The sequence below is a fragment of the Sturnira hondurensis genome, unplaced genomic scaffold (genome assembly GCF_014824575.4).
Source record: "Sturnira hondurensis isolate 20B ecotype Veracruz unplaced genomic scaffold, ASM1482457v3 Scaffold0020787, whole genome shotgun sequence".
Classification (NCBI taxonomy): Eukaryota; Metazoa; Chordata; class Mammalia; order Chiroptera; family Phyllostomidae; genus Sturnira; species Sturnira hondurensis.
In genome coordinates this window covers 2,699-254,865 of record NW_028093418.1, presented here as the reverse complement: position 1 = coordinate 254,865, position 252,167 = coordinate 2,699, and the positions used below count along the sequence as shown (strand labels likewise).

The following is a 252,167-nucleotide window of genomic DNA, read 5'->3' as shown; positions in this document are numbered from 1 at the left end:
TCCAACCCCTTCGGAACACCTCTGCTGCCCCCAGGCTGGTCTGAGCCACCACCACCATCTCTTGCCTGGTTTCTTGCAAAGCCCTCCTCATGGGTCCTGCCCCAAACTGTTCTCAACACAGCAGCCAGTGGGTCTGCTCAGAGACAGAGCAGATCATGTCACTGCTCTGCTCAGAGCTCCCAGAGGTCCCTGCAGCACTTGGAAAAGGGCCCGAGCCCCCGTGCAGCCCCGACAATCTGCCCTCATCCCCATGCCTGCCTCTCCACAGCCCCCTCTTCAACGGGCTCAGACTCCACGTAAGCTGCACCCACCCTCTGCTGGTTCCCACCCAGACTGGGCACCGTCGGCCTTGGGGCTTCAGTACCCGCTGTTCCCTTTGCTTGCCTCCTCTCTCTTTCAAGTCTTTTCCCAAATATCACCTTTGCAGTGAGACAGCCAGGACCATCCTACGGCCTGCCCTCTCCAGCCCACCACTTATTTCTCTACTCAGAGCAGGTCCAGTGAGACGTAATTTACATGAGATAAAATTCACCCCATTTAAAACCCGGGTGTGATGAGTTTTGGCAATGTCCAAGCAGCATAGCTACCACCACCAAAATCAAGATATCAAACATTTCTGTTACTCCAAGAATTCCCTCCTGCTGCTCTGGCGACCCCGACCCTGACCCCTGGCAGCCGTGGAGCCATTTTCTGTGCCTATAAGATTGGTCTTTTCTGGAGGGCGCCTGTAAATGGGTCAATATGCGCGCAGCCTTTGTGTCCGGCCGCTGTCACCCCACGTGATGTGCCTGAGACTCAGCCACGTTGGTGCGGGGGTGGGTTCACTCCTTTTCACTGCTAAGTGGTGTTCATTGTGTGAATGAACCACCGTCCATTGTCCATTCAGTAGCTGAGGGACATCTGAGTTGTTGGCAGTTTTTTGCTATCATGAGTAAAGCTGCTAGGAACATTTGTGTGAACATATGTTTTTATCTCTTGGACAAATACCTAAGAATTGGATCTCAAGGTCATATGATCAGTGTATGTTTAACTTCATAAGAAGTTGTGCAGTGTTTTCCAGAAGGGTTGCCTGTTTTCACTCCCACCAGCCAGGAGAGTGCCAGTTGCTCCAGATCCATGCCAATATCTGTCAGTCTTTTTATTTATTTTTTCTTAAATTGTAGCCATGTGAACGGGTGTATCCCATAATTTTAATTTGCATTTCCCTGATGACTAAGGGTTTTGAGAATCTTCTCATGTGATTATTGGCCATTCCTTTATTTTAACTTTTATTTATTGATTTGAGAGAGACAGAGAGACAGAGAGAGACAGAGACGTCTATCTATTGTTCCCCACACTGACACACTCGCTCATCGGTTGCTGCAGGTCTGCGCCCTGACCGGAGGTTCAACCCACAGCCCTGGCTTATGCGGACAATGCTCCAACCAGGTGACCTATCCAGCCAGGGCTCATGGGTCATTCTTATATCTTCGTCAGTGAAATATCTGCTACTGCTTTTAAGGAGCATCAAACAAATACTTACACCATCACCCGAAGGAGCAAGCTTCCCAGTGCAGTGTGACAACCTTCCATGGCGCCGCCACAGGATTTCTGTGCGAGCTAAAGAGACTGACCTCATAGTGCCAGTCTCCACCTCCTGGTCTGTAAAATGGGCGTGAGCACACTTCCCTCCCAGGGCAGTGTGACCGTTGTGCACAGTGAGGCACGGAGAGAGTTTACAACAGTCCCTGGTACATGGTAAGCACTTGGCAAATGTCTAGCCTGGTAATGATGATTATCATTGCTAACCCTCCATGACCTGCTCGTGTCCATCCCATTTCCCTCTTCAGAGCTCCGTGTTTTCATCTGTAATTGTTGGGGACCAGCTACCATAACAACCACCGATTTCCTGCATTGCCCAACGTTTACTGGCACAGCCCTTACAGGCCCCTTCCTCCACCCTGGGGGCGCCCCCCACAGATACAAGTTACAAACACAACCCCAGAACGCTCCCCAAGCTCCTGGCCCACAGAATGGTCTAGGGCCTGCTCCTCAGTCACCAGCAAGCAGGACCATGAGGAACTAGAAGGAGACTGAGGAAGAGCTGGGAAGGACAGATGATACCAGGCAAGACTGACAGACCAGGGGGACTATAAAAAGTCATGTGGCCTTGCAGGGACAACACCTGTGCCCACAGTGGCTCGACAGGTTCCCCCCACCTCCATCCCCACACCTCCTCCCTAGCTCAGCTCCACTGCTCGGGGTGGGCCAGGCCCTCCATCAGCCCCAGCCTCACCCCATCTGACCTCTGGAGGAAAGCTGGATCCCCCAGCGGGGAGGGAGGCAGGAGGAGGGCAGGAGGGTTGGGAAATCAGTCCACACAGATCTGGGGCGGGTGCCAGGGTGCCACCGGGAGTGAGGAGGAGGTGATGAGAGAAGGACAGGCCAGCAGGGCCCAGGCCACGGGCAGAACAGGCCAGGGGCAGTGGCTGGGGGAGCTGTGGGACTGGAGGGCTGGGGGAGCTGAGGGGGCTAGGGCGGTTGGAGGCCAAGGGGTGCTGGACGCCCAGGGCAGGGAGAATAGGAACACCAAGGGGCCGGAGTGCGGGAGGGGCAAGGAAGACCACAGCGAGGAGAGTGAGGAGGTCGGGGGTGGGGAGTGGGGGCACACGAAGCTCTGGCCTCCCCGCCCTCCCAGTCCTTCACTCCCGCTAAGCATGCACTTCACGCTCATTGTCACCTCCTCAATTGTGGGCAGCCCCGCCCCATCTTCCCAGCCTTCAGCCCCAGCCAAGACTCCCTGGGCACCCTGGATGCCCACACCCCCCTCCACAGGGGCAGCCACCCCCTCAGTGCCACCCTCGCCACCCACCTGCTGCCAGGCCCCAGCCACAGAGGCCCCAAGTCAACCCTCTGCTTCTGTGTCCCACCCGAAGACCACGCGGCCCCAAGGTCAGACCCACACGAAGCCATGCCCCTGCCCCCACCAGCCCCACCTGCCACAAGACCCAGCCACCCCTTCTTCCCGTGGATAAGTGAAAGCTGAGCGCTGCGGCCACAGCTGTGCGGCCCAGGACTGAGTGATGGCGGTGGACCCAGAGCAACAGAGGTCCCCTTCCTCACTCGCTCCCACTATGTGAAGGGACAAACAAACGTGGAGCGTGTGATAACTGGAGCTCTACCCATGAGCCAAAACGGACAAGGCCCCTGCCCTCGGGTAACTCACAGTCCAGTTCAGGAAACAGATATGAACCTCAAAATCTACAACCAAAGGCTGTTGACAGTTAAGAAACTGGAGGCGGAGGGTGGGGTGGGGGGAGTACAACACGCAGCAAGTGAGAACACCCGGGGACGGGGCAGGGGAGGCCTCTGTGGAAGACACGGCATGTGCGCTGGCATGAGGGGCATTGCCAGGCAGAGAGAGAGGGAAGAGCAGGCGTGAAGGTCCTGAGGCGGAGGGCCAGTGGCCCAGTCCAAAACGGAGAAACTGCCCACAGGGCTGGCCCCAGCCTGGCGAGGCCGGGAAAGTGCGCCCAAGGCAAGGCAGAGCTGTAGGAGGGGTTACTGTTGCAGATACTTGCGGTTAGTGGAGGGAGGGGCATAGTTGCTGAGTGGGCTTGTACTCTAGGAAGATCCTGACACCTGCAATGAGGGAAAGATTTGGGGAGCACGAGAATGAAGAAGGGAAAACAGGCCAGGTGGCCTCTGCAGGGGCAGATGATGGTGGCTCAGGCCAGGACGGGAGCAGTGGAGAGTAGGAGGATCAGGAGCTGTCGAGGATGCTGGGGTGGTAGACAGGCCACCCAAGAGCAGGGGAGGAGGCTCCTCCAGTCCCTGGCAAGGACAGCGGGGAAGGTACCGCAAGAGACCTCCTCCACCTGCCTTCAGGAGCACCTGGCAAGCAGCGTGGGTGAGTCAAGGGGGCGTCTCCTATCCAAGAAGGCACTCTGGGTCCCACCTCCCTTAATCCTGCCTCCTACACCTGCCACGAGTAGAGCAAACTCCAAAAGACAGCAAGTTCTCGGGGTCTCATGGGCAATGGGGAAACGCCAACCTCTCTGGCCAAGTGAACGCAGCTACAGGAACCCTGAGCACAGAATACCCCAAGGTGGCCTCAATTCACGTTTCATTTTCTCTGTTAACCAATTAGGAATTTACTCGATCTATCCTGGAGGGAACTTCACCTTCTGCTTGGATTGTTTAAAAAAACAGAACAGGGGCTGGGGATTAGGAGCTGGGGGCTGAATAGCACAGCCATATCACCCCCGAGGACACTTAGACACCTCGCAGGTCCCAACACAGGAACCAGAAAACTGTACCATTCCTCAAAGTCAAGGGGAACCCAGAGGTGGGTCCCCACTTTGCCTCATCTTGAGGGGACAGTCCTGTGGAGGAAAGACCAGTCCCCAGCCGAGAGCGGTGGCCAATCCCAGCATGGCAGAGCCTCTGGAGCTCCCAGCAGTGGCCTCGCTCCCTGCTCAAGTCAGCCCCCCATCCTGAAAACACAGGCAGTCCCCCCCCCCCCCGTTACAGACCTCAGTCACCTCCCAGACTCCTGTTTTTCTCAAGAAGTTCATTTCAGAAACCCCTGGCCCAAGGCCTTCAGCGTGGCTGCCCCACTCCACCCCAGGGGACCTCCGTCCCTTCCCTTCACGTCTTGTACTAATACCACCCTTTTCCCTCCCAGAGGCTCTGGGCTTCTTGGATGCACCTGTCCCAAGGGCGAGCTTTGCATACCAGGGGTCTCAGGGAGAAGCAGCCTTGAATCTGGTCTCAAAACAGTTAATTAGGTCCCAGTGGGGAACCAAGGCTACCCACTCACCTATGTGTGCTTAACTAAGAAAGCCATCAGGACTTCCAGACAAGATGGAGGCGTAGGTGGAAACACTGTACCTCCTCGCACAACCAAGTTTAAGGACAACGAAGATTTAGAAACAAAAACACAAGCAGGACAGAAAATTGAACTGTACTGAAGTCCGACAACAACAAACTATTCATCCAGACCAGTACAACGGGCGGAGTTGGCGGCTAGCGGAGAGGGGTCCCAGCAGGAGGAGACGGTGGTTGGAGACCTAGGTGCGGGGGAAGAAAAGAGTGAACCCAGTGAGGCTTGCAAGGCAGTTGGCTGACCTTGGACACATATTCGCACGCGGATAAACCAGGCAAAAATGGGCAGTGAGACAGACCGAACAACCCAGGGCCTCAGCAACAGCAAATAAAGCCTAAAAGCACCGACTGAAAAAACTTTCGGGGGTTGAGGTGCTGGGAGAGGCTCCCAGACTCACAGGAGAGTTTGTTGGAGAGACCCACAGGGTCGTAGAATGCACACAAGCCCACCTACCTGGGAATCAGCACCGGAAGGGCCCAGTTTGCTTGTGGGAAGCATCAGAAGGGAATGGAATCCGACAGAGACAGAGCGGAGCAAGCACCATTGTTCCCTCTCTGACCCTGCCCCCACATACAGCATCACAACCCAGCCACTGGGTTGCCCCACCCTGGTGAACACCTCAGGCTCCTCCCCTCACACATAACAGGCATGACCAAACCAAAACATTATGGCTCAAACAGAAGAACAGATCAAAGCCCCAGAGCCAATACTTCTAAGTGACCAAGAGATAGCCAACCTATCAGATGCACAATTCAAAACACTGGTGATCAGGATGCTCACAGAACTGGTTGATATTGGTCACAAATTAGATGAAAAAATGAAGGCTACACTAAGGGAAATGAAGGAAAATACACAGGGAACCAATAGATGGAGAGAAAACTGGGCCTCAAATCAATGGAGTGGACCAGGAGAAAGAAAGAAACAACCAAACAGAAAAGAACGAAGAAACAAGAATTCAAAAAATGAGGAGAGGCTTAGGAACCTCCAGGACATCTTTAAACGTTCCAACAACCGAATTATAGGGGTACCAGAAGGGGAAGAGGAAGAGCAACAAGTGGGAAACTTATTTGAACAAATGATAAAAGAGAACTAAGGTAATAGACTTCCAGGAAGTCCAGGAAGCTCAGAGAGTCCCAAAGAAGGTAGACCCAAAAAGGAACACACCAAGGCACATCGCAATTCCATTAGCCAAGATTAAAATGAAGGAGAGAATTCTAGAAGCAGCAAGAGATAAGGGGACAATCACCTACAAAGGAGTTCCCATCAGACTGTCAGCTGATTTCTCAAAAGAGACCTTCCAGGCAAGAAATGTTAAAGGGACTTATCTAAGAAAAAGGAGTTTAAAAATACGAACAGTGAAAGGACAGCAAACTCACAGTTATTAACAACCACACCTAAAACAAAAACAAACTAAGCAAACAACTAGAACAGGAGTGGAACCATAGAAATGGAGATCACATGGAGGGTTAGCAACAAGGGAGTGGGAGGAGGAGAAGAGGGGAGAAGGTACAGAGAATAAGTAGCATAGACGGTGGAGAGAAAATAGGGGGAGGGCAAGAGTAGTGAGGGAAATGTAGAAGCTAAAGAACTTACGACACATGAACATGAACTAAAGGGGGGGAATGTGGAGGGACAGGGTGTGCAGAGGGGAGGGGAATGAAGCAGGGGAAATGGAACAACTATAATGGCATAATTAATAAAATATATATTTTTAATTTTTTTAGATTTTATTTATTTATGTTTAGAGGGGTCCCCTGCTGGGAACTGGCCTGAAACCCAGGCATGTGCTCTGACTGGGAATCGAACCGCGATCCTCTGGTTCACAGGCCGGCGCTCAATCCACAGAGCTACACCAGCCAGGGCAATAAAACATATTTTTTAAAAAGCCATTCAAGTGGCCTTCCCTGGGCACCAGCCAGCTTCTTTTCAAACTGTTCCTATACCTGCTACCCATGGACATGGCCAGGGGGCTGTCCCGGGCATTCAACTCTCCCCACTGGTTCCCAGAGCCTGGAAGAGGCTGATTTGGAGAGCACACTGCCCATGGTACCCCACCCCCACCTCAGCACAAGCTTTGGTCTGAGTGCTTTTCATGCAGGAAAAAGGAACATTTCCAGGTGGAAATCTTCCAAATGTGTCCTCCCCAAGCACCTTGTCACCAGATTGCTCTAAGCTGAAACTTTCTCGTAAACTATCTTCACCTTTGGCTGTTCTCACACAGAGGTCGCATAGCTGTCTGCTTCTGGTATCGCACACGCAGCGGGGGAAACGATTTCAGAGGTTCCCACCGCTGGAATCTGCAGCAGAATTCTGACCAAGAACATGGGGGTGAGGTCATGATGCAGGGGCAAAGGAAGGAAAGAGAAGGAGGGGAGGCCCGGCAAGCTGGTGGAGGACCGGGGGTCTCTGAGGCACCTCGCTCCTTTTGTCCTCCCATCCCCACCCGGCTGTGTCTCCGGTGCGCCCCACACCGTCATGTCCAGGTGCACTGATGCTGAGCGTGGTCCACAAGAGGCAATAGGACACTGGTATCGGTGAGCACACGCAGCACCCAAATCTTGGCTTCTAAATACCACTCCCCCCTGAAAGGGACGGAAAGGGACCGCTGCTCCGCCATGAAACGGCCGATTCATGGCCGCAGCAAACACCAGAGGAGCCTGGAACATCGGATGCCACAGAGCGAGACAGTGCTCACAGGCTGATGGAGGCAGTCTGAAAACTGGTGGGTGAAACTTTGATGGGGAACATAGCGCTTCCCACAGTTACTTTTTAATTACAAAAAGAAAAGAGCTGTTCTGCAGTGCAGGAGCGGGGTTGGGGGGGAACGGGCACACACCATCGAAATCACACAATGGAAGACAACCTCCCTCGCAGATGGGACCACCAGACCTGGTGCCTTCTGACCTGGTGCTCGGAGCGGCGGGGAAGATGCAGAGCTGGGCTGTGAGTCCGTGTCCTCAGCCGCTGTCTCTGTGGCCTCAGAAGCCATCCCGAGGCTGAGACAGGACCCTAGACGGGGACACACACAGGATGGGTGCTTACATCCAGCCACCTGGCGCAGAATGGTGGCGGCCTGAGGACAAAATAATCTTGAGGTCTGGACGTGGACGAGCCTTTGAGAAGGCAGAGGGGAGGCCAGAGTCCACGCTTGCAGGAGTGGGGGCCTGGATGGAGCCCCTCCCCTGGAGGAGGTTTCCTGCAGGCTCTGACCCGGTCCTGTGTACCTCCCTGGCCTTCCCCAGTGCTCCCAGCTGTTCCTCTTCCCTTGCCCACAAACCCAAATGGAAGGGGTTTCTGGCCTTGGCCTGCTGATGAACAGTGGCTAGGGCCTTTGAGGAAAGAAAGGGGGTGCAATGGAGCCATGGCCCCAAAGCCAGAGTTTGGACTGAAAGCAGATGGCACAGGGACAGGAGGGAAGGAAACCAGAGGACCAGCCTTGAGGTGTGCCCAGGGATAATCAGCACCGGTGAGCCGAACCCTGGGACCCAGGACCCAGGACCCAGGACCCGGGATAGCAGGAGCAAGCCTGGCAGGGACAGCCTTCCTCACTGTAAGAGAGGCCTGTTCCCTACCACCCCGGAGGGGGCCCAGGCCTCTGGGGCAGAGGCCCAGCCTCAAAGCAGGGAGCGGAGTGTCAGGTAGGATGCCCGCTTGGTTGGGCCTGTCCAGTCTGGCAGGGAAGTGGGGGTGGGGGAGGAAGATGCTGACGTCTGAAGTCAGAAGTGGAGTGGACCCCCGCCATCCCCTCCCTGCTGAAGGGCCTGTCACATGGCAGTGGTGTCTCACACCTGCTTATCAGGGCCGGGGTGTGGAGAGGGTGCCGCAGACGGGAGATATGGCCAGGACAGGGCTGTCTGCACTGGTCCTCTCTGCCTCCCTCATTCACACCTCCTCAGAGGCCCCTCAGCCCACTTATCCCCTGCGGCCTAAAGCCTGCCCCAGCCTGCCTCCCTGGGCTGCCTCCCCTGCAGGCGGCCTGTCCTGAAGAAGGCTCTGCCCTGGACACCATGCAGGGAGCGACCCTGGAGGCTGTCTAGCCTGACCCTCACTTTGCAGATAGGGGAGCTAGCAGGAAGCAGAGGCCACTCTCCCAAAATCATACTGCAAGTACACACAGGAGCAGAGCTAGTCTAGGACCCAAGGCCAGAGCACGGAAGGGTCCGAACTTCAGCCTGGGGGCTGCTGAGGCAGGGTCCCAGGGCCACAGTAAAGGGGAGGAGCACATCTACTCCAATTTCGGCCTCTCACAGGGAGAGGGCACAGCACCTCCCAGTGCCCGAGTCTGCTGACCTTGGGTACGGTAGGAGGGCTCCACCTGTGTCTGAATGGCAGTAGCTGGCAGGGGTTAAAGGCCCCTTGCAGGGCAGGGGGCAGGGAGGGCAGAGAGGTGAGAGGGGCACAAAGCACAGGACCTGGGAGGCCAGTGAGGACAGTCAGGGGCTCATGCTGGGTCGTGGTAGGGAGCTAAAACATCTGTCATGTCTGGTGGCCTCCAGGGCCACTTGGGGCCCGGCCACACCAAGGCCTCAGGGATGCTTCGGAAGCTCGGCAAGCTCACGGCCCCTGCTGGCCACCGTTGCCACACGGGCAGCCTTAGAGGACATTCTGGAGGAAAGGCCCCTGGCATCGCCAGAGGGAGGACAGTTCATCCTGTGCCTGCAGAGAAACTGGGGTGGAGGGAGGGAGGGGATGAGGATAATTCCAAGACCCTGGCTCGGGACAGGGAGAGGGCGGAGCTCCACACCTGCACCAGCTGGTAGACCCAATTTTAGCTTGCTTCCCCGGGGCCAAACACGCCAAAGCCCCTGCTCAGCACTCTGACTGCTGCCTCCTTGCTCATCTTCCCACCAGGGCAGGCTGCTCAGCCTGGCAAGCAGACCCCTGCAGGGCCTGACGAAGGTGAAGGAGCCCTGGGAACTCAAGCCTGCAGGAAGCAATGCTTAGTTCCCCGGGGTGCTACCCAACCACTGACTCCGGCTCCCCACTACTGACACCTGCCTGCCTACAGGCACAGAGCCAGTGCCCCAGAGGGGGACTTGCAGACGAGTCCATGTGACTTCCGGCCTCCCCTGAAGCCTCCCGGACAGCCCCTCTCGCTGTCCTAGCTGGTGCCTAAGCGGTCCCTGCAGGGCGCTGACCCACAGCTGGGCCCAAGCCCCTACCCTGCCCACTCCCAGTGAGCACAGTGGGACTTGGGCAGGAGAAGCCCCATGTTTCTGACTTGTTGCTAATTCTAAAACATTTTTGGATCATGTGCTATTTACAGAACCCTCTGGAAGCCCCAGAAAAGAATCAACCATGCTATTTGCCTGCCTCCAGGAGCTGACAGGGCCTCAGAGGGCTAAGATGAGTAAAAGCACGTCTGACAGAATTGCAGAGCAAACAACCAACAGCCATGCGGAGTGGAAGACAGACATCAAAGTGGGAGCCAGAAAAGCTTCCCAAGTCCTGGGTTGCCGGAGTTTGTCTCTTCACTTGTGAAGTGGGAGAAATAGCAGCTGTTTGAATGGTCAGCTAAATGAGGTCTGAAGGCACTTTGCAGACTGTGGAGCCCTGACTGGTCACAAGGTTGGGAGCAGCCCTGGGACTGGGGGGGACAGAGCCGCTTCCACCTGGTCTGGCGCCTCACACCGCACTCAAGGCAGGCTCTGCTTCCCGTTCACTCAGGACAAGATGACTTTCATCTGTCACTGTCTCAGTCCCCTCCAGCCGCCATGACAAAATAATACCATAGACTGGATGGCTTAGAGACAGAAATGCATCTCTCACAGTTCTGACGGTTGAGAAGTCCGAGATCAAGGCACTGGCAGCTTTGGTGTCTGGCAAGGGCGCACTTTCTGGGCGGCTCTTTGCAGTGTCCCCTCACAAGACGGAAGTCACAAAGGAACCCTCTGGAGGCCTCTTTTATGAGAGAACTAATCCTATTCACCAGAGCAGAGCCCTGCCTCCTAACACCATCACACTGGGGGTTAGGTTTCAACACACTAATTTTGGGGGGACCCACTGTCTATGGCAGTAACTGATAATGACTCCCAAGAATTTATCAAAGGGCTCGGCAAACTAAACGTCATCTTAATCCTCAATCTGTCCCCAGACAAGGAACTGGATTCAGAAGGATGAAGTCAGTTGCCAAAGCTGCCCAGCCGGTCAGTGGGACGATGGGATGGGAGCCCGAGTGCGCCTCCGTACGTCCGCAGTCAGCACTGGCCGGCCCAGCTGTGTGCACCCAGAGGTGCAGCAGGCACCGCCTATGCCCCAGTGGCTCACGGGCAAATTGTGATGGAGCCCTATTTCCGCACTGTGCAACTGATTTAGCCTTTTCCTTTGTTAAGTCATAGAAGAGAACTGAACCTAAAGCATCACATAAACTTGCTAGGTGTGTGCAGCAGGTCACTGTGTAAAATGAATTTTTTTTTTACCAAAGGGATCTTCCTTGGCTCCATCTTGTTACATGTTGTCAGCGGACGCATTGCAGGCTTATCCAATCTGCAACCTCAAAGCTGGGAGGCACAGCTAACACGGCAGGTGGCCAAATTGGGGTCATCAAGAATGTGAACTTGCCTGAAGGCAGGTAGAAACTCTAACAACACTCGGACATACAGAGGACTCCACTGACCATGTGACTGCATGATGGGACTGATCTGACAGCGGATCATGTGGAACAGCTCCGAGGCGGGGAGCAGGAGTGAGTTCCGCAAGAACCAACGGCATATGGAGAAGTGCGGCGCGTCCTTAGCGGGGGAGGTCAGTCCCCCCTCTCAGTTCAGCACCACTATCGCCACAGCCGAATGCTCTGCCCAGACGTGACTGCCACACCGTGAGGGCATGTGAACTCACGATGAAGGGCTGGGATCTGCGGATGCCTGATGAACACAAAGTGAAATGCCGTCTTTGGGAGCTTCCTATCTCTAAAGGCCTGTCAGGTGAAAGCAGGTGCCAGCCAGCTGTGCAGCCTGGAATGGGCCTGTCACTGGTGGGTAGGAGTCATGGGGGAGGTTTCGGCTTAATCTTACGGAGCTCTGCTACAAAGAACATGGGGAACCAAAAGGAGCAAGCTCTGCCTTGATTATTCACAAGTTCAAAAGATCGCTGGCTGCCCTGGCTGGTGTGGCTCAGTGGATTGAGTGCCAGCCTGTGAAACAAAGGGTCTCCAGTTCAATTCCCAGTCAGGCACATGCCTGGGTTGCAGGCTGGGTCCCCCAGTGGGGGGCACGCAGGAGGCGGCCCACACATTGCGTTTCTCTCCCTTTCTCCCTCCCTTCCCCTCTCTAAAAATAAATAAAACCTTAATTATTTAAAAAAAAAAAAGATAGCCTGCTTGCCACAGGACACCTGCCTAGGGAATGTGTGTTTGGGAAGAGTGGGGGAAAAGCAGGGCATGGTCTGGTTCCGAATCTTGGCTGGTCCTCAGAATCACTGGTGCTCACCAGTGTTGCTTGTTTAAAAAATACAGCTTCTGGCTTCACATCAGATCTGCTGAAATAAAAATTTCCAAGGGTGAGATTGGAGAATCTAGATTGAGACTAGACATAGTAACAAAATATATGAACCTTGAGCAATGCCTAATTTTTTAAAAGAGTAAATATTTTGGGGCACCCAGGCAAATTTTAAGAGAAATTATTTATTACATGATACTGAATTCTCGGTAATGTTATTAATGTGATAACAATAGTATTTTTGAAATATAAGAGAATGACTTTATTGAGGTGATATAGGCCAAAGTCTTTAAGTCAAGTACCACATCTATACCTTTTTCAAAACAATTACTTTTAAGTGACTCAAGAAAAAAATAAAGCAAACAGGACAACACATAAGACAGAGCATTCATTGTACACTCCTTTCATGTTTTTAAAGATTTTATTTACTTATTTTTGGAGAGAGGGTAAGGTAAGGAGAAAAAGCGGGAGAGAAACATCAATGTGTGGTCACCTCTCATGTGGGCCCCACTGGGGACCTGACCTGCAACCCAGGCGTGTGCCCTGACTGGGAATTGAACCAGCGACCCTTTGGTTTGCAGGCCCACACTCAATCCACTGAGCTACACCAGCCAGGGCTTCTTTCAACTTTTTGTAGGCTTAAAAGTTTTCAAAATAAAATTGGGAAGAAATAAATGTCAGGCCCACTGGACAAGATAAGTTCCCTGGGGCCCAAGAGCCCATGTCCAACGTCTGGGGCTGGCTTTGCGGCTTACTGAGCAGAGCGGGAGGCTGTTGGGATGGGGTGTGCAGTGGAGACTCGGGCCTGGTGTCCTTCGGTGCAGTATGAGGCCGCCACGACCCCCCGAGGTCCTGTGTACTGGACCTCCACCACCCCTAGGCCACATTGGCATGCTCGGGAACGCAGGAGAGAAGCGCGCACACCCCATCCCCCCAGCTCAAGTTACGCAGGGCCCATGTCAAAGCAGTTTGTTCCACATGGACCTCTCTGATGGCCTCAGTGTGCGTCCCTGGAGGTGGGGCTGGGCTTGATAAAACAGCACTGGGCCCGATGATAAACTCCACGCTAACACCCAGAAAAGACGGCTGACGAGGGCTGGGCACAGAGGCGGGGAGGAAGACTTCCATGCCCTGAGGCCTCCCCTGACCAGCCTCCAAGGACAACTCAGACTGACCACCGACTCAGACTGACCACCGAGGACGAACAGAGTGCAGAGGGCCCAGAGCGGGAAGGGCATGCACGTGGAGGTGTGAGGGCCTGAGCAGGACACAGGGCAGCAGAGCCTGGAGCAGGAATGGGTCAGGGGTGGGCTGTGGATGGGAAGTTTAAGATCCATGATGTCGAGGTCAATGACATTGTGTACAAGGGCGAGACCAGGGAACACTGGTGACAGGGAGGCCCTCCCGTGACGCCAGGAGTAGGGCTGCAGCCGAGCCCGGCCCTGCAGGAAGCCACTGCTGCAAGTCTGTCCTGCCGGGCTCCACTTCAAGCTCCGGAGGTCAAGGTCCAAGGTCGGAACCCCTAGCAGGTATTCAGGGGATCGGCATGCCCATTCTGCCTTCGCCACTTGTGTGAGTCCCACCTTTGCTGCATACAGTATTGGTGTCACAACGGCACAGGACACCATCAAAACAGGAAAACAAGACACTCTACTAAATGGGACAATGTATTCACCAGTGATACATCTAATAAGGTGTCAGTATCCAAAACTAACAAAGAACACATACCACTCATCACGAAAATACCAGATGACAAAATGGGTACAGGACCTGAAAGGACACTTCTCCAAAGAGGACACACAGATGGCCCACAGACACGTAAAAAGATGCTCACCACCAACTGCCAGAAAAATGCAAATTACAACCACAGGGAGGTAGCACCTCACACCTGCCAGAAGGCAAGTGCCAGGGAGGAGGCGGAGAAACGGGAGTCCTCGTGCGCTGTCGGTGGGAATGCGGACTGGTGCGGCCACCGTGGGAAAGAGTATGAATTTCCTCAAAAGATTAAAAGTGGAACTGTGATATGACCCAGTGATTCCCCTTTTGGGAATTTATCCAAAGAAACCCAAAACAGTCACCTGAAAGGGCGCACGCACCTTGTGTTCACTGCAGCATCGCTGATCACGGCCAAGCTGGGGAAGCGGCCCAAGTGCCCGTCAGCAGATACACGGATGAAGAAGTGGTGAGACTCATACACAATGAAATATTACTCAGCCATAAAAAGAAGGAAACCTTACCACTTGTGACATGGGTGGACCTAGGGGTATTCTGCTCAGTGGCACATCAGTCGGAGAAAGACATAGTTTCACTGACATGGGGACTCAAAAGAACAAGTGAACAGATAAAGTGGGAACAGGCTTGCAGATACAGAGAACGGGAGGCTGCCGGGGGCGTGGGCAGCACTGGGGTGAAGGGCACAGGTGAAGGGACCGAGGAGTACAAATGGGAAATCCGAATGAGTCGCAGGGAAGTCGGGAGGCACAGGAAATCGGTGGAAGACACTGAGATAACTGTGCATGGTGCCAGTGGAGGTTCTGAAAACACTGAGGGGACACTATGCAAAGTACACGATTATCTAACCACCAGACTATACTCTCCCAAACCAACATGTAAAAATAAATAAAAAATCTAAAAGGAAAGGTCTGTGGGGAAAAAACAATTAGATGCAAATACCTGAAGGTTAGAAAAGTTGAAAAGATAATTGTCTTGCTCTAGGTTGTCACAGAAAAGAGAACTGTGCTGATGGAAAGACACGCATGTAAACAAATGTTAAATATTTCCACTGGAAAGTAGAGGTCATTCCTCTTCTTATATTACCCACCTCCTTTGTATAATAGCTATTGGTCATTATTTACCTCTGTTGTCAAAACACTATTAGGAAAAGACAAAACTTGTATCAATAGTTACACAGGAGTAGCTCATTTTCCTCATATCCCTGTAATCACGTTACGTGTATTAAGAACTTCTAGTTTTCTGAGAAAAAAATATACACTGATGTCACAGTCTCAATCCAGATACCATGTCACTGGGGTAGAGAGGAATTAGGGAGTGAGCCCTTCCCCTCAAGAGGGGCTTCAGGCAGCAGAGCCCACCAAGACCGGCCCTTCGTCCCCAGCAGTCTTCCTGCTGACCCACAGACCCTGGGTTGTAATGGGGCAGAAGGCAGGGTCCCAGCGGGAGAATGTGGCAGGACCCCAAACAGGACGAGTGGATCCCACGATGAGGTGCTCCTTTGACCAGAGGGACACACCCAGGGCGCTGGGGAGGGGCCTCGGGAGTCGCGGTCGGGGAGCCCAAGGCTGAAGCTACCTGGTCCAGAGAAAACTTCCGAGCCCCGCCCAGTATTCACATTGCCAGGCTGGTTCTGTGGGACTCTTCACTGAGATGGCGAGGCAGTTCAAACAGCACTGCCGTGCACCAACAAAACTCTACACATATTCTGTCTGTTAGTTTGTTTTGTTCATCAGATTCCTTTTGTAAGTGAGACCACATGGTATTTGTCTTTCACCAACTGGCTTATTTCACTTAGCATAACAGTCTCCCACAGGCATGGAAACACGGACAGACGAACAGTGACCGGAGGGGTGTGGGGAGGGGGATAAGGGTGGAAAGAAGGGGGAGGACTACACGAGGAACGTGTATGAATGACCTGGGGACACGGACAACAGTGTGGGACTGACTGTGGGAGTGGGGGCTGGGAGGGCGGCAGAGGGCAAAGGGGGAAAAACTGGTACAACTGTAACAAAGTAACAATTAAAAGTGATTTAATAAAAATAAAAAATAAAATAAAAACTTCTACATAGAAAAATGATACGGTGACTACATTTTTCAAATAAGTTATCTCTGCTTTTTACAAAGATCAGGTGGCATTTTTCAAAGTAACCAAAGACTTAAGATATTATAATTTTCTGATTTAAAATCAAGATTCTCTACCATCTGGGGGTGAGAAAGGAGGAGCAGCGTGGAGAGAAACCCCACACTGCTGGGAATTCAGGTCACAGCAGCACAGGGACAGGCCAGGGGAGAGACGGCGCGGGTCGCCTGCAGAGACTGGCGGGTGGCCGGAGCCCGAGGCAGCTCCGAGGAACACCCAGAGCCTACCATCACCTCGCCAACAAGGAGACAGATTTCTTGGTCACGGTGACATACAGCTGGCTCTTTCTCTGAGCAGAGAGGCTGGCACAAGCTAATGGGAAACAGCGTGATAAAAGAGGATGATACAAATCAGGCTGCCGTGTTCTGACCCGCAAGTTCTTTGTTTCCTCACCCCCCAGAAGCAGAACAAGCTTCATCGTGATCACCTTACCCTCATCGGAAAGCCCTGGCATTTCCGTTAGAGACAAAACGCCACAGGTTGTCCCAGTGACACACTTGGAGAGACAGCAGTGAGGGGAGCACTCGGACAAGCTCCTTTGAAGAGAGACGAGTCTTCCAGACGCTTTACTGCCTACACAGAGGGGACTCCCGTTCCGCCCAGGATGGCAGCGCCCGCCCTGTGCGACCCAGCGCACAAGCAGGCACACAAGTGAGCAAATCACGCAGGTGGGTCGGTGGGCACAGAGCCTCCTTGGTTCCTCCATCTCTGCAACATCGATTCGGCAGCACAGGGTCACTTGGAAACTGCATTTCTGGACGCAAGTAGGGCTTGCGATAAACCCCCCAAAGCGATGTCCTCCAACTTCAAGCACCTGTGATTGTTCCTCCCCAAAGAGCTGGATGAAGTCAGAGGCCACGCAAGCCCCTTCGGCTTGAGGACAAGGAAGCACGCGGCACCTGCCAAGCCAGCCCCAGGATCGCGGACGCCCAGGCAGGTATGTGCCTGAGTCAAAAACCTGTCTACGGGCATCTGAACGCACCCCGTGATTTCTTCTTAGTCCTGTGCGCCTCATCCCTGGTGGGTTACCTCTTCAGAAGGGTAAGTCTTGGATTTCCTCACTTACTGCCTCAGGAGGACAATGAGGCCAGTGGTATTTATCTGGGAGGGCCACTGTAAGCTAATACATGTTAAGTAGTCCACTCACAGGACACAGCACTAGGCAGAAAGTGCCACCGCTGAGTGCTTCTCTGCCACAGACAGCAGGTTCCACGACAGGAGGGTCAAGAAACAGACATACAGAGGGGGAGGGAGTGCGCGACCGCAGGTGCACACAGGCGAGCACACCGAAGAGTTTCTTCTGGCATTCTTACTTACTGTTGAACAGACCACCGTGAGCCCACGCTCGCCCAGCACTGTGCAGTGCCCACGGACAGGGTAACACCCAGAGGCCATCTAAAAGCTATCTCTAAGATCGATGCTGAGCTGACACATGAGATGCTGCTTGGCTCGGAGACGTGACCGTACAACGCCTTCACGCACAATGCATTCCAAGGGACACATGCAGCGTCGTCTTGTGGACACAGTCCCATTAACCTGACACGACAGCAGCCCTTCATCCACAGGTATCGCAGTCTCCTTATTAGCTCCCGTGGCAAATAAGCTACTAACCAAAACATTTTTAGATCTTTCATCTCTTGGGGAGACACTGAGTCTTAAATGTAGGATTCCATCTTTTTTTGAATACGCCAAGCTGCTACAGTACATGAGCCTGAAGAGGGCATGCCTGTTCCAAGACAGACACCACACTTCTGAGACAAAAACTAGGATGGCTTTCTCTTCAGGAACTCTGCCTCCTCCTTAGCTTTGAGTTCTACTAGTTTCTTCTCATAGCAGTTCATGAAGTACTCATCGGGTTCGATCCCTGCGTTCCTCAGGCTTTCCATCACCTTTTCCAGTCTGTGTACAGACCGGGCTCCTGCAATCTTTCTGGTGCTCAGGTACAGAGTGAACTCCTGGAAGTCCAGGAGCTTGCAGGTGTCCACGGAACAGATATTCCTGATATCCCCAGTTCTGTCCAGGTGAGGGAAAAACACCAGTCCTGACAGCCTCTCCAGGTCCTGAAGGCTCACTTGGAAGTCACTTAACTGGGGCTGGAAGCCAATGGCTTCATTGGGCACCACGAAGGCCCCCAATGCCAGCGGCTCGGTAGACGAGGGGCTTCTGCGCGCCAGGATCACCTTATAAAGGTGTGAAGGGACTGCCACGTTGTCCTCACCGATCACCTAAAAACAGAGCAGCCACGTTAGTGATGTTGATCTATGTGAGCAGTTCCCAGATTTTTCCTGAAAAGGCTTTAGATGCATTTCTGAAAATGCACTAGTAAGATACCCATCCCAATGAATGCAAACCCAACTGCCAAAAGCAACAATAAACCGAGATACTGATTCATGAAGACGATGTTTAACAGGCAGATTCTGATCACAGCCACATTCTCGGCTCTGTCTGTAGGACAAAGGAATGCAATGAGAGTCCTAGGCTTTTAACAGACAAGAAAAGCTGTCATTTCGCTTCGTCTCATAATCAGAACTCCCAGTGTTCCCAACATTGAAAGGTCAGGACTGCCAGCTTGGGCACTCCCAGCTCTAGAAATAAAAATATGGCCTTAGTTTATCAGACTCACTAGAGAGCTAAACAGCCTCCTCCAGAGACACAGCCGGACACACCACATGGGCACTCCTATCTTCAGTCTTGCCTGGACTGTGGTCCAGTCTCTAAACTAAGTGAACGTAAATGCTGTTTGTCAGAGGTCTGCACGCTCACGGCTATCAGACACAGAACTCCCAACATGTCATCAAATCAAACACTTTAGAAAAGTACCCACACAACGAAGAGGCCAAAGCCAGGGTCAGGCTTGCAAACAACCCGACTGCCTATGCAGGTTGGCTGTAATAAAGTAACACTGTTATGAAACCTTTTCAAATTTCCTTCCAATTGGCTTAAAAGCCATATCTGTTTTCTGAAAAAGAAAAAAGGAGCATCCATTTCCTTAATGGTTTTCAGTAAAACCACACAATCCAACTACGCCATGCTCTTCTCTGGCCCTTCCTTGGTAGGGCGCCCCTTCCTGGTCAAACCTGCTGGCTGCGGAGGCCCCGCAGGCGCCCACGTGAAGCAGACGGACGAGAGCTACAGTGCACCCTTTGCTGCTTCTCCCAGGCTCCTACCTCCATGGCACACAGCCTGAGAACTCCATGGCCATCTGCTGTCTGGCACACATGGAGGTCCCACTGCCAAGGCCAACTGCAGAGCTTCAGGGAAGACCCATCACAGGGAAGATTTCTATTACCAATTGTCTCTGAAGTTAGTGAAAACAGTCGGCTGAAAAGCAGTTTACAGTTTACGAACTCATACAGACTGCAGACATAAGGTCCCCGCCCCTTCCGACAAGTCATCTATGCAGCTGGGAGAAGAGACACACTGTTCAAGGCAAACACACACTGAGGGTGGACTCCGTGGAGGCCCCAGTTAGCCCACGGAGTGCCAACAGATGTTAGCTCGCCCCGGCAACTCGGAGGCCCTGGGTCTGGCACTGCTGGAAACACAGAGGGCTGCGCCGCAGGGGAAGGGTGTCCGACCTCTCGGCGTCTCTGGGCCACACTGGAAAAAGAGCTGTCCTGGGCCACGTATTAAATACACAAACACTAACAAAAACTAATATATAATTTTGTGTTGGGCCTCATTCACGGCCATCCTGGGGCTGACATGGTTGACGGGCCACAGGTTGGACAGCCCTGCAAGTAAACTGCTCTCAAGAAGCTCCCTGTCTAGAGGCAGAGTCAGCAGCCTCAGGTTTCACTGCAAGTAGAACGTGGTGAGAGGCTGGTACAGAGCACAGGCCACATCACCGAGGGGGTGGGTGCAGGGGGAGTCAGGGACCAACACTGAGGGCACAGCTGCAGCTGAACTGTAATTTACAGGGGAAGCTTAAATGGGCTTCCAGTGCTCCAGACGCTGGCTGGGGAGCCCACGGTTAGGCAAGTCCTTGGTGCCACCTGCTGGACACCCTCCATCACAGCAGCTCAGGTCTCAGACTCCAGCTGTGAGCAGCCTTCGAGACCCTTCATTTGATTATTTTCTCTCCTCATGGGCTCTTTGTCTACAAACAAATGGCAATTTTCAAAAACAATTAATTGGTCATGTCCATATGCTGCCCAGCAGGACTTCTAAATCTGGTTCAGTAAATTCCGGCCAAAAGTAAATAAGTTTGACATTTTAAGATTCATGGTTTTTCCTCAGGGAAGTGTGCCCTTTCTATTAGGCTTTCAAAAGCTCTCACAACAGCAAGAGGGCCTCTATCACTGCCTCTGAGAAACCAGAGACCGAGAAGTCCCCATTAACCATAGGTGTGGCTCTTCCACTGACAATCCCTCTCATGGCTTCTCACAAAGGGGCATAAAATACTAACCCCAGAAATAGAAGAATGAGAACCCAGCCACTCACCACCCTGGTTGATCCCGTCTGCTCTGTTCCCGGAAGCAAACATCTAACGTAGGAGCTGGTCCTGTTTGGAAATCAAGAAAGCCCATCGTCCTTTCTTGAATTTAAGACTTTAAAAAAATCCTGCAGTATTTTAGAGCTATCCTCTCCCTTGCAGACAACTCAACCTACATCACACATTCTTTCCACCTTTAGGAAAAACTAGAAGACTTTCACCGGGGCGGCGCAGCAGACCAGTTCAGCGGACTCAAGTCCTGGCTGGGCCATGCAGCTGTGAATCATGCCCACCACTGCCTTCTCTACTGGTCCAGGGAATGGGCAGTAACAACCCCAACACTGCTGATTTCGTAGGGTAGTTACAAAGGCAGGAGGACATGGCTGTTAATGAAAAAATACCGCTACCAAGCAGGATCATGAGAAAAACACATGTACCTACAATCGGACACACATACTTGTTTCATTGCCCTGGTAAGACAAACCAAAAAATCCAAACAATAAAATGGTAGGAAATATCAAAAGACCAAGTTCTGCCAACCAAGTGAAAGAAAGAAACCGTGACAGTGTGATAGACAGGGATGCACGCCCGAGAGAACAGAGGAACACGAGAAGTGTGCAGCCACCAGGCGTAGGAGTCGGCAGGAGTGCGGCCAGCCTGTCCTCTGTGTCATCTGTGCAGCCCCTACAGGTGCGGTGCAGCGGCAAAGTCTTGAAGCCGGTGCCTCTCCCACTGGGCACCGGGTCCGGGTCAGGGGGCAGGAGACGGCCAAGTCACAGTGAAACAGGCGCCATCTTCCCAGCTGTCAATTCTACTTGGAGATTTAGGATGGGAGATACTTGACCAGTAAAATAATTTATTTTTCAATTAAAACAAATAGACATGGAAATGAAAAGATTTGTCTAAAGATAAAAAAGGAAATGTCAAAAAACAAAATCACTCCCTGATCACTTCAAGTGATGCCTCAAGATCGCTGGAGGCATGTCTCCAACCTCCTCCCCGGCTAGGAGCTGGGGAGTTTGGGAAGTGCTGCTGTCGGCGGAACCCAGTTAGACACTCCTAGCATTACCACCACGAGCTGTGAAATCGAGGCTCACTCTCTCGTCGGGTCAGTTACAGTGTCCAGGCCAGAGTTGTCAGGTATGTTTCCCTTGTCTGGAGTCAGTCTCCTCTGGAAACACACACATCAGAGAGCGCACACGGCCGCCCTCAGCTACAATGAAGGGGGTGATTCTGATTAGAGTGGTCAGAGGACTCGCTTCTGATAAAATCACTGCTACTAATGCTCCCCGAGGCTCCCGTTCCCTCGAGTCCTACGATACTGTGACCCTCTCCTACATATTCTGAAAGACATTTCTGCATGGCTCTGAGGAAACCTCCTCTTGGCCCACTTTCTGTGATTTTTGCACGCTAGCAAATATCGCTTGGAACTGCTCTCCATCCACCCTTTGACTTTGTGGCCTTAAGCTGCTGTGTAGGAAGAGCGTAGCAATCCCTCTGCAGACTTCTGAAAGCTTCTAAGAACAATGCTGTGACTAACTGGCAATTCTCATACAAGTACACAGACCTATGTTTGCGCCTCCTCTTCGACAATTTCTAGCTACGCGACTTGGACTTGACCCCTCAAAACCTCAATTTCCTTACCGATAAAAGGAGGCAACTACTACTTGCACATAAGGACTGTTGGTGAGGACTGAAAGAGACAGCACGTACGAAGCTACACACACACTGTATACAAGGCCCTCCGTAAGTACCAGTTCATTAGCTGTACTTCCTCCCAAGTATACACATAGCCTAGGTAGAAAACTAAATACCCTAACTTCTCTTAGCTACAGTCTCCTGAAATAAGGTTCGGAGTACATTTTTAATAAGCAGCAATGGTTAAATGGCTGGACCCGAGAAAACAAAATGCTTCCCAGGCACTCTGAGTGGCCGCACGTGATTACAAGATGCTCCCGGGGAAACAGGGACCCACAGTTCAAATGCTTATTCCTTGAGAGGAGCAGACCAATCACTGAGGCCAGGCAATGCCGCGTCCCCTTTGTGAGTGTCACTGAAGGAGGGGGTTGTATCCACAACTGTTTTAGTAGAAATTGCTAGGAAACCGCCTGAGTTTTCTTTTCTGAGCAAGTAAGGTTTTCACCACCTGGCCCCGCCCCCTTTCCTCACCGGGCGCTCCCACCCAGGGGCCAGCACTAGTTCTCGGCACTCCTCCTCCTCCGCCGCCTCCTCCGCTTCCTCCTCCCGCCTCCTCCGCTCTTCCGTGCTCCTCCTGTGTCTGTCTGCCTTCACTGCATATAACCCAAGTTTACATGTGCAAGTTTAGTCTGGCCCAACTAAATTATTAAAATGGTAGTAATTTTAATATTATCTGAGACAGTTTTCCCAACTTAAATGATCATATTTCCCTTTTAGATATAGACATAGGTATGTGATAATAGATATGCTAAAGATTTTGGGTTTAAAATTTTACCTGAAATCAAGTTCAATCTGAAAAATGCCAAAGCTAACAAAAGCTGTATCAGCACAGAGAAACTGTTAGTGAAAAATAAAATATGTAAAAGTAGATGTTACTTTGCTTTCATTCCAAGAATGAAAAACTGTACACCTCTCCAGAGACAGAGATCCCCGTTACCATTCAGCTTCCCACACACAGACAACACACTCACACACGTTACCCACTTTCTTCACGACCACGGTTCGCAAATCTCGTTCTCAAAAATCAGGGTACACTGAAAATGGGGGGAAGGGCGCTCCCAAAAGCAAGCTGCTAAGGGCAACAGACTCCACATACTTTCTTTCTGAGGCTTTCTCCACCCATTATAAAAGGCTAAAAATAAATGTGGCGAACACAAGTGACAAGCCAAACGGCAGAGTGAGCACTCAAGAACCAACCTGGCGTCCAGACCTCGGTCTCTGAATACCAGTCTCCATTCAAAGAACAAGAGCTCCTTGGAAAAATGACCCGAGAGCGGCCCAGCTGAGCCTGAAACACCATACTAAGCCAGAAGGTAAGAGAAACGGAAATGATGAGGGTGTGTCACCAGGATACAGGAGGCAGCGTGAAGGGACTCCCACTGGGCAAATATGGAAAATTTGAGCATCAAAATGAATAAAGAGCAAACCGAGTGAAGCTCATTAAGTAAGAATCCAAGAGTTCACACTGATGATAAATACAAAGGAAAAGCTCTTCCTTAGTAAACGCCAACTGATAAATGTAGGAGGAGTAAGAATTAGAAAATCGTCATCTGGCAACTATTGTGGTAACAACTGACGCAGGCCAGAATCACCAACGGATGATAAAACTAGCAGGTGAGGAGAACACTTACATGGTGTCAAAGTATTTCCACAGACCACTGACTCACTTCAAGGGGAAACGGTCAGTTAGCAGTGAGTAAGCCTGGAGGAGACCCCTTCGCCAAGAGATGCAGCCCTTACCGCCCACGGCAGCACAAGCCGCCATCGCGTGCACGCTGGTGCAATCACCTCTGCGGGGTTTCGCCAGAGACAGGACCGAACCCAAGCGCAAGGAAACGACAGACAGACCCAGTCTGAGGACACACTGCACAACTGGCCTTCAAAAAAGAAAGACAAAAGGACTGCAGAGCTGTTTCGGATTAAAGGCAACCGAAGAGACACGACAGTTCGATGCTGTGCACGTTCCTGGGCTGCAGCTGGAGCCAGTTCTCCACCGATCCTTCCTTCCTTCCCCAGCGCCTCCTTCACCTCCCTCCTGGGACACCACTCTGCCCACTTCCCTCCTGCCCCGAAGGCTGCAGCTCCTCTGTCTTTGGCCCAAGGATTCTCCAGCTCTAACGTCTTCGCTGCCCAAGGCTCGGACCTCGGATCTGGTCTCTCCTTCCTACACTCGTTTACTCGTTCTCATCATGGCTCTAAATACCGTCTGTGCGCCCGCCACTCCCCCACAACCTTGCCTTGGAGACCCAACTCAGCGTCTCCATCAGCACACCAAACACCCCAAATTTACACGGCAGAAGCACAACCCTTGATTCCCAGCCTCTAACCCTCCTCTGCTCCTCTCTGGTCTCTGTGATCTCAGTCAGAGGCTCGATGTTATCCGCAACTCTTTCCCTCTTATTCTATTACTAATCCGTTAGGAAGTCCTACCAGTTGTGCCTGCTAAGCACATCCTAAGTCACATCATCTCTCACCATTTCTACCACCACCACCCTGTCATTATTATTTCTCTTCTAGACTGTCCACTAGCCTCGGGAGTGGTCCCCTACTTCTACCTAGTCTTCTGTTCTTCACATACAGCAGCCAGACTGGGCTTTAAAACGTAAATGCCATTATGCCACTATCCCAATCAAAGCCTGGCACGAGTGCCCACCTCTCTTACCACAGCCTGGACCTCTTCCCACTGCCTCCCCCTCGACCTACCCGCTTCTCCTCTGCGCACTCTCGGCTCCAGGCACACCAGCCTTCTTGCTGTTCCCTTGAACACACCAAGCTAAATCTCACCCAGGTCTTGCACATGTTTGAGAAATCTTCATAGGGGCTGCCCCACTGTTTCACCTGGATTCCCGCTCAGTCCCACTTCCCCAGAGCAGCCTATCCTTTGTTTCTTTCCCAGCCCTCTGTAACTCTGCACGATGCTTTATTTCTCTATGTGCCATTTTGCTGACCATAGTGTAACTCCCATGTAACATACAGCCTTGTTTATTGTGATATCAGAAAGTACACAAAACAGCAACAGGCACATCTTGGAAGCTTAATAAGTATTTGTTGAATAAAAGGAAGGAAGGGAGGGAGGGAGGAAGGAGGGAGCAGACACGTAGTTCCATTTTAGAGCAGAAGCCAGGGCTCTAGAATAATGTCTCAGGAAAAAACAGATTTAACTTTAAAAAAAAATAGTGGTATGGTTAACTGTAAATGATCTAAATAGAAAATAAAAGCATATATTACATTTTTTAAAAACGGTAATTATAACACCCGCCACCCTTACTTCCACTTCTCAGTTTTTATTGTTCTGCTAATACTTACCTCAAGTGGCACGGCCTTAGGAAATGGTACAGGATTACACCTACTTCCTTACGAGTCTGAACATACCATCAATTCTTACCCATTCACAACCTCATAAATGCTGGTTTGGTATTTTCGACAGACCCAGAATTACAAACCCCACAACCAACAGGGGCTGCAGGGGAAATACAGTGGGTGACGTGGGCTGGGCAAGGACCACGGTGGACTGAGGAGCGTGGGCTCCCCGTGGAGAAAGCTGCTGCTCTCCACTAGCGAACAGTGCCCACGGGCTACATGCCAAGTGGGATCAAGTCATCCAATGTGCTTCAGAGAAGCTAGAACCCGGATTTATGTGACATCGCCCAATTACTACATATTACCAACTAATTCAAAAACAACTTCCTGTCTGAACCAAATAAAGTCTAAGTTTACAGCCTCTGATACAAGCAAAGCTTGGGCTGATTCATAGTCAGCAAACATAAATGTAAATGCTATAAACCGTGACAACACGTAAGTGGAAGGTCAAGAAGTAACATATATTCTGGCCTGGCTGGTGTGGCTCAGTGCATTAAGCATCTACCAAAAGGTCACTGGTTCAATTCCCAGTCAGGGCACATGCCTGGGCTGCAGGTGTGCGAGAGGCCGCCAATTGATGTTTCTCTTGCACATCGATGTTTCTCTCCCTCTCTTTCTCTCTCCCCCCCTCTCTAAAAGTAGATAAACTCTTTTTTAAAATGACATTAAACTTATGTTTAATACATTGAGGATAGATATCTAATTTTACAACTTCTAACATATTTTTGAAACAAAGATTCAAAAGCTTTAAAATTAATATAAAGGTACCTGATGTTTGAGGTTCTATGGATGAGAAAGGAGAAAAACAGGGGCCTCAGGTTCATGGGTGCGTGTACCAAAGAGCACCGAAGCCCCGTCGGTGTTTCTCACACCCCACGTCAGCAAGCGCACAACTGAAGCCACAGGCTCAGAAGGACACAGACTGGTTGTCTGGGCCATCAGCCAACGACAAGTTATGCATCAAAGGGCTCTGGTCCTGCAAGACCTGCCTAGGCTGTAGCCAAGTCTGCAACAGCGTCGTCACCACAAACGGTCCTTCAATAAATGCCCTGTCATGGTTAAGCTCACACTCACACTCACTCTCTCTCTCTCTCTCACACACAGACACACACACCTTCCCCTAAATCCAGAAACATGAGGACTTCTTCAGTAGACTGTTCAATCAGATTTCCTAACTAGCAGGATTATGATCCGGAAGTCATCACTTCTCTCAAGATTTTACAGAAGAGGGCACACAAAGACACACAATAAACGGTTGGGGAGTGAGAAGTGAAGTGGTAAGTAAACACGAGAGCTACAAAAATACCAAAATCTAACAGAAATCAATGATAATCAGGTACCATAAACGGGGTGTGGTAGCACCCCTCTGCCTCTGAGGTCTATTAAAAAAACACCACCACACACACACACAAAACAAAGAACATTTCCCAAATTGGCCTCCGCATTGCAGGGAATGGGGCAACGGTAACGTAACAGGCTGGACAGTCCGCAGAGTATCAGCGACCCACCACATTAATACTCAGGGAAACTCAGACGCTGTGTACCTAGCACCAGGCTTCTAGGCAGGACCCAAACTCACCAGGTTTGTTCAAAGGCAGGCTCCTGCCTACCGCTCACCTCAGTCGTTAATGCCCTTGCTCTGGCCACGAAGGTCTGCACTCCAGCGGGGGCTGTAGACTATGGCAACCTTGTGGTGAGCGGGGCACTGGGCAGAGTGTAACTAGAACCTCTGGTTCTAGCCACAAAGGTCCAACATTATTTCATAAACTACTGACAAAAAAGCCAAAACCAAGTATATTTTAAAACTGCCAGGGTAACAACATTAAGCCTCTATTTGTTGGTGGTGGGAATGTCAAATGGTGCAGCCTCAATGGAAAACAGTATGTTACTCCCTCTAAAAAATTAAAACACAGAACTACCATATGATCCAGGATGTGAAATAGAAGGAAAAAGGGGGGAGAGTCATCGAGAATGTAGTTTGAGGACGTCATTTCCATTTCCATATGCCTTCCTCCCACAGGAGAGGTGCTTGAAGATTTGCTGAATTCAAGATCTGCCAGTGTGAACACAAATAAAATTTAGAATGAAAAACTGATGAGACAGGGTCAGAGGTCCGGAACGCAAAAGAAAAGATCTAAAACAAGACGGTCACTCCAAGCCCACCCTGCAGGACGATGCTGCCGACAGCCCTCCCGAGCTGCACCACGGGGCCAGGCCTCCTTGGAAACTCTCTGCGAGGCTACTCGGACACGCCTCCGTGTCACTCACTGAAACTATTTAGGAGAAGCCAGGGAAGTCCCTTTAGTGGTTAGTTTTGTATATTCCAGTGTAATAAGAATTCTGGTATAGAAAAGATATATTAAAATGTACATACATATTCTATGTTTCATTCTGAATTAATTGCAAATTTAGAATTTGCAAGAATAGCACACAGCCAGCAGATTCATCAACTGTTAACATTTTCCGAATTTGCTTTATCATTTTTTCTTTTCCCTAAACCTTTTGAAAACAAGTCACAGAACACATCGTTCAGGATATATTTCCTAAGAGCAGCAGATACTCACTTACGTAACCACAGTATAATAATCAAAATGAGAAAAAGTAAGTGATAAAAGACAATAATCTAACCTACAGACCTCAAATGTCACCAATTGTCCCAATAAAGTCCTTTTTAGCAACTTGTGATTTTCTAAGCTAGGATCTCATCTAAGATCATGCAATGTGTTTTGTTTTCCAGACTCTTGTAGTCTCCATCAGCCTGAAACAGTTATTTTCTCAGCTTTTATCTTTTACGGTACCGGCATGTTTAAAGAGCACAGGCCAGCTGTTTCACAGGACATCCCTCAGCTGGGGTCTGACTGGTATTTCTGCACGAGGCTCGGTGCTACGCTTTTCTGGCAGATTCATAACAGAGGTGATACTGTATCCTCAGGGCATCACACCAGGGAAGTTTATCAGGATGTCCTATTCGGGCAAAATGTACTAACTTTGATCACTTGGTTAAAGGGGAGTTTCTGCACTGTAATTTCTCACTTTTTAATCAGTTTTCTGTTATTAATTAGTAATTTGTGGAGAGATACTTTTATATATACTAGGTCTGTCCAGAAAAAGTCCAGCCATTGTTAATACAATGAGAACAGTTTGTTCAACATCAACGTAACCTGGGAGCCCAGGAGGAAGGTCTGGAACACGCATGCATGTACTAGTCAGTGAGGGTAGTAGATGCTGTTGAGTGAGCATGTGTACTGTGTGGCTGTGGCATTCAAAATGACTGAGAGAGCAGAGTAACAAATCTTCATCAAATTTTGTGTTAACCTTGAACATTGTTCTGCGTGAACCATTTGGATGACTCAGAAGGCCACAGCTATGGGCACATGGTGACCTCCAGCTTCATCTCGACGTGTCCACTCGTGCATCACGTTTTATGCAGTTTTTTAGCAAAACATCAAACTACCCAGGTGACTCAGCTCTCCTACAGCCCAGATTTGGTGCCCTGTGACTTCTGGCTTTTCCCAAAACTAAAATCACCTTTGAAAGGGAAGACATTTCAGACCACCATTGAGATTCAAGAAAATATGAGGGGGCAGCTGATGGCGGCTGGGAGAACTATGTGAGGTCCCAAGGTACCTACTTTGAAGGGACAGACCACTCTTACTGTCCTATGTAAAATGTTTCTTGTATCTTGTATCTTCTCCAATAAATGTCTCTATTTTTCATAGTACATGGATGAATACTTTCTGGACAGGCTATATATATCCTATTTATAATGTCCTATATCTTATAAAAATTTCACTTATTAGGTTTAGCATCCATGATTCTTGTCTGGAACAATTTTCTATAATGGTTGCAAAATTATCTTTCTAGCCCTGGCTGGTGTGGCTCCTACCCTGGCTGGTGCGGCTCAGTGGATTGAACACCAGCCTGTCAACCAAAGGGTCACTGGTTCAATTCCCTGTCAGGGCACATGTCTGGGATGCAGGCCAGGTCCCCAGTGGGGGTCACGTAAGAGGCAACCACACACTGACGTTTCTCTCCTTCTCTTTCTCCTTCCCTTCCCCTCTCTCTAAAGGTAAATAAATAAAATCTTTAAAATACATATTTATTTTTCTAACTCTTTCATTCTTACAAATTTATTAATTAATGTCTATGATAAACTTTCCCTTTTACCCATGTATTTACTTATTTATTAAAAGTACATATTCTATTTAATTCAATAGGAATATAAGCCATTTTATTTTGCTATTACATAGCTTCCCACACAAAAAGTTGGAAGTCCTTCGAGCCGATTTCTGTGTCCTTTTTGACACATCCTCACCATGTTTGAGCACTTCCTTGATTTCTGGCATAAGATGCTCCATTCTGTACTTTCCGGTACTAGCCCTGGAATCAGCCACTCTCCAAGCGCTGGGTTCTTTCAGCAGGAGATGTTTTTTCAAAACCAAGAGCTGGTCTCAAGGTACACTCATTGCTAACAATGTATCACTGCTTCTGGGTCCTTTGGACAGATATAAAATATATAATGTTTTTACAAGTTGTTTTTAAAAGTCTCTCCAACTTAAAAAAATATATATACTTTCCACTAAAGCATTTGGTCAACACCTATTTAGAAACATACACCTACTTACTACACACACTGTTTAGTGACATGTTCTTAAATACTGGTTAATTTTTCCTTTTAAACTTTGTATAAATTTTTCTACTACATGGTAAGATAATCATCTAAATCTTTCAATTTTATGAAAGCAAAGCACATTTAAAACTGTAGCTTGATCACATAAGGTTTAGAAGTCAAAGGTAAGACCTGGCTCGTATGGCTCAGTAACTTGAGTGTGGGCTTGTGAAGCAAAAGGTCGCCAGTTCAATTCCCAGTCAAGGCATATGCCTGGGTTGTGGGCCAGGTCCCCAATAGGGGGTATATGAGAGGCACCCACACAGTGATGTTTCTTTCCCTCTCTTTCTCCTTTCCTTCCCCTCTCTCTAAAAGTAACTAATAAAATAAACAAAATCTTTAAAAGTCAAAGGTAAGAGAACCTGTTTTCTAAAGGTAAGAGTAAAGAAGATTTAATAAAGCTCAATAATTATTAATATTTGAAATAAGAGACTACAGGGAGCTAAAATTAAATGCACAAGTTGACCAGAGAAGAGATATTAATGTGCTTAAAACACAGTAATCCCTCTGACGACGCTTTACTCCCATAAGAACAACCGGAAGCCCTGGCTGGTGTAGCTCAGTGGATTGAGCACAGGCCTGTGAACCACACAATCGCGGTTCAATTCCCAGTCAGGGCACATGCCTGGGTTGCAGGCCAGTTCCTGGTTCCTGGCAGGGGACGCATGAGAGGCAACCATACATTGATATTTCTCTCTCTCTCTCTCTGTCCTTCCCTTCCCCTCTAAGATAAATAAATAAAATCTTAAAAAAAAAAAAGAATGACCAGAAAACTCTGAAGGTGCAGGCACCTGTGTGAACACCCCACGTACTCATACTCACTGCACATCTGATGCAGACACGCTGATAATAAGCAAGTCAATGGGACAGAATACATCCCACACTGTTTTTGTTTTCCTAAATCTGTTTCTCAGGTCCCTCCATTTTATTACAAACTTGCATAAGTAATCATTTAACCTAACCGGAGCTGAGCTAGGTGTTCCCTCCAAACACACCTCCTCTCTGACTTACTCCTCCAACCCCTCTATTTACTCACTCTAGCACTTGGACCTCCGCCCGCCACTCCATTCCCTACCCTCTGTCCATCTCGGTACAGCAGTGCAGCCATCCTCCTGGCAGAGTCCTCAATCTCAGACGTCAACATTAGGTGTCTAAAGCTCTCACACTGTTAATTACATTCTTTTGTATCTTTAATCTTTCCTTCAGTCTGTAAATTCTCAAATATCTTGCACGTAAAAAAACAACTTCATCACCCTTACTGGTGTGGCTCAGTTGGTTGGGCACAACCCTGCAAAGCAAAAGACCGCTGGTTCAGTTCCTGGTGAGGGCACATGCCTGGGTTGCAGGGGCCCCTTGCTGGGTGGGGCATGTGCAAGAGGCAACCAATTGATTCTCTCTCACACATTGATCCCTCTCTCCCTCCCTACTTCCCTCCCTCCCTGTCCCAAATAAACAAACAAACCAATAAATCTTTAAAACTTCATCCTTTAAAAAAACCCAATAGTCTAAAAAAAAGCTTTCCTCCCCATTTATCCACCCCTTGTGCTCAGTGCAATCTGGATGTCACCTAACGTGTCCCCTCCCTCACCCCAAATCTTAATTCAGGGTCACTCTTTCCTGTGTTCCCCTATTCATCCTCACCTCCAAGTGCCTGAGTTCGGCCTCCTGTCTGTTCTCGAAGGGACTTACTGCAGTCACGTCCCAACTGACCTCCTTGCTTCTAACCTCCCCCTCAAACGCCCCCTTCCTCACCCACCTCTCCGTACAGTGCCACCAAAATACTCTTTATAAAACCCAAGACAAACCACATCTCCCGTGCCTAAAAGAATCCTGACTTCTCAGTGCTAAAAATTAAAAACCAAGTCTTCCTGGAACACAAAACATTCTGTCATCTCGCCCGTCCCACCTATTGTTGTGGAAAACCTCATCCTCCTCGGGCTGCCCACACTCTTTGTCCCTTACACTCCGGGCTTGCTTATCGATGACACCTGAACCCCAGAACAATGCTGCTGACCGACCGTCAACGCCCGGCGCTCCCGCTGCTCCGTCGTCTGGCGTTCCCGCATTCCTCCCCAACTCAGTTCATGCTTACATCTGTCTAGCTCAAGCTCGAAAATCTTTCCTCTGTTAAGTCTTCCAGACCCACACAGTTAGGGTCGGTCAGTCCTTCTGACACCATTTATCTATTTACCTCTATTACAGCATGTCACACTTTGACACAATTAATTAAATACATGTCTGTCTCCCTTTCTGAACTGTGAGCCCCTTGAAGCCAATGGTTGCTTTTTAATCCATCCTTATATCCCCTATCACTCTAACAAATGTTCAATGAATACTATTCAATAAATGGAATAAAAAGTAGAAGACAGGAGCTGCTTATAATCTCTTACAAAGAACACAGGCCTGAATGTCAAAACATGTCCCTACCTGGTAACTAACTATTTTCTTTCCATCGCTTCCGGTCTGAGGCAGGGTCAACGGCCCGGACACCACCCAAACATCTTCGAACCTCTCCGTCAGTTCTCGACAGTACATTTCAATTCTGAAAAAGAAAGCAAGGGAAAAAAAGGCATGATATTCTCACAGGCTTAAATGTAGAAAAGGAGCAAACCATATCAAGTCCCAGGGAGGGACGCCAAGAATACTGATCCACAGACATTAATATAAACATGAGAATATGGCACAAGACATTACAAGCTTTTCCCGGTTTGTTTACTGCACACAAAAAAATTCAAAAAAATCACATACATTAATACAACCACCTACATTTTACTGTGTACATCCCACGTACATTTTGTAACTGAAATTTTGTTTTCTCCCTTACTTTTCCAAGCCACAGTTCTCAAACTTTTTAAAAGAGTTAAACGTCATTCCAACAAGTTGATATCTTTTAATTTAACCATTCCTGTTGCGGGACATCTAGGTTTATCCTGACATTTCTTATATAACACAACACTGTATTAACTCCTTACAATAAATTCAAGGGCCAGAATCACTTTACTAAATACTTTAATGACACTAAATTATATGTAATACTAATGTTTTTAATGGGATTGTCCCAATTTACTCTGTAAACTCGAAAATGGCATAGTAGTTTTACAACAATCTTCACCACACTGGGTTTTAACACTTAAAAACTGTTTGTGTTTACTTGCTGGGTAAAAACGGCAAGTAGTTTTACTGTTCACTTTCTTGCACCATAGTTGAAAGACTTTTGTGAGAAAACAGTACCTGCCACCATTCCTAGTTCCTTACCCAAAAAGGAAAATCAGTATCTCATAGCACATACGCCCAGTAACAAAGTAGTAGAGTTTTCTTCCCCAAAATACACCCCTTAGAAAAATGACATATGCTTCCACAGGTGTGCAATTGGACGGAATACTGGACAGGAAACTACAAGACAAATATCCCAGATTTTCAACAAATAATTTGCAAGGGGAAAAAAGAGGAAGGGGAACCTACAGATTAAAAGGAACTGAGGAGAACTATCACCCAAATTCACATGTAGACCTTCTTTAAATCCTGATTCAAACCAATCGACCAGCACCAAAACAATCAGGAAACTTTGAACAAATTATAAAATTGGTAATAAGGAATTATTATTAAGTGTTTGAGGGGCAATAATAGTACCATAGTTAGATTTTAAAAGAATCCTTGTCTTCTAAAAATATACACTGAAATATTAAAATAATATATCCGTGACCTGCTTAAAATAATCTGAGCAGGGGGAAGGGCAGGCGCGCAGACAAAACGAACGTGGGCCGTCACTGACGAGTGACAACTACTGAAGTCTCCAAGTGTGCGAGTGCTCTCTTCATTACTTTAAGCCACAAAAGTACTGTTTGGGGAAAGCGCAATAGCTTGAAACGACCTCAATTAGCGCTAGTCTTCAATACTTAGAGATCCCAGACAGACGTGATGGAAAACCTGCTTAATGGTCACATTTTTTTAAAGCTCAGCAACTGGAGAAAAACAGTGTCCTCTGAACATATTCAAAAATATTTCATGCCACAGTAATAACACTGTTAGAAGTTTCTTCCAGAATTTGACTTCCAACCAGTAGCAAACATGATCAAAATGGCTGTTTCAAAGTCTATACTTCCCTAGAAAACTGTACTCCCGAAATACAGCGAAGAAAACCAGTCGCCAGTACTTAATGAAAGCACCACCTGCAGGAGTAACAGCTTTTGAAAAACAAAGACAGAAACAGTTCATCAGCAACTGGTACATTCTCCTCACATCATCCATCTCCCACACAATCACATTTTTAAAACTCTCACCCCTCACCTGTTCCAATATCCAGCATTATTATCAAAATTCTGAGGCACAATATTAGAAAGGTAAAAGGTTTCAGCCATTGCCTTCTGTGAAAAGACATAACAATAGTAACTTGTACTGAAATGCCCCCTTGGAGAGATTTTACAAAGCCGATAGAGAAAACCAGCTCCTTATTCATACATCAGCTCTAGACAATTACAGTGACTATTCTTTTTAAAAAGATTTTGTTTCAGGGAGGAAGGGAGAAACATCGCTGTGCAAAACATGGATTGCCTCTCGCACACTCCCAGCTGGGGGCCTGGCTGGCAACCCAGGCATGTGCCTTGACTGGGGATCAAACCAGTGACCTTTTGCTTTGCCGGGCAATGCTCAACCCACTGAGCCACACTGGTCAGAGCAGTGATTACTTGTTCAGATAACTGAAAGTCATAGCTATTCCAGGACAGAAAGCTCAATGATCATTCAAAATAAGGACTATGTCCAAATAAGTAGACTGATGCACTAGCTTCCTTCAAAATTTCTAAAATTCAAACCTATAATGCAGACTGTAAGAAAATGGGTTTCCAACATGAAGCTAAAGGGTTTTAAGTTAAATTCTGATTTTAAGCCTCTGGCAAAGAGTTTTTTGAAGGTCAACTTTCAGGGATTTTATTTACCAATATAATTAGTTCAAAAATGGAGGGGGGGGAAAAACATTCTTTTGTGGCCACTACATTGTTCATTCATCTCACTTCTGACCCCTAAACACGAAGTTCTGTCAGTGTGCTCCTCTCACCGAGCTCCAGGAACTGCCAAAGTCGCCGTGGCTGTCTCCTCAAGCTGCCCCTCCCCTGGGCTGCACAGCGAAGCGACCAGGAGCTTTAAAATCACTGACTCCTGGGTTCCACCCTCGAGAGTTCTCACTTCACTGCTCGGGGTCACAGGTCTGGGCATCAGGGATTTTTAAAACTTCCCCAGGTGATTATAGTGAGTATCCAGAGTTGAGAACCGGTACTTTAATAAGGATAATCACCAGTAATTTGTGCAGTAAATGTCAATGTCATAAAAGACAGAGAAATTATTTCTTTTTTGGCAGAGAAATTATCCTCAGTTAAAAAAGACCAGAGAGACAGGACAATTAAATGTATCATGTGATTCATAACCGGAACTAGATCCAAAAAGAGCTGTAAAGATAACTGGGACAATTTCACAAACCTGAAATGTGAACTGTATATTAGATGTTATTGTTCAAATATATAAAAACACATTTTGACACATTTCTTGGTATAAAGACATTTCTGTCATATCTATATCCTCATTCTTAAATGATACAATTTCCTAAGCAATCTACTTTGGAATGAAGTGTTACGATGCCTGCAGTGGCTAAAATTATATATGTGTGTACATGTGTGTGTACATGTGTATATATATTATATATGAACACACATGTAAAGTAAATGCATGCATCAAAATGTGTTTGCTGTACTCCTCTCAAAATAAGAGTAGCTTTATCTCCTACTGGCTTTCCAGTTCCCTCTGAAATAGCATTAGCTTTCCTATTCAACCTTTCTTAAAAGGTCTCAGCATCTGAGAAGTAAAAATAAAGTCAGGAAGAAAGACACAAAGCTGAGTGCAGAAAGTCTCAGGTCTGAAGGCTGGCTCCTGTGTTTCTAATCGCCAGGTCCCAGGGCCCAGCAGCAGCCCGCCCCCAGAATGTGCCTACGGCCGAGAACTTGTTGTTTCCTGCCGGGGCCATGTGTCCTCGAGACCACCCGCTTCCAATGTAGTCCTTGTTGAAGGCGCTGAAGGTTGGAGGGATGCTGGGATCAGGCTTGAATTTACAATCTTTTCTGTCTGCATCACCTGAAGAAAAACACACAAAATCGGCAAGTTTCCCATGGACGAATACCCCTCGCAATTCTCTAAGCAAGGCAAGCTGGTTGCTCTGCACAGTATCTGTCTGAGCAGCTGGCAGCGAGCGACTGCACGCATGTCTCAAGTTCCTGGGATAGTTCAGATACTTCATCCGAATTTAGCAAGGACCAGGCTAGGAAAGAATGCTTTTCATACAGTGTAGCTATCTCCTATACTTTCTGGCCTTAAAGGGGGAAAAAAATCCCCTGGATAGTATTTACATAAAAACAATGACTAATCAAATAACTAAGCTGTTTAAAAAGCTTAGCTACTAAATAAACGCCTGCTTATTAAAAAGACTTCGATGTATTGTAGTTTGTACCACTGTATTTGACATGTTCACATGTACTGAAATAATGGATATATATAGACACAAAACAATTTGTTCTGGGCAGGCACAGCCTAGGGAAGGGGGAGAGTGTCTCTGATATCTTACTGCCTCCTCAGCCGAGACAAAACACATACTTAAGTTATGAGCTTAATACAGAAAAATCCTGAAGAAAAATATATGAGTACCACACAGGAGAGAAGAAATCTCAATTTTCTTTATATTCTGGAAACTTCAGAACGGTCTGCCAGAGTGGACATCAGCAAATCCTAACTACATCTCCCACTGTCATTAGGACAGACCCTGGTAAGTTACAAAAATGATGAGGACAGGCTGCTACTCAAAAAAAGTGTTGAATGGAGATCAACAGAGTTACTGAATCCAATGTCATTTCATTCAGCCAAGAAGAAATGTTGAATCATTAGATCCCCAGGTTCAGAGTAAAGTTTCTAATATCGTACCTAGCTTCTTAGAATCTTCATAAAGAAACAGTACCTCATAACACAAAGAGAACACAGGTATACTCTCCAAGTGTCATCCCTACTGGAATCGACTCTGTGCCTGGCTCTCTCTGCCTGGTGCTCACTGCCCTTGGAAAACCATCTGTGGGAATTTCCAAGGGCCTAAGGTAGAGAGGCCTTCCTGGAGAAAGGATATGCACTCACTTCTATTCAGTGTCTGCAGGCATCAGCAGTAGAGGGCCACATTAAACCAAGCTCCGGACTTAGGCTCCCTTCATCAATGCAGGCCACACGGCTTTATGCTACAAGTCTGCATGCTAGCCTGTTTGGGGAATCAACTTGTCCAGAACAAGCTTTTTATTTTCCTTCTTGATCCTTCCATGCTCAGAGCCAAGACAACCTCCACGTAATCCCCCACGGTGGGCAGGCGAGTTAGTTCTGGTTCTCCCTTCCCCGAGGGTGCAGCCCTCTAAGGTTCCAGGTTAATGTTGGGAGGGTCTCCCATATGACAACCATCTTTGGGTGAACCCTAGGTCTTGCCTTTGGTCCCCCTCACCCTTTAAGGCCACGGAACCAAAGGCAATGCAGCTTGGCTTTGCCAGGACTGCCCTTGCTTACCTCTCTAAATTCTGGCTCTCCCCCAAATATTAGCCTGGGAGTTCCCCACCCTCATGTCGGCTCCTCATTTTCATGTGTTTATGATTTTTCAATATGCATTTTACATACCACTCACAATATCCTTGTTTTTAGCAGGAGAGTGTGATTAGCCTGTCATTACTAAAATGAGATGCTTTACACTAAAATCAAGTAAATCACAGGTATATTTCTTCCTGTTTTCAAATACCAGTAATAGTAATTGGCTCTATTTTACCTCCTCAACATTACATAGCTCGCAGGGTTTACTATAAGCTCAATGCTTTTCTTATATGCCCTTGAAAGAAATAACTTAATAGCAGGCTAAAATTAGTAAAAGCTAAAATTTCTCATATCTTGGGGAAATTTCTGCTTTAAGGGAAACTCATTAGGCTTGAAACGAAATCAAATGAGTTTCCCTTGATGTAAATTCATGACCCAGTCTCAACCGCTACGATAAAGTTTACCCCTCCATCGGTTTCACTCAAGCAGCAAGCACACGCCAAGCCCCCTGCCATCCCGCCGGTTAGTGTGCACTCCATAAGGGCACACCGTTTTAGCATCGGCATTGGTACACACATAAACAGAGCATGCACTGTAAAGCACGGGAGGTAAAATCTGAGGGCCAAGTAGCAAATTAAAAGGCAAATAACAAAATGAGAATAAAGCAACTATGACAAAAGGTACAGACCAATTCAAAAAAAGAATACCCCAACTGAAAATAGTAAAGGATAATTCACAAAGAAAGAATAATCCCAAGATATTAACCCTCACTGGCAACCAATAAACACAAGTCAGCTATTACACTGGTAAGGCCAAATAATGCCTACTCCGGGGAAGGGCTGGGAGAGACAGGACAAACAGCAATGGCGGGAGCATAAACTGAAACAATCTACCCAGAAATTAATTTGACATTAAATATCAAGTTCCGGTTACCTTAATCATAGGAATTTACCAAGACATGAGGACACCTGCACACACTTCACACACCTGCCTACCTCTCCAGTCTCGTTTCACATCACGCCCTCCCTGCTGCTGCCATTCTGGTCTCCTTTTAGTCCCCAAAAGAGCAAAACTCTTCGCATCGGGCCTGGAAAGATGCAACTGTGCTTTTCTTTCTGCCTGAAATGCTCTTCTCCTCAACGGGTGGCCCCGACTGCTCTGCCCGGTGACTGCCATGCACCCTTTGGGCCACTTTGTCAGAGAAGCCTCGCCAATCAAAATCAGGTTCTCCCACACTCTTCACCATTCCTTAATTATAAAAACCCGATTTCCAATCAGATTTCCTTCAGAAGAGCTGTCACCGATTGCAGTTATACACCCCTGACTATGTGATAGGGCAGCCCACTCCCACCCCAACACCAACACCATGGAGGTAGAGGACAGCCACTCTGGTCATTGATACATCCCCAAGGCCTAGCACAGAGCTGGGCACATGGCAGGCACATACATGGTACGTGTGGAGATGACGAATGAACGGTGCCCACTGCAGCAATATTTGTGCAAGAGCCTTCACCTTGTGTGTCAAGATAAGAGACAGCCGGGAAGGGCCTGGGGCTCCCTGGCTGCCAGGCAGAGCCCATTTACCGAGTGAGCTACACAAACATCATCATTTTCTCAATGTGCTGTCATGTGAAAAAGGTTGAGAGGATCGGTAATGGCCCTCGTTGTAGACTGGGAAACATCTTTCATTGATGTCTTTACTTCTCACCACCTACCCATTATCTTGCTTTTGGATATGTGTTCAAGGACCCATCTGGGCTCCCGCTTTGCCTGGTCATAAGACAAGGCATGATTAGTGTAAAACCGAGTCTCTGTTCCACTTAGAGGAAATCCAAATCGTCCCAAGAGAGCCTTTTCTGCAGAACCTAAAAATGAAAAAAAGGGGGGGCGGACAAAAGTCATAACATTAGTGACTTTTATTAGGAACAAAAATTGTAAATAAAGAAAGAGGGGTAAGGCAAAGGACAGGCTCAAAAGTCTAATCAACAAAGAGGCCTCATTTTTGCAATGACTTACAACACAAAGAAAAGAGACAATAGACAAAACACTGGTTGTGCCTATAATCTGCTGTATAGTTTTCCCAAGACAAACTGCAGCTATCTCATTCACTTCTAAACAAGGACCTGATCTGACTGGTCTCTCACATCAAAATTTCAAATCTCCGCCCCACAGAGTTACTTGTGCACACAAAAGCAGCCAAGGAAAAACTCTTGTCATTACTCGTCATTGATATGATCGAACGGGGAAGAGCCAGCCTACTCACTATGTTTTAAGATTTAGTGTGGGGACTAAAGCACAACCCTTTTAAGTTTTTAAAAAGACCAATATTCATTGACACTGCCTCTCGGTTCTGGCATCAAAGCAGCAATGTGTGCTGCAGCAAGACAGCGGTAAAACTGGGCTTTTTCCTAGTGGGAGAAACCAAGTAGGCACCCACCAGTATACCTAGCTCTCTTGCTAAACGCTGAGCATCAAAAGGGCAAGTTAAATGGGAAAGTGTAAAAATGATCATGAGCTCATTTTTTTTTTGTCAAATATAAAGCACTCCTGAGACGTGAAGATATACACGCTTTGAAGGACTAGCAGGCATTCTTCATGTGAGCCATGACAAAGTGTAATCAATTCACTAGTCTGCTAAAACTATGTGTGAATTCATTCATTCATCCACTTCCTGAACGTAGACTGTGGTCCAGGTACTGTACGTACAGTGATTACGGTGGAGAACAAAACAGACTTGGCCGGAGCCCTTAGGAGTTAATGATGCAGTGGCGGACACAGACAATAAATACTTGGGGTAGATGAGTATGAAGATCCCCGGGAGACGTAAGTAAATGAAAGCGGCAGCCTAGACAGGACGTGGGGAAAGGAGGCCGAGCAGGGAAACTGCAAAGGCTCAAAACCACGGGCAGGGCGAAGGGAGAGAGGGACGCGCGTGAAGGAGGAACACGATCGATTGGAGCCGGAGGTAGGAGTCCGAGCGGGACGCCTGGGTCGGGGAAGGGAAAGCGGGCCCACAGACTCACCTTCCGGCTCCCTCACCGCCAACGCAGCCTCAGCGCTCTGACTTCGGAGGAACTGCAAGGCCGTGAGCCCGGCTCCCGCGGCGCCCACTACAGCTCCGGCCACGAAACCACTGAAAAAGCGCCTGGAGCCTTTCACGCGGAACGCAAAACTCTTCGCAGCCATCTTGCCCGAGGTACCCGCCTTTTGCTGTGGCGCATGCGCACACCGGCTTTGACGCCTGAAAGCCAATCACAACCGCGGGGCTGAGATACGCTCACGCAACCTGGAGGGACTCCAGAAGCAAGGAATGCGAACGTTCTCCCGCTCCGCTGGGGGTCTCGCGCGCCCCCTGGTGATAAACCTGGAGACCCAAGCACATCCCCCTCCATCCCTGGTCCACTCGACCAGGTGATGAGGTGGAGAGAGCATGGATGACGTCTTGAAGGCTCAACAGTGTGCATATACAGTCCTGAGAAAGAAAAAAATACCTCTAGTTTAGCCCTACTCAATAGATGAGTAAACCACTTGCACATGGTTACACTAAGATCCTCAGAGCCGAGAGTCCAAATCAGGTGCGATTCCAAAACCTGTGCCATATTGCTTGGCTTCATGACACCTGGCTTTGAAGTCACATGGTACACAAAGCATAACTTCTAAAAATACTTTGTATCACCCAAGAAGTTCCTCGACAAGTTCTGTGCCCTCTCCTCAGGAGTAGTAGTCCAGGATGGCTCAGGTCCCTAAATCAGAGGGCACCGGTCTGGGAGCCCTCTCAACCACTTTCCAGCTTGGGTGTGTTGCTTCACCGTTCTAGGCTTCCATTTTCCCTCTTTAAAATGGGAATAACAACCCTTAGACCATAGGGTTTTGTGATAGAGATTACAGTGTTAAAGTGTTCAGGGGAAGAACCTGCAGCATGTCTCTGAAAACATTAGCAATTTTTATTTACTCATCTCTACTTGATAGAAAGATCCAGATCGCTGACAATATTTTATGTTTTATGAAATCCCACTCAAAAATAAGTGAGTCTTCATGTTTCAGCACAATCCCCAGCAACCATGTGGACTTAGTTCACTAAACAAGCCATTTGCGCCATCACACTGAAGGAGAGTAGACTTTGTTTTGACAGTTTAGTGGCTCCGTGTCCCCTCCTCAGGAATACCTCTCACGAAGTCATTTTGTATAATCCCCTGGGCCTCTGACCCTAATTGGTTAAACTAGGTCAACCAGAGTCTTTCCAGGGATTTTAGATCTGGAACTCTTTCCAGGTAGTGAGGCTGTGATGTGTAAAACTCTGGCAGTTTCTACAGCCTTGTTTCTGGCTAAGTAGACAAAGGAGCTGAAGTTTCTGGCCACACTGAGCCAGAGGAAGAAAGGCTGAAACACGGTGAAGGCTTGCAATGTGGTGGCCCGAGTTTCCAAGGCTCCTGAAGCCCAGATGCTTCCTGCCTTTCCCAAGGCTCAGCTGGCCACGGGCCTCAGGATTTTCCAGGAAAACCCCCCTTCCCCAACACCATCTGCAGCCAAGTCCTGGCATATACCACCCGGCTACACTGATGGGTGTCTGTGGGTTTCAAAGGTACTTCGGCAGCTTCCACCAAAGTGTACTAAATACACACATTCACTGAAGAGGTATTTCTCCAAGGCCCTCCTAAGTGGCATACACTGCGCTAAAAACACTTGAAAAGATAAATGGCAGGTCACTTTTCCTCATCTAGATCCTGTACTTGGAAACAGTGAACCTCACACTTGGCCCAAGATGTCAAGAAGTGGGAGGGCAACTTGATTTGGGGGAGGGTACCTCACCCTGGGGCGGTTTGCCCACTTTTAAAATGAAGGGAGTAGACGCTGGCCAGGAAGCTCAGTTGGTTAAAGCTTCATTCCCACACACCAAGGCTGCAGGTTTGATCTCTGGGAAGGGCACATGGAAGAAGAAACCATTGAATGCATAAATAAGTGGAATAAGAAATTGATCTCTCTCTTAAAATCAATAAAAAATTAATTTATATTAAAATAAACAATGAAAGGAGTGGACCAGTAGTTTTTACCCTGTAATTACAGGATCCCTAGTGTTCCACAGGGGTACCTGAGACTTAAGGGAAGGCAGGTCGAAGGGTCCATGAGCCCTCTTCCATTTGCGCACTTGGGCAAGACTGCTTTTACAAACCAGCTTCTGTGTCCATTGCTTTTCATGAAAAAATTCCTTTGCTGAAGTCAAAGTTTGACTAGATGACTCACCACACAACTCCTCTGGTCCAACCTTCCAAGATCTCTAGCTCCAAGACCCTCATTTAAACATGAGTCTTTTGCCTTACTCTCTTCTGTGCTCAGAATTAAGGGCACTCACTAATAAAAGGTGAGCTTTCTAAATCTGAAAGAACAAAATAACCAAACACTGAACAACTTCCTATATACAAGGCTCCTTCATCAGAAATCATTCCCCAAGAATTCTAAGCAGGTTACTTAATCCTCATAATAAGGGGTAAATACAAAGACATCAACCCCACCAGAAGGATTCAAAGCTGGTATTTCTCCACATACCAAATACTAGTCACAGGACAAGCAGTGAGGTGATTTCTGGGGCTTTCCTTGAGTTTTGTTTGTTTTTTGTTAGGTGGTAGACTATTATTAGCAGGGAACCCTGTTTCATTTAGTGAGATAAAAACTCCAAAACATGAGACCTGGCTTGCTGATTCAGATCTGGGATGGTACCTCAGAACTCGTTTTTCAAGCTGGTTTTGGAGAAAAGGACAGAGATAAACATCAACTTGCTGTTCCACCCACCCATGCACTCATTGGTTGATTCTTCTATGTGCCCTGACCAGGAATCAAACCTGCAACCTCGGCATGTCGGGATGACGCTCTAACCAACCAAGCCACCTGGCCAGGGTAGAACTCTTTTTTTTTAATAGCTAGGCAAGCGGCCCCACTGCCCAGCCATGTTTGGGAATGGCAGCGCTCATATTCTGCAGTAGTCCTGAATATACCTGATTTTCTAGGCCTCTCTGTTCCATTGATAAAAATATCGCTCAGGGTTGCCTGCAAAGTATAAGAGTGGTGGGTGTGGGGGGGATGTACGGGGGGATCTTGGAGATTTGGAAATATACCTGTGCCCTACAGGAACTTGGCCAATATCCCAGGACAGTCCATTTGGGAGCCCAATGTCTCCAGCCCCACAGGCCCATGGTGGACGAGGCACTGGACCACTGACCACCACATGTTGGGACCAAGCAGGAACTCGCAAGGATGTCCGAATCAGCCCCGCCACTGGGAGAACACCATCTGATTCATTCCCAATTCCCATAAAAAGAAACCTCAATCTCCTTGCCATGTGATTAAGAGAGACAACAGGATTTTTAAATTATTATTATTATTTTATTTTCATATACAAAAAGATATAACTTGAAATAGTTCTAGATTTTTCCTCCTAGTCTGTTTGTTGGGGTGTGGCTGCTTCTGTACACAGGGGGAAAAACTACATTCACATCGGTTTATTTGAGGACCCAGTGCAGAGTTCGAGCAGCAAAACCCCGACTTAGCAGATCTAATTTCAAACTTGACACTCATTTCTAAAATTACCACAGTAAAAAGGAACAAAGGTCCACTGCAAATGAATGAACTATGATACAATGTTCTTTCCAAAATGTCTTCATTTTGCAACTGTAATTACATGGATGTCTGCTTAGGCCATTTTAGATGTGTGCATGTATATATGTAAGATTATATATATATTTCAGCACACTTTTCAAATCCAGACAGGGTAACAGCAACAAGTTTAACTCTGTATATATATATAGTTTAAAAAACATGATACTTTAGTATAACTTTTATTAAATTCAGTAGTACAAGCTATTTCTGTTCTACAAAATTTTTATTTTATAGCTACAGGGTGAACATGACCTATTACATTTACATCTCACATATCCTGGTATACGAACAGTACTTATTGAATTTGAGCCAAAAACTAGAAGTCTTTCATTTTAGCACTTGAAGAGCTTCCTCACTTCTACAGCCTTAAACCATATACTAGTCACATTTCCAGAGTTTGCAATTACTCATTTTAAACTGCAAGAAACAGGTGAATCCAAACTTTTAATTACAATTTTTATATACAAGTTAGATAACACAGCTCAATTAAGACTTTGCTATCATCCTAAACCCAACACACACATTCTCCACTAAGTTAGACAAGTCTTAGGGTTTCCTTCTTCTCCTTACAAATAATGTACAAATTTAGAAGTAGCTGGTAGAACTGATATCTAAGATGGCAAATGACAGGTGACATTTTTCGTTGGTTCCGAAACTGGTCCTGCAGGTTTTGTGCTCTGCTGTGTTCTCTATGTGTTACATGCAGAAGCTCTTTTCGCTAGAATTGACATCAAACTCAGTGTAAGTTAAATTTACAGTACTGTGCCGTCACTCAGATTCAAGGACAAGTGTGAAAAAATACGAACAGGTGAGAAACTCGGCCTCTGACGATACCCTTGAGATCATGTCAAATTCACAAGCAGATTCTTTTGTACAGTTGAAAAATGGCATTGTGTGGATGTGCGGCGTGGAACTGAAATCCAGAAGTATGTTTCTAATCTGCGGTAACCCTCACCCTCAATTCTCAAGTACCACTCACTTTTCTTTGCAGTTTTACAGGACTTGGGGGGTGGGGGGGGATGGGGGCAGCCGCTGGCATTCACGCGAGGCCTGCCCTCGCAGGAGGTCTCAGCGCTTCTCCCGGGAGCCTCCATGCGATCGCCGGCTCTCAGACGGCATTTGACAACGACGACGGGGACACCTTCCAAATCAAAACCCGCACGCTGCCGGGTCTCTCCCGCTCTCATCTGTCTCTGCTGGTAACACCTGGATGAGGGTGTTTTTCCCTCTCGGAGAAACTGGCGAACAGTGAAAGTACCTCGACTGGCAGCAGTGCTAAGAAAACCCCGCTCGGGCTCCAGCGCCGGCAGGGACTGACGCCAGCGGCCCCAGAGGCCCCGGGAGGGCCGGTCGGGACCCGCGGGGAACACGCCGCCCTCGGCGCCTCGCGGGGCCGAGGGCCCGCTTTCCTATTTGGTCTGCGGCCGCTGCCCCAGAGACGGAAATTCAGACGCGGTCACTGCTGGTTAGTTAAACTTTTCGAACTGGTAAAAAAGACTCTTTAAAAAATATAGATTTATTTATTTAAAATACATCAAAATGACGAACAGCCATTCCCCACCAGGCCTCACTTCACAGCGACGTTGGCGACGAGCCTTCCCAGGATGCACCGGGCGGGGCGCGGCCGGAAGCCCCCGCGAGAGGAATGTCCGACCGGAGCCGGGGCTGGGCCTGCGCTCCCCCAGCGCGTCTTTGGAACTAGTCCGGGCGCGAGGCCAGTCCGCCCTAAGTCCGCCCTGTCGCTCTGCCCGTCCAGACACGAGAACACTGAAAATGGCGGAATTCGAAGAGGGACCCGGGAAGCACCGCGCGGACGACACTCTGGACCTGCCCGCCGCAGGGAGCTGGCCGGAGCCCCCCTGGGCCAGTCCTCGGGAAGAGTTCCCATTTCCAACAGGCCGGTGCCCACTCTTGGCAGGGGCCCTGCCTGCGTCGCCTCGCCTGCGTCGCCTCGCGAGCCTGCGGACCGAGAGGACCCGATGGTGACACTGCCCAACACGAGGTCTGAGGTAACTGGTTCGTAAAACAGCTGGAGTGCGGAACAGGGCGTCCGAAGTTCCGGGCGGGGAGAGGGAGAAGGGGGCCGGGGGCTAGAAAAGGCGAGTAGAAAAACGCTTACAGCAGTTGCTTCGTGGGCGGGGAAGGCGGGAGGCGAAAACAGGCACCACGGGATCACCTCCCCAGGGACGGGCTGGGGGGCACAGAACCGGCCTTCTGCGGGGCGCACGAGGAGCGACGGGGCCGGGGTGGGGGCGGCCCCGGGGAGCTACCGGCTCTGCTAAAACTACGTTCACTCCGAGTACAAACCGGGCGAGTGGAACATGGCGTCCCCAACCAGACTGAGGGGGAAGCACAGCTGACTCCCAGCGGCACGTGACGGCCTCTCCTGACAAAGCGGCCCAACCGCGGGCCCGGAGCACCGTGAAGCCAGGAACTGGCGAGTACAGACACAGAGAGCTAGTTTCATTATTCGCTCCCCCTAGGTCCCCATCACAAAGGCTAACCACTTTCTACCCTCAAATAGATGCGCAGATGGCCTTCCACATGATGGCACACTGCTGACCTTGGCAGGAAGAGCCCAAACGTGGTAGACATGAGAAAGATGCCCCGCTGGGGTAGAGTTCTGGGCTTCCCGACGGGGTCCTGGGTGACCCCGCCTCGCCTCCAAACCTCCCTCACCAGGGAGGACACGTGGCTGGCAGCTCTCCACTAGACTGGATCGCTGCGTCCCCAGTCCACCTTCTCCATCCCCTGCCCCAGCCTTTCCCGATTACTCATCTGGAAATTGTCCTGACAGCTGGGTAACTTGGTCCTAGATCTTTCAATCTGGTGAATTACTCATACCACCAAACGCTCACTTGAAGTCTGATTCTTTTTCTAGTCCCAACCTGCCCCGATCTGTACCCCTAAACAATTTCTGTTCCCCCAAAATACCCCCAACATGACTGCATCCTATGGCAGGAGTTTACAAACTAATTTTTAACCTCAGAACCCTTTGTTTAAAAAAAAATGAGGAAGCGCAAATGTAAAACACCAAAAGACTCCTCTCACCCCTCCCCAGGCCCTCTCCTCCCATCTGCAAGGAGCCAGCAGAAGCATCGCTGTCCCGTGCAGCCCCAATGGATGGAGTCTGGGCCAGACAAGACCCAGAACTGGGCCCCACCCTGCTAGTTTGTCGCGAGAACCCACAAGCGCACTGAGTAAAAGCTCCACACCACTCACACTCCAGTGTACATTTATCTCAAAAGGTAAAGCTCATTACTCTGGTTACAAAATCATTCTTACTCAAATTCACTAGACTTTATAAAAATAATCTGGTATAAAACAATCTCCACACTGTGCAGAAGAATCTGTCAGGTGATATAACTAAATATATATGTAGAGCTATAGATTTTTTCAAAGTAAAATTTCAAGTGTCGCATCTCTATTATAGAACCCACTCTTTTATTTACAATGCTAGCTAACAACGCTCTGATGCAAACATGACCAGGGCAGATGGGGGAAGGGGGCCCCTGCCCCACCGGCAGCAGAAAATCGCAGAATTCCAGATACAACTCCCTTGCGAAAAACCCATCCTTACCTGCCTGAAAAGCATCAGCTAATGGGTCATATCTTCCATAACTGTGAGCTCAAAATGTAAACTTTGAAAATGAATGTGACACTGCTACAGATGTCCAGAAGAGCCCACACCTGTATAACCCACTGCAAACACGTGTGTCCATGTACACACTTCTTCGGTGTCCTAGAGTTGGCTTGCAGCGCTCAGAGCTGCCCAGGCCCCACACAACCGGGACACCCCTGGAGACCACAGGGCAGTCCAGAGCCATCCCCACACACAGGCATTTAGAAAACACGCATTTCAACTAATGAGGAAAAACCACAAGTGTCACCTCTGCGAGCTGCCGCAGGAGCAAACAAAGCGCCGCAGGTTTTGGCACACTATGGGGGTACGGGAGTACCACAATCAACAGTCCTGCTTCATTCATACCTGGAAGATGCCCTCAGGAAAACAAAGGCTTGGTAAAAATGCAGATAGTGGTAAATCCTTTAAATTCAAAATCCCATCCAAGCCAAAGATTACAGTAGACCAAAAAAGGAGTATAAAACAGGAATATGAAAAAAAAACCACTAAATCGCTTGGACTTATGCTAGTTTGTGAGTTGCTGGGATCTACTGATTGTTTTTAACATGTGGCTGAACTCAACCGAATTTCCAAGGGCGAGTGTTTTAAACTTTAGTTTCTTTTTCCTACAAAACTAAATCATTATCTTAAAAAACTTTCCCAAGCCTTCTAAGGGTTTGGGATACATTCATAGGGGAATTGCTGGTTATAAATCAACTACCAGGAATCTTACTTAAAGAACTATGGATATAACCCTGAATTCATTAAACATTTACAGATCTAGACTGAGATAAAACTTTCATCAAATGAATTACTGGGCCTGTTTCTTTACCCAAAACATTACAGTTCATCAAGACTTAAGCTTGACATTACTTAGTTAAACACATTAGCTGAGTATTTTATTAGTTCAGCTTTTGTTAACAGCCAATGACCAAGGAGAATTCATGTCACCAAAGGAGAAAGAGCCACCATGCCCCTTCCTTTCTGGCTGCTCACCTGGATGAGGGTTGAGTAGTAAACTCACTGGGCTTCCTGGGAAGGTGTGGTTACATGTCCCTGACAATGTGAACTGTGCCTGGCTGTCTCTCCAAAGATGAGCCAACTAGAACCCAATAGCTACTGAAATGCCTGGGAGAGGCGACCGAAGTGAGTTCTGGAAAATGCTATCCAAATTAGGCATTTTTTAGTGAGTCAAGTTCTAAGGAATAATAGCTGGCTGCTGGACTTCTGGTACCAATTCTAAAAACTTACATACTTATTAAAAAACATCAAACCTTTGTCTTACAATTAGGTGCTGGGGATTTTACAATTAGGTGCTGGGGATTTTACATGGCATTCTAAAAAGGGCAAAAAATTCCATCTGCCAGAGGGCCATCCAGCCCACCCACCCTGGATCGGACAGCCACCCTGCTCTCATGTCTCAGAGTATTGGGGCCATGTGAGCCACATGGTGGACATTCAATATATTGCTGGGCCTGCCACCAAGGAAATACCACACACAGCCCAAGCACCCAGTGCAGAACAGCAGGGAGCAAGAATGTGGCCAACTGGAGAGAAAGGCAACAGAGCAGACTGCGGGGTCACCAGCTCTGCTTCCTAAAGCATGACATGACAAGAGGGTTAGCCTGGCCCCAGAGGCAATGGAAGAACTATCTTCGGGGCCTGGAGAGCTATGTGAGTGGGGGCTCGAGCCTCCTGAAGATGCTCCAGGCTGGACAAGGTCCTTGTTCAGCATCTATGCATCACATCTGGACAGGATGAATCCTGAGTCAGAAGCAGCTGGCACCCATGGTGAAGCCTTCTGTAGGCAGGACCGATTCCTCTGGGCGCCTACCAGGAGCCAATAGGAAGGGAAAGGCCATGCTGAATAACAGAGGCTGTGATGATGCTCCCCAATATTCCTCCTAAGCCAAGTCTCCCTTTCTCCTAAGAGCAGTCTACCTGCAGCCCTTGCCCTGAGGAACTCACTCAGAGGAGGGTACCTAGTGGGGACCAGTGGTCCCCCGAGAACGCCCAACTCGGGCCAGCCCCAGGCGGTCTATTGACTATGTTCACAGCCTTTCTTCCCTTCCTCCCCCATCACTGAATTCTCTGCAAGACACTGACACAGCGGCCTCTGTCCCCACCTGCTTTCTCTTTCTCGTGCTCACTGCTGGACTTCTCTGGCTAGGGATGTCTTCCCACCGTGATCACGGGTCTTTTCAAACAGAGCACCTTCTTCCCCAGAGCCTGTCCCACAGCCAGGAGCCTGCCTACAGGACAGGACACTAGAAAGGAAGGAGCAAGGATCCATGGCCAGCCACTTCTCCCCCAGCTCGGCTGCCTTCCCACTGTGGATGCAGCAGCCTCTCCCACAGGCAGGGAAAGTGATGCCAGCCTCCATTCCCACCAGCTCCCACAAAGCCTGGAGTGGGGGAAACGGAGCAGTCGTTACCTGAGCCCCCAGAAAGTGAATGTCACGTGAAACCTTTGTGAAGAGCATAAGCAGAGGCTCTAGAGCTGCCCCCCAACACAAATGAGGCCTTCAGATGGTTCACTCTGCAAAGAATTCATGACAGCAAACAGATACCTTATTTGAGGCAAGATTCACCTGGGCTCCCCGCAGCACACCCTCGGATGAGAGCACCCACCTTCCTCCAGCCAGCACGTCAGGGGCACGTTACGGCAGGAGGGGCAAAGGCAGCCTGAAGTCCAAAGAGCTGGCTGGACTCCCCCTACTCCCTGGCCACACCAAAGGGGACCATCTCCTGACACACCCTTCTGATGCCAAGGCCCCAAGATGCGACAGCAGCTGAGCACAGGGGGAGCAGAGAGGGAGTCCTCCCTCCCTGAATAAAAGGCATGCAGACCGCTGGGAAGGCCTGCCTGTCCACACTGCGTCCCAGCCCGAAGGTCCCCACCTCAGGGCCACGGCTCAACCCTCCATGGCCAGGCCTGATCATGTCCTCCCAAGAAGCCAGCCAGCACGCAACAGAAAAGTCACCCAGAAGAAACCTAAAGCCACACGGAGAGGCAGGGGCCAATGTGGCAGGACCAGCGACCCAGTCATTCCTGCAGTAGGTTGGTTACGTTGTTAGTGGTTCATTAACTTCTGAGGGTGAAAGGAGAGACAGCTGGCACTGCCCAAGGAGAAAGCTGAGGAAATTAGATATGGCACTTTTCAATAAATATTTTAAAGCTTCTGAAAGAAAGAAGTGACAAAGGAAAGCAACTGCTGTAAGGCCTGTTTTGCTGTTAAAAATTATTCCCAGGGAAGAAAATACCACAGCACAAATACTCTTTTAAAAAAGTAAACAACAACATAGCTTACAAAAAAAAAGTCCCTGTAACCACCTCGGCCGGCTCCCAATTTGACCCATGAAGCAAAAGCTGAGTTGGGGCAGGGTAGCAAACTCGTCCAGGGCCCAAACAGAGACAAGGGCACAGCCAGGTGGACGTCCCTTGGGGCAGCAGGTGGCTGGCCCCTAAGGTGTGTGCAGTGCCCTTGGGCTGAGAGCCTCAGGGCAACAGGTGAGAATGCTCCACTGCGGACACGCCTCTCTAGCACAGCCAGCACGAGCCACAGTGCGGGCTCCCAGATACACTGCGGGCTTCTCCCACCGCCACTGCCGAAGTCCTTATGAAATGAAATCTCAAGTGAAAGACCTCAGGCAGGTCTTTGAGGACCACAGTTTACAAAGTCACAGTGTGGGGTTACCTGTCATTCTGAATGGCAACCAGTCGAGGTGAGGGAAACACCTGAACCTCCAAAAAACGCAAGACGAGGTGCCCCCTCCCATCCTCACTCGAGTCCACCTCTCCCCATCACCCACCCAGTCCCCCTGCGATTGAGAGATCCAGTTCTACAATAAAAATGGTCTACAGAAACCAGAAGGAAAAGCCTTCACAAATGAGTGACAAATGCCCAGATGCAGCCCAGCCAACCAACCTACAGGTGATGACAGTTCTGTACACGGGGCATCACCAACAGAAATGGTAGCACTGCCTAGAAGACGCAAACTTATTTTTCCTCTGTCTTTTAAGCTTTGTCATAAAAGCCAACTTACATTAAAATATACTTATTACAAGACAACACAACTAATAAAATATATAATAAAACTTACACAAGTAGAAAATTCTGAGGTATTTCTGGTTTGAGGTGGTCTGTGGTCGTGAAGTTCTCATTCTTTTGTTTTTCAAAATTTAAACCTTGGAAGCCACATAGCAAAATGTGTGTGGATGCACAAAATATATGTGGATGTATGTGTGGTCTGTTTTGTTTTGAATTTTGCATGTTTCATAAATTAAAAAAAAGTTGAATGTTGAAACAGCAGCATTAGGAACATTCACTTACTAGAGCAAGGGTATGGCATAATAAAGGGTTTTAGAATATGCACCACATTAAGGGACCTGGAGAAAGCCGTGTCCACGAGCCACATAAATGGGACAATAATGTCACCACACAGGGCAGAGCCAGTGCTGCAGGACTTGCAGGCTCTCCAGAGAGGCAGTCCTCAGCAGGCCCCACCCAGGAAATCCTCTTGCCCTAGCTGTGCAGGGCACCCCCTGTGGGCATTTCCCTGAACTGCTCTAGGAGGAAGCAATATATTTCAACGTCTCCTCCTTTAAAGATATTTTTACAGCATCATGCCTTATGAAGAATGTGCCCACTCAACCATGATTTCTACCCTTACCTAACCTAAAATAGGGCAGAAAAAAATGTTCTGTCCTATGCTCAAGCCCAAGGTAGTGGAAAAAACTGGTCAGGGCCAGCAGTTGGGTCAGAGTCATATCTATGTTGGACTTTCTCCAAACCCCGCTCTTGCCGTTAATGCTCGGCCTCCACACGGTCCTTCCCCTCAATTCCTGGTTACCTGAGAAGTAGCCTCACAGCAAAGGATGTTGCTCCGAATGTGCCCGAGTCCAGTGTAGCTCTGTTCCAGACCCCACCCTACGCCCGCCCCGCCCCATCCTCCCCTTTAGACTCCAGTCCAAACCATCCTCATCCTCGCCCCCGTTCTTCCTCGGTCAGGACAACACCCGTTAATCCGTGAAAACACATCTGCTGTTTCTCAAACTCACTGTCTAAAAAAGGGAGAAAGACACAAGGAAAGGGAGGGAGGGAGGTGGTGAGGGCAGCAGGAAACTCCTCTGGAGGAAGTGTGTTCGTATGTAACAGTCTTCAAAGGTTCCTCTAGGAAGAGTGTGCAGCATTAAGTTTCCTAAGACGGGAGATGGGACTCTGTGTCACAGATTCTGAGACAAGTAACGAAGAGAAGGGGGAAAAGCTGAACCCCCAGGATAAGAGGGGGTGGAGGCTCCTCAGCACGGTGCTGGTTCTGCAGTCCCAGCTCAGCACCTCAACACCTGCTGACGCGTCCGCTGTTGGAGATGCAGTAGAGCAATGTGCTGGTAGAACTGATCCGATCCCAAAATAATATTAATAATAATAATTATAATTATAATAAGAAGTCAAGGTAAAATAGCAGCTGCATTTTATGTGTTTGTTGGTGTTACGATATTTCCAAAACAAAACACAATTTTTTTTCCTTTCCTCTTCAGATCCACCAAGTCTGGAGATCCACTCGTGTCCTGGGCTTAGATGCTTGACTCTTTAGGGGGCAGGTCCACGTTGGTGACGGAAGTCACCAGGGAGACAAGACAGTCCGAGGTAGTGCCGTTGACCGACCTCCGGATCAGGGACACCCGCTCCTCCACACAGCCCGCAGACAGGCGAGCCTCTGCATCGTGGTCCCAGCACTCCTCGATGGTCACACAGAGCTGGGCCAGTCCCTGCACCACGAGGAGGGGAGGAAACAGATCTTGTTGGTGCCCCTCAGTGAGGACAAGCCTGGGAGACAGCAAACTCAATGACGTACTCCAGATCAGGCAGAGCCCACAGGTTTGTCCCAACCCCAGCAGCCATTAGCAGGAGCCTGGGGGACACTGCGACAATCAGGGTGCCGCCCCTCCTGGCAGTCACCACCCTGAGCCCACTGGCCTCCCACCAGGGCCCCAATGGAAGGTCTACTGAACCTCAACACAGGAAAGGGGGATGCCAAGCCCCCTCCTGGGGGCAGGTACAGTGATATTTAAGCAAAATCTTACATGAGGCCCAAGTCATATAAGGGCCCAAAAAGCGGTGGTCACAGTTGGACCAGAGGAGGGGGCACTGTCCCACACTACTCCTCACAGCCTCGGGGGGGCCCCTCCCTAGAGTTCGGGGCACATGGTGTATGACACCCTGTGCTGGAACCAACTGTGTAGAGCAGGGAGAGGCAGAAAATGGACAGCAGGCCCACATCCAGGAACTCCCTGGCCTGCTCCGCCCCCGAGGCCACATTGAGACCTCTCTGGACACGGGGCTCCTCATCAGAGAAATGGACCTGCTGCCCCGGCACCTCTGCCTTGGGAGACTGAGACAGTCTGAAGCAGAAGGTAGATTCTGGCCCAGCCTCCACCTTCTCCTCTTGCAGCCCTAGGTTCCAAGGAGCAGCGTGGCAGCTGAACTTGGCCTTAACAGCTTGGCCCCTGGTGCTGTATATATGGTAGAGGGCTACCCCCAGTGGTCCCAACGCTGTCCTTTTTCTGAATTAACCCCGGGGTGGGTGGGGGATGTGGATCAGGGGAGCAGAAGGCAAATACCCGCCAAGACGGGTTTACACTGCCGTGGTCTTTTACAACATCCCTGGAGCAGAGGGCCTGGATGCCATGGGGCTTGGCTCAGGCCCAGAAAATGATGAAGGCAGAGAACAGAAAAATTTATCAGAGCCAACTTGTATTAAGCAGTTATATGATAGGTATCCTGCCAAGGGGTTTATAATGATGACTCATTAAAGCTGTTACTACCCTGAGAAGACAGAGGCTCAGAGATATAAAGCAATTTGCCTGAAGTTACCCAGCTATGGACTGGCAGATCCAGGATTCAAACCCAGACAGGTCAGGCTCAGTCAAGGCCAGCAAACTCCACAGCCAGGATTTCCTGGGTGGGGCCTGCTGAGGACTGCCTCTCTGGAGAGCCTGCAAGTCCTGCACAGGGGTAACCTGGGCCCGACTAAACAGACTCAGAGCCTCCTCCCAGCGGCGCACTGAACCTCCCTAAGGCTTCTCTGGTGGAAGGGAAAAAGTGCACTAAATGTCCTCTGGCCTGGCAGAGGGAACTGTCTTGTCTGAAGCATCGCCTCTTTCGGCACTATACCCCCGACCTCAGGTTCTTACCACAGGTGAGAACTCCCTTCCCTGCTCCTTCGCAGCCCCCTGCCCTCCAGGCCCCTCACCGGGTGCTTGAGCCAGTGATCCTTAATGGCGGGCCGCATCTTCTTGTGCACAACCACCTCCTGCAGCTCCTCCAGTGATGGGTGCTGGCCAATCTCTTCTTCAAAGGGCAGCATGTACTCGTCCACGGGACCTGGGGGTGAGACCGAGCCTGGGGAGTCCCCGCCAGGTCCTGCTGCTCCCCACCCATCCACAGGACACCTGGAGCGTGGGTACTCACCGTCGGCAGCCTTGCAGCGGGAGACGAGCTCCCACAACACCAGCCCCATGGCGTACATGTCGATGCGCAGGAAGGCATCTCTCTGGAAGTTGATGGCACCCTCCAGCACCTCTGGGGCCATGTAGCGCCGAGTGCCCACCTGCAGGAGGGAGAGGGTCTACGGTCACCATCCACACAGGTGCCCTCTGATTTGGACAGGAGACACATCCCTCATGCACCTGAAGGGGTCAGGGTGGCAGAATTCAGAGTGGGACACTGACAAAGAGGGCAAGGTTTACCGTCCCACATTCTGGGGAGGGTCACAAGAAGCCACAGTATAAACTGTGCCTTAGTGATCATTCAAACCGTCACACACTCGGGACTGCTGTGAACTAACCTGCCAAGTGCTGCCTCTACCCCATCACCACCAAACGGGCCACACAGACATGATTTACTGTTTAACACCAAAACCAAAAGAGGAAGGACGTCACTGAAAAGTATTAGCAGGAATTGTTTTAGGATGATTGGCTTAGGCTTAATTTTTGGTTATTTTTTCTAGGCTTTTGGGTTTGGATTCTCAGTATATCTTCTATTTTATCTTACTTAACATTTGTAACTGAAAAGAAAAAGACTGAGTCAACAAGGACAAGTGGACAGAATCCCAACCAGGAATCCGAGCTGCTCAGGTGAGCAGCCAGGCCAGCTCCCTATACTCCAGGCCTCACCTCCCCCACCGGTGCACTGTTCTCGTCGTTCTCAGGCAGCTCCGAGCTCACACGGTGACCACTGCTCCAGGGTGCCTGTGCACCTGCCCGCCGGGCATCAGAAGGGCAATGCCTCCCCTGTGCCAGCCCCCTCTTCCACCCCGAGCCTCGTTACCTGCCCATGAGTATCCCCCGGAGGTTTCCCTGGCTCAAACCGAACAGCCAGGCCAAAATCGGCTAGCACAGCCGTGAGGTCGCTCTTCAGCAGCACATTCTTGCTTTTGAAGTCTCTGTGGAGACAAGCAGACTGAGATGAAGATGAACATCATGGTCTGACCTACCTGCTGCTGGTCTCCCATCTCAGCTCTCAAGATGTGGGAGCCCTTGCCCTGTGGCCTCCAGAGGTCCCAGAGCAGGCCATCCCGCCAAGGTGGAGCTCCATGAAGCTGCAGGTGTGTGGTTTTAGGACGCACACCATCCCCCCAGTGCTGCCGTGAGAATCCCTAATTAACTGCACTCTCCCCAGAGCTGCTAGAACAACACCTGCCCCCACTGGACAACAAACTCCATCCTAGTCCCCACGGGACCAAAGGCCAGCCCTATGTTCACAGAGGAGCTGAGGGCAGACATACTGACCTGGGATTTGGGTTTTCAGAGAATGATTTACAGTATTTAGAACACGAGCGAGCACAGCAGCTGAGCTCGCCTGGGTTTCTGGGCAGGCCCCAGGGGCTCCAGCCCACCACGGAGGCGGGCACACGGTGGGTGCTGCCATGTGTGCCCAGCCCCACTTCTCACTAGCAGTGACTCTTGGTCCTCGGTCCCCCAGTGCCTGTCCCGGCCTTGTTGTGAGGATGAAACTGAGAAGGTAGTAAGTACACATGCTGGGGGCCACCCCTGGCACACTTACTATGCACTACTGTTAGGGTGAACCATATGGAAGAGTCGACATTCAACCGTTTTTGACCTACAAAAATGGCAATTTCATACAGTCAACCTTTTATGACATAATTGTTAGTACCACTAGGGGCCCTTTCTGGAGTCTGAGGCTTGTTCCCTCCCTCAAAGCCACAGAACCACACTAAAGTAGGTATGGCGAAGTTACCGTATTTTGCCATGTATAATGCACACTTTTTTGCCCAAAATTTTTAGGGAAAAATAAGGATGCGCATTATACATGGGCAGTACTAGTTTTGTATCTATATAAGTGTTTTTAATTCTTTTATTTATGCTTATGTGTTAAAAGTGTACCTCTAGAAAGCAGTAATGACACCCATATGCAAAATAATAGCCTGGAATACATAATTGGTTTTGTTTCTAAATATAAATAAGTAAATAAGTAAATAATTGAATTAAAAAATTTAAACGAAAGATTTTTTCCCCCTGAAAGTTTGGGCCAAAAACGTGAGTGCACATTATACACAGGAGTTCATCATACATGGCAAAATACAGTACTCACTTCTCTGTACTACTGTTCCTCCATCCATAAGGTGGGCTGAGAAACACTGTCTCACAGGGCAGCACTGAGGACAAAGGGACCTGGTATTTCTGTGTGTTTGCAGTGCCACCTGCCATACAGTGGCACTAAGATAAAGAGTTAACACAGTGGCTCTCAAAGTACAGTCCAAGGACCCCAGAGGGTCCCTGAGACTAGTCATCTATCATTTGCCCCATTTTCATGCTCATTCTCTCAAGAGTACAGAGTATTCCAGAGGCTACATACATGTGATGTCATCACTGTGGCAGTTAACAGAATGCATGTGCTTTAGTGCAGTGAACAACAATGGACAAAAGCCACCTACACAAAGTTCTCTTGGAGAGTGGAAAGGGATTTGAACCAAAACGTGCAAGAACTGAGGAGCCAACTCTCCGATGATGCAGTCAGCATTTTCTGCTGTGGTCACTAGAGGGCACCCCAAAACCGGCTTGAGAGGCCATGCCAGGCCCAGGGATGGAAGGCAGACAGCAGCACTCCGGCCCAGGTTGCTGTGCTGTCACTTCTGACACACCTCACAGTGGCCAAACATATTATAATACTGAAACCCCCGCCAGGCCCTGCTCTCGCCCTCCAACCTTCTCTGCAGCTCCAGGCCAAGTGCAGGGAGGTGGACTGCTAACCCAGGTACCTGTGGGCAATAGACGGCTTGTGGCCCTCGCCACGGCACCAGGGCACATCCTCGTGCAGGTACGAGAGACCTCTGGACATCGTCTCTGCCACGTGACACAGCTCGTTCCACGTGATGATGTTCCCCTTGAGGTAATCTGTGAGGGAGCCCTAGAGGAGGAAGCACAGGACTGGGGCGCAAGCTCTGGGGACAGGACAGGCCTGGACCAGCCCTGGGATGCCATCTCCACAGACTGGGCCAGCCAGCCTCCCCACCTGGGAGGCTGGAACTGATACAGAAGATGCACGAGGCCAGGATGGGTTGGGGGGTGTTTCAGATGTATTAATTATTAAATTGCTACTCTTACTCATAAAAAGTTACCCCGGAGTTAGGGGTTCTCATTGTGGACACTTGTGTCTGCACCTATGGCAGGCGTTCCTGACTGTGGGACGCCATGGTGAGGACCTTGGCCACGGCTACCCCACCCTGAGCGCCCCTCTGCATGGGGCGTGGCTCACCTTGTCGTGGAAGGCCGTGATGAGCCATAGCTCCACTTCGAGGTTGGAGCCCCGCTTCTCGGCAGCAATGAACTGCAGCAGGTTCTCGTGCTTCATGCCGGGTGTGCTGAAGATCTCCCGCTCACTCTGCCACGACTGCTTGTCCTGAGGCAGGGATGCGGCTCAACCCTGCTGCAGCCGCACCTCTGGCCACAGAACCACCACCCTCACCCCACTCCCTGCACCCTCAGCCTCAGCACTGATAAGGGGGAAGGCAGAAGACCTGGACTGAGCAGCGCCCCAGAGCACAGGCCAATGGTGATTCCTAAGACCATGTAAGGCCAGCCCGTGCTTTACAAACGAGCATGCTGAGGTGCAGAGGGCAGTGAGTGGCCCAGGATCAGCCGACAAATGAGACACACAGCTGGGCCTGGCTTTGCTAACGGTCTCGGGCAACTGCTTAGGGTAGCCTGGTGTCCAGGATCTCTAAGAGAACCTGATGTCAAAAATGAAACCTGAAACCCAGAGTGGATCACGGTTTCGCAAGTCAGAGATTTGCAAAGTCCTACCTAGCTGCACGATAAATTTCACTGCCCCCAAGGGGGCCCACTTCTCTTTCACCACCCCTGTGTAGGGCCTGGACTGCCCAGGGGGCAGGAGAGCTCAAGCCAAAGCATAGGTGAATGGCCTCCAGCCTGGCACTCACTCACTCACCTGCAGTGGGAAGATCTTGACGGCCACAAAGTCGTTCATGAGCTGTGCCTTCCAGACGCAGCCGAAGCGCCCCCGAGCCTTGATCTCCAGCAGCTGTAGTGGCTTTAGGCCCACCAGGGGGGATGGAGGTGGAGGTCCAGGGTCCTGGAGGAGACCGGCCTTAAAGACCCTGCCCTGGCCTCGCCACCTCTACCCCTGCCCTGCCCGAGCTAACTGTCTCACCTCATGGATGTCCACGTGGCCGTAGGGGGCTTTTCGATGCCGGTACATCCAGAAGGCCAGCAGGACGATGAGGGAGAGGCCCCCAATGGGCAGCAGCGAGTAAGCCAGCACCGTAAGCAGGGTGGGGGCTGTCGGGGGTGGCTCGTACGTGACTGGGGGACACACGGAGCCCTGTGTCACACAGCCCGCCCACCCCTGCACCTCCAGGACCAGAGAGCCCTGTAGCCACTCCCCACCCGACTCAGGAGCTGAGCGCTCCTCACGGGCCAAGGAAAGGCCCAAGCCTGCCTCTCCCACGGCCCTCACCTTCCGGGCCCCCGGCCTCTGGCAGGTGGGTGAAGCGCTCGTTGCAGAAGTTGCCTTCACAGCAGCAGAAGTACACCTGGGGATTCTCCTCCGTGGCCACACACTCCTGCCTGGAGGCACAGTTTTCCACACTCCCCCTCAGCAGAGGGACCCCAGACTCTGTAGGGCCCACCCAGCCAAACCCTTCCCCACTGACAGAGCACCTCGTGGGGGCGCACCAGGGGGACAAGCATACACCCACTCCCCAGAAGCGGGACCCAGAGTCAGGAAGGGACAGCCAGGGAGGACACTCCCTGAGAGCCCTCCTCAGGACGAAGCCCGGTGCACACAGTGCTGGACAGGCTGGGACCCTGCAGGACCCCTCTGTGCCCAAGCTCTCGTAAGAACCCATCTTTCCCCTCCTGTCCTAAACGGGGGCTCAGTTTCACAGACACCCTGAGGCCCACGGGGGTGAGCAGGTGGTGTGCCAGTGGAACAAAGAGGCAGAGGGGCAGGGAGGCCGGGAGGGCGGGGTGAGTGTGGCACCTGTCGTAGCAGTTGAAGTCGTCCAGCCAGCAGCCCTTCTTGACGAGCTCAACGGTGCCAGAGCTGTTGCGCCAGGACGCGTAGCAGTGCAGCCGCTTGTCCTGCTCGCCCTCGCAGCGTTCCAGGCCGCTCTGATTGGTGCGTTCCAGCTCCCAGTTGGCGTTGTAGTAGATGCACTCCCTGGTCTCAGCCTCCCCACGCCCAGAACCTGCGTCCCAGCCAGAGGTCAGAGGCTGCATAGTGCTCCACCCACCCCTGCTCCCGGGCCTGGACCCAGGCCGCCACCCATTCAGCAGCTCCACCAGCAGGTCAGGCAGTACATCCCCCTCTCATTCCCCCAGCAACTGCCCTCAGGCCCAACCAAGAGGGAGGGGACTACACATCTAACAACACAGGACACAGACACAGACAGCCAGACTGATGGCCAGATGCAAAAAGAGGGGCCCCATCAACATCTGAGGCCCCTGGCCTGGTGGGGGCGGTGCAGCAGCAGTGAACAGCAGGACCCTCAAACCCCACTGCATGCCTGCGTGTGGGGGTGGGGTGTCCAGCCCCGACTATCCAATTGGAATGGGGGCAGAATCTACAGTTTTGATCTCCCCCATCTGCCTCAGGTAATTCTGATACAGACCTCAGGGCCCAGCTGCTGCTGTTCATGCTCACTCACCACAGGCCCCACCCCAGGGAGACACCGCTGGTGACCACTAGTGGTGCTCGGTAGGGCTGCAGAAGGCCACCAAGTATCAGGCCCTCGTGTTCTGGGTAGGGTTCCAGAGGGACCACAGAGAATACACGCCCTGAGCAGATGGAGGGCCAGCTAGTGGCTGAGCCGTAAAAACAGATGACCCTCCCTGCGGGGGCTTAGCCCCCAAAACCCCATGTAGATGTCCTCCACCCTCTCCCCTGCCCTCTTCCACCCCCTGCAGCAGTGCCACCAGGTGGCCAAAACTTAGATCCTCAAACGTGGCTTCGAATGTTCACCAAATCCATCTTCCTCACCCACCCCATCCAATACAACCCAGGTCAGCCCCCACAACCCTGCAACAGGGAGGAGGAGGGGGGAGGGGAGGGGGGACAGGGGGGAAGGAGGAGGAGCCAAAGGAGGCTCCAGGAAAACCGGTTCTGACTCCTGACCCACTGCCTAGGCAAACACGCTCCCGGGCCTCGGTTTGGGAGTGCCCTGCCCTCGTCCCTTTACGGGGCGCCCCTGATCAGGGGTGCAGCTGCATTTACACCCTCAATGCCGAAACCCCCCACATACACCCAAGAAGAAACCGGCACCAAGCCTACTCCTAGCCTCTCCACACTTCTTGGGGTTACTGTGAGCTGGTGACCCGACACCGCCCCTGGCTGGACTCCCCTACAACTATTCCCACCCCAGGAAGGAGGAAGGAGAGGTCATGGGCACCCCTCCTGGAATGACAGCTAGCCAGCCCACCAAAGTGCTGCTTCACCATCAGCCTGAAAGGCTGGCTGGAGCAGAAAGAACCAGCTCCAAGCTAGAGATGGGGGTGGTGCCAAAAATGCTCTGAATCCTCAAACAGCCAAGGTTTCCCTCTCCCCGCACCCCACCCTCATCAGAGGCTCTCCTGAACAAAGGGCTGATGTCGCAAGGCACCCAGGGAAAGGGACAGGGCTGTCAGGTGGGAGGGGTCCTCAGCAGGACATCCTCCAGTCAGACCCTCCCCTTCTGTATCTCTGCAGTGACGGGAGGCTCCTTCCAGAAGGGCCTGGCCAGAGATAAGCCTCACATCTCAAGGGTCCAGGTAGGAATTTAAAGATTCGGAATGTCACCCAACCAGAAGGCCAGTGTCCAGCTATAGTTCCAGCCATCCAGTGCCGTGAGGCCCAGACTCAGACACCAGTAAGGAGGAAAAAAGTGGGTTCCAGACCACCCAGGCAGCTGGGACCCAGCCCTGGCTGCAGGCCGGGCCTCGGGGTCCACAGAGGGGCTCCTGCGGGGGTGCACACTGGCTCCCCCGAAACCAGGCCCTGCATCCTGCTGAGGATGAAGGTTTGAGGGGAGACCTGAGGGAGCAGGTGGGGGTAGGGGACCACAGGCTGAGCCAGCACACCAGGGCCAGGACCCAGGTTGGCTCCCACAATGCACACGGGCCCCTCAACCCCTGTAGCAGCATCTGGGGGCTGAGCCACGCAACACACCCACTCGAGTGGGCACAGGGCCTCCTCTCCTGGCTGAGGTCCCACTGCTTTCACAGCAGCAATTCCACAGGGGTCCCCAGAGAATGAGACCCAGGGGAGCTAAGCACTGCCCACCTGCCTTCCCTCAATGAAGTCATACCACACTGCCTGGCCCTTGGATGTGCTAGGCTCTGGGCCTTACTTGGCACAAGTGACTGCCTCTGGCTGCAAGATGCTTTCCACTTCCTCCTTTCAATTTCAGCTCTACCCTCTCCCTGCAGACCAGGTCAGCTCTACTTCCACAAGCCTTACTTGTGCTTCCTCCAAAATCCAGCTTATCACCCTTGACAAACTGCCAGTAGTTGTTCAAAGGAGTTTTTCAGACATCCAAAAAGTGCAGAAATGACACGACCCAAGATAATCCCCAAGAGCAAATAGCATAATGAATGCCCACGTAGAAAACAAACCATCATGAACGTGCTCAACAACTGTTTTTCAAGTGCCAGGCCTCCCCCACAAGACTGCAACGTTGGTGGGGGCACAAGCCTTGACACTCCACATAACACAGGGTCAGTTCCGGACACATGATGGACAGACAGCCAGAAGGACCCAGGAACGGATGAAAGGACATAGTTATTTCTTGGCGAGGGCAGGGCCTCAAAGGGCAGGAACAACGGGAATGGTGACCTCACCCTGCTGCCCAAGCTCCCGGGTTCTCTGGGGAGTTTCCGCCTCAGTTCAGACGACAGTTCGGACGACAAGCAAGAAGCCCCACACGAGGCTCGGAGTCAGAGCAAGAGGGGCCAGCAGATGTGGGGAGTGGACCCCTCCTCTCTCCAGGCCACTGACCAGGCAGGGGCCCCTCTAGCCACTCCCCTGAGCAGGACCCAGGTGCACAGGGCTGGGCATTTCAGATCACAAGGCTTCAGGGTTTGGACCAAGGGTTTGGCATGTCACTGGACCCCCACCTGGCCAGATCCTCACACAGGTGACCAAGAGACACAGCCATGAGCTGTGGGACTTGGGTCAAATCGTGGCGCTGATGCTTCCTGGCTGTGTGACCCTGGACAAGGTACCACACCACCCTGTGCCCCTGCTCCCCCCCCCCCCGTGACAAGGGGATAGTAACAGCAGCACACACTCCTAGGGCTGTTCCACGAAGGAAGCAAGTTAAAGCACTTTAAGAGTGGTTAGAACAACCCCTGGGGCTGGTATGTTGGTGTTACACTGGGGTCGAGCCACTCCCCCGCTGCCCAGGACAAGCCTTCACAGCACAGGCCCCCGGGGGCCTCCAGCTCATAGAGTGCACGGGGCACACATCCACACACACCCAAACCTGACAGAGCTTGGCGCTCGGAGTCTAAGGGGGGCCTGAGGAGATGGCAGACTCCAGGCCCCTCCCACACCACACCCAGGCCCTGCTGCCAGCTGGAGACCCAGGGGCCTCCCCCCGCCCCCTCCCCCCTGGCAAGCTCTGCTTCTGCACACACTCAGCTATTTATAACCCATGGCAGCACTCCAACCACAGGGCCGCCTCTGCCTTTTAATAGACACAGGGCTCCTGCCCACACTCACGGAGCCAGGGCACCCATGCACAGGAGGCTGCCTCTGACCTCCAGCTCACCCCCCGTCCTGCAGGAGAGGAAGCTATGCTCCCATGAGGTTGGGTGGCCTGAGGTGCCCCTGCACACTTGCTGCCTCCCAGCCCCAACCGGGGTGTGCTCCCCAACACCTGGGCAAGGGGCTCACTGCATCCTGAGCTAGAGCCCACCCAACTGACCTCCAAGGGAACCTGGGATACAAGTGACAGTGTGCCCAACAGGCAGTCCCTGTGTCCCAAGGGGCCTACACTCTGGTGAAAAGAAGTCTAGGCAGGCAGAGACACCCCACTCCAAAAATCCCACCACCTCCAAACACCATCGGTCACCCAGAGTGCATGCAGACTCCACTCTGAACAGACTTCCCAGGGAGCTGGACCTTAACGGACACACGAGGAAAAGCACTGGCAGGGCTGCTTCCCCAGTCCAGTTGGCCTTGGATGCGCCCTGCTATGCATGGAGGAGGAAAGGGAGAAATCCTACCAGGGCCCCGCCTGTGAGGGGCTCAGAGTGCAACGGGGACGGGGAAGAGTGACGAACAGGTGGAGAAGTGAGGTGAGATCAAGCCACAGCCTTGCGGGGATGATCTGAAGCTGAAGTGGCCATGTGTCCCTGGGGGTTCCCCAAGCTCAGGGTTTGGGGTGTGTCCAGCCCAGCCAACACCTCTCAGAGGAACTGTGGACCCCCACAGCCCATGGTCTGCTGTATCCTACCCTTGGCTCCTGGAGGCCCTCCCAGGGAGCAGGTGCCTGTCCCCACCCACACAGGCACTTGAGACCCACCCTCCCAAAAGCCTCCACACCTGAGAGGTGGCCAAGCAAGGATGATTAAGGCAGCCCTGTGTTCTCTTCACTGTCCAGTTCCAGGTCAGCCCAGAGAGGACAGGCAGCCATACCCCGTGCCCCACAACAGACAGAGGCCAGGCTGCCTTCCTGGAAGACTCCTGCCTTAGGGTCCCCTGCCCTGCCCCATTGGAAGGCAGCCCTGCAGTTTGCTGAACACCTGCCACCCCAGCAGGTTCCCCGGAGGAGCCACCGGGTATCTATCCGTGTTCATGACTCCACTCCACCACCCCCAACCTGCAGAGTGGCAACTTCACCTTCCTCACAGCCAGAGCAAGGATGGCCGGGGTGTTAGGACTAAGGGAAGCTAGGTGGGTACGGGGGTGGTGCATGGAAAGGCTGAGACATGAGACAGAGAGCCACAACACACAAGTGCACACACTGGCCTGGCATGTTTGTACAATGGGGCAGAAAACAATCCAAAATGTACCTACATCCTTACATTCATTTACATGAGAGTAACTCTTGAGTATGTGTTCCCAGCAGCCAAATGCAATTTGACTGGCGTGTTGCTTTCTTTCCCCACACCCCTGTATCTAAAAGCTACCTAGACCAACACACATTCCCTCAGCAAACACACAGCAGGCACTGGACTGGCGAGCAACTTACAGGATCCTTACAACAAGCCTGAGGGGCCTATCTCCCAGATGAGGGCCCTGAGGCACAAAGGGATGAAGGAGCCTACCCAAGTTACACATTAGGTGTCAAAACCTATGATGTGGAACCTGGCAGCCCGGCTCTGGACCAGACTGCACGCAGTTCACCAGCTCGGTGATGCGTTCACCCTCTGCACTCTGTCAGTCCATCGCAGGACCCATGGCAATGTCCGCTTCCACCCTCCCATTGGGCTTCCACGGGGCACCATGCCTCCTCTTGAACCCTCCCGTCTGCAAGTTCCCTATGCTCACATGCAGGTGCTTCTCTAGGGTGCACACCCACAGGTTAGAGATGCTGGGTCAGAGAACACGAGCATCCTCCATTCACTAGACACCGCCAGACTGTTCTCCAAAGCAGACGTACCAATATACGTTCCACACAGACTAAAGCGCCACTGCGCCCGGGTGTCTGCGCGCCTGGTCAGTGTGAAGCAAGTTTCGATCCCCATTTCCTGACTGCTTGTGGGACTGCTCATCTTTGTGTGCATGGCTTAGGACTCTCCTGACAGCTGTGCAATCGCATCCTTACCCACTTTTGGCTGGGCTGCTTTTCCTCTGAGTTGTAGGAACTCCACATACTTTCTTTAAGGTATAAACCCAAAAGGATGACAATGGAAAAAATGAACTCTGAAGCTGGAACAGCAGAACCCCCCAAAACCAGGAGTTTGTGGCACCAGGTGTTTCCAGAGAGTGGGGCACAGATGAGTCCAAGTGTGGAAGATTGACAGGAAGGAGCAGCCAGCCCCTCGAATCCACTGTAACACTCATCAGGACTGGGTGCCGCCCCTCCCCTGGCCCAGCAGAGTGTAGAGGTTATGTTGTTGTTTTTTTTAAAATTTATTTATTGATTTTTAGAGAGAGAGAAATGGGAGGGGGAGTAGAAAGAGAGAGCCAGGCAAAGAAAGAAAAACATCGATTTGTTGTTCCACTTATTTATGCATTCATTGGTTGCTTTTTCTTTTTCTTCTTTTTTAAAGATTTTATTTATTTATTTTTAGAGGGGAAAGGAGGAAAAAAGAGAGGGTCAAAAACACTGACGTGTGAAAGAAACACCCAGGTTGTCTTTCGTCAGCTCCCAACTGCGGACCTGGCCCATAACCCAGGCATGAGCTCTGACTGGGAATCGATCTGGCTGTCCCTCAGTCAGCAGGCCAGCGCTCAATCCACTGAGCCACACCAGCCAAGGCCACTGTCTGCTTTTTCTATGTGCCCTGACCAGGAAGCAAACCCAAAACTTGGCATATCAGGACGACACTCTGACCAACCGAGCTCCCTGGCAACAGCAAAGGCCATCCTCTGAAGATGGAACAGAGCCTCTGCACAGGGAGGGGCAGGCAAATGAGAGAGTGCAGGCACCACGTACAAAGAAGATACGAAATGACAAACGGAATGCGGGACCCCCCCCAGGTCTCGTCTCCCTGTGGCTTCCAGGATGTTGGCAGCTGGGCCTACTGTCTGCCCTGCCCCCCAACAGGAGACAGAAGGCACTTCTCAGGAGGCTCTCAAACCAGCTTCGAAAACCACCCAATCAGATCATCCTAGCAAGTCCCACTCACAAGCTCAGACCTTTCAATCAATATTTGCATCTATCCTTCAATACGAACAGTTCCAGGAAAGCCACTCCATGTAAGGCAGATTAAAACAAGCAGGGGGAAAAAAAAACTTTGAGAAGACAAGAGATTATGCAAGTTGACAGCTTCAAAAATTGTATCAATATCCTCAGAGAGATAAATGGAAATGCACCCATAAAAATAGGGAGGCATTGTGAAAAAGACTAGAAAACAAAAGTGCTCTCAGGTATTAAAAATAAAAATACATACATATAATTGCAGAAATGAAAGTCAGCAAAAGAATTAAAGATAATGTTGAAGAAATCTTACAAAACGTAAAGCACACACAGAGATATAGAAAATAAGAGAAAAAAGACAAGGAACTTGGAGGCCTAGTCCTGGAGTCCAACACCTAAATCACAGGAGTTCCAAAGTGAGCAAGTGAAAGGGAAGAAACCAAAGGCCAGCGCAGTGATGGCACAGGTCCCCCACCAAGGCACATCCCAGCGAACTTTCACAACAGTGGGGACAAGAAAAGATCCTACAGCAAACATCTAGCATAAGAGAAATGTCACCTATAAAGGGTTAGGAATTGGAATGGCTTTGAACTTCCAGCAGTAAGCAGCTGGGGGCTAGAATGCAATTCTCTGCTAATTGTCTGTTACCCATCTTGCACTCAAAGCTTACCACTTGAATTACAATAGCTCCACACTGAATCCTGACAACTAGGCACACCCCTTGTTTTTTTCTTAGAGACAGTCTGGGCTCCTCTTGGTCCCTCACACTTCCCAATTGTTTTATTCTGTGGGTTAACTACAGGTTAAACCCAAACGGCTTTTTCTGCATCTACTGAGAGCATCCTATATAACTCTGTTAAGACGATGAATTCAATTTCCAATTTTTTTTTACCAAGTATGCATTTCTGGTATAAAAATACTTGGTTATGCCCTGACCCGTGTAGCTCAGCTGGTTGGAGCACCATCCTGTAACCAAAGGGCTGCAGGTTCAATTCCAGGTCAGGGCACATGCCTAGGTTGTAGGTTCAGTGTCCAGTCCAGACACGTACAACCCTTGGTACAGGTGTACAGAAGGCAACCAAAAGATGATTCTCACTCAAATCGATGCTTCTCTCTCCCTTTCCCTCTCTCTAAAAAGCAATGAAAAAAATGTCCTCAGGTGAGAATAAAAAAACACTTGATCATGACATGTTATTATTTTGCACATTGCTGGATTCTACTTGTGAATGTTTTCATAATTTTTGTATCTTACATTCATTATAAACATTAGTTTTATTTATCGCTCCCACTTGGTTCCCTTATCTTTCTTTTATTGTTTTTTTCTCAATTTTAAAACTATTATTCCATATGTCTCCTTCATTAGCTTGAAAATTATAATCTTCCTGACCTTTAGTGGTTACCTAGAAGTTACGGCATGCCTTCCAACTTATCGAAATCTAACATTAATGTGGAGTCATATTCTTTTTCTGAACAATGTAAGAGTTTTTTAAGAACAACTAAATTTCATGAATACCTACCAAGAGAGACGCATAGGTAGGTACACTTTGCCTCCTCGCACAACCAAAGGAAGGACAACAACAAATTCAAAAAAAAAAATGACCAGAATTGCCAGAAAATCAAACTGTATGAAAGTGTGACAATCAAGGAGTTGAAGAAACATCATTCAGATTGGTAGGAGGACAGAGATGGGCAGCTGAGGTGGTGAGGACACATGGCAGGGCAGCAGCTGGAGGACCAGGGTCGGTGAGGCGGCAGCTGGCGGACCAGCAGTCGAATGTCTGCACGCAGATAAACTGGGAGGAACAACTGGGGAGTGAGACAGACCGTGCAACCCAGGGTTCCAGCACCAGGAACTAAAGCCTCAAAACCTTTGACTGTAAAACTCTGTGGGGGCTATGGCAGCCAGAGAAACTTCTGGCTTCACAAGAGAATTCATTGGAGAGACCCTAGAACGTACACAAACTCACCCAGCTGGCAGTCAGCACCAGAAGGGCTCACTTTGCTTTTGGGTAGCGGAGGAAGTGACTGAAAGCCAGTGGAGAGCCAAGCAAGCAGCACTGTTCCCTCTCTAACCCCTCCCCCACACACAGCACCGCAACACAGCAAAGTGGGTTGCCCCACCCTGGTGAATACCTAAGGCTCTGCCCCTTACAACATAACAGGTGCACCAAGATAAAGAAATACAGCGCAAATGAAAGTATTGATCAAAGCTCCAAAAATAGAACTAAGTGATAAAAAGAGATAGCCAACCTATCAGATGCAGAGTTCAAAACACTAGTAATAAGGATTCTCAGCGAACTGGTTGAATATGGTTGTAAAATAGAGGAAGAAGTGAAGGCTATGAAAAGTGAAATAAAGAGAACCAACAGTGATGGGAAGGAAACTGGGACCCAAATGAATGGAGTGGACCAGAAGGAAGAAAGAAACAATCGAACAGAAAAGAATGAAGAAACAAGAATTCAAAAAACTGAGGAGAGGCTTAGGAACCTCCAGGACATCTTTAAATGTTCCAACATCTGAATTATAGGAGTGCCAGAAGGAGAAGAGGAACAGCAAGAAACTGAAAACTTATTTGAAAAAATAATGAATGAGAAATTCCCTAATCTAGCAAAGGAAATAGACTTCCAGGAAGTCCAGGAAGTTCAGAGTATCACCAAAAAGTTGGACCCACGGAAGCACATACCAAAGCACATCATAATTACATTACCCAAGATTAAACATAAAGAGAGAATCTTAGAAGCAGTAAGAGAAAAGGAGATAGTTACCTACAAAAGAGTTCCCCTAAGACTATCAGCTGATTCCTCAAAAGAAACCTTACAGGCAAGAAGGGGCTAGAAAGAAGTGTTCAAAGTCATGAAAGGCAAGGACCTACATCCAAGATGACTCTAATCAGCAAAGTTTTCATTTAGAATGGAAGGGCAGATAAAGTGGTTCCCAGAGAAGGTTAAGTTAAAGGAGTTCATCATGGCCAAGTTTCTACTATATGAAATGTTAAAGGGATTTATCTAGGAAAAAGATGATAAAAAATATGAACAGTAAAGTAAAACAACAAACTCACAACTATCAACAACTGAACCTAAAACAAAAACAAAAACAAACTAAGCAAACAACTAGAATAGGAACGGAATCACAAAAATGGAGATCACAGGGAGAGTTATCAGCAGGGAGGGAGGGGGGGAGAATGGGGGAAAAGATACAGAGACTAAGAAGCATAAATGGTAGGTACAAAATTGACAGGCGGAGAGTTAAGAATAGTATAGGAAATGTAGAAGCCAAAGAACTTATATGCACCACCCATGGGCATAAACTAATGTACAGGAATGCTGGTGGGAAGTAGGGTACAGGGAGAGGGGAGGAAAAAAATAGGGCAACTGTAATAGCAATAAAATATAAAAAAATAAATTTCATTTTCATTCTCTCTACATATAGCAATGCTATCTTTTTTAAAGGGTATTTTCATCCCCTTTTTAAAAAAAATTTTATTTACTTATTTTCAGAGAGAGAGGGGAAGGGAAGGAGAGAGGGAGAGAAATATCAATGTGTGGTTGCCTCTCATGTGTCCCCCACTGGGAACTGGCCTGCAACCCAGGCATGTGCCCTGACTGGGAATTGAACCGATTCAATTCGATCAACCAATTCAAAGCGATCCTTTGCTTCACAGGCCCGTGCTCAATCCACTGAGCTACACCAGCCAGGGTGCAATGTTATCTTTTTATATACACCTCAAACTTAGTAACACATTCTTCTCCTAAAATAATTGTCTGAATATTTATCATTTTTATTGTTCTTCATTCCTTTCTGCATGGCTGACCTTCCATCTAGATCATTTTACTTCTGCCTGAAGAACATACTCTTTACTTGAAACCTTCATTTTTTTTTTTTAAAACACCAATGTGTGGCTGTCTCTCAAACACCCCTACTGGGGGACCTGGCCTGCAATCCAGGCATGTGCCCTGACTGGGAATCGAACCAGTAACCCTTTGGTTCACAGCCCACGCTCAATCTATTGAGCTACACCACCCAGGACAAAACTTTCATTTTTTAAGGGCAGTTTTACTTGAAATAGAATTTTAGGTTGGCAATTGTTTCTTTGAGCACTTAGAGATTGTCTTCTGGCTTCTGGTGTTTTTGAGAAGTCAGCTGTCAATACAGTTGACTCTTTTGCTCTTTTTTTCTCTGGCTGCTTCTTAAGATTTTTATGTTCGGTTTTCAGAAGTTTGGCTGTGAAAAGAATAGGTATGAATTTTTTACTTATTATCTATGTTCACAGGGCTTCTTAAATCTGTAGCTTAATGTCTTCCATTGGTTTTTACCAAGTTTTCAGCTGTTATCTCTTCTGCCTCATTCTTTACTTCTGTGGTTCTGACTACATGGATCTTAGACCTTCTCACTTCATTCTCTATGTGTCTTTCCCTCTCTTCTATAATATCCATCTTTTTTAAAAAAAAAGATTTATTTACTTTTTAGAGAGAGGGGAAGGAAGGGAGAAAGAAAAGGAGAGAAATATTGGTGTGTGAGAGATACATCAAGCAGTTGTCTCCCGCATGCCTCTAATTGGGGACCTGGCCTGCAACCCAGACATGTACCCTGACTGGGAATCGAACCAACAACCTTTCAGTTCACAGGCCAGTGCACAATCCACTGAGCCACACCAGCCAGGGCATATTATTCATCTTTTTCTCTCTCCACAGTTCAGTCTGTATGTTATCTTCTGATCCATCTTCCAGTTCACTAATTCTCTCTTCAGTTGTACCCAATCTCCTGACAAAATCATTCACTGACTTCATATTTTCTGGTAATCTATAGGTCAGTTCCATAACAGACTTTTCATTTGTTTGATATACTGGTATATTTTTCTAGCTCTCTGTTGAAATTTCCACTTTCATGTCCTTGACCATTTGAGTACTGCTATTATTCAATATGTATATGATAACTCCAATTTGAAGCTCATCCAGGTCTGCTTCAATTGTGATGTTTCTGCTAGCTCCTTATTTTAAATGATTAGCCAGGCATTGTATGTGCAAAATTGTTTGCAGAAAGAACCTGGGGCCTAAAATGATGTTACATTCCTTGAATAATGCCACGTGTGCTTCTGGCAAGCAGCTAAGGATACCATTAATCCCATCTTAACCTAACTTTAGAGTTTGTCCCCTTTTGGCTCCCATCACCCCTATATCTTTGGGGGTCCCAAATCAGGAAGGGGGTTCATTATACCCTCTGTCTGTAACTCCAATTCTTGTCTTCCTCGCCCCACAAGACTATCGAATGCAATTCTCAGCCTGCCAGTTGCCCATATGAAAGGACTGAATATAGCCTCAAATGTCAAAGTCACGACCCAGGGACTCTGCTCTCACACAGATCCTGGCCTACTAGGTCTTCACTTGCTTCTTAGCCATGCAATGTCTTCGACCAGAGATGTTTTTGTAATGTGTCCAGCTTCTCCCGGTGTCTTCAGAGAGTTGTTCCTGATAATCAGAAGAGGAAGTCTCCATACCTACTTTTTACCCAGATATTAGACCTATTTCCAGGATTATACTATACCCAAAGAGGACATATATGTACACATACATGGAAACTGAGATCACCAGTACAGACGAGATTGCCCATGGAAAGTGTTAAGAACACAGATCCCCGAGCAGAGTCATGAAAAAAGTAACTTCCATTCCAAACTGCAACTCAAGAAGACAGCATTCACTTTCAACCAACTATATCATTTCAGACTGTGATGGAATAAAGTGTGTAGCCCACCCCGCAAATTCACGGATCGAAGCCCTAACCTCTGATGTAACGTACCGGGAGATAGGGCCTTTACAGAATTAATTAAGATCCAATAAGGGCATAAGGGTGGGGCTGTAATACAAGAAAATTGGTGTTCCTCATAAGAGGAAGGAGGATATGTACACAGAGGAAAGGCCATGTGAGGACCCAGCAGGAAGGCGGTCATCTGCAAGCCACGGAGAAAGGCCTCATGGGAAAGCAGCCCTGCCAACACCTTGGGTTTGGACATCCAGCCTCCAGAACTGCAAGAAAGTCAATTTGCTCATTAAGGCACCAGCTGGTGGCAGTCTGTTATGGCAGTCCTGATAGAGTGGTACAGACAGTGCGCATTGCCTGTGCAATGTAGGAGAGCTGATACACCACTTGCACTAGAAACGGCACAAGCCCAGTGTCAGTGAAATCCACAAGCAAGGCCTGACAAGCGGGCTTACAAAAGGAATCCCAGTAAAACAGTAGTAGAAAAAGTAGACACCATGCCCTGACTGGTGTGGCTCAGTGGGCCGCCAGTTCAATTCCCACACATGCCTGGGTTTCGAGTCAGGTCCCAGGCTGGGGGTGTGTGGGAGGCAACCAACTGATGTTTCTCTCATACTTTAATGTTCTCTCTCTCCCTCTCCTTCTCCCTCCCTTCCCCTCTCTCTAAAAAATATATAAATAAAGTCTTTCTTTCTTTTTTTTTTTTTAAAGTAGACACCATGCTGAAGAAGGAGCCTGGGAACACAGGACCCTGGAGAACAAATCGTCTCAAATGGTCGTCTCTGCTCCTTCAGGCGACTGTGGCAGAAGGCTGTGCAAGGGAGCAAGGCAGATACTCTCGGCCAGGAAATGACGCTCACCAGGGCCCTTCCGTCCCGAGAAATTTCTCACCACGACCGTAGAATAACTCATGACCCCAGAATAATTCTTCTCCAGGTTTCTCCCACACCCTCTGCCACCATTACCACCACATGGAAAATAGGCATCTGCACTGGGGTCACCACCAACGCCATTACCCACAGTTGCTCAGCAGCCTTCAGTGAGCTCGGCCTCTCTGGGGGAGAGAAGCAGCACAGAGCACAGCACGCAAGTGCACAGAGACACGCACAAGCACACTGTCCCAAACCAGACCGGCACATCCTGGCTAGTTCACTGCCACACAGCTACCCACCTCCCGCAGCCTCCCTCCCTGGACTCTGGCACCCCGGGAACCAGGAGACTCAGACAGGGGAAGCAGCCTCTGGCTCTCCTTAGACACTAGCCAGTGGAAGTGATGAGCACCCTCTGGGCACCCTCCATGAAATGGGCTGTTTCCAACCTCTGTGGTCTAGAGCTTCTGGCGGGGGGGAGATGCTCCCAGGTTACTTATTGCAGAGGACCACCTGCCAACTCACCCAGCTCTGGCCCCATTGCCGTCACCTTAGGAAGCAACCAAACAAAAAAAATGTATAGCGATTGCTCAGTACCTATTAAAATTTTATATCTACATGTCCTACAACACAGAAATTCTTGTCTTCGATCTTCCAGAAACAATATACATAAATTGTATGCATTCAGAAAGTGCACCAGTAATAGACAAGATAAAATGTAGTCTATATACCCAAACTTTGAAATTTTACACAGCTCTTAAAAAGACTGAGGTAAATCTATATATAAAAGAAAAACTGCCAAAAAATATGAGTTTAAAAAACCATGACAGAACTTCCAGCCAAGATGGAGGCGTAGGTAGACATACTGTGCCTCCTCACACAACCAAAATTAAGGACAACAAAAATTTAGAAACAAAAATAAAAACAATCCAGAACAGACAGAAAATTGAACTATACCGAAGTCCAACAACGAACCATTCATTTAGACTGGTAAAAGGGGCGGAGTCAGTGGCTGGGGAAGAGGGGTTGTGGCAGGAAAGAGGGGTGGCTGGCAACCCAGGAGCGCAGGCAGAGGGTGGCAACAAGCAGACCCAGTGAGGCGTACAAGGCAGCCGGCTGACCACGGTCACACATTCACTTGCAGATAAACCCGGTGAAAACTGGGGGGGGGGGGGGGGGGGGGNCGCGCGATCGGTGAGACAGACCATGCAACCCAGGGCCCCAGTGCCAGGAAATAAATAAAGCCTAAAAACACCAACTGAAAACACTTGTGGGGTTGAGGTGCCAGGAGAGACTCCCAGCCTCTCAGGAGAGTTCGTTGGAGAGACCCACAGGGTCCTAGAACGTACACAAGTCCACCCACCCGGGAATCAGCACCAGAAGGGCCCAGTTTGCTTGTGGGAAGTGGCAGAGGGGACCGAAATCTGAGAGAGTGTAAAGCAAGTGCCATTATTTCCTCTCTGACCCCGCCCCCACATTCAGCATCACAACCCAGCAATGAGGGTCACCCTGACCAGGTGAACACCTAGGGCTCCACCCCTTATTGTAACAGGTTCGACCAGACCAAAAAAAAAACTGAAGAACAGATCAAAGCCCAGAGCCAATACTTCTAAGCAACCAAGAGATAGCCAACCTATCAGATGCACAGTTCAAAACACTGGTGATCAGGATGCTCACAGAATTGGTTGATTTTGGTCGCAAATTAGATGAAAAAATGAAGGCTACGCTAAGTGAAAATAAGGGAAATGCACAGGGAATCAATAGTGATGGGAAGAAATTGGGACTCATATCAATGAAGTGAACCAGAGGAAGAAAGAAACAACCAAACAGAAAAGAATGAAGAAACAAGAATTCAAAAAAATTAGGAGAGGCTTAAGAACCTCCAGGACATCTTTAAACATTCCAACATCTGAATTATAGGGGTACCAGAAGGGGAAGAGGAAGAGCAACAAGTGGAAAACTTATCTGAACAAATAATAAAGGAGAACTTCCCCAAACTGGCAAAGGAAATAGACTTCCAGGAAGTCCAGGAAGCTCAGAGAGTCCCAAAGGTGGACCCAAGAAGGAACACACCAAGGCACATCATCATTATATTATTCAAGATTAAAATGACGGAGAGAATCCCAGAAGCAGCAAGAGATAAGGGGACAGTCACCTACAAAGGAGTTCCCATCAGACTGTCAGCTGATTTCTCAAAAGAGACCTTACAGGCAAGAAGGAGCTGGAAAGAAGTATTCCACGTCATGAAAGGCAAGGACCTACATCCAAGATTGCTCTATCCAGCAAAGCTTTCATTTAGAATGGAAGGGCAGATAAAGTGCTTCTCAGATAAGATCAAGTTCAAGGAGTTCATCATCACCAAGCCCTTATATGAAAGGTCAAAGGGACTTATCTAAGAAAAAGAAGATAAGAAATATGAACAGTAAAAAGACAACAAACTCATACTTATTAACAACCACACCTATACCAAAAACAGAAACAAAACTAAGCAAACAATTAGAACAGGAACAGAATCAGAGAAATGGAGATCACATGGAGGGTTAGCAACAGGGGAGTGGGAGGAGGAGAAAGGGGGAAAAGGTACAGAGAATAAGTAACAAAAATGGCAGGTAGAAAATAGACAGGGGGAGCTCTGACTGGTATAGCTCAGTGGATTGAGCGCAGGCCTGTGAAGCAAAGGGTCGCTGGTTCAATTCCCAATCAGGGCACATGCCTGGGTTGCAGGCCAGGTTCCCAGTGGGGGACCCATGAGAGGCAACCACACATTGATGTTTCTCTCCCACTCTTTCTCCTTCCTGTCCCCTCTCTCTAAAAATAAATAAATAAAATATTTTAAAAAAAATAGACAGGGGGAGAGTAAGAGTGGTATGCGAAATGTAGAGGCTAAAGAACTTATGACACATGGACATGAACTGAAGGGGGGGAATGTGGGTGGGAGGGGGTATGCAGACTGGAGGGGTATGAAGGGGAGAAGGGGACAACTGTAATAGCATAATCAATAAAATATATATTTTTAAAAAGCTGTGACATGCAGATGCAAGTCAGAACTATAGTGAGCAAAAGATGAACACAGAACAGTTCATTCTGCAAGATCCCATTCCCATAAAGCACAAAACAGGGGAAACTAACTTATGCTGTCAGAAGTCAGGATAGCAGGGGTGAGGGGTGGACAGTGGAATGCAGCCAGAGAGGGCTTGGCGGGGGAGAGGCTGGTAAACCTCTGATCCTTGACCTGGATACTAACTCCATGGATGTGTTCAGTTTGTGAAAAATTCATACAGCTGTCACTTACGATAATTACACCTACAGGTGTATTTCATATTTAAATGAAATGTTTTTAAAATGGCAATAGCATTTCAGGTTTTTAAAAAACCCTCCACTTCTCTAAGTACTCCAACAGGCGCACAGCAAAAGAGGATACATTCCAACCTGAGAAGGCTCACTTCTGGAGGGGGACTCGGGTGGTGGACAGGGGAGGCCCGAGTTTTATCTGTAACACCTAGATTCTTGCAATTAAATATACATATATTATTTGGAGAACAAAAATTAGTAACAGTTAATTAAAGTGGGAAGAAGTCAGGACCAAAAGTGACCTCTACTCCTCCAACCTACACCCCAGGATAGCTACCAGGAGACCCAGGTTGGGGCGCAGTTTTCACGCAGGGAAGATGGCTGCATTGCTCTGGTTTGCTGTCTCCCCGCAGGTGGCCCTCCAGGGCCCACTCTCAGGCAAAGAGGTCAGAGGAGGACCCAAGCTAGGTGTGAAAGAAAACCAAAGTGCATCTAACTCCCCTGCTGCTCTGTTTTCTGAGCCCCGGAGCAAATGAGCACTGACCCCCTGGCCCTCCTTATGGGATCTGAGCCAGAGGGCTCCCCTGTAACTCACACCCCATCCAAGCCAGCAGTTCCAAGTTGGGGGGCCCTGGTCTGCCTGGTTTGTGAACACCTGAAGGGAATGTCAAAACTTGGATGAGAAGAAAATTCTCAAAAAGCATATAACATAAAGGTTTCGTAACCATGGGTTTCTTAACCCATGGCTACTAGTCCAGGGCTCTGAGAACTCACTCATGTTTTCAAATTAATGGGTGGGGGGGTGGGTATCAATGACACAGACATAAAAAGGCGTTGTCCTCATTCCTGAAAACACTGTGCACCGCTATACAAGACAAAAGGAAAAATCACCCTAGCATCAACACTCAAGAGAGTCAACTTCCAAGTCAGCCTCCTGTCTCCATTGGTTCAGGTCTAGGAGGCAAACAGGGGCCTCTCCCCCTCCTTAGATGGACAGACAACAGCTGGTCTGGTCACACCTTCTGAAATGCTCGGCCACAAAACCCGGGAAGCAGCCTCCTCCATCCTCTAGCCAAGGGCTTGGGTTTCCAACCAGCCTTCCTTTTCCTTCCCCGGAACTAATTTTAGCCTCCTTGGTTGTCAGAGTAGAACTGAAACAGTGGGCAGAGGAACGTTTGCAAACAAGAGCATGAGCTCACCTCACAGAACATCTCGCCTCTAGCCCAGAAACCAGCCTGAGAGAAGACCCACTGTGCGGCACGCCAGGCCCCTAGAAAAGGTCCCTGAGGGTGGAGGGACACGTGTCTGCCCACTGGGGCAGGCTCCCTTTCCAACCCTGGCTCCCAGCAATCCCGTGTACATGAATGAAAACAGCCAGGCAGGGCTGCCAGCCGCTGAGAGTCTGGTACAGGCAGTCATATGTGCAGAGCGAGACTGAATAACCAGGGCAAAGCATGTGGCCACAGGTGGGAAGCCATGACTGATCCTGGACCATAGGGAGGCACGGAGGACCCCCAAACAGTGCCAGCCTGCACTGCCGGTTGATCTCAAGTACCCACCATTGTCTCAAGCAAAGACATCACCAAAAAACTTACAAAAGAAAGACTCAGAGGAAGGCAGGGGCATCCCTCCCCCACCCACCCCCCATCGCCACCTAACAACCTGGGCATCCGGAAGCCAGGTGCCTCAAGGGACAAGCACCTCTCAGGCTGGTAGGGGCCTGTGAGTCGGGTGGAGAAAGACAAACCAAGAGGGAAGCATTGAACAAGGGAGTGACTGTCTATTATGGAACCAAGAATTGGTGATAGGATGAGAGGGAAAGAATAGAAGATCAAGAATTTTAAGAAGGCAACAACGACCCCTTCACACCACAGGGATGCAGAGTACCAGGAAGCTGGAGGTTTTAAGACTGCATTCTTGCACACTAAGGGACCAGTCCCCATCACTGCCCAATGCCATAGGCTGTGCCCTGCTGAGGTAGGAGTGGAGCCCCCTAGAAGCCCTTCCTTCCTAGCAGCGCTAGGAGGAGGACTACGAAGAGTGAAGAACAAACACAGGGCCTGCCAGGCTGCCAAGCCCAGCAAGCAGGCGCCCCTAGGGATCAACCCCTCTGGCCAGGGCCTCCAGTGCTGGGCAGCTCTACCCACACCTCCCCAGGTCCAGGGAGGAAGCCTGGCCCTGCCCTCCAACTCCCTGCGGCCAGCGTAGAGACCTGTGCCCATACCTTTGGGCAGAGGCTGCCCCCCTGCCCTGGTGTCCCCAGGCTCAGGCTCGGAGCTCCAGGCCCACAGCGGCTGTGCCTCCTCGGGGCGCCATGCGGCGGGCCCGCTCAGGGGAAAGGGCATGCCCACAGCAGGCTACAAGCCCGGGCGCTCCTCTGGGCGTGCACAGATAGCCTCTGCTCCAGCGGCTCCCGGGCCCCAGCAACAGGCCCTTCCTGACATTCTGCGCGTGTGGGAGGGAGAGGAGCCAGTGCAAACCTCAAGGCGCAGGCGGTCAGAGGCGGGTGGGCGGGTGTGGGCGGGCAAGCTGCCCGGCCACCCACAACCACCGCCTCCCTGAAACCCGAACCACTTCTGGGAAAACTCAAGGACGCCAGGATTCTCCTCGGTGGCCAGCGGTACTTCAGAACCGCTCAATTCCAACCAAATTCTCCCACGCTGAGCAGGTTTAGCAAGGCGCAAATCTCCTAGGTTTTGAGGAAAAGCCAACTTCCCACTCTGACTGATGGGGTAGGGTGGCAGGAGGCATTTGCCATGAACCGCACCTCCCAAACTGTCTTTTTGAAATCAGGAGAACATTCTAGATCAAAGGTCCCTAACCTGAGGCGATTCTGCACCCCCTCTGCCCAGACATTGACATTTTTCATTGTCATGATGAGAAGTGCTACCAGCACTTAATGGATAGCAGCCAGGGATGCTGCTAAACATCCTACAATGCACAAGAGCACGCACACCACCCCCCTCAAAAACCATCAGCTCCAAACTTTCAACACTGTCAAGGCTGAGAGCCCTATTCTAGAATTCGGCCCACCCAGCCATCCCCGACTGAGGACTGTGCCATCCTCCTAACTATCACCCAGACCATCTCCCCTCACTCTACCCCCCAGATCCCTGGCTATGGTAATGGGCCAGAAACTGCAGATGGGTCCAAACTCTGACAGGATGCCCCCCCCCTCAGTCCCCCTTGTCTGACCCTGAACTCCCAAGCAGGGAGCAAATGCACTGGCACTCAGGGGAAGGCTTCTTGGGAAAGAAGGAGGAGGGGGAGAAGACCATGGCCAGAATCTGAACAATGGGCAGAATCTGAACTAGAAGCAGAAGTAAAAGAGAAATCATGTCCAGTGACTAGAACAAAGTCCAAGCAGCAAGGTGGGAAGAAGCCCAGTGCCCCTGCCCCCAGGACAGGGAGTTGCCCCTCAGGACTCGGTACTCAGTCAGCCAGGACCTCAGAGTTCAATCCAGGGGATCAAAGTTTCTAGGTATCAGTGCAAAACAGGGAGTTGCATGTATAATGTGTACATGTGTGCATGGGCACCTACACACACTTATTTGTATTTTTCTGGGGAAAGGGTCTGCATCTTTCATCAGATTCTCAGAGGAACCCATGGTACAAAGGACCAAGGTGTAGGATGGGGGCCTCTTCCCTGGTGTCCCTGCAAAGGAAGTTCCTTAGGTGAAGTGCAGGGGGAAGCCCAGGTGCTAACTGGGGATCGCCATGCCCAGAAAGACCTCAAAGATAAAACATAAGGCCATGGATCTTGTTTTCACCCAGATGTAGGGCCTGGGGAGATTAGCAAGTTTCTCCCATCATCCACCTCAAAAAGAGCCTCCAACAGCGGAGGGGGGTGCCTACTCCCCCCAAACAGCAGGCTAGCCAGCAAGACTGGGCAGAGTCTGCAGTGCCTACAGGTACAAGGACAGGTAGGGGACAACGCCCTTCCCTGTGGCGGGGCACTAATGGCCTGTGAGTCCCTGACAGCTACCACTACACTGGTCTGAGCATCACTTCTCTCACCCCCCCACACACACTTCTCTCCTGAGGAAATGAACAAGATCTTGCAGTCAGAGAGGAGCCAGCCTGAGGGCGGGCTGGGACAGTCAAGGCCTGAACTTAGACAAATAGGAGTCCGGTGGCCCTCCCCAGACAGTGGCTCCTGACATTCCACTCAGAACACTCTCCCCTCAGTCCCATGGGCCCTTATCTGAACTCCAAGTACTGAGACAGACGTCAGGAGCTCCGGTGGGATTCACAAACGTATCCATCTGGGCATGGGGCAGCTCTGCCCATAGCTCCTCAAAGGCCAGAGCAGTGGCCACCAGAGGACTGACTGGTGCCACCACAGGTAACACCCAGAGACCCCCACCTTCCTCCCAGAGCAGGAACAACAGGTCTTTGAATTTCAGTCTACCTCCAGAATTTCAGTCTACCTTCAGCTACCCCACCTTGCCGGGCACTACTCAATCCAGGCAGGGGTACCGGAGGGAAGAGGAGAGAAATACTGTGTTTCCGGGGGCGGGGGGGGGCGGGTGTAGGATCCATCCTGCCCTACCTACTCCGTGAGGAAGGTGAGGACTGGTAAGACCACACTGAGAAAATTAGGACAGGGTTTCCAGATTGCAGGAATGTCCAGGAGGATTCTAGGGCTAGCCAGGTGAGCTGTGCATGCCTATTAAGTAAGCTTGTTGCCATCCTCCCCACTACAGGCCAATACCTACCTTTCCTTGGGGAAAAGCATCTCAAAGCAGCACTTAAAAGGAATCCGGGGCAGGCAGGCAGAAACGAAACGGCTCCAAAACAGCCCTGAGGCTCCCTTCCAGAGCACCCAGGTGCCAATAAGGAGGTCTCTATCCTCTAGTCCCTCCATACAAAGCACCAGGCCCGACAAAAAGAACCCACTTGCTTTGATGTACACAGCTAACTGAAGCAACATCTCAAAAGAGGTGGACAGAATAGGAGGGGGGCGATGGAGATCCCGGATTCCCCACACCCCCCACACCCCCCACACCCCCCACACCCCCCACACCCCGGCAGCTGCGCGGGGATCCCAGGCCCGCCCCTGCACTCCCGGCCCCGCCCTTCGCGGGTTTCCCAGACTCCGCGCTGCCGCTACCCAGGGCGGCTAGGGACCCGCGCTGCATGTATAATGGGGGCTGGGAACAAAGGCGCGCAGGACCTGGCGCTCCCGAAGCCGCACCTCAGAGGCCCGGCAGTCCCTGGCTTCCTAGAGCTTCGATGCACGACCCTTCACGCTTCCCCTGCGCGCACACCCAATTTGGGCAAGCCCCAGCAACGCTGAGAGTGAAATCAGTCGTCCGGTTTTAGGGGGAAAAGCGCCTCCCCCATAGAAGTCCGCAGATACACACCCGCACACTCTCAATCACACGAGCGCGAGCGAAACGCTAGCTCCGCTGGTCATCTGCCCCCGCCACGTGCTTCCTGGAGTCCAGAAGAGGGACCTGTTGGTTTTCCTTCGTGTCCCACCTACCCTCCCAGGCGCCCAAAACAAAGTGGTCCCGCGGGTGGCTGCATCTCGTGCCGTGGGGTTCGCGGAAAGGAAAGCGGGTGAAGGTAGGAGCGGGTGCTACCCGTCCGCCTTGCGCGGAACACGACACAGACTCTTGTGGGATGGGGTGCAGAGAACTCCGAGCTGAAAAAAGCAACCCATTCCACTATACCTAGTGGCTCTGAGAGTCGCGCAGCCCTCCCCACAATCACTACTGCGCCTACAATCCCGCCACCACGGATTAGATCTGCCCGCCCTGCTTGGCCACCTTCCCCACGCCCTGGCTTTCCTCTCACTTTCCTTGGGCTCCCCGCGCCCGCGTAGTCCGACGCCCGACCCCGGGACTCCGGGTCCCGGCCCTCATCTTGGGGTTGCCTCCGTTACCCGGAGCCCCTCACACTGCCACACAGACATCATCCCCCTAAGATCAGCTAACGGGACGCCGGCGCGCCCCTAGTCCCCGCCCCGGGAGGTGCGAGTTGGGTGCAGGTGGTGCGGCAAGGAGGCCGCGGGTCCGCCCTTTGTTGGTAAACACCGCGCGCCGCCCGAGGTCGGCCCCACGCGCCCTCCCCGCACCCCCCATGCCGCGCCCCGTCCTTACCCGCGCAGAGCGATCCCCAGAGGAGGGCGAGGGCCGCCCAGGGCGCCGTCATGTTCCGCGGCGCCGCCCCGCGGACACCCGGAGCCTGTGGGCTGGGCCGCGCGGCGCTCCCCGAGCGCGCAGGGCCCGGCAGCGGCCGCGCTCTCCTTCCCGCTCCTCCCTTCGGTCTCGTTTCCCGCGCGCTTCCTGCGCCTTCGTTCTGGGCAGCGTGCGGGCTCCAAGGGCCGGGCGGTGGGGCCAGGCTCAGGGCCGCTGCGCGCGGCACAGGCTGCGGCCCGGGCTCCGGGGAGACTCGAGGGCCGGGGGGCGGCGGCAGGGCGCGGGCCAGGGAGCGCCCGACTCAGGCATAGCGTGGCGGGGCTGGGCCCGGGCCCCGGGCATAGGGGCCGAGTCCGGAGGGGCCATGAACGGGGGAGGGGTGGGGGGAGGGGAGCTGAACCGAGTCCAAAATGGCTCCTGAGCCGCGGCCGCGGAGACGAGCCAGCGGGGAAACCCGGATGTTGGATACAAAGAGGCGGCGAGCGGGCCTGGGAGGGGGAGGGGAGGCGGGCCCTCCGGCCGCGTGGTCTGCGCCCCCCTTAGGGGCGGGGCCCCAGAGAAACAACAACAAGGAGGCCCCGCCTCCAGCCTGTGCGCTCCCAGAGAAAGCGAAGAAACCTGCATACCAGCGGGATGCACGGCTTGGTTACAGGGGTGACCAAGTTGGGCCCGGGACCACTTTGCCCGGAACCGCTGGACCCCGTGGCCGCGAAACCCGAATTCTTGCCCCGGGCCCTGGAGCCCATGCTCCCGAAGGCATGCTGCTCTGCGACCCCTGAGTGGATGGACAGCTCCAGAACTCTAGCCTGACTACCCCACTGGCCTCGGCTATCCTTCTGTGAAGTGAGGGTCCAATGAACCATAGGAGAGTCGTGCGAACCGGCAGAAAAAGGCTGTCTTCTCTAAAATGACAAGGGGAACCCCATGTCCACACCTCCATCCAGCCTCTACCCCCGCCCCCGACACGCACAAGGGCACAGCTGGGGATCCTGAAGTTGGACCCATGCACGGGGACCCATGAGGGAAGGCGCGGAGCCTCGCCTGCAGAGCAGAAGCGCAGAAACAGGGAAAAGAGCCTTTGCAACTTGTTTCCCACCCGTAACTGCAAATGGTCCTCGGCACTCGGGCCCCACCCCCGCGCTTCTCTCCGCACCATTGAAACTGTTCTCAAGTGCCCCCACTGCCCACAGTTAAAAATCCTGTCTCCCAAACGGGCCTTCCTTGCCCTCTTCGCCTCCCCTAAGTTCCTTCTTGGGGGCGGTTGTATTCCATATCAGATTCCACCCTCCGTATCACACAACCAGAGCTTGGGAGGGTCATGATGTGGGTCCCAGCTAAAGAAGGAGAGCCCATCACAGTGCAGGGAAGGGGTGCAGGATTCCTGGGTACAGAAATTGCACCCCCCCTCCTGACTTGTCACAGTCTTTGTTAGAGCAGAAGCGGGACAAGAAACAGCCAGGAGGAAGTCAGTGCCTGGAAGTCGGAGTTATCTCCCTTCTCTGATCCTCGATTTCCTTATACAGAAAGTGAACAGGTTGGACAACTTCTGTGCTTTGCATTTTTACACAGCCGAAATCTTATTCAAACAAAATGTTATGAAAAAGTCCACCGCATAGGTCCTGGACCTGTGGCTCACTTGGTTAGAGCATCTACCCAATACACCAAGGTTGCCAGTTGGATCCCCGGTCAGAGCACATACAAGGGTCAACCAGTGAATGTGTCAAATAAGAGGAACAACCTACTGATGTCCCTCTTTCTTTCTCTCTCCCTTCCCCTCTCTAAAATAAGTCTTTTAAAATGTAACTCATATCACATTACTCCTTATTTAAAATCCTTCCTGTTATATGATAGCTAACGAAACTATAGAATCAGCCCTTTTCCTCTCCCACCTCACTAATTATCAACCAGAACAGAGATCCCCCAAAACCTCACCCCACCCCGCCCTTTACCTGTGAGGAACCCAGGCAGCAGCGAAACTCCCTGGACCTCCTCCTCCTGTCGTCCCGCCCCCTCCATCCTTCTAGCTTGGCAAGTGAGCGAATCTCACCTGAGCTCCGCCTCCTGTCTCCTCCACCCGCCTCCGTCTCCTACGAAACTCATACCTGGTGCCAAAGAGGTTGGGAACAGCTCAGCTGAGCACCCTGTGCTAATTTCTGTCCTCAGACGCATTAAAGTAGTTTCTTCTTTAGAGGCCCCACAATCGCCACGGCCACTGCGAGAATACTCTCATCTGCTTGCAGGGTGGGAGTTACGATCTTATGCAATACAGTTAAAGAAGCGACACACCATCACCTTTGTCATATTCTATTTATTACAAGCAAGTTCCAGGTACTGCTCACACTCGGCAAGGGTGTGATTACCGGGAGGCAGGGATCGTCGCGGGCCGTATTCGAGTTTGCCTGCCACACAGCGAGTGGCATCCCAGCCCGCTGTGCTCCACGCCCCTGGTTTCACAGACTACATCTTTCACTTCGCGCTGCTCTCCTTGAACACCGCTAAAGAGGGCACTGCAAAACATGCCTTCTGAGCAACATCCTCGGCCTGCCTCCTGCCCTTAGAAAGTTGGGGGCCCAGAGTCTTTTTACATTTAGTCCCTTTTTATATATTGGGGTTACTTTCATTAGTATAGCTCTCCAAAATGTTCTGTGGATTTTGTCTGATTTGAACTCACTCTATGCACCATAATTATTCTTCAGATTTCTCTCTCTTCCCCTAATCCCTCACACTTTAGGTATAAAAGGATGGGGTGGGGGGCATGGAATTTAGGATTCTTGAAAGTCGTTTTAACTAGCTGGAAAGGTTCTATTTAGTACCTTGATTCTTTCAGAGGATGTTAGCAAAATACCTTTCAGGCTTTAATTTGTACAGCCATAGCTTATATTTGATCAGCTTTTATTGGCTTAAATGGACAAAAATGAGCTATTTTTTTCACTCTAACGTTTTCATAGTCCTTCTAAATTCTACGTGAAATCTGGCTAGTTCTTTTCGGAGTAATAATCAGCTGACATGTTCAACATTCTGCGTAGAAATTTCTTTTCTCGAGACCAGATGTTCAGTAAGGTACACTTACTGTTTTCCAAGTCACCACAGGTACTCAGTGTCCTTGCAGTTTTCAGCCACCTATAACGATTTTCTTGCCAATTTTGTCTGCACCCACAGCCTAATTTCAATGTCATATATATTAGGGTTTTGCTGGGTTTTTTTTTTTTTTTTTGCTTTGGCACCAATTTCTATATCAGTTACCTATTGCTATGTAATAAATCACTTTAAATCTCCATGTTTTAAAATAATATTTATTTAGCTCATGAATGTTTAGGCTGATTTACTTTTTTATTGATTGGTTTTTAGAGAAAGAGACAGAGAGAAACATTGACTTGTTCCACTTCATTATGCATTCATCAGTTGATTCTATATGTGCCCAGACCAGGGATTGTCTTGGGATGATGCTCTAATCAACTGAGCTACTAGGCCAAGGCCACATAGGCTGGTGGTTTAGACTGGGCTTGGCTGGGCAGTTCTAGTCACATCTGGACTCACTCACGTGTTGTCTGGGGCTGTCAGTCACCCTATGGTTGAGCCAGGATAGATTTGGTCAGGCTGGTTTAGGCACAATATTTTCATGAAAAAGGCAGAGAGCAAAGTGAGAGCAATCCCAATTGTATAAGGGCTTTTCAAAGCCCAGCTTATACCATATTTGTAAAAATCCCATTGGCCAAACTCACAGAGCAGGGTCAAATCAGAGAGGGGAAGGCACAACAAAATTCCATGGCAAAAAACGTGGATATACAGACAAGTGGAGAACTGGCATTGTGCGACCTAGTACAGAGACCAATGTTATATTTGCTTCCTAAACATAATCTGGAACTTCCAGCCAAGATGGCGGCATAGGTAAACCTGGCTCACCCCCTTCATCACATCCAAATTACAACTACACTATAGAGAATTCCCATCACTCAGGACCATCAGAAATCTAGCTGAATTGAAGTCCTATGACTATGGAATTAAAGAAGCTACATTTATCTGCCTCTCCTGTGCAAACATCACTGGATAACTGGATAGGGGTTGTTTGACAAACCAAATGGTTGAGGCTATTTCATTAAGTGATATATCTTCATTGCATATTGTGGCTTTTAACATTCTAATGTTGCTCTGACCAGCGTGAATTGGGCATCCTCCCGCAAAGCCAGAGGCGTCACCGGTTTGATTCCCAGTCAGGGCACATGCCTGGGTTGCAGTCCAGGTCCCCATTTGGGGGTATGTGAGAGGCAACTGACTGACATTCCTCTTCCTCTCTTTCTCCCTCCTTTCCTCTCTAAATCTTTTTTAAAAACTTAAAAAAATACATTATTATGTCCTTTGTCATGTTTAATTTTTTTCCCTGAATTCTACCTTGTCAGACAGGGTAGATATGGTTGTAATCTTTGCTTTTTATAATTTGTATTTGCCAGGTATATTGTTGCCCTTTTGGATCAATCGCTGGTTCTAGGCATGTTTCTTGTAAATAACGGACAGTAAGCTACTGGTGTGTGAGCCAACCCCAATTTTGTTTTGGGTCCCTCCATTTACTAATTTGACTCATCGGCACCTGTCCTTGTTGTCTGCTGCATGTATGATGCAACATTTAGTGCATGTTTTCCACTATGTGATCTAATGCCTTTATTATTTTTTGTGTGGGCATTAAGGGAGGTGTCTATTTTTATCCTAGTGATTACTTTCATACTATCCTACTACCTTTATATAATGCTTTCGCCTCCCTTTTTCCTTATTGAAGCCTCAACTATTTGGTCTGTCAACTTTAAATATTGACTCACACATATTGCCTTTGCAGGCTTTGTACTGTCCTCTTCTTCTCTCTCTTCTTTTTCATTTATTTAGTTGTCTTACTTCTACCTCGTCAAAGCATACACCATTTGATATTATTCTTCCATCCTTATTCCCACTTTCATTGTGGTCTTAGATCCAAAATTAAAGATATTCAATGCTCTCTACCAGTCCTTTCGCTTCAGTTCCTCCAATCAATCACTTCCTAGTTGGATAAATCTTGTCCTTTAGTAGAATCCCAAGGAGCGCCTTCCTGAGCCCTTGAATGATTAAAACTTTAAAAAAATATTTTCGAGACTTGCAGCCAAGATGGAAGCATAGGTAGACACACTGTGCCTCCTAGCACAACCAAAAGAAAGATAACTACAACTTAAAAACAAAACAAAACAAAAAATATAACTGACAGAAAATCAAACTGTATGGAAGTAAAACAACCAAGGAGTTAAAGAAGAAACACCCATCCAGACCGGTAGGAGGGGCAGAGACCAGCAGGTGGGCAGAATGGACTCGAGGTAAAGTGGCAGTGAAGGGGCAGGCAAGGCAGCTGCTGGTGGAGCCAGCGGTCCCACATTCATGTGTGGATAACCCGGGAGGAACACCTGGGGAGTGAGACAGACCTCACAACCCAGGGTCCCAGCGCAGGTAAATAAAGCCTCAGACCACTGACTGAGAACACCTGTGGGGGTTGCTGCAGCAGTGGGAGAAACTCCCAGCCTACTAGGAGTTCATTAGAGAGACCCACAGGGTTCTAGAAGGTACACAAACCCACCCACCCAGGAATCAGCACCAGAAAGGCCCACTTTGCTTGTGGAAAGTGGGGGAAGGGACTGAAATCCGGCAGAGAGTGGAGCAGGTGCCATTGTCCCCTCTCTGACTCCACCCCCGCATATAGCGTCACAAAGCAGCGACGTGAGTTGCCCTGGTGAACACCTAAGGCTCTGCCCCTTATTGTCACAGGCTTGTCAAGACAAAAGAAAAATGGCCCAAATGAAAGAACATATCACAGCTCCAGAAAAAATACAACTAAGTGACCAAGAGGTAGCCAACCTATCAGATGCATAGTTCAAAACTGGTAATCAGGCTGCTCATAGGATTGGTTGAATATGTTTGCAAATTAGAGGAAAGAGTGAAGGCTATGAAAAGTGAAATAAAGGAAAAGGTACAGGGAACCAACATTAATGGGAAGGAAACCGGGACTCAAATCAATGGTATGGACCAGAAGGAAGAAAGAAACATCCAATCAAAAAAGAATGAAGAAACAAGAATTTTAAAAAATTGGGGGGAAGACTTAGGAACCTCCAGGACATCTTTAAACATTCCAACATCCGAATTATAGGGGTACCAGAAAGAGAAAAGGAACGGCAACAAGTGGAAAAGTTGCTTGAACAAATTATAAAGGACAGTGTCCCCAATCTGGCAAAGGAAATCTGGCAAAGGACTTCTAGGAAGTCCAGGAAGCTCAGAGAATCCTAAAGAAGTTGGACCCAAGGAGTAACACACCAAGGCACAGCATAATTACATTAGCCAAGATTAAAAATAAGGAGAGACTCTTGAAGCAGCAAGAGAAAAGAAGACAGTTACCTACAAAAGAGTTCCCATCAGACTATCAGCTGATTTTTCAAAAGAGACCTTACAGGCAAGAAGGGGCTGGAAGGAAGTATTCCAAGTCATGAAAGGCGAGGACCTATATCCAAGATAAAGGTCCCACTTTCAGATAAAGAAGCACTTTCATTTAGATAAAGTGCTTGTCAGATAAGGTCAAATTCAAGGAGTTCATCATCACCAAGCCCTTATTATATGAAATGTTAAAGAGTATATGTTAAATATTATATGACTTATCTAAGAAAAAGAGGATAAAAATTATTAATAGCCATACCCTAAAACAAAAACAAGCAAATTGCGCAAACAACTAGAACAGGAACAGAATCAGAGAAATGGAGATCACATGGAGGGTTATCAACAGGGGAGTGGGAGGGGGAGAAGGGGGGAAAAGGTACAGAGAATAAGTAGCATAAATGGTAGGTAGAAAATGGACAGGGGGAGGGTAAGAGTAGTATGGGAAATGTAGAAGCCAAAGAACCGAATGTATGACTCATAGACATGAACTAAAGGAGGGGAATGTAGGTGGGAGGGGGTGTGCAGGGCAGAGGGGAATAAAGGCAGGGGAATGGAACAACTGTAATAGCATAATCAATAAAACATATTTTTAAAAACTTTCAAAAATATGTTCTTGATACTTGGACAGCTTAGATGGATACTAAAAACCTACTTCACATTTTTTTTGAGTTTCTCGAAAATGTTGCCCCTCTGCAGCTTGCTCTGTGAGAAGTCCTGTACCGACCTGCCTTTTCCTTGTAGACCAGGTCTCTTGGTCTAGAGAGCTTCCCCCCCACCCCCGCCGCCTTTACAGCTGGCTGGGAAGGGTCGTCGTTGGTCCTTCTTGGACAACTTTCCAAGTGACAAGTTAGGCCCTTTTAAGATATTGATTCAGGTCTTCTTTTGTGCTCAGAAATTTGTCTTGGGATACAGTTTTAAATATCAACGCTGCCCCGCTGTCTTATCTCTTGGCTCCAGGACTCTACCTGTTAGTCTTTCTTTGCCTGCCTTTTTAGCATTTTGGGGGGCTTTTTAAGCTCTTCCTTTATATTATTTTTGCTGAGGTTTTTGTTTTTCATTCCTTTTCTCTATATGCTTTATTGTACTTGTGGTTATTTAGTATTTTCCCTCAAATTATGTTGTAATTCAGGCTTCAAAACTATGACGACTTTACCCTCTTTGTTCAGTCTTCCCCAAGTTTGATCAGCTTTCTTTTCCCATATGCCCATTGCTTTGAATTTTCCTTCTGAGCTTTTGAATTTGATCTGTGGTAGTTCTTCACATCCACCATTGTGTTTTAAACTTTATTTTAAAATTCATGTTTGAGGCTTGTTTCCATTGACCTTACTGACTTTGTTCTTTTTTACTGTGGAATATTTATCTCATCAGCTTAAAAAGCTAAGATTCTCACTGTTTTCTTCCTGTGTTTAGATAGATGGTGAGTTCTTTTTTCTATTTATGTTTACATACTTACACTAACAGGCAGCGTTATAGGGGCCGAGGTAAAACAGGGAATGAAAGGTGGCCTTCTACCTCTTGGTCCAAGAGCGCTCCGTGGGTTGATAACATAAAATTTCATCTTCAGCTTCTTGCTTCCTTTTTTTTTCCCATCACCCACCGAGCCTGCAAGGGGTAACTCTCCATTTCAAGATGACGTCCTCCCTCCTAGAAGTGATGCCTCTGGTCCCATTCATTTTTCTCAGCCCCTTCCTTTGGACTGTGCACCAGCCATTGCTCTGCTCCGCCAGACCTCAGACCTGTTTGCAGTATCTTCCACTCTGGGTGAGACCACAAGCAGTGTGGTTTAACTGAAGTCCCAACTTAGGCCCGTGGGAGAAGATGAGTCTAGAGAAGTCCGCAGGAGGCAGGTCAGAGAGGACTTTCAATGGAGGTTTTGCACTAATCTGAGCAAGAAATAAAGGAGCATAAAGTAAACAGGAAGAATGGAGGGAAAGGAACTGCTTTAGGAGTTACCAAAGAGATACCAAAGGAATGACCAACATCACCTGGTGACCAGGTATTTCTGGAAAGAGGGAGGATATGAGTTTTAGGTTTAGGTTCTGGAATGAATGGATGGATGGCGTTGCCAAGTCACTGAAACAAGAACTCTGGAGGCGGAGGTTCGGGGAAGAGGAAGGGAAGCTAGGTGGAGGCTGAAGAGGATGCTGGTAGAGTCCATGGAGAGTGCTGGCTGGAGACGAGGGATCTCAGTATCACTGGTGTACGGGCATGGAATGCCGAACCGAGAATGGATGGAGTCATCCGATGAGACAGGAAATAACGGGAGGGGAAGGTGGACGAGAACAGAGATCTGGGGCCCAGCAATAATTCTGTGAAGAATGAACGCATGAGAGATTAGGAGAGCAGGAGACAAGTTGGAGAGAATGGCTGTCGAAAGGAAATATCATACTGATACTAAAAATAAAAACCTACTTGCTGTTAGAGGATGCTTGGGAACCAACTAATTATTTTGAAAACTGGTGGAGGAAAGAATCTATTTATTCTGCCTCTCCTGGGTAAACAATACCACTGGGTAACTGGATCGGGGACGTTTGGTATAGAGAAGAATCCCAGCTAATAAATGAAGAGGAATAACAAAACTGTCTCCCTAGTGAACTCATGGAGCTAGGTATAAACACCATAGAAAGAAGAGAAAACCAGACACAGTGTGCCTCCTGATGGAAGAACACAATGCCATCTAGAAAACAGTCTTACATAAAAAAGAAAATAATCACATATGCATCTATCTGATCAAGCCTCTAGGTTAGTGATGATCAACCAGGGGCGACTTTGCTCTCCCACCCCACCAGAGGATATCTGGCCATGCCTGGAGACATTTCCGATTGTCATGACTTGGGGAGGGGGTGATAATGGCATCTAGTGGGTAAAGGCCAGTGATACTGCTAAACATCCTATGGTGGGCGGGGCAGCCCCCACAACAAAGCATCATCCAGCCCAAAATGTCCATAGCGCTGAGGCTGGGAGACCCTGTGTTAGATCCAACCACCAATTCACAGGAAATGCAGACAATAGAGAACACGGTAATGACACTGCAGGGATAGAATCACCAAAATCCAGAGTTGGGAAATTCTCAGGGTTTTTTTCTTCAGCAAGAGAATTGCAAGGGGAGAATGGATGGGAGTGGGGCTTGGGGAGGGAGAGAGAATAAACTGTGTTGCCTGGGCCTCTGAGTATTCTGTTGTGCCTGGGAGCCAGGCAGCCTGTGGGCAGAACTGAAGCACAAGGGCAGGAGGTGGTGAATTACACCAGGTGGGCGGGGGAGGGAGGAGAGATCAGGGAGGGAGGAGAGATCAGGGAGGGAGAAGGAACAGATGCTGAAAGAAAGGTAAGAGCATAAGGGAAGGCTGAGCATGGGGAAGACAGGTCAGGAAACTGGGCAACACTTCAAACAGGTGGAATGGGGAGGGAGGTCGCAGCAGGGAGGGGCAGGGTTGGGGCAGAGGATGAGCAGGGACTAGGCAGGTGGGGGGGGGGTGGCTGTGAGATAGGGTCTGGGGGAGAGTGGCCAGAGAGTCAGGACCTGGGGAGCATGTGGGCTGAGGTCAGAGTATGTGGGGCAGCTTTGTCTCCCCTATTCTACTGATTCGGGTTCCTGGATTAGCTTCCCTTCTCCCTTGAAAAGGAAAAAGGCACAATTTTTATTGGCGATATCCCAGGATCAGTGCTGTCCTGCCTTCTGAAATAAAGACAGAGAAGAGATGCTTCCCTGTCCCAAGCACAAGGACACAGGGACACAAGCAGCCCATTTGTGCTCAGGAAGATGTGCTGAGGCAGGCTTCCAGGGAATCCGGGACAGGCTGGAGGACCTCGGAATCAGGCGGCAGGTTCCCAGAACAGGGCAGAGGATCCCCCGCTGTCCAGGGCCACACCTCCACGAGGGATCAGCAAGTCTGGGCAGGCAGGGTCAGCAGGCCTCCTGGGCCTGCAGAACTCACTCCAGGAGCCCCTGGGACCGGGACAGGATTCTCCGCTCGAGCTGGGCATACCTTGGGAGGAGGGCAGCATAGACCTGCATGGGCAGAAAGGGCAGTTCAGACCAGGGAGGGGTAGGGCTGCTTCCATCCCTCTGCAAGTTGCAATTTGAAATCTTTTCATCCCATTTACTCGCAATTAAATTTTTTTTTTGCTGGGCAGTAGAAAGGAAGTGTCAACTCAGAAAAAAAGGGAAACACTACTACTTCTCAAACCTATAGTTTAAGATTTTTTTAAAATGCAAATTATGACAAGAAGCCAATTTTTGTTACCAAGTCTATCCAATGAAGAAAAACAAATCTGGTGAAGAGACGTGGACAAGACTGTCTTAGTGCACAAGTGGTGGAAGTTGCTGGTGCGACTGTTTTGGGAATCAACTTGACTTTACACTGGTATTAAGGAGCTTGAACATGCCCATAGCCTTTGACCCAATGATTCTACTTCTGCAAAGCTTTCCTAAGGAAATAGCCCTAAATGTAGGGTGCCAGGCCCACCAAAGGTGGTCTTCTTAGGCACCACAAAACACTCAGACCCATAAGACCACCCCGGGTCTCCAGAGGATGTCCTGGAGACACACACCTGTGGGCACGGCGGCTGCAGACGCTCCTCTTCGATGGGGCACCACAGAGTGGGCCACACAGCAGCTCCCACAGATGTCCAGACAAGGGTCTCTGCCTCCCTGCCTTCTCCCTTCCTTGCCCCCCAGGTTACAGCTCAGGGGCAAGGAGATGAAATCCACACTGAATGAGGGGCGAGAACCACCCTGGCTCTGAAGCCTCATGTCCCACAGGGGTGTCTCTTCTGGGAGACATGCCCAGGAGAAGTCCCTGCACTCAGGGGAGCCCTGAGTATGACCTCCCAACAGGTATTAATGGTTTTCTCATGCCAGATGCAATTTCCCAATCAAAGCCACTTTTACATAAGCGGTGTTGCCTAGTAACAGTGTTGACATTCCATTTTATTAAGTTGCAAAGGAAACCGAGCCACAAAGGTAACAGAATAGAAAGAGGTTTTGTTAGCCCTTTACCCACATACACTGGATTATAATAATTTAAAAAATGAGAAGCAACTTCTAAGACCCAGAAAATGCTCAAGGTGAGTATGGTTCATTAGCCAGAGAGGATGTTACGCAGTTATTAAAAATAATGTGTGCGTGCATTTTTAAGAATGTGAATACTTATGGGGTCATGTGGAAGTTTTGAAGTGGGCTGCAAAGTTATATAGAGAGTGTGCTGTCTAGTAAACCCAAATCAAAAAATCAACAAAGGAAGAAGGACCCCAAGGAAATGCAACCCCACATGCTTATCCTCCCCATCCATTTGCTTTAAAGCTCTTTCCCCTGTGGCTCTAAGAGCCTTGCCTGAGCAATGCTGGGGCACTTTAGGTGAGCAGGTGTAGTCTGAGGACTAAAGGACCCGGATTTCCGCAGGACCCACAAACACTACCAGTTCACGCCAATCCCACTCCTTGTTGACATGGCTTAATTAACTCCAAAGTGAAGTACTTTAGTAATGGATCGTGCAATAAGGACCCACTCCTGGAGCAGCTAGAGCAGCTCTGTCTGTGAATGTGGAGAGTAAGGAGGCCTTGATTTCCTCTCCAAGGAAGAACCTGCAACATTCTGCTGAGCCCAGAGAGAAGACACTGCTGCTGTTCCGAATTTCCACTTGAGCACAGCACTGCTGGAAGGACCACGGAGAGGAACAGGACGTCACCCTGCTCTCAAACAATCCAGTTCTCAAACAGGTCACTTACGCCAGCAATCATAGACTTGTCCCTGCTTGCAAGCTGGTGTTCAGGATTCTGGGGTTACCCTTGGGTTTCACGGTAAAGAGTTCAGAGAGCTAGTAGTGACAGGCCATGGGCAAGCCAGGGAGGGTGGCGGTGCACACCCTGAGGATGTGCTGCCTCCAACGAGGCAGGTGCGGATGCTAGCCTCCCCAAGTACCTTCTTCCTTGCTGGCCTCCTTGTAGACAGGATGAAAGAGCCAGACCCTGCCCTGACCTTTCTTACAACCGAGGCTGACTGTGTGACCCAGTGGCAGTCTGTTGGGGAACTGAAGGGAATAGACCAGCATGTCTTAGTAAGTGTGTGCCCCATGAATGCAGTTGTGGGGGGACACGATGTTTGGAGCAGCTGCAGACACCCGGCAACCGTCTGAAACATGCCTAGGGCTACAGGATCCAATACAGTAGCCACAGCCACAAGTGCCTCTGAGCACTTGACATGTAACCAGTGTTCTGAGTGCACACACCAGATTTCAAAAGCTCCAGACAAAAGGGAAGTGAAATATCGCATTAACACTTTTTCTTAATGATGACATGTTGAAATGACAATATTTCAGATATACTGGATTAAACAAAATATTATGAAAAGTATTCACTTATTTCTTTTTTACTTTTTTAAAAAATGAGATGACTAGAAAATTTGAAATGATCTATGTGGCTCTCAGGAGGTTCCCATTGTCCACTGCTAATCTGGAGAACTCAGGGAGCATGACCTGGAGCCCTGACACTGTTGAACGATGGAACCAACACTGGCAATGACCTTCAGACCTCCTGTTATCTAATAAAACTACTATTGTCAAGGATGTTCATTGAGTCTCACAACTGGCAGGTTAAATGTAGCCAGGAGAGATGTTGTCCCCAATTCACAGATGAAGACACAGAGGCTCAGAGATGAGAAGTGCCACTCAAGGTCAGGTGAAGGCCAGGCAGTGAGGGAGAGGCAGGAGTGCAGAACCCAAAGGCCCTTTATCTCAAGGTAGGATCTTTCCACTGCATTGAGCTGGGTCTTCAATGTAAGGACATACGACAGCAAATAACAATACCTGGGGTGCCTATGTGCGTGGGTTTCCCTGTTGCCAGGAAAGCATGAGCTTCTGCTTTCAAGATATGCCCAGAACAACTCTTTGTGGTGTTTCTATGTCTGGTGACAGCTTTTGTTCCTGAGTATCTTTTCAAGGATGTTTATAGTGTCGCCCTCTGGGGGCAGAAGGAACCTTTTTTTTTTTTGCTGACTGGGATAATAAAGATAGTGTCTCCTTTGGGGACCAAGGTTGGCAGCTTTGCTTGCTGCTCCTTTATAAGCTTGGGGGTTTCTGAGCTCAGGGTCCCTCCGTTGTAACACAGACATAGTATGCTCACAGTAGCCACCTGGGCCCACTCCACATCGCTCCAGGGCATTTCAGGGCCAAGGACAACTGGGGTGAGCACGACACTCAGGCTGCCTGCTGCACCACGGTGAAGGGTAAGGCTCTCTGTCTGTGCCACCCCAGCTCCTGAGCTCCAAAAACCTTCTGCAAAGAGAACAGGGCTGCAGTGGACACTGCATACCACCCAGACTGCCCTTCAGGAATGGAGAACCTATCCTAGTCCTCAGCCAATAGCCCCCTTTGGGGCTAGTTTCTGCTCAAAAGAACTGCCTGGCCCCATCCTGGGGTGGCCTGCAGCCTGCGCGCAGTGAGTGACTAACACAGGGTATGAAGGCCTGGCCCCGCACCCCAGCTGGGTAAAACTCTAAAAGGTCATCCCAGCTTTGGAAGCCCCTGTGGGGATGGCTGAGGGCTCCACAGAGACTGCCCTGCTGCTCAGCTCCTCCCTCTGCCAAGTCCGCACACTGGATCCCAAGAGCACGCCCCCATAAACCTCTTACCTCCGCAATAGAGATCTCAACATCTCAGAGTCTGCTTTCTGGGGAACCAGATCTACAACAGTGGGGCTGCCTCCCAGGAATTTCCTGCCCTGAGGGACTGCACAGCTGTCTTGGATCCAGACTTCAGATCTAAGTGCTGGAAACTCAGCATGCCTTATGCTTAAATGACAGTCTTTCAGTGGCTTCTGGAACTGGTGAAGTGGAAGGGCCTGCCCTGGGGCGGCTGGAGTGCTGAATGAAGCCCGGCCCAGCGACTTATCTGACCCCTGGGGCTGTAATAGCAGCAGCAGCTGTGAATCTCAGCTGACAACCTGGCTTCCTTTGCTCTGGTTTCTTGACAATTTTTTTTTAAGTAGGATTTCTGTTTTGTGGAGCACATCAACTTTTTTTTTTAAGAGATAAATATTGACATTGATTGCAAGGTAAAAGGAACATCGACTCTAATGCAGGTGAAAAAGAAACTTACCTCCTGGGAAAAAGGAACCCAGCTGGTTTTCACAGTGCAAAAGCAATTAGCAAATTCTGATGGTCTCTCACCTGAGGAGCTCCTGGGCGTGGGGTAGCAGCTAACCTGGGGCTTGGGGCTGACTTCACAACCTCAGAAAAGGGCACATCTGTCCCAGCTGCAAGGCCTAGAAGGGAAAGCTCACTTCACATCAGTGTATGTTGCAAATAAGGACATTAACCGGAAATAGCATTTTATCTCTGAGGTGATAAAATGTTCTAAAACTGGATTACGGTGATGGTCGCACCACGCAGGAAATTCATTAAAAATCACTGAATTGTCTTGCTTAAAATCGGGTGATTCTTATGTCACATAATCATGCCTCAATAAAAACATTTTTAAAAAGAGAGGAAAAAAAGAAAAACTTTAAGTGCAGCCTTCTTGAGCAGGGCCTCGTTTGTCTTTGCTCACTGATAACGAGAACCGGTGGCTGAGCCCTGGCATCTCACAGAAGAGCAGAGCCATCTTCCTGTGCCCCCTCCTCCCTCTCGTTCCTCACCTCTCCCTTCGCCTGCCCCATCACTCCCTGCACCATCCGCTTCCCTCAGAGCACCCCTCACAGTTCCCGGCCACAGGCATGTTGAACGCCCCTGCCAGGCTTGGTGAGGCCAGGAACTGGGTCTCCACAAGAGCCCTGGTACCTCACCTACTACCTGCATACAGGAGGCACTCAATAAATACTCACCAAAAAAAAGAGTGGTGGGGCTGGAAAAGAGGGAAGGTTACCACAGGTGGGCAAGAAATAGTGAAGAATTTCTAGGCAATTTAAGGCGTAGCATCGGACTGACAGGGAAACACGTCACCAGGAGCGAAGGAATACCCACTGAAGAGGTGAGGCCTAGTTTTGTTGTTTTTGTTTTTTTTTAAGTTTGTATTTATTTATGTTCAGAGAGATGGGAAGGAAGGGAGAAAGAGAGGGAGAGAAATATGAATGTGTGAAAGAAACATCAATCAGCTGCCTCCCACATTCCCCCCACCGGGGACCTGGCCCACAACCCAGTCATGTGCCCTGACTGGGAATCGAACCAGCGACCCTTTGGTCTGTAGTATGATGCCCAACCCACCAAGCCACACCAGCCAGGGCAAGGTCCAGTTTTTTTATCAGAGAGCTAGAGCACCCCAGCTTGGAGCTGTGTGGGCACATGAATGGGATGAGTGGTGGGGTGGCCAGCAGTGAGACCAATCCACTGGTTCCCTTTCCACTCAGGCACAGACGGGCTGCGTGTGAAATTCACCCCTGGACCCAGCTGGGGAGAGCAGGTCTCTAAACAAAGTGGCCAAGACGCCTCGGTGTGCTAGGACTTAGCTCACGCTTTGGTTTGGGGGAGTGGGACAGAGGAGGGCAGCACCTCAGGGAACCTTTGGCAATTAACTCGGCACAGAAAAGGGGAAAATGAAAAAGCAACGTGATGCACCTTCGCAGCGGAGCCCTTCCCTACGGAGGAGCTCTGCTCCTGCTTTAGCTTCTCATGGGCAACACTGGAGGCTGGGAGATTTTGGAAGTGTTTTCACAGTTCTGCAGGGAAGTATTTTGAACTTCAAATTCTCTGCCCAGCCAGGGTCACATTCTTTGGGAGGACAGAGTAAAGCCCTTGTTGGACATGTGAGCCCTCAGAAAATGATCACCTATTGAAAATGATCACCTACTGAATGCCCCCCTCAGAAAAATGTATTTAGGTTGTACATTGCAAGAAAACTAGCATAGACACAAAGGAGAGAGAGAAAAAAGTTTCAGTGAATTAAAAAAAGAAAAGAAAAAGAAAAACTCACAGGTAAATGCAAATAAAACCCAATATGATGTAATATGATTTTAACTAAAAGCACGACAATCTGGACAGAAACTGCCCAGTGATATGATACAGGAAGTGATAGAAAGTGGTGTGAGGTGGGCAGGGTGTGCACGGAGGGGAATTTAAAAAAAAGGTAATTAAGAAAAGGATATGGTCCCAAATTAGCTCTCCATGCTGGTAGAAAATATAAGCGTTAAAAGGCACGTCAAAAAGTGGAGAGCAAATGTGTGAAGAACGGAACCTCTAGAGGGAAAAAACAAGGCCCCTATGGCACGTGAGCAGCCAGAGGAGCACCCCCGAGCAGGCAGAGGGCGGAGCGAATTGGCCAAACGGAAGTAAAAACACCCTGTGGGCATGTGCTGCTGCCACCACCAGAACGTTCCTAGGTGGAGAGAGCTTCAGGAGTTTCAGGGAAGCCTCCAGGGAGCCAAGGGGCCCGGGTCGCTGTCCAGGGTCCTGAAGTGCTGGGCTCTGAAGCCTCCATCACTGTCTCAACTTCCTGCTCTTGCTGATGGCTCTGACTTCACCCACGTCTCCCGCCCACCTGCTGTCCACACCGAAGCCCACGTGCCCTCAGCATGCCCTCTGTCTTTCCCAATGTCCCTGTGCAGAGCCTGTCGCTGACCAGGCCTCACTCAGTTAGGGCCAGGTTACGTAGAGAATAAAGGAACAGAAAATTGAGGTGGTTCTCACCTGCTGGGAGGGAGAAAAAGGAAGCTGCAGCCCACTGCCCCATGTCCCTAAAGACTCCAATGTCCCTAAAGACCGGGCATCTTCCAATCACCCCGTTCCACCCTCCTCATCTCAGTCAGTGCCCCAATCTCTTCCAGAGGCATCTTCCCCCATCCATTAACCTACCATGGAAAGCCCGGTAAGCAGAGCCCACGCAGGCTGAGTTGGCAGTGTCAGTGACATATACGGGGGCGCCAAACACATCTGCGAGCACCTGGAAAGGTCAGAGGTCCTGACTGTGGTGAGTCGTTCCTCAGAGGGACCACGGGCACTCGGTGCATGTTATCCCAGCCCTCTTTCCTCGGCCATCTTCGGGTGCCTCCTACACACCTCTACTGCCTTAAAGGGAGAAGGCATGGCCATGCACCCTGGTGACAAAAGGGTTAGGAGGACTGGCGGGAAGTCTCTCGTGGAGGCCCAGCTCTCCAGGTTGTCCCCGCACTGCTTAAGCCTGTTATCAGTGACAAGGAGGAAGACTTAGGAAGTAGGCTTAGCAAACGGTCAAGGTGGAGACTGCTGGATAGCAGACTAATATTAACAAGCCCAAACCCAACTAACAAGGGCACGTTTTATAGGGATAAAAATAAAGCATTCCATTTAGGCCCCCCCCCCAATAAATGGCATACGTTTAGAATGGAGGACATGTACTAAGAAGAGCTGACGCCTCCTCTGGACCCCCTGACTGGACCGGTGTGCACCCCACCCCACATGCCATGAGTATGAGCTGCTAATGGCTCACAGCCGCCCCTCCTTAAAAGAACTCTCACCTGAATAGGGGTTGCCTCTCACAGGAGGTTATTTTCACCCCTCCCCAGGGTGGCCAGCTGGCCTCCTTACCCCAAGGTGGACACAAGTCTGTGGTAGAGTTCACGTTCCAGATCTCCCCAGAGGACGGAGCTGAGGTCGACTCCAGCCAAAACCACCTCCTCGCTTGTCGCGCTTCCCCTGCTCTGCCAGCATCCCCCACTCCCTCTCTCCCAGGAGAACTCCCTCTCTCCCTGGAGAACTCCCTCAACACGTCACTTTACAGACCCTGTCCGTTTCAGACTCTGCTTCTACAGAATCTGAGCTCAGACAGGAGCATTACATACAAGTCAAGAGCTGATGCAGCTATTCAAACAGCCAAGGCAGCCTTAGGCTGCATCCAAAAAATACTCAGTGTCCCAACAGGACCCTGATAGCCCCAAGATGTAACAGCCCGATTGCCAGACATCTGCAGCTTGATTTCAATTTTGGTCACATATGTCTAGCATAATGGAGGACCACAAAGACAATGACACAGTCGGGCAACTGTATGATGAGAGACATGGCTGGGGAAATCAGAGCTCTTTAAAGTGAAGCAGGGAGAAACTTTGAGGAAGGCAAGAACACTGGCGCGGGATGCCAAGTATGACATGTGGGACAGGGACTTTCCACGTGATGACAGAGGCCAGTGCTGATATCAGAGAGTGAAGCTCTGTGGGCAGCGGATTCCACCTGAGTCTTAGACAACCTCCTTACGGTGTGAGCGGTCAGGCAACAGAGCTGGCTTCCTGGGAGGAGCAGTGGGAGCAGGGGCAGTCCTGCTGCTGAGTGTCCAGCTCTTAGAGGTAACAGACACGGAAGAGGGCCTGCCAGCACTTACTTGTAATATGTCTCTGTTGTGAGACGCCCCTCCTGTGGCCAGAATCTTTGTCCTGGGCACTGCAAGGAAAAAGGAAAAGAGGAATGACTATGACAATTTCCAAGGCAGAAAAGGCTGTTCTACGGAGTCCCTTGGCCACAAAGGGCTTGTGTGGGCCCAGGGCTTCTTGCTGTTCTCAAAGGACGGGGGCAGAGACACCCAAAGCCAGTTCTGTCCCCGAAGGCCTGTCGCATGTAATTTGCCAGTGAGGCTGCTGTCCCACCCACTTCTTAGTGTCTTCATTTCTTTCTTAATTACTAAAAAACAAAGTCAATGAGACAGGGGTAGAAGGGACCTTACTTAAATTGATGAAGGCGTATATCCAAAATTTACAACACACATCATTCTTAACAGGATTATTCAGAAGCATTCCCTTTAAGGCTGCTGTGCCTGTCAGATCCAAAAAATGTCCCGGAATGGCCCCTGCCTCCTGATGTTCACACCTTCACGCAGTCCCCTCTTACACCGAATGGGGCTGACTTGTGTGACCGTAAGATGCGGTATAAGCGCTGGAGTGTGGAGGCCAAGGCTAGGTCATGAAGGACACTGAGGCTTTCTTCCTGCCCAGCGGCAGACCACCGTCTCTCGGATCACTCTTTTCAAGGGCCGTGAACCACCATGTCTTGGAGACACTCACATTGTAAGGAGGCGTACATGGCGAGGATCTGACACCTCCTGCCAACAGCTGCCTCAGGAGCAGACCGTGCAGCCTTCGTTAGTCAAGCATTAGATGACCCCAGCCCCAGACGGTATGCTGAGCGCAGCCTCAGAGGAGACCTCAGTCAGAACCACCGAGCTATGCTAACCCTGAATTCTCGGCCTATAGAAACCATGTAAGGTGATAAGTGTTCATTTGTTTTTTAGGCTGCCAAGTTTGGGGATAATTTGTTATACAGCAACAGAGAACTAGTATGAGAAGAAAACAAAGATTCATACCATCCAATACACTGTTACATAGTACTAGCTATTCTAAGCAATGCTATAAGATAAGAAAAACAAATAAAATACAGACGGACTGAAAGAAAGATGAAACTACCATTATCTATGGACAATAGGCCATCCAGAAAAATTAAAAATAGGCAAACTGCCCTGGCTGGTGTGGCTCAGCAGACTGAGTGCCAGCCTGTGAACTGAAGGTCACCAGTTCGATTTCTGGTCAGGGCACATGCCTGGGATGTGATCCAGGTTCCCAGTTGGGCATGTGAGAGGCAACCTATCAGTGTTTTTCTCACACATAGATGTTTCTCTCCCTCTTTCTCCATCCCTTCCACTCTCTCTAAAAATAAATAAAATCATTTAAAAAATAGACAAATAAAAGTTTAATAAGGTTGTCTATCTAACAAGACACATAGTTCCACTTCCAGTTAAAAGGGAGATAGGCGAGAAAGAACATTACTTGTATCATGTAACAATCAGAGAACCCTGAAAATATAAACAAAAACATACTCTTATTAAAGCTATCAAAACATTGTAAATGCAAAGAGTCTAAGTAAATTAAATCCCGGGACGAGAGGAGCCCTTAAGTGCTGGCTCTTCAGGGCAGTAGAGAGTAGTGGAATAGTAAGTCTCCAGAGGCAGAGAAACTTGGCCAGAACAGAGAGAGACCTGCCCAACATCTAGCAACTGCACTTGGGCAGGTGGGGCAGACTGGAGCCCAGCGGAGCCCCAAAGGCAGAGCTGGTCCTTCCATGGACCGGCTCTCCCCCAGGCACTGCTGCCGGGTGGGATGCTGGGAAGCTGGGGCAGGGCGGGAATGCAGGGAGCTCTGCATTCTCACAGTGCTCAGAGCCGTGGGCTTCTGCACTGCCTGACACCTTTACAATGGAAGCGCATTCGTGTATTACACGCCTATTTAAAAACAAATAAATGTTTTAAGGCCCTGCTGCTCTGCTCAGCCTGCCTCATCTCCACTCTCAGCCGTGAAGGAAGCATCTGGGCTGGGACAGGGGAAGAGAGGACAGTCCCCTAGAGAAACAGCTTAGGACAAGGAAGATGTTCCAGCATGATTCCACGTAGGAAAATCAGAAACAGCCTCCATGCCTGACTGCGGGGAGGGTCAACTGCGAGTGAGGTAAAGCACCAGGAAGCAGGCTTTTCAGAAATTCCAGGGTTTGTACGTACAAAGGAAACAGGACCATCGCTATACAAAAATAACCTCCTACAGAAGACTGGAAGAACTTGCAGATGGTGCAAGTGGTTGGAAGAGGAGATGGAATTCTAAGTAGTTTCCTTTATTTTCCACACTTGCTAAGACAAGGTTTTACTGCTTTGACAAATCAACCTAAACAAAAGGAAACATGAATGGAAACATAAGCTGCAAAGGGACCACAGTGTTAGCCCAGGCATGGACGGGTGTGTGTCTGATGGTGTCTGAACATCAACAGAGCGATTGTTCTTTGAATAAAGCAGATGTTGCCTAGTCGTTGAGCACCCAGAGTCCAGAGCCAGAGCTTGGTTCAGCTTCGAGCAAGTGACTTAACACTCCGTGTCCTACTTTGGGAAGTGAGAGTAATACCAGCATGTACCTCGGAGCACTGTTGTGCTTAAAACCAGGCCAGGCACACAGCAGGTGCTTAATACAGGTCAGCAGCTATTGTTATCATGATCATCACTCTTACTTTAAGTGCCTCTTTATTCTCCCTAAACACCCTTATAACAAGACTATGACCAGTCCGGAACAAACCCCACGCAGGTCAGTCCACACAGCAACCGGGAAAATGATGCCTCTTCTGAATGCAGCCCCCTATGGTTCCCAGCATGTGACATGATCTGCTTTGAGCGGAACCCAGCAGAGCTGGCAAGGCAGGTTTGATTAAGCTTGCTAAGAGGATAAGGAACTTTACACGGTGTTGAACAGGAACCATGTTGGAGGCTGGGAGTCACAACAAGACCACACAACTCCTCCGGAGCCCAGGAAGGCCTCTCTGTCCTCACTGCCTCTCCCTGCAAACTGAGCTGGGAGGGCAGCCCCCAGCCCCCACCTGCCCTGTCCCAACAGCCAGGGAACCCTTCCTGCCAGGCAGTAGCTGCCAACCTCAGCACCATCCCCTCTGCTCACCTGATTGCATTTCTCTGAAACTTTGATGTCTTGGAGACATTTGGAGAATTTCTTTTTACAGTTTGAGTGGAAAGGTGGAGAGGAATGAGTATGCTTATAAATGCTCATTTATTTAGAAGCACTCATGCCTTTGCAGGGGTAAACATTCTGAGAAATGCATTGGTAGGTGATTTTGTTACGCGAACACCACAGAGTGCAGCTCACACACCTGCATGGTCTAGCCTACGGCACACCTAGGCTTCCGCTCCTGGGCTACAACCCCACCGTACAGCGTGTTATGTACTGAACACTCTGAGTGGCTAAAACACAATGAGAAGTATATGTGTATCTAAACATATCTCAACATAGAAAAGATACAGTACTTTCATACAACTGGCAGCACAGCTGGTCTGTTTACACTGGCATCCCCATGAACACGTGATACATTGCACTAGAATGTTACAACAGCTATGATGTCACTGGGTGACAGACACTTTCAGCTCCGTTTTAACCTTGTAAGGTCACTGTCTTATATGTGGCCTGTCATTGACCGAAATATTGTTTCGTGGCACGTCACTGCACTTAGTATTTTTATTGCACACACATGCCCTGAAAAATCTACATACACATCATAAGCTGAGAGCCTGACAAATTTTCACAAAAGAAACACCCACGTATCCCAGGAAGCAGCACATCGCCAGCACCCCAGAGGCTCTCTCGTGCCCCTCTCCTGAAAGGTAACTGCTAACTATCCTGACTTCTGACAACAGCAAACAGTTTGGTCTGTTTTTGAATTTGATGTACATGGAATCCTGCTGTATGTTCTTGGTGCTTGGCTTCTGTTCAGAGCTCCACTGTGTGAGATGCACCGATCCTGTTGCATGTAGTTGAAGCCGGTTCATTTTGGTTTCTGTGCAGTATCACGTCGTATGAATACCCACAATGCACTTCACTGTCTGCTATTGATGGGTGTCAGGTTGTTTCCCGTGTGGGGCTACCAAGCACAGACCCACGAGGAATGGTTTCCTGTTCATCTTTGGGGAATATGTGTACACATTTCAAACACACATTTGCCGAGAGGTGAGCTGGTAGCTTTAGCAGGTGTTGCCTAACAGGTTTTCAAATGGTTTTCCTGAAGCTTATTTTCAGAATATCCATTTACTTGGGGGAGGGGGGTTCAAAAACATAACACATACACTACATAGAACTTAGATTGCCCATAAAAGTACCATGAAGAGGCCATCGAGCAAAGAGGCTCCAGGAGTTTTCTACCCTCCCTAGTGATGACGGCAGCTGTATAGAAGGACAGATATATCTTGGAAACCTGGTTACCCTGCAGAACTCCCAGAGCACAGCAATGCCATATTGGTGTGGGAACTCACCTCCAACAGCTGCCCCTTCCCTAGCTGCAGTTCTTAGAAATCTCTTTCTCCCACGCGTGCCTCCCCCACCCTGGTTCTGCCCCTCCATTCCAAACTGTACATCCCCACTGTCCCCTGCCCAAACTGGAATGCCCAGTACTCTGCCCCCAGGCAGATGGGGCCTGGACAGGCAAGACAGAGGCCAAGGTTCAGTCATGGCCCCAGCCCAGACCTTTCCCATCTGCATGGCCCTATCCTCAGGGTCCAGAGTTAGACATTCAGTTTGCAGGTTGGAGCTTAAACTCACACGAAGATCTCCAAGCCCTACAGCTCCTGGCCAGGGGACCAGGTCACTGAGGACAGAGTGGAGAAGCAGGAACAGCCTGCCTCCCAGGGGAAGCCTGCTGACAACTGCCAGTCAACTCACTTTCAGCCATCACAAGGGGCCAGGCTCCTTGGCTCTCCTTTGTGAGGCCCCACAATGGAGCCTTGACAGACAGTGCCCTCCAGGCAGTGCCTGAAGGCCCCAAGGGTTTCACGCACCTCAGTGTGAGCAGGACCCTGACCCCTCAGCCCCGAACACAGCCCGCCAGCAGCTCACTTACTGACTCGATAGCCCAGGCCCTCGGCGTGGATCCTCTTGGCCAGGAACTGCCCTTCAATCAGTGCTCGGACCTCCACGTCCTTGGGAAACGCTGAGACCTGTCTCCCAGGGAAAGTGAGCACAGAGTGAAGGACTTTCATTGTCTATTCATGTGTGCATGTTACCGTCTTAAACAATAACCCAGCCCTGGCTGGTGTGGCTCAGTGGGTTCGGCATCATCCCTCAAACTGAAAGGTCACAGGTCGGGGCACATGCCTGGATTGTGGGCGAGGACCTTGTTGGGGTCGTGTGAGAAGCAACCAAAAGATGTTTCTCTCTCACATCACTGTTCCTCTCCCTCTCTTTCTCCCTCCCTTCTTCTCTAAAAATAAATAAATAATTTAATAAAAAATAAACAAACAAAAACCCAGATTCAGAACTCACGACTCAGACCTCCAGTGGAGCTCGTGTATAGCTGGGCTCCTGAACCACTAACTGCCTTTCACACATGCTCACACACACACACACACACACACACACAACTCATACACATGTGCTTGCAGCCTCACATGAGTCCCACTTTGGGGAGTCAGAGCACCAGAGAGCTCAGGCCACAGAGGGTTCATGTTCTGCTTCTGCCACTCAGCTCTGTGGCCCGGAATAAGTGATGTACGTCTTGCTGAGCCTTGAGTTCTTTTTTAACAAAATTGAGATAACAGTGGTACCTGTTGTTTTTTCATTCTCACCCAAGGACAGGCCCATAGATTCTAGAGATAGCAAAACATCAACATGAGAGAGAAACAACGATCAGTTGCCTCCCATACATACACTTCGACCAGGGATGAACCTACAACCCAGGTTTGTGCCGACCAGGAATAGAACCCACAACCCTTTGGGGTATGAGGTGATGTTCCAAGCAACTGAGCCACCCAGCCAGGGCAGCACCTGTGTTGGAAGGCTGTTATAATGATCAAAGTAGACAACAGAGCCTGGTCTACACAGTTGACACTAAGTGAGAGCCAGGAGCTTATACTGTGAACCCACTGCTGGGGAGCGCCCTCAGGCTAATGCTGGAGCATACTCTCTGGTCTGGCCCCTAACTCTAGCCCCTGAGACCAGTGACAGACGGACACTCCTGCCCTTCCCTTCCCGGGCTACCCCAACCCAACGCACCGACTTTCAGTGCCTCCAACTGCTCCCTCTGCCTGAATGTTTGCCCACCTCAAGGCCACCTCCTCAGAGAGGTCACACCTGGTCACCCCATCTAGCTCGCTCCTGCTTTCTCACGTGGCACCTTGTCCTTTTCCTTCCTGGCCACAATGCACACTGTACTCATGTGTGTTTTTGTTCCTTCTTAGACGATGGACGCCATGGAGGGGGCACCATGGGTACCTCATTCTCCTCTGTGTCCCCAAAGCCTGGTACCAATCATGCAGCTGTTGATGGACTGAATGAAGAAAACCACCTTCTCCCTTGACAAACCCAGAGAGATTCACACAAAAGAGAACAGGCATATCTACTCTCTGTGATAACAGAACCCAAACAGACCCTCCATCAGAAGACGCGAATGAATCCCCACACTTCTATTTACAATCTAATAGGTGATGCCACCATCGGCCCTATGATCCAACGCCAACTTCAGAGACAGTGACGGACAGAGGCCCTCAGACACCGGTCTGGGTCAGAAACATCTCCAAGGTCCAACCCACAACGTGGTGCTGACTCGGGTGGCTGTCTCGCAGACAAGTCCATTCGAAGCAGCGAGCAAGGATCAGATCTCTCCTGGGAGGCCACATGGTGGAGGGGAAAATAAAACAGCGGCTTTGGGGCCAGAGGAGACCGGATTTGAGTCCCTCCACCACCTAGGTCCTCGTGACTTGGGTGTGCTACTTAGCTTCTCAGAGACTCAGAGACTCTCTGAGTCTCCATTTCTGCATCTATAAAGGAGTTGGGAATATCTATTTCACAGAGTTCCTCTGAGAGGTAAATGAGAAAAAGAAAGCAAACCACCAGGCCCTGGCCGGCATGGCTCCGTGGGTTGGAGCGTCATCTTATAAACTGAAAGATCACTGGTTCTATTCCTCGTTGGGGTCCATGCCTAGGTTGCAGGTTCAATTCTTGGTCAGGGTGCGTACAAGAGGCAACTGCTCGATGTTTCTCTGCCCCCCTCTCTCTCTCCCTTTCCCCTCTCTAAAATCAATAATCATGTCCTCAGGTGAGGATCCAAAAAAAATTAACAAAAATCCAAACAACCAGGCAAGTGTCTGGAAGAAAACAAAGCTCAATAAATGTGAGGGCTCCCTCCCACCCCCTAACCCCAGAGTCTCTTTTGAAGACAAAGAAATTCATGGTCTTGAGATCTGTGAGTCTCTGGTAGGTGCAGGATGAATCTCTCCAAGGAAGCAGGCGCTGTGACGCCCTGTAGTTGTTGGTGTGAGCTCGTCAGCTCGGGGGAGAGCCCTGAGGTGCTCTGCACCCCTGTCTGGGAGAAGGGCTCACATTTTAGGTCCTGCTGACTCCCCAGCATCAAGCACGCACTCGGCACATCGAAATGTGCTTTATCGCTGAGTGAGTGAATGAATGAATCCCCTAAGGTGCCAAAGTTTGATAGGTAGCTGTTCAATTTAACACTTAGCAGTGGAGTCGATATAGTTCCAGGTTCCAGACCAGTCTCACACGTACCTCACGGTTTTCTGCGCTGAACCTGTGGCGGCCGATCATGTCAGGGGTGATCTCCATTACGTCAAAATAAAAGCCTGAAACGGACCAGGAAGAGACTAGCTGTCAGTGGCCAAAAGTAAAAGGTGGGTTGTTCAAGACTTAGAAAAGGGTAGGGTGCAATGACCCCACATCCCTGTCTCCTGGGCCCCACTCATCCACCCAGTGATGTCACGAATACCCACACTTCCTCCCCTCTGGCGGGGCAGAGGGCAACTGAAAAGGCCTAGCTCTTCTTAGACAGCCCCTCCTATGCTCCCCTGGCAACCAGGCCAAGGGCAGCTGCCCCACCAGCCCTGAAAAACCTGCACAGGTTTTGTGGCAGGTGATTAGACAGATGTGAGCAGAGCAAGTACGATGGGCCGGGTACAGAGGGTCACCAGGGCAGAAAGTCCCAGAGCCAGACCACGGAAAACAAGGACCTTGCCCCCAGGGTAACCTTTCTACCCACAGAAATATCGCTGGTCATGCGGTTTAGAAACCCTGGCTTTTCCTATCACTGGTCACGCAGGTTAGACCCCCTTGGAGGGGAACCAGAACAGGGAGCCGTAGAATAGCCTTCAACATTAAGCCCCCAGGACAGTGGAGTTCTGACTTGCACCAAATACATCTAGGCTTCAGCTGCGCTCCAGCCCAGGCTCGGAGAAGTAGCAAAACCAGACAAGCGAGGCCAGGGCTGACCTGAGGACCAGCTGCCCTGACTCATGACCCCCTGCCCTGGGGTCAACCCATCACTGAAGATCACCACTCTGAAAGGACACATCTGAAAAGCTGATGAATATTCTATGGAGATCTTCCCCTGGGGCAGCCCCTGAAATCTCCACGCTTAAAAGCCCTCAGGATGGAGGACCCGGTATGCTCTCCCTTTGGGGAGTAATGCCCGCGCCTTTCCCATCCCCCACTCTTCCCCCAGACACATTACCTTTGCCTTTCTCTCTCCTAAGTCCCCAACGGCCCTTTTTATGCCTCTGGAACTTGTTTCCTGAGTCCACTTCTTCTACAGCCATTTCTTCTACCTCTGTGAGTTTCTAAATAGACTTTCTCCCGTAGTCTGAGTCTTGGCTCTCAATTCTTTCTTAGCCAGAACTCAAGTACTAAGGTTGATGAACGAGGTCGCTGAACCCAGGTCTAGTCTGACTCCACCAGTCCAACACCTGGTGCCATTCTCTCCACCAATAGTTGCACCGAGGGAGGCACATGCCCTCCCTGCCCAGAGGCCTGCTCTAAACACTGGGCACTTCTCCTAACAGGACCCTGTGTCTGCAGCAGACGGCTGTGTACAGGGATGCACCAGGGTAGAGTAGGCGCTGTGGCTGCCAGTTCTGATGCTGTCACCAGGGGCTTCGAGGGGAACAGAAGATACAGGGCACAGAGAGGCCGCCAAGAGCAGCTTCCAGCCCTACCTCACTCAGAACACAGGGCTTCGCACCAGCTCTAAGGCCCACGGAGCAGAAGTGTAGACAGTCAGGGCTCTCCTGGGCTTCTCTCTGGCCCTCCTCTCCCCACAACTGATGGGGCACCAGGCCCTGCCCTCCCCACCCCTCCCACAGGCAGCTGCTGCCCTGTCATGGGCCCAGGCATCACCAAACAGCTTACCCAAGTTCCCACTGTTCCCCATCTCCGTGGACTGCAGTGCCTTAGAGAACTCGCTCCAGGAACAGGAAGCTGACTCATCTCGGATCTTCTCTCTCATGAGAGAGCCATTTTTAAAGCTGCAGAAGTGCACATGAGCCTGAGTGAGGGTCCCAGTGCTTGCTGACTGGACCCACGTGACACCAAGTAGAGGAGCTGCAGGTCAGGCTGGACCACAAGCCCCAGCCCCTGCAGGGCAGGGATCTGGGGTTCTCCCTCAGGTATCAGGGCCGGCTCATGTCCAGCTCATGTCTCAGAAATCATTGGGAAATGCACTTGTCTTGGGCTGCTTACAGAGCTGGCTGCCTTGTAAACACAAAGGAGACCAGGGAGGGGCAGGGAACTTGGGTTTCTGCACACTGCACCGCCTGGGCAATGGGGAGGGGTTGGCTAGATTTTCTAGACCTACATATTCTCCAGTGGTTCCTGGGGCTGAGAGGTTCAGAAGCCTCCCTGAGTAGCTTCCAGTGTCTCCAAAGGCCTGTGGTCAGGACACAGAGCACGCACACCCTTTCTATAACAACTGTCAGGAAGCCAGATACCCTCACCACCATTCGCTGAAGATGTGCCATGTGCCAAACATGTCCTAACAGCACAAAGCAAATGCTCTTATTCTCATTTTATGAGCAAAGTGTGGCTCAGACATGCTATGGCTGGCGTCTGCCCCAGGCCATACAGGATGTGGGTGGTGGGGCTGGGATTTGAACCTGGGTTTGGGGACTCAGGTGCTGGGTTCTTCCCCGCCCAGCTCTGCTGTCAGCAAGACCTAATGAGTCCCGGGGGGCTCGGCTGCCCATAAGAACCTGCTCAGTGGAACGCCTTCGGGTGCTCCAGGTGGGGGCCGACCCGCCCACACCTCTGCCCTCCCGACCCCGCCTACCATAGAAGTGCCATGTAGTGCTGGGGGTCAACCGGGTTGCAGAAGATGTGGCCTTCCAAGGCAGGCGTGGGCTCCTGGAGCCAGAGGAACAGGGTGTCGCTGGTGCCCAGGCTGACCTGCAGAGAGATGGGCGGAGGTGAGGCGCCCTGGCCCCACCACATCACTCCTCAGACCTCAGAGGAATTGCCACCGCCTCGAAGAAACCTCTTCTGACCCTCCCACACCAGAGGAGTCCAAGGTCAGCTCCCTTGTTATGACTGGTACAGATCCTAAGGACTGACTTTCTAGCACTTGGCACAACCGCGTCTAACTAAAGGTGCTGGTGAGGACTGGCTTCCCAGGTGGCTTTCCCACTGAACCCAGGAGGGCAAGGGTGATGTCTTCCCAACTCGCCTGGGAGCTCTCAGCCCTTGGCCCGACGTCTGAACCTTCTGTCCAGCAAGACTGGGCACTGCCAAAGCAGGCAGAGGACTCGGCGAAGGCAAATGACCCTCTCAGACAGATGATGTGGGCAGGTCCTGGGGCCTGGGTCCCCCTACTCAGCTGCTGTTTGGGACCAGCACACCCTGACAGGCAGTGAAAATGGCCCCTGGGGCAGAAGAGCCGGCCCATCTGTGGGTGTGAGAAGTCACCTTACCGCAATGTCACCTTCCTCCAGCCTCATGCCTGCCAGCGATGCTAAGAAGGGCCAGGGAGACTCTGGTTAGCAACGTGGGAGCCACAGAGCCCGTGGCAATCACCCCGCCCCCCATGGGAGCACAGTCCCCACCTCCCACTGGAAGCCACATGCTAAGGGTAGAGACAAGAACAGGGGAGCTGAGGGCTCAGGAGGTCCCAAAAGGGGGTCCCAGCGGTCAGAGGGTGGAGGCTCTGTGGTCAGGGCCTTTGATTTGGGCTAAGACCTCTTCCCTAAAGCAGCCCAAACGCCCTACCCACTGTCAGGCCCTCCAGGGAACTGAGGGGCCAGGTCAAGACACCAGGACAAGGGAGGCAGAGAAAGACAAAGGTGCAGCAGGAGTGCAGGGCCTTCCCCTGCCCCAGCGGTACGACAGGGGGCCAGGCTATGCGGCCCACACAGTGATCTCTATCTGCCTCGTTCACTGATACCTGAAAGAAGGCCTGCCATATAGTAGCTGCCCACTAAACACCAGGAGCATGAATGGAAGGAGAAATACGGGGACCAGTGAGGTGCAATGAGCAGGGTGTGTCCGAGCCCTAGGTCCCGGAATCCCCTCTGACCTCCATCACGGCACACCAGTAAAATAAATGCCAGCACAACTGAACCCTCGACAACCACTAAAATGTTGGACAAAAACATTGCCCAGGTTGGCTGGACATAAAGAGGTTGGAAGGATGGCCATCAGAATTTTAACTGCAGTTATCTCTGAGTTAGGAACAGTTTTTACATCCTTCCTTTGGTTTGTCAGTATTGAAAATTTTTTTCTGCAATAAAAAAAAAGCATAAGCCTTTGTGCATCTGTTTGCTTGTTATTGTTGTTGTTATTTTAATGAAGGTGCAAATAATATATTATTTAAGGCAGCAGCAAACTGAAGGTCAGACTCAGAGAGGGACTGGCTGAGGGCTACCCGCCTGGTAGCTTCAGCTGTCAGCCTGCAACCAGAGTGCAAGGAGGAGGACGGAAAGCTGCTTCTTTGTCACTGCCACTCAAATATGTCTGGAATCTCACGTGGTTAAAAAGCAGGCCCATTATTCCCCCTGACGTTCTTCTAGTTGTTAGAGTGGGTGTAAGGACGAGTACAAGTTCCTAATGCGACTCAATGTTGTCACTTTCATTTTGAAAGGAAAACACGGTGGGTGGATCAGCAATCAGCCCCATGTGCAGGTCAAATGACGCACAGGGACTGGAAACCGTGTTCCAGAGGAAAGGTTCAAGGAACTGAGAGGCTGAGCTTGGAACAGAAGTAGCAGGTCCAGGATGGGCAGGTAGGACTGCCTTCCTTAACCACAGATCCGCTTTCCCCTGGGGTGGGGTGGCAGACGTCAGTGGCTCCCGGGGACAGGCAGGCCAAGGTGGGGCAGCTCCAGGGAGTCATGTTTCAGGAGTGGAGCCCACAGTCCAGAGGAAGGGCCCCCCACAGAAGGGCTTACCAAGAGGCCGGGCTGGCATTCCCAAGTGCCCGCATGGACCAAGTCACTGAGTTGGGCTACCTGGAGAGTGAAGTCCCACAGGTACTCACCCGGGTTGTCCCCAGTGAAGGCCACCACTTTGCATTCTGGAGAAAATCCATAGCGCTGGACGAAGTAGGAAGAAACGGCTCCCTAAGGAAGGAAAGCCAGCACACTGCTGAGGCCAATCCCGCTGCTCAGCACAGCTGTCCACCCCTCGGGCTGTCACAGGACAGCTACAGGCTCTCGGTTGTGGAACCCGCAGCTGCACCACGCCCTGTGGCCAACCAGGGGCATTGCCCCTGTGCATGGAGAGCCAGGGCAGCCCGGGGCAGGTTTGGCACCAGTGTGTGTTCATCCCACCCCTTCGAAGACCCACTTGGTTGTCAGGTGCAAGGCCGCCAGAGCCACCCAATCCTCACCTTGTACTTGCCATGTAAGCTCCAAATTCTGGATATAGCTTTCAAAATAAATAACCGGAGGACATGAGCAAGCAAACTCACAGGAGTCCATCAACCCTTACATGCGCCCTCTATCATCCCAGCAATCAGACTCAGAATAACTGCACACACAAATGCAGAGGTTAACGTTCTAAAGAAAATAAACCCAAAAAGGCAGTGTGGGGGTGGGGTCCCCCAGGAACCGAGGCCCTTGGGCCCCTCAACAAGCTTCTGTCAGACGAGGGGGCAGGAACACCCTCTAGAAAGACACAGAGTCTTCAGAAAGCATAGTCATAAAACAAACACACACACACACACACACAATTTTTCCCCTTTCCCTGACTTCATCTTAGTTCTAAAAGTACAAAATCAACAATAACACTTCCTGGTGTCTGGGAAAAAAAGTTTGCTTCCTCCAGCAAAGTTTCGAATTCAGAGCAGAATAAGCTGTGTCCTGGAAGATATAGGGGTCTCGGCATCGGGCACGGCAGAAAACATGGCCTGAGTCGGGGCTCATGGGCAGGTGGCTTGTTTGGGACAGTTATCCCAGGAAACACGAGAGGAAGCAGAAGAGTCAAATGGGGAAGGAGGGCAAGTCCGTCCTGTGGTGCGATGTTGAGCTGGTCAGTGCCGTGGGCAACCGGCTCACCCATGGGTCAGTGTAGGAAGCGGACTTGAGGTTGTCCGCCTGGAGACGGGACAGGGGAGAAGCTCCCCAGTGGCTCCTGCTGGTGGGGGTTACTCCCTGCACCTCCAGGTTTGCAGAGCACAGAGGTGGATTCACAGAGGCCCTGGAGTGTGAGCAAAGTGTGGGAAGTGGGGTGCAGCCTGAACAGGCTGCTGACAGGGGATGCTGGCTGGCAAAAAAGGCTGGCCTGAGGAGTGTCTGATGCAACCCATCACCAGGTACCATCCTGGACACTACCTCCCCCAAAAATAGATGATAAAAGTGGATGTTGCTGCTGTGGCCGGGTAGCTCGGTTGCTTAGAACACTGTCCCAATATGCCAAGGCTGAGGGTTCAATCCCCAGTCAGGGTGCATATTAGAAGCACCCAATAAATGCATAAATGAATGGAACAACAAGTTGATGTTCTTTTTCTCTCCTTCCTCTCTCTCCCTAATATCGATCAATGAAAATATTTTAAAAAATGGATTTTGCTTGTTTTCCCCATCACCATCACGAGGTGCATACGTTACAACGGAAACCCCAGAACCATTCCGGGATCAGTCCTTTCCCGTGCCCCCAGCTGCCAGGCTCCGCACAGGCACCCCTTGGAGGCCCGTGTTTGTGGCCCCAGGCAAATGGGGCCTGCTGCCACGGACGAGACACCGCTCTCCATCTCGTGGGAAACTAACAGCGATACACGGACCACCAGCCCCAGCAGCTGGTCCATGTGTTCTGTTCACCCTCCCTCTGCCTCTCTGCTGGGTGGTGCCCAGCCTGAGCCCTTCCTTCTGCTATGGGTGCTGGCCTCAGGGCACCCTCTGGCTGGCGAGGGTGTGGCTTTGCCGCAAGGTACTCCTGGCGGCAGAGGCTGTTTCCAGCTTGTCAGTGTTGATCTCGGATGAGCGCCTCAGTGGCTGGGAACGCGCGTGATAATTCGGGTCTCCTCAGGGCCCACCACTCCCAGCTCGACACCTCTCCCCAGGCCTGGGGAGCCTCCTCCTTCCTCTCTGTCCCACCCGGGATTTCTAGCTGTGTAGCCTGTGCTCCTCACCAAAGGGCCTGGTGGACACGGCCCAGGTCCCTCTCAACCCCACTGTCCCCAGAGCAGCCCAGAACCGAGCCAGCCAACTACGGACACCAGGGCACTCATAGCCGTGTCTGGTCTGCATCCCTCTAATGCTTCAATCGCTTTACTGTTACACTGGGACCAGGCACTATCCCAAGTATCGTAAACGTTATAAAGGTATCGACTCACTGATTTAACCCAACAGCCCAACAAGACAGAAAGTACTCCTATTCTCACTGTTCTAGGAACAATGGAAATGATGAGGAAATTGAGGCACGGAACAAAGCCTCAGAGCTGGTCAGCGGCTGAGCCAGGGTCCCGTCCCAGGCACGGGGGCCTGTGCTCTGTCTGGCTCGCTGGTACTTGTGTTTTCTCCAGCCTTCCTGCTTTAGCTCCATTTCTGGTCCCTAGTCCCTGAATTTGCTTGTTTCTGTGCTTTTTTCCAAAGGTGTACCTTCGGAAGTCACCCAAAACGTTGTCTTCACTTTTTTCCCATAGGTTTCTATAGAAAATTTCTAAGTTTCCCCCCTTCTCCACTGCCAACAGGCAGTGATCTATAACTGCACCCAAGCACCTACTAAGTGCCAGGCACTGATGCAGACTGTTACCTGACCTGTCTTATACTGGACTGAAAGTCCCGTGTACAGATGAACGTGTTGTGTACTGCAGTGCTTCCCCGTGACTGCCAGCTCTCACAGAGGCCGCATCCCTGGAAGGAGGACCTACCACGACAGAGCACGACGGTACTGGGGGGCCAAGCTTCTCCTCTAAATGAGGTGCACAGGCACGGAGGCAAGCCTGGGACCAGACTTTGTCCCGGATATGCAACAAATTCATCCCAGAACCTAAGGAAGAAGGGAAGTAAGAAACATCTTGTAGACACACACAAACCTGGCAGAAAACAGCTCTCCTCTTGCAGCAAACCTGTGCCAGTGGAACGTGTACCATGCGCCCAGGTCACGCAGGAACCTCAGGACCAGCAGGGCCCAAGGAAACACGTGGCCCTGCCACGTCCTCCGAGTATCTCCTCACCGGCTGGAACACTGGGTAGCCTGGAGAGCTGCCGCTCTGAGACCTGGCCCGGGGAGGGGCACCACCAGCAATATGTTGACAAGGATCCACCCTTTGTGCCCCCTGTGGGTCCAGGTTCTGCTCAGAGGCAGCCTGTTGCTGACGTGGACCAGCCTGCAGGGACTCCCCATTTGCACCCGCCTTCAAGCAGAGTTCCCAGGCTCCTCTTCCTCACACTCCTCACTAAGATCAGCTCACTGAGTCTTTCCTAAAACCGTTGGTTCCTCCCCAGGCTTTCCTTAGGGTGGGGGGGGTGGGGCGGGGAGGGGACCCAGAGCACTAGGGAAGGTAGACAGACAGTTGGGATGGGACAGGAGGGAGTCATGTGCCCACGTGAGGAGGTTAGCCAGCTGGTAAATCAGGAGGTGACTCCTCAGGTGAGCGGCGTGGAGGGCCCAGAGGAGGTTGAAGAACGTGACCCTCTCGCCCACCTACTGGAGCCATGGTGTGACCCTCCCCAGCAGCATGTAACAGCCCCAGGTAGGCGGGAAGAGCGCAGGTGGACTCTGGGGCAAGGCCAGGTTTAGGTTCTGCTGCTCCAAGTTCTCTGCAATTAGCTGTAAAAACCCTTTCTGCTCCAGACTGCAAGTGAAGCTTGGGGACCGCTCCTCAGTCACCTCACTTTTGCTCCCTGAAAACTTCCGGTGAACTCCAGGAGGCCCAGAGTGTTCGCTCTTTCTGGGGCCACTTTCACGGGTCTGGGCTCTGCTGCTACACTTTCCTCCCGCTTCTGGTCATTCCTTTTAATCTAGGCTCACCCAAGAGCTCCTTCGGCACCTCCACCCAGCTTTCCTTCCTCGCTGGCACCATTTCCATTTATTTTATTTTATTTTTTTTACTTCCAGAAACTCACAACTCTTGTCAGTTCCTCAGTGTGAAAACTCCAGTAAATAACTTCCAAGTGACCCCTGATCTCCCCAGAGTCCAGGTGTTCACACCTGTGAGGTCGCCACCTCCCCGTCCCTGGGTAGGTCTGTGCAACCCATGGGTTGGGGCAGACGTGATCGCGTGTCACTTCCCAAGATTAGGGTGTACAACTCTGCAGTTTCTGCTGGGCTGCTCTCTCCCTCTCCCACTCCCTTCTGGTGGAATCCAGCAGTATTGTCATTAACAGCCCCACAGGAGCCCTACACAGGGAGAAACTGAAGCCTCTGGCCAACAATCTCATGTGTGACCCTGGACATGTCAGCCCCAAACAAGCCTGTTGATGACCACAGCCCCTGTGGCCAGCTGTGTGGCCCCCTGGCCAGAGATCCTGAGCCAGAACCACGTGGCTAAGCTGCCCCCTGGTTCCTGACCCTCAGACACTCTGTGGGAGAAGAAACACTCGTGATCTTCAGCTGCTACGAGCTGTGGTCATCTGTTACACAGCAAAAGATAATGAATACTCTCCTTCCTTTGCAACAGATAACAGAGCTGAAAGACTGGCACCCACCCAGATGGCCGAGGCTCACATGGCCCTCGCACCCACTGCCTGGGCACGCGCCTGGTACTCACCGTCACTGTAGTCAATGGGGCAGTAGGACCCAAGGAACAGGGAAGCGGCAAAACTACTGACCAAGGAAATTCTCTGCAAGAGAAGGAAACAGCAGGATACGACTCACTTCCGTGTACCCTGGGCAACTGAATACATCACTCACATACACGGTCACACGAATGAGAAGAGGTTTGAACTGGGAGGAATGTGGGAACTGTGAGCAATAATGGCAGTGGCACCTCACTCTGCAGATGATAACACTGTCAAGTTCAACAGAGACAAGGAGCAACAGGCCCTGTGAAAACACCATGCTCCAGGGAGCAGGTTTTCCACCGGGAATCCAGGGAGTGCGGTGCCCTGAGGGAGGCACTTCTGTCCTCCACTTCTGAGGTCTTCATGCCTAGTCCCAAGGGCCGTCAGAGGTGTGGCCAGAGGGCTCCGAGCCAACAGAGACACTCTTGGGGGTCCCGAGGAAGCACCCGTGAAAGCTGGCCCCTCGGACGCCAGAGACCCCAGACACGAGCTGGAGGAACTGAGAACAGATTTCAAGCGTCGGCCGAGGGTCTGCGCTTCCTCACGGGAATCACGGACCCTGGGACCAGGACAGAGAAGGATGATACCTCCTGTCCCATCAGGCCACGTTTGTCCTTTGTTTCGCATGGAATTTGGAGAGGGTTTTTTACTCCCGCCCCCAACCTACATGGCTAATGCTACAAAGTAACCTTGAGTCACTAAAGAATAAATGGATATTAACTCCCAAGATTAAAAAGGCCCCTTGGTTTACCACAAGCTGACCGCTAATGACTCAGGGAGGGAAATCACCACTACCGAGGGCACCACTACCACTACCACTACCGAGGGCCTTCTCAGCCGGCACTAAGGGCTGGCGTGTAGCAAGCGGATCAGCAAATAAATCTGGGGTCCTGGGACGCAGCCTCAGGTTGAAGGGCCTACCGCTGGGGACACGTCAGTCCAGCTTTACAAACTCCCTAAGAAAACACTGACCCCACGCCAATCAAGGGCCTGGTAGCCACGCCGTGTTAACCACTCAGGAAACTGAGGGGACAGAGCCCAAAGGGTGCCCAGATTTCTCGTTTGACTGGCCCCAGGAAGACACCCATCCCTGTGGCTCCCACCTTGACACTGACCTCTACCCCCTGACTTCTCTTTCCCATAATTCCATTCTTTCCCTCCTCTTTGGGAACAAGCAAATTGTCCCCAAATGAGAAAAAAGCCCATGGAATATGCCATTTTTAATGTCTGCTAACCCATGTTTTCGCACCAAAGCGCACGAGCTGTCTTGCTGTTAGAGGTAAGTACTACAACAGGAATTCAATGGTGACTTTCCACCCAGCCGGAACGTCTAACCAACCTCCGTGTGTGCGTAGGCCTCGGGGTTCTGCTTGTAGATCTTCGCAATCTGGTTTCCTGTAAACCGCTGGAAAAGATGGCAAATTCTTAAAGGCCCAAACCCTACACGACCAACTCTGTCAAGTGCGCCAAGTGTGGCACGCTCCGGGCAACAGTTCATAGGACGAAGGCCGAAGTCCCTGACGGTCCTCGGGGAATAGGCCTGGTGTGGGGGCTCATACACAGCACCAGGGCCACTGTGACCATGGACACCTGTGCAGGGGACTTGGGTATCTGCCCCACCCACCTTCTTCTTCCTGCAGGTGGCCCAAGAAGGGTTGGCCCTGTGCCCTGAAGCCTCTACTGCAGGGGGGGTCACATGACCCAATGTGGCACTGGGTGGATGGCAGCCATCTGTGTACTGGGGTGGGACCACAGCTGGTGCCAGCAGGAAAAAGGACTTTTTTTTTCCACTTTGCCAGGAACTGCACTGTGTCTTACATGCACTGATTCCTTTCAGCTTCAAAACTTCCCAAAATGTAAGTGCTACTTTCGTCCTCAGGTTAGAGAGTCTGAAGCCGGTGTCCCATCATCACCTCGGCTCAATGTGAGGGGCACGGCCATGCTCACACCTCAGTTTGGACCTGAGGACACACACAGGGAGGTCCGCCTTGCTCGGTGGGCAGCACACAGAGGCAGGACAGCCTGGATCAGGACCAGGGGCCAAAGTGCCTAGTCCTGGCTCCTCTGAGGTGACACTCACACAGGGGCCAGCCGCCAGCTGTGTTCTCCCAGATGTCCCAAGAAAAGGCACCGGAGCCAACAACCAGACCCTCCTCCCAAGACCAGACGCAATCCCAGCCCACAGGACCTGCCCACCTCGTAGGCGCGGGAGCCGGTGAGGCCACTGAGAGCCTGGGCCCCGCCCACAGCGGCCTCCAGCTGGCGGCACTGGGCGGTGGTGCTGGAGTCCATCCACACCGGGCAGTCGCTGATGGAGAAGCAGGCCTGCAAGGAAGGGGCTCTGCCTGAGGACCTGGAACTGGCGGTCACACTGCCCGCCACAGCAGGTGCGACGCCTCTTCCCTGGATGTGATCTTGGGCAAGCCCTTCACGCCTGCACCTCCATCCAGCCCACTGGGGTCTCTCCCTGCAAGCCTGACCTTGAGGGTCCTGGTGAGGATGCCCGAGCACCACAGGCGACACTAGACATGGGTAGGAAAGGGCTCCTGCAGCTTGGCAGGGGCATTTGGAGCTGCAAAGAAGCCAGAGCTGGCCTTCCAGCATCAGGAGGAGGTGCCCTGCCTCAAGGGGAGATCCCTAAGGGGGGACTGAGTCAGAGTGAAGCAGGACACTGAGGACTGTGAGCACCCAAGCCTTTGTCTGGACACCAGGTGTGCCCACCACAGGGGGACCGGCCCGACCATGCTCACAGGACCATCACCGGAGCTGGCCTCCTATGCCCTGACAACGCACTGAAACCCCAGGTTTCAAGGCCTTCCTTCCCCCCTGCAGCAGTTTCTCTGCCTTCCCCAACCTGGCCAGTTACCTGCAGCTGCTCGCGTAATGGGAGGTATGGCGACAGGCTCTTCAGCACCCGACTGGCCCCGGCTTTCCAGTATATACTTCCATGTTGCTGTCCAGAGAAACCCAAGTACACGTTCATTGGCCACGCACTGGCATCACAGCCTTTTGGAGACAAAGAAAGACCCCAGACCACACACCGGAGATCTGGGCTCGGGCCCCCCCTTGCCCTTCTTAACACCCCAGAGCTTCCCCTCTTCACGAGCCTTGCTTTTCACATCCACAGAACGGGGACGGACTCTGCCCTGTCCACCCCACAATTTGTAGGCAGGCTCCAAGAAAGATGGATCGGTCTGGATTTTGGTGCCTTTATAAAAGTGTATTTAATATATTGCTCACAATATTTCCTGAAATTCACTCATTCATTCACTTACTCATTCATTCAACCCTGGGGGTGCAGTGATAGGCCTGGCGACAGAGAGGAGGGGCATCTAACCAGCTGCAGGGGACAGATGGGAGAAGCAGACACGACTGTCAGGAAAGAATCCCAGAGTTGAATGTGCGCGTACTCCAGGCAGAGTGTGACCACAGGTGAGAGAACCTGGCAGGTGTAGGGAAGGGTGGCTTTCTCAGCAGTGGGCCTGAAGCTGGGACAGGAGGCGGGTGACAGGGCGAGAGGGCAAGGAGGCAGCACCAGGGCCTTGATGTCCAGGCCTAGAAGGCTGGGGTTTATCCTGGAGGTGGTGGGGGCTCTAGATTAGCAGGATGTGGCCAGAGTTGAAGGTATGAATGGGCTTGTGGGAACCTGGGAGGAGGCAGGCTGGAGGCAGGGGGGCTGAAGCAGAGGCCCATGGGAAAATGATGGCACTGGGCCTGGGCAACAGAAGCAGAATTGGAGAAGAGGCGATAGATTCAAGAGCCATGTACAAACCCATGGGGGGACCCTTGGATGTGGCCCCAGGTTCCCTGAGAAAGAGGAGGTCTGCGGTAGATGGGTGCTCAGCCTGGGTGTTCATGAGACACCTGGTCACGGAGGCGAAGAGGATGCTGGGAAGGAGAGGGTATCTAGGCTTGGGTTCAGGTGAGAGGCAGGCAAGATCACCCAGGGAATCTGCTTATTTTAAGGAGGACAGAAGCAACCAATTCCTGTTAGGTCAGGGGAAGAAGAGGCGTCTCCAGAAACATTACTAAGCTTTGTCTAACCAGGGCTAACCCAACACGGAGCAAAGTGGTTCCCAGGATGAAACTGGATTGGATCCTGATTTCCCCTCCCAGCAGCCATGTGACCTTGGACAAGTGACATCACCTCTCTGTGCCTTAGTGTCCCCGTGTAAACAGCAATGATAATAAAAACAGTAACTAAAACTTCAGGCTTGTACGTACTGGGCACTGTTAAATTTTGTGTATTTAACACTCACATCGAGCCTGTGGCAGATGAGGGTAAGGAGGCACCAGAGCTGGGTGGACATTACCCAGGTGGCTGCTGGGAACGGCAGAGCTGGGGACCAAACGCAGGCAGCGTGCCCAGAACCCTGTGCTCACCCCACAGAGCAATATCATGAGGACTCAGCCAAATCATACCAAAGACCCAGCACTGCACCTGGCACGCACTACAGGTGCGTTATTATTACTAACATCTCTACTAACAAGACTGCCATCATTATTAGTATAGTTTCTGACTCTGCCCTACTTCCAGGAAACAGAAGAGCACTTTCAGCCACACCCCTACCCCCCCACCCCCGCCCTCATCAGAACAAATCCCTGTCAAACGCTCCCTCCATCTGGTCCCTCCCCACCCACTGTCCTTCGTTGTGCTGAATCATTAAAACTGTCTCAGATCCTTCCGTAAGGAGCCTAGCCATGCACCCTCCAAGGCAAAACAGCTGATGGGGGCTTTTACTAACAACAACATGTACGCTGTGGATCTCAAGACCGAGTGCCTTCCCTTGCGGGGTGCCGGCCCCTTGGCACCAGCTCCGCTGCCCAGGACAGCTGCCCTCACGCGGTCCCTGCCACCCGCTGCAGACAAACCTGGCCCGCCCCGGACAAGGCGAGGACTCGCGAGAAGTCGAAGCCTGAAGTCTGCATCTTCTCCAAGATGCTATCCAAAGCCTGGGCAGAAAAAGAGAATCCACCGTGACTGCACTGAAATAAAAACCAGGCAGCCCCACACCGAAATGGAAGTGCCTGTCATTAGAGTGGGGGTGACAAAGAAGAAACTGACACATTAATTAAACACGGAGGCATCAGTCAAACGAAAAGGTGAGCTATACTAAAAACATTTTAAATGTATGAAAGCACAAACCACTAACCCTTAATTTCTGCGTCTCCAGTTTGTGACTCCTAGGCACTCAGGAAGAGAGAAAACAAAGCGGCTCAAATTCTGGTTTCTTTTATTTGCATTTTCAACCCACCCTGTTAGTGAAGTCACTTCTCTGCAACAGAGAAGTGGAGAGCAAAGCAGAGGACTCCCACGGGAAAGGGGCCCAGGCCCAATCGGAGTCCCAGAGAGCAAGGTCGGAGAGAGAGCAGGGACAGCTGGTGGCCATTTGTCTCAACCCCCCACCATCCACCACCTGGTAGGACCTTCTCTCTAGTAAGGCCCCACGGTGGGGTGGGAAGGGCAGGACCCAGGAGGGCTCGACACTTCCCCTGGGATTTCCCAGCAGGAATTCGAGTCCCCAGGCTGGCATTTCCTTGTGGGTGGAGAGGCCATCTGAGTTTTTGGCCAACCCCACCATCCCCACCCACCCTGTGCAGGGGGATGACCCTGTTCATGGTCCTGGCTGGACTCTCAACTCTAACCCTGCCTGCCAACCTCACGCAGGGTGCGTGGAACAGCTGGAGCAGGGACTGGCAAAGCTAGAACAGGTCCAGTCCTGGGGCCTGCTCAGAACCGTTACAGGGACCACCCTGGCCCCAACCCCAGGCCTGGCTCCCTACCCAGTGCTCACTTCCCCAAGTTAAGGTCTCAGCATCATCACTGGGATCTCTAGACACCAACTCTTGCCTGTTGCCCCCCTGCTCCCCACCACTGCCCCTCTGTCTGGCTCAGCCCTCTGCAGTACATTCCAGCCAGCCTGCCCGGTGGAAGTTCATTCTCTACCTCATCCTCCAGGATGAGTCGGGGCCAGGCAGACAAAAGAGAAATCACACTAGTTGTCTCAGCAGAAAGAGTTCACTACAGGAGGTTGGTCACACGGGTATCGGAGGGATGGGAAAGCTTCCGACGGGCGCGCAGGGTCCTGCCTTTGGCTGGCCTCCAGTTTCAGGGCCTTGGGTGCCCGGTGGCATATCAAGCAGCCCCCAGCCCCATTACACCTGTCTGTGGAGTCCACACCCCCAGTCCTGCGGCCCCATTGGTCACCTGGATCTAGCAACAGAGATCTTCCTTTCTCATTGGTCTTGCATGGGCAGGCCTGTCTGGGATCCATCTGAACCTGGTAGGGCAGGTCATGAGCCACCATCCAGAGGCCCCTGCCCTGGGAGATGTGCGGGCTGGGGACAGAGCACTAAGAACCCAAGGCTGTGTCTGGATCTCAGGGTTCAAGGGTGACTGCAGAGTGTTTGGGAAAGGCCTGCTCTGTGGTATTTTAAAGATGAAGACTGGCTGGACGTCCCGGCCGCTATGGCTCCAGAACACAGAAGCCTTTTGTGAGCTCTCTCAGCTCAGGAGTGCTGACACCAGCTGAGGCGGAGCCGGCCCTAGGAACCAAGCAGAGTCCGTTTCCCTGTGAGAACTTGGTCTCAACAGATGCTCTCCTGAGCTAGGTCTGCAGGTAAGACAGGCTGTGGACAGGAGAGGGACAGGAACCCCTGTGCTTACCTGGACCCACATCAGGACTGGAGAAGTCACTGTCAGGCCATCCTGGTGAACATGAACTCCACCCTGAGTCCTGCGAGAACAAGAGAGACTGTGGGACAGAGCTTGGGCAGAGGCACAGGGGTGGCAGACCCTGGGTACCTCCAGTGGTAGCAGAAATGCCCCTCCCCCAATCTCAAGAGGGAGCCCTAGATGGAACGGGCACAAATGCTGAGTGAGATGAAAAGAAGAGGCACAGAAATTGCCCAGAGTGGCCCAGAGGTGGCAATTCTCGGAAAACACTGGCAAAAACAAGCCTTGGAAGGCAGGCATGGTGTCACTTGGTGCAATGGCCAAGAAGGAACTGAGGGGGGCAGGCATGGGGCTGGATAAGACACCCTCCCAAATCCATTGCATTTGGAGAGGTAGAGGTATAGCTACTGGAGATACTGCACCTGTGGGGAAGTTCTTGGTTATCAGACCAAGTTCTTGGATTACAAGCCATGAGAGATTCCTTGGAACCCTTTCCCTCCCCTCATTACCCCTAAAAGATCCTTGTGCAAAATGATAAAACAGTTAGAAATAAGATTTAAAATAACTATGTGCACTGGGTAGCTTTTGCCTTGTCACAGCCTTCAAAACATAATGGCTCGAAACTACTTAGCTCAAAATTCTGTTGGTCAGCCACTGGGCTGGGCTCAGCTGGGTGGTTCTTCTGGTCTCGGCTAGGCTCACTCATGCATCTGTGATCAGCTAAGTGTAGCTACACAGCTCTGCCTCTGGGGGCTGCATTCTGCCTCTCTTAGCTGGGGATGTGGGGCAACTAGGACACGTGTCTCTCATTCTCCAGCAGGCTAATCTGAGCTGGTCCATGTGGTGGTGATGCGGGAGTCCAAGAATGAGAGTAACGGCCTGGGTTAGGGTTAGAATTGGTACAATGTTACTTCCCCCATGTTGTACCCATTAAAATCAACAGGCCAGGAAAGACTCCATCTCTTGAAGAAAGGAGCTGCAGTCACATTGCAAAGGGCAGTGGTACAGGGAGGCATGGAGAATTAGGGTCATTTTTGCAATATACTACAATGTAAAAAGTCCGTGTATTAAACATATTAAAACATACATAAAGTGGTCAAAAGAGCATTTGAACAAAAAAACAAAAAAACACAGCATGTGCTTAACAGAAAGACTGGATCTCTTGTCAATTCCTTCAGAGTTAATCTATAAATGTTAATATTATCTCAAAAATATTAATGATTTTGCATTCTGGAACATTAAATGCTAATTCTAAAATACAGAGTGACAAAGAACAAGAAAAAGTAGCCATAGAAACTGAAAAGAAAGGGCAATCAGAGGGGACCAACAATTCCAGGTATTAAATACCATTACAAAGCTGGAATAATTAAAGTGATGTGTTACTGGTTCATGAACAGAGGAGGCACCAACCAATGAAGCAAAAGAAAATGCCTAGAAATAGACCTAAACATACACAGAAATTTAGCATATGATGAAATCGGTATCTCTAATCAGTGAAGTAAAGGTGGACTTCTAAAAAAATTATGTTAAGCCCTGGTTGGTGTGGCTCAATGGGTTGAGCACCAGCCTGTACACCCAAAGGTGGCTGGTTTGATTCGCAGTCAGGGCTCATGCCTGAGTTGCAGGCCAGGTGCCCAGTTGGGGGCACGTGAGAGGCAACCACACACTGATGCTTCTCTCCTTCTCTTTCTCCCTCCCTTCTCCTCTCTCTAAAAAAAAAGCAAAATAAAATCTTTACAAAATTCTGTTAAAACAACTGGTCATCTGGAAAAAATTAAATGTATATATAAATGTCCTGGCATGAACCTAGATAAATTCCAAATATTTTTATATAAGAAAACTGAAGTCTTCCCTGGTTGGTGTGGTTCAGTGGATTGAGTGCCAGCTGACAAACCAAAGGGTTGCTGGTTGGATTCCCAGTCAGGGCACATGCCTGGGTTGTGGGCCAGCTCCCCAGTAGGGGGCGCATGAGAGGCAACCACACATTGATGTTTCTCTCCCCCTCTTTCTCCTTTCCTTCCCCTCTCTCTGAAAATAAATTTTTAATAAAGAAAAAGAAAACTGAAATCTTATAAGAACTAGATGCAAACATAAGTGAATTCCTTCATAATCTTGAGAAAGGAAGGTTTTTTTAAAGTATGACCCCAAATTTAGAAGTAATAGGAAAACAGAGGGAGAAATTCAATGGCATAGAAAACAAAAACCCATGAATGGCAACAATAGCAACAACCCATAACAAGTGAAAAGAAACAATAATCTGAGAAACATACTTGCAACTCACATAACAACAGAGACAATTCCTCTATGATATGAAGAGCTCCTAGAAATTAACGAGAAATAGATAACCAGTCCAACAGAAATAGGGGCAGGGAACATGAAAAATAACTCCACAGAACAATAAATTCAAGTAGTCCTTCATCACACGAAAAGATGCTCTGCTTTGTTCACCGTACAAGAAATGCAATGTAAACCCACACAGAGATATCATTTTTCACCTCACTGATTGGCAGAGAACCAAAGCCTCTCTTACGATCACCCTGAATTAGCAGTGTGGTGGGAAATGGACACTCTCATGTCTTGCTGGTGGGTGCAAATCGATACAATCTCTATGGGAGGCAATTTGGCTACATCTTCCAAAAGTATACGTCTATCTGCTCTTTGAACCAGCATTGCTATTTCTGAAATGTTGTCTCACAGATAAACTGGCACTGTATGTGATAGCCTATGTAGGTAATTCACTACATCATTTTTCATTGCAAACAACCCAATATCCATAAATAGGAGATGCTAAATCTACCCAGTGGACTATGATGCATCTCTAAAAAGAACACAGAAGTTCTATGTACTGACATGAAAACACAGCCCAGTGATTGAGACATGAATACAGCAAAGTACAGAATGGTACGTGCTGTGTGTGTAAGAAAGGGAGAAATGAGGATATTCTTATCTGTTAATATTTCAGTATGAAACGCCGAAAGGACACACCAAAAACTACAGCAGTTAAGGAGGGCAGGAAGGAAGAGATGAGCTCACAAGGGAATTAAGACTTTTCACTGTATGCTTTTTTGTTTTCTTTTGAATTATGTAGCGAGTACGCGCAATGCTTATTCACAAAACATTTTTATTAAAATAACCACTTTGGAAGAGAACTGGCAATTTCTTACAAAGTTAAACATACACCTACCATATAACTTAGCCACTTCTGGGCATTTCATTTCTAAGAGAAATGAAAGCTTATGTCAACACAAAGACTTGTATGTGAATTTCACAGCCTCTCTATTTAAAATACTAAAAATCTGGAAACAATCCAAATGTCTCTCTCATTAGGTGAGTGGATAAACTAATTGCGATCCATTCATACAATGGATACTACTGAGCAATAAAGAGAACAAACTACTGATATATCTAACAACATGGATGAATCTCAAAGTGATTATATTGAATTTTTAAAGTCAGACAAAAAAGTACATAATTATGATTCTCCTTTAGAGAAAGTTCTCAGCACTGAGCACAGTACCTAATGCAAAGTCCCACCTGGCATCTACTGCATACATTCATGAATGAATGAATGAATGAATGAATGAATGGAACTGGGAAGGAATGAAGGAGAGAGCTTTCCAGGCTAAGGTTTGGAGATGTCTCTAGGGGCCATGTCTGTAGGGATCTGAGCTACCAGGCCAAGGCCTCTGGGCTGTTCCCATAGGCCAAGGCCATGGTCGGGAAACACATAGTGCCCCAATGCAGTAAACCTCCAAACCCAAGGGTACAATTCCTTTCCTAGTGCTGAGAGTTCCACCAAGACCACCACTCCTGTAGCTTGATGAGGCCAGAAGAGTGTGTTTATGAATGCAAAAGGCCGAGTGAAGACCCCCAAACCAACCCCTCCCCGCCAGACAGAAACGTGTACGCTACGTACATACCCAAATTCTGGAAGGTCCCTGTCAAAATTCACACTGTCCTCATAGAAGACATTCAGCTCTGCATCAACGGCCACAACTTTCACCTGGAAGGCATTCGGAAAGATGATGTATAGCAGCTTCTACAACGGCCCCGGGATAAACACCATCAGGTGCGCCCAGCACCCTAGAAGTGAGCGATTCAACCTGGAGACCTGCTGGAAGGGTGGGATGCATCATGGTAATCACGGGCCTTACCTGGGGACATACCCAAAGACTGAGTATAATGAAGACACTGAGACCGAGTTGAAACACTCAGATAGCTCAAAGAATCTCTGCCTATCAAACAGCCAAAGCCAAAACTCTCTAAGAGATAGATGTGCATAGATGAGCTGGTCCCTGCACCTGACCCAGAAGCCTGGAAAAAAAAAAAAAAGCCCTAGAGGGGAAGAAATGGCAGTCTGCTTGAGCTACCAGGCCAAGGCCCCTGGGCTGTTCCCATAGGCCATGGCCATGGTCGGGAAACATACCGTGCCCCAATGCAGTAAACCTCCAGACCCAAAGGTATAATTTCTTTCCTAGATGGATGGGGAAACTGAGGTCCTGCAAGGCCATCTGACTTGTCCAGGGTCCCACAGGACTTCTGGTCACGGACTGGCCTGGCTCCTCCGAGAAGAGGGGTTCGATTACAATTGCATTGACTTCCCTGGTTAGGAAGGAGCGCCTTGGCACCCACACCCAGTATGAAGACCACTTTTGTCCGTTTGAGGGCCTGCAGGATCCTCGGAGCAGCACAGCGCACCCTCTGGCCAGCAGTGCTGTCACGCTGACCCGGGCACGCTGGTGCCAAACAAGGGTGGAACAAAGTTCATGTGTATATTGTGCCGATTGCACTTAAAAAAAAGTTTCAAGCGATGATGCGGTTCCAGGTCACTGGTTATGCCTGTGTACTCATCTACCCGTCGTCGGTCGGTTCCCCCGTCTTGCAGTAGTTACAGTGGCTGAGTTCCTTCGAGTTCCTGTCACTCGGTGGCTGTGACTGCGCGGAGCCCGCTGGGTCCCTACGCCCTTCTGGGCACTTCCCCGCCAAGTGCCCCCCGGATCCGGTCGCGGGGTAGGAGGAGGAAGGGGGAGGCGGACGCCGTTTCCCGGAGGGCCGGGGTACAGGCTGGGGCGCTGTGGTATTTTTCGAGAGGGAGGCACTAACAAGGCGTCGTAGGACACGGGCACGGGGTCCCCTAGAAGTTCGAGAGGAAGGTGCGCCCGCGGCTCGACCCAGGTGTCCCCACACCAGGATCCCCACCAGCTTGTCCCGCGACGCGGGGGAGGCGGCCCCAGGGCCCGCGGCCTGCGGCCCGCGACAGTACCTGCTGCGTGCTGAAGTCCCAGCCCAAGCAGCAGCGGGGAGCGGAGCGCTCGGCCATGGCCACGGAGAGTCAGGCGGCGCGCTAATCCGTCCCTTCCCCGGCGCGACGGTCGCCGCACTCCAACGCCCAGAGACGCAGGGGCCGGCCCCTCGCCCCGCCCCGGCAGACTCTGGACCCGAGTCACCGGCAGGCTTGCTTGCGCTCTGGCTCCGCCTGCCGGGCGACGGGGGCGAGGACGCGACCTGGACCCGGACTGAGGACTTCGAACCTGCGCAAGAGACCGGCGCCCTCAGTGCAGCCTGCTTCCTCCCACCCCCGCACCCCTTCCCTCCTCCGCATCCAACTTGAAGCAGACTTGTCTCTACCTATGTCTCTGATGGCCCTGGGCCTGGAGACCTCCATGGCCGTGTCTTGGGGACTGGAACAGCTGTCCACTCATGGTGGTAGTTCATGGGTCACAGGGCAATGTGCCCTGGGGCTGGGAGCACTGGGCTCCAGCAGGCCATGTCCTGACCCAGCCAGTGGGAGTGGCCCATGTGCCACATCCCACCTCTGTAACTAAAACCGGAACTCCGGATGCCCCCATGGAGGGGCTCATTTGCTCCTGCCGAAGGAGGAATGAGAACCAAGATTAGACCCCCTCCCTATCTTCCTGGAGCTGGGGACACCGTCCTTCCCCTCATTCCACCTGGACACATCCTTCTTTTCCCTAGGACTGACTTCTTCCGGAAGTCAGGTGACACTCCTCCCAGAAGCTTCTCAACCCATCAGAGCCCCTGTGCAATGGTCTCATTCATTCTCTTTCTCTCTCTCCCACCCCCACCTGGACCCTCCCTGGAGCCCAGACCCTCCTCTTAGCCCCAGACCCCAAGACCAACAGCAAGAACTGGGCCCATTGCCGCTAAGTTTGACTCCAGAATCCACATTTAACCACTAAACAAGACAAGTTGCTGGGCAGCCTTGTGAGAAGGCCCGTGGCAATATACAAATATCTCACAAAGGTCAAGGCCGCTGGCTGCTTCTTCTCAAGCTCCCACACAGGATGGCCTTGTCTTACTCCAGGTACCTTTCCCTTGGGTTGTGGCACTTCTGCCATTGTGGTGACTCATCCTTTCTCTTGATATAACGGTCCTCTCACTGTGGCCACAGAGCAGGCTGCAGGTCTGAAAGCCCATTTGCTTACATAAGGATACGGCATATCCATGATCTGATCCCTTAGCAAGAAACGAGGACAGACATCTTAATTCCAAATTGTGTTATCTTTCTTATTGATGTCCTGAGGGGGCATCCAGTAATAGAAGGATTCCTGAGAACCCTTGGTTTGGACATTTGTTATGTGGACAGTCTCCCCCAGGCTCCTTCCCTCACCCAGGCCCTAAGTAGGCGAAGCCCACCCACAAAAGAGCAGTCACGTGACCCCAGCACAACCCCCAGAGCGCTGCAGATGCCATGTGGAGAACCGGGGAAAGGGGAGGAAGAGAAAAAGGGTTTGGATGTGGTGGCAGGAGGCCTGCCCTAGGACAGAGGTGCAAAGGACGCGGAGAAAGGGATGGACTCAGAGGCTGAGGGGGCTCTGGGGACTTTGTGGGCTGAGAGAGGGAGAAGTCAAAGGTCTTGTCCAGTTTTCTGGTCTAGGTGACCTGCTGGGTTAACTGTTGATGCATAACAACACCCCCCTCCAACAGTGGTGGCTAAACCATAATCCTCATTGCCGCTCACAGGTCAGCAGGTCAGCGGGTTGAGCTGACCTTGGCTGGGATCGGTGGGAATGGCTCTGCCCGGCGTGTCTCTCATCTTTCTCTTCCTCGGACCAGCGGAATGCTGCCAGCATGCTCCTCTTCCAAAGCAGCAGAGCGTAAGAGGAACAGAACCAACAACCTGTGAGGCCTCAGAAGGTCTGGGCTTGGAAAAGGCATCTGGGCTTCCACCTCTTTGCCACGGGTCAGTCTCGTGGCTGGAACAAAGTCAAGTGGTGGGGGTGAGGCTGCGGTGAGGGCGTGAGGCACAGAGGAGTGAAGAACTACGGCCACCAGTGCAACCTAGTACAGGCCACTGCCGGATGGGGGTGGCTCTGTCCTTTGAGTCAGGACACACAGGCAGAGAAGCGGGCTCAGGGAAGATGGTGTGATACGTCTTCTGTGGATGTCTGCGTGGAGACATGGAGCCAGCTGTTGGATATGTCGCCTCCAGCTTGGGAAAGAGGTCTGGGCTGATGACAATGGTTTGAGAATTAGCAGCAGCTGCCAACAATGGAAGGGGCCTAGAGAGTGCAGAAAGGACTCAGCGCGGGACAGCTGGAGACCCCCAGAGGGAACTGCAAAGGCCAAGCCAAAAGAGACCACGAGAGAGGGGTGTGGTGGAAGCCAAAGGGCGAACCTTCCTGGGAGGCAACTCTCAATAGGGTCAAATGCTGCATGGAAACTCATCCCCTGTTTAGCCATCTGAAGGTGGGTCATTGAAACCTTGCAGGGGCAGACCCAGTGGCACCCTGTCGGCCATAGTTTACTTTATTATTTGTATTTATTTTTATTATTGACACTATTACAAATGTCCCATCCCCTCACCCTTTGCCTTCTTCCATACCCCCACCCCCTTCATAGCATTGTCGTCCACGTCCATGAGCTATGTACACACACATATATATTCTTTGGCTAATCCCCGTAGGTCATAGTTTTTAAGTGTTTTTACTCAGCACTGTTTTCACGGTTCGTTTATATTCTTATGTGTATATCTAATTCTGTGGTTCCCAAACCGGGTGCCTGAGAAGCCACAGGGAACCCCCCAGGTGCCTGCGGGGTATCTGTACTTTTCTAAGAAAACACAGTGACACTCAGCACCTGTCAGGCGCCACGTGCCCTGCTCGCTCAGGTAGCTCCCAGGCCGACATTCCGGTGTGCTGGGTTCCTTTCCGTGCCATAGCCTCCTGTCTTTGCCAAGCTGTGTCTGCAGCAGTTGCAGTGAGACGAAAGTTGTGTTGCCACCCTTCAAGGCCAGACAGGTTCATGGTATTTGTGCAGATGGAAAAAATATTCGCGGAACTGTTGGGATGTCTGGCAGGCCTTTATTCATGGGTGGGCAAGCCTCACATGCTGCATACTGCACGCCTATCTGCATGTCTCATGTCAGGGCTCCTACTCCCCAGTGTGGCACCCATTGTGGCACCTGTCCCCTTGCGAGTCTCTCATCATCATTGCTCCCAGCAGGGAGTCCCTGTGTAAGTACTAGAGGCGAACCAAGATGCCAGAAATTATATAACATAGCATAATTCTGCACAGGCGAGCTCACTTCATAATATGGGAACAGTTTATCGGACCCAGGCTCAAGGCTGTGGGAGCACTGGTTATCAGACCCTCCAAGGCTATGGGAACACTGCTTCCCTCGGCTACCCGGACCCCTGGGTGAGGAAGCCAGACTGCCTGCACTCACCCTGCACACGTACTGCGGGGAAGTTGAGGGGAAACAAAAGGATGGCAGTGTCCCCTCTGATCCCAGCGTTTGAGGAGGCGCACTCTGCCCAAGGGGCACACGCATCACCTTGGGAAGAGATTCTGATTAAGAATCAAATGAAGTATTTTCCCCTCCCATTTATGTGTATTATTTTCTTCAAACAGCTACCAAGTTGTTCGGAGATAAATGTAAGTTAAGCTGTTTGGACCTAACTACTTCATGAACAGAACTGATAGCCATTTTCTGTTGGCCTGGGAGTACTGTGGAAAACTTGTTGCATTTTTAGGGGTGCTGTGAAGTGAAAGCACTTGGGAACCCCGACCTAGTATTCAGTGGTGTGTCAGCCCCACATTTTACTGAGCAGGCCTCCCGTGAGGAACACGTGGTGGCACCTCAGGCTTATCTACAGTTTCTAAATGAGTAGTTCGAAGAGCAAAACCCTGGGAGTCTGTCAGAAGCCTGAATTCCTGTCCCTTACACTTCTGAGGCAAAGATAAACGTCACTGAATCAAAAATAATATGAAATTAGGAAATGAAAGAGACAAATCAATTACGAGCTCAGACTTCTTATGAATTTGTTATACCTCTCTGTCGGAAATTTTAGAAAAGATTTCACCTTGGGATATGTTAGAAATCAAATCATTCTTCTGTCTGTTCCATCTCAAAGGTAGGGCAAGTCCTTCATCAGTCAGTGGGAAACTGTTACAAGTGAAAATAAATCTTTGGAACCGTCACACTGGTTGGTTTGTCCAGGTTCGAGGGTGAGGGGTGGGTCCTGCTAATAGTTAACTCATGCAACTGAGGACTTTGGTGTTTAAACAGAACAGATTGCAAAGAGCTTTGTGGAGAAAAGGGCTTATTTTTACCAAGAGTGGACATTTCTGCTATGTATGCTTGTCCCCACCTCGGAAGCAAATCTGATTTTAGGAAACTTGCTGGTGTAGCTCTCTTCCCTGTGTCTGATTTGACCGTATTCCTCCCTTGGCCCCTGTCTTTCCCCCACTGCCTGGACATTTGAGGCAGATCATTAGACGCAGTACCACTGTGTACACAAAAGATAGTTCTAGAAAGTCATACTCCAAGTTGTTAGCGACTATCTGTGGGAGTGGGATTGAGAAATGGGTGGCTGGGAGGTGACGTCTGCATTTTAATTAAGTCTGTATTGTTCACCTTTTAACTTGTGGACTAGAAGAATAAAGAACAAAAACTCAGAGGACGAAGCAGCAATAATGGGGGGATCTCAGATTTCCGCCAAGATGGAGGCATAGGTGGAAACACTGTGCCTTCTCCCACAACCAAGTTTGGATACAACAAAAGTTTTGGAGAACTAAGACACACCCAGAGACCAGAAAACCGAATTATACGGAAGTCTGACAGCTACGAACCGTTCAATGGGGATGGTAAGAGAGGCAGAGCCAGCAGCGGAGCAGGGTCGGGAAGGACAGACCTAGGAGTGCAGGCAGCCCGGACCTAGTCGGGGTGCGGGGCAGACTGACCAAGGTCGCACATTCGCGCGCAGTGAGACGGACCACGCAGGCCCCAGGGGGTGAACCCAGTGCTAGAGGACCGACAGCGGTGGCACACGTGCAGTGGAGTGGGGCGCGTGGCCCTGGTGACGGTGGTGGCTGCGGTGCTGGTGGTGGTCGCGGAGGCAGGCGCCAGAGGGAAGTCATTGCCCCTCTTTGACCCTGCCCCCACATACAACGTCACAACCCAGCGACTGAGTTGCCCTTCGGCACCCGTGAGGGCCAGGGTGGCAGGCGGCAGACAGGACGCCAGAGTCCCTCTTTGACCCCGCCCCCACATACAACGTCACAACCCAGCGACTTAGTTGCCCTGTTCTAGTGAACACTTTAGGGCTCTGATCCTGCTATGGAACAAGCACGAACAACCCAAAAGATGGCACAAGAAGAACTCAAAGTCCCAAAGCCAATAACTCTAAGCGACCAAGAAATTGCCAGCTTCTCAGAAGCACAATTTAAGACACTATTTATCAGGATGCTCACAGAACTGGTAGATTATAGTCACAAATTAGAGGAACAAAGTCACAAATTAGAGGAACATATGAAGGCTAAACTAATTGAAATGAAGGGAGATGTCCAGGAAACCAATAGCGATGGAAAGGAAACTGGGACTCAAATCAATGGAATGGACCAGAAGGAAGAACGAAACATCCCACCAGAAAGGAATGAAGAAATGAGAATTCAAAAAAATGAGGAGAGGCTTAGGAACCTCCAGGACATCTTTAAACGTTCCAACATCCGGATTATAGGGGTACCAGAAGGGGGAAAGAAACAGCCACGAGTGGAAAACTTATTTGAACAAATAATAAAGGAGAACTTCCCCAGTCTGGCAAAGGAAATAGACTTCCAGGAAATCCAGGAAGCTCAGAGAGTCCCAAAGAAGTTGGACCCAAGAAGGAACACACCAAGGCACATCATAATTACATTAGCCAAGACTAAAATGAAGGAGAGAATCCTAGAAGCAGCAAGGGATAAGGGGACAGTCACCTACAAAGGAGTACCCATCAGACTGTCAGCGGATTTCTCAAAAGAGACCTTACAGGCAAGAAGGGGCTGGAAAGAAGTATTCCAAGTCATGAAATCCAAAGACCTACAGCCAAGATTGCTTTATCCAGCAAAACTTTCATTTAGAATGGAAGGACAGATAAAGTGCTTCTCAGATAAGGTCAAGTTCAAGGAGTGCATCATCACCAAGCCCTTATTATATGAAATGCTAAAGGGACTTATATAAGAAAGAGATGATGAAAAATATTAACAGTGGAAGGACAGCAAACACACAGCTATTAACAACCACACCTAAAACAAAAGCAAACCAAGAGGACAGCTAGATCAGGAGTGGAACCATAGAAATGAAGAACACATGGAGGGTTAGCAACAGGGGGGTGGGAGGAGGAGAAGTGGGGAGAAGGCACAGAAAATAGCATAGATGGTAGGTAGAAAATAGATAGGAGGGAGGGCGAGAATAGCAGGGGAAATATAGAATCTAAAGAACTTGAGACACGTGGTTATAAACTAAGGGGGGGAGAATGGTGGGGGAGGGAGTGTGTGGGTGGAGGGGAATGGGGGGGTAGAACAACTGTAATGGTATAATCAATAAAATATATTTTAAAAAATGGGGGGATCTCAAGATGCTTAGGACTTTAAATCAGTCTCATATAATTAGGGATCACAGAGGAAGTCAAAATACAACACACTATTTAGGAAGCGGGAGAATGAAAACATCCTTATTGGAACCTGCGGGCGCTACACAGAGGTAAATGCATCTGTTTAAATGCTGAAAATAAAGCGACTACATGTAGCAAGTAGAATTGTGTCTCCTGGGTGTATACGTTCGAATTCTAACCTGTGAACTCGTGTGGAAATTAGGCCTTTGCAGATGCAGTCAAGTTAAAGTGAGGGCACACTGGAGGAGGGGGGGCCCTCGTCCAGTGACCAGTGTCCTCCTAAGAAGAGGGATGTTTGGACACAGACACGGACTGCAGCGGGGAAGGCCCTCTGGACCAGAGTGATGGACTGGAGCAAGGACTGGAGCGATACATCAACAAGACAAGAAACCCCAAGGACCGTTGGCAGCCACCAGGAGCTGGGAGGGGTGAGGAAGAGTCTGTGGAAGGAGCCCGGCCCTGCTGAATCGATTTCGGATTTCTAGCCCCCACGAGACCTGGGAAAAAGTAAATGTCCCTTTTAAGCCCCACAGTTTGTGGGTGCCTTTTGTTCAGCAGCCCTGGAAACTAAGATGCACCATAATTCAAAAATTTAGGGGGAACAGAAGAAAGAAAGCATGAGCCTGCAAGAAAATAGAAAGAAGGCAAAAAAGCAATCGGGAAAACGTGAAAATACAAAAATAATAAATAACCCAAGAGCTAATCTTTGAAGCCAGAGAAAAAGAGAAACCTTTTGAAAAATGCAAAATCAGAAACTAAGAAAACAAACACCACACACACACAACCTGGTCAAGCTGGATTTTCATTTTTTAAACATTTCGCTAGGTTTAGGTTAGAATTTTATGCTTCTGGTTTTCACACTGATGTTTCTAAATGTGGCGGGCATGCAGTGTTCCTTTGTCAAACTTGTAATCTGTGTGTTTTAATCACGGCTGGGCGAGTCTCAAATCAGTTCTAAAGTACTTCCTCTTTCATTGTCTTCTGGAACATTTCATTTAAGGTTGGATTAGGCATTTCTTGATCAGTGGGACTTACCTTTCTGTCCTCATCCCTTAAGAAAAACACACTTTTAAAAACGTTTCCCTCCTTTGGGATATGTTAGAAATTAATCTTTGTAAATATGCATATATATATATATAGGGATAGGTTAGAAATTAATCTTTGTAAATATGCATATATATATAGGGATAGGTTAGAAATTAATCTTTGTAAATATGCATATATATATAGGGATAGGTTAGAAATTAATCTTTGTAAATATGCATATATATAGTCTAATATTCTGTAATTCTAACATTGCAGAAAAATATAAAGAAGAAAAAGTATAAAATAATTTCTTTAAAACCCACCCAGAGGCAATCACTCCACGTTTTGATGAGCACCCCTCTATGTATAATAAGCACATGTCTAAATTTTCTGTGACTGGTACACGTTACATGTGAGCGTCTGTGAGCTGCTTACTCCCCTCAGCATCATGTCATGGACATCTTTTCACGTCAGTCAATACAGAGATGAAACATAAATTTTGTCGATTACTTAGTCTGAATGGCACGGTCTCCTGGTGATGACCTAAAGGCCGCTTTCTGGTTTTCCTGTATTTTTTAACGTGTCTAAGCAAGAAACATCCAAACCTATAGAGAATTTTTACGAGGCCTCTTTGAACCAAACTAATGATAGACCTGGCCAGGGAGCCAGGTCTCACATGCTGTGCAGAATAACCGCTTTGCAGCTTCTTCTCTGTGTTTGAAATCAAGGCAGGGAGGCAAGGAAGACTGGAAAAAGCAAGGCGGGGGTTGGGTTACAGGGTAGTTAACGAGATCCTGTCCTCTTGAAGGTTAAAATCCCCCTTCAAGGGGCAGCATCGCTGGCATTTCAAAGAACAGCGGACAGGCCTGGCTTAAACCCTTTCACTTAAGAAGTTACATGCCCGGGGCCATGACTCTCCGCCACTTAGGGCCCACTTAGGGATTTATGATCAGATCACCCTGTGAGCATCCCTTTTTTCTTCATCCTCAAATGTAACAAAGCCGCAATGAACCTCCTTCTGTACACGTATCTTCATATTTTAGTAATTATCTCCTTTGGGTACCTGCTAGAAGAGGGCGATAACCTACAAATAAAAGGCCAAAGTAAGAGGCAACGGCACGTGTTTGGCAAAAAAAGAAAAAAGAACAGCTGCTCAAGAAACACCGATGGAGGCAGAAGCCCGGTGTTCTGATGAGGAGACAGAGGCAGTGGGAATTACGGGAAAGGGGGTTGGGACGATTCCATCAGTAGAAGGAAGGCGTTTCTATTGGTGCAGAGAAGCCAACACAGTGATGTTTATTCTAAAGGATGCTTTTAATTTTCAGTCCAGTAGCCACCAGTCCAGCAGTCCTAATAATCCCTGCTTTCTGGTTGTGCTTGCCAACAGTTCTTTGGGACACGGAGTCGCCCTCGGCTCAGTCCAAAGGTTATTTATCACCTCCTGTTCCACCATCTCAAAGGTTTGAGAAACAAGACGTGTAAGGAGTACAGGGGGTTTCCTCTGGGATGGGAGTTCTGGCTCCATTCACTCTGTCGTCATTTTTTACAAGGGATTGCTGAGTCCCAGGGTAGGTACGCTTAAATATTTGTACATTCGCCAAAATCCCTCCACAATGCAGGACAGCACCTTCTTCTGCCTTCTGCAAATCACTGTCTAACGAACAGGGAAACCACATCAAAGTCAGGTCAAGGGAATGGGCTGAAGGGTAGGGGAAGTGAGCGCTTGAGGCCGCTGAGGGTGACTTGGGCTCTCGCAGGGCTTTGCGCACCAGGTCGAACACCACGGGCCTAGTTCTGTGGGCTATGACGGAAGATCGCGGGGCCGTGGTGTGGAGCGGAGCTGGAGAGGCCTTGGGAAAAGGCGAGATGGCCCAGAGCCCAAGAGGAGCACAGGGCTGGAACAGAGAGGAGAGGGGGGCAGGAAAGAGGCTCACCTGGGGAGCAGAGACCACAGAGCCTGATCAGGGCAGGGTGACCGGGGAACAGGTGGTGCCTTCCTGGCCCTCTACCTCCGGAGAATCCTGCCAGCAGCCTCTGGCTGTAGATGGTGCTCTCAGAAGCATCCGTATCAAACCAAGTATCACATGGTTTGGCAGGGCCCATGGGCCCCTAAAGCACTGGGCCAGGTCACCTGGTCCCCACCAACTTAATGCTCTGTCCCCTTAGGTGGTGCCCCTGCGGGCCACTGTGGCCGTGCCCGAGCTGCAGCTCTCCACCAGCTGGGTGGACTTCGGGGACCTGCTTTGTGAAGAAGGGGCGGGTCTGGGAGGTCTACCTGCTGAACCTGAGCGGGTCCCGGAGCTACTGGACTGTGCTGATGGGTATGTGACACTCTCCTGTCTGCCCACTGGCTCCTCTGTGTGGCTGGGCCGGACCCCCAGGAAAGAGCCTGTGTGTCCTGTGCCCGCAGGCTGGAACCACCTGGGAATTCCTGAAGAGAAGGCCGGTTCACCAGTCCCGGGGGATCCCCAGGGATCCAGAAGGCCAAGAAAAGCCAAGACCCTCTTAAAGAAAGACACTGTGGAAGAACTCACTCTTCTGGATTTTAAGACTTTAATATACCACAGTACCCAAGAAAATGTGGTATGGGTGCAAGAATGACACACCGGCCAATGAAACAGGAAAGAGAATCTGGCATCAAACCCCCACACACAGTCACTTGACCTATGATGACATTGAAAAAAGTGGGGGAGGGGAGAGCATCTTTTTAACAAGGGATCTGGGAAAAATTAGGCATTCATATTTTTTAAAAAGAAGAAAGAAATTGTAAAAAAAAAAAGCTAAGTGAAATGGCAAACTAAAGGGGCAAGAAGCTATTTGCAACACGTGTAACTGACAATAAACTTGCAAAGAACATGTAATATACTCCTGCAAATCTATGAAAATGAGAACAGACAACCCAATGCGGGATTGGACAAAAGACCTAACTAGGGACTTCATAGGGAACCCAAGTGGCCAACACATTTACGAAGAGGTGCTCAACCACCTTAGGAAGGAGCTAAGGGTAAGTTTAAACCTAAGATATCACCACACAACCATAAGATTGGGTAAAATTTTAAAAGTCTGAAAATGTTGAACATAAGCAAAGAGGTGACATGGCACTGGCTGAATCCTTCCAGCAAAGCCATCTGAAGTAGATGTTTCCCATCACAGGTCAAAGGTGAGGCCCCACAAAAAGCAAGGGGGCATTTAAAGCACCCCGCTGTCCTCGGAAGAAATGCTCTGCGAGCTCCCTTTGCCTGGGCAATCCTGGGGAACTTGGTGAAGAGCAGAGAGACCAGAAAACAACACTGACAGGGGAAGGTGTGGCACCAGCTTTTTGCTGTCCCAGAGTTTGGAGGCGTACACTCAAAGCAGTGCGCTGGGGACGGGGTGCCAGAAGCCACAACTCCGCTATGCTGCCCTCTAGTCCCGCCCTGGAGACTCAGGGCCTCCCTGCCCTCCCTGCGTGAGGACAGACATTCTTTTCTGTCCTCTCAGAAGCTCCTCCCTTGCAAGTTGATGATTTTCCAATAAAATAGCAGAGAGAGAGAGAGGGAGAGAGAGAGGCCTTGTTGGAACCCACCCCCTTCCAGGGAAAAGGAGATAGAGGCCAGGGCCTGATCCAGAGGTTTCCATCTGGCTAATGGGTAAGGATTCCTGGGCTGTACCTGGGGAGCCCGTAGGCGGCTGGGAAGGGCGGGCTTGCCCTCAGGCCATTTGGGACTGTGACCCAGGTTCTGGGGATCATTCTCAGGGTGGTGGTGGTCAGAGGTCAGTGAAGCTGGAGCCATCAGGGAAGGCACCCCTGCAGAGGAGGCTGAGATGGGTAATCCCCAAGGCCATCCTGTTTTGGGAACATCAAAGGAAAAATGGAGTGAGAAAGCCCTGTGCCATGTAGTATAGATGGGAGTTCTCATTATTCCTTCACATTCCAGCCGTGGCCTCGACAGGTGCATACAGTGGGACAGTGACACCTGTCCTCGGCATGCACCAGAGCGGGAAGCCCGCCCACACTAGCCGGTGCCAGGGCTGGAGGATGCGGGCAGTGTGGAGGCACGATCCTGCCCTTGCCGGCTCCTGGCCCTCACAGACATGGCCCACCCACACCTCACCCAGAGGGCTCCCGGCTGTCCCCGAGAGTTAGCGAGAGACATTAAGGACTCTGCATGAGCCTGTCTGACCCACTATCCTCTGCACCTGGGTCTCCGGGTCTCCGGACAAAGACAATTTGACGTAGCCGTCTCAAGGCCAACATGACAGCTTTATTAGAATTCATCACACCTTAGCTCCCTGCGAAGATGCCACTTTGGGATCTCGAGGACTGACCTGCCTCTCCACTTGGACTAGGCTTGGAATTTGTGGCCTAGAATACACAGCCTCATAAACTCTACGGAGATCGTCTGAGGGCCTGGACCTCAGTCATCCTGTCTGTTCGTGGTCTCTTCCGGGTCCATATCCATCATCCTGTTGAACATGGTGTTCTTTGCCACTTCCTCTGGCTCGTCACCATACAACACGTCCTCGGGCAGCGAATCCTGGCTCCTGTTGCTGAACAAGCTATTGAAGAACAAGTCATGAGCCGGACTTTTTCGAGCAGCGAAAGCAGCAACTCTGGGCAGTTCCTGCCAGCACTGGCCCTGTGTCCCTGAGGGGCGGGGTTCCCCCACCCCTGTAGGTCATGAGCCTGTGACAGCCCCGGGGACTAGGCTACTTCCATCCTCTGACTCCAGCCAGACCCTTCTGTCTTCTGCCTCTTTGGAGCTCCACATGCCATCTTCGTCACGAGCATTTACTGAGTGCTTGTCACATGCTAGTCACAGTGCCAGCTGCTTTTTGTGCGTTTATTCCTCCCAAAAACCCTGGGAGAGGGGAACGCTAGGCTATGTATTTTTAACCTGCCAGTGCCTCCTATTCCTTACCTGTGAAATGGGGGGCAGTGGCAGGACCCACCTTGCATGTAGTTGTGGTTAGGACAACGTGTGACAAAGCACGCATAAGACAGGACCTGACATGTAATGTACAGGGTCTGGCACAGATAACACTCCCTCCCTCAGCCCTGGGAGGCAGCCCTCCAGTCCAGGTAGGCAGCCAGGAGGCAAAGAAAGGAGAGGACCTGGTCCAGGCTGGGTCAGAAGAGCCAGGCAGGATGGAAGAGTATAAGCTGGACTGGATGGAGTGGGTGTCAGCCTCCAGGAGAGTTGAGGAGCTTGTGCTGGACGCAGCGGCTCTTCTGTCACTGACCCTTTGGGGGAAAAAGCAGGGTTGGACAGCACCCGACGTCCTCTCTGTGCTAAGTTCAGAGCCCAGGGGCCTCACACACCTACCTCATTTGAGAGGAATAATCCTCCAGACAGTCAGAAAGGGGCTGACCACATGTTTCCGGAAGTATGGAACAGAGCAACAAGGCGCAAGTGGCGAAGATGCAGCAGAGAGAACTGGAAATGGTGGCGAGGCTCTGGCTGACGAGTGCCAGGGATAAGACGGCTCCAGACGCCCAGGCCAGATACACCAGCCCTAGACCCGTCGCCCTGGCAGAAAAAGTCAGAGCCTGTCCGGGGGCCTCCTGGGCCCAGAAGCTGGGGAGGGTAGAAGCAGCTCCCCAGAACTCCACCCTGTCCCGACTCACAGTCAGACCTTGGAGAACGTAGCTCTCCTTTGATCCAAGTAGGTAGTCATTTCTTCTGGGCCTACTCCATGGGGTCAGGAGTAGGAGAAGTAGGACCCACACAACAGTGAGGGGGTGGGTGTGAGAAGAAGGCTGGGCAGGAGGATATGGTTGCCCGTAGCAACATCTCCTGAGGTAAAGGGCCTGAGCCTCAGAGTGGTGCAGACACATCTCAGACACTCAGTGCAGGGTGGAAACTAGAGTCAGACCACCCAGGGCCAGTGCTAATTCTGCCCCTTGCCCTGTCTGACCTTGACCTAGTGCCTTCCCCTCTTTGGTTTCATTGTCTCCAGTAGGGCTAATCATGGTGTTTGGGAGACTTTTTTGTGAGGTGGAATAATTCATGTCAACTTCTCAGCACACTGCCCATCACCAGGTGAATGCCCAATCTTAGCTGCCACCATTCACCTCGTTATTGTCCTGCCTTCTCACCGCGCCCCCCCCCCCCGGCCCCCTCCCACCAGGGTCTCACCTGAGGACAGTAGGGAGGAGCTCAGCTGTGTAGACGAAGACCACGGTGACTGAGGCAGTCAGGCTGAATTGTCCGAGCAGGACTATCAAGACCGTGATGGATTTCGACTCTGGCCAGACAATGACCACCTGAGTTTGGGGCCGCCCCCACATCAGGCCAGGCAGGGGAGGCCTGCCATTCAGCTCTTGCTGGTCCCTGCCAGAAGGCACCTGAACAGTCCACCCCACCACCTGGTCAGCCAGCTGACTCGGGCATTTGGTCAGAGGACGGTCAGTGTTCTGAGGCCCAGTCAGGCTGGGAGTTCATTTTTGCTGCATCTGTTCACATTTAACCACCAGATCAGCCATGGATTGGAGTCAGGTGGCAGAAGGCTGCTCACTCTCCCGCCTGCACAAGGACGATTGCTCTGAGCAACGTGTCCTCTCCCAGGCCTCCGAGAGCTGTGCGTTTGGAGCCTGTCGGAACCACCCCCACCCACCCACCAGGGGGCAGGACAGCGCTCTAGCAACTGGTGCCTCTCCCAAGGTGTTGGGGCATCTGCAGGGGAGGTAGGCTCTGGGTGCAGGAGGCTGACTCCCAGGGTGCCTTGTTGGCGGGATAGGACAGGAAGCACGAGAGAGGGGTTGGACAGGAAGGAGGGCTTGGAGAGAAGGTGGCGGGGGGTGGGGGGGAAGGAAGGGCAGGCTGTACCTGAGGGGAAGATGAGGATAAGCAAGTTTAAGAAGGTGCATTGGAAGACAGTCACAACCAGGCTCCACTTCCTCCCAATCTGCTCGAGGAGAAAGATACAGCATAGCCGGGCAGGCACCTCCATGATGCATGGAATTACGTGGTTGATGTGGATGTTCACACCAAAATTCTTCATCCTGAAGCTCAGTGTAAAGTAGTTGTGACTGACCGTGAACCTGGAATGAAGCCGGGAGAGAAACGCTCAGAGAGAGCACACACACAGATACACGCACACAGAGGGGCGAGGTGTGGAGACGGAAGTGGCAGGGGTGGCAGGGGGTAGGGTGGGAAGGGAAGAGAGAAATGAACACAGATCTGGAATCTGCGGGCCAAGCCAGGGTGCTGCGGCCTTGCTCCCTTGCAGCCTGGCCACGCCACATTCCTTCCCCAGAGTTTCCAGCAGGCACGTCTGTGTGCCATCCCTGCTCGCCAGCCTCGGGGACTCACCACACACAGCCCATCACGAAGGTTATCTTGCGCAGGTGCCTATTGTTATAGAAGTCCAGGACTGAGGCCTGTTGCACGCTCTTTTCAGGTACCTGTAGCTACAGGACAAAAAGAACCAACCAGAGGCAGGGCAGAACCCCAGCTTGTTCCCCTCCCTATGGGACTCTCAAGGACCCCTGTCCCCCAGTGCCAGCCTGGCCTCCGGCCTTGCCCTGGCAGGGGTAGGTTTTCTGTCACTCTTCCTCTCAACCAGTGGGCTGGGGATACCCTCTGGGCCAAAGTCCCACCTGAAAGGATGAAGGGGGAAGTGGCAGCAGCCTGCCCCGCCCTGCTCTGGTCCCCGAGGCCTCTTACCTTGTCCAGAAGACTTAAAGGAATCGTCTTCTTGTTCACACTGGCTGCGTAGCACAGCACCTGCTTGGTGGCCTGCACCTTCCCTCTCATCATCAGCCACCGAGGGGACTCTGGGAGGACCCTGCATGGCACATCCCCCTTATCTGTCACTCCCAGATGCCCCACCAAGTGGGCCCTGCCCCACCTCCACAGTGGCCGTCCTGTCCCAGTGTGAGGCCATTCAGTTGGTAGAGGCCTTGGAGGCGGCCATCGACCTTGAGACGTCCTCCCTCCCTCCGTGGCAGTCATCCCTTCCCCTGCCCAGGCAACACACAAACCCCGGCTGCTCGGTGTCCCCCTGCCCACGTGCTGTCTTGACCTCACTGTCTCTTTCCCCTCCGCCACCTGGGAGAGCGCTCTACTTTCTATCTTAGGGGTCACCCCCCCACCCGCCACTGCCCAGGCATACTAAGGACACACCCACACCTTCCACTGGAACCCCACGCTCATAGCTGGGACTAGCACTGTGACAAAGTCGCCTCCTAGATGGCTCCATTTTCTAGGTCATCCTCCCTCAACTCCCTGCCACCCCACAGAAGCCACCTCAAGATCATCAAGGCCAACAAGCACTTTACCAGCCTCTTTTTTTTTTGGCCTTCAACCCTGTCCATTCTTTGTCTTTGAACCTTGCCTTTCGAAGCTTTGCCTTCTGGTTTTCCAACCGCCACTCTGGTGTCTCAGGGGCCTCCAGCTCTCTCTCCCCTCATCTGCATGCCCTTTAACCCAGGGAGCACCCCACCCACTCCATCCCTTCCAGGACCCTTCACACCCATCAGACCCAGCCCTGTGCATGCCCTGCGCCCCTCCGCTCACCAGATGAAGGAGATGAGGGAGAACACGGGGGCCCCGCCCAGCAGGAACAGCAGCCGCCAGTGGGGGAGGATGTAGGCCAGCCCCATCAGGAACAAGGCCCCCAAAGACAAAAAGCATTGCTCCAGGATGACCGCGTGGGCCCGGTGCTCCCCCATTAGCCACTCCGTAGCTGTGCAGAGGCCAAGGGGACTTGATCACGGTCAGCTCAGGGTGCCCAGGGCTGCCCCTGCACCCAGCCTTTTGAGATGCCCCAGCCCTGTCTGGGACAGATGAAGCTGGGCAAGGGTTCTTCTGCCTGCTTATGATCTGCCCAAGGTCCAGGGACGGCCTTACAAAGCAGGGCAGCAGAGTGTCCCCTGTGTCCCCACAAGGCACACCGGAGGTCCCTTGCCTGACCTCTCAATCACATATATTGCCTCCAGGCCCTTCTCAGCCTGGCTGCCCCCGGCGAACACCTGTTGCCTGACCACCTGCCTCTCACTGGGAAGGCCTGGGAGTGGGCACTCCACAGTGTGGCTGCCACATGGTGTCACTGAGACTAGGTATCACTGTCCTTGTGTTCGCTCTCAGTGCATCGGCACTTTGGCCACTTAGGTCAGCCTCTGCAGAGGGACCGGGTCCTTCTGGCCAGGCTCTGGCAGGAGTTCTGCCAGGGACCAGGGAGCACAGCTGAGCTGGAGATGGCAGCTGTGGGGCTGAATGAGGGCCTGGGCGCTGGGGGCTTCCCCGTCTCCCTGGCCTGGGAGGGAACCGCAGGGCCTCTGCTTCACCGCTGTGTGACCCGGAGCAAGGCAGGGGACTTCCTGAGGCTCGAGTATCCTCCTCAGCCAAAGGAATAACAGAACAGTGTCAATAGTGCCTACTGAGTAGTGTTGGCAATTCAAAGGACCTGGGGTTGGCTTGGCCCTCCTTCAGCGCTCAATAAATACAAGCCATGTGCAGGGTTTCAGGGGACATGAGAGGAATATGTGGGGTGCTAGGTGGGTAGAATGGGGGGTGAGCGCGGAAGGGCACTCTGGGCACAGTTTTCCACACCTCCAGGCAGCCTGAAGTGGAAGCTCTTTCCTCCACTCCCAGTGCAACTAGTTCCACGGGGTGGCATGCCCCACCCACACGCACCCCCCAGTGTGCCCACCGCCCGCCTGCCCGCACAGCCCAGACTCACTTAAAGCGATGCTGCTGATGCAGTAGCCCATCAACGCCTGGAATGCCCCGAAGCGGAATAACACGTACTGTTGAAAGCTGTTGACGAAGGCTGTCCCGAAGCCGAAGATGATCAGCCCCAGGATCGACAGCAGGATGGAGGGGTAGCGGCCGATCCTGAGGGCAGCGAAGGGAGGCTGCGCCGAGCACCTGGACCTCCGTGTCTACCCCAGCCCGACCCCAAGGGCCAGGTCCTAAACCATCCATGGGCCTCCAGAGTGCACATTCCCTCACCTGCCCCAGCTTGAGACTTGTCAGTTCTGAACGCCCATGAGGAGGGGGTAGGGGTGTTCCAGGGACCAGAAGACACTTGGGGAAACTCACCTGTCACTTATTAACCCGAACATGAGAGACCCTATCAGAAGGCCAGCCAGGAATACGGTCTTCATGGCGTCCACGTTAAATTCCACATCACACACCAAGTCAAACTGGGGGTTAACACAGGGATTGGCCACAGACCTCCACCCAGGGTCAGCCTTCTGGTTCCAGAGACTGAGCCTCCTCCCAGGGTAGGCCTTTAGGCAGAAGGGACCTGGGACAGGGACAGGTAACCGTGTAGCAGGCCTCAGCAGCTCCCTCAACCTTCCCTCCTGCATCCAGCGGACTCTGGGAGTTAGGCCTGAAGAGAGGGACCAGAGGTACAGGCCACCACTGGGGTAGACGGACAGGTCACTGAGGAAGGACCAGCATCACTACAGGCCCTTTCTCCGAAACAGAAGTTTGGGCCTCAGCCTAGAGACTCAAATTGGACAGGTCTGTGCCTTGAAGGGTGCGGGTTGCCGCTTAGCCTGAGAACCCCTGTAAGAGGCACCGATCAAAGCAGCTTCTTTCTTCAATCCCCTATCTTCTGAGAGTTCCGAGGCCAGAGCCACAACTGCAGAAGCGCTCCCCTGGCCCTCTGCCTTCTGCCCCTACCCCCAAACCCACTCTAGCTTTCTGGCTAAGACAGGTAAGGCCAGGGCTGAGCAGCAGGAATCCTAAGTGTCTGCCCTGGCCTTTCCTCTGCAGGGTGACCTTGGGTCAACTGCCTTTCGTCCCTGAGCCTCTGTTTCTCCATGTGTTGGGTGAAGGTGAGGGCCCGTGCCTGGGCACCTGGGATAGCTACAGACAACTGTGGACAAGGCACACCTCGTTGATCATGGACCGCGTCCTGCTCTGAGGATAGATCCACCCATGGTAGCATGACTCTGTGTAGTTCAGGCCAAACTGGATGATAGAATCCAGATCCCTGGTGACAGGCGTGTACATGAGGCATGTCATGAATCTACCACTGGTATCACGGGGCAGGGTCAGGTTCAGCTGCTCAGCCTCTGACAGGTTCGGGCCCACTGCCAGGATCCAGCTGGTGTTGCAATAGGGCTTCTGGGCTGTGAACGTGAAGACGTCGGCAAACATGAAGAAGGCTGCCAGGACGTTGGGGAGGAAGGTGAGAGCCACCAGCCTCTGCTGGAATGTGCCAAACTCCCCCAGCGCATCCATGATGCTGGCAAACTTGTCACCCTGATTGGTTTGGGCCACCCTCGAACTATGCAACGGCATCTCCACGGAAGAGGAACTTGAGAATTCTGCCGACTCATGCTGGATTGAAATCCTGGAAGAACCCTGGGATTTGAGCTCTCCCTCCAAGTTGTCTTCGTTTTCCATCTGTTCAAAGAAAGGATACGGCACAGTTGCTATGGCTACCACATCCCAGACCTCGGGGGCGGGCAAGGGAGCCCCTGGCTAGAAACTGGCCTCTCCACTTGGAACACTGTGGACTCCAACCTTACCGTTCTTCGTGGTTCCTTCCTTTACTACTAAAATTTCTGAGTGAACATAATTTGTCCCCCATTGGCCCACCCATTCCGATTTCTTAATGTTTCAGAAAATGCTGTGCTAAGTGCTGAGGAGTTGTCCTACAACTTCCCCCCAACGGGAAACTTCACTTGCACATGCACACCAAGGTACCACCAGACTTGCAAAAGGAGAGTTCTCCAGAGAATGTTCTTTGCAAACAAACAAACAAACAAACAACAAACAACCCCCCCCCCAGCCTCCCAATCTGGATCAGGAATGGCCAGGAACCAAGGCTCAGGTGGGTGGCTGGAAGCCCTGGCCACAGAGGTAGGAGCCAGAGCCACCCAAACGGTAGGAGGACACACAGCATGGAGCCAGAGCGGAGGCAGGTAAGGGAGGAGTAAGGCAGTGATAGTGACTGCCAGGATACCACCTTGAAACAGAACCAAGGGGTGGGGTGGGAGAGGAACAAGGCTTAAAAATTTTTGTTTTAAGGTGAAACCTTCAGCAGGGCTGAAAAGGTCCCGAGTGAGGGCATCTTTTGGTTGCGAGTAGAAGCAAGCCTGCCCCGAAAGGAAACCTCTGCAAATGAAGCCTGGGAGTGTCTTAGAGGTTAAGATCAAGCAAAGAACTCAAAACAAAGACTGTCATGCGCCTGAAGAGGCAAGCCCTTCTGAGTCAACAGAAACAAGAAACAGTAGCTTGAGACTGAATTCACAATTTTACATGGATACAGATGTGTGCAGGTATACAGGGTCCGGGACAAATAATGCCTCCCCCTTGTTTACTACAAGATCTTTTATTACCAAGTCATAAGCATGCAATTCTTCAACATAACACTATCACACTCAAGCAAACCATATGCCATTTTAGGTGAGTTGTTCAAATTCAAACTGTATTACACCCCCAGTGTTACCCTACCAGCCATACTCACAACAGCATTACTTCTGTCGGCCCCTGTATTTCCCACCTCTGTCCGCCAAGATGGCCTCCAAGCAATGGTACTGTAATAGTAGCGAGGCACCTAGCGCTCAGATCTTGGTTTCTGAGTAAAAGAACCAGGGCTCTTTGGAGGAGGGGTGGATTCAGGGGAAAGTACAAGAGGAGTTTGGGATGTCTTATGGTACCAGAAAGTAAGGAAGAGTCCCCACCATGACAGGGGCGCGTCAAAAGGCCATGGGAACCAAACAGGAGTCCCCAGTGATCAAATCTGGGACAATTCTGGCAACAAAATGACTAATGATAGTAATGAATAACCCATAGAACAAATACATCTGGATCCACGCTGATATGAACAAATAACTGGGTAAATAAACAGGAGTAAAGGGGCCGTTCTTCCTCACTGTAGAATCCTAATTAATAAACAGGGAAGGAATGATGGAAATGGGATGGAAATAGGAGAAGCAGATATTTGCACAGTCTCAGAGTACCTCTCCACAAGATGCTGTTCAATTACAAAGGGAATATATATAAAGAAGGCACTGGCCAAGCCCTGGCTGGTGTAACTCAGTGGATTGAGTGCGGGCCTATGAACCAAAGATCACGGTTCGATTCCTGTCAGGGCACATGCCTGGGTTGCAGGCCACTTCCCAGCAAGGGATGCACAAGAGGCAACCATGCATTGATATTTCTCTTTCTCTCTCCTTCCCTTCCCCTCTAAAGATAATAAAACCTTAAAAAAAAAGAGAAGGCACTGGGCAGACCACTTCAACCACAATATTCCATGGTGTATAGTTCCTTCTTGCCTGGCGAATCACCCCTTCGTCTGGGGTCTCCACGGTGTATGCAGTCACTGAGTAGCCATTTTGGTTTTCAGATTGCCTGGTATCATGATGCTTATGTTTGAGTAACCATTGTTTTACTTAACAATGGCCCCAAAGCACAAGAATAGTGTTGTTGGCAATTCAGATACACCAAAGAAAAGTCATAAACTTTATTGTAGATGTGTATGTAGAAGAAAAATCAGTATATACAGGGTTTGGTACTCTCCTAGTTTCAGGCATCGCCTGGGGGGGGTCTTGGGATGTATCCTTTGCAGATGAGAGATAATTGTACTATTTTTTGCAACTCTTTTGGTCACTCTAATATTTGTTAGAATTTAAAATATTTTTTTGCCCTAGCTAGTGTGGCTCAGTGGATTGTATGCCAGACTGTGAACCAAAAGGCCATCAGTTCGATTCCCAGTCAGGGCACGTGGCTAAGTTCTGGGCCCGGTTCCCTGCTGGAGATGTGTGAGAGGCAGCTGATTTCACCTCTCTCTAAAAATAAATTTTAAAAAATCGTTTTGAAATTTTAAAGAGTTTTTAAAACAGGGGAATTGGGAAAAAGACGCCATTTACAATATTAAGAGAATATGAACTGGGAACAAATTTTACAAAACATGTGTGAGACGCCCATTAGGATGGCTGTTACTGTATTTAAAAAACTCCCCAAAATAACAAACATTGGTGAGAAAGTGGAGAAATTGGAACCCTTGCTCGTTACTGATGAGAATGGAAAACAGCGCAGCCCCTCTGTGGCAGATCCTTGAAAAACAAAAAAGAGAGTTACTATCGAATCCAGCAATTCTTCCGGCTATGAGCCCCAAATAGCTGAAAGCAGAAATTCAAACAGATAGTTGCACACCAAGGTTCACAGCGGCGCTATTCCCAGCAGCCGAAAGGTGAAAGCAACCCAAGTAGCCATCAGTGGGTGAACAGGTGAGCAAAATGTGGTGTGTACATGTGATGGAATATTATTCAGCCTTTAAAAAGAATGAAATTCTGAGGCCCTGCCTGGTGTAGCTCAGTGGATTGAGCGCAGGCCTGCGAACCTGAAGATCACGGTTCGATTCCCAGTCAGGGCACATGCCTGGGTTGCAGGCTGGTTCCCTGCAGCCAACTCCCAGCAGGCGACGCACAAAAGGCAACCATACATTGATGTTTCTCTCCCTCTCCTTCCCCTCTGAAGATAAATAAATAAATAAATAAAATCTTTAAAAAAAAAAGAATGAAATTCTGATACGTGCTATCAGGATGACCCTTGAGGACCTTGCATTCAGTGAAATAAGCCAGTCACAAAAGGGCAAATGTTGTATGATTTCACTTTTATGAGAGAACTAGAGTAATCAAATTCAGATACAGAAAGCAGCATGGTGGTTGCCAGGGACCGGAGAGAGGAGAGAATGGGGGGTTATTGTTTAATGGTACAGAGTTCAGTTGGGGAAGATGCAAAATTTCTGCAGACAGATAATTTCCCACTGTGATGCCTCTGAATGGTACCCTTAAAAATGGCAAAAAAGAAATAATCATATGACTCAATAACAAAACCCCACAAATAATTCAATGTAAAAATGGACAAAGGAACTGAATAGACACTTTTCCAAAGAAGACATACAAATGGCCACCAGGTACATAAAAAGTTGCTCAACATCATTATTAATCAACAGAGAAATGCGAATCAAAACCACAATAAAATATCATCTCACACAAATTAGAGTAGTTCTCATCAAAAAGGAAAGAGGGAAGTGGGGTGAGGATGCAGAGAAAAGAGAGACCCTTATGCACAGCTGGTGGGAATACAACCACTGCGGTTGACAGTATAGAGGTTCCTCAAAAAATTAAAAAGAGCCCTGACTGGTGTGGCTCAGTTGGTTGAGCATTGTCCTGCAAAGCAAAAGGTGGATTCCCAGTCAGGGCACATGCCTGGGCTGCAGGTTCGGATCCCAGTCAGAGCATGTACGAAAAGCAACCAATCAATGTTTTGCTCTCACATTGATGTTTCTCCTCTTCCCTTCTCCTCTCTCTAAAATTAATAAGCAGGTCTTTGGATGAGGATTAATATAATAATAATAATAATAATGATAAGAAGAAGAAGAAGAAGAAGAAAATGGGCAAAAGACATGAATGGGCATTTTGAGAAGAGGAAATTAATGGGGCCCACAAACATATGAAGAGATGCTCAATATTTTTAGTAAAGAGGAGCATGCAAATGAAGACCTTAATTAGACCTTAATATTCAATTGATGTGCACAACTTAAGAAATCTGACAGTACCAAGTGTTGGAGAGACTCTATCTTTCATACATTTCTGGAAGGATTATGCATAGTTCCACACTGGAAAACAACTTGGCGTTGTCTTATAAAATCAAATATTTGCATGCCTTGTAACCCAGCAACTCTACCCCCATGTACATACTCTGGAAAAACATTTCTATATATGACCCAGGCAATAAATACCAAAATGGTGATGACAACACACTTCACATATTAAAAGAAAAAGAACCCAAATGCACATTTACAGAAGAATGGATAAACTGTGGTATATTTACACAGAAGAATACAATACAGCAATGAAAAAGGAATCCATTTCAGCTACATCCATTAAGACTTGACAGGCCTTTGCAGGCTTTGAAGATGACAAGGAACCATGAGCCAAGGAATGCAGGCAGCCTCTAGAAGCCGGAGAAGGCAAGACAACGGATTTCCCCACCCCAGAGACTCCAGAAAGGAATGGCCTCCCTGACATCTTGATGTTAGCCCAGGGGGACCCATTCTGACCTCCAGAACTGAGACGTAATACATTTGTGGTATTGTAAGCCACTGAGTTGGCAGTCATTTGTTACAGCAGCAGCAGGAAGTGAATGCAGTGTACACGTGTGTATGGTTAGAGGGGGTGGCAGCGCATAGAGGAGACTTCCCGGGGAGGGAGGGAGGGAGGGAGGAAGGGTGGGAACCCTTGCTCTCCTCACAGATTGGCTCCCGACTGTACCGCCTGGCCCCACAGGGCTCCCCCAGCGCACCCCCAGCGGCGCCTGTACACCTGCTGGGGTCTGGCAGTCTGCAAGGCCCTGAGTGCTTGCTCCCCCTACTGGATCTCACAGATCCCCTGCCAGGTGGACAGGTCCCAGGTGATTGGTTCTCAAGGTACAAAAGGGGAAACTGAGGTCTGGGAAAGGGGAGACAGCCAGGAGCACCACTCCATCTGCAGGCAGGAAAGGGCTGGTGGCACCCGGAGAACTCACAGTTCCCGTGAGCCTCCCACGGACTCCCCACGGCCTAGCGGCCCCACAGTTGTCAGGTGTCATCCAAACTGCCACCCTTCACACCCTCCCACGAACCAGAGCCAGGGCCCACCTGAGCACCATCCAAGCTCAGCCAGACCATTGGTAGCAGAGTATTTGGGTTCCACTGGTGGCCAGGAAGCCGTGTCACAATGGGGCAGGGAGGGCCCAGGGTGGGGTAGGAATGGTGAGGAGCAGCATTCTACTCCGGAGGCCCAACTGGCCACAGACCTTTGGGTCAGAATGGGACAAGGCAGGTGGGGAGGATCCCATGAGCCAGCTGCACGCCTTTGTGCAGACGATTCCTGGCACCAGGAGCACCTGTCCTCCCCTGAAGGGTCCCACCTCCACTGAGGGAAGGCCTTCCATCAGTCCAGACACTGCTGACCCATCCTCAGTCCCCATGCCTAAGGTGGGGGGTGGGCAGGAGAGGCAGAGGGGCAACAGGCCCTGCCTTCAGCTGCTCTCGGATCTGGGGGCAGAGGTGAGAGTGGAGTGGCTTCGGGCCCGGCCCCCAGTGGCTGCACGGCCAATTCCGTGCGGCAGGAGGGGAGAAGGCAGCAGAGGCGCTGAGCAGCTTGGGAGCTGCCACAGAACGGCTTCTCCTTCTCTTAAAGCAGGAGGAGAAGCTACCTGGTAGGAGAGAGAAGGACGTGATGCGGAGAGGAGGTGAGAAGCCACTGGTGAGAATGCCGGGTGCAGCCAAAGGCCCAGCGGAGACTGGTGACATTGGGTTCACAGAGCAGACTTGATGGCCATGAGACCCTCTCCAGCAGTGCCCAGCAGTGCCCAGCAGTGCCCAGCGGCCTGGGGTGCAGGGAGAGAGAAGGCAGATGTTTGGGCTCTTTGGCTGCTATGGGTTTGTAAGTTGGAGAACGATCAAAGGGTGGAAAGGATAAAGTTCAGGGTGTTGGCAACGGAGGGAAAGGACCTCCATCTCTCAATAGATATGAAAATGACAGCTCACACCCTCAAATCGGAGGACACTGGTGGGACACTGGTGGGAGGCAGTAATGAGGTACACAGGCCACGAGGCCCAGGAATGCTAAGGCTGGCGTTATGGACTGAGAGCTTGGGTCCTACCGGAATCTCCCAAATGTCCAAGTTGAAGCCCTAACCCCCAATGATATTCGGCAGTGGGCCTTGGGGAGGGAGTTTGGGTTAGATGAGGTCACGAGGGTGCAGCCTTCGTGATGAGCTTGGTGGCTTTTCAAGAAGAAGTGAGATCTCTGTCCACTTGCACGCAGAGGGAAGACCCAGTGAGGGCACTGTGAGGAGGTGGCCATCGACAAGCCAAGAAGGGGGTCCTCCTCAGAACCTGGCCCTGTGGGCACCCTGATCTTGGACTTCCAGCCTCTGGAACTGGAAGAAAATAAATTTCTGGTGAAAGGCACCAATCGATGGTACCGTTATTGCAGCCTGGGCAGGCCAAGGCAGGTGGGGCTGATGGAGCAGAGATTCAGAAGGCTGGGATGCGGTGGTCAGAGAATGGGGTGTCCTTCACTTGTTCAGTCATATGCCAGATATTCTGGGGGTGTTGGAAGTGGAGAGGACTTTCCCCAAGCTGGTGGCAGGAGCTGGAGTGGAAGGGACAACCACGAAGCAGGTAGCTTTAGGTGGGTGAGGCTGTGTGCACTGGGGGCAGGCAGTGGGAAAAGCTGCTGGGCAAGGTGGGCTGGCCTGAGGGACCACACCTGAGGGCTGTCCTGTAAAGTAGTGCCAGCCGGGGGAGCAGGCGCTGGAAAGATCAGCGCAAGTACATTGGCTAAATTGAGGAACAACACAAAGGCACCGAGAGCATTGCCGCACAGCCACAGACACGCCCGTGGAGGAGCGGACTTCCCGATGGACAAATGATTAGTGAGCACGGCCTGGAAGGAGCTACATCTGGCAGCAGCCAAGTGGAAGTCCTCTCTGTTCTTCCCCTTCACCTTGTCTGGGCCCTTTAGGAGCCAGAAGCATCAGACCATCAAAGGGGGAAGGGGACACAGAGAGGAGCAGAGCCCACCACTGCACGGTCCCCGAGCCACACAGGTTAGGTGGAAGCTGAGTGCAGATGGCAGATTGGAGGATCTTTGAAGAGAATGCAAGACGGAAGCTTTGATTTCCCCTGGACATAGAGTCTTCTCCCAGCAGGACCAAACGTCCTGTGGGATCCCCGCCTTGGCCAGAGGGGCCTGGTGCTGCCCCTAGAAGGAACCGCCACCTCTCCTGATCCACAGTCTTTTCATCCTCCCACCCAGAAAGAGAACCCAGCTTCCCATTTTCTCCTCCTACTGAGCGCACTTGGAAAGGCCCTTCCTCGGTGATCTGGGTTTGGTTGTGTTTAGAGGGCAGGCGGACCCCAGCCTGAGGGGATCAGGGAGCCAGACCACCCACAAGACTATCGGAGAAGTTAAGACCGAGACCCTAACTCAGAAGAGGGAGTGGGGGGTGGGGCTCCGGGGATAAGGAAGGTGATGGAAGGAGAGAGGCACTGTCCCAGCTGTCCCGGTGTGGGCCTGTCAGTCAGCACTGGTGCCGGAGTTAAGTCCCCGCATGTTGCCTCCGTCAGCAAAGCCGGTCTTGCGCACAGGTCCCGCCCACGTCCAGGGGAATGAAATCAGAAGTACGTGCTGCCCACAACAGCCACCCCTGGGCCGGACGTTCTTCCTGAGGCTTCATTTCCTGGGGGCTCTGCCTCTAGAGCCCTAAAGGGAACAAAAAGCCATCACTGGCTGACCAGGAACTGGTCCCATAGGAGTGTCCCTCACCAACCCTCAGAGGACGGGGAATCTAACCCAACACCAGTCAGATGTCTGGGGTTCCTAAAATGCCCCACATTGGTCTCTAAGTGACAGTGGGCAAATGGTGTGGCAGAGGCTTGGGCTTCTGACACAGGGACTACTGATGTGAAGTCAAGGCCCTGGGCTTCAGAGAAAACCAGCAGCTCACCGTGGGCAGGGCCGCTGCTCCAGGTCTTGGATGGTATCCTTTGCAGCCTGGCCACGTGTTTCAGGCAGCAACAAACAGAGCATGCCAGCCCCGATGGGGAGGCTGCCGTAAATGACCATGGGGAGGGCCTTGTGGAAATCTCGCAGCAGCATCACCAGGGGCGTGAGGATGCCCCCGATCCTTGAGAAGATGGCCACCAGCCCCATGCCTGTCTGCCTGGGGGAAGGCCAGTGCCAAGTGAGCAGGCTTGGCCTCTGTCTGGGCCCCAGCGCTGCCGCCGCACACTCCCTTGGGAGAAGACCCCTCGTTATGGCCCCGCAGTTACGGCCGGGCCCCCTGGCTCCTCCAGCCCACTCTCCCTTCCTCCTGCACATTGGACCCCCGAGAATCCAACTGAGGGCCCTGCCTCTGCTGCCTCCAGGCCGCCTGGTCAGCTGGCTGCTCTCCCGCTCCTGCCACCGCCCCACCACCCTAATGGCTCCTCCTCCTGAGCCATCTACTCTCAGACTTATGCCATATTCCAGTCGCGACATGATCAGGGCAGGGCCCACCTCCCTGCCTGTCCTCCGCCAGCCTCTGGACCACTGGGGTTTGGGCTGCACTGGGGTGCTGGACCCCAGCCGGCACCGCTGCCCCCGAGCCAGCCTTGAAAGCCAGTTGTAGACGGGCAGTGAGGGGGGAGGAGGGGGGGCCAGGAAGCAGGGGCCACACCAGCAGCCCTTACCTGATGATGGTGGGGAAGAGCTCGGCAGTGTAGACATAGGAGGTGGTAAACCCAGCGGTGACGGCGAACTTCCCCAAAACGGCCAGCACAGTGCTCACTATGGGCAGCTCTGCTGGAGGACGCTCGTCAGCCACACGGAGGGCAGACGGTCCCATCACCTGGGCCCTGCTCCCTGCCCGGTCCTCCCAGACTCCGCACCCCTTCGGTACCCGAACCCCAGGGAAGCCCTCCCTCTGGAAAGAGAAGCAATGGGCCACAGGTGAGTGAGGGTGGGCAGGAACAGGGGAGAGCCAGGCCTGGTACCTGCTGGGATGAAGGTGATGGTGATACACACGAGGCCACCCATGACCAGAGAACCCAGCTGGGTCCACCTGCGGCCAAACCTCTGCATCGGGAAGATGCTAAAGTAGCGGGTGAGTACCTCCACTGCTCCGAAGATTAGCTGGGTCAGGTAGATGTCCAGGCCAAAGTCCCCCACTTGGAGGCTCAGGCCATAGTATCCCAGACTGTCCACAAACCTACAAAGTATCCAAGGGTCCCTGTCACTTCTGGGTGATGAGGCCACCTCACTCAGAGAGAGCCTGGCTTGGCCAGAAGTCACAACAGGAGATGGGATGGCAGCACAGTCAGGGAGACACCCAGTCATTCCCGCACAGCCCCTCCCAGCCGGAGGGCCACCACTGACCTTCCCACCCCACTGACACATACCAGGGAAGGGGCAGCCCTTGGCTACAGCCTCAGGCCAGGGGCCGGGGCCCCAGTGCCCTCACCAGATAGAGGAGAGGATGGGGGTCACCTTCCGGAGCTGGGGGTGTCTGAACAGATCCAGGGCATTCCCTGAGGGGCCTGTCTTCTCCGGGACCAGCTGAGAGGAAGACGCTGTGTGAGGGGCCAGCAGAGTGGTCCATGGGAGTCAGGTTAGGGGGTTCGCAGGATCCCTGGCCCTGAGTACCTGGCTCAGCAGCTCTGGGGAGAGTCTCCGCCCATTGACTGAGGCCGCCTTCCGGATCACTCGTTTAGCCTCCTCGACCCTGCCCTGGGTCAGGAGCCACCGGGCAGATTCTGGCAGAACCCTGCAGGTCAGGAATGGCTGTGCCTGGGGGCACAGAGTCCTACAGGCCCTCCAGGCCCCCAGGAGCCTTCCTGGCCATCCCAGGGCACACGGAGCCCCATAGCCCTAGCAGGCCCCCTCTCCCAGACACATCTCTGCGGGTCCCATGAAGAGAACGGGGCAACACCCCGTCCCCACGGAGCACAGCTGACTAACCTAGGGCGGCTGGCTCCAAGCAGGGTCTCCTCACCAGAAGTAGAAGAACAGCAGCAAGACGGGTGCAGTGCCGGCGATCTGCAAGAGCCTCCAGTTGCGGACAGCATAGGCAAGTCCTGAGAGGACCATCAGCCCGAAGGAGAAGCCGCAAAGGTACAGGGCCACAGCCTGAGTCTGCCGAGAGGGCCCCACCCACTCTGCAGCTGCGGACAGAGAGGAGGAGACTGGGCCAGGCCCTGCCCTCTCATGCCCTGTCTCCGGAGAAGTCACCCCGTTGGTGGTCCCAGCCCAGGAAGTGCAGGTGTGACCACCCTAGGTGTGGGTACCTGCCCAGGCCCCCTCAGGCAGTCTGGGGAATGAGGTCAGTCCCCAGGGCCTCACCCTGTGGCTGAAGGCTTCAGGACCAGATACTCACCTAAGCTGGTACCGGTGATAGAATATCCAGCGGTGGCAGTGGCCATAGCAAAGCGCAAGACCAGGTAGAGATCAAAGCTGGGCACAAAGGCCAGGCCCAGGCCAGTGAGGGCGAACATCAGCAGCTGTATCAGAATACTAGCTTTGCGACCAATCCTGAAGTGAAAAGGGGACAGTCCAGGAGGGGCAGGGAGGAAGGAGACCAGCCCAGCCCTGGGGTCCCTGTGGGAGGGAAGACACAGGGTCCTACCCTGGGAGCCACACACAAGGGAGAAACTCAGCCCTGTGCCAGACGCCCAAGAACATGCTAGGTAAGGGATGAGCTTGGTCAAGGCTCTTACCGGTCAGAGAGGGGCCCGAAGATGAGGGCACCGACGAGGAGCCCCGCCATGTACACCGCCTGTGAGGTCTCCTTCAGGTGCTTCCGGTCACACACTAGGTTGAACTGAGGCAGATGTAGGCAGATGTGAGTCTAGGGGCAGCTGGGGGCCAGTCCTTTGTGGCCTAGGCCACCACTATAGACGTCCCAGGGCAGCTACCCTCAGTTCACAAACTGTGTGCCGAGTCAGCCCAGGGGACCAGAGGGAACTTCTGGGGCACAGCATGACACTTAAAATACTGAAGGAAAGTACAGCCAATACGCAACCTCTGTCTGATACATGAACTACTACTAGCTTGGGATCTACTACCTTGGGATCCACCAGCTTGGGAACTATTACTAGCTGTCTCAGCACGAGGTCATGCTACTCTCAGTGACGTCAGCTCTGTGGGAAGTTGTATTTCTGGCAGTTGCTGTGAAAAGAAGCAAGAGCGGTGAGAAAATCGACGTGGATCAGAACATGAGGGTGGTGGCGTTTAAGGACTGAGAAGTCGTGTCGTTCTCAATAGGTGCATGCGTTCTGTTCATTGTATTTATTTAAGAATGAAATATGGGGCAGCAGAGAGGGGGTGGATCGAGGTAGAAGAGGATACAAGGGGGACAAGTCATGGGAAAAAGACAATAAAAATAAATTCAGGCCCTGGCTGGTGTGGCTCAGTGGATTGAGCACGGGCCTGCGAACCAGAGGATTGCGGTTCGATTCCCAGTCAGGGCACATGCCTGGGTTGCAGGCCGGTTCCCAGCGGGGGACACACGAAGAGGCAACCATACATTCATGTTTCTCTCCCTTTCTCCTTCCCTTCCCCTCTAAAGATAAATAAATAAAATTTTAAATAAATAAGTAAATAAATTCAAAAAATAATGAAATAAAAGTGTTCTTTCAATTTATGTGTCTTATTTTTGTAAACAGCTATTACATTGTGAGGACATAAATGCTTAAGTTGCTTAGAGGATGAGACAGTCCTTCATACATAAAACTGTGACATGTTTCTTTCACATGTCCTGGAGAGGCCATGAAAAGTGACGGACACACTAAGGGTGCCGAGACTGGGGACCTCCGGCCGAGCAGGAATTCTGCCGCCTGACAGAAGTGGGGCTTCTTCCCCATAGCTAGGAACCCCCTGTGACCCACCTGGGCCTCCTAAGTTTTCACACCTGCAAGCAAAAGCCCCCTGAGAGTCACCATTCAAAGGCGATCAGAATACTAAGGGGCCTCACACATGCCTTGAGGAAGGTTAGTTAGGGCAGAGTGTGTGTGTGCACACGAACACGGTGGTGGTGTCAGAGCAGGGGTCGGGGGGAAGGGTGGGCAACACACCTGGAGACACAGAGAACCCAACGAACAGATGGGGAAACCCCTGGGAGAAACATGTGTGCCCACATAGCTCTGTACACATGTCTACGGCACGCACCCACACGGTAAGTCCTTGTGATCACCCCTCACCCCTAACCAGTTTCTGGGCCCCTCAGGGAGTTCTGTGCACCCTACGCACAGCTCAGCTCCATACACAAATGTTTGTGAGGGAATACGACATGGGAGCTGTCCTGCAGAGCTCAGAGAGATAGCTTTGCAACGACGACTAATGCCTTTTAAGTGCTTCGTCTGTGTGGGATGATATGCCCAATGCTTTACGTCCATTATCTCATAGAATTCTGACAACAATTCTTGACTTATTACTATTCCCCCAAGGAAAGGAGAGGTTAAGCAGCTAATCCTAGGTCCCACAGAAGCAGCTGGCCTTGGTTCACAGCTTGGTCCTCACCTGCCTGTCCATTTGCCACCTGGGCATCCCCAAGCCCAGCACGAGTAGCAGCCATCTGCAGGTCACTTTGTAGCTCATGCCAGGTGGCTCCAGGCAGAACACAGGCAGTTGGGTGACCTTGGTCTGTACCTCCCAGGACACTGTACCTTGAACCAGTGGACCCAGTACACAACTTCAGATTATGTTGAAGCATCACCACCCAACCACTTCTCCAAGCAACACCCTCAAGGGGTGAACATAATGGGCACCAATGCCCCACTGAAGTAAGTCCAGCTCTGTGGGATGGGTCCCTGTATAGCTGATCCTCCATGGCGGTCAGTGGTTGCAACCAGTCCTTGGAGCTAATTGGCCTGGGGTAAATCCCTTCATTGATGTGCCAAAAACAACCAAGGCTCAACTACAAGAGGAGGGTGTACACACCCACATGGAGGGTGCACCTGGAGTGCCCAGCTTGAGTGATCAAGGGGGCTATGCCACTGGACCCTACAGGACACCTACTGCATTAGGCTATTCTACCAAGCCTAGGAGGTGTAGCAGTTCTACCTAAAACACAGAAACAAACACAGGGAGGGTGCCAAAAGGAGGAGTCGAAGAAAGAACAGAACAAAACTACAGAAAAAGAAATAAACCAAATGGAGACAAGAAGTCTCCTAGGTGCAGAGTTTCAAAATACTGGTTATAAGGATGCTCAAAGAATTTAGTGAGGCCCTGGCTGGTGTAGCTCAGTGGATTGAGTGCAGGCCTGAGAACTAGAGGATCGCGGTTCGATTCCCAGTCAGGGCACATGCCTGGGTTGCAGGCCAGTTCCCAGCAGGGGACGCACAAGAGGCAGCCATACATTGATATTTCTCTCCCTCTCTCCTTCCCTTTCCCTCTAAAGATAAATAAATAAAATGTATTTATTTATTTAAAGAATTTAGTGAGAACCTCAACAGTATGAAAAAGGACCAGTGAGAAATGAAGGATACACTAACCAAAACAGAACAATTTACAGGGAATCAATAGTAGAGTCGAAGAAGCCGAGAATCAAATCGGTGGTTTGGAATATCAGGAAGCAAAAAACACCCAATCAAAACAGCAAGAAGAAAAAAGAACCCCCCAAGAATGAGGATAGTGTAAGGAACAATTGTCCCCCGGAACAATTTCAAGCATACTGACATTCATATCATGGAGGTGTCGGAAGGAAAAGAGAGGGAGCAAGAAATTGAAAACCTATTTGAAAAAATGACAGAAAACTTGCCTAACTTGGTGAAGGAAATAGACATACAAGTCCAGGAAGCACAGAGTCCCAAACAAGATGGACTCAAAGAAGCCCACACCAAGACACATCCTAATTAACGTGCAAAAGGTCAAAGACAAAGAGAATTTTAAAAGCAGCAAGAGAACAGTAGTAGTTAGTTACCTACACGGGAGTTCTCATAAGACTGTCAGCTGGTTTCTCAACAGAAACTTTGTAGGCCAGAAGGGATTGGCAAGAAATATTCAAAGAGATGAAAAGCAAGCACCTACAGCCAAGATTACTCCACCCAGCAGAGCTATCGTTTAGATTTGAAGGGCAGATAAAGAGCTCCCCAGACCAGAAAAAGCGAAAGGAGTTCATCACCACCAAACCAGTATTAAACAAAACGTTAGAGGGTCTTCTTAAGAAGAAAAGAAAAACAAGATAAAAACACATGAACAATAAAACTGCAATAAATATGTATCTATCATCATTTGAACCTAAAAGACAAAATATATGAACAAACAGAACAGAAACAGATTCATAGATACAGAGAAGCTTTTGATAGCTGCCAGATGGAAGGGGTATTGGGGGGATGGGAGAAAAAGGTGAGGGGATTGAGTACAAATTGGTAGTTACCAAACAGTCAGTGGGGATGTAAAACACATCCCCATGGGAAGATAGCCGATACTATTCTAATAACTATGTGGTGGCCGCTGGGTGTGAGATTTAGCAGGATGATCACTTAGTAAGTTACACAAATGTCTTACCACTGGCATGTACTCCTGAAGGTAATATAACTTTGTATGTCAACTGTAATTGAAAGGTGAAAATGATTTTAAAATGAAAAAAAGAAAGACTTTTCTACCCACAGGGAAAAAAAATTTATGTTCAATCTCTGGACTCCAGATCGCCCTCTTCACGAAGGCTCCACATTGGCCACCGCAAAGGTGAGAGCTGCAAGATCCCCCGAGGGACATGCGCCTCCTGCGGGGACCTGGGAAGCACAAGCCCATGTGAGAGTCCCAGCTCCATCGTCAGCCCATGACGTCACCCTGGCAAAGTCCCATCCCCGCTCTGAGCCTCATCCCAGCATGGAGGAAGAAAGTGGGCCTAGGTGCTTCCCAAGGTGTCTTTTTTACCCGAGGCAGGGGACGTGGGAATCTCCCTGTATCTGTCTAGGTCCCTCCAGGAGAATGAATGTATTAGCACGAGCCAATGCTCAGTATTCAGCAGGACAAGTTCTAGAGCCACGGGTGTCTGTCTGCCAGCATCCCAGAGGTCAGCAGGTGCAGATGGGAAGAGAGAAGGTGACAGGTAGGAAGCCCAAGTGTGGTGAGCAGAAAGGCAGATGAGTGGGCAGGGCAGGAGAGAGCATCGAAGAGTTAGGAAAATGAAGGGAGACTGGTAAGGAGGCACACACGCAGGGCAAGCTGAAACACCAAGGCAAGTGGATGGACAGGTGAGAACATGGGAGAGAGAAAAGCACCCACACAGAAAATCGGGAGGGGACTGACAGACAGGCAGGCCGGCAGGCAGGTAGGCAACTGTGCAGACAGGCAGGACAGACAAAAGGATAGGCAAAGATGAATGGACAGGTGGAAAGAGAGACCATAGAAAACAAACAGGGGGTAGACAGGGCTAGAGGGCAGCAGACAAAGAGAAAAACAGGACTAGCAAAAAGAAAAGCAGGCGTATCAATAGGCAATCATTTAGGCCAGGGGGCACGGGGTAAGACAGAGGCAGCGAGCCCAGTGTCGGAGAGCAGAGTCTAAGCCCAGGAACTGACAGACCTGTGATAGGTGGACAGCAGCCAAAAGGCAGCCTACCTCACGCTTTAGGGACAGGGGCCTGTGTTCAGGGTAGTCCCAGCCCATGTCACAAGGCTGCGTCTCATTGAAGCGGTGGCTGAGGATGTCCTCCAGGCTGGCCCCTTCAGGTGGAGGCCGGAACATGCGGCAGGGCTCAGGGTTGCCTGCAGCATCCAGTGGCACACTCAAGGACAGCTGCTGGGCAGCGGTCAGGTTCAAGGTGTGGTTCTTCACCCACGCCACTGAACAGTAGTGGATCTCCTCCTCCAAAACCATGAAGACTTGGGAAAATGTGAAGAAAGCAGACATCAAGCTGGGGATAAACAGCAGCAGCAGCAGCTGTATCTGAAAGCGACCAAAGTCGCTGATTTCAGCCAGGACCTGAGAAAATTGAACCATGTCTACTGGTCACCACGTCCTCAGCCTGAGGTGAGCAGGGAGCTCTGCACCTTGGCCCTGGGTTATGCGCTCCTCTTGGCTGTAATAATAGCTGCTTTAATGTTTAACTCAGATCCACCTTCTTACCTCAGCTCCCTGGCAGGGTAAGACTGGGATGAAAAAGAGTCCACTCCGGCTCGCAGAATCAGAGGATGTTTCATTGACTATGGGATAGACACTCTGGCATCACAGGAGCCAGAGAACCTTCCCAGGCCCGGCACACAGGGCAGTTTCACCCAAACATCACACAGTACCCACCCCAGCCTCACCAACAGCCACGTCCTGAACAATTTATAGCCAGTTCAATAGAACCCAAATTCTGAGAGCAGTTGCAATACCCAAAGGCACACAGAAGTGTCCCTTCTAGCAACCAGCCGGTGTTAGGAGAGCTGCAAGGCCCCATACTTATTAATTCTGCCCATGGACCAATCCAGTTCTTGACTCTGATAATCTCATCTTTCTCCTGTGGCTCCTGGTGTTGATGGTAGGTGACACCGGGCAGTCCCAGGGCAGTGTGAGGGCCAGGAGACCCACCAAGGGCGCACACGCCTTTCCTTTTCAGCACTGAAGACGGTTCGAGAGTGCAGAGAAAGTACAGAGGAGCCACAAGTTGCATTTCCATCCCGACTCTAGGAGTCCACCACAAAGACAAGTCTGAGGTTACAAGTAAATGCCAGTTGCCCCAGAGTAGCCCCAGCGACCCCAGGCAATCTCCATGGCAACAGAAGAACACAGGACAAGGTCGCTCCACCACAAGCCCCAGCTGTGGAAGCCCAGGTGGTGGCTACCCCTAACCTTGCTGGAGTCGGGATTCTTATAGGACTGGGGACTTAACAAAGGGAGGATCTCAAAGAGGAATCTTCCCCTTGGGTGGCATTTAGGCCATTGTGGGAGCTTGGGAATGATGATTTAAAGAGAACATTAGGAAAAACTACACGTGTACATATGCACACACATTCACCTATTTGCTTACGTATGAATAAGAAAGCCTTATAGCCCTGGCTGGGTGGCTCAGTTGGTTGGAATGTCATCCCATACACCACAAGGTTATAGGTTCAATCCCTGGTCAGGGCACATAACCTAGGCTGCAGGTTTGAGTCCCAGTTGGGGTGTGTACAGAAAGCAACTGATTGATGTTTGTCTCTCATATTGATGTTTCTCTCTCTCTCCCTTCCTCCCCCATTCCTCTCTGTCTCAAATTAATAAATATATCCTAGGGGAGGTTAAAGAAAAAGCCTTTTCATATTTTCAACTTTGGACCATTTTAAGAGCTCGGCAGAGGAACATGGGTGAAGGGAACCCGAGGATGCCAGGCTGTGCGGGAGAAGGCCCAGATACAGCGTGCCCGCATCTCTCTGCCACAGCCTCTGGCGGCCTGTTCATTCGTCGGCTTGCGTTTTAGGCGGGGCAGACGGTGGAGAGCAGAGGCAAGGGTACACGGCTCTGCAGGGCAGCCCCTTCCTCTCCACCACCCACCCCGCACTCCCCACCAGGCAGTATCTCTCATGAACAAGGATGCCAAAAGCCCTCAACAAAATATTAGCAACCTAAATACAACAACGTATAAAAAGAGTTTTATACCACGACCAAGTGGGATTCATCCCAGGCATGCAAAGCCAGCTCAACATTTGAAAGTTAAATGTCATCCTTCACATCAACAGCCTAAGGGGAAAAACATCACACGCTCACATCGATAATGCAGAAAAAACATCTGACAAAGTCCAAGACCCATTCACGATCAGAATTCTCAGCAAACAAGGACTAGCGGTGACCTCCTCAACTTGGTAAAGAACGACTACAGAAAGCCTGTAGCTATCATCGCGCCCGATGGTGAGAAACCAGCAGCTTCTCAGAACGAGGCAGGGACTTCTCTCGTCATTGCTGGTCTTTTTCACAGAAGGCTGGGCATTCGGTTTACCCAATGCTTTTCAACATCATACTGGACACCCTCCTACATAATTCAGTGATATAAGAAAAAGAAAGAAAAGGTATATAGATGGGAAAGAAAAAGAACAATACCTTTATTTGCCGATGACATGATTATTCATACGAAACGCCCAAAGGAATCATCAGCGTGATACTCCTGACCTAACAATTAGAGAGTAAGGCTGCCGTGTGTAAGGTTAATACACACAAGCTACCACTTCCCCGTGTAACAACTATAAACAAGGGGAATTTGAAATGAAAAGCAGTATCATGTTATCACCCAGAAATGAAATACTGGTATAAATCTAATAAACTATGCACAAGATCTATTTAAGGAAAAGTACAAAATTCTGATGAAGGAAAACAAAAAAAGAACTAAATAAATGGAGAGATAGTCTATGTTCATGGCTAGAAAGTCTCGAGTTTGTCAAGATGTCGATTCTTCTCAACTTGATCTAGTAATTAAACACAAACCCGATCAATGCCCCAGCAAGTTATTCTGTGATTACTGACAAACTGATTCTAAAGTTTACGTAGAGAGGCGAAAGAGGCAGAATAGCCAACACAAGACTGAGGAAGAATGAAGTCAGAGGACTGACAGTTCTTGACATCAAGACTCACTACAAAGCTACCATACTGAAGACGGTATGGCATTAGCAAAAAACCAATCCGTCGGTGGAACACAGCAGAGAGCCTAGAAATAGACACACAGATTCAACTGATCTTTGACAAAGAAGCAAAGGCAATGCCATGGAGCAAAGGGCAGCTTTTCAATAAACGGTGGTGGTAACAACTGGCCATCCACAGGCAAAAAAAAAATCCTCTGAATCTAGACACAGACCTCATACAAATATTAACTCAAAACGGATCCTAGACCATGATGTAACTCACGGAAGGTAACACAGGCAGAGTGTCTGCATGATGGGGGTACGGTAATGACCTCTTGAATACAACAGCAAAGGCATGATCCATGAGAGAAATAATTGATAAGCTGGACCTCATTAAAATGTAAACATCTGGCTCTGCAAGAGAAGACGACATGCCACAGACTGGAAAAAAATATTTACAAAAGATGTATCTGCTACAGAACTCTTATCCAAAAACTCTTAAAAGTGAACAATAAGCAAACAAACAAGCTGCTTAAAAATGGGCTTTAGACCTTAACAAATACCTCACTGAAGGATACCTTCAGATAGCAAATTAGCATATCAAATATCGCTCGAGTCATGGGGGAATTGTAAATTCAAACGTGATACCACTGCCCATCTATCACGACAGTGGTAGAACTAAATCTAAAACGCCGACACCCCCAAGTGCGGGCAAGGATGTGAAGCAACAGGATCTCTCATTCACCGGCCACTTTGAAAGATGGCTCGTGCTTCTCACAAAACTAGGCACACTCTTACTCTCCAGTCCACGACGGGGCTTCTTGGTACTTACCCAAAGGAGCTGGAAATTCGTGTCTACATAAAATGAATGTTTATGGCAGTTTTATCCATAACTGCCCAAACTTCTAATTAGGTGAATGGATTAATATATCCAGACATACAATGTTATTCAACGCTAAAAACAAATGGGCTGTTAAGCCATGAAAAGACATTCTGGAAAAGGCAAAAGTGTGCAGACAGTAAAATGATCAGCAGTTGCCAGGGACAAGAGGGGAGAGAGGAACGAATGGGCAGAAGAGAGGATTTTAGGGCAGTGACACCCTTCTGTACGACTGCAATGATGGGGTACATGCCATTCTACAGTTGCCCAAACCTGAGGAATGCACAGCGGGAACAGTGAACCTGAATGTGAACTATGGACTTTGAGTGGTAGCATAGGTTATGAGCGTAGCTTCACTGGCTGCAATAAACGTACTCCTCTGGTGTGGGATGTTGGTAGTGGGCAGGTCTGTGCGCATGTAGGTTCAGCGGGCATATGGGAACTCTGCCTTCTGTTCAATTTTACTAGGGATCTAAAACTGCTCGGAAAAAATCAAAGGGTAGGTAACCTGACCCAAAGAAGGGATCCATGCACTGTTATACTGCGCATTGTTACCACGAAGAGGTGGAGCTAGGGAATCAGGCCTCTTGACAAGATTTCATCTTGCTAGAGATAATGGGCGTGTCCCCTTGTCCCTGCATACACCACGGTCACTTTTGAATAACCAGCACCTCCCTGTCCCCACAATAGTCAGAGTCCACTTTATGACCTTCATCTTAAGAGCAAATTCATTAAATCTGACCGTGCCAATTCCAAAGCTCCAGGATTTGAGCTCTGGATTACCAAGACCCACCGGCAGTCCTCTCGTCAATCAAAGGTCACCTTCTGTTGGGAAGGAATTATGATCAGACACTGACTTGCCCAGAAGGTGGATGAAGACACGGGGGCCTAGAATCTTCCATGAAACCTCACCATTGCAATATCAAAGCCAAGTTACGCAAGCTCAGCCCTGCTCTGAACTTTCCAAAAGGAACTCCTGAGAGCTTGAATCAAACATCTCTCCCCTGCCCCCTCCTTGAGCAGCGTCAATCAGAAAAGATCAACACAGGCCGCTCTCTATCCTGCCCGGTCAAAGTTCCTTGGGCAGATTCTCTCGCTCCCCTTTTGGGATTGCTGTCCCCTGTTCGTAAAACGACTGCAAGCTGTTTGAATTTGTAAATCACACACTTTTAAAAAAATTTATGTACACTTCATCTTTTCTGTATTGGCATGAAAAATTAAACTTAATAGTGACTCCCTGACCCACTCCCACTACCCACCACTGAAGTAAACATTCCTTACACCACCAGACAATTTACTCTTTATTGATTAAAAATGAAGAAAACATGCAGCAAAATACAAAGTCAAAAAAGGGGGAGTCGTCAAATATTTTACATCTTCCATAATCTGGCATATGTCATAGGGAGGAACCTCCATTTCCTGATACACTATTATTCCATCCTCCAGATTATTAAACAGTTATCAGCTGGCTCTAGGACTTGGTTCAAAACTTAAGCAAAAAACCCCAAACAAATCCAACAGTCATTTAGAAAGACCATACATTTCACAAACAGCATTGGCACATGTTACCTTGTGCTACAGTCCCTACCCCAGGGACCAGGGACTCCTGGGGACCTCAGGACAGAAGTGTACCCTGAACCGCCCACCACTTCTGGAAAGGAGTGAGGTCTCTCACTAGGTCACACGCTGTCCTACCCAGGAAGTTTCTGTTCACTGATTTTCTCAGCATCACTGTGCAGTCAGCAAAGAGAGCCCACCGTCATGCAGAAGAAGAAATAACACTGTCCTAGGGCTGGGTGACGACTCCTAACTCCCAGCAGGGCAAAAAAAGGACTGAAAGAAAAAAGAAAGCCCCAGTTCACTTCTACGGCCATGCCTGACCCACCACAGTTCAAGGGTAGCAGCTGGCTGGAGAAACTGGACCGAAGGATGGGCTGCGGCTCACCCCCAGCCTGGCGCTTCAGATCACCCCCAAACAGAAAGCTAGACCAGTGATGCCACACCCCGTGGATTCCAAGTAGGTTATGATGGGCTTACTTGACACTGAAACAGGCTAGGTTAAGCCACTCACTGGCCTTGACCCAAACAGGGTACCGCCTCCTTTTCAAACTTCTTCCTCCCTCCCTATCCTCATTCCTTCTACCGCCTCCAAAGAAAAGAAAAAAGAAAAGAGAAGAAAAAAGGAAAGAACTAAGCATTTTTTTTCCCGGCAAGCTGACCACCCTCCTTTCCTCTCTCCAGGCTCAGCAGTCTTGCTCACAGTCCTGTTGGGACCGTGGACTTCGGTGTCTGATGCCCTCTCTCATCTGCTTTCCCCCCAACCCCATCTCAGACCCACCCCTCTCCTACTGCCCAACATCCACCCCTTTCCCAACATGCCTTTGCACCCACAACAGGTGAAGTAAGCCCGTGACTGCAACTACAAGCTCAGGGTGACACCAGGCTGTGACAAGCCAACTGTGGGGAAGCTTTCAGAGACGCTCCCAGAGGAAACTAGGAGAGGCAATCCCGCTAGTCACAGACCGATGGCGCTGCGAAGGGCCGGCACCACTGTGGGAGGGGTCCCTCTCCCTCTTCAAGGGCCAAAGCCCCTCTGCGTGTGTCGTTTTAAGGCCAGACTGAGGACCCCTTTGTACACACAGCGTGTAGGGCTGTCTGCAGTTAGACAAAGGCTGACTGTGCAACAGCAGGGAGAAACCGCCCCCGATTATTCACATATTGCATTATGAGTGCTCTTTTTTAAGACCTAAAGAATAATTTACATTACTCCAGTAGAAAACCAAATGAATACTGTCTACTCGGAAGTCCTAAGTCACGGCACATGTGGTTTCCCTTTCCATCTCGGGTCGGGTGCAGCGCAGCGCGGGCGGCCCCTCCGAGGGCCGGTGTGGGCCAGGCGGCAGAGGCAGGCCTCGCTGGCCCACGTGAGCCTCCGTTATTGCTGTAGAAATCTCGGCCTTGCGGTTCCTCAGGACTTGGAGGCCAGGAAAACTGATTTTCACGGGAGGACTGAGGAGCAGTTTTGCTTCAGTTTAATTTTTTCAATTCTCAAAATAAATAACTTCTACAATGATATGAGTGATGATTTTTCTGTCCAAAACCACTGCTGAGAAAATTCACTTTTACAAGCCAATACTCAATGTGTTCTCTAAAAACAGTTTAAAGTTTCACTGTGAAGGATCCAATGGCTGGAGTTTGACCACAGTCGGATGTTCGCACCAGCTGAAGTTAAGGCTAGCACCCCTTTCCGGAGGGAGTAACGAGGGGTGCCCGAGAGCAGCTTCAGTAGAACACTTAGGAAACACCAGGAACAAAACTAGAAGACAGTTTAGGCTGCCTCCATCCGAGGCTGTGCTTTTTCCTAACAAAGGTTGCTAGAATTCACATCAGATACAAAAAAAAAAATCACTAAATTAAATTCTCTGGGCTCCAGCTGAGCAATCGACTTTCAATCGCTACTTCAGTGGGGGCGCAGGGAGAGCCCAAGACGCCCACATCCTGGCGGGTGTGGGAAAACAGGCCACACGAGGAAGCCCCAGAGAGCCGCTCCTTTCCCCTGGTGCCCACACGACACCGAGCGAGGCGAGGAGAGGCGAGGCGAGGCGAGGCAAGCTGAAAGATTCCCCTCCTGGGCCTTGAGGCACACGGGCCACTTCTCAGACGGAGGAAAAGACAGGGCGTGTGCAGTGAGTTTACTAACGGAACTCTTTAAAAGGGATGCTGGCCACTGGTGATCCAACTTTGCTTTCCCTGTGGGAAAGGGGGGATGGCGGCAGGAAGAACGTACAGAAAGGCCTCTAAAGCTCCTAGCTGGGAGGCTTGCTGCTGGGTTCTTTGGCAGAAGTGGGTTCAGGCCAACAGAAGCAACAGAGATGCGCATGTGTGGACTCCCCTGAGGCCTCCTCTTCCAGGGCTGTCATTTAGCTGATGCTGAGCTGGGCAAACCCTATGAGTTTACTGTCATCAGGAATGTCCGAGCCTTCAACACCAGATGCCTAAGAACCAAACAAAATAAGCTGTGGCTATCTATACACAAATTGTGGGTGGCAAGTAAAACTGAAAGGGGGACTCTGGGAAGGCTGGCAGTGGGGGACAGGTCCCTGGGAAACAAACAGAAGGCAGACGAAGGTGTCTCTTCCAGAAAGGATGGGGGCTGGGCACAGATTTGGGAGCCAAAGTGGCCTACAATCTCTCCTGAGAATGGGCAAGGGCTCAGGGTAGAAGGCTGCCTGGGAGGGGCTGAGGAAGGGAGACTCCAGCCCAGGGTCTTGGGGCACTAAATGAATACAACGTATGACATTTTAGAATTCTCATCACCCAGGGAATATGGAAGCTGGTTGCAAAGGCTGCTGGTGTGTAAAAAATAAGGGGAAGGGCCAGACAAATACCAGTTTGAAAGTGACAGATCGATTTGACTGAGGTTCTTCCACAATTTTCTGCAAATTAGCTGCCACTGTAATCACACAAAGAAAGAAAGAATTGAGAAGCTTAGTAAATCCACTTTCAACCATATTTTAAGAACTTAAATGGTAGTTTAGAATCTTCTATGTACAATTAAAACGGAGGCAGAAAAGTAAATCACCTCCCCCCTCAAAGGACGGTATCTTTTAACTCAATTCCAAGTAGCACAAATAAATCTCAAATCATTGTCAAAGGAACTTTCTTTTACACGCCATATTGACTTAGAAAAGATGCTCAGGTTAAAGAGGTATAATCTGCCCATTCACAGACCTGAAAGCCAGAGAACTGTGGCCGGGGACTGTTTCTGCTCTGCCCTGAGCTAAGAACAGTAAACACGACAGACTGCACATGACCCACAAAGCCTAAATTACGATATGGCCCTTCACAGAAAGACTTTACTGATCTGCCCTAGACATTGGTCTTTTTCCTCAGTAGTAAGTATGGCCTGGCTACCTTCTCTTAATTCCTGTTTTTTCCAGGACTAAGTCTCTAAAAATTCCTGCTTACCTCTTAGCTCCACAAGGGTAGAGGTCATCCTCCAAAATGGATGAGACATGGCCAAGCTGACTTTGACTTGGGATTTTTGCCATCAGCTCTCCCAGAGTTTCCCAGAGGGCTTTCACCTAGTGTTACTGGAGGTCGCAAAGCGAACTCAGAAGTGCAATTTTCTTTTTTGTAAGGGATGGTCCCCAATACCTATGATTTCGGCCACGTCAAGAACTATCCCAAGGACCACTGATGCTCAATGGAACCAAATCTGGTACTCTTACCCTAAGTACCAGACAGAGACACAGGGCATAAGGGCAGAACGGATCGGAGTTACCTATGACTAAATCCCTTCCATCGACCAGGCCAGCAGAAATGAGCTCCTGAGAGACACCCTCCGCTGTATCTGCAAGGACAAAGAAGAAAGCGCTGCGTTTCCTGTGCATGCGCGTCACCGCTAACTCTTGGAGCAGGCGCAGGCACTGCCAGACTTCTGTCGCCATATCTACAGCCCCAAGAAGGCAGGTGGGGGTCGATGCAAAGGTAACTTTTTAAGCAATGGTGTCATTTAGAGGAGTTTCAGGCCTTGTTGGGAGAGCAATCGACAGTGATGCTGCAGAGGAAACTCCTGCTCCGAGCGCAACCCTGCACCTGTGCCCCATGCGCTTTGAGATGTGATGACAAGCACGTGACATCTCCAGGGCTCACACAACAGTAGTATTTTTCCCCCTCAGTTAAATCTTGGAAAAGCAGAATGTGATCTCGAATTTTGGGGGATCACACTCCACGTTTTTTGCTAAGGTCATTTCTGTATTATGATGGGCCTTTCTTCGTATCTAGTTATTTTGGATGGTGTCATGTGAACAACAGGTGCGATGAAAAACTAAAAAGATGAAGACAGAGTATCCCCAATTAACCTCGCCTCCAACTGACTCCACGTTGCTCTCCCTCAAGAGCTGAACGCCGAGCCTGTCAGAGGGAGTGGGAGGACCTCAGGAGGGTGTGTGCACACACTTGTGCCAAAGACCAGTGACTTCAATTCATTATCAGACATGTGATTCTGCCTGGTTTTTACAAAGGAAAGCAAACAGCCATGGCAGGTGGGGCCAGTGGACTGAGTGTCGGACTGTGAACTGAAGGGTCATCAGTTCAATTCGAGGTCAGGGCACATTCCTGGGTTCCAGGCTGGGTCCCCAGATCGGGGCCTGTGAGAAGTAACCAACTGATGCTTCTCTCCCACATTGATGTTTCCCTCCCTCCCCTCTCTCTAAAAATGACTAAATCTTTTTTTTAAAAAGTACAGTGAATGTACCTTTGTATGTCTGCGTGTATTCAATAGTTAGTTGCTGATGACACCAAGACAGCAAGAAGATTAAGCATGGCATGAAGGACAGGTATCTGCTTGCTCTCCCCAAACCCGATCCGAGTAACAGAGGCAACGAGCCTTATTCCCGGAAGAAATTCATGGCCAGAAACTATGCACCACAGGCTCAGTTTCAGCCCCAGGACAGAGGAGACTGGAAGCTTTGTTTCTTTATTGTCATGGAGGTCAACCATATCCGGGGATAAGAGCAAGAACTTTGCACTCAGACAGATTTGGGTTTGAAGTCCAGCTGTGCCTCTTCCCAGCTGTGTGAACTGTCAGTTTATTTCACCTCTCTCTTGATTTCACCATCCAAACAATGTGGATAATCATCTTTATTTATCGGGCTGTTCTGAGAATTTAATGAGATAACCCACATTATCAGAACACACGCCTGGCCTACAGTAAACTGTTGATTTAGAGCTATTCTGACCGCTGGTTCGCATTCCAGAGCTGACCCCTGAACAACGCAGGGGCTGGTGAGGGGCTGCTAACGCCAGTGTGGTTGAAAATCTGTGTGCAACTTTGGGCTCCCCTCCGGAACGTAACTCCTACTAGTCTATACTGTGGACTAGAGGCCTTAACAATAACATAAACAATCAATCAATGCATATTTTGCCCATGTATTACGTGTTATAGTCAAACAATAAAGTAGAGAAAAGAAAATGTGATTAAGAAAATCATAAGAAAGACAGGATTCATTTACAGTACTGATTGAAAAAATCTGTGTGTAAGTGGACCCATGCAGTTCAAACCCTTGCTGTTCAAGGGTCAACTGTACTAGGTTTTCCAAATGAGTTAGTAGTTAATAAACTGCACTTTAATTTCATGCATATGACCCCAAACACCTTTAAATGAGAAACATTTTGTCATCCTTTAACACAGCAAAATATATCTCAAGGGCAAACCCTCACAACAGAGCTCAGGGAAGAAACCGGGAGGTGTTTGGATTCACTGTTTCTGATGACTCACCTCTCCCAGGAGTAAACTCAAATCGAATGTCATTTAGTTCTTTTTTGGAATTCCTATGAAAAAAACAAAAAACAGATTGTGTAAAATCAATTTTGAATTTATATATACGACTCTGCCAACATTCAACAGGAAGACTGGGCCTCAGGAAACACTGCTCTGTTCCCGCAGAACACGTGCCCGGTCCTGATGGGATAGGAAATCTGCAGACAGTTTGGACAGGACTCAATGGGTGGGTAGAACCAGGGCAGTCTAAGAACACGGGAAAATGGCTGGGCCCATAAAGGCAGCAGAGTCAACATGCAAACCCACAGATTCAAACACGTGATGGGCGAAGAAGTTATAGCAATCACTACACACACTGAGACGATCCAGGCTCCCTGGAAGCTCTGGCTGAAGGTGGAGAAATTAGAACATCATGTCTAAACATGATGTTCTGGTCATTTAATCTAAAGGTAGATAAATATGTCTGATTCCTTGAGACCCAAATTTTATCGCAACAATGCAGAGGGCTTGTGTCTCTTTGACAAATACTTGAAAATGTTACTGAAATTCTGCTCAAAATACAGCTACCCACCTCCAACACAACCTGCCCCCANGAGACGATCCAGGCTCCCTGGAAGCTCTGGCTGAAGGTGGAGAAATTAGAACATCATGTCTAAAGGTAGATAAATATGTCTGATTCCTTGAGACCCAAATTTTATCGCAACAATGCAGAGGGCTTGTGTCTCTTTGACAAATACTTGAAAATGTTACTGAAATTCTGCTCAAAATACAGCTACCCACCTCCAACACAACCTGCCCCCAAGGGACTCTGTCCCTTGCACAGCCCTCTCTGCACCTGTACCCAGACCTGTGCTTCTGCACCTGTACTACCTGGAATTCGTTTTTACATAATTCAAATCAGCGTCCGACCTAGGCTTGAGTATGGAGTGAGGCATCTAACTTCCTCTTCTCTCGGTACCCTTCCACAAGAGCTCAGAGTGCCATACATAGTCTGCTGACCACATAGTTGTCCCATTTGGTCTTTCTGAAAGCTAACTAAAATTAAGATGAAATGTTCAGCATCACTTTACTGATATAACTGACATGCCAAGCACACACATCTTTAAAGACAGTAACATGCTAACTGGTCAAAATCTCCTCTGGTCATTTAATTTCAAAGTCTTCATCAGTGCGAATCAGAATCTAGCCTCCCCCTCCATAAACAGGACTGCAATGTAGTGGAATTTCTGTGCTGCCTACTGACTGCTATATCAAAACAAGTTCTCAAAGAGAGCCAGAGGCATCCTTTATGTACAATTAAAACGGGATGAGGCCACTAAGACACCCTGTTAACTCAGAGCTATTTGAGATGAGACGAGGTGCACTGAGTGGGCTTTTCTGTAAAAGACAGTCAACCAAACCTGCTTTCTTCACATTTATGCTACAATTTCATTGCTCTTCGTGGTAAAGTCAAAACGTTCTCAAAACAGCTCTTGTTACCTCTATCTCTAATAATGGTCCTAATGAGAAGAAGACCAGGAATTCATAAGTGGAAGGTGGAATGAGTCAATATAATTGAGCGAACTATTTTGAAAATGTCAGTAACAATCAAAGAAGGCCTGAACCACTCAGGCAATGCTTGTGAAACTCACTGTTTTTCAAGTGCATTTATGAGTAGGACAGCAATACAACACTCACAGCTATTCTGACGAGCATGCTCTCAGATCCTAATTCAACTGCCTGCAGAGGGAGAGGGGATGAAAACAAACAGATCGCCAGCTAGGGCACTTCCTGTGAGCAACGTGTCACGCCCCGCCATGCAGCACCAATTTAGAGAACTTGCCGGAACACAGAGAAACAGACGGAATCGATGCTTAGAGGTTCTCCCGTTCCTTTCTAAGAACCGGGCCTTTGTGTGACCTATCACAATCAGAAAGCAGTCCACTCTCAGGACAGTTCTCTCAGGGTCTGCGGCATTCACACGGACACAATCACAAGACTAACTCCAGAGAAGCCAACTTAGTGCTGCTCTCCTAAAAAGTGCTCCACCACAATGGACCACATTCCTGAACCTGGACTACGAATACTGCAAACGCACAAATCGGTCACTGTGAGTAGAGAAACCACTGAGAGACTGTATCAGCTGATCTGTTAACACCCAGGTCCTCACAGTGTCCCTACTATTTCCACAGGAAATAATACACCTGCGAGCAAACAGCACCGAATGCCAGGAAGACACACGGGCCTCTCTGGTTACTCACGGGTACACACACTGCCGGAACAAGGAATGACTTCTGAAGGGAAGACAGTGTACTCTGTGTACTCAGAAAACAAACAAAACAAAGATGTCACTCACCTTAATCTTAGCACTAGACTGATGGGGATCTTGGTTTCCTGTGAGTCTCCTCCTGAAGATGGAGCCTGAAAAGCATGGAGGGGCGGCAAGTCATTGCCCGGACAACGAAGCGTGCAGGTGACCAGTGGGCATCTGCAGGGGAAGTGTCCCCTTGGCGGCACTCCTCTGGGCAAGGCCACCTGAGTCCCCAGGACGCTCCCCACTGTGAGGGCACATGCACTCCAAGGCAGCAAAGGAGCCAAGTGTCAGCCCAAGCCACACGCAATTGGAAAGATAATTCTCAAACCCACATGGAAGTCCATATGGAGAAACATTTAAATTCTGTATTTTTTTTCAGATCCCTGTTTCTCTCTCCAAGGGTGAAAAACACAAAGCTGGGCTTTTCCCTTTAAAAAACCTGCCAGTGTATCACATGGCAACACACAGGCAGGGTCTGACCTGGCTGTCCCTGGGGACAGCGGTTCCTGGTCCTTTAACAGCCAAACTAATCCCTCCTGAAAACTGACATCTCCTGCTTACTGGAGGACGTACATTCCATGTAAGTTGTTTATAAAACGAGTCTGGTCTTTGCATCCCTTTTCATAAGACAGCTGCATCTTTTCCCATGTGATGGGCAGCAATGGACAGCTTGGGTAACGAATGGGTTACAGGAAGTTAGCACTGTGACAAACTGGACGTGCTCAGTGGTTTTCAAAGGCAGACCGCCACTGGGGTGTCAGAGAAAAAAAAAAACCAGAACTTCCATTTTTATTTCTTTCCACCTAAAATGTTAGGGGAAAAAAATGAAACCTCTAACTTCAGTGCGTGAATTGACGCTGAAACCCTTGCTCTAACCATGGAGCGCAAGGGCCCACGCTACGTGGAGTAGCTGAGGTTTCTTGAGGAAGGACCGGCAGCTGCACAGTGTGGGGGCTCACAGTGGGGCCCCGTGCCCAGTCTGTGTGCGCCTGACTGTGTGGATTTGCAGATTACATTACCTCATTTTCATAGAATCGACCCTTACAGCACTGACAGATATCTTAAAAAGGGTAGTACCGTGGACTGGAGGCAGTATTACTAAATAACACAAACATGAGTCAACAAAGAGAGAGCAGCTAATGATTTCCCCAGTGTCAAGATAATTCTGTCAGCTGCATATTGAAGTTAAACATAATGAGGATCTAATAAAAAGCAAACAAATTAACTCCCAGATTTTTGATGTTTGAAATGTTTTCATTGTTAACTTTTTTTTTGGGGGGGGCATAAAAACCAGTGTGATTCTTGTAAAACTCTCTTATCTGCATACATTTAAAACTGCAAAAAACCAATTCTAACTTGTCTCAAAATCTACTAAGATACTGACCTTATTTCATTAGGCTGTGTTCTACATTACTCTCTGCTTTCTCCATCTTCCCAGAAAGCTAACTGTGAACACGTGGCCCTGCATTACCTGAGCTGTCTTTGCCGGCTCTGCGGGGAGTGGGAGGGAGACCTGAGTTGGCTGTGCGGGCTTCTGCCCGGCTGGCTGAGGTAGATGAGCAGAAACCTGTTCTGGAACTTGAAGTAAAGTACCCACGGGATCGGTTGTTGGAAACAGCTGTAACAAGAGCACATATAATGCATGTCTTTGAGTACCATTCCGTTCAATGCCACTGAACTACGCATTCTTTCGTGGCTGGCTTCTTTCACTTAGCATAGGTTCTGAGGTTTAGTGATGCAGTTCATTTTATTATATTTATTTATTTTTTAAAGATTTCATTTATTTTTAGAGAGAGGGGGAGGGAGGGAGAAAGGGAGGGAGCGAAACACTGATGTGCCAGACAAACATCCATCAGCTGCCTCTGGTATGTGCCTGGACTGGGTACCGAACCTGCAACCCAGGCACGTGCCTTGACTGGGAATCAAACCAGCGACGATTCACCTTGTGGAACGGTGCCCAACCAACTGAGCCACACTGGTCAGGGCTCACATATATTTTTAACTACATCTACTCTGTCCCCTTTGCCCAGAAAAACAGAACGTCCAAAATACAGATTTAGGTATGCATTACAAACTTACAGAAGCTACATTTTTCTGTGTCTAGGGACTACCTATTACTTTTGAAGAAAGACATTAACCAATAATTCCTTAACATAAATGCTTTTCAAAATGGACATGAAACTTTATAACTAACATAGACATTATTATATTATTTTACATGTTTGAAATTTTTTGTAAATTTTAATTCTGTAACTTGAAGAAAAAAAGTGAGTGAAAAGAAATCAATGCAATGGTCAAAACTGAGAGTTAAAAGAGAAAAAGAATTAGAAGGGCAATACAAGAGGTCTAACAGCTCAGAATATATTAGCAGAATCAAGGAGACAAGGAAGTAAAGTTTTGTGTTCATTTAGCTTCACATTGAGGAAATCAAACTACTTGTTTGCTCTGGATTTTGGTAGAAAAACAGAACTTTATGACCAGTTTTCAAAATGTTAATATAATTATTAACACTATCTCAAATATATGTTTACCAATAATAAAGACAGAAAAGCTGTACAAAAGCCGTACAAAACGGTGTGGGGAAATTAGAACCTGGTGCATTGTGGGTGGGAACGTAAAACAGTGCTACCACTAGGGAAACCAGGACGGTGGTTCCTCAAAACACAAACTAGAGTTGCCATGTGATGCGGCAACCCCCTCCCGGGTGCAGGCCCAGAACGGAAGGCAAGGGCTCCAACAGGGTCTGTGCCGCCATGCTCACGGCAGCTTCATGAACCACAGCCACAAGGTGCATGCAGTCCAGAGGTCCACTGACGGACGAGTGGACAGACGCGGGTGTACATACAACGAAGTCTTATTCAGCCTTAAAAAGGAAGGAAATTCTGACACACGTGAACATCGAGAGCACTATACTAAGTGAAGTAAGCCCGCCACAAAAAGGCAACTACTGTGCAACCCCGCTTACGTGAGGCACAGGGAGCAGTCAGATCAGAGACACGGTGAGCTGGTGCTGCCAGGAGCTGGGGGAGGAGGGACTGAGGCATTACTGGGCACGGAGGTTCGGGTTTGAAGGATGAAGAGAATTCTGCAGATGGTGGTGGTGATGGGTGCCTAGCAGAGTGAATATACTCAATGCCACTGAACTGTACGTTCAAAAAATGGTGAAGGTGGCAAATTCCATGTTATGCATATGGTACCATAATTTAAAAAATCAACAAAAAGGAAAGAGGACGAGAATGTAAGTATGAGCATGGAAGAAGCTATTTAGGCAAAGGAACAAGCGGACTGAACAGAAGAACTCTGGATAACCCCTGAAATACCCCCTCATTCAATTTCAGAGAAACTAAAACTAGTCAAGGTAAGTTAAGTTAGAGAGCAACAAATAATCTTAAATTCTCAGTAATTACAAAACCAAAAGTTACTTCTTGCACACACGTCCTGTCTCCCTCTGGCCAGCAGAGGCTAAGTTAGGTATCACCTTCATTCAGGGATGTAGGTCAGGGTGGCAGAGGCCAGGAAAGAGGGAAAGAGGGAGTGGCTCCTCCCTCTGCTCACATTTCATTGGCCAGAGTAACTGCCACGGTCATGCATAAGAGCTCAAGGGGCAGGAAAATGCAATTCTATCATGTGCCAAGAAGAAGAGGAGCCGGAAGTCTTAAGGAATAGTAGTTCTAATATAAATTGTCAGATGTGGTCTGTTAATATGCTGAAGCACAGTATTTTCAGCCTTAAACAATATAATACTATGCACACAAATCCTGTGCACTACTGCGTACCCAAATTGTATACTGTGCACACAAATGAAGTGGAACAAATAGTTACATTTAAGTATAGGGGCAAAAACAAATTGTTTTAAGAACATCTGATCTGTGCCATCGAACCAAATACTGAGCTCAGAATGCAGAAGGCCAGATGGACAAATGCATGACAGAATGCACTCAAGGAATGATACATTGTTCTGGTAATGAGCACAACGCAGGCCAGCTGAACAGGGTTCTGGGTAGTAGAATTTTCTATCACACTGAGGCAGCAACTACAGACCAACGAATCTACTTAACAAGAGAAGAGGCTGGGGAAAAATCCAAAAAGTAAAGATGGCATATGACAAAATCCTGGAAAGATTAATGAAAAATGCTACTTTTCCTTTCAAGTGGCCAAGCGAAACAAGTAATTCATAAGGTCAAACCAGCCAGGAAGAACATTCTGGGGCTGTGGGCCACCTTTTAAAGTAAGTGCAGTAGCACCGACCTGCTGCGAAGAAAGGTCCGTTCCAGCTCGGACTCGCTATCTCTGAATCCGACTCACTGAAACTCTCATTCCCATACAGGGACATATAAAGCACATGGTTAACATCAAAACCAAACCCGCACAAAAGCCCGTATACTTTAACAATTCAAAAATCCCAACCACTTACCTCAGAACTTGATAACTCTTTCACTCGGGGAGACTAAAAGAAATACAAAAACAGAGGGCTTGTTAACGCAAAACTCAGGTTACTTGCAGCCCGTTCCACACTGCACGGAACATGGAAATGCAAGTCAAGTCCATTGCACTCTGATCCACACATTAGCTCACCGGCAATGCCAGTGACAGTTCTCTGAAAAAAGAAAACTATCATGAGACTATTGTATTACTTTTCCAGGTGGCCTATACTTGCAGTATTCGAGGATATCACAACTTGAGGTTTATAAGCAAACACAATGAGACTGAATTCTCAGATGATGAATTTTCAAAGTCCAACTCTTTCTACTAATTATGAAAACATTATGTGCATAATATCCCAGACTAAATGTCACCATTCAAGTTAATTATGTAATAGTACATTCTCAACACAAGTAATTCTGACATTGGGCTTTTTTAACAAGGGGTTATTTATTCATTTTTAAGGACAGCGGGATGACAGAGGGAGAAGGAAGGGGAGATGCACCCCACCTGGGGCCCAGAGGCAACACAGACATGCGTTCTGGCCAGTAATCGAAAAGGGGACCTTCCGCTTTGCAGAACGATGCCCAACCATTCGAGTCCCACCGGTCAGGGCTGATGATGGGCTTTACTGGGGAAAACTCTTGAACCAAAGTTGAAAAACCAATTATAATCTGCCTTATGAAACTCTAAACTAACTTCATTTAATAAATCAGAGAAGTGAGTGGTAATTCTGACACTACTGGAGAATAAGCTCTAACAAGTATCAATTTATGGTAAATTCTACCAAGTGTGGATTTAGACTACTTAAAAGGTCAGCTTAGGTTTGTTTTAAAATGTTCATCACCATTTTATTAAGGAGAATCGAGGGTTAGGTAATACTAATGTATCAGAGCAAATAAATGGCCAACCCAAACCTTTTTTTAACTTTCTGTTTAGAAAAAACATCAAACTCACATAAAGAATAACACAAAGAGCACAGCATACCCTCCACCCAGACTGACCCGTTAACAGCCTCGATTCCTCATCTGCTTTATTTTTTCAATGTTCATATTCTGTCTTTTAAATATATACATATATACTATACATAATATATGTGTATTATATTTAGTATAACACACAGAATATACTTATAAATATGTAAAATATATATGTAATTAATCATATTGTTCCTGTACCACTTGAGAGTAAGCTGCATGTAATAGCTGTTTGCCACTGAATGGTCACCGTGTACTTCTTACTAGGGACATTCTCTTACGTAACGTTACTGAAGTAAACAACTTCAGTAAATACAACAGTAATACTTTTCATCTTACTTATCGTCCATAACCCCACAATAGCCCTCTGTTCTTCCTCCAGTACAGGGTGTCCTGCAGGAGCATATATTGCAGTCAGCCGTCAGGTGTCTTCCGATGGTTTATACCTGGCACGTAAATATCCTCTGAGAACCCCCTCCCCGCTCACACGCTGTATCTGAAGGCAATGCTTCTGTCTGTGGTCCGTCTGACGGTCGCCTCCTCATTTAGACTGCTCTGAATTCCCAGCTGGAATTCTACACACGGGGTTTCCTTCCTAGAGTATCGTATCTTAGGGAATCACGTCTGCCCCGCATGAGTGATGCTCATTTTAATCGTCTACTCAGGGCATTTTCTGGTTTCTCCAGTGTGCAAGAACCATTCTGTCCCTTGCAACCCAAAGCCACTCTGTGGACGGGCACTTTAAAACCCTGTAAGTGCACTGCTCATCGCAACTTCCCCTGTATCTGGCATCTGCTGAGGCTCCTTGCCTGATCTAACCTTTATGATTGCTTCATGATGGATGCAAAATGATAATTTTCCTTCTTCAACACTCCTCAACATTTACCAGTCAGTACTGGCTGGTCACAATAATGAAAACGCATACCTTTCTCCCATGTATTGCTATGAACTCAGAGATTGCTATTTTTCAAATTACTTATAATTTATTATTGTACTTAATGATTTTGATGGCTATATTCTGGCTAATTTGGCCACTGGGAGCCCTGTCAACAGGGCTCTTATATTATTAAACTTTTTTTTAAGATTTTATTTTTATTATTTATCTTTAGAGGGGAAGGAAAGGAGAGAGGGAGAGAAATATCAATGTATGGTTGCCTCTGGAGTGTTCCCTGCCAGGAACTGGCCTGCAACCCAGACATGTGTCCTGACTGGGAATCATCTGCAATCATCTGGTTCGCAGGCCCGCGCTCAATCCACTGAGCTACGCCAGCCAGGGCTATTATTAAACTTTTTGTTTCAATAACAGATATCTTCTTTTTGACAAAAAGAAGGTATCCCAGATTCATCTTGTGCATTATCTGTGTGAGCCCGGGCATCAGCCGTTTCTCCACGAAGCTTTCATTCTTGAAAGCAGGCAGAACTGCCACTACCCGCTGCCCATCCCACACAGGGTTCTGAAAGGTCAAGGTTGTAATGACCTCAAACGTCATGTCTCCTACACACTTTGGAGACTCCAGTAATATGGAGAGGAAGCTGTTTAATGTTTGCATTAGCTCACTGATTCTCTTTTCATTGTTTAAAAAGAGATTTTTTTCTCAGTTTCATTTTGCAATTTCTATTGCTAGCCTTCAAGTTCATTCATCATTTCTTCTACAGTGTCTAATTTGCTGCTAATCCCATCTTATTTATTTTCCATCTCAGGCATTGCAATATTCTATAAATCTGATTTTGTGTGTGTTTGTTTTCTGTTCTTGGGATTGAGTCCTAACAATCAACCAGAGGCATTAACTTTAGGCAAGAGCGATAAAACAATAGAAAGTAAGACCCTGTCTTCACTGCTTCTAGCAAGAACTAACACATACACCGTCAGCAATATCGTCATCATCCAGGCATACCAATTAAAGAGATACACTATTACTCTTCAGGTAGAAGATGAGCAGACCTCAGGAACAAAGTTCTACTATTGTTAGTCTTTCAAGTTCACTAATCTTTTCCTAGCAATGCATTAATCAGGCATTAAACCTACCCAGTGTATTATCTCAGACATTGTAGTTTTCGTCTCTAGATTGCATCATTTGTACATGCCCTAGATATTATCATATTCAAACAGACCTGCCAGCCCACTTTCCCATGGAAAATCAACTGGGCTCCTATGTTGGTAAGCTGGTCAAGGAAATTCTGTCACTAACACTTGCATTTCTTAAACTTTGGCTGGGTAGGCTGACCAGAATCACGGAACACAGTATTATCGCAGAGGCTTCAGACAAAAAGGCAGAGCTCTAGGTAAAGCACAGTGTCACAGACTTACCCTGAGCTGTGAAATTGCTGCTTTCCCTTCCTCACTCTCTTCGTCAAATTCATCATCACTCCACTCCCAGCCACCGTCCTCTGTCTTATGAAGACGGCCACTGGAGCCTGGCACTCTCCGAACCTGCTCGCAGGAAGAGAGACGTGCATCATGGTCATGTAGACATTTATTATATAGAAAAGTCAATCATATTTTCCTCTCCTTATGCTACTTCAACGCGGTAAGCAAATAATAACTTTCCCTGTGAGTATCCTCCACCCCTCACTGGCTCTGTTTACAATCTTGAGTCTTTCCTTACTCACAACCACTGACTTTCCCTGTATTTCTATACTCTGAACTTGAACATCAGCCGGGTCCTCCTTAGGTGAAGTCACAGGTCAAACGAATATTTTCTTTTTAATTTTAACTTTTAAAATCACAATTATACCTGCCTAGTTTTAAGAGTAGAATAGCTGTGAAAGTTTTGTTCAGAAAAACAATCTCCTGCCTTTCATCCTTTCCACCACAAGCAACCATTTCAACCCATTTTAACTTGTTTTGGAATTTATATTTCTCTCTATATATGACGTGGTCTCATTATTACCCTTTAAGGTTTCTGGTTTTAAGAACTACCTATTGAATTTCCCAGTACAGAAAGCGAGAATTTAACCCTATTATCAATCCTCTACTCTTTTCTTAAGATACACTGTAATTTGGGTTAAATCAATATTCAGTGTTTACATAACCTGATTACAAGTATATAACTGATACAGCTGAGCCTTACTGTACATTATAGTTACCTTCCTTTGCTACATTTTCGTTCTCCCTGGAGTTAATATTTGCCTATTTCTACGTGCTTGTCGATATTTACTCCCCAATTCTCTCCCAGCTATGTAAATCTGCTCTGAGCACATTAACATGCATCGGGTATTCTGCATCTGCATTATCTTCCTGAGGAAGCCTCCCCCTAGAGCCTCGTCTCTGCTCCCCCTGGAAAGGTTTCACACCAGATCTGCTGCCTCAGATCTCACACTACCATTACCCAGAGGCCCCTGCTTCCTGCATCACGTAATTTCTCTGTTCTTGGTTTAAGCACTTCCTCCACTATTAGCATGCATTTACTCACTTACTAAAGCCACGCATTTCTGAACATATCTTTATTGCATCTCCACATTTCACTTATAGCTTGTCTAGTAAAAATAGGTCTGGGTTAGAATCCTTGTTCTTTGATAATGTTGAACATAACTACTCTGTGGTGGTCTGGTTTCCAGAGGTGCTGCTGAGGCCATTCGGACTGGTGAACCTGTCTGTCATCACACCTCCTACTACCTTTTTGCCTCCAGAATTCTGAGTTAGCACAGCAGTGGGCCTCAGTGTTGGTCTATTTTCATTCATTATGCTGGGTACTTAGGCTCTTCCAATCAGGAAATTCATGACCATCAGTTTAAATTTTTTTTCAGACAAAATTTCTTCAAGAAGATTTTCTCTCTCTTGGGTTTTTGTTTGGTTTTTTTGGTTCTCCTTTCCCAGAACTCTTTTTATTCATCTGTTGAACCATTTGAATGATCCACTAATGTTCTTGTCTTTTTTCTCCTGTTATCTACTGCTTGGCTGCTTGGCTCTGTTTTCTGAGAAATTTCCTTAACTCGACTCTACAGCTTTGCGCTGAATTTTTTCATTTCTTCTTCGATGTTTCAGTTTCCATGAGCTTTTTGTCAGGGTGCTGCCATTCTCTAAATGCTTCTTTTAAACTAACAGCTTTATTGAGATATAAGTCAGGTAGCATATAATTAACCCATTTAAACTATACAATGCAATGATTTTTAGTTTATTCAGAGCTGTGAAACCATCTCCACAATCAGGTTTAGATTATTCTCATCACTCCCTCACCACCCCCCACCCCACCCTGCAAAAAACCCGCATACCCATTCACTACCCTCTATCAACTACCTGCTCATTTACCTACAACCCTTCCAGGCCTTCGCAACTGCTACTCTGCTTTGTCTCTACACACTTGCCTAGTCTGAGCATTTCACATAAATGGAATCATACAACGTGTTGTCTTCTGTAACTGGCTTCTTTCAATTGCCATAATGTTTGAAAGGCTCATATCTGTTATGGTATGTATCAGTGCTTCATTCCCCTTTATTGCAAAATAATACTTTTATACAGATACACATCTTACACGTCCATTCATCAGCAGATGGACTTTCAGGTTATTTACACTTTTTAGTTTACAAACAATGCTGCTAGGAACATACGTGTACACACTGTTGTGTGTACAGGTTTTCAATTCTCTTTCAGATGCCGAGAAGTGGAACTGCAGGGCGTATGGCAACCCTATTCAGACTTTTGAGGAATAGCTGAACTCCTTTCTAAAGTGGTGGCACCATTTTACATTTATTTCTATTGACGTGTGAGGGTTCCAACTGCTCCGCATGTTTATCAATACTTGTTGTCTGTCCTTTTCGGTGCACTCACTCTACTGGGTGTGAAGTGGAATCTGCGGCACCTCTGCATGGTGGGAAGAAAGGGCCCAACTGCACAACTCACTCTGGAAGTTGCACACAGAGACTCACGCAGGTTGGAGTTCACTCATCAAGTGTCTAACAGACTTTCCCTTCTAGTAGACAGGGAAGGAACACTGAGGCATTCAGTGCACCAATGAATAGTTGATAAACGAACATATCAAAGAATGTGAAAGGACTGAAAGACACTGAGCAACACTCATACTGTTAACAAAGTATTACTTAACACACACTTTCCAAATGCAAATCTATTCTAAGCAATTTCCCAGGAAAATGGAGTTAAACACCCTTTTACCTTTTTAGCTCTTTCAAAAATGGTTGGTGCTCTCTGCAATATTTTTTCTTGAAGAAATTCTTTATTCTGGAGAGGAAACATAAGAGTTTTCTTCTTACAAGATTTTATTGAACAAAAAAAAAACCTGACAAAGAAACATTCACCAAAATGAAAATGTGACCAAGTAAATGTTTTATAAAGAAGTCCAAGGAAAGGGCCCACTCTTCCATCCTGAAGCCCCGTTAGGACACCACTACCAAGGTCTACAAACTGACACAGCGCTTCAGCGCACGGCGACGAGCCATTTCCATGACAAGTTTGCTTTTTACCGGGTGTCCTTTGAGACCACGGTCCCACACTTCCAACTACAGTAACATCCCACTCGCCTGCCTCTGTGGGAAATGAGATGTTTACTCACTTACCTGAAATGAGAGCTCGGTATTTTTTACAGATTATATTCATAATGGCAAAATTTAATATTCATTGTTCTAAGTTCACCCTATTGACATTTAAAAATAAATTTACATATTCTAAAGCATGCATCTTAATTACCAAAGACTATATAGATCATGCAATTATTTGATCTATTATCGTTCTTCACAGCATAGTCATCTTAAGAAAATAAAACTTCTGAATGGTAAACCTAATTTAGTAACTAAATTAGGAAGAAGATCAAATGAATACATAAAATTGAAAGTTAGAATTCCCACTCTGGCTGATACGACTCAGTAGACTAAGTGGATGGAAGGTCGCCAGTTCAACTCCTGGTCGGGGCACATGACTGGGCTGTGGGACAGCTTCCAGTTGGGAGGACGCAAAAGGCAACCTAAAGATGTTTCTCTCCCTCTCTTTCTCCTTCCCTTCCCTTCTCTCTAAAGAATAAATATATCACCACCCGATCGCGGTTCGATTCCCAGTCAGGGCACATGCCTGGGTGGCAGGCCAGTTCCCAGCAGGGGACTCACGAGAGGCAACCATACACTGATATTTCTCTCCTTCTCTCCTTCCCTTCCCCTCTAAAGATAAATAAATAAAATCTTTAAAAAAAGAATAAATATATCAAATCTTTCAAAACAAGTCAGAATTTCCTACCTTTGCCTTTTGGAAAAATTTGTGCCTCAACAATTCCGCTGCTGTTGGTCTAAAACCAGAAAAGAACGTTTTTACAGTTAATTCAAGTGTGATGTGGGGTGTTAATCTTCAAAAATAAGAAAATGATTTCGTAAGCAGTAAGATAAAAACTCAGTGTATTCCACTCTCCCTAACCTGCTAAAAAAAAAAGTAGGATAAACTTGGTACAAGACGTTGTCTACAGTAAAACTCATAGAAATGTCCTGATAATAAGTATCGTAGGTCTTTAACAAAATCATTAGTGAAATGTTTCTTCTGGAAGCATGACTTCTTAGTGGCTTCTGATATATTTTCTATTTGATATTATTTCCCAAGAAGTAGGCTAGATAATGTTTACTTAACAAGGTGTAAAAATACATCTAATCTCACAAAGTCCTCCGCTTCTTTCTATGTGGCTAGCTGCTAGCCGTCAACATAGGTGATGCACAGTTTTAAAAACAGATTTCACCCTTTCTCTGAACAAACAGTATTCTAAATGTAATGGATATTCCCCCAATTTAATCTAAACTCAATTTTAACTCAACTATACTTACTTCCTTCATTTAAGGCATCATTATCAATTTTACAATTTTTTAATGAGTATGATTGAGAATAAAGAATAAACAGTACTATAGATAAGAGTTGGCCCTGGCTAGGTAATAATTGTGCTTTCTAATCCTGTGGTTTCCTGCATGACGTGGTTAGTATAAATTCAGACTGAGAATATCTAGGCCAGAGGGCTTGATTATTCACGAGAGATTTTTGCTATATCTTTGTGATAATGGACAGATTTTGTTTGCTTTCTGGTCTATCCTTTCATTCAAGACCCTAGTCTCAGTTCAAAATTCCGACTGGGCCGACCCATTATCTCATATCCAGTCCCTGCATAGAAGTGGGAATGAACAGTGTCCCACTGTGGACAGCCACAGAATTAGTTTGTGATAGTTCTTCTCTCATTTATGGTTTCCTCATTTTTTTGACATCTGAGGACTTCCCTTTATTGAAAGCTCTTGTCTGGATTTTTTTTTATTTGACAGATTTATCCAGAACTTCTGGGTATTAATAACAAGAGAGTTCTGTTACTTCAGTCAACTAAGTTGGCAGAAACCAAGTAGTCCCTATCTTTTATACCAGTTTATTGAGAAAGAGAAAAAAAGTCCTAAAAACAGAGGTTTGAACTTTGCTCCCTATTATCCCTTACCCTTTCCAATATTTCCGACAATAAATTCTGAAGACCCATGAAATACACTAACGTCATTTATTTTGTTGATCATGAGAGAAAGCAAAGAGAGAGTTTTGGATTCAAGCCCCAACTCTATGACTAGACAGCTGCTCAACCTCAAAGACAAAAGGTTGTCCTCAGGATCTTCAAGAGTCTACGATTCCGTTTAATTCACAGATATACACACATTAGATGATCATATGTATTCATCTGCTTGTCATCCAGTCTGTCTAGTGTTAACAAGATAAGCTCTTTGAAGTTTTGGTCCACTTATTAAAACATCTTTCCAATAAGGAAAGATTATTGGACATATATTTACTATGTATATTTATTTCTCTTATTAACATTATAAACATTATTTATTTATAACTCTTAAACGCACATTGAAAGTGACCCCTCCCACTAACTTGATGTTTTATTAGAGAATTCACAACATACAAATATGTAATTATAAGAAATTAGCAGGAAAGAGCAGAACTATTTAGGGTACATTGTATACTAAAAAGTATAAAGTACTTTATTCATTTCCAGCCTAGGGTAATGATCTCTGTATATTTTTTATAGTTTATATTTATTTCTTTGTATATTTCCTATCCATGTATTCTAGTTACATATTAGATGAAGAGAAAAGTACGCTTTATCCCATATTTAACCTTTTTTCTGGATCCTTTTGAAGGCACAATGAAATCATTTTTCTAAATGATTTTCCATATTTTTTCAGCATCTCCTTATCTTGAACACCAGTTTCCAAAGAAGGCGGGTCATTTTGCAGTGTCAGCATCAAAACCTGTAAGATTTTCAATATAATAAAAATTCCTGACAATTCAATTAAATATTGTGGCCAAGATTTTTTTTATAGAAACAGTCCCCAACATACAAGAAGATTTTGTTTTCTGAAAGTTCACATCTGGACTGGTTTTTCAGAACCCGGGTCATGCACATAAACAGTACCCTACCAAAAGCCGGCTTCCCAGATGACGGGCCTACCAGGGCTCCACTGCGTCTGCACAGTATATCCTTTGGTTAGAATCCTCTCTTCACATCTTCTGTCCCCACTCCTATACTACCAAACTATCTTAAAAAAATTAAAACTGCAGCAAATTCAGAGTGTAAACTTGCTGACTTTACCTATCCACGGCTCTGTTTCAACCTGACGCCTGGTAATCTGGCCTTCTCTTCACAGCGCTCCTCAGAAACTTCTATCGCAGGAGTAACTAGTGATGTCCTAGTCGACAAAGCTAGGGCCTTATCAGTTCTCATTCTCCCCCCCCCCCCACCCCCCGGAGCAACTGACAGTCTTCACTGCCCTGCCCATCTCTTCCTGCTTCGACGTTCAGGGTCACATGCTAGCTTGATGCACAGAGGTGGAGGTAACAAAGGTATTATTTGTGTGGTAGAACTGGGGGGGGTTGTGTTTTTCAATACTGTTGAATGTTTTTATAAAAGCATCAGCCATTTTCCTAAACGTAAAGTCAATAGTGAAAAATAAAAGGGGGCTACAGTTAGAATTATTACTTGCTTTTCAGATTTATATTTACTGAAACAAAATTACTAAGGTTGGTGATACTTCTTATTTTGAGCAACTAGGTTAGCATGTACGTGTCCGGCAATAATCAGAGGAGTCACTGCCTACAATGGATTAAAAGTAATAAACCTCATCCTCCCTTTGCCAACCTCAATTTTAAAAATAAGCCATTTCTTTGGCCTTGCAGTTATACTAAAAAAAAAAAAATCCTTCTTAAAATGTCATGAAAGTGGAGAAATCTCCACTTTCTCCTAGGAGTCCTTAATCTTTAGGAAAATCATGGCCTTAAAATATCACTAATCTTCCACAGATCAAAACTTCACCCATCAAACACTTATCTGTGTGTGTGTGTGTGTGTGTGTGTACATGTTTTGAACAGGAAAGTAAAGAGGTTTTTTCATAATACACTTTTACTGGTTTCGTTCCTCTTCTACACTGTTAGAGCCTTAAAGGTCCCCAAGTGCACCACAATCACAGGATGTGAACAGTATCAATATGACAACAATTCCCGATGGTGATTTGCCATTTTACACAGTCATAGTATATCAGAACTTCTGGTCAAGAAGGAGGCACAGGTAAACACAGCTCACCTCCTCACACAACCAAAGCAAAATCACAGCTAACCTACAGAACAAATATCACTCAGAACTGTCAGAAAATCAAAGTGGATGGAAGTCTGAAAACTAAGAAATTAAAGAAACCACATTCATCCAGATGAGCAGGAGGAGCGAAGGGGCAGTGATACAAAGATACGGAACCAGCCAGTCCCAAATCCACAAGTGGTGGATATAAAACAAAGGGGTACCTTGGGAGCAAGGGCTCCCAGCCCCACACCCGACCACCCAGGCCAGGGTTCCAGTGCCAAGAAGGTAAGTCCCCATAACTTCTGGCTATAAAAACCAGTGGGTGTTGGGTTGGCGGAGGAAACTGGGATTTCCAGGCATCTCCTCTTGGGTGGCTCCGCACATGGACTTACTCAGACCCACTCCCTCTTGGCTCTAACACCAGGGCAGCACCTCGAGGAGCACCAGCGGCATACAGGAAGGGACTGAAGTATCTGGCATCAGGGCAAGAGCTGGGGACAGCTCCCTCCCAGATAGAACTGCAGACAGCAGCCATTGTTCCTTTTCTGAGCCCTTCCCCACCACAGAGCAACAGTGCCGCAGCACCACGTGTGTATCTCCATTAACCCAGCTCACATGTGCCCTGACAACTACCTAAGGCTCTGCCCCATCCAACTTACAGGCCTACCCATCTGGTAACAGTGGCTTTTCCATATGAACAGCTAGGCTAGGTGCAGGCTTCAGACCTCCCTAAATCTGCCGAAACAAGGAACAACTGAGCCCAGCCCCATACCTCTCACTGAGTGTCCCTAGGCCCAGCACTAGCAGCAGCCATCTGTAGATTGCTGTAGTTTATGCCAAGGGGCCCCACACAGAACACAGGTGGTGGCTGCCCTTGACCTACACCACCAGGGAAATGCCAGAGCCTGAGCACCTGGCAGACAGTTACAGATCACATCAGAGCGCCAATACCCATCTACCTCTGCAAGCCACAGAGGGAGGTGGTTACGAGCCAGTGGTCACAGCCAGTCCCACCAGCTGTCTGGTCTGGGTAACTCCCTCCCATTGACCTGCTGACAGCAATCAAGACTCAACTACAAAAGGAGGGAGTACTCAGCACACACGGAGGGCACACCTGGACTGCCCAGCTTGGGGAATAGAGGAGGCTGTGCCACTGGACCCTACAAGACACCTACTACATTAGGCCACACTACCAAAACAGAGTCAAAGCAGCTCTATGTAATCCACAGAAACAAACACAAGGAGGCTCCAAAAATAAAAGGACAAAAAAATATGGCCCGAATGAAAGAACAGATTAGAACTCCAGAAAAAGAATGAAACAAAACAGAGATAAGAAAGCAATCAGATACAGAGTTCAAAAAACTGGTTATACAGATGCTCAAGGAACTCAGTGGGCACTTCAACAGAATAAAAATGATCTAATCAGAAATGAGGGAGACACTAGTTGAAGTAAAGAACAATTTACAGGATATCAACACTGGAGTAGATAAAGCCAAGAATCAAATCAATGACTTGGAACATAAGGGAGCAAAAGACATCTAATCAGTACAGTCAGAAGAAAAGAAAATCCAAAAAGAATCAAGGATAGTGTAAGGAGCCTCTGGGACAACTTCAAGCATTCCAACGTTCACATCATAGGAGTGCCAGAAGAGAAAGAGACAAAGGAGTTCCCATAAAACTGTCAGCTGATTTCCGAAAAGAAATTTTGCAGGCTAGAAGGGATTGGCAAGAAGTATTCAAAGTGATGACCTCCAAGGACCTACAACCGAGATTACTCTATCTAGCAAAGCTATCAGTTAGATTCGATGGGCAGATAAAGTGCTTTCAGACAAGGTAAAGCTAAAGGAGTTCATCATCACCAAACCACTATTACATGAAATGTAAAAGAGACTTTTACATTGATAGTTGTTAGTTATTTACATTGATAGTTATTTACAAAAAAGATCAAAACTATGAACATTAAAATGACAATAAATACATTAAGTATCAACAACTGAGTCTAAAAAAAACAAACTAAGCAAACAAGCAGAACAGAAACAGAATCATAGATATGGAGAACCCTGGGCTGCTGGCCCGTGGGGAGGGGGATCTGGAGGAATGCGGGAAAAGCTGCGGGGATTGAGAGGTACAAACTGGTAGTTACAGAACAGGCGGGGGGATGTTAGGAGCAAGTGTAGGAAATGGAGTTGCCAAAAAACTTGTCTGCATGATCCATGGAAATGAACGAAGGGGCACTGTTGGATGGAGTGGGGGCTGCTGGGTGCAGAGGGGCAAGGGGGGGGAGAAATTGGGACAACTATAATGGTATAATCAGTAAAATAATAAATAGTCATAGGGTATCTTGGTAAAGTGGGCAATAAGAACGATAAACAACAGCTACAACTACAAAGAGAATAGAATTCATGAGCATATTATAACTAAGGAGTGACACAAACAAAAATGGTTACCAATATGCTGGCAGCGTCATCTTAAACACAAAACCTCATCCTGTTCCTAATGCTGGAGACAGGATTAGCAACTGCGCCTCAGGTAACTACTATGTCAGGATATAATACTAGGTCTTTTAAAAGCTGCTTAGTGTCCTACCACAAAGCAAACTTTTACTAATAAAATGAGCACACTACATATGTATGACACATGAACACTGTGCATAGATTATCTTATTTTAGACATGAAAAGCACTTCAAACAGTGCTTTTCAAAATAAATGCTCAGTGAATGTTAGCTATAATACTATTAATACACAACCCTTCCAACACTCTTACAAAGTACCAACGATCATCATCCCCGTTAAGGGTGACTGTAAGGAACACACACGAAAACGAGAGACATCGGATCCTAATATCAGGCTAGTCAGGGTCAGGGGGTGGACAGTCATCATATGAAAAGGTCAGCTCCAAGGTACAGTCCCTCAGTACTGAACACCAAATCATTAGCACAGATTTTAACTGCTACAGGAGTTAGAAAGAATGCGGGGCAGAATTATATGAATAAAAACGTCAAATAAAGAAAGAAAGCCATTGTTTAAAAAGCCTAGCTAGCTATATGCCAGTAAATCAATTTGCTTTATTAAATTAGAGCTAAAAGTAAAAGCTAAAAAAGACAAACAAACCCCAAAACAAAAACCACTTTGAAACAGAAGGGACATACGAGCTGGTATTTTGAACAGGAGCCTCACCTTCATTGGTGGGTACTTATGATAAGGAGCTGCCCCTGTGGCCAGCTCAATCGCTGTGATTCCGAAACTCCAGATATCAGCTTTGAAATCATAACCTCTAACCTGTAAAGAACAGAGAAACGTACACGATTAATTTAGCTACCCTAAAAGCACTTTTAAAAAGTAGCTCCTGATACGTATCAAGAAACAAGACAGTGTTCATCAGCTTTAAACCAATAAAATAATCTAAAGTAGGCAAAAGCTAAATACACTTGAGAACAGGGGGGAAAAAAGAGACACCTAAATGAACATTTACCAACAACGGGGAAATTGTTAAGTATGCATATTCATTTCAAGAAATAGTATACAGGTAACCAGAAGCAAGGTTAATGAATTCCACCTGAAAATATGAAAAACAACCTGTGATAAAACATGAAAAAAATTTTTTTCCTAAGTTTTCATACTATTATTACAAGCAGGTATTACAAGAAGTTTATAAAAAATAATTAATTAGAATGAAATGTTAGGCAATGTGCCCTGGCTAGTGTAGCTCGGTGGATTGAGCACGGGCTGTGAACCAAAGGGTATTCGGTTCGATTCCCAGCCAGGGCACATGCCTGGGTTTTGTGCCAGGTCCCCAGTACAGGGCTCATGAGAAGCAACCACACATTGATGTTTCTCTCCTTCTCTTCCCCTTTCTCTAAAAAGTAATAAATAAAATCTAAAAAAAAAAAAAAAGAAATGTAAGGCAATGTTAGGTTAGTGAGTCATTTGTTTTCAAAATTTCTTTTTTTTTAAATATTCTTTTTTAAAGATTTTATTTATTTACTTTTAGAGGGGAAGGAGAGAGGGAGAGAAACATCAATGTATGGTTGCCTTTTGTGCGTCCCCTGCTGGGAGCTGGCCTACAGGGAACTGGCCTACAACCCAGGCATGTGCCCTAACTGGGAATCGAACCACGATCCTCTGGTTTGCAGGCCTCTGCTCAATCCACTGAGCTACACCAGCCAGGGCCTGTTTTCAAAATTTCTTGTGGTATTGTTTTATCATCCTAATTTTTATAATGAAAAAAGTTACAAAGGGTATGAATACTGTTAAAGTTGTTCATGTGAATAAATTGCCAAATTCCTCTCATATTGGCACCAGCACATCACATAACTATGGCTCCCAGAACTATGTCTTAATTGTCTATCCTAAGCAATAAATGTGGAGGAGAAATACATTTTGGGAACAAAAGAGACCTGAAATTAAAGCTCCACATTTTAGTTGTCTTGACATTTGGTAAAAAAAAGGGTCTCTAATGACCTCCCCTCTCTGCTCCTGAGGATGATGTACCCCAGCCCAACGGCCCTGCTTATTCTTGAGTAGCAGGTTTCCACTCCTTGCCAGCACTTGGAATTCTTCAATCAAGCCAACCCCATATTCACAAAGAAACCAAGGTGCATCTTACTCTCTCGATACTATAAAGCCTGTCTCTCATGGAAACTGTTTGTTCACTACCTTCCTGTATCAAACGTGTGCAGCATGCAGTGTCCTCCTCCCCCAGCTTTGTGGATGCAACGCAACAAACTGCTGTCCATCTCATCAGTCCCGTGTCAGGTATTGTGTGTTCAACCATTCAGAGCCCTAGGGTGCGAGTTCTGCCCTCAGCAACAGGGGGCACAGGCATCGTAACAGAGTGAACAGTAAATTCAGTTCTACATACTTAGTTTGATTTACCAGTAAGACATTTCTGTAAGACCTATTGTAGAAGGAGTTGGAAACATCTACCTAGAGGCTTAGGAAACAAGACTGGATTGGATATAATTTATAATTAACAAGTGGAAAGTAAAGAGAATATCCAGAGAATATGTCAGAGAAGAGCTGTGTTCAAGAACAAGGTCCTGGGGAGCAGTGTCATCTAGCAGTAGAAGGAAAGCCAAAAAAATCACAGAACTGGCCCGAGAAACAGAAAAAAATAAGAACACTACACTGAGGAAGTGAAAGCTGAGGAAGTGAAAGGTGGGCATGGCCCAAAGTGTCGAATGCCACAAAGGGAATGGGACAAGGAACAAGAAATGAGAAGAGGTTTTGAGATTTCGCGGTTTCCGTGGTGACGGGCTGAGTGACACCAGAGTGCAGTTGTTTGGGAGCAAATGGGGGATGGGGGCAGGGAAAAAACCAGTCCCTCAAGAACCCAGCAACAAAACTCCACGTAAAAAGATCAGGTCATTTACTTTGTACTAAGGAAAATATTACAAAGCCAATCTTCATTCTGTAATTCCTTAGGCCGTCTTTGGTACGCATACACATAAATCCTGAGCTTCATATGTCCTTTGCGAAGTTCCACAGTTGTTTTTTTAAGGGAGAACGAAAGTTTTAACTAAGAAACAGAAGAGTGTGTTTCCCGAAGCTACCTAGTGCACCAAACAAAAGCAAACACCACTCAGTGTTTTCTACTTCACAACAGAACCCTAAGCCATTAAAAAAGACACAGTACCTGTTCCATAACTTCTGGTGCCATCCAGCAAGGGGTTCCAACAAAAGTCTTTCTCACTTTATTTCGGGTAATATCACCACCAGTTGCTAAAAAAGCACTAACGCCAAAGTCTGAAACAGAATACAACAGCAAGATATTAGAGGTACAGCGAGTAACATAAATGAATAGGGAAATACGATGTCGTTCTAGTTCTATAGACAAACAGCACGACCTCCTCCTTCTGCTGGACTTTCCGTTTGTGTGTGCGAGAACCAAGTGAGTTTTATCCAGGCGGAGAGAAACGAGGTGGCCGGGGCACAGGTGCTGCTGTGCAGGAAGCAAAGAGTACGCGCGTCTGAGGGGACCCGGGCCGACTCAGAGTGAGCTGCGCCTCCGCTTCACTTCTTGACTGAAAGAAAACACAACCTAACGGGTCAGGTCTGTCACCCACTCCTCCTCCCCACCCGACACAGCATCATAGCCTCGGGTTTTCCTCCTTGCTCCACTCCATTCTTCTCATCTCATCTTCCCAACAGAAACTTACACCCATTAAACAAGCATTCCCTGCTGCCCCCTTCCCCCAGCCCTGGCAACCAGCGTTCTACTGTCTCTACAAATTCAACTACTCTAAGTACTTCGTGGACGCGGAATCGTGCAGTATTTGTCTGTTTACAGCTGGCTTAGCTCACGTAGCATGATGTCCTCAAGGTTCATCCATGTCGTTGCATGTCAGAATCCCCTTCCTTTATAAATTGAATGATACTCCGTTGTAGGTATATTCCACAGTTTGTGTATTGACTTAGCCATTGATGAACAATTAGTTGGCTCCCATGACTTAGCCACAGTAAATAATGCTTTTATAAAAATGGGTGTTCCAAATACCTGTTTGGGTCCCTGCTTTCAGTTCTTTGGGGTTATATACCCAGAAGTGGAACCGCTGGGTCACATAGCATTTTCAGTCGTTTGAGTGACCGCCACACCGTTTCCCACAGCAGCTGTACCATCTTACCACCGACAGTGAGCAAGGGTTCCAATTTCTCCACATCCCTGTTATTTTCTGCTCATTTGTTTCATAGTAGCCATCCTGCTGGGTGTGAGGTGGTGCATCCTGTACTTTTAACTTGCATTTCCCTCATGATTAGCAATGTTGAGCAGCTTTTCATGTGCTTACTGGGCTTCTGGATATCTTCTTTAGAGAAATGTCTATTCAAGCACATTTTTAAAGACCTTGTAGAGTAAGTTATAGGAGTTCTCTGTATTCTGGATATTATTAGTCTGTTATTAAGTATATCACTTGCAAATATTTTCTCCCATTTCATGGGTTGCCTTTTTATTCTGCTGGTAGACCCTTAGGCATAAAAATTTTTTATTTTCATAAAGGCCAATTTGTCTACCTTTTCTTCTATAAAGCTGTACCTTTGGCATAGTATCTAAGAAATCACTGATAAATCCAATTACATGAAACTCTACCCTAGGTTTTCTGTGAAGAATTTCATTGCTTTACGTCTCACATTTAAAACTTTGATCCACTTTGAGTTAATTTTTGTATATGGTGTTAGACGAGGGCCCAACTTCATTCTTTTTCGTGGGACTCTGCAGTCTTCTCTGCACCTTCTGCCCTTTCCCCTACAGAACGGTCCTGGCACCCCTGTCCGAACCATTTCACCATGTACAGGATGGTGCAAAAGTAGATTTACATGTGTGAACACAAGCAGTGAAATTTATTCTTGTATGGTTATTTATTCATTATTGCATTATTTTCCACATGAGCAACTTGTAAACCTACTGTGGCCACACCTCAATTATGAGGGTTTATCTCTGGACTCTCTTTTCTATTTCCTTGGTCTATCTTTACGCCTGTAACAAACTGTTTCTATTACTGTTGCTTAGCAGTAAGTTTTGAAAACAGGAAACGTCCATCTTCCAGCTTTGTTCATTCTTTTTCAAGATTGCTTTGACTATCTGCGGTTACTTGAGATTCCATACGAATTTAACAATGGGTTTTTCTATTTCTGCCAAAAAAGAAAAAGAAATCGCTGGGATTTTGAGAGGGACTGCACTGACTCTGTCAACAACTTGGGGCGGCATTGACATTTTCACAATACAGGTGTCACCTGCTCTCTAGTTCTCGCTTTTACGGAAGACCTACATGAGTACTGTTCTCACTGATCAAAAGAAACTCAAAGAGGATTTTCGCTGGAAAAAAAAAGAAAAAAAGAAAAGGCCTTACTGTACCAATGCAGGTTTTTTGTGAAAGCAAGTGGCTTTAAATGAACTCTCTGAAAACGAGACATATATGTATCTTTGCTTCAAGCTGTTTTGGCTAATGAAAAACTTCATAGAAATACTGTACTTTAGGATAGTGGGAAAACCTGTATAGACAGCACAGAGTTGGATTATGTGTTTTTTATACACTCTGCCAATCTGTCTTTGGTTGGAGAGTTAATCCGTTTACATTTAAAGGAATCAGTGATAAGAAGGGATTTTGGCAGTGTTATTTTTTTTTAAGTTTTGTCCCATATTTCCTGTACCACCTCTTTTGTGCTTAGTTGTGCTTTTTCCTGTTGTTGTGAAAGCTCAATTTTTTTCTATCTCTTTTTTTTGGGGGGGTCTATATTTTATAGCTATTTTCTTTGGCTACCACAGGAATTCTAAAACACTGTAATGTGAATTTATACCAGCTTACCTTCAATACACACAAAAATTCTTCTCCTTTACAGCCTTGTTCCCACCCTTTCTGGCCGCTGTCATCACAAAATTACATCTTAATACATTGTGTTCAAAACCATAAATAATTCTTTTAAATGTATTAGTCTCTCAAATTAGGTAGAAAACAAGATGAGTTACAAAATAATGCTACAGACCAATAATTGTTTTTAGTACTTTATTAGTCTGTTAAATCATATAGAAAACAAAAAGTAGAGCTACAAATCATTGCTACAATAATACTTACAACCTTAGCTTTTATACTTGCCCATGTATTTACCTTTATTGAGATCTGTATTTCTTCATACTGCTGGAGTTACTGTCTAGCGTCTTTTCGTTTCATTTTGCAGGAATTTCATTCCTTTGAGCTTTTATTGCAGAGCAGGCCTAGTGGAAACATATTCCCACATTCCCTCAGCTTTGACTTATTTGAGAATGTCTTCATTTATTCCTTACTTTTCACAGAGTTTTACCAGCTATAGGATTCTTGGCTGACAAATTTTTTTCCTTTTAGCACTTGAATGTATTGGCCCACTGCCTTCTGGCCTCCAAAGTTTTAGATGAGAAATGTGCTGACCTTACTCAGCAGTCCTTGTGATGATTCATTTCTCTCTTGCTGCTGTCAAGATTCTTGTCCCCGGTTTTTATAAGTTTGATTATAATGGTCTCTGTATGTCTCTTACTGGGTTTTGTTGTTTGTGTTTTTTTAACTTGGAGATCACTGAGCTTCTTAGATGCTTATATTCACATCTTCTTCAAATTTGGGGAGCTGTCAGCCATTATGTCATCAAACAACTCTCTGTACACCTGTCCCTCTTCTCCGGCTGGGATTCCCACAATGTGTACGTTGGTCCACTTACTGGTGTCCAACTAGTCCCTTGGTCTCTGTTCACTTTTCTTCAACCCTCTTCCTTCCTAGTCCTCAGACTGCTAACTTCCATTTCCCTGTCTTCAAGCTCACCAAGTCTCTCTTCTGCCAATTCAAATATGCAAGTGAATCTTCCAGTGAGTTTTTCATTTTGCAGTACAAGTGACTGTACTTTTTTAGTGCACAATTTCTTTTGGTCTCTTTTAGGATTTCTCTATGTAGTAATAGTTCCATTTTGCTCACACATTGCCTCCACTGGCTTCTGTGCATCACCCTTCACTTGTCTGAGCCTCAAGATGACTGTTTTAAAATCTTTGTCTAGTAGATCTGCCATCAGGTCTTTTTCACTGACAGTTTCTGTTAATTTATATCTTTCCCCTGACAAGTTTCACTGAAAGCCTTGTGATTTTTCTGTTGAAAACGAGAGATTTGAATCTAAAAATATGGCAACTGTGAGGATCGAATTCTATCTCCTTCCCAGGGTTTGCTGATTTTGTTAACGTTTGGTGTTTTTTTTGGGGGGGGGGGGGGGAGGNGTTTTTTTTTTTGGGGGGGGGGCGATGGAGGTTGTCGTAGACTGTGTCAAGCATCACCCTGAGGTGTAAACCTAAGTTCTGAGATCTTTTCTGCACTTTTACCTTGGCATTTACTGTTACCTTCCAATTTTTCCTGAAAATGTACTTGTTTCTTAATGCCCTAGTCTTCAATGCCTGGCTTCCAAAGGGAAAAGAACAGAAAAATGGACGGAAAAAAGGTGTTACCCTGTTAGGTCCCCTGGAAGTCACTTGTGGGGCACGGGGTGTGACCATAATGGCTGCTTGGCTCTCTGCCTGCACCTCTCAGATCAGAAACAGCACTCAGTGATCAGAGCACAGATGCCAAATATTTGGACAACAGAATCCTTTTTGCCCACCCATGGTTCACGCAAACTGATCCAAAAACATATGTACAGCTGCCCACAGTGTGGCTGTTAGGTAAGGAATGGGTGCTCTGAAATTGACCAATTACCGATAATCACGATTTACCTTCCAAGATCTTCCCTAGAATTTTCAAGTCTTCAATGGTCTACAGATTTCAAAAGAGTTACAGTAAGTCCTCACTCAACATTTGTGACTTTAAGTGAAACATGTATAATGAAACCAATTTTACCATAAGCTAATTAATATAAACAAGATTTGAGTGTCTACAGCATCTCATCGATGTTCTAAAACAAAATGATGAACAAAATGCTATTTGAGGATTCCACTGTACATTAGATAGATTCGGTCGGTTCAACTGCTAAGTGGAAGACAGATTCTTGGTGATTTCTACTCACCATTTTCCCAGAATCCTCTTGTCTTTAGTTTTTTCCACTTCATTTTGCTTCTCTAAGCAATACAGCACATTGTCCCTGATGTTGAACTTATATAAATGGAATCACATGCTATATACAGGGGTGAGCAAAAGTAAGTTAATAATTATAATACAATAATTAGTAAATAAATAATAATACACGAATAAACTGTTTGCGTTCTCACAACTATAAACCTACTTTTGCCCAACCTTGTATTCTATTTGGGCGACCTTAATTAATCCTGTATCTTTATAATTTATTAGTGCTTTTGTATATTATTGTAATTCTATTCAAGTTCATCACTAGATGGTATTCTAATGTATAAATTAGCCACAATTTATTTATCCATTCTACTAATGGAGGGCTTGGGACTGTTTCGACTCTCAAGGCTCATGAGCACAATGGCACATGTGCATTTCTCTAGGCCATCCATCTAGCCGCCCAAGTTTTAGGGTATGTGTATAATATATATAGATTTTTTAAATGAGACTTTTTTAAAAAAGATTTCATTTATTTATCTTCAGAGGGGAAGGAAAGGAGAGAGGGAGAGAAATATCAATGTATGGTTGCCTCTCGTGAGTTCCCTGCTGGGAACTGGCCTGCAACCCAGGCATGTGCCCTGACTGGGAATCGAACCGTGATCGTGTGGTTCCCAGGCCCGTGCTCAATCCGCTGAGCTACAGCAGCCAGGGCGAGGGTATGTATATTTCTAACTTAAGTGTTTATACTAATTTACACTCACACAATCAGAGTATGAGATATTTCCTTGCTTTACATACAAACTAACACCTGGAATTGTCAGGTGTTTTTGCCAGCTCAGTCAGTACATGGTAGCCCAACGTTATTCTACCTCACTTTTTATTAATTACCAGTGATGCTGAACACCTTTTATTATATTTATATTTTGATGTCTTCACTTGGGAAGTCTCATGTATCTATTTTTTAATCAGGCTTTTTTTTCTTAATGTAAGCTGTTGGTTCCTTTACCGATGAATAAAAGCTGCTAATTTTAAGAGCCAAATTTACCAACTTTAGTCCCTTACTGTGAAAATTATACAAATTATCTTCTAAAGCTGAACAAAGAATGAAGTTTTGGGTAACCATCTACCTCCTGCCAAACCCCCGGCTGCTGTACAGTGTACGTGAGACTAAGCGGAGGTTCTCCTCTGATGATGTGGCCGCTTTGCAATCCCGCGGCTCCACTGTGCTGGGGTCTCAGCCTGAAACAAGGGTCGTTTCCCCAGGAGAGCGGAGCCACCTATGGCAGCCCCTGGCCTCCAACTCTCTCATCTCTTCAGCTCTGAACCTCCCCACAGTGCACTTCCACCTCTCAGATGCCTCTTCCTCACTGGCAAATACCCTGTCTCCCCCAGTACAGAAGCCAGCTCTGTATCACCTTCTATGGCATATGTATTTTTAAACACAGTGAGGCTTCTTGACTATTTCTCCTTTAAAAGAAGGTACAGAACGCTATGAGAACCCAGAGAAGACCCTCATGGGGAATAAGGAGTGGATAACCAGAAAGTAATGAGTAATGGTCCAAAAAATGGCTAAGATCAAAAATTAAGAATGAGTAGTGAAGAACGTCTTGAGAACCAGCAAGGATGTGCCAACATAGGATGCATAAAAGGGCAAATTAAAATTGGCTAAGAAACATGCAATGTGGTTCTACTGACCATTAAGTCAAAATTAAAAGAAATACTAATCATTACCTGCAATCTGTACTGAGCCATCTTCTCCAAGAAGAATATTTCCTGCTTTCACATCTCTTTAAGAAAAACAAAAGTTACATATTAAAATAACATGTATTCTTGGGAGTCACATAATTTAATCAATTGTTTACTTATGCTCATACAAATGACACTTAAGGGCTATATTTCCATTAAAGGTTATTAAGGCCAACAGTAACATTTTTAAAATTTTAGTCACTTGTACTAGAATCCAAACATTGCAAACAGAAAACTAGAATACATATAGCATTTAGTTTAAAATCTGGAAAACCCCAGGTGATTAATTATTATATTGGGATAATAATAGTAGCCAAAGAATATAACCCTCACCTAATTTTACTTTGTAAAATAGGTTATTTTTCTACACCCTAATATATGGTCAGTATGTGGTTGACAGGGATTATTCTATGCATAAATACAGATATAAATTATTCAAACATCTCTCTATTTTACTGGTAACTATAGCAACTCAAGTAATACATGAATACATTCCTGTTATAAAAACCTAAACATCACTGAAAAGGCCAAATCCCCTTTTGTTCCTATTCTCAAGTCTAGTATTCGCTCCAATTTTCAACCGTTAGCAGCAGTCTGATTAATGGCACCTTCCTGTAACATACGTGGGTGTTTCTCCCAAAATAAATGATATCACACGTAATGCAATCTACAACTTGTCTTTCTCATGCAATAACATGCAAATAGTATCTGGTAAAATTTAAAATCCTCAAATCCTACGAGTAGCGAATCTACTTCCTGATAACCTAGAGAAACCTCCCACAATGCACAGGGAATGTACAAGGGGGTTCACTGAAGCATTATTTGTAATAACAACCCCAAATGGTAACAGCCTAGAAAGCCAACAGGAGAAAGGCAAAATTAATTCTGTCACATCCACGAAATGCAACAAGGTCAATCAATGTGTTATGACTTGAAATGCCCTCTACTACACACTGCTCATTGAATAAATCAAACGGAACAGTGCATTTTGCATGACACCATTAGTGTTACACAAACACACACCTTTCCATATACTCCAAACAGAGAGCATGAGTGGTTTCTTTTGTCAAGAAAAGTGGGACCAGGTCCCCAGTTGGACGAGTGTGAGAGGCAACCAACTGCTGTTTATCTTTCATCCATCAATGTGTCTCTCCCTCTTTTTCTCCCCCCATTTTCCTCTCGCTAGAAGTAAATAAATAAAATCTATATATTTTTAAAAGCACGAGGCTTTCTCATTTTTCTGTCCACCTTGTTTTCCTGCATGTTCAGACTGAAGCATCCCTTGGTGAACAATCAACAACCGTTTCACAACTGTGCGGAGCAGCATCACCATACCAGAGTAAACACCCCTCCTGAATATATGCTAAAGCATAAGAAAACCATGTTACCATTTTGTACTGCTTATAAATCCCAACAATGTACAGGACATTTTCCCAGAGGCTAACTTCCGGTGGAGGCTAACCCACTTTGCACTACAAAGCTGAAGTCTTTGACTCTGTGTGCTATAAACAGAAAAGAAATGGAAGACATCCCCTTCCCTGGGTGACAAAAGACTATTCAACTGAGTCAGCCATGAACCTTCAGCTCCCTGTTTTCCTGAGCTCATCTGGAATGTCACCTAAAACTCAATGAAAAAACAATGTATAGTTTAGTCACTTCCTCCTGTTTTTTTTTACAGCAGGCTACGATCTGTTAACACAGATCACAGAAATAGGAACATACTTCTGGATCTTTCTCTCTCATCTCATCACGAGCCATATTTGGGCCTGTATAACACATTTCTGTATCACCTGCACTTTTTCAGTACTATGACTAGAACACAGGAGCATCTCCCAAATATTTATCAAGTAGACTTAAAAAACCAAACAGGACACACCACAACCTGTCTCAAACCCTCTTACAGAGGTTTGATATTAAATAAATAAATAAATAAATCCAACAAAACACTAAAATAAAATGATTGTTCTTGGAGAGGAGTATTAAATCAAGCAATCTAACTAAGTAATAAAATAAACCTTGACTCTTCCCTCCGCATCATCCCAACTCCCACCTCCTAACTCTGTTCTAAATTTAGGGTTACAAACCAACACAGCGCAGTCACACAGGAGAACCCTGAGTACCCATCAGGAGGGGACCCGTTACACTGTGGTGTATCTACACAATGAAATACTGTGCATACTACTGAATATATGTGTTGACATGAAGCAATCTCCAAATATATTTTAAGTGAAGAATACTGCATATAGTACGTTGCCATTTGGCTGGGTTTTCTTTTTTTTTTCAGCAGGAGGGAAAGGGATAATATATACATTATATTTATATTGACCTAAAATCTCTCTCAAAGGAGTCACAAGAAAATGGCAGGAAGTGAGTTCCCCTTAGACCAGGATACTAGAAATTCAGAGAAAGAAGACTATTTTACCTTTTAGAATAGTTTTAGATTTGCACAAAAAGTGAGAAGAAAATGCAGGAGAGTTCACATACACCCCACACTCAGCCTCCCTATTGTTACCATCTTAAGTTACTACGGCACTTTCGCCACAATTAATGAACCAGTCAGTTCTGATACATTACTATTAACTAAAGCCCACCACTTATTCAGATTTTTTAAGTTTTTACCCGATGCCCTTTTTCTGTCCCAGGACCCCATCTAATACACTATACTAAATGTAGTTGTCATTTTTCCTTAGGCTCCTCTTGTCTGTGACAGTCACTTAGCCTTTCCTTGTTTCTGATGACCTTCGCGGTTCTGAGGAATAACGGTCTAGGATTCCGTAGGATGACCATCTGATGGAACTCGTTTTAGACTGGGGTTACGCGTCCTCGGAAGGAAAGTGCTACTGTTACCGCATCGTGTCAGGAGTACACAGTACCAACACAGCCAAGCCACCCTCGATACTGACATTTTTTATCACACACCATTTTGTGCTGTTTGAACTTTTTAAGCCATGTATACTTATTACTTGTGTAAATGATGTTTTCATCTTTTGTGAGTGAAGAGACAGCCATCCGTGTGCAGTGGAACTTCCCCTTCCCTGAGCAATCCGTCAGGAAATCAGTCCAGGTTTCCCTTCCGAAACCACAAGTGCAGTCTGCCGAACAGCTCCCAGGAGTAAACACCGGGGAGCAGCGCGCAGCAGCGTACAGACTCCCGGACAAACACACCCGGTCCATCCTCACGCACGACAGACCACTGGCCTCTCAAGAGAAAGATTTGTAGCCAAACGTCGGGCAATGGGTATTATCCTTGAGTACAGAACTGCGCTTACTCTGCCACAGAGAGCGTCAAGCAACGCAGCAGCCCCAACAGTTACCCCTCCATCCATGTGAGCAGCAGGAGCGGTGGGCTGCTTTTCACAGTTTAATGCCATTTCTCACATGTCACTACTGCATCTAAGTTCCAAGTTCCTTTTAAATTTTGCAGGAATACCACACACATGCTTGCCTTTCTCATTAGTACAGAACGCAAGTTTCTCCCCGTACCATGTTTATGACTCATCAATCAGCACGATTTACGGAAAACTTGGAAAAGGCCAAGAGAAGAAACAAGTTGAAACAAAAGCTGGCAAACACACTGCACTTTCGCATCTTACACTGACTACCTATCTACCACTTCTGTTACTGCTAACATCTTTAACAGGGAAAGTATCTGGGTAGGTACAGAGAAAAGCATAAATCTAATTCAGAGACCTGTTCACCCTAATCAAAACCCTCTCAAATCTATGGGGTCAAGTGGAAACAGCGGAGGTGGAGGAAAACTGTGACCTGACCCACCAGGATGACACAAATCTACCTGAAAAAGTTGGACTTTAAAGATAGGAGAAGTAGCAAACCTACTAAAAATGTTCATCTCTGTTTCCCAGTAAAACAACTGCCTCCCAAGCCTGCTGAAGTCTCAGTGTATTTCAGCTAAGAGTAGTCATAGTTCTCAGCCTTGGCTGCACGTAAGAACAACTTGGGGAGCTTTGGAAAGCCCCAATGCCGAGATCTTATCGCAGACCAAATTAAACGAGTTTTTGGCAGTAGATCCAGGAATCGGTGCTTATTAAAATATCCCAGGTAATCCCAGTACGTAGCCAAGGTTGAGAGTCTCTGATTTAAAGAGTGACACAGAGAACAGCCATTCCAGCAACAAGGCAAACTAGGCATGGCTGGCACAGGCTTTCGTCACTGCTACCCAGGCCTTTCCCCCAGAACACACCACTCCCCTGCCACAAACACAAAGAAATGCTGGCTAGATTACGGGGAAATGTGTTACACAGTTGAACGTAAAATAAAAAGAGAAAACTAAGGTTTCAGAAATTTAAAAGCGACAGTTAAAAACCACAATGGTGAGCCTTGGGAAACAGAACAGACACTGCCCCCGACGGGCTCAGGAGCTCAGGTTGTAAAGCCTGCCGCACACAGAGCACACGCTGAGCACGGTGACGCATGGATGAGAGGCAGAATGCAGACCCTCACAGAGCCAGCACCCTGGGAAGACCTCATCGCCTGCCAGAGATTCCACCCCCAAACACTGCCACACTGGACACGGGGTTTTAACACAGGAACTCTGAGGGGACACACACAGTCGGTGCAAAGCTCCCCCTGAATGAGGATTTTCCTCCTGCTGCTTTCCGGACAGTCTCCTTGGGTCCCGATCTCAACAGTGTCACTGTGTGGAGTCCAGGTACAGGTCATCCAGCATCTTTAACCTGCAGATTGCTTTTCTTCAGATTTGGAAGTTTGGGGCCATTATTTCTTCCCATATTTTTTCTGTCCCTTGTACTCATTTAGCTAAATGAAAGCTCATATATTTTACAAAGTAGATGTTGAACACAGACTGAATTTGTGCCTGAACTTGATGTGAATCAATTCACTACTTCCTAAAAGAGACAGTGACTGTAAAGTGTATTTTAGTGTTAATTTACTATTAACTACCTAAAGTCTGCATATGGAAAGGTTTAGGAAAAAGAATATGCTTTTATCATATCCTGAAGTAAAGACTTTGACTTTTAAAAGTAGAGATATGGATACATTTTTAAAAAGACAACTGGTTTATTTAAAGACTAATAATTCCAATGACAGCTCTAAATTCTATTGGGTAAGTAGCTAAAAAGTTACTGAACCAAAGTACACACAGCTTCACTAACACTATCTTTTCTAGCAGGCTTATTGAACCAAAGTACACAAAGCTTCACTAACACGATCTTTTCTAGCAGGCTTCGGAGGCAGACTTCCCAAGTTCAGATCCCAGCTCTATCACGGGTGGGTGGCCTTTGGCAAGTTATTTCAACTCGCTTTGCCTTGGTTTCCTCATCTGTAAAACGGGGTGACACCAGCACCTTCCTCATGAGTGAACCATGAGGATTAAATGAAGACAGTGTGCTGAGAATGGTATTCAGCAAACCAGTTTTAGTGAATGTTACCGTCATTGTCGTCTACACGAAGGGTGACCACACATTTTTTAGGGGGCCAGAGTTAAAATATTTTAGGCTCTGTGGGCCAAATATTCTTGGTCACCACTACTTTCTTTTTTTGTAGTAGGAAAGCAGTCATAAACAATGTGCAAATGTATGGGTGTGGCTGTGAGTTTGGCTTTTTTTTTTTTTTAAAGAAACAGGCATAGGGCTAGATTCAACTTGTCAATCTCTGCCAATTGACATGGCTGTAGAAAAATCATTTTTTCTCTCACCTACTAGTCGGGGCATAAGTGACATCAGTCCATGTGCCCAGTATGGCACTGCACAGAGTCAGGGACTTGGGCGCCTTCTATTTCAGTGCTCCACCATCTTAGTTCTCGCTGCCTAGTCCGTATTTCAGCGGAAGGAAAGGGGAAGCGCAGGTCATGCCACCTTCCGTTGTCAGTGGTTTCTCAGGACATTTGGCAATGTCTGGAGACATTTCTGGTTGTCACAATGGGTACTAGGGGGGGATGCTATTGGGTAGAGGCCAGAAATGCTGCTAAATCTATCCCACAACGCAGAGGACAGCCCCTACAGGAAAGAAATGCCCAACCCAAGTGTCAGTACAACTGGGGTTGATGAAGCCTGAGCGGCAGTACACAACACTCTTGTTCTCACCACAGTGGCTAGAAAAAAAATCCCACGGTCCGATCTGGCCTGCACAGGTGGCTAGGAAACGCTGCCTTTCTTACGGATGTTCCTGTGCCCGGTAAAAATGTCTTTCTTTTTAATTCAAGAAGGGGAGACGCACTGCGGGCCAATAAGCAGCCTCTGGCACATTTCTTTTGAGAAGACTGCTTGACGAACATAGGATCAGAAATAGATACGCATTGAATTACGTTCATGCTAGCATCATGGTATGCATTCACAGGACCATCACCGTTTAAAGGACAAAAACCCTGTTTGAGGGCACATTTTCTTTTTGACAGTGTGGGAAATACATTCCCAAATGTATACTCTTTATTCATACCCCTTTATTCATGACCCCTTTTAAGTCATTTCTTAACACCTTATTTTAACTTCGTACAAAACAACTGATTAGGTACAACTATAGATGAAAAACCTTGCTGCCTTAAGAATATACTTTCAGTGTTTCCAAGAATTCTAGTTCGTATATTACTCCTTACAGTCAACTGTCCTCCTTCAACTCCATAGACAGAGAATGTGTTTTCCTTTGTAAGACTTAAGCGGGTTGGGCAATTTAGACAACCAGAAAGAATTACTCACTTTTTCCTAGAATGAGATGCTCGTGTAAATGGTTGATTTCATCTATTTTAATTTTCTTTAAAATGCTACTATTCTCAGAGTAACCTAATCAAAAGCTTGTGTGTGTCTGGGTGCAGGGAGAAGGGTTGCTTTTTCCTTCCATATTCCGATTAGTCCTTAAAACCTCAGCTTTACAAGATGGTAGATGATCTTTAATTAGATACTTTCCTGGGCCTTTGCTTGTCTGTTGAGGGATTAGGATTAAGCAGGTGATTTTTAAAATTCAGGTATAACTGATAAAACTGTACGATATTTTAAGTGTATGATGCGATGGTTTGCCATACATAAGTACTGAGAAAGGATGTCTCCTGTCGAGTAAATTAACATATCTAAGTTACTTTTTATATAGAAATATGTATTTATGGGTTGGTTTTTTTGGGGGGTGAGAACACTTACTTTCTATTCTCTTAGCAAATTGCAATAACACAACATATTGTTATCAACTACAACAAGCCCTGTATTAATGCCTTTCCTTCAACACTGTTCCATTATAATGTTGATGAGATGTCGCAGGAACTTAATGTTGTTTATACCAAGTGGCTTATAAAACTGGTTTCATTATACATCATTTAGCTTAAAGTTGCAGAACCTGCCATTAACTAAGGGCTAATTCTGTACAATCACCATTCTACACATTAGATCCTCAGACCTTATTCATCTTGTAATTGAAAGTTTGTACCTTTTTACCAATCTTTCTCTGTTTCCCACAACCCTGGTTCGTGGCAACCGCTCTTTTGCTGTTTCAATTAGGTCAACATTTTTTAAACATTTCAGGCCCTGGCTGGTGTAGCTCAGTAGACTGAGCACAGGCTTGTGAACCAAAAGGTTGCTGGTTCAGTTCCCAGTCAGGGCACATGTCTGTCTCTCTCCTTTCTTTCTCCTGTGTCTAAAAATAAATAAATAAAATCTTTAAAAAAAATTTTCACTTATAAGTGAAACAATGAGGTATCTGTCTTTCTCTATACATACCACATTTTGTTTAATCTATTCACCCACTGGTAGACACTTGCATTGCTTCCACAGCTTGGATATTTTGAATGCTGCTGCTATGAACATGGGAGTGTAGGTACCACCTTGAGACAGCAATTTCACTTCCTTTGTGTCTATACCCAGAAATGGACCTGCTGGACCATATGGCGGTTCTGCTTTTAATTTCTTGAGGAAACTCCATCCTGTTTCTCCTAGTGGCTGTATCAGGTTACACTGCCACCAACAGCATGCAAAGCACAGATTCCTTTTCTCCACATCCAGCACCTGTCATCTTTTGACTTCCTGATAAAAGATATTCTAACAGGTGTAAGATGATATCTTACTGTGGTTTCGATATGCATTGTCTTGATCATTTGTGATGTCCTGAACCTTTGCACGTACCTGTGGATCATTTACATGTCTTATTTGGGAAAATGTCTACTCAGGTTCTTTGAGCATTTTTTAATTGGGTTGGGGGGGGGAGGTTTCCTTGTTGTTTTGGCCTCTGAGTTATAGAATTTCTGTGTATATGTGCAGCTCAGTGGACTGAGCACGGGCCTGTGAACCAAAGGGTTGTCAGTTTGATTCCCAGGAGAGCACATGCCTGGGTTGTGGACCAAGTCCCCAGTTGGGGGCACGTGAGGGGCAACAACACACTGATGTTTCTTTCCTTCTCTTTCTCCTTCCCTTCCCCTCTCTCTAAAAATAAATAAAATCTTTAAAAAATAAAACCTTTTAATGTAGTCCCACTCATTTATTTTTGCCTTTGTTGACTTTGCTGTTGGTGTGAAATCATTAAAATAAAATCATTGCCAAGAACAATGCCAAAGAACTCACCCTCTGTATTTTTCTCTAGGACGTTTACAGTCGCAGGTCCTAGGTTCAAGTCTTTAATCCATTTTGAGTTGATTAGAGTTTATAGTGTAAGATAGAGGTCCAGGTTCACTCCTTTGCAAGTGGATATCCAGTTTCCCAAACACCATTTATCGAAGAGTATCTTTTCTCCATTATACATTCTTGACTCCTTTGTCAAGAATTAATTGACCACATATATGCACGTGTGTATTTCTGGGTTCTCTATTCTGTTCCATTGACCTATGTATCTGTTTCTATGCCAACATCATACTGTTTTGATTACTACAGCTTTAAAATACAGTTTGAAATCTGGAACTGTGATGCCTCCAGCTTTGTTGTGCTTACTAAAGATTGCTTTGGCTATATGCAGCCTCTGTGGTTCCCTATGAATATTAGGACTGTTGTTTTTTATTTCAGTGAAAAATGCCACTGGAATTTTTCCAGAATTGGCACTGAATCTATAGACGGCTTTGGGTAACATGGACATTCTAACAGTATTAATGCTTCTAAGCTATGAACACAGAGTATCTTTCCATTTACTTGTGTCATCAATTTCTTTCATCAACATCTTAGTTTTCAGTCAACACATTTTCCCCCAACACATTTTCCCCCTCCTTTGTTAAAATTTATTATTTAAATTTTTTTTACTGTCACTTGAGGACTTTCTTTCATTGCTTTCAGAGAGGCTGGGAGAGAGAAAGAGAAAAATCGGTTGGCTGCCTTCTCCTACATACCCTGACCAGGGACCAAACCTGAAACCCCTCACTCTATAGGACAATGCTCCAACCAACTGAGCCAGCCAGTGTGTCCTTGGTTAAATTCACTGCTAAGTGTTTCATGCTTTCTGATGCTATCATAAATGGGAATGTTTTTATTTCTTTTTCTAGCAGATTGTTCTTAGTTTATAGAAACACCACTAATTTCTATATTGAATTTCTACCCTGCAACTTTACTAAGTTATGCAGTTTTCTGGTATAGTCTTTAGAATTTCCTATATATAACATTACAACATCTGTGAACAGAGTTTTACTTCTTCCTTCCTGATGCAGATGTCATTTATCTCTTTTTTTTTCCATGCCTCGTTGATCTGGCTAGGGGTTCCAGTAATATGTTCAGTAAGAGTGGCAAGAGTGGGCATCCTTCTCCTGTTCCTGATCTTGGAGAAAAAGCTTTCACCTTGCCACCACTGGGCAGGATGTAAGCTGTGGGTTTGCCATATACAAACTTTATTATGTTAGGTATATTCCCTCTATACCCAATTATTGCAGGGTTTTGTAAGGATGTTGGATTTTGTCAAATGCTTTTCCTGTATGTACTGGGATGGATCATATGGTTTTTATACTCCATTTTGTTAATGTGGTGTATTTTATTAATTTGCAAATGTTGGATCATCCATGAAATAAATCCCATTTAATCATGGTATGATCCTTTTAATGCATTTTTCAATTCAGTTTACTAACATTTTGTTGAGGACTTTTGCATCTACGTTCATTAGGAATACTGGCCTGTAATTTGTTTTCTTCATTGTAGTGTACTTGCCTGGCTTTGGTATTAGGGTAATGCTACCCCGTAAAACAAGTTTTAGAAGTGTTCCCTCCTCTTCTATTTTTGGAAGAGTTTGAGAAGGATTGTTAATTCTTCTTCAAAAATTTGGTAGACTTCTCCAGTGAAGACATCTGATCCTGGACTTTTCTTTGCTGAGAGGTTTTGACTGATTAGATCTCTTTACCAGTAACTGATCTGTTCAGATTTTCTACTTCTTCATAATGCAGCCTTGAAATGTTATATACTTCTAGAAATTTATCCACTTCTAGATTGTCAAATTGTTGGCATATAATTCTTTGTATATTCTGTAATGATTCTATCTCTGTGGTGTCAGTTGCAACATCTCCTCTTTCATTTATGATTTTATTTATTTGAGCTCTTTTTGTGAAGAATTTGCTTAAGGTTTGTTCATTTTACCTATCTTTTCAATGAACCAACTTTAGCCTTAATGATTTTGTAATTGTTTTTAAATTTCTATTTTAATTATTTCCACTCTAATGGTAATTGTTTCTAGTTCTTTTCTTCTGTTTACATTGGGTTTTGTCTGTTCTTTTTCCAGTTCCTTTAAGTGTAGAGTTGGAGTTATTTGGAACTTTCTTGTTTCTTGTGGTAGGACTGGTTAGCTATGAACTTCCCTCTAAGAACTGTGTTTGCTGCGTCTTATAAATTTTGAAAACTTGGTATTTTCCTTTTCATTCGTTTCACAATAGTTTTTTACTTCCTGTTTGATTTCCCCTTTGATACACTGGTTGTTTAAGAGCATTCTCTTTAGTCTCCAAATGTTTGTGGTTTTTCCAGTTTTCTTCCTGCAGTTGATTTCAAGTTTCACGACATTATGGATAGAAAAATGCTTGATATGTTTTGTTGCCTAATAGGTAATCTATTATGGAGAAAGTTTTACACACACTTGTAAAAAGAGTATTCTGTAGGTTTTGGATGACACGTTCTATAAATATCTATTAAGTCCATTCAGTCTAATGTGTATTTAAGGCCATTGTTTCCTTATTAATTTTCTGTCTGGATGATGTATCCACTGTTGTGAGTGGGACATTAAAATCCCCTATTATTATTGTATTACTGTGTAACACAACTGTTTAAGTGTTATATTTTTTAAGTTTTAATTTAAAGAAAGTATTATTTTACAAAAAGCTTTCAATACTTTGAGAAAAGCCCTGATTGGTGTGGTTCAGTTGACTGGAGCGATATCCCATAACCAAAAGGTTGTGGGTTCAATTCCCAGTCAGGGCACATGCCTGGGTTGTGGGTTAGATCCCCAGTCCAGGCGTGTATGATTTCCGGTCTAGGCATGTGTGGGAGGCAACCAACCAATGCTTCTCTCCCTTCCTTTCCCTAAAAGCAATGAAAAATGTCCTCAAGTGATGATTAAAAAAATAAAAATCAAAAATCAAAAAAATACTCTCTTAAAAAAGAAAAAGTAATTTGAGAAAATACTCAAGACATAATATAAAAGAAACAAAAAGAGCAATAGACAAAATTATATATAGTTTTGTTTTAACTATATTTTGGCACATAAAAGAAACCGCAAAGAAATATTCCAAAGTGTTACCAGTGGGACTCCCAGTTAAGATGGTGGTACAGGTAAACACAACTTGCCTCCTCGCACACCACATCAAAATTACAACTAAAAGACAGAACAGCCATCACCCAGAACCGTGAGATATGCTGAGTGGAAGTCCGACAACCACGGAATTAAACAAACCACATCCCTCCAGACTGATAGGAGGGGCGCAGATGCGGACAGGCTAGTCCCATATTCATGTGCGGTGGATAAAAATTCAGGAGGGATATCTTGGGAGTGAGGAGTCCCAGTCCCACACCAGGCCCCCACCCCAGGATTCCAGTGCCAGGAAGATAAATCCTTGTTAACTTCTGGCTGTAAAAACTAGTGGGGGAGCCCACACATGCACTTACTCAGACTCACTCCTTCTGAGCTCTCGCACCAGGGTATTGGCTTGAAAAGTACCAGTGACTTACAGGGAGAAACTGAAGTACTGGCATCGAGACCAGAGTTGAGGGACAACTTTCTCTCAGAGAGAAAGTGGGCAGAGGCCATTGTGCCTTTTCTGAACCCTCCCCTGACAGAGCCATACAGCCAGCAGCCTGGTACCATCCCTGAAACTCCATCACCCTGGCTAACACTTTTTGCCCTGTCCTGGAGATCTCCAGCGACTCTATCCCACCCAACTTATGGACCCACCAAAACCACTTTTCCATATGAATGCCTGGTCTTGACTCATGCTCCACACTTCCTAAATCCTTTCAAACAAGCAACAGCCAGCCTAAGTAAAGCCCTAGTCCCCATACCTCTTGCTAAGTGGCCCCAGGCCCAGCAGTAGCAGCAGCCAGCCTAGATTCAGAGCTTGGCTTCACCTGGGAATCTCCAAGCACAGCACAAGCAGCAGCCATCTCAAACTGCTTTGTAGCTCAGGCAGGGAGGCCATGGAAAAAACACAGGTGGGGACTGAATTTGGCCTGCACCACCCAGGAAACCTGAGAGCCAGTGCATCCAGTGGAGAGCCACAGGCCAGGTCAGAGGACCACCACCTTGCCCATTGGTGGTCAGTGGTCACAGCCAACCCTTGCAGCTGACTGGCCTGTGTAAATCCCTCCCCATTGACCTGCCAACAGCAATCAAGGTTCAGCTACAAGAGGAAGAATTACTCAGGCCACACGAAGGGCACACCTCAAGTTTCCAGCTTGGGTGACAGGGAAAGCTGTGCCACTGGACACGACAGGACATCTACCACATTAGGCCAGGCTACCAAGATAGGGAGTAATAGAAGCTCTAATACATAGAAACAAACAAAGGAAGGCTGCCAAAATGAGGAGACAAAGAAACGTGGCCCAAATGAAAGAACAGATCAAAACTCCAGAAAAAGAAGTAACAAAATACAGATAAGCAATTTATCAGATATAGAGTTCAAACACTGTTTATAAGGATGCTCAAGTTACTTAGGGAGGACCTTAACAGCAAAAAAAAATCTAGTCAAAAATGAAGAATGTACTAATTAAAATAAAAAAAACAATTTACAGGAAAACAATGGTAGAATGGACAAAGCCCAGCTTCAAAGCAATGATTTGGAATATCATAAGGAAGCAAAAAACAACCAATTGGAAAAACAAGAAAAAAGAATCCAGAACACTTAGGGCTCCGCTCCTCATATGTAACAGGCACAACAGTCCAAAATATGGCTCAAGAAGAACTCAAAGCCCCAGAGCCAATAACTCTAAGCGACCAAGAAATACTGAACCTCTCAGATGCACAGTTCAAAATACTGGTGATCAGGATGCTCACAGAACTGGTTGATTATAGTCACAAATTAGAGGAACATATGAAGGCTAAACTAATTGAAATGAAGGGAAATGCACAGGAAACTAATAGTGATGGAAAGGAAACTGGGACTCAAATCAATGGAGTGGACCAGAAGGAAGAACGAAACATCCAACCAGAAAGGAATGAAGTAATGAGAAATCAAAAAAATAACGAGAGGCTTAGGAACCTCCAGGACATCTTTAAATGTTCCAACATCCAAATTATAAGGTTACCAGAAGGGGAAAAGAAACAGCCACGAGTGGAAAACTTATTTGAACAAATAATAAAGGAGAACTTCCCCAGTCTGGCAAAGGAAATAGACTTCCAGGAAATCCAGGAAGCTCAGAGAGTGCCAAAGAAGTTGGACCCAAGAAGGAACACACCAAGGCACATCATAATTACATTAGCCAAGATTAAAATGAAGGAGAGAATCCTAGAAGCAGCAAGAGATAAGGAGACAGTCGCCTACAAAGGAGTTCCCATCAGACTGTCAGCTGATTTCTCAAAAGAGACCTTACAGGCAAGAAGGGGCTGGAAAGAAGTATTCCACGTAATGAAAGGCAAGGACCTACATCCAAGATTGCTCTATCCAGCAAAGCTTTCATTTAGAATGGAAGGGTAGATAAAGTGCTTCTCAGATAAGATCAAGTTCAAGGAGTTCATCATCACCAAGCCCTTATATGAAAGGTCAAAGGGACTTATCTAAGAAAAAGAAGATAAGAAATATGAACCGTAAAAAGACAACAAACTCATACTTATTAACAACCACACCTATACCAAAAACAGAAACAAAACTAAGCAAACAATTAGAACAGGAACAGAATCAGAGAAATGGAGATCACATGGAGGGTTAGCAACAGGGGAGTGGGAGGAGGAGAAGGGGGGAGAAGGTACAGAAAATAGCATAGATAGTAGGTAGAAAATAGATAGGGGGGAGGGCAAGAATAGTAGGGGAAATATAGAATCTAAAGAACTTGAGACATGTGGTCATAAACTAAAGGGGGGAATGGTGGGGGAGGGGGTGTGCAGAGTGGAGGAGAATGAAGGGGGGGAATAGAACAACAACTGTAACGGTATAATCAGTAAAATATATTTTAAAAAAAAGAATCCAAAGAAACTAACATAGTGTAAGCAGCCTTCGGGACAACTTCAAGCACTCCAACATTCACATCATAGGGGTGCCAAAAGTAGAAGAAAAAGAGCAAGAAATTGGAAATCTATCTGAAAAAATAATGAAAGAAAACTTCCCTAATTTGGTGAAGGAAACAGACATGCAAGTCCAGGAAGCACTGAGAGTCCCAAAAAAGATGGATGAAAAGAGGTCCACATTTCAAAACACATCTTTATTAACCTATTTCGCCGTGTCCAATGCACTCCCCTGTATAAGGAGCACCCATGGTTTTGGCCCAAACTTTCAGGAAAAAATCTTTTGTTTTAATTTTTTAATTCAATTTTTAATTTATTTATATTTAGGTATATATCTTTTGCATTATAAAGAAATTTTAAGCCCTGGCTGGTGTAGCTTAGTGGATTGAGCGCGGGCCTGTGAACCACATGATCGCGGTTTGATTCCCATTCAGGGCACATGCCTGGGTTGCAGGCCAGTTCCCAGCAGGGGACTCATCAGAGGCAACCATACATTGATATTTCTCTCCTTCTCTCTTTCCCTTCCCCTCTAAAGAAGAATAAAATTTTTTTAAAAAAAGAAATTTTAGCATTTAATTTTGAACAAGAAATTTTATGTAACAAATAATTACAAAACACAAGAACAGACACAAGGTACTTCAGCTATTACCCATGTATAGTGCACATCCTATTTTCCCTCAAAAACTTGGGCAAAAAAAGTATGCACTATACATGGCAAAATGCAATAAAATGCCAAAGGTTAAAGATAAAAGAGAGAATCTTAGAAGCAGCAAGAGAAAAGAAGTTAGTTATCTACAGAGGAATTACCATAAGACTGTCAGCTGATTTCTCAAAAGAAACTTTGCAGGCTACAAGGGGCTGACAAAAAATATTCCAAGTTATGAAAAGCAGGGACCTACAGCCAAGATTACTGTACCCAGCAAAGATACAGTTTAGAATCTAAGGGCAGATAAAGAGCTTTCCAAACAAGAAAAAACTAAAGGAGTCCGTCATCACCAAACCATTGTTTTACGAAGTGCTAAAGGGACTTATTTTAGAAAAAGAAGACCAAAATGATAAACAATAAAATGGTAATTGATATATATCTATCAACAATTGAATCTAAAAATCAAACTAATCAAATAAGAAGAACAGAGACAGAATTATGGATATGGACAGCATTTTTATGGTTGCCAGATGGGCGTGGGGTGTGGGGGAATGGGTGAAGAATTCATTCTATAACTACCTATCACAAATAGGTAGTTATAGAATGGCCATGAGGATGTGAAGTACAGCATAGGAAATGGAGTAACCAAAGAACTTATACACATGACCCATGGACCTGAACAATGGTGTGGAGATTGCCTGATTGACCCGGGGGTGCTGGGTGGAGGGGAGTAAAGCAGAAAAAAGTGAGACACCTGTAACAGCATAATGAATAAACACAATTTTTTAAGGAACCAAAAATGTTATGAGTGATTGCAATGACTGCCTCCTGATAAGAAATTAGGCTATCTGTATAATTAAAACCCTAACCACAATGTACTGAAACCAGTAATACAAAAACCCACATTATTAACACTCAGATATTAATTCTGCAAAAGAATGGGAAATGGACTAAATGAAATGATACAGCACACCACCACTGCACTTACCAATAAATCACAGTATTATCTTTTACGTACCGGTGAATCTGTCCATTTTTGTGCAGGTATTCCAACCCTTCCAGCACTTCTTTGAGTATTGTAGCAATGGTGGGCTCATCTAGGACTCCACTTTTGTGTTCCCCCTTTGCCACAACGTGCTTAATAATATCCAGAACAGAACCTGAAAGCAGAAGACACAGTTTCCCACACATTTTTAACTTATTCAATGATTCAGAGTCATTTTGAAATCAAAACACATGTAAACCCTTTTGATAAATTTAATTGTGTGGAAAAGAAAGGAAAAAACAGCCCTGGCTGCTGTGGCTCAGTGGATTGAACGTGAGCCTGCAAACCAAATGGTCACTGGTTCGGTTCCCAGTCAGCACACAAGCCTGGGTTGTGGGCCAGATCCCCAGTGGGGGGGGTGTGCAAGACACACACTGATGCTTCTCTCCCTCTCTTCCTCCTTCCCTTCTCCTCTGTCTAGAAATAAATAAAATATTTTTAAAAGGAAAAAATAGAAAATAAAGGAAATGTAAAAGTTTAAAATTCATAATAATTTATTCTCAATGCCAATCTAAAACAGAAAGAAGACTGCTAAGAACCAAACAACAGTGTTACACCACCATGATCTTCAGACTTCTAGTGAGAATTTGGAAAAGGCAGTAGACAATTTTTAATACCTAGGTTAACCATGCCCATCAACTAACACTTCAATGTAAGATATCATAAACTGACTTGGGTTTCAACACCAGATTAGAGTATGCAACACTATGTGAATAAAGACAGAAAAATACAATTGAAACACAGGTCAAATTACACAAGAAATACTTGAAAAGTAAAGGCCACAAGTGTATTCAAACTAACTTAAGGATTAAAATTATGTTTCAGGTTGATAAATAATGGAAATAAAAAAGGAAAGGCAAAGAAAACTATGAAAAAAGTTATTTAAAAAGTTTTCTTTTTAAATAACAGATGCATTACCAACCCCCTTCTTCCCAGGTCAGAAAATAATGCTGCAACTAAAAATTAGGGGAAGGGAAGGAAGACACGTACATAGAAATTAAATAATAGAAAGCTGACCTCCATAACAGATGATTATAATTGTTAACAGTTGGCTAGAGATATGTAAGATTTCTGTTAGAACAACAGCCCAGTAAGACCACAGAACCAGAAGGAAACCACCTCCAGTGTTAGCAACTGCACCGAGAACTCTGCGGCCGCACTGGGAAGACTGTGCCCATTTCTTGGCACAAGACCTTAATGATCAGGACTGAAATGAAAACAAGCACAGGATTCTGCTGAAAACTTGCTCTGGTGGGTTCCTCCTACTTTACACTTAAAAAGAACAAAACGTGCTTCCAGACCGATGAAAAGAGCAGTTTAGATGGAATCTCTGAAAACACGGGAGGGTTGAACCCATGCCTACTTTAGCTCCCATTTGAAAGCCACTAACTTGATAAACTTGATTTTTTTAAAAAGGGTATAAACCCAGAACAAAGAAGAGAAAAAAATTATAACAGATAAGAGAAAATAATAATTTGGGGGAAGGAAAGCAGAAAAAGAAAAAGTAACTGACTAAGTAGAGCAGAGAAATCTGAAACTTTAACGTCTACAGAGAAGGTATGCCAATTAAGAAAAAGTGATCCCTGCCCAGAGCTTCAGAAAGGCTCAGAACATAAGGACCACACAGGGGTAGGGAGGGGGAACTGAAGGAAGGGGTGAAAACAGGAAAAGGGTTAAAAGGTCATAAGGGAGAATACGATCCCCAGACCCGCCCCCCCAACCCCCACTCTCTGCACCTCCGGCAGGAGAGAAGCAGTTTACTCTTTCTAGACAAAGAACAAAGAACTGGGGGGGGGGGGGGGCTGGGGATCGTATNGGGGGGGGGGGGGGCGGTGCTCCAGATACCAGGTAACTTCTCCTAGTACATTACCTCCTCTCCCCTCTTTACTGCTGGGATTCGCAACCCTGATCCACAAAGGACGAGGCCTTGGCCAACACCAAGGGCAGACGAGGGTAAGCCATACCACACTGAACATACCACACTGAAGGTGCTTAATCTCCACAGAGGAGGAGGCCTAGGGGGTAACTTTTCTTCTGCTTAGTTTTAGCCAATCCACGTGAATCCCAAAACAAAGGGACTACACTAACAGGCCACAGAGTTAATTCTTCTGAGAAATCCAGGCCACGTAAGAACTGCTTAGTAAGAAGACATCTGTGTAAATGCCAACTGAGTTACATGTTTACAATGTAAATAAGATCTGAAATTAGAAATGCAAAGGGAGAAATTCCTACTAGGAATTAAAAATGAACACAAGTTATTCATTTCACAATTAAGCCATATTATATGCAAGATCTAGAACTGAATGCCACAGAACATGTCAAGACGTACACAGCATGACTGCTGACTTTTACGGAACTTCTGTCTGGTGGCTCAAGGAAATGGAGCAGGAAAGACCCCAGGGCACATAAAAAGATTAAAAAGTTTGAAGCAAGAACTCCCTCTAAAAATCGTAGGAGATTTTTATTAATCCCCCACCATCTACTGATCAACAGGGCAGCTAAAGCAGCACAAGTCCCCAGTCTCCATCCAGAGCAGACATACGAGCGGGGCTAGAGCAGGAGGCCCTGGGCTGACAAGGTCCTTTCGTTTCGGTCTCCCAAGAGTGTAATTTTTATAAGTGAGGGATGATCAGTCCACCAAGATCGTCCTGATGCTGCAGCATCTAATCCCACAGGTACTTCTTTCTCTTTCCTTCCAATAGCTTTCTTAATCACTTTTGATTTCTAAAAATCTTATACTGCAGTTTATAAATTGTAGAAATAGCTATTTAGATCAACAGGGCTTGTAATTTCCAGATATTAACTTCCTATACTGATTCCATTATTTGATTACTAAGAGTTTTAATTAGCAAAGGGTAAGAATATCATCGTTACAAGGAAGCACTGTGAAATAATTATAAGGTTGACACACTTAAAACTTATTTTAACCAAGATGTCCATCTGGCTGATGGGTTTGAAAGTAACAGTTGCAATTCATTTTACAATTTAATTAGCTCATTAAATTTTACATCAGCACATTATTGCTATATCAAAAATATGCTTTTTGCTGTAAATATTTTGGCTGAAAAAGCCAATGTGAAAGAAGGCAGCCTATACAGTCTTCTGTCAACTCTGGTTAGATGTGTTCTTTAACTATTCAAAGGTCACCTGCTGCTGTCCCTGCTCCAGCCCCGATCCCCCCCGTCAGTCCCCAAGACACGCCACATCCCTCCACCCTGCCCCCGCAGAGGATTCTCTGCCCAGTGCTCCATTTGGATCCCTTCCCCATCCTTCCCCTGATACCAACCCCCCCAATTTCCCCTGGCTAATTATCACCTGTTCCTCAGATCTCAGATGGATACACCTTCCTGAGGGAGTCTTCATTAGCCCCACTACCCCCATTCTCCCCAGTAAGGTTCTGTTCTCCCAGTACGACTGACTCCCAATGGCACCTAATACTTCCTCACGGCTCTCTACACACTTACAGTTATTCAGCTGCAACCTTTCCTTATCAGCTATGACATCTGTTAAGAACAAGGAACCAACAGTTCGATTCACCAATGTACTGGTGCTCAACTGGTCACCTGAGCTATCTTGACAGTTTCTTCCTACTAAAAAAATTCAACTTGTGCTTAAGTTTACCTATCGTTTTCTAATACTGCATAATGTACCTCTAAAGTTTAAATGTGTATTCACTCTGTATACACATTTTCATTTTCCTAGAAGATTTCATTTTCCTAAAGAGCATGCAAAGTTTTGAGTATTTTAAAATTAGGTTTAGATGTATGATTATGCTGAGTCATAAAAACATAAGTAATTATAAAAAGAGTGAACACTTGAAACATGTTTGAATATTATCCTCCAGGAAATCTGCTGAGGGCTAAGCCAGAAAAATTGGGCACTGTCCTGAGACCAGGAGGGACACAGAGGTACCTTTAAAAGACACCACCCAGATACATGTCCTTCCCCTCCTGCGATCAGGATGTACACTCATTAAGAGAACCTGGATTCTTGAAAACACGGATCATTCTGCTTAGGGGTGTAGCAGAAAGGTCAGGCTGGCCAAGTGTGGGTGAGAAGAGTAAGCAGACAATTTATTCCTATTCATCAGAGGACTTTTTTGCAAAACACTGAAAACTCTGCATTATAGTTTTGTAAATTACAATAAATAATCACGCTATATATGGTCAATAACAAAAGATACGGTATTACCTAATGTCCCCATATCTGTCCATACTGAAAGGACCATGCTTGACCACCATCTTGAAAGGTGGCTGGTGTTAGCAAGGCTTCCAACCACCATATGATCAGGGCCTTTAACAAAGCAATCCAGTCTCTCCAGTGTGTCACTAATGGGATTGAAACAAAAAGGTGATTCTGGCTACACTGAAAAGCATCACATAACAAGGGGTTATTATTCTTAATGACAAAAATTTCTTGTGCACCTTACTACATACATGTCAGCACAGGGTGGGGGGAGGCTTTCCAAGTATTGTCTCGTTTACGCTTCCCTGCCACCCTGAAATGCAGAAGGCGCCCCCACTTCACAAACAAGAAAGCAGGTTCAAAGGGTCTGCCCAGTGACATAGAACTGCTATGTAGTCAGAATTTAATTCTAAAGCCTTTAAACCCCGCTGGGGAAGTAAATGTTTAATGAGGTATAACAGTAAAATTACAAACCGATAAGGACTCTCTTTTCTGAAACCCTGTATTCTAAAATGGAAAATCATGTTCCCACACAGAATGCGTATGCAAACAGAACCGAGCAGCACAGTGACGGGAAGGCCGGGCGGCTCCATCACTCACTAGCCCTCTCACTCTGCCGCACGATTCGAATCCACGCCTCAGTGTGCTGTCTAATCTACCACCGGGCAGGGCCTTCAGGACACCGTACACAATGTCTAATCCACGCCTGCCAAGGGTCCACTGTTTGCAATAGCAATGCTTACTTACATCTTATTCTAAGGACTAAAGCAGAAATAACTGCACATTTACTGCAGGACAAAGCATATAATTAATCATGTTAATGCTGGGGACCAAGATTTTCTGTGTAAGAAAAACAAGATTCAAGTGTAATTCGAAAGTTTTAAAGGTCTGTAATATTAAACTTGAATTGGAAGCATTAACGTCAAATCATGACTTATATTTTTAATATGCTATATTTCCAAGCTCTTTCAACTAGAAGCAATGATAAAGTAGCAGCAAAGAGCAACCCAAGCATCCAAGATATGCTTTCTAATACCATTCCCCATAAAAAGATCAGAGCTCCTTAGAATATCGGCTGGTTTGGGTCTGGGAAAAGCAACAGAAACATGAGCCTAGGAAATCTTGAACCAAAAAACAAGGAACTTACCAAAGATTGATGAATCACATCTGGACACTAGAGTAAGCTTAAAAGGGACTCCCACAGACAAAATTCTGCCCAGCCTGAGCATCAAAAGAATAGAGCATAACTGAAAGACACTGAATATATAAAAATCCTTGAATCTATGTAATAATATTCCAAAAAATGACAGCCTTACCCAATGGGTGTGCGGGGGACCCTCTCATTTGCTACCACTGGAGGTGATTATTAAACTAACTCTTTACTCTAAAAATTGGTCCTTAAAAAAAGAGCCAATTATTTATCCTGTCTTCTCAGTAGGAACTACAAAGACTAACCAAAGAGCTAGTGAATAAGGTAAAGCTCCTTTACACAGAAGAAGGCCAGTTTATAAATGTAGAAGAAAGGATGCAGTGACAAACACCACCATTCCACAGTCCCTGACACAACTGGTTCAAACGACTGTTAATGGACACTGAAACCACCAGACAAGAGACTCATGAGGGACTAGGTACTCACAGTATCAAAGTACCACCTCATAAGCCCTAGCTGGTGTGGCTCAGTGGATTGAGCACTGGCCTGTGAACCAAAAGTACCACCTCATAGATCACTTGTCAGCTGCAAAGGGAAAAAAAGTTACCCTTCCCTGGGAGCCACCTGGCTACCACAATCTTAAGCAGTCAAAATTAACATCACCATTAAAGATGAAACCAGAGAACAAATACATTCTGACATGATGCAATATGAAGTACACAACATCAACTACAAAATCTTGGATTTAACTTAGCTCTGGCTGGTATCGTTCAGTGGGCTGAGCACCAGCCCGCAAACCGCAAGGTCCTGGGTTTGATTCCCAGCTGGGGCCCAGGCCCAGGCTGCAGGCCAGTCCCCCGCTGGGGGTGTGCAAGAGGCACCTGATTGATGTTTCTCTCCCCCTCTTTCATCCTCCCTCCCCCTCTCTTTACAAAGAAATAAATAAAATCATTAAAAAATTCACTTAAATCTAATCAAGACTTTAGATCTAATTTTCAATTTGTAAAAACTAGAGGAATATAAATGGAGTTAAACATCGTCATAAACAAATACCCAGATGAATCCGGAATGGGGGACACTCTACAAGACAGTCGCCGTCACACCTTTCAGACCAGACCCCCACCAGATTTACGTCAGGGGAGGGAGGAGGTGGGCGCAAACCATCCTACACCAAGAGAAATTTAAGAGGCATGACAAGCAAATGTAACGTGTGACACCTCTCTCAGCTCATACACTGGCCCCGTTAGTAGATCCTATATTCTCAGTAAGTACCTCCCCAAACGTGAATGTCCATGAAAACCAAACGGGAACAGAAAAGAACATTTTTATTGACTTTCCAACACACAGAAGTTAGTATTGCCCCGTATTTCACTCACCTCCACTTAGCAGCTTCATGACCAGCCACAGCTCATCTTTTACTACGAAAGACGTGTAGTAAGACACAATATTAGGGTGATTACACTGACTCATGGCTTGAATTTCTTTCTACAAACAAGAGAAAACACGGTAACTCGTTACATGCAGGCATAAAACTGTACAAGTTAGTGAATACCGGCCGGGGATCCCAAGACTCTGTCGTAGCCTTTCTGAGAGCTCTGTGGCTCTGACCACCACCAGAACAGTTGAAACGGGAACCACTCCGTGTCCCCCAGTCCACTAGGACTCTGCGCCTTGCACTCGCTACTCTAGTCACCGCTGAAACAAGAAACAAGCACCACTTACCTCGCCCGGGCCCCGCAGAGCCCCGCAGAGCCCCGCGGGGCCCTCCACAGGGACCCGCATCTTCACTTCAGGGCGCCCTTGAGGAACCATCCTGAAAAACCTCGTTGTACAGCCAGAGAGGGTAATTACAAATAAACAAAGCGTGGTTTTTTGTCCATCTGTGGGTCATTTATTTATTTAAAAATTTTGTCTCATCTCACTTTCGTGAAATGATCAATTCTCACACTAAAGGGAAAAGACTCAAACAAGTCGTAAACAAACTCCAAAGTAAAAGCCCGTGCCAAAAGTCTAAGCTTACACAATCTCCATTAATAAATTTAAGTTAGCACAGGTATAATAAAATGCCTTATAAAGCCCTGTTCCCTCTCTAATCTCATTCCTACGCCCTCACACCTCACACCCCAAAACATCCCAGTCCTAGTAACTTCAAGTGAGCCATGCTTCTTCAAACCACGGACACCGCTCCCTACTGGTCCCTCTGCCCCAAATAACCTCTCTCACTAGCCGTGCCCAGCTGAAAGCACCAATTCTTCCTTCTGAACGCAGCCCCCTCAGCTCCACAGGTTGAGTGAGGTGTCCCTTCTCTTGGCTCCCTATATATGTCCTTACATCGTGGCATATGTGTACTAAATGGTAGAACCCTGGGTGGTTGTCTGTCTGTCCCTTCTTGCTAGACGGAGAGTTCCACGAAGGTAAGTACTTAAAAGTAGATTCCTTCCCTGGCCAGGTGGCTCAGTTGGTTGGAGCACTGTCCTGTACACCAAAAGGTTGAGGGTTGGATGCCTGGTCAGGGCACATACCTAGGTTGCAGGTTCCACCCCAGGTCGGGGCATGTACGGGAGGCAACTGGTCAATGTTTCTCTCTCTCCCCGTTCCTCTCTCTCTAATAGTCAACGAATAGATCCTTGAGTGAGGATTTTAAAAAAATAAAGATTCAGCTTTTTTAAAGTACGGATTCCTAAACACCGTGGAACTTACGTGCTATACTGCAATTGCCTATTTATTTTTCTGTGTCCCTCACAAAACTGTAGGCTCAATAAGAACTAAGACTTTCTAGCACTTATCATTGTTCCTAGCCCACAGTACACCTTCAATAAATATTTGCTGAGTGAATGAATCCTACAGCACTTTATACAGGCTTTTTTACTGATTCATATATTTGACCTTGGTGTTTGTTCAGTAAAATCAATCGTGTAAAAGCTGCCCATAATCCCTGCTTCATATGAAGTACTCAATAAATACCAGTTTTTCTTTCCTCATTGTCTCTACTTGAATGTACACTGCTTTACGGCAAGGACCTTGTCCTTTGTATTTTTGCAACCCCCAAAGTCGCCAGCCCTACCTTCTGCACTAAAAGCTAAGTAAACATGAAGGAAAAGGAAGAAGGAACTAAAGGGAGCACCTGCCGGCTGATATAGTTACACAGGACTAGAAGAGATAAGTACACATGACAGGGAATACACAGGACAGCACACACATGCCAAATGAGTAGTAAAGAGAATAAACGTGCCCTGGCTGGTGTAGCTCAGTGGACTGAGCGCGGGCCTGCGAACCAGACAATCGCGGTTCGACTCCCAGTCAGGGCACATGCCTGGGTTGCGGGCCAGTTCCTGGCAGGGGCCAGTTCCCAGCAGGGGACGCATGAGAAGCAACCATACATTGATGTTTCTCTTCCTTTCTCCTTCCCTTGCCCTCTAAAGACAAATAAATAAAATATTTTTTAAAAGATAATAACGTTATAAAAATCTACAGAAAACAGTTCAGGTAGGCAAAAGTCTTCACACAGGAGGTGGCAACTAGGTTTCCTGCTGCTGGATGTGCAGATACGACAGCAGTACCAGGTGAGAGGCATAAGTAATCACAAGAAAAGGTGGAATGTGCAAGAGACAGTACAGGACACAATGAGTAACCCTGTCTGGAGTCAACAGTTCACGCTTCCAACAGGTATTTAATTTACCGAGTGCCTCCTACATGCCAGGCACAATGGTAGGTGCCCGGCCACCAGGGCGAGCCCTCGCGAAACTTGGAGTCTGGTGAAGATGTTAGACAAATACTGCTTTCCAACACACACTGAAAAGCAGTTTGATGGGGAAGTATAAGATATCGCATGACTTCATCGGAGAGTCAAATCATCGAAAAACAGGCGTGACTATCAGGGAAGGCTCCCCTGAGGAGTTCCAGTCCACCGAGACTGGTCAGAGCCTCCTGGGCCCTCCTGGGCCCTCCCGGCCCCGGCGGCCCAGGACCCCAGCACCTCCACTAGGGCCTCCAGCTTCGCACCGTGAGCGCCTTTCCGCCCCGTCCTTGCACAGGACTCGAGGCCTCTCCTAGGCACTGGTCGCGCTCTGCCCCGCCACCCAGTCTGACTGCACTGGGAGCCTCCTGGTGGAAGAGGAGACATTTTGAGCCTCGTTACGTACCCCTCGGATGGCTGTCCAACGAGTCTAGTCCTAGCACCTACGAGAGACAAATCTCCGAGCACTGCACTGTGTGCCCTGCTGAGGGAGACGCCTGTGAGGAAAGTCTCTGGAGAAAAGAAATTTAGTAAGAGCTGAGAGCTGACTCTCCCATCACACTTAGCAAAGGCTGTCAAACAAGAAAACATTTTGACAAGGGAAAGGAGCAACGCCCTGCCCCCTCAGTGACAACTGTCACACACGGCGCACACCTGCAGTCAGTTCACCTCACCTTCTCTGGAGAACGCAGGGCACCGTTTTGCATTAAAACAAAGAATTTTGAAAACAATTTTTAAAATCACCACATTTCCAGTTTACTGCATTGATCTACTAGATTTTTTAAGGTAAACTGAAGGGCTTCATCCCTCTCGGAAACACAGCCCGTGGCACTGGGATCTCTGGTTCTGACAACATGAACACACAGATAAATGAGGCATTATTTATCCTCCTCGGGTGTCTCCTGGGCTTAGTGGGATCTTACCTGCTCCCCGGCCCCCCAAGTAAAGCCAATTAATCTTAAACTTGCTTTACTAAACATCGCTTATTTGCCAAATATATACACACTACATTTGCAACATAAAGCTTACTGGAATATGTGGCCAAAACTTAAGGAGATCTGACTACCGTTTTTCCGTTTATTAAGCTGTATCAGATTTCCATTCCTCTAAAAGACAGGCCCTACTGTGCTGACACAAATGTTACTTTCAAGAATGTCAGGTTATATTTTAGAAGCAATGTTCTTCCCAATTTTGAACTAAGATTATAATCATTTTGTTAGTATCACATGAAGTAGAAAACAATAGACTTTAGTCAGAAAGACCTAAGATTTAATCCAGACTCTGTCACTTATCATACGATTTCCTTGCCTTGCCTACAAAACGGAGCCGCCTCCCATCCCACGGATGTTCATGGGGTTAAAGTACCTGTGAGTGCCCAGCACTGAACAGGTGTTCACTATTTCTTATCTTCATGGGAACTCACTCAAGTTATTTAAACTCTGTGCCACAGTTTCTTTAGTCAAGAAGTAAATACTTTCATTCATCTTTACATATTATGTAAAATAACTGGCAAATGAGAGGAATTCGCATTGGGCTTCTCAAACTCCAGGCTTAGTATGTAAGCTACAAATACTACTTTTCTTTAACAGAATGAGTTTACAACGTTGATTTTTTCATAATCACTGCCACTCGAATGTCCAAATGATGCTCGCACAGGTGTCTAAACTTTTGGCATCTCTGGGTGACACTGGAAGAACAGGAGCTGTCTTGGGCCACACATTAAATACATAAACACTCACCAAAACCAAAAAGTCTCATAATGTTTTAAGTAAATGTACAATTTTGCTTTGGGCCGCATTCATAGCTATCCGGGGCCGCACACGGCCCTCGGGCTGTGGTTTGGACACCCTTGCACAGTGTTACTGGCACCTGTAAACCTAAGGTCAATCACACAGGATTTCAATCAATGTCTCCTTCCAAGTGAGTGTTCTCCCACCAAGGACAGCTCAAGGTCACTCCAGTAACGGACTTCTTTNAACCAAAAAGTCTCATAATGTTTTAAGTAAATGTACAATTTTGCTTTGGGCCGCATTCATAGCTATCCGGGGCCGCATGCGGTCCTCGGGCTGTGGGTTGGACACCCTTGCACAGTGTTACTGGCACCTGTAAACCTAAGGTCAATCACACAGGATTTCAATCAATGTCTCCTTCCAAGTGAGTGTTCTCCCACCAAGGACAGCTCAAGGTCACTCCAGTAACGGACTTCTTTGACTTCCGCCCATGCACTGCCAATGCCTGAAGAAACACATTCATCTCATCTTCTAAAAGTTCAATATATAGTTCTATTCTCTCTTTTCTTTTTATTCCAAGTATTCCCTAATACTCAGTCAGACTACACCAGAAATTAAATCCAATCTGGGACACTGGAAAAAACTTCTGGACTGTCAGATTATGCCAGTCCTAATTCCTGCTCTTTCTATCACTAGCTATATATGATCTCAGAGAAATTACTTAATAAAATAGCAATATTAGTTCATATTTGTATGACAATTTATATAGTTTTTGAGCACTATGTCACTTGATCTGCAAGAAAAATCTCATGAGATCCATTTTGAGCCAAAGAAACTGAGCATTTATAAAGTTAAACATTTTGAAAAACCACCTTATTCCCCTTGTTGAGCAGTTACTACATACTTAAAACTACTCTGGGTGCCGTGGTGCATAAAAGAAGTCCCAAACAAGTGTGAGTGCGACTGGCTTTTAATGCCACAGAAACCTCTCTCACAGCTGAGGGTCCTTGGGACCCCCTTCTTCTCTCTTCCCCTGTCCTTTGCAGGAGCCAACGCTGCCTGTGGTTACCCTCTCTCTCAACTCAATGGTCAGAACGCAGGTTCGAACCACGTTGTTAGGGGAGCGCAGCTTTTCAAAGGGCATTCTATTTGATCCAGGAATCACAACTGCATGACACTACTTCAAGGAAAAAGAAGTAAGCAAGCATCATTTATAACAATAAAAAAGAGGAAGCAAGGTAACTGTTCCATACTAGAGAAAGGGGTAAATAGAGTGTGGTCTACCTACTTACTGGGATACCACCCACCTGTTGAAAATTGAATTAATTCACATGTAGAGACACAAAAAGAATTCTGCGATAAACTTTTCAACAAAAAGAACAAGTATATGATTATATTACCATAAACATACAAAGAGGTTTAAATGTGCAGCCTAAAAGACTGCACAGCGAGCGCTAGCTGATCTCTGAGTGAGAGGATTACAAACCATGTATTTTCTCTCTACCTACCTGAATTTTTACATATTTTACAGTAAATATGACTGTTAATGTTTTTAAAAAGGAATAAAAACTTCACGTATTCCCCACTTTAACAGGAAATGTACAAGATTAGCCCCCCGACTTAAGAAACAGGAGACATGCATACCAGAAGCTCATCCATGCTCGTCTGACATTTCTCAAGGTTTATCCGTTTGATTGCCACTTTCTCCTTTTTAGGGGCACAATATGCTGCTTGGACCACAGCCGTTGCTCCACTCCCTGCAGATAAATACATAAATGAGTATGTAAATAGATGGGCAGATAAAAACATAACATTTCTAATTCCCGCACAATTTAAACAAGAGAAGTTAATCCTTATCTTGTTCCTACACTCAACAGAGGCACAGAAACACTCTAAGAAGCAGGGTGTCTATAAAAGCAGAAGCCTCAACCATTTCACAGAACTGCCAATAAATACCAGTACCAAAGGAAAAGAAAAAAATTAAAACTGCAAGGTTTCCAGTTCTAGAATTTGACGGTGTAGGCCACATGTCCCTGCTCCTCTGAATACACTAGAAATACTTCAACAATCAAAAAATGACTCTGTAATGGGGAAAGAAGGTGAACTGGCTGGGGAGCTCAGAGTGTAAAGAAGAACACCACTGTGAGTTCACTGGGTTTTCCTTTTGTCTCCCCTATGTCCATGAGTGGGCACCAGGGCAGTCTGCAACCTAAAACAACCAACATAGGTAGACAGATAAATACAAGAGAAAACCCAGCTTTCTGGCCAAAGGACTTCCCCAAAATGGAAGCTCAGCAGAGACCCGGAAGGAGAGAGATTCCCCAATCACCCAGGACAGTGGGGGGCCCAACCCACCACAGCCTCAGCAGGGCCTCCACCCCAGACTCAGACCCAGGCAGCAGTAAGCCAGATCCACCGCAGGGGCAACTAGGTCCCAGTTCCACGCCCGGGGCAACATCCAGCCGAACTGCCCTAAGCAGCAGCAGCAGAACTGGGAACCCAGGCCGCCCGCCCACCAGCCAGCCCCAGAAGAACAAAGCAACAGAGACTGGTACCTGCAAGAGTTCTGAAAACTGAATTATCATAGGGATCACACAGCTCACAAAAGTAGGCCAGGGCCTGCACACTAAATCTAAATAGATTAACTGCCTACTAACACAGAAGATTTAACCAGAACCAACAGTCTCCTAACATCAGTACCCTAAATGTACAGGATATAATAAAAAATCATAATCATAATCACACATCATATCAAGATCCAGGGAAAACACACTTACATGAGAAAAGACATTTGCACTGATGTCAACATCAAAATGAATCACATGTTGAACTTTAAAGCAGCCAATATAAAAATGCTTCAACAATTAGGAATTCTTCTAAAACAACAAAAAATAATGAAAAATCTCAGCAAAGAAATAGAAATGACAAAAAGTACCAAATGAATTTATACAACTACAACATACAGTTTCCAAAATAGTTTACTCAATCTAAACAACAGACAGATAATAGACAAAAAACAAAAACAAAATCCCACAGATCCTCGGGTGGGAGAATAACAAAAGTTCTAAAGTCCAAGTGGTAAGTAGAATAAAGCCCCTCTCCAAGAGGTACAAGTCGGAATCCTTGGAACCTGTGGATGTAACCTTACACGGCAAAAACTCCGTGCGTGTTATTAAGCTAAATGGAGGGTGGGGAGATTATCCTGGATTACCTGGGTGGGCCCAATGTAACTGGACTGGCCAGGATGATTCGAGCCCTGAGCCAAGGAGCAAGTACTGATACATGAAACAACATGGGTGAACCTTGAAAACATCACGCTATGAAAAGTAAAAAAATCACAAAAGACCACACAGTGTGTGACTCCATTTACATGATGTATCCAGAACAGACAAATCTGTGGAGACAGAGTATAGATTAGCAATTGCCAGCAGCCAGGAGAAGAGAACAGGAAGTTACTGCCTGACGGGTCCAGGATTTCTTTCCGTTGTGATGGAAATGCTGCGGAACCAGACAGCGGTGATGGCTGCCAAACACTGTGAATATACTGAAACCCACTGAATTGTACTCTTTTAAAATAGTAAATTTTATGTTATGTGACTTTTATCTCAATTTTTAAAAAAGATAAAGAAACACTACAGATTACTTTAACTCACAAGTCTACAATTCAGAAAAAAAATGGACCAAGTCTTTGAAAACAACTACCTACCAAACTCAGCCAGAATGAAGCAGTTAACTTGAATAATCCTATTAACTATTTTAAAAATCAAATTTGTAATTTAAAAGTTCTCCCCCCCCAAAAAAAAAGCCACAGATGGTTTCAATGGACAATCTTACCAAAGACTGAAAAAATTAACAGCCATTTTATACAATATTTTCCAAAAATGGAAGAAGTGGGACCCTTTCCAACTTAGTTTAAGAAGCCAGTATTACCAAGACTAAAACCAGACAAAGATATCACAAGAATACTACAGACCAATCTCTCTCATGAACTTAGCGGCAAAATTCTTAACAAAATATTAGCAAATCAAATTCAGCCATGGATAGCATAGCACAACCAAGTGGTACGTATCCCAGGGATGCAAGGCCCGCTCGGTATTTTTTTTAATCAAAATCAATGTAATGCACTATATCAACGGATTAAGAAAGAAAACCATCTGATCATATCGACACAGGAAAAACATTTTTGAAAAAAACCCACACCACTCATGATAAAAAGCTCTCAGCAAACCAGGGATAGAGGAAAGCTTCTTCAACTTCATAAAAAACATCCACAAGAAATCTTTACAGGTGGTGACACACTTTACCATGAAAGACTGAGCCCTGTCCCTGGAAGACGGGGACAAGGGAAGGATGCGCCTGTCCTCGCCACTCTCACTTATCACAGTACTGCAAGTCCTGCCACCGCAATCAAACAAAAAGAAAAAAATAAATAAAAGGCATCCAGAAAAGAAGAAATAAAACTGCCCCTGTTGGTAGATGAGATGATTGTCAATTAAAAAACAAAACAAAACAAAATGAAACAAGAAATATTCCAGAAAAGCTCCTAGGACTAAAAAGAGTTTAGCAAGGTTGCCAGAAATAAAATCAACACGCGAAAACCAACAGCATTTCTGCAAACCCACAACATACAAGTGGAAACCAAAATTTTACAACCCAATACTGTTTACAACTACTCCCCCAAAATTCATTCAAATGAATGAATCCAATAAAATGTGAACAGAATACATTCTCTGAGTATAAAATTCCAATGAAACAAAGAGATCTAAATAATTGAAGAGACACACGGTGTGTCATGAATTTTAAAAACTTAACACAGTGAAGATGTCCATACTGCCCAAACTGACTATTTATAGGTTGAATGCAATTTTGAAAATATTTCATCTCTTCTTTAAAGCAGGTTCCTTCACATGCAATTTTTCAAACTACAAATCAACTTACTGGCTTCGACCATCATTTTTCTTAGAGTAAAAAGAATCAAACAGAAAACATCAGTATGCATTCCACATAATAAAAGAAAACGTTACTTTATACAACTTCCATTTCAGTATAAACACACACACAAATGTGTAAAAGGTCCCCCTTAAAAATGGTTTAGTTGAGCTGCGAGAGCTCCCACTCCAATGGCCTCTAATAAGCATCAGCCTGACAGGAAGAATAATACAATGGCAAGTATAAAACAATTTCCAATAAAACGTTCTAGCTCAAACTTTCACTGTTTCACACTGTTATGCATTTCAATGAACTGTTCCCTACACCCCCACTTCTTCTACTCGTCTGTCCTCCATAGCTAGTTCTTTAACTGCAGAATTAGCATCCATTATACACCAGAATGGGTTAATGCAAAATACAAGTGAACTTTCTCCTGAAATCCTTCCTCTCCTGAGACAGAAGAGGAGCTGCCCAAAGGTATGATGGGAACTAAAAAAGCATTCAGAGTCTCTCTCCACTTTACTAGACTCAGGAATTTAAAAGAGAAGGCAAAAAAATGAGTATTATTCCTATCAAATGAACCAAATCATTTGAAGATATTTTCCCCAAAATCGTAACCAGCCATCACTGTAGGAGATACATATTCGAAAGACTTTAAGTATTTTTTAAGTAAGGTTTTGCACTTACTACAGAGCTAGCCCCGACTGTTCTTTACACAAGATGACTATGGCATTGTCACCTGAAGCATGAAAAATATGAGAACTTACAATTTTGTGAACCCTCTTCTACAATAAATAAGGCCTCTTGTCAGAGTCAAGTTGAAAATTAAAGCTCCTAGAACTGGTGAAACAGCTGAAAGAATAGTCATAAAAATCATGCTATTCTAGCCACACAAAGATTAAAGTAGAGACACACAGCCATGTGCTCTGAGTAATCATTCAAGCAGCCTGACATTTTGCAATGAATCATCCCCTTCTCTCCTGCTCACTGTAGTGATCTTCCGTCTCAATGGACTGTAACTCCATCCTTCCAGAGCCTCCAGGCAAAAATCTGCAACTCTCACATCTATCCCAACAGCACATCTCTAATTTCAAAATATGTCGGATCCAACATCTGACTGCTTCTTACCACTTCCACTACTACCTCTCTCTCCTGGATAGCCTCTCCTTCCACCCTTGAACTCTTACAAAACTATTCCCCAGCAGCAGCCCATATTATCCTTTTAAAACATAAGCCAGATCATAGTAATCCTCTGCTCAAAACCCGGCAATGATTTTCAAGCTCACTGGAAGCCCCAAAGTGCCCACAATGGCTCACAAGGCTTCACACGACCTGATGGTCAGGACCACACATCCCCACCACCTTACTCTTCCGATCTCCTGTCCTGCCGGCCTCCATCTCCTGTCTCTCTCTCTGCTCTAGCCCCTCTGGCCTCTGTTCCTTAATCACCACCCCATGCTGCTCCTTCAGTGCCTTGCTACTGCTGCTCCCTCTGCTTGGAACAAACTTCCTGCAGACCACCACAGCATCCACTTCGTCAGCTCCTTCAAGTCTCTCCTCCAATGTCACCTGCTTAGTGAGGCTTCCACTGCTCTACTGAAAACTCACCTCGGTCCCTGGCAGGTCCCAACCCCTCTCCTTGCTTATCTTTGTCCACCAGATCACAAACTCCAAAGGAGCAGGGATTTTACTGCTGCTTTTCGGTCAGCTTTACTGCTGTGTCTTCAGCATCCAGAGCAGTGGCAAGAGTTCAGTATTTGTTGAACAAATTAGTCAATCAAGTAGTGGCATATTAATATTTTCAAGAAAAAAAATCACCTGTTTGGGACAGAACAGGCACAAAGAGAGCCTGGCATTCATGGGTATAAATGTTAACACCATGAGTATTAACATTTACTGAACACATGTTCTGTGTACCAAGTACTATGCTGAGCTTTCTTTACTTGTGTTCAGTTTTTCCATCTACCCCCGACAATAATCTCAGAGTTAGGGGTTACTGATCTGACACAGCAATGTAAGCATGTGTAAGACTTAGGTCATAAATTAGTAAGAGGCAGAGTAGGGCCTAGAAACCAAAGGACATCATGTTTCAACACCATGCTCTTAATTGGTTGGTAGGCAGCTTGCCTCTTTAGGTTAAAGCTAACATTTATTAACCAATTACTACGTGTCAGGTTAAATTATTTACTTTCAATGTCTTATTTAACTATTTTAATTTTTAAAAAAACAGTCAAGGCCAACATTTGTGGGTGTCTATCCAACATACAACTTCACTTCTTCTTTAACAACAAAACTTTCTGCTAACTTTGTTTGAAGGAACAATGTGCCCAGCTAAAAAGCTTCATTACACAGCCCCCCTTGCAAATGGCCAAATTACACAGTTCTGGCCAATAAAATAGAAATGGAAGTCACTGAGTAAGGCTTCCAGGAAAGAAAGTCCTCTGAAAGGGAGCCAACTCAGTTGTCACGTGCCTCTGTCCTTTTGCCATACTCTTCCAGCCTCCGACACAAGCACGAGACTCTCGGTGAAACAATTATCTTGCAACTATGAGAATGCGAGTCATGTGCTAAAGTGCAGTGGAAGAAAAAACTAGGAGCCTGGGTGCTACTCCAGTTTTCTCATATGTAAAGGAGGAAAAAGTATTTTGCTAAGCTACTATTATTTATTTTCCATTACAAGCAGCCCCATGCAATCCTATGTGGCTGTTGGTCCAAAGCTGGCCTCACTGCAAATGTCACCACAGCTAAGTCTACCAATCAGGGGAAGAAAACCCACTAAGCACTGCTATCATCACTGCTAACAGCACATGACGTCTGTCACGTTTACGGAGGGGTGCGAGGAATCTGCATGTGGAAACCACTATTTTAGACATGCAAATATGTGGCTAGTGAACAATGAGTGAAAAGGAAAAAGGAGAGGGGAAAATCATGCCCCGGGGGTCATCTTCACCACAGTGTCAAAGCCAGAAGAGTCATACCTGACTAAAAACAGATCCTAGAGAAAAGGTTCTCTACATCCAGTCTGAGGTAAACAGCAGGTATTTACTGAGACCTCTCAAGGTGGATCCCAACAAAAGGCACACGGCACAGCCCTCGACAGACTGGGTTCCCACGTGTTGCCTCACTGCAAACACCGGAGGGCCTTACACAGCTGTACTACCTCATACAACGTAAATCCTGAAATCCATCTAAACTTGAATGAGATCTGGGAGCAAGAAAAAAAGACGCAATGATGTTCTATTAAGGATTAACACAGATGTAAAATATTTGTGTCCCAAGATTTCAAAGCGTGCTTTAGTTCAGTATTTTATGGCAATATCAAAAATTAGGAAATGTAAGGACCAGGAGAAAAAGAGAGAGTTAACAGCAACTGTCTTATGAAGCATTTAAAATAAGCTAAACACTCACTACAAACAACTACATGTACTCCACACATCAGCCTCAGTGACGCAGGTACCACCTTCCCACTTTAGAGCCAAGAAGGCGACACTAACACCACTTATATCATCCAAGGTCACACAGGTTGTAACAGGTAAAGTCAGAATCTGAATCCAGGTCAGTCTAGCCCCAAACCCATACTTTCACCGTTGCTTCAACACGTCAACTACAGTATAACCAACACCTGGGTGGAAATTCTAATACAGTAACAGGGGTTTGAAAGGAGCTCATAACACTCCTTTCTGAAAAGATAAACGATTTATAACATTTTTTACAAGTAAATATACTTAAAGAACTTAAAATCTTGCCGAAGCATGTTTAATATAATAAAATTCTTTTTTAAAGATATTTGTTTATTTATTTTTAGAGAAAGGGGAAGGGAGGGAAAAAGAGAAGGAGAAATATCAATGTGTGGTTGCCTCTCACACACTCCCAACTGGGGACCCGGCCTGCAACCCAGGCATATGCCCTGATCGGAAATCGAAACAGGGACCCTTTGGCCCGCAGGCCAGCACTCAATCCACTGAGCCACACCAGCCAGGGCTAAGATAATAAAATTGTCTAAAAGGAAGTCCTTTTAATTCCCACCCTGAACACTTTTAGTATGTTCGAGGAAGAAAATTTTCTCCATAGAATTTTGCCAGAAAAAGGGGGAACAAAACAGAATGTATGAAATATTAACCCCACAAATATCACAGTGCTGAGTAGCACATGTGAAAAAAGTTACAGTTCAAATAAATGCATGTGCTTTGATGAGAAAGGAGACGCCATTATACCATTTCCCAAAGCACAACCCAAAAACGGGCAAAAGATTTGAGTAGACATTCCAGCAAAGAAGATCTATGGAATGCTAATGACCACGTGCATAAAAAGATGCTCAACACCAGGGAAACACAAAACAAAACCACAGTGAGATTCCACTTCACACCCACGAGGGCAACTACAATCAGGGTGACAGGCAGCAAACGCTGGCAAGAGACCGCACCCTGCATCCGTCACTAATGTGACCGTAGAATGGTACTCACTTTAAGTTAAACATAAATTTGCCACATGATCCTGCGATTCCACTCAAGAAAAATGAAATGTGTTCACATAAAGATCTGATGTGAATGCTCACAGCCAAAAAGCAGAAACCCAACATCCATCAAATGGTGTCCAAAAAAAAAAAAAAGGAATATAATGGACAGTACAGGCCACAACATGAATAAAATTTTTAAAAAAAACAAATAAAAGAAACCAAACACAAAGGATCACACAGTACATGATTATATTTATATGAAAAGTCCAGAAAACGCAAATCTATAGCAACAGAAAGTAGATTTGTGGTTGCCTGGAGCCTGGGGTGGGGACAGGGAGTGACTGCAAATGGACATGAGACAGCTTTCTGGAATGATGGAAATGTTCTAAAATTGGATGGTGGTGATGATTGAACTGTAAATTTACTTAAAAACTACAGAACACTACATTTAAAACAGGTGGATCTTATGGTATATAACTTATACCTCCACAAAATTGTTTTAAAAAATGGAAAAATACTATGCTAATTGAAAGAAGCCAACACAAAAGACCATATTATATGATCCCATTTATATGAAATATCCCAAAAGGGCAAATCTATAGACAGAAGCAGATAGGTGGGGGGCTGGGGTGGGGCAGGGAGTGACTGTAACAGGCACCAAAGATCTCAATGAGGTGATGAAAATGTTCTAAAGCTGGAGTATGCTCATTGGTGCAACTCACAGTAAATTTACTTTTAAAAAATCACTGAATTTTATACTTAAAAATGGGTGAATTTTGTGGTATTAAGTTATACGTCAGTAAAGTTATTTTTAAAATAAGGTGGTCCAATCACATTGGAGTGCTTAACCTTTTATCCATGGAGCACTCTGAGAAGATGAAGACCAACCCCCCTCCCGGAAGGCTGAGCGCGGCCTCTCTCCACTCCCCGGCACCCCACGGTCGGAGGACGCCGCCTCTCTAAGTATCTGCAGCCCTGTGCCACTTCCACAGCAAAGGCTCTAAGAACGACCACAAGCATCCTCTTCGCCCTAGAAAGAAACCAACAGGAAAGCAAAACTGCTCTTCTAAGATGATCACAGGGACTCTTTGCTTTTCAGACTTCACTTTGGAATGTCCCACTTAATCCCCTTCTTCAGTACGAAACTGTGAGGGGCCCAGAAGCAATCGGTCAAGACAGAGCGCGGCTAGCTGTCTTTAGAACCAACCAGTCTGTGTCAGATAGCATGCAGCAAGAACACAGGCCCATGGAGTGACTTAGGGGAAAGATGTGATGTCTCTCGGATAAAACTTAGCTCAGATTTGTTCTGAAACAAGAGGCAAGTGAAAAAAAAAAAGAAATATGACAAAGTTTCTCTAAAACACAGATACAGTACAATAAACACTCACACCCCCAAGGTAGCTAACGAGTTTTCCATCAGTCTTTTTGCTATGCAACTAATTTTAGAACAGGATGCTGATCTAGCAAAGCAGACAATCTCCTCCCTCCAATACACACGGGTCTGCTCATGTCAATCGGATTGAGCTTCTTCTGTTTAGCTGAGCTCACCCCTTTTTGATTTCTAAAGTCACTGGATTATTGTTGTCCAACAAATACTCCCCTCATCATCCCCAGTCCCTACACTCTCCCAATCACGGTGCCTGTCTGAGAATTACCAGTCTATGTTTGTGCAAGTTTTGCTCTCTGCCAACTGGTATTGTTGGACCACCTTCAAATACACTCCTCACACAACAGCCAGACCCACTGGATGTCCCCGCTTGGAGCCCTCCAGTAACGCGCAGAATTCCAAAACCCTTACCAGGGCTGACAAGGTCCTTAAGATCTGGCCTCTCCCTTACCTTTATTTCTATCCTTGCCAGCCTTCCTTCGGCTCCTAAAACACATCAACCTTTTTCCCTCCTCAGGACCGACCTTCACCTTTTCTCATCCCTCAGTTGGAAAAACCTCCCCTAGGCTCCTTAGCTTCCTTCTCATCCTTCAGTGCTCAATTTAAAATGCCTCAAAAGGAAGATTTTTCCTTGAAGTCACCCTAACGAGGTCTACAGGTTATTCCCTATCAGAACATCTTATTTTCTTCCTGGCACTTGCCAAAACCTGTCACTGTTTTTATTTATCTGCTTATTTGAAGTCTCCCTCCTTGACTAGAAAGTCAGTCTGAAACAGTCGGAAGTTGTGTTCACGGTGCTCAGTTCGGTACCTGCTGCTCCTCGGCTCCACCCCAGCTCCACCCCAGCAATGTCTGGCATTTCGTGGGCACTCAAGGTTTCTCGCACGGATGCGGGAATGAACTAAAGCACCCTATCCCATAATCCCCCAAATAGGTGGCTGAGACACAATTCTAATATCCCTTTTTTTGGCACACCCTTTAAAGGCCTGCAGTTTTTTTTCTCTCCAAGACGCATCTGTCGCTCAGGTTGAAACATCTATCACTACACAAAGCTCTCGTGAGCCCCTCAAAACCAAGACACCCCGCCCCAGCAGGCGCGCCACTCAAAATCCCCTCCCCGCCTCACCCACGCGCGGTACAAACCCCCGAGAACCACGAGTGCCCATTAATATCTGTGAGTCCTGCGCTCTGCGAGCTCCCGCGTGTCACCCTCTGCCCAGAGCGGCGCCTCCCCACTCAGTGGCGCCAGCTCTCACCGATCACCTCCTGCAGCTCGTAATCGTCCCTGTTGATGGACCAGGGCAGGGCGCTCGAGTCCTCGGACATGACGGCAGCACAGCTCTCGGTCCTCCCTCAAACTCGCTGACCTCTCTCCTCTTCTCGCCGCGCTTCTCCCCACCCCCAACCGCTGCCGCCGAGACCCCACCAATCTCCTCGAGAATAGTCACGGGTCCGAACGCCGCCTGGGTGCGGGGTCACAGCGCGGCACAGCGGCGGGGACTCGAAGCTCCAGCGGACCTCGCCTCCTGTTCTTCCGCGCCCGGCACTCTTCGGCCCGGTCCAAGTCCCGGCCTCGGCCTCAGCTGCAGCAGCTACAGAAGCCTCGCCTGCGCCCGGCCCCTCTGTCCCGCCCTCCACCCCAGCCCCACGCACGGGCCAAACTTTCCCTTCACCTGCCGACACGCAGCGCGCTGACGTCACCGCGCCGGTCACGCCCCTCCTCGGCCCCGCCTCTCCAGCCGCCATCTCAAGTGTGGCTAGATTAGCAGCGAGCAAGCAAGAAGCCCGAGAATGTGGCAGTTGACAGTTCAAGGGAAGGGATGCTTAGGAAGGATGTCAGCGAGGATACCGGAAAGACATGGAGAAGAGTCTAAATAGCACACCAGCAGTAGCCACACTAAGCATGGCGACCAAGGGCGGCCGAGTAGAGGGATGGAGCCACTTCTGGTGGCGGGGGCACGTTGCCTTCTCCGTAGTCGCATTCATTGGTTTGTTTGAGAAGGGATCCGAAAGGCAATGGGTGTGTGTGGACATCAATCATGTGTTAGTCCTGCCTCCAGGCTCTCAATGCGCTCCCCCGAGCTGGGGCTCCGGTCCTTTAAGATCGCTAGTAGCTTGCTGGTGTTCCCTTCTCCAGATCGACGTCACGGCGTAACCGTCACACCCTCGAGTCGTGCAAACGGTTCCGCAGGGTGTGGAGAGACTCGAGGGAGTAGCTGGGTGGGGTAGCCCTTGAGTGTGGAAGGCAGCCAACTAGGATAAAAGGCCCTGGGCTACGGACGGAGTGGAACTGGAAGCTTGCCCCGTGACGACACTTTTTTCTAGGCGGAAGTTCTCCCTGCAGCGCCCATTGAGGTTCTCTCAACAGCCTCCCGGGGCTGCGAGTGAATTCTGTCCATTCTCAACTTTGAATCTGGAGCTCAAATGACCATCGGCCTCGGGGGCCTCGGAAAGTTGGGGGGCAGTCACGGTTTAACCCCCTGAAGCAGCTTGGGCCATTACACAAAGTGAGATTTGGCCCGTTTCAAAGGCTTTGACTTTTGTGTGACCTCACGGAACCAGTTTTCTCGGATTGACCACTTAGGTTCACGGGCAAAATGAGTGAGATGAAAATTGAACGTGCTTGGTAAAATGGAAAAAAAGTGTATGAACGTGGACTGGGCTAGGTCAAACATCTCCCAGACCTACCCTCTGCAGTCATAAGGAAGAGGCCTTCACCCAGGTCTCGGGAGCCCCGTGCTGATTGATCTCTGTTTCATGGAGGAGGTGGCATTTGTACCAGACCCTGCAAAGTTAACATGATTTCAACCTGTGGAAATTGATAGGATATTACAGTCACGGCAAAGGAGCCAGAGTTCCCGAGTATGAAAGCATAGCACAAACCTTGCTGTGGAAAGGTATCAGCCATTACTGACACCATTTTTACTGCTATATGTTGGGGAGTTTGGAGAAGACCGCTGTGAGAAAAACAAAAATGGAGAGGAAGCCAGCCATACAAAGAGTGTTTTAAACAGGTTATAAAAGGGTTTTAGACACCTTGAAGCTATCAGTAAATCCTCTCATTCTTGTTGGGCAGCTGTGTTTGGCTCCCTCAGTAATCTTTTGGGGAAGGGAGAAAAGTGAAGCTAGGGTGGCTCTGGAGCCCTGGCCCTAATAGTAAAATATCACCGAATCTTACCAAGTTTTCTTAAAAGTATGACATATTTGCCTGGAGAGAAGGACCTTGTTTTTCAGACATTTTCAAAGGAGCCCTTGTCTTAGTTTGGGTTTCTCCCAAAATCAGGCTCTGGATCAGGGTTTAGATGCAAATAGTTTATTTAGGAGGTGACTCCAAGCAGCACTGAGGGAGGGAGACAGGAAAGGAAGGAATGTCATTAAAGGGCGCGTTAATGAGGGATTCCTGTGTGGGCTCAGTCCCCCTGTGCACCGGCTGAGAAAGGAGCACATGTCAGAATGGTGCCACAGGCAGGAAAGCTGAGGTGTCTACCCACCGACGCCTTCCCCTCTTTAGTGTGTCAGTGCCCCTGCACTTCTACGCGGCTCAGTGCTGGGAAAGGCACACTCCCAGAGTCAGACGAGGCACCTGGGCAAGAGACACCGTCCTCCGAGTGCACCAGAACCCTCTGAAAGCAAACTTCAGAATAGGAGGCCCAAACGATGCGAGCCATGTGGGCAGCATCCACGACAATGTGGAAACCTAAACAACTGAGAATTGCTGTCTGGGCGGAAAACCCAGGAGAGAGAGTATATTCATGCTTCCTTTTCTTTGTTGCCTTTAAGCAACTTTACTGCCTTTTGCTTTGCTTTTAGCCCCTGCAGGGTAAGAGGAAAAGGCCTGATTTCCAGACTAGGGACTCCTTGAAGTGGTCATTACAGCTGTAATAATTCAAGTTTTATAGGCTCCACTAATGAAAGTGGTTGAAGTCTAGAAATGAATGTGTGCCCTATGAGAAACCTGAACATAAAGAGAGGCAAGACTTTATGTCTCTGTCTTAAGCTGATTATCTCAGCAGTTCCACGTCAGTGCCAGAACCAACTATAGACTGATAGAATCTGTTCCCCTTCCCCATCTGTCCCAGTTCACATGTCACCTGTAGTATAATGTCATCTCTTGTTATGAGAAGGACAACACCCACGCCTCACGTAGGCGTGCTTCCGCCTTCTGTCTGGAACAGTGGAGGACGAGAGTAGAGGGGCATGAACAAGGTAGGAGCCTGGTGAAAAGGTGCAATCTTGGTGAGCCTAGGAAATGAACATCCAAGATGACAGATGCTCAGAGCCTATAAGAAATAGGTGGGTGCACAGGTTATTGTAGAGGAGAAAAAAAATCAGTCTGTGCAGGAAGTAGAGTCTTGGCATCATGCTGTTTTGAGCCAGAGTAGCTTCAGGTTCACCCAGGCTGGCACCATGCCGATTTGATGAGCTCAAGCTAAGTGAGCAAACAATTAAGGTAACCAAGCCACTTGTAGGTGAATTCAACTTCTATATTGCCTTAGCTTTAGCCACCATAACAAATTACCACAGACTGGGTGGCTAAACCACAAATAACTTTTTTTCTCCCAGTCCTGGAGTCTGGGAAGCCCAAGACCTACCTGCTGGCAGATCTGGTGTCAGGTGAGGGCCGGCTTCCAGGCTTGTAGATGGCCGTTTTCTCATCGCATCCCCGTGCCGCAGAAGGCTGGGGGAAGCGCTCGTGGTACTTAGAGGAGGTGAGGATTTCAACACATGAATCTGAGGGAGACGCAAACCTTCGTCCATAGCATACGTGTATGCAAATTTGCAGAATAAGATGTGGGAGATGCACGGAGATGTAATACACATTTGCTTTGTGTGGATTGTTTGAACTGTAAGGAGAAAATATTCTGATGCCATATAATCCTAACAATGCAAAATTTTTAAAGCAATTCATTAAGATAGATTCCACAGAAATATTTGGGGGCCCAGAAACATAAACGCCAACTGCATTAACAATCAAGGAAATGCAAATTAAAACTAAAATGCAGTACCAGTTTACTGTCACCAGATAGGCAAAATTTAAAAGCCAGAGAATTCTAAATGTTGGCGAAGATGAGGAGCAACAGAAACCCTGGTCCGTTGCTAGCTGGAGTGTCAATCGATGCCGCCTCTTTGGGGAGCAGGTTGGTATTACCTAGAAAAGCAGGACCTGTACTTCCCCATGGCCTAAACTCTTGCTCACACATTCCAAGGAATACATACAATGATACCTATGTCACCATGTTTTGTGACAGCGAAGTAAAGGACATCACCCAAATAGGTTGAGAACATATTCATATAATGGGTACTAAACAGCAGTGGAAATGCAGCTATGTAAAATAATTAGCTGAACCTCAAAACAATGCTGATAAAGACAAAGTAACAGAATACATACAGTATGACTGCACTCACATAAAGGTCCAAAGTAGTCGTAATTGAATAAACTTTTCTGTTTGAAATACTACTGAAAAAGAGCAAGGAAACAGACGTAGTTTGGCGGTTGGCTTCGGGAAAGGGAGAGGATTGCAACCAGGGAAGGGCACGTGAAGACGTACCTGCTTCAGGTAACAGTCTGGTTTCCAGCCTGATGATGGGCACACCAGAGCTCCACGGTTCACATCTGTTTCTGTGCTCTGCTAAAGTGTATGGTACAGCTTCAAGTTTGCTTTCTCACGTCTCAGGCAATAACTGAGGTTTTTACTTCCCTTCTTTCAAACGGAGGGAACTTCACTCTCTTGAGCCAGCGTTCACTGGGCCTCCCCCCTCACTGTTCAGGCCCTTCCTCCTCCCAGGAACGCCACTTTCTTTCTGCTCCACCTGTCCCAGTCGCACTGGCTCTGCCAGGTTCAGCCATGGCTCACCTTTCCCTCCCCCCACTTTCAATGCGTTTTCTGAGATCGTTCCAGCCCCCAGGGAAGTCGTGTACACTTACCATTTAACTCAGACCATTCCTGGGCACGTGGCCCATGCTGCCCACTGTCTTCTCTGCTTGTGTATATTCTGCATGTCAAATTAGGTTGTGGGTCACCCACGAGGCATGGGGGATACCCTATCGCTAGAAAGGAAGTAAAAGATTTTTGGTGGAGTTTAGGGTTTGGTTGTTTTTGGTGGGGGGGTTGCCCACCTTAAGCCTTGCCAGTATGATGACAGTCTGGAAATTTATGAAGAGCTGTACTTCTCTCTTTTTAGGGAAAATTTTCAAAACTGTATATACAATTTAATTCTCAGCCTTAATCAGTCAGAAGCATCAGAATCTCAGAGGCATGGGTGCAGTTTATAAAAACACTCAAAAAACCACAGCTATCTCACTAGCAAGCTCAGGAACTGACTACTCATATTTATCTTCTGATAAGTTAGTATCCCTCGCTCTCTCAGCTGAGCCACTAAATCAGTTCAGACAGGTGGAATTTAATGCCTAGTTTCATAATATAAATTCAGAGAAAAACCCGATAAAATCTTCATAGGAGATTTAACTGCCTACAGTGGACCAGGCAATGTGTTAAAATAAATACCTCGTGCAGTCAGTCAAATAGCCTTGTGATATTTTTATGCCAGTTTTACAGATGAGGAAACAAACTCAGAAAGGCTGAGACACTTGCCTGCAGAAATGCCTGGAAGTGCTTAGCCCAGTACCTACCTTGTGGTAAGTGCTTAATAAGCAATGGCTGTCACTTATAGGTTGGTGGGAGCAGAGCATTCCTAAAGCATTGTGGGAACGGAGGTTAAGCAACAGTGCCTACTCTATGTCTGACTCAGGTCCGCTCTCTCAGGAGAAACAGGTTCCAACTGCCACTTGCATGGTGTGGTCCACGTGTGCTGCTGAATCACTGCTGCTTGTAGCACTGCCTAATTTCTTATCACAAAACCGGACTGAAGAAATTAAGGCTTTCTCGTTGATTCTCAGGGGATTGTGAAGCCTTGCTTGCCGTTAGCACCCAAAGAGAACAGGCGAATTCAGGTTTCAGGTCTACCAAAACTAGAGAGGCCCTTGCCTGTCTGGGCATTGAGTCTGAAATTTCAGGACACCAAGAAATGGGGCCAATCAAATGCCCTATGAAATGCAGTGTGTAGGTATTTATGAACTACCCTCCGTGTGCACAGCTGTGAGCTGTCTTCTAAAGAAAAGACTGTCTTGGCCTGGCTGGGTGGTTCACTTGGTTGGAGCATCGTCCTACACACCAAAAAGGCTGCAGTTTTGATCACAGGTTGGGGTACGCGTGGGAGGCAACCAATCAATGTTTCTCTCTCACATCGATGTTTTTCTCTCTTTCTCACTCCCTTCCTCTCTCTCTGTCTCTCTCTCTAAAAAATAATGGAAAGCATCCCTCTGGTGGAGATTAAAAAATAAAAATAAAAAGGAGGCTGTCGCCCTGGCTGGTGTGGCTCAGTGGCTTGAGCGCCGGCCTGTGAACCAAAGGATCGCTGGTTTGATTCCCAGTCAGGGCATGTGCCTGGGCTGTGGGCCAGGTCCCCAGTAGGGCATGCAAGAGGCAACCACACATTGATGTTTCTCTCCCTCTCTTTTTCCTTCCCTTCCCTAAAAATAAATAAATATTTTTTTTAAAGGAGACTGTCTTATATCATCAAAAGAGACCTGGGCTCCAGAAGTGGTGTTACTTCCCTGGTGAATAGTGGTGAACTACAACAGAGGAGGGCTGTCCATGA

The 252,167-nt window shown here is 47.9% G+C and overlaps 6 protein-coding genes and 4 long non-coding RNA genes across 16 annotated transcripts; 4 read left to right on the top strand and 6 right to left on the bottom strand.

The window, feature by feature from the left end:
- Positions 1 to 16,571: 16,571 nt before the first annotated feature.
- On the bottom strand, positions 16,572 to 41,160 carry EXOG (exo/endonuclease G). Of its 2 annotated transcripts, XM_037030450.1 has the most exons (6): positions 40,959 to 41,160; positions 39,651 to 39,800; positions 36,320 to 36,459; positions 34,627 to 34,703; positions 32,767 to 32,881; positions 16,572 to 18,402 (listed from the first exon to the last, which is right to left on the bottom strand). In XM_037030450.1, exons 1-6 carry the CDS (start codon positions 41,119 to 41,121, stop codon positions 17,941 to 17,943), a joined length of 1,107 nt encoding a protein of 368 aa, XP_036886345.1. In that variant the 5' UTR covers positions 41,122 to 41,160; the 3' UTR covers positions 16,572 to 17,940. The 2 variants fall into 2 exon arrangements, with proteins under 2 accessions (XP_036886345.1, XP_036886346.1); XM_037030451.1 differs by lacking the exon at positions 39,651 to 39,800.
- Positions 41,161 to 47,419: 6,259 nt separating this feature from the next.
- On the bottom strand, positions 47,420 to 84,051 carry ACVR2B (activin A receptor type 2B). Of its 3 annotated transcripts, none has more exons than XM_037030642.1 (11): positions 83,561 to 84,051; positions 60,735 to 60,942; positions 60,210 to 60,319; positions 59,904 to 60,055; positions 59,682 to 59,825; positions 58,989 to 59,132; positions 58,492 to 58,640; positions 56,541 to 56,655; positions 55,683 to 55,821; positions 55,465 to 55,595; positions 47,420 to 53,980 (listed from the first exon to the last, which is right to left on the bottom strand). In XM_037030642.1, exons 1-11 carry the CDS (start codon positions 83,610 to 83,612, stop codon positions 53,786 to 53,788), a joined length of 1,539 nt encoding a protein of 512 aa, XP_036886537.1. In that variant the 5' UTR covers positions 83,613 to 84,051; the 3' UTR covers positions 47,420 to 53,785. The 3 variants fall into 3 exon arrangements, with proteins under 3 accessions (XP_036886537.1, XP_036886538.1, XP_036886539.1); XM_037030643.1 differs by having other exon boundaries at positions 59,904 to 60,031; XM_037030644.1 differs by lacking the exon at positions 83,561 to 84,051 and adding an exon at positions 79,678 to 79,965.
- A 9,583-nt stretch (positions 84,052 to 93,634) lies between these two features.
- XYLB (xylulokinase) lies at positions 93,635 to 131,526 on the bottom strand. 3 transcript variants are annotated; one of them, XM_037030638.1, is made up of 19 exons: positions 131,388 to 131,524; positions 130,045 to 130,127; positions 126,116 to 126,185; positions 124,321 to 124,401; positions 122,315 to 122,401; positions 121,645 to 121,773; positions 120,788 to 120,853; positions 119,436 to 119,508; positions 117,594 to 117,712; positions 114,765 to 114,846; positions 113,203 to 113,243; positions 112,566 to 112,681; positions 111,650 to 111,765; positions 110,018 to 110,091; positions 107,358 to 107,454; positions 102,316 to 102,374; positions 100,818 to 100,905; positions 98,202 to 98,296; positions 93,635 to 94,046 (listed from the first exon to the last, which is right to left on the bottom strand). In XM_037030638.1, exons 1-19 carry the CDS (start codon positions 131,442 to 131,444, stop codon positions 93,969 to 93,971), a joined length of 1,611 nt encoding a protein of 536 aa, XP_036886533.1. In that variant the 5' UTR covers positions 131,445 to 131,524; the 3' UTR covers positions 93,635 to 93,968. The 3 variants fall into 3 exon arrangements, with proteins under 3 accessions (XP_036886533.1, XP_036886536.1, XP_036886535.1); XM_037030641.1 differs by lacking the exon at positions 131,388 to 131,524 and adding an exon at positions 131,017 to 131,249; XM_037030640.1 differs by lacking the exons at positions 98,202 to 98,296; positions 100,818 to 100,905; positions 102,316 to 102,374 and having other exon boundaries at positions 131,388 to 131,526.
- On the top strand, positions 95,668 to 96,545 carry LOC118976236 (uncharacterized). Its single transcript, XR_005064222.1, has 3 exons — positions 95,668 to 95,755; positions 95,984 to 96,093; positions 96,463 to 96,545. It is a non-coding gene; the product is annotated as an uncharacterized LOC118976236 (long non-coding RNA).
- A 1,648-nt stretch (positions 131,527 to 133,174) lies between the features above and the next one.
- LOC118976228 (uncharacterized) lies at positions 133,175 to 141,654 on the top strand. Of its 2 annotated transcripts, none has more exons than XR_005064217.1 (4): positions 133,175 to 133,328; positions 138,021 to 138,110; positions 140,373 to 140,615; positions 141,214 to 141,654. It is a non-coding gene; the product is annotated as an uncharacterized LOC118976228 (long non-coding RNA). The 2 variants fall into 2 exon arrangements; XR_005064218.1 differs by lacking the exon at positions 133,175 to 133,328 and adding an exon at positions 135,477 to 135,602.
- A 2,684-nt stretch (positions 141,655 to 144,338) lies between these two features.
- Positions 144,339 to 150,539, bottom strand: SLC22A14 (solute carrier family 22 member 14). Its single transcript, XM_037030540.1, has 9 exons — positions 149,880 to 150,539; positions 149,076 to 149,179; positions 148,714 to 148,868; positions 147,549 to 147,717; positions 146,697 to 146,817; positions 146,343 to 146,440; positions 145,857 to 146,071; positions 145,167 to 145,275; positions 144,339 to 144,557 (listed from the first exon to the last, which is right to left on the bottom strand). Exons 1-9 carry the CDS (start codon positions 150,393 to 150,395, stop codon positions 144,350 to 144,352), a joined length of 1,695 nt encoding a protein of 564 aa, XP_036886435.1. The 5' UTR covers positions 150,396 to 150,539; the 3' UTR covers positions 144,339 to 144,349.
- Positions 150,540 to 157,677: 7,138 nt separating this feature from the next.
- Positions 157,678 to 166,511, bottom strand: SLC22A13 (solute carrier family 22 member 13). The gene is made up of 10 exons (XM_037030371.1): positions 166,097 to 166,511; positions 161,248 to 161,351; positions 160,908 to 161,062; positions 160,527 to 160,695; positions 160,178 to 160,298; positions 159,996 to 160,090; positions 159,529 to 159,743; positions 159,226 to 159,334; positions 158,502 to 158,717; positions 157,678 to 158,257 (listed from the first exon to the last, which is right to left on the bottom strand). Exons 1-10 carry the CDS (start codon positions 166,475 to 166,477, stop codon positions 158,170 to 158,172), a joined length of 1,653 nt encoding a protein of 550 aa, XP_036886266.1. The 5' UTR covers positions 166,478 to 166,511; the 3' UTR covers positions 157,678 to 158,169.
- Positions 166,512 to 171,218: 4,707 nt separating this feature from the next.
- Positions 171,219 to 246,169, bottom strand: OXSR1 (oxidative stress responsive kinase 1). Its single transcript, XM_037030370.1, has 18 exons — positions 245,765 to 246,169; positions 235,381 to 235,493; positions 229,647 to 229,755; positions 222,909 to 223,050; positions 206,671 to 206,726; positions 200,073 to 200,182; positions 197,615 to 197,716; positions 192,982 to 193,115; positions 191,089 to 191,137; positions 190,018 to 190,083; positions 187,216 to 187,338; positions 183,923 to 183,955; positions 180,980 to 181,126; positions 179,551 to 179,615; positions 177,213 to 177,265; positions 175,215 to 175,283; positions 174,319 to 174,383; positions 171,219 to 173,925 (listed from the first exon to the last, which is right to left on the bottom strand). The coding sequence occupies exons 1-18, from the start codon at positions 245,832 to 245,834 to the stop codon at positions 173,851 to 173,853; spliced, it is 1,581 nt and encodes a 526-aa protein (XP_036886265.1). The 5' UTR covers positions 245,835 to 246,169; the 3' UTR covers positions 171,219 to 173,850.
- LOC118976112 (uncharacterized) lies at positions 194,749 to 216,517 on the top strand. The gene is made up of 3 exons (XR_005064200.1): positions 194,749 to 194,759; positions 209,745 to 209,749; positions 216,315 to 216,517. It is a non-coding gene; the product is annotated as an uncharacterized LOC118976112 (long non-coding RNA).
- A 2,900-nt stretch (positions 246,170 to 249,069) lies between the features above and the next one.
- On the top strand, positions 249,070 to 251,778 carry LOC118976226 (uncharacterized). The gene is made up of 4 exons (XR_005064216.1): positions 249,070 to 249,122; positions 249,532 to 249,646; positions 251,058 to 251,145; positions 251,524 to 251,778. It is a non-coding gene; the product is annotated as an uncharacterized LOC118976226 (long non-coding RNA).
- Positions 251,779 to 252,167: the final 389 nt, after the last annotated feature.

What these genes read in the sequence shown, in the direction of transcription:
- EXOG (XM_037030450.1), bottom strand. Translation starts at nt 41,121, where the DNA reads ATGGCTGCGAAGAGTTTTGCGTTCCGCGTGAAAGGCTCCAGGCGCTTT. An exon ending in GGCGGTGAGGGAGCCGGAAG is followed by an intron (nt 39,801 to 40,958) that starts GTGAGTCTGTGG and finishes TTTCATTTTTAG; the next exon opens with GTTCTGCAGAAAAGGCTCTC. An exon ending in GAAACAACAAGTTCTCGGCC is followed by an intron (nt 34,704 to 36,319) that starts GTAGGCACATTC and finishes GTCTTTTCACAG; the next exon opens with AAGGCAATGGCTGAAACCTT.
- ACVR2B (XM_037030644.1), bottom strand. Translation starts at nt 79,798, where the DNA reads ATGCCCTTTCCCCTGAGCGGGCCCGCCGCATGGCGCCCCGAGGAGGCA. An exon ending in TCAAGATCTTCCCACTGCAG is followed by an intron (nt 59,133 to 59,681) that starts GTGAGTGAGTGA and finishes TCCCTGCCTCAG; the next exon opens with GACAAGCAGTCGTGGCAGAG. An exon ending in CCGCTGCAAGGCTGCCGACG is followed by an intron (nt 55,596 to 55,682) that starts GTGAGTACCCAC and finishes TCTCACCCCCAG; the next exon opens with GTCCCGTGGACGAGTACATG.
- XYLB (XM_037030638.1), bottom strand. Translation starts at nt 131,444, where the DNA reads ATGGCCGAGCGCTCCGCTCCCCGCTGCTGCTTGGGCTGGGACTTCAGC. An exon ending in TCAGCGCAGAAAACCGTGAG is followed by an intron (nt 107,455 to 110,017) that starts GTACGTGTGAGA and finishes CCTGGGAGACAG; the next exon opens with GTCTCAGCGTTTCCCAAGGA. An exon ending in ACAACAGAGACATATTACAA is followed by an intron (nt 100,906 to 102,315) that starts GTAAGTGCTGGC and finishes TGACCTTTCCAG; the next exon opens with GTGCTCGCAGATGTGTTTGG.
- SLC22A14 (XM_037030540.1), bottom strand. Translation starts at nt 150,395, where the DNA reads ATGGAAAACGAAGACAACTTGGAGGGAGAGCTCAAATCCCAGGGTTCT. An exon ending in CTTTAAGTCTTCTGGACAAG is followed by an intron (nt 146,441 to 146,696) that starts GTAAGAGGCCTC and finishes TTTGTCCTGTAG; the next exon opens with CTACAGGTACCTGAAAAGAG. An exon ending in TTCGTGATGGGCTGTGTGTG is followed by an intron (nt 146,072 to 146,342) that starts GTGAGTCCCCGA and finishes GCTTCATTCCAG; the next exon opens with GTTCACGGTCAGTCACAACT.
- SLC22A13 (XM_037030371.1), bottom strand. Translation starts at nt 166,477, where the DNA reads ATGGTTCAATTTTCTCAGGTCCTGGCTGAAATCAGCGACTTTGGTCGC. An exon ending in TTCGGGCCCCTCTCTGACCG is followed by an intron (nt 161,063 to 161,247) that starts GTAAGAGCCTTG and finishes TTTTCACTTCAG; the next exon opens with GATTGGTCGCAAAGCTAGTA. An exon ending in CTCTTCCCCACCATCATCAG is followed by an intron (nt 158,718 to 159,225) that starts GTAAGGGCTGCT and finishes GCCTTCCCCCAG; the next exon opens with GCAGACAGGCATGGGGCTGG.
- OXSR1 (XM_037030370.1), bottom strand. Translation starts at nt 245,834, where the DNA reads ATGTCCGAGGACTCGAGCGCCCTGCCCTGGTCCATCAACAGGGACGAT. An exon ending in CGAGCTGCAGGAGGTGATCG is followed by an intron (nt 235,494 to 245,764) that starts GTGAGAGCTGGC and finishes ATTTATCTGCAG; the next exon opens with GGAGTGGAGCAACGGCTGTG. An exon ending in CGAGCATGGATGAGCTTCTG is followed by an intron (nt 229,756 to 235,380) that starts GTATGCATGTCT and finishes TCTTGTTTGTAG; the next exon opens with AAAGAAATTCAAGCCATGAG.